At 40.1% G+C, this 288,358-nt stretch overlaps 13 protein-coding genes and 3 long non-coding RNA genes across 23 annotated transcripts; 10 read left to right on the forward strand and 6 right to left on the reverse strand.

Moving 5' to 3' along the window:
- Window positions 1–1,522: 1,522 nt before the first annotated feature.
- Window positions 1,523–41,359, reverse strand: LOC146709598 (sodium-coupled neutral amino acid transporter 3-like). Of its 2 annotated transcripts, XM_085456639.1 has the most exons (17): window positions 40,832–41,359; window positions 26,616–26,845; window positions 25,484–25,516; window positions 25,214–25,307; window positions 25,000–25,115; window positions 20,014–20,087; window positions 19,768–19,860; window positions 19,538–19,619; window positions 15,882–15,964; window positions 14,321–14,379; window positions 13,812–13,958; window positions 7,078–7,157; window positions 6,580–6,680; window positions 5,887–6,011; window positions 5,636–5,780; window positions 5,096–5,199; window positions 1,523–4,468 (listed from the first exon to the last, which is right to left on the reverse strand). In XM_085456639.1, the coding sequence occupies exons 2-17, from the start codon at window positions 26,750–26,752 to the stop codon at window positions 4,364–4,366; spliced, it is 1,578 nt and encodes a 525-aa protein (XP_085312765.1). In that variant the 5' UTR covers window positions 26,753–26,845; window positions 40,832–41,359; the 3' UTR covers window positions 1,523–4,363. The 2 variants fall into 2 exon arrangements, with proteins under 2 accessions (XP_085312765.1, XP_085312766.1); XM_085456640.1 differs by lacking the exon at window positions 25,484–25,516.
- Window positions 7,769–13,034, forward strand: LOC146709599 (uncharacterized). Its single transcript, XR_014920455.1, has 2 exons — window positions 7,769–7,861; window positions 12,982–13,034. It is a non-coding gene; the product is annotated as an uncharacterized LOC146709599 (long non-coding RNA).
- Window positions 41,360–54,282: 12,923 nt separating the features above from the next.
- Window positions 54,283–62,938, reverse strand: LOC146709600 (RNA-binding protein 5-like). Of its 2 annotated transcripts, none has more exons than XM_085456642.1 (24): window positions 62,827–62,938; window positions 62,076–62,125; window positions 61,826–61,994; window positions 61,569–61,712; window positions 60,449–60,518; window positions 60,073–60,146; window positions 59,300–59,383; window positions 59,148–59,208; window positions 58,984–59,049; window positions 58,228–58,388; window positions 58,028–58,125; window positions 57,763–57,850; window positions 57,347–57,464; window positions 57,161–57,264; window positions 56,922–57,042; window positions 56,698–56,789; window positions 56,395–56,589; window positions 56,160–56,309; window positions 55,872–55,940; window positions 55,605–55,784; window positions 55,344–55,418; window positions 55,135–55,235; window positions 54,880–55,009; window positions 54,283–54,699 (listed from the first exon to the last, which is right to left on the reverse strand). In XM_085456642.1, the coding sequence occupies exons 2-24, from the start codon at window positions 62,090–62,092 to the stop codon at window positions 54,574–54,576; spliced, it is 2,493 nt and encodes an 830-aa protein (XP_085312768.1). In that variant the 5' UTR covers window positions 62,093–62,125; window positions 62,827–62,938; the 3' UTR covers window positions 54,283–54,573. The 2 variants fall into 2 exon arrangements, with proteins under 2 accessions (XP_085312768.1, XP_085312767.1); XM_085456641.1 differs by having other exon boundaries at window positions 55,872–55,943.
- Window positions 62,939–64,031: 1,093 nt separating this feature from the next.
- emc3 (ER membrane protein complex subunit 3) lies at window positions 64,032–71,351 on the forward strand. The gene is made up of 9 exons (XM_085456644.1): window positions 64,032–64,276; window positions 64,665–64,832; window positions 64,924–64,981; window positions 65,085–65,178; window positions 70,112–70,216; window positions 70,321–70,402; window positions 70,518–70,597; window positions 70,726–70,808; window positions 70,908–71,351. Exons 2-9 carry the CDS (start codon window positions 64,678–64,680, stop codon window positions 71,034–71,036), a joined length of 786 nt encoding a protein of 261 aa, XP_085312770.1. The 5' UTR covers window positions 64,032–64,276; window positions 64,665–64,677; the 3' UTR covers window positions 71,037–71,351.
- A 2,696-nt stretch (window positions 71,352–74,047) lies between these two features.
- Window positions 74,048–84,676, forward strand: usp4 (ubiquitin specific peptidase 4). Its single transcript, XM_085456645.1, has 22 exons — window positions 74,048–74,365; window positions 75,548–75,675; window positions 75,840–75,970; window positions 76,055–76,181; window positions 76,276–76,421; window positions 76,788–76,849; window positions 76,968–77,102; window positions 77,983–78,097; window positions 78,211–78,384; window positions 78,495–78,653; window positions 78,922–79,146; window positions 79,333–79,416; window positions 79,540–79,634; window positions 79,741–79,923; window positions 80,102–80,328; window positions 80,438–80,635; window positions 80,733–80,803; window positions 80,883–80,998; window positions 81,077–81,226; window positions 82,614–82,717; window positions 83,071–83,159; window positions 83,320–84,676. The coding sequence occupies exons 1-22, from the start codon at window positions 74,214–74,216 to the stop codon at window positions 83,440–83,442; spliced, it is 2,994 nt and encodes a 997-aa protein (XP_085312771.1). The 5' UTR covers window positions 74,048–74,213; the 3' UTR covers window positions 83,443–84,676.
- A 1,221-nt stretch (window positions 84,677–85,897) lies between these two features.
- On the reverse strand, window positions 85,898–87,512 carry gpx1b (glutathione peroxidase 1b). Its single transcript, XM_085456646.1, has 2 exons — window positions 87,200–87,512; window positions 85,898–86,580 (listed from the first exon to the last, which is right to left on the reverse strand). The coding sequence occupies exons 1-2, from the start codon at window positions 87,413–87,415 to the stop codon at window positions 86,230–86,232; spliced, it is 567 nt and encodes a 188-aa protein (XP_085312772.1). The 5' UTR covers window positions 87,416–87,512; the 3' UTR covers window positions 85,898–86,229.
- An 807-nt stretch (window positions 87,513–88,319) lies between these two features.
- On the forward strand, window positions 88,320–101,850 carry fancd2 (FA complementation group D2). Of its 2 annotated transcripts, XM_085456648.1 has the most exons (44): window positions 88,325–88,485; window positions 88,705–88,765; window positions 88,933–89,067; window positions 89,155–89,222; window positions 89,314–89,420; window positions 89,545–89,605; window positions 89,735–89,787; window positions 89,896–89,974; window positions 90,092–90,216; window positions 90,300–90,387; window positions 90,468–90,572; window positions 90,663–90,763; window positions 90,880–90,991; window positions 91,113–91,148; window positions 91,712–91,858; window positions 91,958–92,092; window positions 92,179–92,310; window positions 92,453–92,557; window positions 92,684–92,793; window positions 92,901–92,955; window positions 93,232–93,351; window positions 94,077–94,150; window positions 94,248–94,391; window positions 94,494–94,594; window positions 94,691–94,806; window positions 94,953–95,061; window positions 95,158–95,256; window positions 95,361–95,455; window positions 95,537–95,692; window positions 95,791–95,907; window positions 96,161–96,289; window positions 96,373–96,491; window positions 96,615–96,725; window positions 97,034–97,164; window positions 97,255–97,354; window positions 98,434–98,556; window positions 98,675–98,768; window positions 98,869–98,940; window positions 99,083–99,121; window positions 99,201–99,275; window positions 99,663–99,737; window positions 99,842–99,988; window positions 100,071–100,178; window positions 101,480–101,850. In XM_085456648.1, the coding sequence occupies exons 2-44, from the start codon at window positions 88,705–88,707 to the stop codon at window positions 101,564–101,566; spliced, it is 4,356 nt and encodes a 1,451-aa protein (XP_085312774.1). In that variant the 5' UTR covers window positions 88,325–88,485; the 3' UTR covers window positions 101,567–101,850. The 2 variants fall into 2 exon arrangements, with proteins under 2 accessions (XP_085312773.1, XP_085312774.1); XM_085456647.1 differs by having other exon boundaries at window positions 88,320–88,485; window positions 92,453–92,793.
- A 1,742-nt stretch (window positions 101,851–103,592) lies between these two features.
- Window positions 103,593–185,054, forward strand: tex264a (testis expressed 264, ER-phagy receptor a). The gene is made up of 4 exons (XM_085456653.1): window positions 103,593–104,099; window positions 116,148–116,369; window positions 174,655–174,826; window positions 183,725–185,054. The coding sequence occupies exons 1-4, from the start codon at window positions 103,842–103,844 to the stop codon at window positions 184,087–184,089; spliced, it is 1,017 nt and encodes a 338-aa protein (XP_085312779.1). The 5' UTR covers window positions 103,593–103,841; the 3' UTR covers window positions 184,090–185,054.
- On the reverse strand, window positions 167,709–169,498 carry LOC146709606 (uncharacterized). The gene is made up of 2 exons (XR_014920460.1): window positions 169,073–169,498; window positions 167,709–168,410 (listed from the first exon to the last, which is right to left on the reverse strand). It is a non-coding gene; the product is annotated as an uncharacterized LOC146709606 (long non-coding RNA).
- LOC146709607 (uncharacterized) lies at window positions 173,328–223,958 on the reverse strand. 4 transcript variants are annotated; one of them, XR_014920459.1, is made up of 3 exons: window positions 223,897–223,958; window positions 220,652–220,880; window positions 173,328–173,485 (listed from the first exon to the last, which is right to left on the reverse strand). It is a non-coding gene; the product is annotated as an uncharacterized LOC146709607 (long non-coding RNA). The 4 variants fall into 4 exon arrangements; XR_014920457.1 differs by having other exon boundaries at window positions 220,652–220,757; window positions 223,897–223,955; XR_014920456.1 differs by lacking the exon at window positions 223,897–223,958 and adding an exon at window positions 223,558–223,620.
- On the forward strand, window positions 188,098–221,904 carry grm2a (glutamate receptor, metabotropic 2a). Its single transcript, XM_085456649.1, has 6 exons — window positions 188,098–188,827; window positions 200,564–201,300; window positions 213,861–214,698; window positions 216,243–217,306; window positions 220,671–220,848; window positions 221,453–221,904. The coding sequence occupies exons 2-6, from the start codon at window positions 200,773–200,775 to the stop codon at window positions 221,524–221,526; spliced, it is 2,682 nt and encodes an 893-aa protein (XP_085312775.1). The 5' UTR covers window positions 188,098–188,827; window positions 200,564–200,772; the 3' UTR covers window positions 221,527–221,904.
- parp3 (poly (ADP-ribose) polymerase family, member 3) lies at window positions 223,906–228,763 on the forward strand. Of its 2 annotated transcripts, none has more exons than XM_085456650.1 (11): window positions 223,906–223,969; window positions 224,257–224,459; window positions 224,539–224,664; window positions 224,920–225,102; window positions 225,314–225,452; window positions 226,588–226,811; window positions 226,907–227,062; window positions 227,199–227,285; window positions 227,367–227,544; window positions 227,630–227,773; window positions 228,264–228,763. In XM_085456650.1, the coding sequence occupies exons 2-11, from the start codon at window positions 224,274–224,276 to the stop codon at window positions 228,437–228,439; spliced, it is 1,599 nt and encodes a 532-aa protein (XP_085312776.1). In that variant the 5' UTR covers window positions 223,906–223,969; window positions 224,257–224,273; the 3' UTR covers window positions 228,440–228,763. The 2 variants fall into 2 exon arrangements, with proteins under 2 accessions (XP_085312776.1, XP_085312778.1); XM_085456652.1 differs by having other exon boundaries at window positions 224,257–224,423.
- A 1,418-nt stretch (window positions 228,764–230,181) lies between these two features.
- gpr61l (G protein-coupled receptor 61-like) lies at window positions 230,182–233,217 on the forward strand. The gene is made up of 2 exons (XM_085456654.1): window positions 230,182–230,464; window positions 231,354–233,217. Exon 2 carries the CDS (start codon window positions 231,406–231,408, stop codon window positions 232,708–232,710), a length of 1,305 nt encoding a protein of 434 aa, XP_085312780.1. The 5' UTR covers window positions 230,182–230,464; window positions 231,354–231,405; the 3' UTR covers window positions 232,711–233,217.
- A 3,785-nt stretch (window positions 233,218–237,002) lies between these two features.
- Window positions 237,003–238,282, forward strand: LOC146709611 (caveolin-2-like). Its single transcript, XM_085458045.1, has 3 exons — window positions 237,003–237,155; window positions 237,732–237,919; window positions 238,126–238,282. The coding sequence occupies exons 1-3, from the start codon at window positions 237,003–237,005 to the stop codon at window positions 238,280–238,282; spliced, it is 498 nt and encodes a 165-aa protein (XP_085314171.1).
- A 2,525-nt stretch (window positions 238,283–240,807) lies between these two features.
- On the forward strand, window positions 240,808–243,496 carry cav3 (caveolin 3). Its single transcript, XM_085456656.1, has 2 exons — window positions 240,808–241,088; window positions 242,414–243,496. The coding sequence occupies exons 1-2, from the start codon at window positions 240,972–240,974 to the stop codon at window positions 242,753–242,755; spliced, it is 459 nt and encodes a 152-aa protein (XP_085312782.1). The 5' UTR covers window positions 240,808–240,971; the 3' UTR covers window positions 242,756–243,496.
- A 3,002-nt stretch (window positions 243,497–246,498) lies between these two features.
- Window positions 246,499–253,032, reverse strand: oxtra (oxytocin receptor a). Its single transcript, XM_085456655.1, has 2 exons — window positions 251,594–253,032; window positions 246,499–246,821 (listed from the first exon to the last, which is right to left on the reverse strand). Exons 1-2 carry the CDS (start codon window positions 252,519–252,521, stop codon window positions 246,571–246,573), a joined length of 1,179 nt encoding a protein of 392 aa, XP_085312781.1. The 5' UTR covers window positions 252,522–253,032; the 3' UTR covers window positions 246,499–246,570.
- Between the last annotated feature and the right edge of the window lie 35,326 nt (window positions 253,033–288,358).

Raw genomic sequence — 288,358 nt, forward strand, 5'->3', positions numbered from 1 at the left:
TAACAAATGATCCAGAAACCGTATGAAATCAAAACTGAGAGTTAGTTTATGCCCCGTGCGAGCTAAATAATTTATACTGAAATGTCCATACACTGTGTCCTCGCGCTTTAGACAATTTATTGCAGATCTATAGCGACACCTTGTGGACATTCTTTTTATCTTGAAAAAAGTCATAATGACTAGCAAATTGTAACATTAATTAATTATGAAGTAATTAATGAATTCATAACTATATCGTGTAAATTAATTTTTTTATTTATTTAATGGGGGATTATTTGCATTTGTGAAACATTTTTTATAAAGCACTGTTATGGACCCTAGGGTTGTTGTTTTTACGTGTTGGGTTCTTTTTGAGATCTTCTTGCTTTGTTAACATATTTGAGTCTTGGTTTATTTGCAGTGTTTTATATAGTTCTTAGTATTTCATTTCCTGTTTTGATCTCTTCTTAAATCTAGTTTGTGAGCCGCAGTTCTAGTAATATTTAGTTTGTGAAAAACTTTATTGTTATTCTTATGGTGAACTTTATTTTTGACACATTATTGAGTCTCATGCTGTCTTTATTGTTTATCGTTTCTACTGATCTTGTGTCCTGTTTTATAGCTTGTCTAATATTAGAAGTAGGAGTATGTGTTTTATTATGTTTTTACATTCTTCTGTCTCACTTTTTTGTTTATGGCTTGGTTCATTTGTGCTTCCTTGTCTCTTAGATCTCAGCTGTTAGTGTTCGTGTCTCTTTCAGTCCCCTTTTGTTATTTCTTATTTTACACTTACTTTTTTACACTTTCTGATCTCTGTTTCCAGCCGGATAACGTGTCATGTCAAAGCACTCGCATCATCTCAAACATCACAATGAATCCAATGGACTCATATGGCCCTCATAGTCACCTCATCTCATTTCAATAGAGCACCTTTGGGATCTGGTGGATCCAGAGATTTGCATCATGGATTTGCAGCCAACAAATCTGCAGCAACTGTGTGATGCCATCGTGTCAACATGGAACAAAATCTCTGAGGAATCTTTCTAGCACTTTGTTAAATCTGTGCCATGAAGAAATGAGGCAGTTCTGAAGGCAAAGGTAGGTTCAGTCCAGTATTAGCAATAAGCTTATGCAGTGCTGTGTCCCCTTTGTCCTTGTGGAGTTGTCTGTAAATGTTTCCCTGTGCATAACCTGTTTATTTCTTTGGATGTGATTACGTATTACTGTTTTCTTCATTCTTTGGCACTTTGCTGTTTTTGACCTGTTTACATGAGCTATGAAACATTTGCTTTTTAGTTAATTCCTGCATTTCACATGTCTACATTTGGCCCCAACTATTCTAAACTGTGACATACGCAGCTGTTGTGGTTCATTTAAAGCTGTTGATATTTTATTTAGTATACAACCTAATTTAGCTAACTGAAATTTGCATTACAGAAGGTAAGCATTTCAATGCATGGAGGTAGGTTATTCATAATCAACTTAAAAAACACAGAAAACTGAAAACGTTTTGATGCATGTAAAAGAGGATGAAAGCTCAGAGTCATGTTACCCTTTATCTTTATTGCAATATTGTTTTACAGTACAACAACTGCCAGCAACATATTAAAATATATAGAGATACCAGAAAATAGACATGGATTGAAGGACAAAAAGGTTTAAAAGCACTTTGAAAATGATTACATTTACATTTTTAATCGAACTAAAACTTTAATCGCTATTTACATTATACAAACTAGATATGAATATAGAATATAAAGGGTATACATTTATATACATTATTTATAAATGATGCTGGCTGATGTCAATATTTAATATGTTACTATTCAGTCATACACATTTCCAAAAATCACACAGAGGGAGAGAAGGAGAAGACTAACGACTCTTCGATCTAAATAGAGGTCCGCAGAGATCATCTGGTATTAACCACTAGCACAGTGTATCCCCCTCATGTTGATGCCTCATTTGGGTTTTTTTTGTGTATTTTTTGCATGTTGTGAGGCTTTTGTGCGGGGGCACCATTTATAAACTCTTATACACTCACTGTATTTACCTAATGATGTCACATTACATACATGGCCGATAAAACATGGTGTCAGAGATAAATATAACCATTGCATTGGTTAAACAATACCAAAACACTAAGCTATGCACGGGTGGCTGATTCCGATGATTCTTCCCCACACAGATACATAAATACATATCACAGCTAGACAATATTTAATAAAAATTGATTAAAAGAGGTTTGTTGTGTAACAAATAGACAGAACATATTAAGTTACCCACACAGCACTTATAGTAGTGTGGTGTAAAAAAAATTATGATGGAAAAAAAAAAACGAAAGAAAAGAAATTGTAGGCAGTCACTAACAACTCTCAGGAAGCAGCAAGGAAGTCAGACATGACCCGACTACACCACTGATAAAATACCACTGACTACAAATGTAAGAAAAAACAAAACAAAAACAATAATCGTGTGTTTCATCACTGAATCAGATTCAACTTATACGTAACACGTGGAGTTTAAAACAACAGTTAAGATATCAATGGTAGAGGATTTCCGATCAGAGTATAGGTGCAGGTTAAACAACACAAATGCATACAGGTCATATATATCATAGAGATTTTTCTTTCTCTTTTTTAAACACAGACACTTAAAAACCTCCAAGAATACATCCAACAAATTAGTCGTTGCATTTAAAGAACAGACGAGAGCTGAAAATGATTACAGGGGCTTTACAGGGAAGCTAACTTTAATGCAGTCGTTTCAAGTAGTTTCTGACAGCCATCAACACGTTACTTATTCATCACTTACATTACATTAAGATTTAGTCATGTAGAGGCCTTAAAATCACATCTATCGAATATATTGTGTTTGCCTTTCACTGTATTAATGCTACAAGAAGTTGTGCTTATCAAAGAAAAGTGCTATTGCTAAGCGGCGACTTTTCAAGAGTGATAAAGAGAAAGAAAACCCCTGTCGTTCTAATCGAGATCAGGCTTGTGCTGGACACTCAAATGTTTACTAACCACTTCACAAAGTGACCCTGTTGTCATTGTAATATAGATATTTTGGTTATCTCCGATTCCTTCCGGTAAAATGTTCCGAATACAACACATCCCAATTTTCCTTTTCTAAGTAACAATGAAATCTTGCCCAATTTCAGTTACGTCTTCAGTCTGTACAATCTCACAGATGAGTTTTCTGGTACCATTCGTGATAGTGATTTACACAGTAACACTAGAAAAGAGAACGTCTTGGCGTTCTTTCACATACTGTGTAACCCAGATACCCGAAAACCACTGAAAAGGCTCCCGGCTAAAACCCTTTCTCTCTCTCTGGTATTGCTAGCCTCAGTTAGCAGGAGCTGAGGATCAAGCTTTTAGTCTATACTGCATCATCTGAGGTTTTCATCAAGTAGAGATTAATAATAAAAATATACATCTAGTATATGTTGTGTAGGAATCTCATAGTAAATGTGCTGACTGTGCCATATATTTTGTGGTTTTGCACCCTGCTCTGTCAGAGGTGGGGATTTTAACTTCCCCCCTCCAGAAAAACATAAAAAATATCAGCAGCAGTACAGGTTAAGGAAGTGGGAACTAAAGGCAGCACACCTTGAAGGAATAATTCAACATTTCGAAGTCTTTGTGCCAAAATAAACTCACTGTGCACTGGCTGTAAATACATATTTACTATTAAGATATAGGTGTGCTAGCTATCTGTAAGTAGTTCCAAAGATGCTGAATTATTCTTTCTATCAGTCCAGTAATGTCACTTTTACTATCACTTGTCTCTGCAATTGCACATAATGAATCATATTTAGTTATTTAAATAATTTCAATAATAATAATAATACTAATATCCATGAGAATCATGAAAGAATTATTGATTAATCAATTTCATTCAACAGTTAAAAAGGAGGGCTGCTTATTACAATCTAAGTAAGAGTTTGCAGAGCTATAGATAATCTTAGGATAAGATCTGAGTAGTGAGAGGAGCAGATGCTCATAACTAACATAGGTGCAGGTGTATAAAGATGGCAGCTTTCTACATTGTTGCTTTTCTGTTTGCTTTAACATCTTTCTCACAAGGCACAGCCTCCAAGCATCACCGTCAGCACCTGCTCTTTCAGTGAATTCCCAAAGAACCCTCCACGAAAGCTTACTGGCCTGTAGTGTAATACAGAGCGAGAGCACTTGCCAAGGAACCGAGAGCCCTCCCCCCCAAACTCTGCAGTCTGTGGACAATATCCTTCTAATGGGAAAGAGAGGGCATCTTCAACATCAACCGTGATTCAAAGTAAAAACAGTAAAATTACAACACAAGACTAAATCAACAATATAAAACCTGAAAATAAAAAAAAAGAAACGGAAGGTGGCGCTTAGTGACCACTGCTGGCTTTGCTGGTCCCCGTTGTCCAGTCAATGATGATAAAGCTGAGGCTCATTGTCATAAACAGGAAACCAATCCCAGCGAAGCAGGCAGCCTGAGCGCAGAAACGGAGAACGCGAGTTAAAGAGAGGCACATCACAGATGGTGAAACTGTGACAAAACTGCAGTACAATAATACTTGGTGTCATTAATTAAAAGTTTGTTAAAGTTTATTAATTAAGTATAGGAAATGTTACGAGTCTCCATGTCATTAGATCTTAGTTATACATGTAATGATATGATACCTAACACATGGCTGAGTTGATTTCTTCATGTGGTTATAATGCACATCCATGTAGGATTTCTGAGGCTGGTACAACTTTTAATATTAGTGAATTTTATAAATGGTTCCATAAACACAGTTTACATTGTACAGATGATGTCTCCTCAATAACGATAACTAAAATGAAACTCTCTGATAGACTCAGTAGGTACATGGCAGTAAGATTTTTAAATGATCTCAAATGCACTCCAGTTTTTTTTGTTTAATTCTGATATATTTAAAATCAGGCAAACTACAGACAGTTGATGAAATATTCAGCTGGAGTTTTAATTCCTTTCCTCGTTTCCTCCTTTGAGTGTTACACAAAGCACCTACTGTAAAATAATATGAAAACTCAATACTGCGTGGGGACGTCTCTAAACGCTGAACTTAATTTTCTATCTCTCTCAATATGCTCACCAGGATTTTGGGGAAGGAGCGCAGTGGCTCCTCTTCTTTGGGTACAATGCGAATGTAGAAGACAGCAGGGAAGATGAAAATGAGACAAGGAGCAGATGTGGCACCTGGAAAACGCAAAACAGAAAATGATTCTCTGTGAATGACACCCTTCGGTCCTTAATAAGTCCTCCAAACCATTCTAACAGGACTGTAGTAACATAAATCATATGGAAATTAACAGAAAATGGAAAACAGGTGTAGTTACATTCAATTTTTCACTACCAAAAATAATATTAATGATTTAAAGCTCAAAAGTTTGGCAGATGGTCAATTCCACATTTTTTCAGGGTCTGATCAAGAACAATTCACCAAAATGGATTTTTTTTACTTGGTTAGCTGTGTTGTGGGGGTGTATTAAGGAAGGTAAGCCATTACTGACAGTGGGCACAAATTAAAGCCACATTAAAGGAAACAGTTTTACTAGCAACCAGGGTTTTACATGTTGGTGTTTTAATATGTAAATCCACCCCAACAGCCTTGTCACATGGTTGATCTACTTACCAATGATTCCAAAGATGCCCAGTATGTTGGGAGCAAAGATGACCAGGAGGTTGATGAAAAGGAGCAGAATGAAAGCAATGGCGATGTGGCGAGGCCAGTAGAACGTCTTATTAGGAAACGCCATCTGCTGGATCGCTCTCCTTACCTTAAAAGGAAAAAGTTCACTGTTTCACACTGCTTCTATGAAATATGACAGAAGCACAATTTGTGTCCGCTGATGAATAAACAGTAAGTTCTAAATGCGTACTTACAGGAAAGAGCACAATTGGCACAGTGAGCGTGACAGCAGTGAGCACAGCCACACGCACACACAAAATCAAAGTGTCGTACGGGTCAATGCGGCTGTATGTGTGGAGCAGCTCTGCTTCCACTTCACCTGGAAGACATGAGGACAGGAAAACAGAGCAGGTTTAAGGAACACGTAGAAGATCTTTAAATGCATTTTAGTCAATGCAGAATCCATTATTTTATGTTAGGGGATTATATCTCCATGTAGTATTAGACTAAATCTTTGTATTAATATGTTTGATTGCTTTTCATTGTTTTTATTTTATTGATGTCATTATGTCCTTGTTGCTAATATGCTTAGGTTACATTGCTTGTTTGTATATTAATTAATGTGAGTATGAGCATAACATGAGAAATAGGAGGAAAAAATTAGCATTGTGAATGACTCTGTAATATGCTACTGGATCTAAAAACCTTGAGAAATTTAGATGTACAATATGGCCACTAGAGGGCATAGAAACATTATTATTCTTTTTGGCCTACAGCCCCTTCAGTAGATAGATAGATAGATAGATAGATAGATAGAAAGATAGATAGATAGATAGATAGATAGATAGATAGATAGATAGATAGATAGATAGATAGATAGATAGATAGATAGATAGATAGATAGATAGATAGATAGATAGATAGATAGATAGAGGACCACGCCTCACCATAGAAAGTTAGGTATCCAAAAAGAGCAGCCAGGAAGTACATGATGTACATTATTGCAATGGAGATGTTGGCCACATGCTGCATCTTTTTCTTGGTGGCACTGAAACCAGAAAATATTGCCATGTGATGTCATAAACACGCACACACAAAAACAAACACAGACACACACAAAATATTACTGTATTATGCCCACAAAGAAAACATGTAGCCCAGCTACTATAAAATACCGTCTTCTGCTCCAGGGCTACTTCTCTTGCACGCATATGCAAAGATTCAAATTGAAAGCACCAGTGGGTCAAAGCGGGATGATGCATTTAAACTAACAGCATGCTACATCATTCAAGCAGTGCCAACATACTTCAAAATAAAGTGAAAGCAGTGCATGTGACTAGGTTATGATCAGCCATACACAAAGCAGACACAGTAGCTTTGCTCTTTATTATGCAATTTATTTCTTATCCAAGAACTTAGCAGGAGTTGCCATTATAAGAACATACTTGCGCAGCTCTGTGTAGATGGGGAGCACCTCAGGATGGCACACAAAGGCAAACGCCAGGATGGGGATGGTGTAGGCCGTCTGAAAATGAACCCCAACAGGTCACCATAGATACAGCAGCGCCATCCCAGACGTCTTACCACCAACCTCGCGCCTTTACTGCCCAATACTCCCCAAGACACATCACAGAGAGCTAATTGTTTCCCTGTGATTAACTTGGGCCTGGCTGTAGACCAGCTTTAGCCTATTTAAGAATGCCTTACTGGTAAGCTGCTAAGCAGCAGGAATTGGTCTTACTAGCCTGGGCAAAGAAAGTTTCATACTTTAATAAAATCCTGATAGGATTTCATGAAGATCACAAAAGAAATAGTCAGTATTTGATAATGTTCTGGGGCTTGTTCTTGAGGTTGTTAATCCTAAAATGATGGAAATTCTCTGGTTTCTGTTCTTAAACTTTCAGCTCTGTGGTAACAGGTGCTGTGAACCTAGGTCTAGATGTAGACCTAGACCTACATTACTGAAGCAATTCTTAAATAAATTGTCCAAATAAAATTTAAAAAAAATGAAGCTATAGAAACTGAAAACACTGCTCAATGAAGAAACATTTGTCTTGTTGCAATTGTTGGGGAAAAAATGCCTGTTATTGGCATCTTGTTGGGATGAAGTAAATATTTGCGTGAGATAGACTGAAAATGTTCTGACTCAATTTTATAATGAAATGTGTTCACAAGTGATTCATTCTAAAGATTTTTAAAAGTTTGAACCTAAATGCCTTTTTGTTGGAGGTGTCACGGTCCTGGGTCTCCTGACCCAGCGTTTTTAGTTCTTTGTGATTTTCGTATTATTGTACTTGTGTGATTTATTCTATGGCTTCTAGTTTTGATCCCTTGCCCTTCATGTCTCCCTGTGTGCCCCTCTATGTATTTATGAGCCCTCGTCCCCTTTCGTGTTTATTCCGTGTCTCCCCTGCCTGTTATGTTGGTGTTCTACTCGTGCTCTCTCTCCTCCTGTCTGAACCTCTGTGCTCCCTGTTTCACCTCTCCCGTCAGTGTTCAGTTCACCCCGCCCTGTCTCGTTATGGCTATCAGTGTCACCTGTGTTCCCCGTGTGTTCCCACTCCCCTCGTTAACCCTCTGTGTATTTCTGTCTGCGTCTCCCTCTGTTCAGCGTGACGTCGTCCCTCATGTTGTGTGGATCTCCCTGTGTCTCTGCGTATGTTAGTTTACTTTTCCCAGTTTAGTTTTGTATTTCCTATGTTCTGCCACTCCAGCATTAAAGCTGTGATTTTGAGTTCATCTCCGTGTCTGTGAGTTTTGCGTTTGGGTCCTCCTCCTGCCTGCCACACAGCCGCGCCTTGACAGTACGACGTCACCAGATATGGACCCAGCAGACTTACCCGGGGAGAGCGATCTGATACGTGTCCAACGCCTAGTCGAGTGGATAACTCACACTTCCAATACAAGGGCCAAGATTGTGGGGATAAATGCTATCGAAGCAATCCTCAAAGGAAATTCTCATCTCCGCCAGGTCAGTGGATGTTTGGACCTATTGGCCAATTTGAATAATGCCCGGGAGGCGGCGCGAACTCGGGAAATATCAGACTTGGCCCAGCAGCAACAGACAACAGCCACCCTGGAGCAGCCGCGTCAGTTTCACCGGCCGGATGTGGTTTTTCCCGGCCCTTTGGAGCCATCTGCGGGGAAAAAGAAACGGCATTCACGCCGCCGACGCGCCACCCCACAGCCGGACATTCAGCCTTCTAATTCACCTGTTGTGCTACCAGAAGCTCAGTCGGCTCCCTCGCAGCCCGTCCCAGCTCAGTTAGCTCCCTCGCAGCCCGTCCCAGCTCAGCCAGCTCCCTCGCAGCCCGTCCCAGCTCAGCCAGCTCCCTCGCAGCCCGTCCCAGCTCAGCCAGCTCCCTCGCAGCCCGTCCCAGCTCAGCCAGCTCCCTCGCAGCCCGTCCCAGCTCAGCCAGCTCCCTCGCAGCCCGTCCCAGCTCAGCCAGCTCCCTCGCAGCCCGTCCCAGCTCAGCCAGCTCCCTCGCAGCCCGTCCCAGCTCCGTTAGCTCCCTCGCAGCCCTTCACAGCTCCGTTAGCTCCCTCGCAGCCCTTCACAGCTCCGTTAGCTCCCTCGCAGCCCTTCACAGCTCCGTTAGCTCCCTCGCAGCCCTTCACAGCTCCGTTAGCTCCCTCGCAGCCCTTCACAGCTCCGTTAGCTCCCTCGCAGTCCTTCACAGCTCCGTTAGCTCCCTCGCAGCCACCCTCAGTTCAGTCTCCTGTGTCCCCGTTAGCTCAGCCATTAACTCCACCACAAGCTCCATTTTCACCTCTACCATCGCTTCAGTCATCAGTTCGGTCTGCCACTCAGTCGCCCTTAGCTCCATCATCCACACTGCCACCTGTTTCTCTTCCACCACAACCGTCACTACACCCAGCCACTCAGGCTGCTACTCAGCCAGTCATTCAACCCATAGCCCTGCCGTTGCCATACCCTGTAGCTGAGCCACTAGCCGTCCGACCCACAGCCACTTCAGCCACTCCTTCACCCGTTACACCTCCACTACAACCATCAGTGCAGTCTCCAGTGTCCCCAGTGCAGTCTCCAGTGTCCCCAGTGCAGTCTCCGGTGTCCCCAGTGCAGTCTCCGGTGTCCCCAGTGCAGTCTCCGGTGTCCCCAGTGCAGTCTCCGGTGTCCCCAGTGCAGCCTCCTTTAGCACAGTCACCCACTCAACCACCAGCACCACAACCGTCACTACCTCTAGTTCATTCCCCTGTGAAGTCATTAACTCCACCACCTACTCCACCCTCACCACCACCGTTACTACAGACATCAGTTCAGTCCCCTGTGCAGTCATTTACTTCTCCACCGTTAGCAGCTCAGGTCCCCGTGTGTCCAGCAGCTCAGGTCCCCGTGTGTCCAGCAGCTCAGGTCCCCGTGTGTCCAGCAGCTCAGGTCCCCGTGTGTCCAGCAGCTCAGGTCCCCGTGTGTCCAGCAGCTCAGCTCGCACCTGAACCTTTGGCCCAGTTCCCCGTAGCAGTGCGGTTTTCTAGCCAGCTTAACATTGAGCCCGGGGTCCCAATCCTCTCTGGCTCTACTTCAGCTCCTGCTGGAAGCTCGGATGAGCTCATCCAGGACTCCGCGGCTCCCACGCCGCCATCTACCTCGTCCGCTGGGGGTTCCAGTGAGCCCGGCCAGCACCTCCCTGTCTCCGCTGGAGGGTCCGAGAGGCCCGTTCAGCCTCCTGTCTCCGCTGGAGGGTCCGAGGGGCCCGTTCAGCCTCCTGTCTCCGCTGGAGGGTCCGAGGGGCCCGTTCAGCCTCCTGTCTCCGCTGGAGGGTCCGAGGGGCCCGTTCAGCCTCCTGTCTTCGCTGGAGGGTCCGAGGGGCCCGTTCAGCCTCCTGTCTCCGCTGGAGGGTTCGAGGGGCCCGTTCAGCCTCCTGTCTCCGCTGGAGGGTCCGAGGGGCCCGTTCAGCCTCACGCCGCATCAGCTGGAGGGCCCGAGGAGCCTGTCCAGCCGCCATCTGCGACCGCCTCGTCATCACCTGGCCCGGCTACATCCGCCTGTGCTTCTGCTACGCCTGGCCCGGCCTCAGCCTCTGCAACCTCGCCTGGCCCGGCCTCAGCCTCTGCAACCTCGCCTGGCCCGGCCTCGGCCTCTGCAACCTCGCCTGGCCCGGCCTCGGCCTCTGCAACCTCGCCTGGCCCGGCCTCCGAGCCTTCGTCTGCCGCAGCCTCCTCTTCAGAGCCTTCGTCTGCCGCAGCCTCCTCTTCAGAGCCTTCGCCTGCCGCAGCCTCCTCTTCAGAGCCTTCGCCTGCCGCAGCCTCCTCTTCAGAGCCTTCGCCTGCCGCAGCCTCCTCTTCAGAGCCTTCGCCTGCCGCAGCCTCCTCTTCAGAGCCTTCGCCTGCCGCAGCCTCCTCTTCAGAGCCTTCGCCTGCCGCAGCCTCCTCTTCAGAGCCTTCGCCTGCCGCAGCCTCCTCTTCAGAGCCTTCGCCTGCCGCAGCCTCCTCTTCAGAGCCTTCGCCTGCCGCAGCCTCCTCTTCAGAGCCTTCGCCTGCCGCAGCCTCCTCTTCAGAGCCTTCGCCTGCCGCAGCCTCCTCTTCAGAGCCTTCGCCTGCCGCAGCCTCCTCTTCAGAGCCTTCGCCTGCCGCAGCCTCCTCTTCAGAGCCTTCGCCTGCCGCAGCCTCCTCTTCAGAGCCTTCGCCTGCCGCAGCCTCCTCTTCAGAGCCTTCGTCTGCCGCAGCCTCCTCTTCAGAGCCTTCGCCTGCCGCAGCCTCCTCTTCAGAGCCTTCGTCTGCCGCAGCCTCCTCATCAGCTGCCTCGTCTGCCGCAGCCTCCTCATCAGCTGCCTCGTCTGCCCCAGCATCCTCATCAGCTGCCTCGTCTGCTCCAGCATCCTCATCAGCTGCCTCGTCTGGTCCAGCATCCTCATCAGCTGCCTCGTCTGGTCCAGCATCCTCATCAGCTGCCTCGTCTGGTCCAGCATCCTCATCAGCTGCCTCGTCTGGTCCAGCATCCTCATCAGCTGCCTCGTCTGGTCCAGCATCCTCATCAGCTGCCTCGTCTGGTCCAGCATCCTCATCAGCTGCCTCGTCTGGTCCAGCATCCTCATCAGCTGCCTCGTCTGGTCCAGCATCCTCATCAGCTGCCTCGTCTGGTCCAGCATCCTCATCAGCTGCCTCGTCTGGTCCAGCATCCTCATCAGCTGCCTCGTCTGGTCCAGCATCCTCATCAGCTGCCTCGTCTGGTCCAGCATCCTCATCAGCTGCCTCGTCTGGTCCAGCATCCTCATCAGCTGCCTCGTCTGGTCCAGCATCCTCATCAGCTGCCTCGTCTGGTCCAGCATCCTCATCAGCTGCCTCGTCTGGTCCAGCATCCTCATCAGCTGCCTCGTCTGGTCCAGCATCCTCATCAGCTGCCTCGTCTGGCCCTGCACCCACCGGGCCATGGCCGGCACGCCTGGGACTGGAGGGCCGCCGCTGCCTTCCGCGCGGTCGGCCTCCTGAACTGCTCCGTCGTCTCCTTCGCCGCCGCCGTTGCCTTGCGCGCGGCCGGCCTCCTGAACTGTTTCCGCGTCGCCGCCGTTGCCTTGCGCGCGGTCGGCCTCCTGAACTGTTTCCGCGTCTCCGCCGTTGCCTTCCGCGCGGTCGGCCCCCTGAACTGCTCTGTGTTTTGGGTTGTTTTCTTGGGCTCCGGTGTTTTCTGTGCTCTTTGTTTTCTGTTCCGAGCCCTCCGTCCTGGGCCCCCGCCGCCCGCCCTGGGTTGTTTTCTGTTTGGTTTTGTTTTTCTGTGTTTGGGCTGTCTGGAGCCAGCCCTTGAGGGGGGGGTACTGTCACGGTCCTGGGTCTCCTGACCCAGCGTTTTTAGTTCTTTGTGATTTTCGTATTATTGTACTTGTGTGATTTATTCTATGGCTTCTAGTTTTGATCCCTTGCCCTTCATGTCTCCCTGTGTGCCCCTCTATGTATTTATGAGCCCTCGTCCCCTTTCGTGTTTATTCCGTGTCTCCCCTGCCTGTTATGTTGGTGTTCTACTCGTGCTCTCTCTCCTCCTGTCTGAACCTCTGTGCTCCCTGTTTCACCTCTCCCGTCAGTGTTCAGTTCACCCCGCCCTGTCTCGTTATGGCTATCAGTGTCACCTGTGTTCCCCGTGTGTTCCCACTCCCCTCGTTAACCCTCTGTGTATTTCTGTCTGCGTCTCCCTCTGTTCAGCGTGACGTCGTCCCTCATGTTGTGTGGATCTCCCTGTGTCTCTGCGTATGTTAGTTTACTTTTCCCAGTTTAGTTTTGTATTTCCTATGTTCTGCCACTCCAGCATTAAAGCTGTGATTTTGAGTTCATCTCCGTGTCTGTGAGTTTTGCGTTTGGGTCCTCCTCCTGCCTGCCACACAGCCGCGCCTTGACAGGAGGTAACCAAAATGAGTCTTACTGACTGGTAACTAAAAGCTCCATTACAGCTATATCGCTTAAGAGAAAATGAGCACTGAGTAAAATTTTCCCCCCACTTCCTGTCTCTTAAGATGCTTCCACATATTTCTAGCTTCACTGAATAAAAATTGAGGCTCTGGTCTTTATTGACCAGTTGCCATGGTGAATCCTGGCATTTTTGTTGGCTCTTCTTTATTACCCACAAACGTGCTCATAAATCAATGTGAACATACTCAGAGTTAACTCTGATCCCTGTTCTGGAGTTTCCGATCGCAGAGTTTATAAACTCGGAGTTCAGGGTTACGCACACAGTTTGTTAAATCTGCTTCCTGGAACAGGCCGTGGAAAGAAAGTGAACTGATAAATTTATCTAGCTGTGGTTAAGGTTCTTTGAAGACCATCCTGCTGTGAACGTATCTAGTCTTTGTAAAGAAAAAAACAAAACAAATGTACTTAGTAAAATGTCAGGCCTTTCCCATTTCACTCATTACCTGTCTCTGGCCCAGAGAGGGCAAACCTGGTGATGTCACTATAGGAACCCAAATGCCAAAGCAATTTCTTCAGACAGCTCATGGGTCACTGTCCACCTTCAAGACTTTAATTAATCTGGGTTGTGTCTAGTGTTAAAAGCTTGATAAATGTCCTGATCTCTTGCTCGGTGCAATTGAGTGCTTCAAACCAAGATTTCCATGCTTAGACTGTGAAGAGGCACTGGCAACATGCTGAAGATGACTGTGAAATAAGTGGGTGGCTGTCAGTGGCCATGGCAGTGGAGGTGCATTTGCAGAGTGAGTGACATGCGTGAACCTACTTGAGAGTTGAGGTTGGCCATTTTGGGAATACAGGCAGGATCTTCCTCCCCACCAGGATCTGTGACATTCATCCAGCTGGTAGTGCTGGTAGCGTTAAATGAAAAGTCTGTAAATGGACAAGGGACGTTGAACTTCTTGTAGATGACCTGTTCATAGCAGAGGAGAAAAGTGTCAGGCAGAAACGAAGGCTTTGGGACGCAGTTAATATATAAACAGGTAGAAAATATGTCACTGAGACCCCCAGAGAGAAAACCAGAGCGAGTGAGAGAGAGAGTAAAGAGTGGATTATAGCTCACGCAGCCAAAACTAGGTCAGAGAAACACAGAGAACACAGCCTGGAACAGCCGCATGCAGACATTAGTCCACAGCAATGAGTAGGGACAGTAGGGAATACTAAATAGGTGGTGGGAGGCTCCCAGCACATCTGACTATGCTGTCACCCAACAGACAATAATAAAGATGTGACGTGTCATTTACATGTGTACGTTGCTAAAATCAGAGGACTTACAGCAATGAGGAAGAACACCATGCAGCTCAGTGAAAAGCCACTGGTGTATCCCAGATATCCTGTAACACAAATGATTCATTAGCCTTTCATGTCGTCATGAAATATAAGAAACATCTAAGGTATCACTAATAACTAATCACATGTGAGGTAAAGCAGCACAACACACAGCATAAACTGACTTAATATGCTCAGAGCTCATTAGTGGAGTCAGACTGCTGCACCGACTGGCTCTGTTGTTCCAGTCGGTGACTCGACAGGACACGGACTTCTTACAAGAGGTCAGAAAATATGCACCCTCTTGTCATTTCCAACCTAGACATCCTTTTTCTTCCTTTCCTTTATTTTATTTTGTGCTGCTTTATCATGCACGACATCCGACTGTCTTTCTGAAATGCAATGTGTGCCACAAGAGTTGTAGTTTAGAAAATGAATGAACTCTTCTCTTTATTGTACCTGCAAACTTCTACAAAGAAGAGGAATACGGGATGTGACAAAGAAGGAGGTGTGTCATTGTTTGGAGTTCTCTTTCACGTTTTACTTTTTAAATGTTGAAGCTGTTTCGTAGCGTTTCTTTCAGATTTTGCTTCTTTTTTCCCCACTGAACCTGGATCCTATCTGCTATTTGCTAACCTGCTTCATTTAGCCTATGGATGTAGCTTTAGTTATTTAACTTATCTTTACCTTCTCATATCAAAGATCTGTAGTTTTGGGACCTTGGTTCTAGTGTCTTACATTTGAGTTTTGTCCTCTTTGCTAAAAAAGGGAAAAAAAACAAAAAAAACATCTCACTTGGCCCTGAAATACCTTCTTGCTGCCAGTAAAACTATTAATAAAGCATGGGCATCATCCAGAGAGAGAATTCACTGTCCTAAAATCAAAACAAAAACATGTATAAAAGGGCCTTAAAATATTTGATTAAAAAAATACTATAAGATATGAGATCAGTTAATCAAACGAGTTAGAGGAAATTCTTATTTAGGCAATATGCTTGGTTCAGTGTTTAAGCATTGACAGTGGACATAAATCTACTCAAAGCATCGTTGATTGCTAAGTATTTTAAATCTTAGGAGCCAAATTTTTTGTAATATCTAAGGTTGGTTTGACTAAGACAGTTTAGACCAGAGTGTAGGTTTAGGCCAGACTAGACCATTTCACAAAAACATATACTGAATCATTTTAAGTCAAACAAACTTGGCTTAAATGAGTTAGTCTATGTTACCCCTGGGTTATAATAACACTAAAACGCAATGTTAGCATTCTATCAATCAGGGATTCTTCTTCATCACAGCTTTGCTGCCAGCAGCTTCTCTAAAGCAGCATAATTAAAGCCAGCTAGCACTAAGCTCTAGGCTTTAAGCTTTTCCTGGGGTCCTCCTTCTGTTTGAAACATTTTCTGAGGGAAAACAGCTGAGCTAACAGGATGCCGAGAGAAGAACTGCATTCATATTTCTAATATACTGCCTTGCTTGACCTTGTATGAGCCACAGTTTAGCATGAGCAGCAAAAAATAAGCTCCTACTTAATCCAGTTCCAAAAAAAAGTCATGACATTTCACACTCACCTAGCTGTTTCATGAGAGCTAGTGGTAATATTATTGCAATAGATACGATGATCACAAGGTAGTTTCCATTCAGGTACCATTCACTGCAGAGAGGCAGAAACACAAGACAGAAACAGCTAAATGTCAAAACGATGCATAAGAAAAAAAATGTGTGAACACCTTACACAGTACGCTAAAAAAAAAGGATTATTCTTTATCGCCACAAATATGCCAAGCAGTTTAATTCACATCTGAAAAGAAAGGAGCATACACAAAATCCAGCTGGCTTGAAGTCAAACATTTAGAGGTGAAAATATAAGCCTCTTTGCTGCCCGTAGCACACGACACAAAAAGCTGTGGCTGTAACAAGGAAGCAGAGGTCACGTTCCTCGATATTTTTATGAGAGGGTTTTTAGGGGCTCTTGCATGGCATGACATGACAGGACATAAAAAGTTTAACTTTAATGTCTCTAATTAAATGGATTTCCAGACCTGTCAGCTGTTATTATTCTGCAAATTAAGATAAGAGTCACATTTAACAAAGACTACACTCAGTAACATTAATCCCAAAGTTCTTTTGAATAACATGGACACTGACACAAACATGGATGTTGTCATAAAGGAGGTTCTTCTATATTAGTATATTATGAGTTTAGATAATATACTGTATACACTTTTTTTGTATTTAATCTGACTATCATTGCATATCATATCAGTGTTATATGGAACACAGGGAACGACTACATATTGTGCAAAGCAGGAAAAACAGAATCTTGGCTACAAAGAAGAGATTTATATGTGGAGTTGAGCAAAACATACAAAAAACAGACTCCTCTGACAAAACGGGCCACACGTTACAGTCACATGAAGAGCAACGTCTAGGAAGAAACCTGTGAGTTATTTTTAGCAGGACACAGTATGGGGTGATTCATTTCCAGCCTTCTGTCAGGTGAGAGATGCAACATCTGTTGAAGGATACACACCCACGGTCACGTATCTTAGAAAAGAACAGGCTCATCTATCCCTCGTCTATCCTCATCTTACCCTGCCCTACAGCCATCTGGCCTGTGGGACACAATCTCTCACTGAAACACACACATGCACACACACACACACACAATTCCTTAAAAAAGACAGATGTAGAATCGCAATTTACCTCCATAAGAACATATAGATACAGCCCTCTGGACACTGAGGCACCAGCAACCTGATCATAAGCTGAGCGATCAAACATGTAATCAAACACGCTGACACAGTCTCCAGTGTTCATTAATTGTGTATGTCAGATAGCAACATAAGACACCCAAACACAAAAGGACACGGACACGTTTACATATGCAGAGGGTGGTCAAAATATATGCAACCCCGTGCACACGAGACAAAGGAAATGATCTATGTTAAAGTTAATATTTTAAATGTTTGTTGAGGTTGTGTGCAGCACAAGCAGGATTTAACAAAACCATTTGACAGAGAACACCAAAATTTATATTTAAATTAAATCCACAGTTTAGTATATGGTTGTGTTTGTTAGGAGATGTGATGCTCCCCTATTATTTTCGCCGCCCCCTCTACAGTCCAGCAACATAAACGCGCACCCACTGACAGGATGAAATGCCACTGGGACAATCTAGCCTGTCATTTCAAATAAACAGTGATTGTTGACCGTGACCCACAGCACCGAGACTGCTACACAGAGAAAACAGAGCTGAGACCAGAAAACAACGTGGACGCTGCGTCACAGTACATTACTTCTACTGGGACTGCATATAGTGTGACACATCAATCTAAACTTTTACGAGCAAATGTAGCAGTGAGCCTTCTTTCCCCACTCTAAAGGTAAAAGCCAACAATGTGCATGCACTATTTTTGTGGCAAGCTTTATAATTTGGAGGAAACAGTCCCTCCACTTTAAAGTTTTCCATAAGCCTCTTTGTCTGAAGGCTGAGTAACTTGCAACTGTAACCTGTACACTCTCATTTCTCCCCCCTTCTTCAACCCCTTCTCTCAAAAACAAAAAGGTAGGTGAGGAGAAGCTCTAATTGGGGTAAAGGCTGACAGGGCAGGATCACACTTGAAATCCCATCTAAGAAAGGGAGTGTTGTTTGTCCCTGAGACCACCTGCACTAACCAGTGATATCCCATGGTTTACATTTTCAGCTGTGGAGTCTAGCGGTGTTTTGATGTCAGTGCTCTCGTTGGTCGCGGTGCTCTCCTCCTCCGTGGTGACCCTGACAGCTGTTCTCACGCCAGCTGCTCAGCGCATCCAGAGCAGCACCAGGCCCGACAACTGCCGCAGCTTGGCAGGACTCCTCTGTAGATGCTGAAATCTTTGCTGACGCAGAATGACTGCATGAGGTCCCATTGAGAAGAGTACACTACGTTTTGTAGTGTGAGGAGGTTTGTGGATGTCAGCAAATGTCATACTGACCCAGATTTAAGTGCATTATCATACTTTTGCAAAACATTGAAATGTAGCATTTATAATTTGAGCAACAAGACCAAAATATAGTTTTTACATTTTACAAGAACAGATTTTTGACATACAGTACTGTGGAAAAGTGCTGAGCAACCCCTAACTTTTTTATATTTTGCTGGGAAAATTCAGGAACAGCTCTTCATTCTTCTTGGAAGACATTCAAAGCTCTTCTTTGGATGTTAGTTGCATTTTGTTTGATTCTCTATCAAGATGATCTCACACTGCTTCAATAATGTCAAGGTGTAGGGGAGGCCTATCAGTGATGGATTGTGTTCCACTGTGTTTTTACACCCGCATATGCTTTTATTGCAGTGGCAGTGTGTTTGGGATCAGCCAGTCAGCCGCTTTCCAGATGGTGTTGCATGGTGGATCAAAATCTGACTTCCACATTCCATCAATTTCATGAAATCCCCAATACAACTGGCTGAAATGCAGCCCCAAACCATGACACAGCCGCCACCATGTTTTACAGATGGCTGAAGACAGTCACTGTTACACTACTCTCCTTCCCCTCTACATACTGACAATAAATTCAACAAAAATGTCAAAATGTCAGATACTCTCCATCTGCTGTTTGCTAATAGTTTATAATCAGCCACTTCTTTTGTCCTGCACTTGACAATTTTCCTTAATTTTTTTAAGGACATGCTGCACATCATGTCGAGATGTAGCTCTCTGTGAATCATCTTGTTGATGCAAAAATACTATTTTATGCCTTCCTCTGTTATCTCTCGTATTGTTGTAGATTTGGATAAAGAAATGGGTGGAAATGACATGTTTTTGTAAAAGCATGCTAGTAAAAAGGGCCAAAAGATACAATTTAAAATAGTTTCTTTGCAAAGTTTTCTGTTATGTGTAGATGCATAACTCAGTGAGGGCCTTTTTCACTGTTGAATGAGTCAAAGAACAGTGTTAGATGGTTTAATATGAGCACCAAATAAGCAACATTCATCTGAAGATGGTCAATGAGCAAAAATGCAGCCAGTGTCTAAAGAAAAATATTGAATGACCTTCAGAAAGCCTGTAGAACTATCGCTCAAGAACACCTTAAAAACTGCAATGAAAACTTTTGAAGAGTACTATATAGAGTAGTATTTGCATTCTGCGCCTTCTGTTCTCCCTGGATCTGATATCAAACGTTGCAAAAGTGTGCAAACAAATATTTGTACTATTTTATATTTTGTGTGCATTAGCAACTCACCCTGCAGGTTTGTCCACTTTTAGAAAAGCCTGGATGACCAAAGGCATCTCATATTTGACTATGTAAAGGTAACTGGACATGGCTGTGGACAAGACATATAAGCACATATGTTAGTACAAACATATTGCAGCAGATAATAATATCAATAATAATATAAATATCCCTGAAAATAAAATAATAGAAAAGACAGTGTGGCAGTGTGGGGAAGATGACAGTGTGTGTGACCTCACCCCCAATGTTCTGCAGCGTGATGGCGATACCTGCCGCCATCTTCCCCGGGGTGCCAAACGCCCTGTATCCAAGCTGCTCATATGCACGTATGCCTGAGGGATAAAGGCCGCGAGATAAAAGAACATTATTTATGGATTAAATCCAGGTCATAGAGTAGAGAGGATTCACACACTGTAATCATTCAATACTGCAATCAATTTATGTATGCTAATGAGAAAATCCACATCGTTTAGCTCCACACGTACCTACAATGCCAGACGACTTCAGCAGTAAATGGATGGAATATGATGAAAGCACTGCTACCACTGTTAGCAGTAACCTGAAACAAAAGGACAACATCAGATGAACATTACTGCCACTTCTCCCACCAACTTTCACGACTAATCAACAACCCTAAAAAAAAAAAGTGGTTTTATATGTAACACTTTTACACCGCACATTATGCCAGAGGTTATTTATACAGCTGCACAATAAGCTTTCATTATCTATAGTTGCGTAGGAAAACTGGTGTCCCCGTGGCTTCGATTTATACCAGATTGTTACTCCAGCTGAACCAAGGAGGTTACCCTGTGTGCCCCTCTGGCCTCATAACTAACGGCTCACACACCAGATGGGCTGTTTAAAAAAACATTTTCAGTCCTAAGATTGACAGACAATAAGAACGAGCAAAATCCTTTGTAAACAGTAATCACCCTTCTCTTTATTCCACAGTGGGAAATAACCTACTTCAGCCACAACATGTCATTCTCTCCATTTTCAAGAACTGAGTTATTTCCTTAGAGGATCTTTTGTTTTGCAATTTTTCTTCTTCTCTTTTCTCTTTTCTATTCGATAATTCGATTCATATAATTGGACACAGGAACAGGCTAATTGTATTCGCCTTCAAAAACAGATTTCACTGTTGTGCTCATTAAAAATATATTTTATTTTGAGTTTCTGTTTTTTTCAAGCCACCATTGTTCAAACAGAGACCGCTCCAGATGCCTGACCATCTGCAGTGGTCTCTGTTTAGAAATCAGAGCTGATATTAGCAAAGATTTGAAAAATAAATGTTCTTAGTGTATAAATATACATGCACAGAGTAACCACAAAGACATGGTCTACTTGTGTTGTATTTATAGATGGATATGTGTATTTATATAGATGACTTGTCAGTACTTTAATGTAATATTCTAACATTTTACTGGGATTTTTTAAAAAGAGAAGTTTAGAGAAATATCACAATTCTAAGAATTTCGTTTACGTTTCACATGTGATATACTGACTTTCCCAGACCCCGTCCACTTCATTTCAACTATTTTTCTCCTTTCTCTTTTGCTGTTACTGTTGGCAACATTATTAATGTTCTTTCTCACACGCCCTCCTCTCTCCATTTCCCTCGCTTTAGAAAGGCCAGGCAGCCGGTCTTTCACCTCTCCTTCAACTCTTGGCCACTTTACAGTTTTTTTTTGTTTGTTTGGGGTTTTTTTTCCAACTATGTGAAAGAATGCTGGGCTGACTTGAGGGCAAGGATTTAGTCAGTCAAGTGGCAGTGGGAGGACAGATCTGCTGACAGTCAGACAGACTGACACACTTGGGTCACTGTAGTTCTGTTCTCAGCTTTCCACCCCACTGCATTCCTGCCCAGACCAGTGACACTGACCCACTTAAGCACCCACAAGCAAAAATCGGGGTGGTATAAAACATCTGGAGATATAACTAAACCTTAAATCACCTTACATCTGGTCAGCATTCACCATAAATATTTACAGATAGTAGACAAATACAAGGTATACACTCACTGGACACTTCATTAGGTACACCTATTCAACTGCACTCTAACACAAATTTTTAATCTCACAATCACACTGTAGCAACTTAATGCATTTAGGCATACAGAAAATGGTAAAGACGACCACGGGTGTGGAACGTGACTTTGAACTGTATTTCATGAAGTATTCAGTGAGCGTAAACATCTAAACATCATGCATGCATATTATTCAGCCATCCCTACAGTTTGCCAACTAAAATACATGTAACTATTGAGTTACACACAGTCAATAACGACTTACAGTATGTGGGTTGTTGCCCTGCAGGCCTACATATTATGCAATTTAGCTTATAGTAGTTCATTCATTTATATTATTATGTTGTTGTCTTTTTTCCACTTATTTGAGCAAACACTAGTATTGTGTTCAGAATGACACAGTTCACTGTATGATAGTGTGACAAAAAAAAACGGGTTTAGCGGTTCGCTGACTCCACCGTCCTGCATGTCAAAGAATCCTTGGGTGAAAGCTGTAGGATAAGGAAAACAGCACTTGTGTACATGAAGCTCATAGTGATAAAGTGTTTTGAGTGCTCAAATTGAGTAACAAAAGCACTATATAAGTACCAGTGCATTTAATAAAAGATTATATGGGACTTCTGAAGCAATCGACAGCCTGAAGCCCTATCTAGAGCACAGAAACATTTCCAGCATTTCTTGCCAAATGGTGTCTCTGATCCTGACTTTGTTTCTCAGTTGCTGCTCTATTGTTTGGTACAAGATCATACAGATATGGACAAAAAGACAAAAAGGAAGAGGCTTTCATCTATAACAGGATGGATAAATAGACACTACTTGTTTCATTTGGTCACGTACTATAAACTCACACATGCTTATTTGCTATGAGTTAGTTTCAGCTGTTGGTTACTGTCAAGCAAAATTCTATTGCATTCACACAACAAAGTTCAAAATAAGGAGCTTTCTATACGCACACATAATTGCCTTGGAAATAACATCACAAATACAAAAGGTTTGGATGCTGTAAAAATGCACCTATCCACTTGAAAACAGTTCAAAGGCAACATATTAATGGTATGTCGACTATTTTTAAAAGTGATTTCTTCCTTAAAACACATGCTCATTGGTTATGGACTACTTTGTCATATTCTTCATTTTCTATTGTAGCAACAGTTTTTTATAGGGTTACTGATTTGGATTGCAAGCTTTCAGCACAGATGCATGGTGTTGCTATATGTGCAGTATAACTACATTTTGTGTGCATTGCAGCTTGGCAATGTCTTGCTGAAATAAGCGAGGCCTCAGATTTCAATTTTTAAATGAAACAATGTTAAATGATCACTGGTTGGCTGTACGGCACAAACTAATGAAACAGTTTGGATCAAGACAGATTTACATTTAGAAACAAGGATGTAGTATCCTTGAATGGCATTTAAAGATCGATCATCAAGCTACAAGCACACCAAAGACACAGCGCTACTATACATTTTATTACTTGACGTTTCACTTTAACTGAAGGACAGTTCAATAAACTGTGGCTGTCAGAAATCTCTAAGAAATTGAGTGCTATGCGTCTTAGAACAGTGCCCTTTAATCATTCAAAGAAAGATGTGTAGGTTCAGCACCAGCCACCTTACAGTCTCTCACCATCACTCAGGGATGACAAGAAGACAAGAAGATGAGTGAAAGTGCTGATTCCACCCATGGGATTATCCTCTAGAAACACAAACCTCATTATTTTTCAGAACTGTGCAATAAAACAGATTAATCTTCAAACTATAAGCTTTGTGAACATGCACATTAAGACCCCACAAATCACGCAAAGCTTTGACAGCTCATCAGTCCAGTATAGAATCAACACGTTAGCTTTAATATTGTTGTTTTAGAAAAGAAATAGGAGCTATATTGCACCCCAGATTATTACTATGTCTTACTATAAATCACGTCATTATGAAACTGATGCTAAGATAGGATACATGGTTACATTAGACCTGTCTATAAAGGAATGGGATTCAGATAGGGCGGTGTCATGTCTTTTTTTTTTATAATTGTTCACCTTCATCCAACTCACGTTAGTTCTGCTTCCGCTCTTTGTCCTATGTCCCGACAGTCTACGGCCACACCCGTGTATCACACCCTCAGTATATATACTCCCCTGCGTCCCCCCGTTCCTTTGAGAGACGGTCTTGTGGTTTCCCTTCAACATTTTCTACTCTGTTCTCCTTGAGTTCTTTTGTTTGGAGTTGAGATTTTGCTCGAGTATTTTTGCTAGCGTCTTTGTGTTTCCAGTGAGCTTTATAGATGAATGATGTTTTTGTTGTTTTTGGATTTTTGCCTTGGTGCATTTGTTTGCTTGTCTGAACCTGTATGACCCTCTCTTTGCATTAAAGATTGGGACTTTGGGCTTTAACATGTGATTGTTGCAGCTACCATGACAGAAAGATATAAAAATATGCTGGGTGATGCCAGGAGATGACACAACAACAAAATCGAAAGCAATTTAGTATTTAGTTTGCAAGATTTTAAGGATCATTCTGATCGTCTGTGAAGGTTCTCAGTCATTCAGATCATCGTGGTCTAAGGAGCTTGGAAAGAAAAGCGTCTGGACTCTGAGACGTTTCACCTCTCATCCGAGAAGCTTCTTCAGTTCTAGGATCAAATGGTGGAGAGTGCCAGATTTAAGCCCTATGGGAGTGTCCCCCCCAGGAGGGACAATGGACCCCCTAATGATCCTCTACCTAATCACACAAGACAAAGTATGAAGACAGGTGTAAGTCACAATCAGCCAAAGTTTTGGGTGAGCCCATTGTGAAACCTAACCCCACCCTATCATGTGATTTCCTGAGGTCAGATGCCCCATGATCATTCTGATCACCTTCTCTTCTCACCGTCTTTTCAACAAATACCATAACCAACAATAAATAAATAAATGGCCCAATCAAGCATAGAGAGCATGGGAACTCTGTCAATGAAAGGTCAAAAGACCTCCAGTGCATGTAATTGGACAGAAAATAACAACTGCAGTGGACTGTGACGTCATTAATCTGACAGACTGCACTGCTATTATAAATGTTAAGCTGTTCTCACACACAGCACCCACATGCACTGTCTGAAGGTAGAATAACAACCGCACAGAAAAAAAGTGGTAATTTTTTGCATCTGTTACTGCAAATGTACTTGTTTACAGCACATGTAAATGAGTTCCAGTACGATCTGTCTGAGTCATTATTTATCAAACAAATGTGACCGGTGTTGCCAGTTTCTGTGTCATAATGAAGTTCTGCTGCTGGGTTAATACAAAACAATTATATTTTTCAATTAGGTGCTATTTATGAGTGATGCCGATCTCGACCTGGAATGACCTTAGAGGGAGGGAATGAATCAGGCGTGTCAGTGATGTAGTGCGGTTAACGTGCAATCAAGGAAGTAACATGTTCCTCACATCGGACGTTTATGAACAACTTACAAAAACAGGACGACGCCCGCGTTGGCCATGGCATACGCAAGTCCTAGGATTCCACTACCCATGATTGCATTGCCCAAGTTGAAGACAGACATCCCGAATGAGGTTTTTCCTTCAAACTGCAACCGACAAGAGACAGAGGGCCAGAGTAAGCGTGTTATAACTTCAAGCACTTGCAGGCTTTGCCTATAATTCTAATAAAGCCGTTTGAACTTACATCTGTAAAGCGTGTAGTCTTCTTCTCCTCCACGCCTGATAAGAACTCCTGGCTCTCTGGTAGATTGGTGTCTGCATTTTCAGTCCTGTTAGGACTAACAATCACAAAAACTGTCAGAGGAGGACAAAGGAGCCGCACTAAGAGCAAAAACACTCAAATTAACAGCCTTACTGTGTTTCTGCCTTAATTTTCACAAAGAGAAAACAGGTGAGACAGATGCCACACACTTACTGTGAAACATTTTTTGCTCCTTTATTGCATCATACGTACCTAGCATTCTGGGCACTATTGGCTACAGTTTCCCTACAAGCAGCGTAGGGAGCGGTCATCCATCACCCAACGAGAGCACAAAGTGGAAAAACAACACCCAGAGTCATAATTTAATAAGAGCAATAACACTACAGTGAAAGGATTGTCTATAAATGATCGCCTGTGTCCTGGAGAGAGACGCTTTAATTATCCCATCTATTACATGGGCACAGGATACAACAAGTATTGCTAGACAGCCAGTGACATGATAATTAGGCACTGAGCTCACTCCATTATCCAGCACAAATTCCGGTACAGTAACTGAGAAGGCGATATGAGAATATTTTACTTAAAGGCACTTCAAAAGACATGTAATATGCTTGCATTATTTGCTGTTACATGGGTTGTGCCTTCAGTTATGAGAGTCACTCTAATGACTAGGCCACAGCTAAGCCACAGGCAGCAGGTTAGAATAATCGGTCTAACTGGAAAGAACAAACTTATCTACTGCACTGTATCTGTCTTCAATGTGTTGTGAGTATAGTGATTGAAATACAAAATTCCACCCATATACAGTATTTTGTCTTTGGACTGCCACAGGTAAAGACTTCAAGTCAGAGCAGCCACTGAAGAAATCAACTTACTTCATTTAAGGTAAAGAATCCAGTTTGGCATTTTCCTTGACCTCTGGCATTATCTTGCTATGAGAATTTGTTCTGTTTTATTAGAGGCACTTTTGAGACCCAAGACTGAATAATTTTTTTTAAAACCTTTAAATTGTTTTAGTGATTTATTGAAACAACACCAACCTTTGACTACTAAAAAGTAAGTAATATATCATATTTATGGACCTGTATTTTCCAAAGGCAACATGAGCAAAATAAAAGAAATCCAAATTTACTCCAAACATTGTTTTACCTTTTATTTTTAAATGACTACTTCAGTGATAGTAGCTTCCAGATTACCTCAAACACTGATATTATTTAGAATTTGCTTGTTAAATGTAAAAACACATGACATTTTACCTTTGCAAAAAAAAAGAAAAGTGCATATCAACAACATAATTAAGTGGAAAAAACTGGTTAAGCATTGTTGTATATCGTTGTGCATTACTGACACAAGTATACACTGTAATAATCTATAGTATACTCACTTTTCACCGTCCTCTGCAAGTGGTGTTTTGGCTGATGCTGAGATTTCCTCCCCAGGCTCGTGGCCTTTCCCATTAGGAATGGCACTCGCCTCAGCTGGAGTGTTCTCCACAGTCTCTGCTGGTTTATCCTCACTCATATCTGCTACAGTAGCTAATAATTTGTCCCTTGAAATTATGTGACCTTTTTTACTTCTTGCGAGAAAGTGAAGCTCTTATTTTCCTCGGTGGATCTGTAAGAGAAAAAAATAGGAGTTTAAGATGACCATTTTGCAATGAAACATCATCCATATTATGGCAGTTCTCTGGCATGTAATAACAACAAGACAATGAAAAGAATCACAGAATCACTGAGGTCATTCAAAGGTGTCTGTATCTTCAAACACCACACTCATGATTTTATCCACTGCTAAGAAGAGGATGGCAAAGACAACTCAGACGATTCAGAAAAATAATGCGAAAAATTTCAGTGAATTCAATTAAAATTTTCTTTTTTTTAAATGAACTTTTTATTAAACCACACACTGGAAATGGAAGTAAATCAAGATCAACATGACTGTAAAACTAGCCAACATTTCCTCCTGTAATCAAAAGCAAAAATAAGCTCCCACTAAAATAGATGTTTTGGCAAGTGCCATGAATAATTAACACATCAGCTGACAGGTCTACACTGAGCATACACATCTTTGAGTTAGCTGTGACACACTGGGCTTTGCATCAGGACTCTATTTCCTGGGTATCCTGTAGTGTTTTGTTGTCTTAGCTGACCAGCTGACATGAGAGGCCCAGAAAAGCCCCAGTGACATGTATCTCCTGGTCGCTGTTGTCTAAAGCCCCCTATCTGGCTTGCCCTGAATGTTCTCCTTTGGTCTGCTGCATAAACAGCGGTGGAAGCTATGACACTGGGGGGCCACAAAGGAGGAACACACAAATGTTTAAATCCCCAGCACTGGGATAAAAAGAGCAGAACCAGCCAAGACCAGCTACAAACCAGTTCTACCCGTCTTTGTGCCTTCATTTTTCTGCTTGTCACTTTTCTCTTGGTTTCCCCTTTTATTGAAGAGGGTTCAGCATTGCCACAATGCTCAGGGTTTTCTGTACTACCATTCCTGGCAACCACTCAGCTCTCCTTCTTCTCTCAGGCTTCTTCCGTTTCACAGCCCGCTCTTTTAAATGTACCAGCTCTTTTTTTCACAAATGTTTCACCGCATCAAATACAGTGTGCGTTGAATAAACTCCTCACCTAGCAGTCCTCTGAACCTGTCCTACCAACCACATTGCTGTGAGCTCCACTGCACAGCCAGGCCTCTTGGTATCTCTGGCTAAAGCCAGGCAACGTGGTTGGGCAGCAAAGCACAGTGCACAATGGCACATGTTGTGTGGTTTCCTGGGAACGGCTTGGAGAACAGTGGCACTATTGTGCCAGGCATCATTATACTCCCGGGGCCCCCTTGGCTGTAGTTCGCCAGGCCACTCGAGAGGCTGAAAAGGTATTTTACTGGCCTCTAATTGAAAAGATGCCACCTTGAATTCAGTAAATGCCAATATCCTGTATCCATGCACAGTTGTAGCAGAGATGCTGACGGCAGCAATGGCAGAGGCAGGGCCACTCTCATGGGACAAATCACCGCACAGAACCACAGTGCCACTCAAACAGTCTACAAATCACGAAACAGTTCAGGGAAGCCATTCAAAGACAATACGCGATGGGCTGTCCAGCTACAAGGGTTTCTCCTAAATGACCTTGTGCAGCAGAGCTTGAAACAGTAGTCCTGATTGGCATGAGTTGTATCTTCGGCAATCATTATGTTCAGCAAAGGAAACACAAGACATTCTTGAAGGCAATTGAGTGAGAAGCAATAAACTGTCATGGACAGCATACGATGTGTATCCCTTACATGGTCATTAGTGAGCATGGATGTTGATAGGATTTGAAAATAGGATGTGAAAAAGCCTACCTAGCCTTTCAGTAGCAAGCGACTGCTTTATTATCTCTGAGTCTGAACATAGTACAGACATCAAGCAGTAAAAGAAAAATCCTTGCACATGACTCAGGTGGCCTATATCATTTTTTTCCATTACTAACATGCATGTATGCATGTATTGTTCTTAGTTTTATGACCACACAAGCGCAAATGACTATAGACAAGAAACGATGGAGTTGCAGCCCAACAGCTTGAAACCCAGTAGCCACAGAACCATTGTGATATTAAACAGTGGCAGGCTTGTGTCTACAAACTGGGATTTTCTGTAGTCTCTAGACACTATGTCATGCTAGCATGTAATATCTGTTTAGGCTGATTTCAGATCCAAGGGTTTGAAGAATTTTCAAGGTTGTTTATTTGGGGTTAAATGCCAAAGGTGGCAGCTAAAATACTACAGTACTAAAGTACTACAGTACTTAAGTAGAATTTTTGGATATCTGTCCATTACTTGAATATTTATTTTTGTTGCATGCTTAAATTTTACTCCCTACATTTTCACACAATTATCTGTACTTTGCACTACTTACATCTTTGTAACAGGCTCATTACTTTAGGTTTAACACGCTTGAGACTTATTGATTACTTTGTGCTACTGCCCAAGTTTCCACCTAAATTGGGGAAATAATACTATTAGTATGTCCATGATCGATGCTTATCACATATGACTGATGTAAATGATGTGGAAACAAAAGTTGCAAAACAACTGCACCATTTGCACCATATTATACTAGACTACAAGGAGTCACATCTTTTAAATGCCAGGTAACTTCAAATGCAACATTTCAAACAACTCAACAAACATCAGAAAACACTCAACATGTTTCTGTGCAGTTTGTCACACAAGGTGTCTGCTGCTGTTATTTTAGGCCACCTGTGGGCTGTGTGATGGTTTTATAGCTGACCTTGTGTTGTTCTTTCCATGCTGGCTGTGTTTACTTTTAGGCAACTGAGGGTGGAGCTGAACTGGTTAGAGATCGAACAAACCTGAGCAGGCTGGGCTCAGGAGGCTTTAAAGCATTTAAAGCTGTTTTCCATTCACAAACTCAGGTGATTTAAATGTACTGACTAATATATATGGCTGATACACGGCTTATCTGATTTACTTAATAAAAATCTTCAGCATCACTCAAAGACTGTCTGTGGTCTCCTTTGTTTGTCACACCCAGAACTGGGCTCTGGGTTCAAATCCTATACCACCATAGAAAACCAGGGATATCTTTACAAAACTTTAAATTAAGCAAAAAATTGTAGACAGAAATTTTTTTTATTTAACTAAACAACAGAAGGCCCATGTAGGAAGACTAGAATTTCCACATTGCTTTCCAAAAATCCTTAATCCTATGCAAGACTTAATGCCACATTGTGATGCTCTTGGTGGGAGTAAATGAGTCTTTCCACAGCAACTGCAGAGGCTATGTTGATTCAAGCCCTCATCTAAAGCATCACCTCCGTTTGCCAACACACAGTGAGTGTGTCTGCCTCCATTCGCTGGCTCTGACGTAAGCAATTTTGCAGCGAGACGTCATCCCAGGAGGAGGGAAGCAGAGCCAGACAGTTTCTGTTGATTGTTATTCCCGAGTGATACCTGAATCAAATAACACTGATTCACCCTAAAGTATCGCTGTGCTTGTGTGAATTTGTGTTTGCAGTCAATTTAGTGTATACTGTAATTAAATGTGTGGTTCTCTATGCGTCTTGGTGGGTGGTGGGGGTGTTTATGTAATGAGTAATCTCAAACTGTAATACTGCTGCTGCTGCCACTGCTTGATGACATTCTAACAGGCCCGGGGGCCATATGAGCCTTCTTAATTGAGTCCCCAGTGTAATTTTCGAGGCTCTTAATCTGTTGAAATGTGTCTGACATTCAATGACTGTTTTTTACACCCAGGTCCAGTAAAGCAGACCTAAGATGTTTTAAATACTATAAGAAAGCAGGATGTGAATTATCATATCTATTTTGCTCATATAAAAGCTGACAAAGTGACTGTGCTGTGCAAGTCTGAGTCAATCATCATTTCTTTGTATTTTGTTGGGAAAATGGGAAATAGTTACAGAGATTTGTTAAAAGATCTACAAGCACATATGGGGTTTGAGGCAAAACAGAGTTTGTAAAATTCTAACAAACTGTAAAGACAATATTTGGTAAGACCATCTTTGTTTTTCAACACATTCTGAACTCTCTTAGGAAAGCTTTCGTGGAATTACTTTCTTCAGAAACAGCTCTCCATGCTCCCTGAAGGACATTCAAAGCTTTCCTTTGGATGTTGGCAGCGTTTTGTTCTTTTCTCTGTCAATATGATCCCACTCTGCTTCAATAATGTTGAGGTCTGTGTTCTGGGGAGCCCAGTCTACGACTGATAGTGCTCCACTGTGTGTTTCTCTATGGTATGCTCATCCTGCATGCTGAAAATTGCCAATCAGACACTTTCCAGATGATGTTGTATGGTGGATCAAAATCTGATGAGAATTTTCTGAGTTTTATTCCTTGACACAATCTCAAACACCACTGGCTGAAATGCATCCCCAAACTATGACAAATTTTCCTATTTGCTGACTTTAATGTATCACTAAAAATGTTAAACAAAAGGAAAATTAAAGTGTGCTTGATTACTCATTAAATGCTCTTGACTATTTTGTAATATTTTGTGTCCAGGAAAAATGACAGGCAGCAAATATCTCATCCTGTTCTGTCCATGAATGTAAAAAGATTTCCTGGAGCTTAAGAGATTACACATGCCCATAACTTAACTGATGAGCTGCTAATAAGTCTATCAGCTAACAGTTTACTTTAAAACAATGAGTTCAGACTTGGCACCTCTGAAAGTCAGGATGATAAAAATGATCAGATTAGGGTCCATCTCTTTAAAGCAGGAAATGAGGATCAAACGGCTCAGGTCACTCCTGTATAAAAATAGCTGCTGACGAGGGAATAGCCTGACTGTAACCTCACATCATGTCACACATAAAGCTGTGTTTAAGTCCTCTGAATGTGCCACTGCACACAGCAGCTGCCTCAAATCAGCAGAAAATGCTTAACTAAAGCATCCAACAACCATCTGTTGGTGTTCTGGTGTTCACATAAAGGTAAAATTTACACAGATACACAACCACAAAGCATATGGAGCTTAATAATGGAAAAATCTCATGCTGTTATTGAATGAAGGAAACCCTCCAAACAGCTACAGGGAGAAAATAAAGCTATTTATGATAGAAAAGCATAAGAGGCCAGTGTAGAATTTACCTTGCACTAAACATGGCTTTTTAAAGTCCAATATCGATGGTCATACGAAATCCTCGGTAGTTCAAATATGAAAGCTACTCAGTCCTATTTACTAGTATTTCATTATTAATATCTAATGAGTTTTAAAAGACATCTGTTTTCTTCCACTTATCCAGTTCCATCCATCCCAGCTGCCAAAGGCTGATCCCCAATCTGTCGCAGACCTAATGCAGAAACAACCACTTGCACCCACAGGCAATTTAGGATTACCCATCAACCTAACATCATGTCTTTGGACAGAGAGAACATACAAAGCCCCCAGGCTGGAATTAAGCCCACTCCCTTCTTGCTGTGAGGCAAGAGTGGAAACCACTGCACTGGCCAGATACAAACAGAGAGAACATTTTCTGCTCTCCAAAGGTAGAGCACTAGCTCCCCTTTTCAGATGCTTTTCGCTTGTGTGGCAATGTCTGATAAACCTTAAAAGATCCCATAATAAAGCATTATGGACTATTTGTTGTACATTTTGATGCCCTAACTGATAAAAATTAAAATAAAGTAAAAACCTTTTTGTCAGTTTGACTGCTTCTGTAGTTTCTGCACTCTGCCTTTGTATGGCAGCAGAGTTTCTATAGTACTTCACTGTAAGCAGAGTAAGCATTGTCTTCGGCACATCGCAGATGAGTTGGCTGGCGTTTCTATGACTGGAGTAGTTTTTCTGCTATTCAATTAACGCTCAAAAAGAATTAAATATTCCCAACACAACATGCACAAGGGTTGAAAATCTTGTGTTAACTGTCTTCAGGCCTCTCATTACCACTTCCCCCATGAATACTGGCATCCTCTGCTTCTGTTTCCTTACAGGTTGTTTTCCTGACCTCTCTCTCTCTGCAGCAGGCCATGAAGCACTACTGTGATTAGCCAGCAGGGCGAATAGGATATTAACTTCTGACTGACAGATTTGTATGTGAGCTTCTGAGATGCTCCTCATATCCAGCGTTCCTATAAGCTGCTGTGAGACACACACGTCAGAGACTATAATACCACACCGGATGTGGTCCTAGATTAGCAGTGCACTTTAATATACACTGAGGTAGAAGGCATTATATCACAGCAAATGTTTCAGAGGGAATCTCTAATCATGATCATTGTGACTGTTTAAAGCAAAAATTTCTCCTTCAAACCACATTTGAAACAGAAGAGTGGATGATGAGTAGGAATGCACTAATTTAATAACACTCACTATTTTAACCAACTGTTACCGATGTTTGGCCGACATATGATGATGTGTGCTAATAAAGTCTGAAAGATGAACTTCTGTCAGTAAAATACTCTGCTTCACATCAAAACATTCCTCAGTAGTAGTAGTAGCATTAGTACGGAGAATCATGTACAATTTGTGAAAAATCTTAGGAAACATCTGTACAGAGTTTTTGAATTTAATAATACCGGTAACTATCCTGAGTATGTATTAGGCTATCTAAGCATGGTGACAGTTGCTCAGAGGTTGTCAGGTTTTATCTTAGTAAAGCTGGCTCTATTGCTCCATACGAGCTAGAATAACACTGGCTTTGGTCAGCAACTTTTAAAATCTTGGACCCACGCCTTGGCTTGATGTATGGGTCTCCCCTGTATTAAAGAAATAGACACTGATCAAGGTTGAGAGTGCCTGACTGAATGAACTGATAAACTACCACATTTTGAGACCTGAAATCAATCTGTATCATTTTACTTCGTCTGCTAAAAACTATTAGTCAGGCAAAGGAAAAGCACTAGCTACACCCTCCCACATAGCAAAATTGGTATGGCCCAGATCTGGTCCACACAATGTGCTTACACATGTTCCACATACCACAAGGAATGACGACCCTTTGGTGGCCCAGATCAGGTTTGCCAGAGGTGGCCCACACGTGGGCCAGCACAAGGCCAGTTGCAGACACACTGGTGGTCCTGTGCTGGCCCATGTGTGGACAACCTCTGGCAAACCTGATCTCGGCCACCAAAGGGCCGTCATTCTTTGCGGTATGTGGGCCATGTGTAAGTTGTGTGCAGCCACGGGCCAGTTGTAGACACACTGCTGGCCCTGTGCTGGCCCAGAACAGTTTCAGCTCTGGCCCCAGATGTCAGCTTAATGAGTACCTTAATCAAGCCATGTAATAACAACATGTGCCGCAACATAATAGTGCAAAAGTAACATGACAAAACTCTGTTCAGACAGAGAAACGACTGATTCTTATATAGCGCTTTTCTGCTCTCCCAGATTACTCAAAGCGCTCTACACAACATGCCACATTCACACAGACTTTCTCTACACTGAGTGCTTCCTAACTACATTCATACACATTCACACTCTTGACAAGCAGACTGGAGGAGCCAGGGATCGAACTACTAACCTTCTGATCAGTTGGTGACCTGCTCTACCTCCTGAGCTACAGTCACCCAGTGGTCAACAGCAGTATAACCTCACCAGGTTTTGGATAAAGTGTACACTCACAGACCTGTCAAGCCTGCATTTGAAACGTTGGCTACAATAGCAGTATAGCATTGCAACATGGCACTTGGGTCTTCTAACTAAAATAGGAAAATAGGAACATAAATAGTGCCATCATTGCCAGACCTGGCCCACATCTGCATTTCGTTGCCCTGTACCTGTGCATGTGCAATGACAATAAAGTTGAATTCTATTCTATTCTATCTGGTTGGCATACACCCTGCCATGAAACCAGTCAGTCAGAAGCGCCAGCTTGATGCCGGATCCGGGCCAGACCTGTTTTCTATAGGCCTGGGCCACATAAACCAAACCATAATCGGGCCAGATATGGCATGCCATCACATAAACAGTGTCATCTATGCCAGGCCTGGCCCAGATCTGGATGACATACCACTTACCATGCCAGAAGTCAGCCAGCAGTGCCGGCTTGACACCAGATCCGGGCCAGACCTCTCTGCTATGTGGGCTGCCTCTTTACCTTTTTCAACTGAGAAAACCTGTAATACATGACAGTGGTACAACAGGAACAATTAAAACTATTTCAAAATAACCAAACCTTCGGTTGAAACCTAAAATGGAAATCCTATTACACCATTTAGTACCTTGTGATACGCCAGCATGGGGGCATCAGTGTGGTGACTCAGTGGAAATGAAATTTATTTATAGACTCACCCAACACTTTCTGTCACTTTGCCTCAACTTTAACACTGAACACCCTAATACTGGAAGCGACAGTCAAACAACAACCACACAGAGAAGAGAGCACTGTGAGCTTCAGACCAATGCAAGCAGGACTCTAGATAAAGAAATAATGGCTACAGGGATGGGTTTAAGGCATACTGTATATAAAGATGTCATTTCCTGCCACTTCACAGAAATAAACCCATAATATTTACGCTCTTAGCTTGGTATTGCGGGTGTGCCACGAGTTGGGACTTGGTACCACTTCTCCAGCTTTCATCATAAATGCACATGACATCACCAGTGCAAGATGCAAGAATACTGAAGCACAAAATTGTACTCCATCAGAAAAGGGTGAAACAGATGATGAGGATTTGTTCAGACTGGTAGTAGCCATCCACAGGGCTAATAACTCCTCAGAATTTCAAGTAACTACTTGAGAAATAAATTCGCACTGCAAATACAAAGATCACTATAGTGCAGAAAGGAACTAAATCTCCTCAGCCCTACTTTGTTGATGCATTTCTATAATTACTGCTTATGTAATATTGAAAAGATTCCAGTTCCTAGTACAATGTTCCTGTAGTATCATATGCCTGTGCATTTCCTTTAAAAGGTGCAAAAAAAAAACCTATTTACATATTAAAGGTTATTGTACCTGTAATCTGCCAAATCTCTGATGAAGCAGATTTCCTTCTCTTCCTTCTCTTGTTTTCCCAGTCCTCTATCAAACACGTGCATTTGGCTCAGCAGATAATTATATTTTGGCTCAAGGCTGTGATGCATGTTTGACACTTAGTGGTTTGGTGCTTGGCATAATAAATTACTTTTGCTGACTTTTGTTGACTTAACATGGGTATTGTGTTTGGATACGAGATAGGTGCATCCAAATAGAAAGCACAAAAAGCTCATTCTCTAACATTACCACCTATGAGGACCATATTTCTCTTGAGGTGCTAAGCAGCTTTAAATACTTGACAGATTAATAAGCATCTGTAGTGTCTTCTGATCTGAATGTGATCCAATCCCTGTGGCTTTGTGGCTCACAAGATGCTATTACATCGTCTGTACAGAGCATAGGAGCACAAAAGTGAGATGGTTTGATAAAAAAAAACTGCAAATAAATGGTTAATAAGCACAATTTTTATAAAGAATACAATTGTTGTCCAACTTTATTGGGCTTATGCCCTAAGCGAATAAACTTTCATACGATGTGAGGATATAATCAAACTATTTATCAGATGGCAAGTGTATTTTGAGGACACCCAAAGATGCATGCTCAGTCATCCAGGTAAGTAAATCCCAAAAGGTTGATTCTGTTCATTTAGCTAGCACAATGTGAACTTACATGCAGCTTTGGTTGTTGTTTAGCCAGCGTGTTGTCAGTGCAGTACAGTGGCCCTGAGAGGCCAAACAGACTGTAACTTAAGAAAACACCAGCAATAAGAAAAATACTGCAAAAGCACACAAAACACAACGGAAATAGGAAAAACGGGGAAGTGTTTCTGGGGTTATTGTCTCCCCAGAAACACTTCCTTCTTCTTTCGGAAATCTGTTTTTTCCTATTTCCGTTTTTGTTGTTTCTATTTCTGTTTTCTTTTTTCCTATTTCCGTTGTGTTTTGTGTGCTTTTGCAGCGTTTTTCTGGTGTTTTCTTAAGTTACAGTCCATTTGGCCTCTCAGGGCCACCGTAGGGTACAGAGACGGGAGGGTCGCAAAGCTACTCTGCTGATAATAAGTAATTGCGACAATACTGGGAATAAATAAACATGCTTAATAAACATTTTATAAACAAAAGGTTCAGGATATCCTCAACAAGTCATCTTAGTATCGCTGTCATCAGACAGAAGTGACCTTCACGAATCATCGACTGGTATCAAACTCCTTTCACAAAGATTTACAGCTTCCTCCAGAGTAAAAAAATGTGGACACATTGACAGCTGAGGTAAACAGCAACCATCTTAGTTAGGATAAGACACTGGAAAACAAAATTCAGTTGACTGCAATCTGCAATCTACTGACACCTAGTGGTGGTATTTTACACACTGTAATTTTAAGCGAAACGGGTAGGGAACAAGTCACTTTTTTTGGTAAGTTATGAGAATGCGGTTTAAGAAAATTTATGTTTATCCATGAAAACATCAGGGTCTGTAGTTTAGACTTTATTTATTAATTAAAAACTGTTTTGGATTTTTTTGTACTTTGTAAAGAACACAAGGGATGTACAGAAGCGTTAAGACTACAGCCACGAGATATACTATGATTGATATGAAATGACTTCTCTTTGTCAACCACTTGCCTGATGATGGTTTAATGCAAATGTTGCAAATAGTGTGTCTGAGTCTGCTTGTGATACCAAGAATGTCTGTTCCTTTCTTATGTACCTGTTTATTAAATACATGTGCAAACTGGTTTGGTTGCCAACATAGGTTAAAAGACAAATATACAGTATATAAATGATAGAAAACCATACATACAACATATGACTTTTTGTCTCTTCACAAACTTTTGTTGCTCAGTATCTCAAACAGCAGATTGGCAAGGGACTAAGCAAAGAGGACAGCACGTACACAGCAGAGGACATCATCTATATAATGCCTTCCATGCAGACATCCCTCATCGCCACACTTTTCAATGCCAGCTCAGTCTTCTCTTTATCATTTGTCCCAAAACAAAGAACCATCCTCTCCTGGCATCTGCTACCCGTCTCTCTCCTGTTTCCTTCTCATCACATGGTGATGCAAGTGTGGGGGGAAAGAGTGCATTCATTCAGCTGGAAGTACAACTCACGCAGTGTGTGACCACCAGGGTGGATATTGTACTGCTGACCATGTCACATGCCACAGCACCATGAAAGTCCAAATCCCAAATGTCCAAATGATGGAGAACTCCAGGGCACAGTGGGCATACAATGTAATCAGATCAATGTAAGGCTTAAGAATTAAATCTCTTATAGAAATTCACAGAGCACAGTGGCCAGTGATGGAAAATGAGCAAAAATGCAGTTCTACGAGTAACATACTCAGAATTTAGGGGCTTCTAAGTTGGACAACTGGTAAGATTTTCCTCTGTGTGTCCTACTGAAATGTCCTTGCCAATTTAATAAAAACCCTGTGATCACCTAAAGTCCACTAACAGAACTCACTGGCAGTGGTTCTCAAACTTGATACTGGGAATTTGGGGGGGAAAAATCCCACAGAACAAAATTATTTCCATCTTTGTGTGGTCCTTTTTTTAAAAAAAACTAATGGTTGTTTTTTTACTCTTTTCTGAACAGCTTCCAAGTCAGAAATCAGGTATTCACCCAAAGGGCTCACAAACAAAAAATAATGAAAAAGAATCCACAATACAAACCAATCAATATATTATTATACACACAGCTGCACCTTTCCAAAACCAGACATGAATTTAAGCAAATATAAAATTTCAATTAAACTGGCAGTGTCTCGTATGAGGCATTGGTTTAGACTCTTCTCAATCCACTCTTAATTACTTAGTTTGGTATAATTATTTTTCCCTTCTTAGAGCTCATCTATTGGGCTGGCATTTATCCCAAGTGGTCTGACCTTATGCAAGCTGTAAATCATCTAAAATACCCTTCAGGACATGTGCAGGTAGTTTTCAATAAACCTGTCTGCACTTTGAAAATGCAGTAATGCCGTGACTGATGACACCTTAACCACAGGACCTCCTTGTCTATGAATGCAAGTCTACATACTATAATGAGAACTAATATTAACTATAGACAAATGGTATATCTGATGTACATTTGTAGTCAGTAAGGTGAGAAGTTCCAGTGTAAAGCATGTGCACTCAAAACACAACAAAGCTGTTATATCCCATCATTTTACCAAGAATAAACCCATGAAACTCACAAAATACAGAACTGATCATTAAAAGGCAAAATGAATATCTATTTGTGACTGTGGAGGGGAAAGGGTTAAGCAAATTCTTTAGTTTATCCCTTTCTTTAAGACCAAAATCAAATCTCTCAAGACCAGACAGTGGCTCAGGTCCTTTCATAGTTTAATACTATTGACAAAGTCACCGCAGGGTGCTGCTTTCTTCTCACGGTGAACTACATTGCCTTCTAAGACTGAGAAATCCCTCCATGTTTTCTTTTCATTCTTGCACACGTAAACCAATACTTCTCCAGGATCTGAATATACTTCTCACAGACGCAGAGCTTTGATCATATTAAACAAGAACTTCGTAAAGTCCTGTGTCTGCATCTGATCTAATAATGGAGAGAAAAAGAGGGCAGTGAAGGAGTCGTCAACATCTCTGATTCAATAACTGGAGTTTGAAAGACAAGAAACACAAATATTGATGGACACTTGAATCACTTTACAGTAGAGGACCATTTAGAGGTGTGAACGGAGGCCACGAACACATTTACGCGGCGCTCCTCATTCTTTCACATTTGTCTTCTCAATCGATGTATTTTATAGTCAATCTGAGGGGCAGTGACATTTACATCACAGAGTCTTTTTAACCTCCATTTCAATCATCAGTGCTGTATGCATGTATGTGCACACGTGCATGTGCTTACACGCACACAAATACAATCTGACCAAGTCAAATGGAGGTTTTTAATCACACAGCAGCTCAAAAGCTCAGCACACACAATGTCACCAGGGGCTGGATCAATCTGTTAACAGTGTGATTTAATTCTGGGATGGGGTGGGAGACTGCCCTCACATGGACCAGAAAGAGGAGTCAGTCAATTGTAACATCAGTGGCCAAGTAGGCTACACATGAGCTCTTGACAGCCCGCTCCAGCCTGCCGAGTCCAGCAGTCACAGTTTCACCTGCTGCCCTCAAGCCCCTGAAGTGACTCATCATGGAGGAGAGAATGACTGAAGACTTTTCCTGCAGGTCACCCCAGAAAACCTGCCGCTGCTATTGAGTTATTAGAATTTTTTACACAAACGCTTATAGTATGGATTAATGCATATCCTTAATATCATTCTGTGCACGCATGATAGAAAGTATCCATATCATGTTAAACAAACAGAGGTAATGCACATGTGTAGCACAGCCCAAAAACATCAGATACAGAGTTATTACTGCATATATGCACATGATGTGCAGCATTCTCTGTTTCCCCACTTCCTCCTCAGAAGTGTTAATTATGCCTCTCAGGCTGGCAAAGATCACCAAACACCAGGACCAGATGGCACCTGTAGCCACACTGTGACAGTGTGAGCCAGCTGTGGATGCCTTGCAAGTTTGACTGAAATATATAACACACATCCAGATTAAACAGCCAGAACCAGTCAAATCCAACCTAGTCACTAAAATCGAAGGCATTAAAACGCAATTCCTAATCCTGAGCGCCATATATATGCAATAAAAATAGAAAAATAATCAGTGTAGAGTTTAGTTGGGCTTTAAGTTTGCAGTGGCCATTAAAAAATAGAGTCAGGGAATTTAAAGTGAATACCCTCCTTTAAAAATAAAAATAAAAATAAAAATTCTCCCATTTTTTGCTGCTGGAAAAAAAATCTGTCTCCTGAGGAATATGTCTGTAGTTCTACGAGGATAAGCCCTGAGGAAGAAAGTAGCCTTCTTGGGGAGTCTGTGTAGTCCAAAGGGTGGCACAGGATCTCAATAGTAATGTCATCTGTCTGTTGCATGTTACTTGAATGAAAGAACCCAACAGCGTCATCGAGCAGCATATTCATGTTCTGTATGTGCATGCACAGAGAGCATCGTTTTTCTTTTACCTGAGCCAAGTCTAACATTTTCATCTCTACAACGTGAGAAAACACGCTTGTTGCTAAGTTTAACACACCGAGAGGGCTACAAATCAAGGTTACGGCAGATTTCCATTGCCTTACCAGAGAAGTACCAATGCCCTCCTCCAACTCCAAATATCTCCACACGAATCCTGCCTCCGCTCGCCTCTGCCTGCCTGCGCGTTGACAGCCTCTGTCCCGCTACGTCCGACCGCCTTGCCTCCCGGCTGCCTTTCTGTCATGTGTTTCCCGATGAATTCTTCTCGTAATCTTCTCAAAAGTGGGATGTGAAGAGTGTTCGGGTTCCGCCTACTGCATGCACAGCGACACAAATCAAATTCTTGTTGTGTATGCTGCGAGAGCGCGCCGGGTCGCGAGACACCCCGCTCGTCCTCCTCCTCCTCGTGCTCCTCCTGGGCTCTGTTTGGCACGCACCTTTAATCGCGCGGAAATGATGACCAGCACGAGATGGGTTAAAACGGCACACCCGCTGGCATTCAGATGTTGTGGATACACGGTGTTGGTTGTGGTTTATGTTTCATGTTCGTGCATTTCTCATCACCGTGCCTGCGTGCGCGCGGTGAGACAAAGAGATCGTGAATGAACTGAGGGAGCCGACACATAGATTTGTTTACTCAATTTAATTGCGTCTCCTTTAATTGCCTCCAAAAGAAAATATAATGAAATTTTAACCAATTGCAGCGTCTCCCGTTTGAAACGCCATCAGCAACGTAAAACAGCATCCTCGACTATTTGCCACCAGCGCTGCTTACGCACACGGTCGACGCAAGCGCTATTTCTAGGTCACCGGCAGTAGCGCGTTTTGATGTCACACGGCTCCGGGGATCGTCTCCTTTCTCCCTCTTCCAGCTCACGTTCACAGGATAGGTCACACACACACCTGAGGTAAAATTAGACGAGGTGCCTCTTCCCTCGGATGTCTCTGACTGTATGTGTGTTGGTGATTTACTGGGAAAAAATGACTAATTTATGGGCAATTTATATTAATTTTCTAGAAACTTTAAATGTATTTCAAAGTCTCTCCATAATAAACGCCATGCAAGCCTCCACTTTCTTTGAAGCTGTACAGCACTGAGCCCTGACCTTGTGGAAAAGACAGGACGTTTAACCCCACGGTGCATCTCCTCTGGGGATAACCCAGTGGGGAACAGCTACCCATAGAGGCAAGGGCCAGAGATGCTGAGAAAGTGGCTTGTGGATCCCAGAAGGTCAGCAGAGGAGCGCAACAGATGTATGCTATGGTACATCAAAGAGGGAACCCCATGAGTGTGTGCATCAATGTATATGCTTTAATGTGTGGTTGAACTCCAGAGAACTGTCTTTTATTGGTTCCCTTTCCCATAAATGAGGGGCTAGTATATTAACTAATGAGGAGGCAGTGGATGCAAAGGAGATGCAGACAATGATTCCAGAGGGACAGCAATTCATTTAGCTCCCTCTGTTCTTCCTTCTTTTAAGGATGTGGTCTCACCTTGCCTCACCTTATCTGTCTGCTAACAAGATGAAGTGCACGCAGTGCTCCGAGAGCGAGGTGTAACCATAGAAACTGCTTGTGCCAAAGGTTTGTTTCACATGTTAGATGAGCACTGAGAAGAGGTACTAATGAAATTAATCCAAAAGTATGACAGTAATTAATTCAGCTCAGCCAATCCGAACAGAGAGAGCAACTACATGGTTAATTATAAGGTAAGTCATTAAATAGCTGCACTGAAATTGGTAACAAACACAGCAGAGCAGGAAATGGACTGGTTCTTACTTGACACTTTTTAGCTTGAGCACTGAAAGCACTTTTACAACATGTCTCATTCACACAAGCATTTTCTACAACTAACTGCTTTCTATTTAACATTCACACTCCAATGAACACGTCGAAGAGCAAGTTGGGGTTCAGTGTCTCACCCAAGAATACTTAGGCATGCCACCTGGAAATTGGAGCAGCCAGGGATCGAACCACCAACCTTCCAATTCGCTGCTGCTCAACCTCCACAGCTACATCCAGAGCTTTAAACAAGTTTTGGAGACAGTATTCCACGGGCATCCTTTCAATCAGCACTGACTAAGCATGTGGTTACTACCAGCTATGCTCAGATGTCATTTGCAGTCTAAAATCTTTCAGCTTAAATACTTGAGATGCATATGAATTGATAGGTTGCAGTTATTTGCATTTGGCTTGAAGATAACTTGTTTTGTTGGCAGAAAAGCTCCCATCAAAAAGCAAATAAGAATATCTTCTGGCTGCCTGCATTCTTTTGTCTCTCTGGCCAAAGTTCACAGGTGAACTTGGATCAACAAATTGTTGTTCTGGCTCAGACACCAACAAACATCACACAGACTAACATGGTAGTTTTTTCACAATAACAATAATAATCAAATAAAGTGTATTTTCCAATTAGCGAGATTACAGTACAATAGAAGGAGCTTAATCAGATTCTGCTTTTAAACTATGGAGCTGTCACAGTTTGCTCACAGGACTGAATACTACTACTCAGATTTCACATGTTTGAATCCAGATGACTCTTTCTTCATGTGGTCAGGGAGGTTTCTGTCACAAAACGGCTGTGTGCAGGTAAGAGAAGGACCCAAACGCAAACTTGCAGAGATGAAAAGTAAACTAAAAAAACACAGCTTTATTGCTGGCGTGGTGGGACACAAGTCTAAACTGGGAAAACTACAGCACAAGGAGAGACAGGGAAAATCAAAGCCAGGGCACATCACAGCTATGAGGGAGACTACAACACTGACAAAGAGAAACACAGGGCTTAAATACACTGAGGAACAACGAGGGAAATGAGACACTGAAGGAGAGCACAGCTGGGAGTAATTAGGCTGGACAAGACAAGGGAAGCAAAACTAGAAACACTGACATGAGACATGGACCTTCAAAGTAAAACAGGAAAAACACTGACTGAACTCTAGACATGTAAACTTAACAGACTGGGGAGACAGAACATAGGGACCTGAAACATGGGACAGAAAGACACCACGCAAGCACAACATGCAATACAGGAAGCCATATAACAAAACCTAAGAACTATAACCACAATAACCATAAACAAACCAGGACCTCTCCAAAATAAAACATGACTACATGAACTTGACAACAAAAGACACGCAGACATGAAACACATAAAGGACAAGGGAGACTTACCACAGGGGTAGAAATCACGAGGGGAATCTAATAAACAAATGAACTTAGATAACCTAATGAACTTAAACATAAACCATAAACATCAAAATAGACTAAAACTCAAAACGCTGGGTCAAAAGACCCAGGATTGTAACAATCTTACACAGGTAAGGCAGACTGGCACAACCAATTCAAAATCTGCAGCAGAGGAGAGTCAATATGGGAAATGAATAGAATTACTGAGCAACGAGAAAACAAGCTTCAATCACCAGGAGATCTTAGTGTCAACAACCCAGCAAGAAGAGGAGGACCAAGGTCATATACTGTAGGCAAGTAGAAGTGGAAATCGGGTGTGCCAGGAGAAACTAGGGCAACCATACCCATAGCTGTGAGGAGGTAAGCACCATTAGTCCACACACAAGCCCACACAGACACAAACAGAGTAGAGCATATAGGGGGGAGACATACAGAAGGTGAGTCAGGACCTGGGAGGACTGGGGGATCATGAGACTAATACAGGTCAGAAGAAACAGCTCTGACCAAGAAGCCATGCACTAATTCTATAGTCAACCATTTAATTTCTGCTTTTAATGCATGTTCTTTGGAAATATTAGCATGAATGTGTCTGCTAGGTGGATTTATTTTAAATTATAAGACGTCATAGGGGAGGGAAAATGCCTGTCTTGGACAAGTGATGTTGAAGGTGAATTGCTGGGCAGAAGCATATGTTTAAAAGGTTAAAGGGTGTTTTCAGAATTTTTTGTTTGTTTGTTTTAAATTCCTAATCATTTTGTCAAAAAGAAAAAAAAAGAAAAGAAAGAAAAAAGAGGAAAAACACACACATCTTTGTACATTTTGCAACAGAGAAACAAAGCAGTGCAGCCTTGTGAACAGCTTTGAGGGGATTTATGAAAACAATGGGCGTCTGGGAGTTTTCCTCACAAGTCTGGAGCAAGATTTTTCATTTTTTCATTTTTTGCCTCCTGTCAATCCTCCACAGCACCACCGGCCCCACCATCTTCATAATTAGGAGAAACAGGGAGAAAACATCTCATCACAGACCAGTAAACCCATTCAGTTAACTTTGCAGGATTGAAAGATGTTGCAATCAAAGACAATTAAGATCAGTCTACTGATGCATTTATCCTTTGGGAGAGAGTTGCCAGTCACTGTATGATTATCCCTGAAACATGGCCAACTCGTGGATGAGCAATAACCGGCCATTGCTGTGGAAATGATGCGGTTATGCAATTACCTGAGAGTCGGTTTCGGTGAGATGATTCTGTATGTGGGACTATAGGCCGTCTAGTAGATCAAGTGAATCGAGTGTGACGATGATTCATATTTCTGCTGTGTGAACATCAGCTAACACTGGCAACACTTCACATCGGGCTTTGGGGGCTACAGGCATGAGTCAGTGTGTAGGTGTTAAAGCGGATTACATGCCAGCTCAAGTTGATTTACATGAAGAAAGTAAATAAGAAGGAAGAGAAAATATGATCCACATCAAATATGGCAGCAGTCATTCAACTAGATAACTATTTTTACTGCAATTTAAAAGCAGCGATTTCCCTTAAGGATCAATTTATGTAATAAGAAAAAGCTCGCTGACACATTTTAATGCAGAGTTGCTCATTTTGAAGTGCTCAGTGAAGCTTAAATCTTGCATTATTTACATTCCCAGTAAAAGATGAACAAATGCTGATGAACAGAGCAGATGTTGTGGGTAGAACTGACTGTTGTGCCAAAACTTGCTGTACTAAAACGTTGTTTCAGACATCATAGTCCATTTTTAATGTAAAAGAAAAAGAAAAACAGGAAAACACAACAACAACAACAACAACAACAAAAAGACAATCATCAGTGATGATTAAGCAAATGTTCCAATGTTTCCAGAAGTAGGAGGAATATCTTGTGTTACCTAAAGTAGGTACAGTTAAGAATATTATGACCACATTTTCAGAATTAATTAATCAGCACCTAAATTTTTGCATAAAATTTCTAAGCATGGCATGAAAGGTCATCACAAACATTTGGTTTGCACTTATTTGTCTTGGAAGCTTGAGCAAGATCCTGAATGCATCATTATATGCCACCTGAAGCTTTTTACTGTAAGTGCATGTGCTGTATGTAGTGGAGCACATCGGGCTCTAAAAGGAGCTATTGTGGATGCCAGCTTCACATGTTTGTGCATGCAGTGTCGCTGCACGTCGTCATCATCTACAGAAAGAGATCGTTACTGATGATGCGACACGGATATCTAAGAGAGGAACCGTGGTACTGCGTGAGGTGTGTGGTAGGTGTGACAGATGAGTTCGAGGTGGGGTTGGACATACATCAGGGATCTATTCTGAGCCCCTTCTTGTTTGCAGCGGTGATGGACAGGTTGGCAGATGAGGTCAGGCAGGAGTCTCCGTGGACTATGATTTTTACTGATGACATTGTGATATGTAGTGAGAGTAGAGAGCAGGTGGATGAGAGCCTGGGGAGGTGGAGGTATGAATTTGCAAGATAAGAGAAATGAAGGTCAGCAGAAGCAAGAGAGAATACGAGTGTGAATGAGAGAGAGACAGGTAGAAAAGGTGAAGATGTAAGGAGCAGAGGTAGTGAAGGTGGCAATGGCAAGAACCCAGGAGATGGAGCTGGAGGTAGCAGAGAAGAAGCACATAAATATAGTTTAGTTTTTGTCTGTTATATTTTTTAAACAACCCCCTTCAGATTGTATATGCACAAATCGCTGTCGTGTTTATTTTTAGAACCCAGCTGACTGTCTGTGGTTGATTTATATTCTTGAAGCCCATCTGAACAAATTTGGGCTAAAATCTTTGACAGTACTGAATCCAGAGAAATTGGCATATGCTTTTCTATTTTACCAGTTTTGTATTTGACTATAGGCACATGTAGAATAGTTAACATGGAGTAAGGTAGGAGGATGTGCACTAAAAATCCACCAAAGGAAGTAAAACTGAGATTGTTCTGCTGGCAAACTTGAGATATTCCTTCAGGTGCACATGCTTTGCTAGTTGCCAGTTTCTCAACAGCACAGCACACTTTATCTGGCCTTATACTACCCTCATTGTAAAAACATCATCATCATCATCATCATCATCATCATCATCAAACACATCACTTGCATATGAACTGATATCACAATTTGGAAAGGCATCCATACATGCATAGATACAGATCTATAGATACATATTATCATAGAGCTGTAATCAGTTCAAAACCAGCTGTAAATGTTACATAATGGCCCAGGAAGCTAAAATAATCAAAGAATTTCAGAAGAATTTATCAAGAGGAGACATCTGTCATACCAGAGGACCGCTGTTTGTTGTTCTCTCAAGACTTCAATCATCTGAGAAAGTTTTTACAAAACAAGTTTGTAGAGTGTCCCCTCTTCTACACATGCAAACACATACTTGGGCCACCTGCCCATCCTTCAAAGACCCTGCATTGCAGACGGTGCTCTGCACGACAGAGAAATGTCCATTGCATTATTCCTCTCTGCAGGAGGAATTCCCTGAAGGACAGTCTGTTTTTTTTCCAGGAGGGAGCTGAAACACTGCGGCCCAAACAGGGAACAGGGTCCGTGTGCAAGACTGACGGCAGCAAACATTAGCAGAGGGGGGGGATCAAAAATGTGCCTTTCAAATTACCAATACATGATACCAATAAAATTTAACAAATATTTTTTGCTCTTTCCAAATATTTTTTCTTTTAATATTATGATTTAAAAAGAGATGCAGTTAGAAATTCTGATGTCACACAGACTTTGCTCCAAACCGTTCATATGGTCAAGTAATTTCTTAACTTATTACACACAATCCAGCTGCATGTTTGAGAGAATCATTTTAATGACCAAAAGCCTGTGGCACAGCCAGTGAAAATGATAGGCTCAGAAGGATGTTTGTTGGGGTGAGTCCCAGAAAATCTTCTGCTGGGATGATCTTTGTGTGATTGAATACCTCATTTCATTAACTTGTTAAACTCCTCAATCGATTGTATCTGCACAACATATTCATCCATTAGCAATCATCAACACAATGCAGTCATAATATTTGTACAAAATGAATATAACAGATAAAAGCTAAAAGAAGAAGAAGTTACTTTTTCTTAGTTAATAACACTCAGACTCAATATAATATTGTGACGACCCACTGCACCCTGCCTTCCTTTTGGCTCGTGTGTGTTTTGTTTGCAGGCATTGGAGAGGCGGGGTTCCCGTCTACAATCAGTGACACTGGCAGCACCTGGGCCAGCGTGTCAGGACTCTATATAAAAAGCCTTTAGGGCATAGTTTAGGTTGGCTCTGAGACACCAGGTTGGACTCTGGCTGCGTTAGGTTTGGTTTTTTGCTTTTGACACTATTACACGCATCATCTTCCACTCATCCATTCCTTCACACACCACTGTTTGATTTTGACAGTAGGGTTTCTTTTCTGTTTTATTTGTTTTAAAATAATAAAGCAGCTTGGAACACATTCCTAACCATGTCTGGGGTTTTCTTTGTCATGACCGTATGGCCCGGTTCGTGACAATATCTAAAGAGAGGTTATCAAATCCATTTTGGGGGAAAAATCCAAAACATTCCCAAGGAAACAAATAATATGAAATAACACATTTTATGAATGCTGCCAAATAATTGTATTAGCTTATTCTAAGCTATTGTGTGGATTAGTGGATTCCTCAGATATTGAATTCAGTTGTGCTTTGTTTGGACAGCTGGACTGGACACTTGAACAACTTGCCTGCATGAGACGAGCGTGTTAGCAGTGTGGGTTCTTCTGTTTGAAAGTCATTTGTTCTGAGTGTAGTCTTAGATGTCTTTCCTTTTAGATCCCTGAGGAAAGGAACAAAAACACTTCTGCCGTAGACAAACATGACAATGTACAGCATGTCCTGGGGACCTGTGTGGCTTTCCCAACAACCCACCTGACAACATGGCACACAAAGCTTTCCTGTTTAAACTGACAACTCTGTTTTTTCACAGCATTGTTTATTACACACACACGCACACATATAAACAGCAAAGTCTAATGCACCGAATTAAATGGTCAAAATGAGTGCCATGCTTTGTTCTCTCGCCAAATCCCACTGACTGACCAGTTCACTATAGCTCTGTTTGCAGTTCTCAATAGTTTTTTGCAACTCAGTCAACAAATGGTAAACATATTTATTATTAATATTTAATATTATAAATGATTTTTGCTACTTCCAAAAGCAGGTCATAAGCATTCAGTTCTTCCACACTGCAACAAACAGAGACCTAGGCTTGAATTATGGACTGTCATTTTTGTAAACTAAATAAAAACATCCATTTTCTAGCCAGGGGGTGAAGCCTGACCCATCTGTCAATGTGCAGAAAGTGGAGTACACCCTGGACCAATCTGCTGAAGGCAACTATTCATCCCCATGATCAATTCGGAGTCTCAAACTAATCTAACCCCGTGCATTTCTTTAGACATTGGGAGGAAGCCGAAGAACCCAGAGAAACCCCACAGAGACACAGGGAGAACAAACCCCACACAGAAAGGCCCAAGACTGGACCCCACCCAGCCCAGGGCCTTCTTCCTGTGAGGTGACAGTGCTAACCAGTATGCCACCCTTGGATTAATAACATATCAGACAAACTTCAAAGAACTGGGCATATTCATAATAAAGCTTACTAATACAAAGATTTGACCTTACTGATGCAGAAAACTCTAAGAAATGTTTAATTTCCACTTACAGACTAAATCCCACAGGTACATAAAGTGAATAACTATTAATAATTTGGAGGATGACTTCTAGGTGGCTTGAAACTGGCAGAAATGGGAGAAAATGGCAGAAACACAGAGGTTGGAGAAATGTTTTCCTAATGCTGAAAAACTGTGAGTTAATAAAGTTATAGATTATATCAGGGGTGTCAAACATAGAGAAGAGGCGCCTCTTCTCTATGTTTGACACCTATCCAATGTGCATGGTTTGGAAACTTCAGAGAAAGCTGCAGTTGTGATCTTCATTTATTTTATTTATTTACTTTTTATTCCTTGAAGGCTTGCAAAGTTCATTCATGGACATTCATGCTGGTTTAATTAGTGAAATTAGATTTATTTCCCCTCATAAATATGAATGAATAGCTGAATTATATAAGAATAAATATGTATAGCTGATTGAAGGATGGTTTCCAATTTATTCAACAGAGAAGCTCATTAATACAAATAGTTTTCCTAATAAGGCGATATTTGTCTTAATAGAGATTAAATTCAATGATTAACTCTATTAATTTTACTTTTCTGGCATTTTTTTTATCCACCAGTAAAGCTTTACACAACATCAGGTCACTCCTAGAGAAGGTCTTTGCTCAGGCTGCACTCGTAAGCTTAGACTGGTTGCCAGAAATGTTTAGCCTGCATTAATACGTCTCTTGGGGTGTTTGTGAATGGACAAGTTGTTGATTCAGTGTAGTATTTTTTGCAAGCTGAGGTTTCACTGTGATAAGATCTCAATCACTTCTCAATGCAAGCCCCTGTGCTCCAGACACTACAGCCTCAGGGGACGACTGCTACACTCAGCAATTGAACAAATATTGACACCCTTACTACACATGCACATAACTTTTGCTCGTGGTGCAACATGCAGTCAACACTGGAGCATCTGTCAGCTAGAGCAAACACTGTAAACCACTAAAACGACGATAGCATCTGTGGGGACTTGGAACACAATCGGTTCAATTCTTGTTTGCTGACAACAAACAAACTGCCTCAAAGCATTCTGAAAGCATTCCCCGCTTACAACAAATTATAATATGACAATTTAGGCAAAATAAACAAGCTTCGTTCTGCAAAATAATTTTAAAAAATATCTCACGCGAGAGCTCCAAAGTTTAGGCTATATCTGTTTGTTTGCAGTCTAACAGCCACAGTTTTTAAGATATCATGTTCAAATTTTGTGTGATGGTAGATAACAATAAGAGCTTGAGCTGATTTCACTGTGGTGAACATCGGGTCACAGTCAAGGTCACACAGAATGTCAAAGTCAGTAAAAACTTCTGTTACTCACAATTTTTTATGGGCCGCCTTCAAACTTCATAACAATATACTAGGCCGTAGGGGGGCATGAGTACCTAGGCTGGCTAACCATTGTTCGTGTGTGTGTGTGTATTAACACATAACTTGTGTTCGTGGTCCAGTTAAACCCAAATCAGATTATAGAGTCACATTATGAGGACGTGACTTCTTCATCATGGGACCTAAAACCTCAAATGTAAATCTTTATATTTTACTATTAAATGTTAAATCTAGGTTTAAAGGAAGGCTCTGGGGCTTCGGTTACAGCTAAGGTTAGAACTATTTTTTATTTTACTATAAAGAATATTGCAGCACAGTTTAGGTTTACAAGATTACCAGAAGATTTCTAGAACTAAGTCCTCTGGACAGATCTGGACATAATTAATGCACAGTTCCATATTTGATCAAAATCAAGCACAAACACCTCATAGCAACTGTCAGCACGGTGATGGAGGCGGGGGGTGATTTGGGCTTTTTTTGTAGCCACTGGACATGGGCATGTCTCTGTTCCTAAGTCAATACAAACCTCTCTGTATTTTAGGGTCAGATGTGAGGCAATCTGTCTGACAGCTAAAGCTTGGCTGAAAGTGGGTCATTCAACAGAACAATGAGCCCAAGTACAGACGAAACTCTACAGCAGATTGACTGAAAAAGGAAAGAATCAAGGTGTTGTAATGGAATAGTCAAAAAATAGTCAAAGTTCAAACCTCAAGCCGACTGAAATGTTGGTACAGGATCTTAAGAGAGCTGTGCATGAGCAAATGCCCACAAATCGTACATTTCAAGGAAAGAGGGCCGAACCCCAGATTCTTCCACAACGATGTAAGCCTGAGATAGGGCCTGATACAGTCATAGTAATAATTAATAAACATAATTTTAATAAACACGAGCACAAAAGAGAAGAAGACATCCCTCAATGAGTTGAAACATTAACTTGTAATTTATTCCTGCATACACAATTTTTGTCATCCGTATTGTGTCACTTTGAAAAATATTCAGGAGGCGCCCCTGCACGAGCTTAAAATTATTTATGTCGCTTGGGAGATGAGATATGCCAGCCTTATCCTCACAATTTTATTGAGCACAAATGTGGCGACTGACTGTGTTATGCAAAACAGCTTAGTCAACTGACACAGATTCTGGTAAGCTGAGCCAAAGACATGCTCAAAACTGAGTAGGCATTCACAAGTGTCCCTGTGAGACGGTGAGCACGGTTTGCTCTGCGCTGCAGTATTAATCAGCAGGGAGATCAGTGCTGTCATTCTGCTACTACAGGGTCACTTAATCTGCACTTTTTGGCTGTCAGTCAAGAGGAAACCTGGGAAGATTTGGCATCTTTCCTTTTTGTGCCACATGGTATGACACATGGAATCATCATTGTAGGGATCGTGGAAGAGGATTTAAATTTTGCCTCTAGCTGCACCATTGTGACCGCTGCATTACGAACCAACACCATCTTAATCCTCCTCTCCCATCCCACCCCGTGAACAGCAGTATGCTGAGGACAACCTCCATGTTACTGCTGAGGCAGACGTTGCTATAAACAGATATATAACTACAATTACTGCATTTCACACCAATTTCAAGTTTTCTTTTTCTGGTTGTTTAATTTATGAATGAATGAAGGAGTTGGCTCTAAAACTGATGCTGACCCCTAGTGATGGGAATGAAAGGGAAGCTTTGTGCAACAGAGCCATCTGCACAGCACATGTAAAACAGCAGTATGGTCTTCCTGTGGATTTTGATGTGGTGAATCCAAATGGTAAATGGCCTGTATTTGTATAGCGCTTTTACTAGTCCCGCCTAGGGACCCCAAAGCGCTTTACACACCCAGTCATCCACCCATTCACACACACATTCACACACTGGTGGAGGCAGCTACAGTTGTAGCCACAGCTGCCCTGGGGCAGACTGACAGAAGCGAGGCTGCCATATCGCGCCATCGGCCCTTCTGGCCAACACCAGTAGGCGGTAGGTGAAGTGTCTTGCCCAAGGACACAACGACCGAGACTGTCCGAGCCGGGGCTCGAACCGGCAACCTTCCGATCACAAGGCGAACTCCCAACTCCAAATACACATAGATGATTAGTTACTGTTTCCATGATTTTTGATATCACATCTAGGTATATTATTTTAGTAGTAGAGTTTTAATCAATTAATAATAATATGGAAGCTCGTTTTTTTCCCAACGTTTTATGGTCATGTTTGTGCCCTAAAGAGCATGCTTTACTTTACGTTACAGCTTTCCTGCTGCTATAAAGGTCAAATCAAGAATTAAAGATGGACAGACGTTAAGTCAGTCTGGAAATGACATTTACAAATTGAGGAACAGTTTCTGAATGAACACTTCCACTTTTGACTCATTGACTTTTGATCTTAGAACAGATTTGCTGGTATCATGAAAACGAGACACAACCTTTTTAAATTTTAGCATCTCATAAAGTCTCTACTACTTAATCTAATTCTGAAGCACTTTGGCTGTGGACAAAAGCTGATAAGCCACTGCTTGATGATACCCAGAGAAAATCCCAGCGTAGGAATTCAAGACATGAAACACTTTTTATCATTACAGAAGAAACACAAAGTAGCACACATCCGTTGTGGTGGAAGAGCAGCCTGTCTTTAGGAAAAAAAAATTTCTTCCTGTAAATATTAGACATTTACTGAGCCAAACGCACGTAGCAAAGCATCCTGTGAAGTATTTTAAAAAGACTGGCAAGAAGAGCAAGAGCAGGTGAAACCTGCCAGCCATAAGCCCCTCCAGGAAAGAGGATATTAAGGAAGCCAAAGAGAGTCTGGCAGAAATAATTGGCAAACTGTCCAGTGGTGGTTCAGAGAAATTCACCAGAGCCAGGGATCTGTTTAATACATGTATGCTCATTTCTTTCTCCAAGCTGACACGTTTATGGTCTCTTCTCATATGTTTATAGGAACGCAGATTGATGGTTCTTTATAGAAATGTTGAGGGTTTTTTTTAGGACGGTGTTACCCTGTGAATCACAGAGAGGATTGTAGAAATAAAAGATGAACTTTGCACAACAGGAAGATCACCATTTGTCTTGTATATACTTTGACAGCTCAATAAAGCCCCAATGCATCCAACTCCTACATAAATTCTTGAGCATGCAGGGATTTACAACACACAGTTAAAAATAAAAGTGCAGTAGCTGATGTTAAAGTGGTAAAATTAACTCCAAATCGACTAAGAGTCTGTGTCTAGCATTTAGACCTGAGCATAGTAATTGTCAAATCAATGTGGGACTAATAGGTGAGAGGAGCTGACTACACCACTGCAGATGCAAACATGACAAGAATAACCCTCATTGATCAGGAGACAAAAGAAAAATCACACAAGAGCTTGTGCAGGTTTATTTAATCACACTGACTCTTAGAGGTTCTCACAAAACAAAGCTTCAGAGGTTCTACATCATTTTTATGTACAAACAATATACAAAATGTACATGTAAAGTGCACTGAAAACAAACAAATCTAGCTTTAAAAAGCTAAATTTTTCCTAAATGAACAAGACAAACTCCAGTTAAAAGTTTGTACAGGTGGAAAAATCTCCTGTATGTTATGTGTTCAAATCCTTTGTCCACATGATAAAGATTTCAGAGCACAGCACAATCACCTTCCTCCACAGTTCACTCCATCTCTGTGAAGCGTGCAAACATGGCTTTACGCACAGCATCCTTGTAGGTGTCAGATGGTGAGAGTTCATATGAGCTTCCTTTAATGCCCAGACCGGTGCCTTTGGTCCTCAATGAAGCCTGTTAGGAAAAGCAAAGACGATTATAAGAGATGACATATTAGACACAGGTGCCCCTCAGGCAGCAGTGCTAATTGCTATGTGGGCAGAAATTAGCACGTTGGCGCGCAGATTCCATCTGTTAAGAGGATCTGGCCAGCAGACAAGGGGTAGTTCGGAAGACAAAAAAAAGTCTGCTCACCGAGATGGGAACGGTGATGCCTTGTTGGTGACGTCCCAGACCTTTGCCTTCCTGCCAGCCCATCGCTTGCAACATCTTGCTCCCGATATTATCACTTGTTAAACCGTCTTTAGTGGGCTGCTCAAAGTTTCTGATGATGGTGAATTACAGGTGTTAAAAAGGTCCAATTCACATAAAAATAATGAGAAAAAGGAGAAGATATTACTAAAAGTTTTCATAGACTGTTTGCTGTGAGATTAAACTCCTCCCACTTACACTGTTGGGCTTGGTGCTTTGTAAAATTTCTTTTTAGGTGCAGGAGGTTCAGGAATACCATACTTCTCCCTTCTTTCTGCAGCTCTATCTCTGTATTTCAGCTGTTAAAAATCACAAGAAAACTTATGTTCTCATTCAAATTTCTTTCTTTTTTTTTTTTTTTTTTTTAAATAACAGAGACAGAAAGATGACATTGTAATGCAAAATACCTCAGCCTCCTTCCTCTCCAGCTCTTCCAGCTCCATTTCTGAAAGCTTAGCTCTTCTTTCAATTTCCAAGTTTTTCTAAAAGAATTAAAAGTAATTTCATGGGCGAAACGCGAGAACAAAATAATCACTGGCACGAATAAATGCAACCTCCATTTCCTGTGAGGTACAGCATGTGAGCTCCATTTTGCTTTGAACAGATGGCGCAGCCCAGAATATTCATAGCTGCTTGCACATTAAACACCCGCTGTTTGCCATCCTCACCTTGTGTAGGTCAGAGAGCTGCTGGTGACGCAGCAGAGCGTCTTTGGTGGGGAACTGCCGCCGACACAGCAGACACACCATCCTCTTCCAGTCGGTCATTTTCCCCTCCTCATCGGCTGCTCGGTCTGAGCCGTTGTCATCTGGGTCGCTATCCCCATTGTAGGCAGCGACCAAATCACTCTAACATGAAAACAGACAAAAGGAAAAGTGTTAAAGGATTTATTTTTACTAATAAACAGGAGAAATAGCTGCAAAGTTACAACAAACCTTAGACGAAATCTCATCCTCAAGCTTGATTTGTTCAGTCATGAGGGACGGCATCTCAAAGCTTCCGATCTGCTGAAAGGAACCAAATGAAGCCCACGAGTAAAGACCCACAACATATATAATCTCATGATTAAAAGATATTCAGTGACTCGTGACGATAGAAGGAAAATGTACTTTCTAAATATAATATTCCAAATCAGTGTGCTTCTCCAGTTAGAACCTACCCGTACACCACTGCACTGATCCAAAGCACATCATATTTATTCTTAATAGTTACTGTTACACTACCTTCTTCTCGAAGAGGAAGAAACCTGCATCTGCAGCAGCAGACTCTTTTCTGTCTTCATCCTTAAAAGATCCTAACCCTTGGGCAGTACTCTTAATGCTTTCTTTTTGCTTATTTAAGCTTTTTGCCCAACGCTCCATGTCCTTTGCAATCTGCAATTTAATAATGCCAAAAACATTATTTCAAAGACGACCTAACAGCTATTAACAGGATCAACATCTTGAGAGCAGCACTTACCTGTTGTGCGGACTTGTTTTTGGGCTTTTCTTTCTTCTCTTTGGCCTCTTTACCGCCTGTGCTTAAAGAGGTGGCTGCAGAGCTCGCTGTGGACGCTTGTTCTGTGTTTGTGCCGGATTCACTCAGTGCAGGGATGTACGCCTGCTTCTCGTTGTCCCAGTAAAGGTACCGCTGAGTCTCTGAGTTGTAGTAGTACTATTGATGACAAGCAGAAGACAAAAAAATGTGAACAGTGTATTTAAAATAAATACATATGCTGCATGGCACGGGTTCTGCACATGCAATAAGATCAAGTGCACATACTTGGCTGCCAGGATCATAGTACAGGCCAGTCTGTGGATCGTAATAGTAACCTGAAGACTCATCGTATTGGTACATGGAGGTGTCAGGAACAGCTACAAAAACAAAACAAAAACATTGAAATAGAGGCAGATATGAAGCCAAACCTTTTTTCTATCTTCAGTTTTATCATCATCATCTCTATCACTCACACACAGAGGAGTATTTCTGCAGCCAACTCCTCTCACCTGTTGTGTTAGCAGTCGATCCGGCACAGATCGTTGCTGCAACAGTGGAAGATGCTGGTGTTGTGAGTGATGTGGTGCAAACACTAGCAGCCTGTTGGGCTGCAACAGCTAGTGGATGTGTCTGAGAGGTAGGAGAGGGGGAAAAAAACCCTGATGAACATTTGGATTCAACACAGACAGAAATCACATTTGAGTAGCATTTTTTCACCCCAAAGACGCCACATTAATACACTTCCTACCTGAACAGCAGGCTGACTGATTATGATGGGGTGGTAGACCTGAGCTGCCTGGGATAGGACCACAGCTGTAGATGCGGGGATCACAGACGCCATTCCTGGAGCCGCTGGGGAGAGTGATGATGAAGTCAAGAATCTCAACCTCGGAATAAAACCACCCCAAATTTTTGCGAGTGATTCCTTGTTTACCTCCAAGCAATCCATCTCCAACGACAGGAACCAGTCCTTCAGGCTGCTGTGGCCACATGTTTGCATAACTCTCTGGAAAAGCGATCTGATCTGAAGTTGCACCTGAGCTTTGCTGCAACTGAAAAGACAAAACAGATATGTGACGTCAGAAACAAAATAAAGCAACCCAAAGTAGAGCAACTGTATCAGCATAATGCAAATAAATTAGTTAAGTCAATAAATCCTTTCCTGGATTTTGATGTTAGGCTCCACTAATCAAGTATTGTTTTAATTGACAATAAGATATAAGAGTCCATGTAATTTTAATCAGTTCTTAATATCGACAATATCACTGTAGCTTTTTGGTCCATTTCTTTAAATCCCTCAAGCCATAGAAGCTCACATTTTCTACTTAGACATGGTACAGTCTATGGTACCTGACTGGATGACCACTGAGCAGCAGCAATGGCTGTGCTGGCAACAGAGAGAGCGCTGGCTCTGATCCCCTCAGGCGGCACTGAGTCTCTGGGAAAAGAATTATGTGTAAATTAAATATAAGCTAATGCAGAATGAAAATAAGACCCCGATTTGTATTTTATTATATTCTAGGATCTCAAAAGGTATGTACAGTATATGATGAATATATGACGAATATAAAACAGGCTGTCTAAATATATGTTATGTATGTGCGGAATTACACACTTTCTAGCACTTTTGGCAAAATCCACGCCGACAGTTTTCCCATCCAGTTTCAGAGGTGGCTGAAGGCTCTGGAGAATGGTGAGCAGCTGAGAAGCCTCCTGTAGAAAGACATAGAGCCACACTGTCTCGACACCTCCGCTAGAAACACACCAACGTACACTATAAAGTCATACTGACTGCTGAAAAATAAAGCTACGCACCAGCGGGGATGAGAGCTGGACAAAGGCGAAGCCTCGGTTCTGTCCCGTTTGCTTGTCTTTGATGAGGCGGACGTTGTTGGTGGACAGGTTGGCGTGCGGTGCCAGTAAGTTCAAAATTCCATCAACAGTAGAGAGAGAGGCAATGTTCCTCAAAATGATCGCTGTGAACAAAAAGAAAAGTCATCAATAAATGTCTCTATGGGAACGTGCAATTTTTCAGTAGACCAAAAGGAAAATCAAGAATATATATATTAAAAATGCTCTTAAAAGGCATCAAAATTCATATAAAAAATACACGCAGACATTATTTCATTTATGAAATGTGACATAACTTTGTTTACTGCCTTATTGCTTCTGTATTTTTTTGCCACAGTATTAATTTAGTTATTTTAATGTCTTCCCCCATTCTTTAATATCTAATTATATTACTACATATTTATTACTTGATAGTATTACTTTCAGAAAGGTCAGCTAAGCGCTTCAGTTTTTCAGTAATCTCCCAACTAAAAGCAGGCGTTTGCTCCTGACACTGATCAGCAAAAAGCTGACCTCATGACATCACACTCATTCACATGAAAAAGCAGAAGTTGCCCCAAAAAAGTGGAACTTAATTACTATTAATTTAAAAAGAAATACAGAGAATACATAAAACATGATTATTAAATAAAATCTAATAACATAAAGATGATTACATTTATACCAAATACATTTTTTGTTTTGCACTCTTTCTGTCATCGATGAAAAACAAACACTTACTGTCTCCACTGTATTCTCCTGGCTGTTGGCACTCGACATTTAAACCATTTACACCAGTAGAGTCACCTACAAAGAGCAATGCCAAAAAACATCAGGCAGGATATATAATGAACTGCTCGTTCTCACAGAGAGACAAAAAACTCATCTTAAGGGGGAAAACTCACCAACTTTTGACGCGCCACACCTGAAACACTTCAGCCTCTTCCGAAAATTGTACAGACCACACTGCAACAACCGTCGATTGTGTATTTTTGTTACAATAAGCAAAAAGAAAAAAAGAGTAATATTGTGGGATAAGTTCAACGATAACACTCACAGCATTGCAAAGCCAGTTTTCAAACTTCTGTTTCCTGTTGCTGTAATGCACTGCGATGGTTTTCCCCTGGATCACCAACTTGTTCTGTGAAATAAAATAAAGACAAACAAACAACAGTTACACCAAAATACGACACGTCTGAGCCAAAGAGGCAAGTGCTGAGATCCCAGTGCTACCCCACCCAATGAGTGAGAGCAGAGGGAACAGGAAAGAGTGGCTAGGTTTTAACTTGTTGCTTAGATGGGGGTGTCTCAAGGACAAAAAAAAGGAGCAGAGACGGGAAGAGAAGTTCAGAGAATGAGGGATTGAGTGTTTGGGACCGGAGTGCTGCCAGCCCGTCCACATCTCACTCCAGTCTTCGGATAATAAATGGAGATGAGAAACTATCAAAGTGACAGAGCTGGAGCAGAATGTGCAAAAAACCCCGGGGCAGTCGGTACTAAACAAGTCCACTTGCTAACAGGAAGCAAACTCTCCCTCTTTTGTAAGCTTTAAGAGAATAAACTTAAAATTTGTAAGAGAATAAACCAAACAAATGTGCATTTTTACAGTGGTGTTCACAGAAAACAAAAATTCAATAATGCTGCTATGAAGCATCACCAGATGTGTGATATCTGAAATACTACATCTCAGATATCACAGATCTATGATCAAGATTTTTTGGCTAAATACAAACAAATTGGGCTTTTTGTAAAGTGCCATCATTACTGTACTGGTTAATTTGGGTTCTAATCTCCAAGAATATTTCTAGACTTGGTGATTGTTGAAGCAACCTGATTGGTCTCCATCCATCGGGTAGAATCTTGCAAGTGATAAAACTCCACGAAGGCGAAACCTCGGCTTATACCTAGAGACAGCATTCAAATATAGACGGGAGGCGTGTTAGTCAAAATGCTTTGGTGCAAAATTCAAAGTTACAATGGGCTTGCACGGCGGCGGGGATGTTTACAACATCATGATGGTAGAATTTACATACCCTTAACTTCTTACCTGTCCATGTCATCAAATCAGAATTTCTATATGACACAAAGAACCCTACGACAATATTTAATTTTCTTTTTCCAGGGGTTGTAATAAAATAGGAAAGATGGGTTTAAAGATCAAGCGCGGAAAGGAACGAGGAACGTTCCTCTGAAGAGTATCGCTCACCTGTCCTTTTCTTCATCAAACGTATGTCCACAGGCTGTGGTCCCTGTAGCTGCTCCAGAGCTGTACGCATCTGCAAAACAGAAGCAGACGTGAGACTCATCAGAACACAGATCTTCTTCCTACTTACTGTTTCCTTACTTAAAACCATCTTTCTGGAAACTGGTTGTGAACCATGAGGTACATGTTCCCAATTTAGAATAACCAGTTAACCTAAGCCCAATAACTGTATGTCTTTGGACTGTGGGAGTAAAAAGTACCTGAAGTACCCATAAAGAACCCACGCAGACTCATCATGAAAATGAATATCATGGTAATTTTGGGCTTTTAAATATTTTTTGGACTCTCCTTTTTCCAGGGTCCCAACCAATATAATTTAAATAAATTTTAGCAATTCTGCCAAGAAAATCGGTCAAAAATTCAGTTGGAATTATAACAGAAGCTTGTTGATGGCTTTCAGAAGTGTCTGGTGGAAGTGACATCTAGTGAAAATCTAAAAGAAATTCAAACTTGTGCACCAAAGTCGTGTATAAAGTTATTCAAAATGTGTGCTTTACAATCATTCCACCCTGAATGTTATCGGCTCAGCCCAGCATATCCTATCACAATCCAACATCATACAGACTTTTTACTAATGAGCAGGTAGTTTACAGACTTACTAATGTCTGCGTTGGGAATGTGTGTTCTCACTTTCGCCTGTGTCAAGTGATGCCTGGTAAAGTTTAGGGCAGTTTTTAATCTATTATTTGACACATTGTTGACATATTTGACACATTGTTGTACTTACCAACAAGACACTATTTTTTTTTCCTTTTCCCAGTGTATATTAATTATGACAGATGTCAATCCCCCTCTCCAAAATGCTCAGATTAACACCTGGATAATTCCATATAGGGAAGGGAAAGATGGCAAGGTGCACAGTTGTACACACACACACACAAAGGTCGTGAAGTGTTGCTGATTTCTGTGCCAAAGTTTTACACCCATCCTGTGACAGTTTACAGCTTTGAACTTCTTGCAAGAGATTCCTTACAACTCGTGAAAAAGTTATATGATATACAGTTTGGTGTGTTTTTTCCTTTAAAAAGCATGAATGCCACTGAATGGTGAACTGTGAGCTTACATCATCTTCTGTGACGTGGACAGGGAGCCCCCTCAGCATAATCGTTTTGCTCTCCTCCTCCTGCTCCATTTTGTAGTCCTGCTCTGGATATTCACCATCATATTCATCATCAGATCTGCTGCTGCTGCGTCGTTTTCGGCTCCTCTGTAAGAGAAAAAAATATATAATAATGTGATGTTTAACTTCAAAGACAACAAATTCAGTATCACTCTGATCAAGACGTACTTCAAGCCGCAAAGGAATTCTTCTCCACTTACCTCTGGGCTGTCTTGGTCCCTGCGTTCATCACAGTAGTCTTTGTACCTATCGTGGACCCAGCGTCGATCATAATCCTTTTCCACATCTCTGCTTCGTTTTCCATAGCACTCTGGATCGTGTTTGCGCATATCAGAACCATATCTTCCAGTACGTTCACTACGACTAATCCTGCAAAAGCACCAGAGACTTAAATATATGAGCACATGTTCAACGTGTTCCTGACCATCACAAGGATTATGCGGACTTCACCTTCTATCAGTTCCCATGGTTTAGTACAGCACAAGCGTTTGTGGACAATTCTGTGGAAAGATTTGGGGGGGAAAAAAATTATATGTCACTGCGTTACACAGACTGTGGATGGAGTTTGCTCACGGGAACAGAAACGTTTGCCGTCAAAAGATATAACACAACCCTCATTCTCGCACTTTACATATGCGGTCAATAGGCTAGATAGTTTGTGTGTGTCTGTTTGACATAAAATATGTCTCACAATTGCAAAGAAACACATAGTATTTGATACGTCTAACCACTTTAACGTTCACTTGTAACATAATAAAACAAACGTGTAATATGTTCATTACACGTATTACAGCTAAGCAGAAGTAGTTTCATACTTAAAAAATATATTAGTAATTATTCCACTGTAAAATGGGTCAACTGACCAGCAACATAAGAGGATTAAGTAACTGGCGTTACGTAACATGAGTTGAGCTACGCTAAAGATGAAAGGCAGCCAGAGATGTCACAGGCCTGATCTTACTCATAACTGCAGAAACACAAAGCACATAATATGGAGATTAACTGAGGACATTAATTGTGTAATTATATAAAACAGGCTGATTTTGTACTTTGCTTACAGGCGCTAACACAGCAAGGTCACTTTAGGGCTCGCTGTATGCTTGATTGATACGTCTCATGGATGCTGTAGCAAAACGTAAGCTTTATATAAATAAATAACCGGAAGCAGATATAAAATGCAGTTTTTGTCAGTTTTACATACCGTTTTAATAAATCACCCCCCTACACACGATGACAGCTTGATACTCAAAACCTTTCTAGAAGCTTTTCCACTTGTTCCGGTCTGTAGCGACAAGAGTCTTCTTCGTTTTGACTTCACCTTTTAAGAGCATTAAAAAGCATTTAAGTGAGCATTACCGCCACCTACTGGTTATGATCCTTTACAACAAGGTGTCCCCTAATGCGGTGCATTAAAACAGTAAAATCGGTTTCTTTTTTTTGTTTGTTTGGGTTTTTTGTTTTTTGCATATTTTGCATACTTACATGTTTCAGATCAGCAAAAAACAAACAAACAAAAAAAGAATCTGACAAACCAGAGTAAATACAAAATACAGTTTTTAATTGATGATTTCATTTAATGACAATGCAGAAAAAAACAGACATTCTCCTTCCGGATTTTCTGGTAGAATTCATGGCTTCATAAATTACACCAAGTTGGCCTGAAGCAGCAAAGCAGCCCCTGACCAACAAACTACCACCACAAAGTTTGACTGCTGGTACGATGTCCGATGTCCTTTTTATAAAATGCTCTATGATAGGATGTAACATGACTTAAACCTTCTTTGTCTCATCAGTCTACAAAATATTTCCCTAGAAGTCTGGGGAATCATCAAAATGGATTTGGAAAATGTGAGGTGAGCCTTTGTGTTCTTTTTGGTCAGCAGTGGTTTTCTTCTTGGAACTCTCCTGTGGATGTCGTTTTTATGCAGTCCCTCTATTATTGTTTAATTATGAACACTAACTTTACACTGAACTTACTATTTATCATTAGGCCAGGTAGACTTGGGTAACCCCTTTGCTTAAATTAACAAAACCCTAGTTTAAAGACTGAATTTTGTAATTACTCTGGTTTTATTTTTGTCTACTATTAACATTTCTTTGATGATCTGACACATTTCAATGTGACAAATATGAAAAAAAGGAAAGAAAAAGATGAATTGAGGGATTGTACAGTGCTGTGAAACAGTATTTGCACTATTGCAAGTTGTCATTGAAGACACGAAAAACATGAAACAGGAAAATCCGAAAGACATATGTTAAGCCTTAAATAATGTAATAATGTAATATAGTAAATAAAAAGGTTAACCATAACCTTTCGGATGTGGTGAAGGATGACATGCAGAGGGTTGGTGTGACAAAGAAGAAAAAGCAAAATGCAATGCGTACATCCCCGCGAGGTGGCGCTGCAGTCCCAGTGATTGCGACGCGGATGAGCTGCAGAAGCAGAAAATCTTCCTCATTCCCAGAGCCAACGCAGAGCAGTGGTCACAGTAGTGGATGCGAACCGTTAGAAATTATATAAGTTATTTAACTACCTCACACGGTGCATGGGGTGTGTCTGTCGCCGCTGGGGAACACACTAGGAGCGGCGGTTGCTGTGCTGAGACCACTGGCCAGCTCTCATCTACAGTGACCCATACATCCAGAAGCAGGTAGCCACCCGGCTAATGTTAACATTAGCACTCCGCTAGCGTCAGCTTTCTTAATCCACATAGCAGTTTTATTAAATAAAGATGTTGACGCTTTCAACATATAGTTACCACACAGCGAAGATGAACTCAAATGGTGTCGTTTAACTGGATTTTCTTAGCTCAGTGTCAGTCGCTAATGTCACGGGCGCTGGCTAGCTAACCGGAGGACCTGACAGCCCATCCCTCTAGCGTCAGTCTCAGCCCGACTTCAGCTTCTCTTTTATTTATTACAAAAAAAAGCATGCTGGTGTCTTCGGTTAAGCAGCTAGACTTGTTTTCTGTTTGCCGTTCTTATTTTTGCTTTGTTGTTGTTGTTTTTATTTATTTAATTATTTATTTTTCCTGTCAGGTAACCAGACAGAATGGCTGAGCCGGAGCTTCTGCTGGACTCCAATATTAGACTTTGGGTGGTGTTGCCCATTGTCTTCATCACTTTTCTGGTTGGGGTTATACGGCATTATGTATCTATTCTCCTTCAAAGTGACAAAAAGCTGACATTAGAACAAGTTTCTGACAGGTGCGTCATACATCATATCTAATTATAAACCGAATCACAAGGAGGAAAAACAATGCTGAGCTCATATGTGTGACTTTTTCTTCAAATCCAGCCAGGTACTTATTCGGAGCAGAATTCTCAGAGAAAATGGAAAATACATTCCCAAACAGGTAGGCTGCCTAAAGTGAGTTGCAAAGTTGAGTGAGAACTCCAATGTATTTGTTTACTTGTATGTGCTTTGACTATATCAGTGATTATTTCTGTGTGTTTTAGTCCTTTTTGATGAGGAAGTTCTACTTCAATAACCAAGAAGACGGATTCTTCAAGAAGACCAAGAGAAAGGTTGTCCCACCCTCTCCAATGACAGGTGAGACTTTTTTCTTTTCTTTCTTTCTTTTCTTTTTTTTTTTTTTTTTTAAATAAAGAGCAAGCTGTGAAATTGTAACAACTTCTAATTTCTAAAAGAAAAACTGGTTGTTTAGTATGTGGCTGAAAGACATGGGACACGAGCAGTGTTTTCACAAATCTTTTTAATAACAGATTCTCAGAATTTCCACTTAAAGCTACGGCTGAGTCCTGGTAAAATAATTCATAAAGAGTCTTGGCTGATTACACAACTCCTTAGGTGGAAAGTGAGTTAGGAAGAAGGTTAAGAGTTTCTGAGGCAGAGGAGGAGAAAGTGCTGGAGCAAACCAGAACAGCACAATACAAATTTTTCTCTTGCCTATTATTATTATTATTATTATTATTATTATTATTATTATTATTATTATTACTACAGTCCCAATCAAAAGTTTAAGACCACTTGATAGCAGCCTGTTTCAGTTAAGCATTGTTTTCAGTTTTGCATGCTCAAAAAAATGTTTAGTCTCACTCCCATTTCTTGCATGTTGAAGCTCTACTTGGAACCTTGCTAAGATCCAACCATACAAAATGTTTTTTTTGTTTTTGTTTTTTTTGCCTTACACATGGTCTTAACCCTTGTGTGGTGTTCATATTTTTGTTACTCAGCCAATGTTCATGGGTCTGGTGGACCCGCTAGAGTTTTGGCTTTCCAAATTAACACTATCAAACAATTTTATGTTAAATTACTCAACAGATGTTTACTTCATCCCAATTACAAGCCATATGAACAGCAAACATGGTTAATTTTTTTCCCTTTACCTTTGTTAGATCACATTTATGAATTAATGTGCTTCTCGTTTTTTGGGTTTTTTTTATAAAATGTTATAAAAAAATAAATCAGTTATAATCAAGTGGAGTGAGTGGAAAGACACAACACATTTACACGTGAAGCAATATGTTTCACAACTAAATGGGATCAGCTGCTCATCAATGGTGACATTAGGCCCAGGGTAAAAAACAGGGGGAGGTGGTGCACACACTTATCCCACACTGTCCTGATGGCAGCTAGCTTGTCTCTCTGCCGTCGAGCTGGTCTGTCGTCTCGGTTATCAAAACGGATAATCCTGGAAATTTTGTGGAAGTTTTTTAGAGACATTGATGCACGGAAAGGTTCTTGCCAGTTTCTGCATCCCACAGGGATTCTGTGGATTCCCCTTTGGACCTGAAAACTCCTGCAAGGATGAGAACCCCAAAGTAGGCCTTTGGGGTTCTTAGATGAATTTGGTCTATCTCCTTCCACCTCTCTCCAAAAACACACCATCCTTCTAGATTACTGCAATCCAGAATAATTTTCTGGATGGAATCTGGGATGAAAAGCTCAAATGAAGACTTGATGTCCTGCACATGAGTAACTGTCAGCCGTGTTGGCCCTGGCTTATCACAGTAACAGCTCTGCAGGGTGGCTCATTTCTTGGGCAAGAAGACCATTCAATTTCACCAGTTATTGACATCCATATTTCTTCACTTGCTGTCTGGTGGGCTTGTTCTGGTCCTGGAGCTGGCTGCAGATGGGGTACTCGTCTTCGTTTTGTTACTAAATGGTGCTCAACCTCATCCTCTTCTTCAAAGTCACTGTCAGACTCTGAATTTTCAGAAATGTGTAATATTCTGAAACCTCTTTGTCAACATCATCATCCGAAGCCCCTCTCTCTTCCAAAATCAGTTGGATGGCCCTCGCGGCAGATAATCTTTTGCCATCTTGATCAGTTGTGATAAAGAACCACACTGGCAAAGTCTTATTTATAGTATTATGCCCCTAATTTGCAGGAGGGACAGGGTATGAGAAAATAAAATTTGGATCCCTCAAGAAAGAGGGTAAAATGTGCGGGAATGTAAGAGCAAACGGTGTTGATAGTTGAATTTTCAACAATGTTGCAACTTTGTGCGTGAGCAGGAGGGGAAGAAAACACTATCAGCAGCACCAGAAAGGAGGAAGACAGAGTGTGGGAACATAGGACCTACACTTTCAACACTTTTATTAGACCTGGGTCCAGTGGACCCGATCACCTTGTATGTAATGTAAATGTGTGGCGGGAGGTACAGTATGAGGTCATTGAAAATTAGTTCGGATTTATGTTCTTCACAGAAAATAAGCCAAAGCCAATGAATTTCAGGTTGAAAAAAATAATTCATTGTTTAATTTTTCTTTTGAAAAAAACTGAAAACGGGTCTCACAGACCCGAACACCATACAAGGGTTAAATTTTTTGATCGGGACTCTATTGTTGTTATTATTATTATTATTTATTTATTTATTTTTATTATTTTTATTATTAGTATTAGCATCAGAGATGGGCAGTTTAGCTTAATTGTCCATCCCTGCTTTCAAGGTTCAAACATGACATCGGGGAGGCAGTAAAAGCATACTGAATGTACAAAGCTGTCATACCAATATTTAAAGTGTGTTGATTGATTCATAACATCAGATGATGTGGCTGCAAAGAGCATTACTACTTGTCTTGTAATGTAATGCAGTTATGGTAACATATTATCAGTGATTACATAACCGCAGAGCTCATTGGTGTGTTTTTGTGTGTCATCCAGTACTGAAAGAACACAACAAAGAGGAAGGAGAAGTATGAATGAAAATGTTGCCCTAATGAAACGCTGCAGGTTAGATCCTGCACATTTGTGGTTGATCTCTTTAGAAGTAGCTCAAATCTCTAATCTAGTTCAATAATGCCATCGTTTTTAGGTGTGATCAATACAAAGATATGGAAAATGCAACAATGCAGTGGTGATGACTCAATTCTATGCAGCCTTCATCAGCGGGATGATCACACAAATAGCAAGAGGGTCAACTGAATGTCCTCACTGAAATAACATTTTTTAGACCCTTTTTAATCAGGCCCTGTGAGAGTTTTACTAAGTCACTATTAAACTGGGAGACAGTACTAACATTTTTTCTCGGCCAAGTGGAGAGGTCTCAGAAGATTCTCGGCTCAGGTGCATAGTTAAAAAGTCAAATAAAATTTTATTGTTATTGAGATAAATGTAAAATGTAAACCCCCAAAAAGTCTTTTTTCAGATGGCTTAAATGTGACCATGCAAAGTGTTGTCTCATAGTGTTAAACCAATCTGCATGAAAAACAAAGCACAGCCTAGAGCAGGACTCTTCAGCAGACTGACTGGGGATTCATGCAAACCCCTCTGAAACCCTACAGCACAACTTAAAATGCACTTCCCTGGAACTGTAACTACACAACACATCCACACAGCCCACAACTATTATGCTTGGCTCGTTCTGCACCGTCGATTCCTCCTGTACATTAACTTTTTCCACTGCATATTTTTTGAATTTAACAGTGAGGCAATAACAATCATCATCTAATTATAAAGAGAAGTTACCAGTATAATAGCATCAGTATAAGGACTCCCACATGTCAGCAAATTCCTGGAGGGGGAGAGTGCTGAAACTATCAGGATTGATATGGGGGAAATGTACAAAGAAGTGGAAAGACTAGAGGGACAAATAGGTTTGGCTCAGGGAAAAACTAAAACCTGGTTACCAGAAAGCATTTTCTTTTTTTCTGTTGACTTGGGACTAGGGATGGGTATCGTTTAGGTTTTATCCGATACCGGTGCCAAACCGGTACTTTTGAAACGGTGCCGGTGCTTAAACCGGTGCTTAAAGAATGGAGAACACAAAACTGGTCCAAAAACCTCTTATGTTTAGCTGTTTTTTTTGTAAAAAGATAACAATGTTAGCCTTTTCTGCAGCTATAGGGGATATATGGTATCACTCTTGGCTGGAAGCAGTGCTTAATCAATGGAAAAAACACAAACTTTGTCCAAAAACCTCTCATGTTTAACTGTTTTCCACTTTTTCTTTGGTCATTTTAGCCTTTTTGGCCAGGGTGAAGGGAGTATCTGCCATCAAACAAGAAGACAGCCGCATGTAGCTATGATGATGTTTGCTAGTTCACCTTACGTGCATTAATGTAATAACGTGGTTAGCCTACTCAACATAAATTACACACGAACAACATTAAGCTACTCACGCAGAGAAGAACGGCTGCTGCTGCATCATCATCCTCATCATTTCTGCTACACTGGCAGGGCTAGGGGCCAGGACTCTCCTCTTCGGGTTTTTGGGGGATGTTGCTAACTCCGGGTCCGATAACAGGCAACCCACCCGCAGTAGATGTGCCCGGTGTGAGGTCTCGCAGCAAGCTATCAAATACAGCGCATTTCTTGGCTTTTAAAAAAACCCGCTATGCGTCGCCAGGTGTTTCATCGGATTTGAGGTGTTACCTCCTTTGACAGTCTCACAGTATCAGCTTAAAGCACTTGTTGCAGGCTGCTGAGTTTTCATATTTTGCTGTGAAGTACAGCCAGACTTTTGACCGCTTTGCCTTGGTCATTTTTAATCTGTAGCTCTGCTCTAAAAGAATGTACGTACCTGGCCCCGCCTACTATCCTCGGAAACGTAAAATGATTGGCTAGAATCTAAAATGTATCACAGCTCAGGAAAAAAAAAGCACCGAAATGTGCGCTGCTTTTCGGTCTGGTTACTACCGTTTGTCAGAACCGGTGCCATCAAGGCGCCAGATACCGGTACCCATCCCTACTTGGGACTGCATGTAAAACACCAGGACACGACCACACTGTAGTTAACACATAACCACACACAAGGATAAATGTCTGCAACTTACGTAGGTGACGTCATAGACTCTACAAAGGTTCCCCACAGAAGTCTACATCAGCCTTAGTTCTAGAGTACATGGTACCAGCATACATACTGCAGGTTGGCCAACCAGCAACTTAACACCTTGACACCTGTCTCTACATCAAGAGTGAAGCTGGATCTCCTACCAATGTGCAAAAAGTATTTATTAATATCTTTTCAGTTTTCTGGCGTTTAAAGTTTTTTCTTTACCCATAAAATGTTCACAGATCCGAGCATGCTGACAGATATGATGAAGGGCAACGTAACCAACGTGCTTCCCATGATCCTCATCGGTGGCTGGATCAACTGGACTTTTTCAGGATTTGTAACAAGTAATTTATCTCCCTGACCCACACAAAAGCAAGTTTGCCTTTGTCAAGATATCATTTAAATAGAAATTACATGCCGATGTTCTGCTTGTGCTTCCTTCGCACAGCTAAGGTTCCCTTCCCTCTCACGCTGCGCTTTAAGCCCATGCTGCAACAAGGAATAGAGTTGCTCTCATTGGATGCTTCTTGGTAATAAAGCAAGATACTTGGACTCATACTGCACCACTGATTATTTATTGATATGAAAATGCTTAAGCTAGTGTGTGATGACATTGTGATTTGTTTGCGCGTGTGTATTATGCAGGGTGAGCTCAGCATCCTGGTATTTCCTGAATGTGTTTGGACTTCGAAGCATGTACTCTTTAATCCTAGGCCAAGATAACGGTAAGTGGAGTCTTTCACAAAGTTGAAATTGGTTTAAATGTTAAAACGGATAATTAGATTACATCATGTGACTTTAGTGAAAATGCCCACATACTGATTGTGTTTGCTTTGTGACTGAATGCCCACAGGCGCAGACCAGTCGAGGATCATGCAGGAGCAGATGAGCGGTGCTGCCATGGCCATGCCTGCAGATACAAATAAAGCTTTCAAAGTATTTATGTCTATAATTAGTTGAATTAACTACAGAGGGGTTGGGGTTGGTGGCATGGGGCTTTGGGAATTTCATGTGCTGTTTGTTTTTGATTTTTAGGCTGAGTGGGAGGCACTGGAACTGACTGACCATCAGTGGGCGCTTGAGAATGTAGAGGATGATCTGATGAGCCGGGAGTTGGACTTTGATGGCATGTTCAGCAAGGAGCTGCCAAGCGGAATCTTCTGAAGGCCTAATCACTTCCTTGTTGGAGAATCCAATTTGAAATTTGATTATTTCAGGGATTTGTTTTGGGGTTTTGTTTTTTGTTTTTTTTATCTGAAACCACAAAACTGGGACAAATCCCTTCATATGCAAAGTTTACATCGTGTAATTTGTTGTAGTGGTCTTTTCACTTGTATCTACCTTCCATTCCTGTCCTTAAATGAACTGAAATGAACACAAATACACTGGTTCTACTGCTGCCTCATGCATAATAGGGAGCCCTGCTTTGTTATTTCAAAGAAAGGGCTGTTCTAGAGAAATTACATGATGGGTTTTTTTTTTTTTAATGTGTTCTTGTTGGCTTGAAACTGAATGCAATCATAATGCCATTAAGTAATAGAATCTGAACTGCCTAGTGCTTCTTTTTCCTAATGTCGTGCACAGCTAGATTAGCTGTCTTCATTTTGTATGTGTCATTTAAAAACAAAATAGTACATAAAACAGTTTTACAGGTCAAAATGATCTATATTTAATAATGCTTTAACCATCCATCATTGCTCATATTTTAGATTGCAGATAGAAGCAGGTCCAGAACAGGTTAGGTTTGTTTGTTTTGTGGCAGGGGAAATGTTGAGTTTTGTCATCGAGATATTGTTTTTGAAGTATGTAGACTGTTTATTTTGTAATTAACTCCCTTGTGTTTTGTACAGTATAAAGTCTGTTTTGATTCAAAATAGTTGTATTTGTTTTCCATGTACACTAACACTTTTCAAATATGAAGAAATAGATGTTTTTGTTTTGTGCTGGGTTTTTTCTTTTTTGTTTCTTTGAATAATAGCGTTCAGTGTAAGGGAAGAAAAAGCACTACAGCTGAATATTCAAATAATACACATGGCACATTCATCCTCAGTAAAGGATTTGAATAGATACCGTGGACATTAACGTTACTCTTTTGTTGTCAGTTTTCCACAATACAGTGTCTGCTTCATTTACCTGGGTTAGGATGATTAGTAGTAAGTTGAATTTTTTTTAAATGGACAAAATGTCACTCAAAAGTAAGTTGTTGTCTTTTAATTATACTGCAATCTTGTTTTAACAGCCTGTCAGTCATGTTTACATTGCATAAAGAAATGCAGGCAAGTGAACAAATGAATTGAGGAACATGAAGGATGATCATGCTTGAACACAGGTGTAAAATGTAACGTAAGCATCCAATTATGCTCTGTGGAAAACAAAGGGGTCCGAAGTGTGCCAAGGAAATATTCCCTACACCATCAACACCAGCCTGAACTGTTGATATAAGGCAGGATGGATGTAGTCAAAATGGCACAAAAGAAGAAAAAGTGACTTGAAAGAGGCTTCAGTCACAAAGCCTGCTCAACTGGGCAGTGTCGCAGTAAGAACTGTGACCAAAGTGAAATCTGGATTTCGATCTATAGAAAAGACAAGCGATTAGAGCTGTGAAAAGGCTACATTCATGACCATGTCCCTTAGGGAAAAAAGTGCAGTGTCTATGAATGGAGTCATTTGATCTCATCACCATGAGCCTTCTGCTTGACCATTTTTGATTGCATGGTACAAAGACTGGGTATATAATGGTGGCTATGAAATATTAACTTCATATATAAAATACATTTCAAGATGTACTTTTCTCAAAAAAGAAAATCATCCATTGACCCTCTTCCAATGTTTTTTTCCACAATTTGAAATCTAAAGCAATGTTTGAACATGAATATCTCAAATACTACACAATAAATGGACTAGTTCTTATATAGCGCTTTTCTCCCCTATGTGAGGACCTAAAATGCTTTGTTCTTCACAAGCAGAGACTTATAATTGTGTCATTGTCTTCACAAATCCTTCTTTTTTCACAATTCCTTACACCTTGAGAAGATTCCACATTTCAGATGAACTGATCCCCACAGCACAATACTCCTACCACTGTGTTACATGGTGGAGATGGTGTTCTTTGGGTTGTACGCCTCTTACTTCTTCAAACACAAGCAGCATTTCTATGAGCCATGAGCACAGAGCTCTAGCTTTGTCTCATCTGACTAAAGGATACACTTCCAGTATACAGAGTCTTTCTCCAAGTTTTCTTTAGCATACTTCAGTCTAGCCTAAAGGTGTCATTCCTGCATAAGTGGAGTTTTTCTTGGTCTGCAACCTCGCAGTCCATTCCTGTGCAGGGTTCTAGTGATTGTCTTCTTTGAGACTATCATTTCTGACTTGGCTCAGTCATTGAGTAATGTCTTGGCAGTTGTTCTTTAGACACATCTCTCACTTGATTTCTTTCCACAGTGTCTGAAATCTTTTGCTTCCTATCTCTGCCAGTACAAGCTCTCACATTTCGCAAGATACATACCTTCATATGCCAGGCTTGTTCTGTACTGTGTGGCACTCTTTGAATTTCTTGACAGAAATCTAAATTGATTAATTTTGCTTTTGGTATAATGCTTTCTCTGGTGACAGCTCAAATCTTTGCTAAGGGTTTTAATACTATGTGTAAACTGAAAGACAGTCCTCAGTTTTGACCTGATTTTGCAAGCTTTGAGCATTACAAAGTTAAAACCCGTCATTGCACAACAACGGTTTGTGCTGTGGGTCAATGAAAAGACCAGTTTTTCCGGGGGGGGGGGGGGGGGGGGGGTAATAATACTGACCCTGGTAATCATCCTTTTTTCTGAAATTATTTATGCTTTCTAAAGAGCAATATTATGTTTGCAAATGCTATGTTGTAAACCCCTTGCTATATTAAAAAAAACACTTGGACAAATGTTGACAAAAACTTTTAAATCATAGCGAGGATAATAATTTTGTCCTCGTCAGTAATAATAGCTCATTGTTACACAAAACATTTGCATTCGGTCCCCGTTAAAATTTACAGTCTTCGCTTTATCTAACTGCCTGGAGGATAACGAGCTCTAAAAACCTATCATGTAAGTGAAAGTTATCATCAGGTTAGCGAACACAGAGTTGAAGCACAGAATTGTAAGATCATTTTTATGGGAAACTCGCTGTCAGTCAGTTGGCATTTGAATGTCCCGTAACTTACCGGTTTAGTAGTGTTAGTGACTGAACGCTGGAGTGCAATAGCAGCTCTCCGCGGCTATGCACCACCCGTAGAGGAAGAATGAGGCAAATGAAGCCCGTCCCAGTGCGTGTGTTTCAGCGCGTTCACGTTACCGGCACACAGGCTGCATGATGGCCGAGGGAGGCGGACCCGAGTCGGGTAACGCAGCGGACTCCGACTCGGAGCCGGTAGCTGCACAAATACCGACTCCTTCAACCGAAAGTCAAAAACAGACTATTGGGTCTCTTTTGAAAACGTCTCTGAGAAAGGGTGACGAATGGTAAGCTAGCGGCCACCAATACTTGGGTCTTTAGCTATCATTAGCCGATAAACAGGAAGTGTTAGCATGCTAAGCTAGCAAGCTAATGACAGCAATGCTTGTAAGCTTGAACTCGATAGCTGCTGTGCTAATGATAGTTTGGCAGGCTAGCACGCTTGCTGCTAGTCAGCCCGACATTTGAATTTCTCTATTAGTACTAATGCCTGTATTAACAGATATTATCCTTGACGCACACAAGCAACCCAGCTGCCAAGTGACTCATTTGCACGTTAATTAGTGCCTGTTTTGTGATGAGTTGAGCGGCGTTAGCAGTCGTGGTAGCTAGTGGACTGTCAGAATAGCTAAGGCCCTGGATTCAGATTGTAGTTTCTTTTTCCAGTGAAACAGTCTCGTTGTCAGTTGCGGGATGATGATGAGGAAATGGGCCCGCTGACAGAATTAATGTGAGAAGTAGTTACCTGCTTGTCATGACATACCGGTTAAACCGTGTGACGTTCCCCTTACCGGCAAGCCAACTATGTTAGCTAACATAGTTTCAGACCATTAACACTGCTCAGGCCTGGGCATACTGCAGCCGGTGTACTAAAGAGGCTTCACCTCAGCCAGTAAACACAACACCACAGACATGTGAGATGGGCAAGCGTGCCCGTTAATCTCATTTGTTAATAGAAGTGGGTGCCAAACGACCAGGTCACGTTCATTCTTGCAGCCACTAGCTGCAAAGCTAACCTGTTTTTCTGGAGTTATTTAAATGACTCGGCCCTTCCATTTATGGTATTGTTAAAATTGAACTACTGTCCTTTGGTATTCATTTCCAGGAGCCTTAAACACTGTCGTGTTGACACGAAAGAGCCATAGTCCAGCTTTTTGAATTAGCATTTGAATGCGTGTTGCAGTGTGGATACAAGTTTATTAACCAAAGGAGATTCTTTAGATGAGATTAAGTCAAACTAGCTTGCAGTTACTATAAATGCCAAGGCAGTTTGGTATTGCATAATCTTCTGGGAAAGTGTAGGGCTGTGTGCCCTTTTATACCATACCTTTTAGAATCTCTTGACCCTTTTTTATGCTGGGGGAAGAAATCCATTACGAGATATAAATGTTAAAGCTTTTAAGGGGAAAAGAGGATCTTCCAACGAGTGATATGTTTTTCTTTAACTGTGACTGATCAATTTGTTTTAGGTATCTAATAGACAGTCGGTGGTTCAAACAGTGGAAGAAGTATGTGGGGTTTGACAGCTGGGATATGTACAATGTTGGAGAACGAAGCCTCTATCCAGGACCAATTGATAACTCTGGCCTGTTCTCAGGTAAAATTGTCATTTTAAAAAGAATCCCCTAATGGACTGCTGTTGATTTTGCTTGAACAATATAAGTTCCACACAGAAATAAAAAAACAAAACATTTAGTTCTTTAGCTTATACTTATGTGTGTTGTTTTTTTTTTTGTTTTTTTTCCCTTTTTCTCCTTAAAGACCATGAGACTCAAGCCCTGAAAGAGCACCTTATAGATGAGCTTGATTATGTCCTAGTACCTACTGAGGCATGGAATAAGCTAGTGAGCTGGTACGGCTGCCTTGAGGGCCAGAGACCTATCGTCAGGAAGGTAAGGCTGTTAAAGATATTCTTAATTTTAGCCCTGTACCAGAGTGCGTGGACTGGGCTTCCAAATGTCTCTTTTCTTCTCTAGGTCGTTGAACATGGCATGTTTGTCAAGCACTGTAAAGTGGAGGTCTATTTGCTGGAGCTGAACTTGTGTGAGAATGACAATATGGACAATGTTGTTACACGTCATTTCAGTAAAGCTGATACTATAGGTGAGCATCCACATGTGTAATTTATACGTTGGTGTTTGCTGAATAAAACTATTTGACTCTTCATGCTTATTTATCAAACTTTTCTCATTTTTAGACACTATAGAGAAGGAGATGAGAACACTGTTCAATATCCCATCAGAGGAAGAGACCAGGCTCTGGAACAAATACATGAGCAATACGTACGAGCAGCTGAACAAGCCAGACAGCACCGTACAGGATGCTGGTCTTTTCCAGGGACAGGTAGTGCTATTCAAATAAGACTGAGATTATTGTTTGACTACAGCTCAATAATAAACTTGTGTGTTATATTCACAATCAAGGTTAGAGAAGATGAAGGCATTAATTCAATTCTTTTTTTTTTTATAACAGCGGCCACTGAATTCCAGATCAGTCATAGCAGCTTTCAAGTTAGAAGAAAAATACAATGTATTAGAATAAAGAAACATTAGTTAGTCACAAAAGTGCAGGTCATAAACCTAACTATGGCTAATGTAGTTTTGGTGGCATATGGCATATGTGTAGCATTAAACTCAAGCCTGAGATGTGTAAAGTCATGCATGAAATTCAGGTGTGCCAACCTAGCTTTCATGTCGAATATTTTCCCAGGTGCTTGTGATTGAGCGCAAAAATGAGGATGGTACGTGGCCCAGACAAGCTTCACATCCCAAGTAAGCTTTTTTTTAATTTTTTTTTTTTACTTCTTCTCCTCTCCAGTCACGCAGGCATGTTTGTTTACATATTTAAGAATGTGCTTTTCTGAAACACGATTTCATTCTTTCTTACTAGATCAAGTACAACCCCATCCAGGAATTTCACTACCTCTCCAAAACTCTCCTCAAACGCATCCCCAACAGTAACCAATGGAGACAGCAACTGCAGCCCTGGATACACGCTGAACAACAGCACCTCATCCAGCAACAGGCAAGGCACCTTTTCTGATCTACTTTTTCTCCCCTCTCTTTTGTTGTTTATTGAAACTTTACCTCTCATGGATAAATACTGGCAAAGCTTGTAAGGCATAGGAGTGATATTTCTTTTCACTGTTTACACACAGCTTGTCACTTAATTTTAAAAAGAGGGGAAAAACAACTTTCCAATATCCAATCTAAGTTTTCAACAAGTAGAGTTTTCAAAGATATTTCAAGGAAATGTGACGACATCTTCCAACTTGTTAAAATTCTTACAAATCATTATATCACATTGTGTTCCCACAGACCACTCTGTAGTTTGTAAGACAAACAAAAATTCTTGACAGGCTGCAAAACTAGGAGTGTGATGTTTTACTTTGTCTGTAATGCCATTAGTCTTTATCTTATCCTTTTAACATCTCAGTTTTTTAATTAAATTTGTATTTATTTGTTTTAGCTCCTTGATGTCACCCAGAATAAAGCACAAAATATATTCACACCAAATTTCAGTAGTTTGCAACTGCATATGTTGTGTCGGTATAATCAGCTGCATGCATTTGCTCTTTATGTAGTCTGCTGCTTTAATGAAATTTGCAGAAATATGTAGACAGTAAATGAGAAAATATTAGTTTTTGTTACATTGAGAGAGTGATTAAAGATCTAAAGATGCCCGTTGTCTATTGTCTGACCATATTTAAGTTTAAAAAAAATGTAGATTGCATGCATGCTTTAGTGTACTAGTATGCTGAATAATAAAGAGCATGTAGTTTATAGGCTTATTTGTAGGACAACTGGGATTTTATATGCACCTAGCTTACTTGATTACCATGTGTTAACAGCTGTATCCTGAATACAATACTACAGACAAACTATCACATCCTTTCTGCCAACAGATATGGGGGCTACAATTCATACAGCTCCTACAATTACAGGGAGTCACAATCGCAGCCTGGCTTATGTGGGCTCAGTAATTTGGGAAATACGTGCTTCATGAACTCTGCCCTTCAGGTAAAAAAAACAACAAGCATTTGCAGCTTCCGCTTAGTGGAAGTGAGCTTTAATATTTCTGTGCACATAATCCTTTTTCGTGTCTTTTCTTTTTTTGGTTCCTGTTCCCTCAGTGCCTGAGCAATGCATCTCCACTCACAGAGTACTTCCTCACTGACCAGTATGAGGCAGAGATAAACAGAGAGAATCCTCTGGGAATGAGGGGGGAGATAGCTGAGGCCTATGCAGATCTAGTAAAACAAATGTGGCTCAGCCGCAGCAGTTATGTGGCCCCACGTACCTTCAAAGTAAGTTGTGTCAAATAGCTTGAACTGAAGTCGGTGTATACCGACTGAATACATTCAGGCAAACTCATCGAGGCCTATGAAGGTAATAATAATCATCCTTTGATTGTCAGACCCAGGTCGGACGCTTTGCCCCCCAGTTTTCAGGCTATCAGCAGCAGGACTCTCAGGAGCTGTTGGCCTTCCTTCTTGACGGGCTCCATGAAGATCTGAATAGGGTCAAGAAGAAGCCTTACTTGGCCCTAAGGGATGCAGAGGGCCGTCCAGATGAGGTATAGTACAGATGTAGATATCGTGTTGTTTTGTCTCTAAAGAGTAAAAGTCTGTCTGATTCTCTCATGGTGGTGCCGAAATATCAACCTTTACAGAACCTTTAAATTTGAAACAGAATGACTGCCAGTCTGCTTTATACTGACAGCTAGACATGAAATAGTTTTTCTGTATAGTAACAAGAAAGCAATATCATCGTTGAATTGATGGTTTTAAAATGCCATCTAATGGAGGTCTTCTTCCTTTTCTCCACTGCTTGGTGAACTACAGATTGTTGCCAAGGAAGCCTGGACAAACCACCGTTTGCGCAATGACTCTATTATAGTTGATATTTTCCATGGCCTCTTCAAATCCACCTTGGTATGCCCAGAGTGCTCCAAGGTATCTGTTACCTTTGACCCATTTTGCTACCTCACATTGCCTCTGCCCTTGAAGAAGGACCGTACCATGGAAGTTTTCCTGGTGCGATCAGACCCTCAGTCAAGACCCACACAGGTGAGTTGGCATTAACCTTCACTCGCTGCTCCAGACCTAAATCCACAGTCAAACTGATAAGTATCTACGATTTGGAGATTTAAAAAAAAATTTGATAGTTGATATGTCTAAGATATATTTCTATATCTCTTTAAAATAGCAGCATAGTCACTGAGAACATCATATGTTGTTTTCTTTGTCTTGCAGTATCGGGTGGTGGTCCCCAAACTGGGTACTATAACAGACCTGTGCAGCGCCTTGTCCAAACTCTGTGGAATCTCTCCAGAAAATGTTAGAATCTTATTCTTTTACATCACGAGTTTTGTCTAATTTATGATGCTCACATGTTTGTTTTTCTTACTCTTGGGAAACAGTTTATAGTTTGTTCTAAATTTGCCTCCTTTATCTTTGTAGATGGTGGTGGCAGATGTTTACAATCACAGATTCCATAAACTTTATAGACGGGATGATGGTCTCAACCAAATCATGGAAAAGGATGACATCTTTGTGTAAGTTTGTGTTATTGACCTGGTGATGATCTGAGAACTCACTCACTGTGGTTGTACAATGTGAGTGTAAGACGTGTTTCCTTTTTTGTGTCAACGCTCTCTGCAGGTATGAGGTACAGGAGGAGAACAGTGAAAGGATGAGCCTGCCTGTTTATTTCAGGGAGCGCCACTCAAAGCATGCTGGAAGCTCCACAAGCACCATGCTGTTTGGCCAGCCTTTACTTATCACCGTGCCCAGACATAACCTCATAGCAGACGTTCTTTATGATAAGATCCTAGAGAGGATTGGGTAAGAACCTACTGTATTGGTAAAAAGAAATTCAGCTATATTATGGTGTAGTAGCAGTGTGCATACAGTACATCTGGCATGAAGAAGTTTAATGGAAAGGGAGCAGAACATGCACACCCTGAATTCTTTCCAGAATTGGTTAACCATGTTAACTCGTATTCCTTGTTGTGTGTTGCAGACGCTATGTAAAACGCTCCCAGAGCCCTTCTACTGAAAGCAGGGCGTCAGCCTCAGCCACCATATCCAGCTGCAGTCAGGCCCCTGAATGTTCTACATCTTCTAGTCTCAATGCCAGCCTGGGTGGCTGTGGCAGTCCCTTATCAGATGGGGCCTCCTGCAGCGCCAGCTCCAGCAATGGCAGCAACCACTCAGGGACCTGCAATGAAACGAATGGGTTGTATGATGGTACGAAGCTGACATCAACTACTCATATCCAGCTGAGGAGTCGTCATCAAGGAGCACTCAAAAAGCATTGCAACAAGAATAATTAGATGTGGTTTATGTCACTGTTTAGGTGAAGAGGAGGCCATGGACCACCAAGTGAGTCCAGAGCCAGAAAATGGCCAATCTGAAGAGGAGGAGGAGGCCTCTGACTTACAAAATGGGTCCAAAGGAGACACGACCAAGCTCTTTACATTCAGCATAGTCAACTCTTACGGAACGGCCAACATTAGCCCGCTGCCTTGTGATGGAAATGTCCTCAAACTTAATCGTCAGTGTACATCTTTAAACTTCAATTGCATGGAAAGTTTCCTTTTTTCAGGCCACTTTACGATAACACAGCTTCTTCCACGTTCTCTCCTCTGCAGCACATTCCACAGTGGCCATCGACTGGGACACAGAGTCGAAGAAACTCTACTATGATGAACCAGAAGCAGAGGTCAGTTGATATTCGTCACACAGTTCTGTGACACAGCACTCATACACTTTGTTTATATTTGTGTAAATATTGTGCTTAGGCTTATGAGAAGCATGAGAGCATGCTGCAGCCCCAAAAAAAGAAAACCACTGTGGCTCTAAGGGAATGCATCGAGCTCTTTACAACAATGGAAACACTGGGAGAGCATGACCCATGGTGAGGACCCTTCAGCATAACTTACTCTTAAATGTTTACACACATTATATTTTATCTAAACTGAATATGTTCTTGTAGGTATTGTCCAACATGCAAGAAACACCAACAGGCCACAAAGAAGTTTGACTTATGGTCACTTCCTCGGATTCTGGTGGTTCATCTAAAGCGTTTCTCATACAACCGATGCTGGAGGGACAAGCTGGACACAGTGGTGGACTTTCCCATCAGGTATGTACTGTCGTGGCAGAATCCTCAGTTGGTCTTTTCACCATTTGGGACTTTGATATTTTACTCAGTTTTCCCTCTTTCCTTTTATTGGCTGTGTCCAGTAGCATTAGCAAATACAGATGCAAAAAAATCCTCCTGCCTTTTATATACTCAGTCACATGCTTTTTACAAATTAACTTTTTAATATTGTACCTTTTGGTAGGAGAAATAAAAAAAACTAAAATTCTCTTTGTCAGCATACTGTTGTCAAGATCAGTATCACACATTTTTGACTTCAGTACTTACAAATAGAACTTCTTGAAAAACTAAATAAGGACATGATTCTCAGTTTATTTTTAGTGTGATTTGTTTATAGATAAGAGAGCAATGGGCTAAACAATGATTTAGTTTTCCACATAGCAGCTACCCATGTAGTGAAGGTAGAAAATAATACTTCTTTACAGAACCTTCTTTGTAAAGATGGTTCCTTCCTTAGTCATGTCAGCTAAATTTCAATTTGCATTGTCAATCAAGATGACAACTCTTAACATCATTAAACCATGACTGATGTTACAGCGTTGATTGAGAGGCCTCTTGTAATATAAATGGAAAAACTGTGTGTTTTAAAAAGATTTGTCTTAAGTTAAAGTTAAAGGAAGTGTATGAAAAATGATTACAACCATTAATGCAGTTTCATGTAAAATAGTGAAAATTTAAAAATAAGGAACTGGAAAACACTGTAGTATTGGTATAGCTTTGACTCTAGAGGGAGCTGTAGTTTGAAATTCACAGAATAACCAACCAGAGCTCTGAATGAGGAAACACTTATTCAACTTACAAGAAGTGGATTATTATCTTATAAACTGGCATGACCCCAAATAGAACATTTAGACCTACTTTCTGCTCTTATCTTTTACGGTTGTGTGGATTTTTGTAATTTGTTTGCCCAGGTTGTTCATTAATCGAGGGCTTTGCAGTTTTGTTTTTGTTTTGTTTTTTCCTCCACATGGCAACTTTGGGCTAGACACCCAAGGTTGCTCCAGAAACCTGCTGCTGTGGGTGTGTGACTGAGGAACAATGGAGTTTGTTACATGACTAAGATGTTAGGTGACAAATGCATAAGATTTCCCAACGCTGGTTAATTTGTTAACTTTTTCCCCACTCCCTCATTAGAGAGACACAAATGTTCTATTGTGTTATAAAAGGGAAGTTGCCTCACAGTTAAGCTAACAGCTACATTTCAATCTTAGAACACCGTTGAGGAACTTGATCCAACGGAAACCACAGAGCAGATTGTGTTGCTGAAATCCTTATTTTAAAACAAAAGTCTGACTCACACTTAGTAAGGATGGCTTAAACAGTGCAGTACATGTAGGGTTTCACCATCTGATGGTATTTTCTCTGCCAGGGATCTCAACATGTCTGAGTTTGTGTGTGACCCTAAGGCCGGCCCCTACGTCTACGACCTTATTGCTGTGTCAAACCACTATGGAGGAATGGGAGGGGGTCACTGTAAGTCAGCATTTAATTTATACAATGAAATTTCCCCTATGTAGTCTTTGATGCCAACTGCTGGTCGCAGTTTTTTTTAGCCTTTAAACATGAACACAGTATATGACAGTATGTGTCAGCAGATGGGGTGCTCAGAAAGTCACTCTGTCTCCAAGGACGCTGCATTTGGTTAAAATGTAATAAGGCGTAGAGCCTCGTACATCATTGTTTTCATTGTGCACTCACACTCAGTTTATTTTTCTTTGATATGCCATCTTTTGTCATAGTGAAGCAGTGTAATCAGACTTTTATGTCTTCCTGAACAAAATTCCTGAAAAGTCATGCGTTAACCTTACACCGTCTCTGTGTAACAGACACGGCTTATGGCAAGAATAAAGTGGATGGAAAGTGGTATTACTTTGATGACAGCAGCGTCTCATCTGCCACAGAGGATCAGATAGTGGTGAGTTTTCAGTGTTGTGTACTGGTGATCACTGGGTGTTTGTTTTCTTTAGTCTTTCAAGTGAAAGAATGATGAGTACTGACACTTGCTGGTGTGTTGACTTTGGTGTCAAGTATTCCTCTTCTAGTAATGTAATCTTACCCGTGTTGTGCCATTACAGACTAAAGCCGCCTACGTGCTGTTCTATCAGCGCATAGACGAAGAAAGCCCCTCTAAACCTCAACCTTCGGCGTCATTGGGAGGAGCCCCGGAGCCAGCCGATGACCACATGGACACAAATTAGGAAGCCCAGATGAAAAGGGACACACACTGAAGTGCATATGGCAAATAGAGACACTCGGACGCACACACAAAGCTACTTTAGTGGCAGAGGATTCCACAGACATAAAATTATTAATCCTACCTTCCCTGTATTTTGATTTGTCTCATATGTTGTCAGCTACAGCCATCAGCCTTGACATAAGAGTGAACTGTGAGACTTTCCTCCCTGCAGCGGGTGGTCTGCTGATTTCTTAAAGTAGTTTGCTAGTCTGGATTGAAGAGGAATATAAGTGAATATAGAAACTTAAGGTTAGAAGTGCCCTCAAATATATAGATAAACAAATGTTTCTGTTGCCCACAAGACCAGTCAGAAATATTTAAAACAAAAAGCCAAATGCATTTGTTTCAACCAAAGCGATCCAAGGTATTTATGATAAAATGAACAAACTGATGTGTTTCCAGGATGCTGGCTTTGTGCCTAGATTTATCTCACATATTCTTGCTGTGCTAAGGTAAATTTTAGCAGTGTGATGTGCACACATGACAGTACATGGCACCTTCTTTGTTGAAAGAATCCTGTTACCTTATGCCACCTGTTTAAAGTGAAACTATTTCTGAGGGGATCCTTCGGCTTCAGACTACCGGTAGCAGTGGATCTGTGCCGCATCTAGACCACAGAGAGGGTGTCTCATTTCAAGGTCCCTAACATCTAGATCTTGACATGAGTTGTGGCAGAAGCTGTTTTGGGGGGTTTGTTTTTTTTTGTTTTGGCCTTGCTCTAGTTCAGCCATGAGTTGTTTTTTTTTCTCCCCCGAATATGTTTTGATGCACAGCACGGGCTCTGCTCTCGGGGCCCTAAACTCATGAGAGGAGTCTTACCCTGCTCACAATTTGTATTTTCTTTTTTTTCTTTTTTGTAATCATAATGAAAAAAGCGGCCTTTCAATTCCTGCAACCTGTTTAAAAAGGAGGCACTTTGAATTCTCCGTGAAAATCTACCTGCTTCTGGTGTATCTAGAAATCATGGAAGTGTATGGTTAGACCTTTAGCATTAAAGGGTTTGGTCTGTCATATGCGTCCACATAATTTTAATGTGTCTTTTAAGCTGCCTGACCGGACCCTTAGTTCACTTGCGATAGCTTGTCCTAATTAGTCTTGTACAATAATGCAGCTCTGTATTGAAATGGCTATGATATTTGATATCTTCTAAGCACACTGAGTGAAGCGAAATAAACTAGAATAAAAGTGGTGCTTTATTCATGAAACTTGAACTTTGCTCCTTATCACAAGGAAAAATGTGTTAGATGTCAGATGGGGGTGGAGGAAAGCAGTCATTTAACAGCATTCTCACTGAATGCAGGCACTTTGAGCCAGTTTTCCTTCCAGTGATACTAATACAGCAGTTGGCTCTTAAGTAAAGTTGAAAGTGATTCTTTTATTTTATATTATTGAAGGCCAGACATACACAACAATCCCCTGGAGCACATTTGTAAGTGGTGACTGGATGTTTTGAATGTGATCAAGTAAAAACTAGAATACATTTACTTGTGACAGTTAACACTTAATATAATGTAATCCCACAAGGCTTGTTCTGGGGCATAAATCTGCACCTGGTTTTATAATGGCACGCTAACATACAGGGCCTTTGGGTGTCCTCCCTGCTGGTTGGTCCTGGCATCATGTTGTTCAAACTACCTAAACAATCATTCATGCCTAAAACTAGAAAAGCTTTATATCTGTAATCTAGATATGTAACTGAAAACACAGTTCAGCAGCAGAAAATCTTGTCTTCTTATCCACCCAAAATTATGTCAGCAGTTCAAACTCGATCTGTACATAATCAACACTATTTTAAATAGGTGTAAAAATGATTGTTCTCATATTTATCTTGTTGCCGATATCTGCAGTTTTGTTTTTAACTGAAAAATATTTGAATTCAAATTACAATAAAGACTGGAAGCCTCAACAAGCTCACTTGTTTGGACATGCACTGCAATATAACACAGATTGCCTCTGGTTTCAGGTGATGCGATACTTAAATGTACTTTGATACAAAGCGTAATAAAGCTCAAGTCCTCAATGAGGTGCTTTGTTTAGAATAATTGCATGCAATATAACCCTCACGCTGAAGCTGTAAGTACTGCTGTCTGTGTTAAGATAATTACCTCTGGTTGCAGGTGATGCAACCTAAATTGCCTGCCAGTAATGCTGACTGTTTGCAAAAGGAACTCTGATGTACAATTACATGTAAGCACAGGAAACACACCTGTAATCAGGTGTACTGTAGCTATATACAAAGCCAACACTTGCCTGTGGATGAATAATCTACCACTCATAACCTTTCCCCAGCCCTCCTTTACAGAAAATGTCTGAGTATTTTTAGATATGCTAATAAGATTAAGCTGACAAAATAGTCCCTCAAATATGACCTTTAAACAAGAAAATATATATAAATATATATAATTAGGAGTCAGAGAAATGTTTGCAAAAAATATATTTATTGATCCCCTTTAAACTTGACACCACAGCTGTGCTTTACATGCACCCAGCGCAGCTTTGAAGAGATAAAACAGTCCTGCCTTTTACATTTCATCAGATATCCTCCTCACAGTTTGGTTTCAGAGGATTTCTTCATTTAGTAAAAAAAAAAAAGAAAGCAGGAGACAGCTACTGCGTACAGGAGAGCACAGGTGGTGAGTTTAGGTGGCATCTATTGAAGCTGTAAGCGCAGTGGTGTTTCTCTCGTTATGAAGGCTACACACACACATAGTGCTAAGCTGCAGGCTGCTTCAGCATTTAGGACGAGGTTTTAATTCGTCTGGCTGAGGAGCTTCTTGATGTCTCCCTCGATGTCGATGGTGAGGAACCTCCGGCTGTAACGCTTGAACGGCACACCGTCCGGCCCGATGAGGAACTTCTCGAAGTTCCAGGACACGTCGTTCCTGCACACCGGGCTCCAGATGATCAGCTTGGGGTCGGTCATCAGAGACGTTGCGTCGTCGCTGGGTGTTGGAAGCTTGTCCTTCAGGAACGCAAACAGGAGGTGGGCGTCCTTCCCGTTCACGTCCATCTTCTCAAAGAGCTGAAACTTGGGCTCGAAGCCATTTCCAGGACGGACATACTTCAGCGACAGGAGGATCTCTTCATTCTTGCAGTTCTCCTGCACACAGTTACACTCTTGGCTCATTCTTATCGGGAAGAACCAGAAAATACAAACTTCCCTGTTCCCTACAGCAAGTATTCAATATTATTTGAATCCCACCAATAACTATGTATCAATAAGTAACTAGTAACAATAACCTGTGTAGTCCTTCAGCGCCTTATAAAATATTAACCATTTTAAAGTATATTTCATATTGCGTAAAAACTCTTTGTTGTAAGACGAAAATCTCACACACAGCCACAACTTCCTCCTTGCTAAAAGTCACCAATGCTTTGCGCATTCAGCTAATATAATAACAGCACTAATAACCTATGGATTTAGACGTGTCTCTTGTACTTACAAGCTGACTAATATTATACTAAAGCCCGATCTAAAACTTGCCAGTAAACTTGGGAACTATACAAGATTAAACCTTTAAATAAGGGGTGGAAATAACTTCCTCTAATTTGATTAAATACAAATAAGTCAGCCATTTCCGGGAAAATAGGATAAATTAACGGTGAAAGCAGGAAATTTAGAGTAACGATACTTACAGAATGATTATTTCTAGACTGACGGGATAGAAAGGCCTTAGCCATGTGCTTCAAAGCGCAGATAGACGGGATAAATTTCTCACCTGATGGCCGAACTGGTTGCAGGGTACTCCCAAGATCACAAGCCCCTTGCTGGCGTACCGCTCGTGGAGCTCGTTCATCTGGGTGTAATCCCTGACGGTCGTACCTCAGAGAGAAGCGACATTCTCAATGAGGACGACTTTGCCCTTTAGGGACGAGAAATTAAACGTCTCCCCGGTCAACAGTTTGGCCGTGAGGTCGTAAAAACTTGTAGCCATTGTTTTCTTTTCTTTTCTTCCTCCTTTCTTCAGGTAGAGCAGATGCCTTCTTCACTACCAACACAGTGCGCTCTTCTGTTTCTTTGGACCAGCTTTATATGGTCAAAGAGCTTGTATTGCCTGCCAAGATAGTTCACTCCCTGAAATTAGTGGGCTGGTATACCACGCAGGGCGATAACCTGCTCCAAACACCCCTGAGAACCTGTGAATTGATATGTGTACATGTGAATTGATATGCACATGTACACTGTCTGTATTGATTGCACATTTGTGTCCTGCCTCTTTTCCACTGCCTCAATTTGGCTGCAGGAGCAAAGCCAGGCCTACCTTGGTGCTTCTTCAGAACTAGCCCACATTTTCTAAATTTTCTGTGGAAACAAAATCAGCTATTTGAGCTGCATCTGCATGTCATCAGTTGAGAGCAAAAAAGTAAAAAATAAAGAAAGTATACAATAAGTACAGTTAAAGCTGAATATACATGCAAATACTTTGTAGGCGGACTGTCAAAATACACACTAATGTATTGTCATGAAAATATTGTGGGGTTCCATACAGGCTCATGTATAAATATGATTATTTATTTTTAATAAAAATTTACTTATAAAAACGATATTTATTAATATATTTTTTATGTAAATAAGTAATGTATTAACTTAATAAATTTAAATATTAGCGGGACAATGTTGTCGGCAAACTAAGAGAGACGAAGAAGAAAGCAAGGGGCACTGCAATAGCTTGATCCAGTGTACTCTTTGATGGAGTTGCTCGTCCCGTAAAGCCGGTTCAGTTATTATGTATCCAGTCCCAAACGCTTAAGTATGATCACCTCATACACACCGGCTGAGTGTTTGAAAATGAAAATATTGCACATTACTGACGGACTGCAGTAAAATACAGCACACAGATCAGTAAACAGAGTGACCTATAACGGTGCAGTTATGGCTGAGCTTTTCTAGCAGCCAATAGGATGCCCGAGTGTGACGACACTGATGACGCGGAGCTGTTTGGCGCGGAAGTTTGTTTTGTAACTTCGGTGTCTGGTTGTCCGTGGCTTCGTCTGCTCAGTAAAAGTATGTCTACCATTTTTCATAAAAACATTTCTGTCAACCTTACCAGAACATTTCATATCGACATGATGTTAAAGCACGTTTGTGTTAAAGTTATTGAAATGTGTCGTTTATTATAGCGACAGTGGTTACCGTCCCCTCTTTTTTTTTTTTAACTCCCCTGTGTGTGTCTGGTAGCCTAATATAGCTATTAACAGCCTTCTGTCCTTCATATTTCATCAGATGATGCGCAAAAAGCGACGCTCCTCCGTGGATAAAGGAGAGGGAGCTCCTGCAGCACCTAGTAAGTTTAAAACGTGTATGTGTATAAGGCATGTTTCTCCATGTATTCCCAAAAAATTCATCAGTCTTGGGAGCTAAGTAGCACCTATGTTGACACAGTTTCCCGCGAGAGAAGCTGTATAGCTGTTTTCTGTGATATTGTTTTTTAAGGTTTATATCTGCTTTCAGAAGTGAAGAAGAGTCGCAGCGCTGGTCGCCAGTCTAAGGAAGCTGCCCCAGAGGAGACCAGTCAGTGTGTGTTTGTTGACTTTGTCAGAGTGGCCGGTGTCACATTGAGACAGGGCGGCATGCCTAACGAGATAGGTAAACGCACTCAATTCAGTTTTGAAACAAAGCAGGGCTGTAAATGAAATGAGATGCTCACCTACATCTGGTCTTATCCCTCTCCAGGTGTTGACCAAGTAGTGTTTCAGAGACGAATACAGCAGCAAATTCAGAAGAGCCCCAGGTATCCTGGTGTGAGTATAAACCGTACAACAACCCTACAGTAAACACAAAAATACAACAAAAAACACGTTTTGCCCTAAGTTCCTACTTTTCATCTCTTAGATCATTCAAGAATTCATCACAGCACTGGAGTCATATATGGAGAACACTGACAGGTTTAGGAACTGCCTTCTTCCATGCATCCCACAGTCGTCTAATCGAGACTCCAGGTAAACATCCCATAAACAACCAATGAATTATAAGGCTACTTTTGACAGCTCCATAAATTATGGAGGACACAGCTAGAAGTTGGACTAAGCTAATAAAACTGATATGTTTTCATGTGTGCTGCAGTTCTGTCAGTTCATTCCAGGAAAGCCTGCTGCGGATGTTGTTGGGGATTGAAATGTTACAGGTGAGATTTTCTGTGATCACCTCTAAATGAAAACTGCATTTTCACAAGCACAGTCAAAATGAAAAGCAGTATGTATTAGTACAAATACACTACCACAAATCCCCAATCACCTGTCCTTTTTTTTAATAGACTTCCATCATTAACACCTTGCTTGAGAAGCTCCCTGAGTATATGTTAGATAGGTCAGTATTTCCTGACATTTTGATGTACTACACAATTTTTTGGTTTAAAATTTGGAATACTTTTAATATGTCTTTAAAAAAAATCTAACTGTCTTCTCTACTCCATAGTACCAGCAATGGAGGAGTTAGTATCCCACGCATTATTATTAACCAACTCAAATGGCTAGACAGAGTTGTGGACACTAAGGTAATCATTTGTTTGATGACAGGTTTTGTTGCTTTTGTAATTGAAGGTGTGTCTGGCCTGTTGAGTTTGTCCTATAATCACATGTTTCTTCTTTTGTGCTTATTTATCTTCCTGCAGGATTTGGCGTCGAAGCTCATGGAGTTGGTGTCAGTAGCTCCGGCGGAGGTTCAGTGTGACATCATCACCAGTTTGCCAGAGATACTGGAAGACTCCCAGCACAATGATATAGCCAGGGAGCTCAAGTATGTACACTAAATCTCTAACACACATGTGCTGTGGTCAATCTGTGTTTTAAGGTTGCTGCTAATACCCCTCCTCTCTGCAGCTCTTTACTCCAGGAGAAGACTCAGTTGACCGTTCCCATCCTGGATGCCCTTTCTAGTCTTAACCTCGCATCTTCATTGCTGACAGAGGTAGTGTGGACATGCACATATAAACACACATGTGCACTGGTAGAAATGCGTTCTTACTTGTCGCTTCTCTGGCTTTTCAGGTCCGTGGAGCTGTTATGGCCACGCTGGCTGCTGTGCAGCTAGAGGACCTCCCCGTAGTGGTCAAGTTCATCCTGCACTCTGTGTCGGCCTCTGATGCATACGAGGTCAGAGTGGTCAAGCAATACAAAAAAATCCCCATACACACCATAATTTTACTAAATGAATGGATATGAGAAGTGGTTCCTTGTTTTTAGGTTGTCTGTAATCTTCGAAAAAAGCTGGAGCTTGAGCAATGCGTCCTTCCGCCTGTGCTGCAAGTCTCTCAGAGTCGTATGAATAGCAAAGCACCAGGCGGGTAAGATAACAATTAATTTATAGCCCAGTATCAAAACATGTGACACACCTGAAGTTTTGAAGTAATAAATGTGGTTTGTTGGTGATGTGATCCAGTTTTTGATGTTTTTGATGCAGGTCTGCCTCCGCGGCAGCAGCTGGCAGCAGCCAGGACAGCATCTCGTTGATACTGGACTGCATCAAGTCTGCAGTGCGATTCCAGAAAACCATTTCTGAGGCTTGGATCAAGGTATGAAATGAACTAATGTTCTTATGGCCCCTCACTTAACTGACTGAGTCAATTGCTTGTGTCAGTGACTTAAATGTACTTTCCCCCCTCTCTCTCTCTTTCTCTCTGTTTTTTTTAATAGGCCATAGAGTCTGTGAATGAGGTGGAGGGGCATAAGGTAAGTTCAGCATATTCCCAAAGAATGCTAACTGACGGCTTGGTCCCATTCTTAGGTCTATACACTGGTTCTCAAACAGAAGGGGGCCATGGGTCACCAGGTGAAAAATTCATGGCTGTATACATAAGAAGACGTTGAATTAATGTAATTTATGCAGTTAAGCTGCTGATTTTGTATTTAGTGACAGATTTAAAACATTCTGGGGTGACGAGTGTGATTTTAGCTTCTGTATCATCAGAGTTTGAGAACCACGGGCATCCAAAAGTCTCCACTATTAGAAAGCTATTGGATAGTTACTTTTAACATTTCAAGCACATTTCTTCATAACATCTGGATAATTTTACAGAAATTAATTTCTCTTGCTTATCATAGTGACTTGTTTGAGTCCACCACCATGTGTACATGCACCTACTAGACCATGTTGTTACTCATCTTTACTGATGTCAACTGTCACAGTTGGATTATGGGAAACATTTTGAAGGAGGACATTTAGGAAGCCTGTTTATACACCACATTAAGGTTTTTAGGCATCTCTTTGTAATATTTCTGCTTTGCCATGTTAGGTCATGGATCTCCTGGTGCTGCTCATTCTTCACTCCACCAATGCCAACCAGAGCCGACGGGGGGCAGAAAGAGTGCTGAAGGTCAAAGTGAGAAACGGACTGATCCAAGAGGCTCTGTTACAGAGAACCTTCAGGGACTACGCTCAGGTGGGTCAGCCTGTAGAAATAGAAGCTTAAATATAAGAACAGTGCAGTTTTTTTAAAATTTTTAATACTTCATTGTATTTATTATTGTTCTTCTTTTAGGTCATGCGAGGGTACTTCCCCTCCACCCTTGCTTTAGCTCAGAGTTTGGTACGCTCACCCGACCCCTGCGTGGTGCCTTTCGGAGGAAACATGTACCTACATGCCTTCACTGCGTTTGACTCTTACTGCCATCAGGTGAGTTTGAGAATAATTTGAATCATGCGTAAATGTTTCTAAATACAGATTCTTCTGAGTAATTCAACCCCATGGTATTTTAATAGGAGGTGGTGGGCTCTCTCGTGACCCACGTGTGCAGTGGTGTGGGTGGAGAGGTGGACGTGGCTCTGGAGCTGCTCTGTGGTCTGGTTAACGAGAAACCCTCGGAAATGGCCATGTATGCTGTTTTTGTCAAGGTGACGAGGCGATCGAAACATTGTAGCTGCAAATCAATTATACAAAGCAAGCAGCGTGCGGATGATGGCTTTTCTTACCCAGCAGCGGTGTTTTTAAAATGTTTTTGGTTCTGATTGTAACCAGTCATGATATTTGACATAGGGAATCTTGGACTACATGGACAACCTCACTCCGCAGCAGATTCGAAGACTTTTCCACCTTCTGAGCAAACTGGCCTTTGGACAGAAGCAAGGATCTCACATTCAGGTGCAAAATCACGCATTCGGGGGATCCAGATATTGGACAGCCCAGCCTTGGACACTTTTTCTGCTTTTTTTATTTTTTACTGTCCCTCATCTACTGACCTGTGTTCTTCTGTTTTATTCCAAACAGGATGATATGCACATAGTGATCCGCAAACAGCTCTCCAGCACTGTGCCCAAGTACAAGCGCATTGGCATCATTGGTGCTGTGATGATTGTAGGCAGCATGGGGGCTTTCAGGTAAAAACTTGTTTGGCAAACATTAGATAAGCATCTTGTTTACTCTGTGATTTAATTTTTCGGTGTCATCAGCAGACTCTGTCCCTAACCTCTTTTGTCTGTTCCAGGTCCAAAGCGAAGGAATCGCAGAGCAGGTCGCTGTCCCAGGAGACAATCAGACAGGTACGTATTAGCCATTAAAACAAGTGGTGCTAATGATTTTTTTTATTGATTACTCTTTAAAATCTCATTATTCTTTTATCTTTGCCACATCTTTGCCTGTTTTATTTAAGATAACAGTGTTTGATCAGCTAGTATTTAAATATATGGTGTATCTACATTGTAAAAACTTCAGAACCTTTCAAACTTTGGACCCTTTCATTTTGGTTGAACCAGTATTTTTTTTTTCCTTTGAAGTCTGTCACAGATCTCCAGTTATGTTTGTTTTTCCCGCTGCAGGTGACGGCTCTGTTGGAGCTGGTGAAGTCGAGCAGTGAAAGCTCACCTGAGGCTGCAGCTCTTTATTATGATGAACTGGCCAACCTGATTTTGAGCTCTACTCTGGACCCACAGGTCCAGGTATGTTTTAGAAACTCACAAAAACGTCTCTCTTATTCTGCAATATGTAGAATATCTCGCTCTTGCTGCTTAAGAGGCTTTCTCAAATGCAGTTTGTCATGTTGTACTGAAGGCAAACTGGAGGCTACATTTACTGTCTCATCATGAGGTCCAAAGTAGCATTATGTGAAGCTATAGGTGTTAGCTGGTCAACATTCTAGCGTTAGTGCAGCGGTCCCCAACCTTTTTTGCGCCACGGACCGGTTTATGCCCGACAATATTTTCATGGACCGGCCTTTAAGGTGTCGCGGATAAATACAACAAAATAAAACTAGTACCGGTACCGAAAAAAAGAAAATTTATTCATAACACACGTGAAAAGACCAAGGAAAACCGAGTAAACGATAAAAACGATAACAAAATAACTCTGAAACCGATTAAAAACCCTGAAAACTATACATTTCACACCTGAGCCTCAACTCTCGTGGCCCGGTACCAAACGACTCACGGACCGGTACCGGTCCGAGGCCCGGGGGTTGGGGACCGCTGCGTTAGTGGATATGATTACAAAGATGTCTTTGCTCAGACATAACTTTTAATTATTTTCTTTCTTTGTGGTAGTTTCTATTTCTTTTTAAAACTGTTTTTATACATTAATAACTGTACAAATTAAACTTTAAAGTAAAAACTGATTGTACTGTACTTTGTAAGATGAAACCTTCCTGTTATTTTCTTTATTCTTCTAGGACATGATTGGAAAAAGTGTCCTTCAAGACTTTGAGGATGACTTTGTAGTGGACCTGGGCCCGGAAATATCAGGGTCAGTGATGATGACGTAGTAACTGTTTTCAGCATACTGAGTTATATTTTTATATAATTGGTATCACTGAGCCGCCCTGTTTTTTGTCTTTTTTCAGGTCCTTTCCCTTTCCGGCCCGTGCAATGTACAAATTGTATGAAGATGAGGAGCAGGGAGGCATTGCTATCAACCTGATGCCTCTACTGGCCAAAGACATCCAAAACAAAGGAGATTTGCAAAATCAAGTCAATAAGGCACATAAGTGAGTCGTCCCCATGATAAGAGAATGCTAAATCAATAATCTGTTTTGCTCATTGTATTTACTGTATTTGATATTTCCTGTTTGTTGTATTTGTGGGAGCAGGCGAGTGTCTTCTCTGTGTTTGTCCCCATTTTTCCGTCTCCTGAGGTTGTGTGTGGAGAAGCGGCATCAGGGAGACTTGGAGGAAATTGACGGCCTTCTGGGTGAGGAAGAAGGAGTGACGAATACTTTTTGGAAACCGGTGTGGTACTGTGGCTATAAAGCAGTTTATGCTTATGTGTTTATGTGCTTCATTACAGGGTGCCCTCTGATCCTAACAGACATGGACGTAGTAGAGAAAGTTGAGAGCTTGTCAAAAGCTGAGAGGGAGTTCCTCTGTACTTTGCTCTTTCACACCATCAATTGGTTCAGAGAGGTAACTGCATGTTAATGTCAGTTTACTTATTTGGAAAAGACAAGATGTGTGACTGAAGCCCCAGCCACACAGCAACACTTTTCCCCTAGTGGCTGGTCTCTAGGCCTGCGTGACTGTCGCCTAAAGCTGTGTGTGTTTTTCCACAGGTGGTAAATGCATTCTGTACACAAAAAGACACAGATATGAAGATGAGAGTACTGACTCGCCTGCAGAACATCACTTATTTTCAGACACTGTTGGAGAGAGCTCTGGCAGGTGTGTTTTTGATCCAACAATAAAAGGACTTAGAACCCCTCTTTTCTGCCCTGCAGTGTCAGTTTTACTAACAATTTACTTTATTTTGACTTTCAGGAACACCTGGCTATGTGCCACCTATTGCTAATTTTGATGGAGACAGTACAGATGGGATTGTACCTAATTCCACTGTTCCTGTGAATAAGATAAAGAAAGGTGAGTCCACCTGTAACAGGATATTTTAGCCTACGTTGTTTATATGCTTCTGTTATGTGTATGTTAGTTATACATAATAACATTGACCTCGTTATGCTATTTAGATGGCACAGGAAAGAAAAGGAAGGCCTCTGGTAAGAATTCTTCAGAAAGCAGCTCACAGGCTGAAGAGGCGACAGAAGCAGATGAAACTCAGCAGGTAAACATCTCACAAAGTCGACCCTCTCATGTGTTTGTTTAAAGCAAAACAAACTAAAACATGAACTTGCTTGTGATCAAGGAGCAGCCAGAAAAGGAGAAGGTAAAGGAGATCCGGCCAGGTGTCAGCCTGGCGTCCTACAGACTGTTTTTTAGGGAGCTCGACATGGAGGTGCTTAGCGTTCTGCAGTGTGGGCTGCTGTCACGCTCGCTGCTGGACTCTGAGCTCCACACAAAGGTAAATAAGCGTTTTTGGAAACGTGTGCTGCTTAAATGTATTTTACAACTATACCGTATGCACCATTTGAATCAAGCTAATGTTTTTGCATTGCTAAGGTGCGAGAGGAGGTTCTGCTGGGCCCTGCTGAGCTCGTCTTCCTCCTGGAGGATATGCTTCGCAAATTAGAGTTTAGTCTAACAGCTGCCCCGGCCAAAAGAGCTCCATTCCTCAAGGTGTGGAAAAAAGCATAGCAACAGTAGTAACGAGCATTATGGAGCAATGTTAGAGAAAACAAATACTCTGTCACAATAAACACTGCTCATTTTAGGTTAACATTTCATATATTGTAGCAGGAATTCTAGTCACAGATGGAGCAATTTATTTAGACCAAATTAATTTAAGCCTGTTTGTCCTCGAAACTCAATAGTTTCATACAGTATAAATTTAATAATTTAACTGTAATTATTGAACTATGTTCCTGTGTAGGGAAGAACTGATAAGAGTGTGGGCTTCTCCCACCTCCAGCAAAGGAGCTCTAAGGATATTGCCTCTTGTTGTGTCCAACTTATGCCTGCTCTCTGCTCACACCTGGAGAACTGCCACAACCACTTCCAGGTATCGAATCATTAAATGTCTTGACTTCAGATGGGAAATCACGTTTTTAAGAAATTCTCACACATGCTTTCGCTCTTTCACAGATTATGCTATCTGAAAACAACGGCGTTGTTGATGGACCTGCAACAGATGTGGAGGAATACCAGTTAATGTCTTCAGCCTATCAGCTGCTCCTGCAGGTCCTGAACACTACCTTCAGCTGGTAAGGAGAAACAGCAGCACTGATGTTTACCTCAGAAGACATCTAGAGCAGTGTGCCTTGAGAAGTGTTTGCCTCAGTCTGACTGGTGTTGGGTTTTATGTGATATATATGTGCATCTCTCAGGTCTGGGTTTAGTCAACCAGCACAGAAGAGCTTACTGAAGAAGGCTCTGGGATTTTTTGCTGGACGACTCAAAGAGGGAGGTGCTGAGCTGACTCTGGAGCAGCTTGTGAAGTGAGTGGTTAAGTTTTAAGACTCTGCTAGAGGACACTTCTCTAAATAGTTTGATTTGTTTTTTTCATCTCTCACTAAGAAGTCTTATTTCTGCGGTAGATTGTTACATGCACATGCTTACATGTTACACGCTTACATGTAAAAAAAAAAAAAGATTTGATATCCAGGGACCAAGCTATTGTTGACAGAATGCTCCCCACGAAACTCTTTCTCTCTCTTCTTCTTCCTCTGTTTTTATTTTAGACATTTCTGATATTTGTGTTTCATAACATAATAAATGCATTTGTTCTCTCTGTTTTGTTTTTTAGACACAGTTTTGAATATCTGCTCAACTTCCGCAGCACAGTGCCAAATCTCAGCATAGCTCTGTGTCTCTCTCAGCTTCTCTCCACTGTGTCAGAGAAAGGAGGAAATCCTGCCGCTTACAGAGAGCAGACTGGTTGGGCTAATACGATGCCTCATTTTAATTCACTTGAATTATTTTCAAAGAGTGTGTGAGGACCTGATTTATTTATTTTTCTTGGTTTAGCGTCCCTTGCACGGCGTTTCTTGAACCAGGACTGGGTGACGGCCAGTGGCGAGAAGGAGCGAGGCACCAAATTCAATGAAGCACTTCACACTCTCCTGAGGTACGTCTGCATTTTTTGTGGCCCTCTAGTGCAAATGTAAACTCAAATGAAAGCAGCTAAAAGTCTTGAGTATACACTGACTGGTCACTTTATTAGGTACATCGTGCTAGTACTGGGTTAGACGTCATTCAAGCACAGATTCACCAAGGTTGCTGGAAACATTCCTCAGAGATTTTGGTCTATATTGACACAATATATCACACAGCTCCTGCAGATTTGTTGGCTACAATCTCCTGTTCCATCACATCCCAGAGATGCACTTTTAGATGGGATCTGGTGATTGTGGAAGCCAGGTCATGTTAAAGAAACCACTTTGACTGGTCATTTACTTCATGTCTTCCCCCTGATCTTTCTTCCAGCTTTCTTGTTTTCTCTCCACTGTAAAACCCCAAAAATATATTTTAAGAAAAGAAACCACATTCATGTTGTTCCAGCTTTGATTGCTTACAGTATGGGAAGGGCTCGGATAGACTGTGGTGTTTAAAGATGCTCATTTGGTACTAAGGGACCCCCCAAAAATGTCTCCCACTCCATAACAACACAACCATAACCCTGAAACATTGACGCAAAACAGGATGGATCCATGCGTTCATGTTGTTTACACCAGATTCTGACTCTGCTATCCAAATGTTGCAGTAAAAATCTTGAAACATCAGATGAGGGAACATTCTTCCAATCTTCTGTTTCCTAATTTTGCTGATCCTGTGCAAATTGCTGATCTGCCTCATACCTTGATTGTAACAAGTGGTTATTTGATTTATTGTTGACTTCCTTCAAACTCATAGAGAGCTTGCTGTTCTCTGTTGACTGGTGACATCTAGAAAGTTGTTTCGACCATGTCTGCAAGCCTAAACGCGTTTAGTTGCCATGCTTTGGGCTGATTGGATATTTGCACTAACCAGCAGTTGAGCCGGTGTACCTAACAAAGCAGCCGGTGAGTGCATATAAATATATCACCAGTAGGCGATAAAAAATTAAGTACATCACACATCAGTGTCAAATTTAGTCTAAGGTAATTCAGAAATCAGAATCACGATCTTTTTATCTTGCAATATCTTTTTCTTCGGCTGCCTCTGTAGCATCTATCTGGAACATGTTGATGATATTCTAAAGGCAGTGGAGGAAATAGCTGCTCAAGGAATCCCAGAGCTCATCAATGCATCAAAAGATGAGAGCTCTGCTTCCTGGCCCACTCTCAGCAGGTAGGTCTCTACCATGAGCTCTTGATTCTCAGTCATACTGGAGTCAACTCTGGTGATTGTACTGTTGGTTAAGCTGTTAGATTAAGATCTGAGTCTTTGGTTTTCTCTCTTTCATCAGGCAGACATTCCTGGTGTTCTACAAAGTCTTGATGGCAGAGCTTGAGAAAGCTGTTCGCAAGATTCCTGCTAGCAAAATGAGTGACAACACTGAGGTCAGCCACTAGGTGTCACACTGTCCAGCATGTTCTCCTTTATGTAAATCACAGTAGTCAGACCCATAAACTCAGAAAGTCATGTATGCCTTTCTTCTAGGCTCAGAGTGAGAAACTGCTGACATGGAATCTGGCTGTCAGGGACTTTCACATCCTGGTCAACCTGGTTAAGGTATAACATATAAACTGACTGACTGCTGACCTTTAGCTAAGTATATGGTCACGGTACTGTTGGAAAAGTGATTAGAATGAATGATATTTAAAAAGGGAGTTAATATCCATTCCATGTCACGTGTGTGTTTTTGTCCTTGCAGGTTTTTGATTCTCGGCCCGTTCTCAACGTGTGCTTAAAGGTGAGTGGGTTCTGCATGCTGACTATGACACTAACTGTTCAACGTTTTCCTTAACTGGTTTGAATCTTGTATTTGATAGTATGGCCGCCTTTTCCTGGAGTCTTTCCTGAAGTTGGGAATGCCGCTATTGGACTACAGTTTCAAAAGGCACAAGGTAGTTATGAAGCCACTTCACAGCTGTCGGTGTACTTTTATGTCAGATCTCCCACCCCCGTCACATGCACACTACACAGTGTCATGTTTACTAAAACTCTCAATGGTTCTGTAGGAGAGTATACCCTAACCATGATTTTATATACTGGCAAAATAATAAAAACACCATCAGCGTAGTAATCTAATTAACTTTACCCCACCGTCAGCTTGAGGATTGCATACAATGAACCTGAGCGGCTCTGCTGGCTAGCTATATGATAAGACCATTTTAAGCCAAGGATCTTTCCCTATGTTATTTTCTGCAAAGAAAAGTTTATATATCAGCACATATTGGAAAATATTTGTCCATGAACCTGTAATAGACATGGCGATGCTTGTATCTTTCAAGGAGGACGTCCAGAGTTTGCTGAAGACCTTCCAGCTCAGCACTCGGCAGCTTCATCACATGTGTGGACATTCTAAGGTAATTTGATTATTTCTGTTAAATTCAAGAAAGAACCGAGTCTGTGTAGTGTTCACCTTTATCCTCGGGATTTCTTTAACTGATTATAATACATTGGTGCTCAGATGCATCAGGATACCAGCTTGACCAACCACGTGCCAGCCTTGAAGAAGAGCCTCGAGCTGTTTGTATACAGAGTGAAGGCCATGCTGACGCTCAACAACTGTCAGGAGGCCTTTTGGATGGGTAATCTGAAGAATCGCAACCTGAAGGTAAAATATTATTTAACATTATTGTTTTAATTCCTAATACATTTTAAATCATTAACTTAAAAGAATATGATTTACCCTGCAGGGGGAAGAGATTCTTTCTCAGAGGTCACAAGAAGAAGATGATGATGAGGAGGAGGAGGAGCAGCAGCCAGAGCGTTCACCACCTCCACAGGAGCAGTCAGAAGATGAGGTAATTGTAATTTCTTGTAAAAGATAAAACATGAATTGGGCCGACACTCCAAAGGCTTTTTGCAGTTTAGACGTTTGTTGCCTATACACTCACACCCTTTGTTAGGTACACCAGTTTCACGGGCTCAGTTAAATTGAACAATGGAAGATTGGAAAAACATTGCTGATGAGTCTTGATTTCAAATGCAACATTTAGATGGTAGGGTCTCTCTTTGGTGTCGACAAAATGAAAAGTATGGATCCATTTTGCCTTATATTAGCAGTTCAGGCTGCTCGTGGTGTTTTAAGCATCTTAGTACCAACTGAACGTTGTTTAAAAATCACAGCCTGCTTGACTATTACTGCTGACCATCATCATAAAGAGATGGACATGGTCAACAGCAATACTCGAGCAGGATAATGTGCCAAATCACAAAACTGATTTCCTGAACCATAATAATGAAGTCACTGCACCCAAATAGTCTCCACAGACACCAAATCTCAGTTCAATAGAGCACCTTTAAAAGAGAAATAGATTTTTGTATCATGGATGTGCAGCCAACAAATCTGCAGCAGCTGTGTGATGCTGTCATGCCAATATGGACCACAATCTCTGAGAAATGTGCAGCACCTTGAGTTCAATGTATTAGTAAGGTGTACCTAATAAAGTGGGCAGTGGTGTATATATATTACAATTTGTTGTTTGTTTTTGAATAGTTATTAAACAAAAAAAAAAGTTTTTGGCATCTGAAAACTGGTTAAAATAAAATACAAAATAAGCCCCTCCCCCCTCCAATGCACTATACTTACTTTTAGAAGTATTAACTGGTCGGTTCAACAGCTTCAACAGACAGTTGAAGCTGTAGAGCAGTGGGGCCGATAAGATAACTGTCATTCTCTAGCAGGCTAAAAATTAGTGGCTGAGACAGTCAAAGGAGCTTGCAAAGAAAAGCGTCTGGACTTCTTTAAGTTGCTTGAAGACGTTTCACCTCTCATCCGAGAAGCTTCTTCAGTTCTAAGGTCAAATGGTGGTCAAATGGTTAGAACTGAAGAAGCTTCTCGGATGAGAGGTGAAACGTCTTCAAGCAACTTAAAGAAGTCCAGACGCTTTTCTTTGCAAGCTCCTTTGACTACGATGACCTGGATGACTGAGAACCTTCACAGACAGTGGCTGAGACAGTTAACAGGGAAGCGGTGTACTGTATAACTATGTAACTCTTTCTTACATATAGTCACTGTATTTATTCTCTACCATTAATGCTGTTTCATACATGCGTGTTCACAAATAGTCATGTTTACCGTGTGTGCTGTTATTGTGTGCAGGCCCAGGAGAGTGACTCTGAGGGAATTAAAAAGGTTAACAGGGTGGAGAATGTGGACCAGGAGGATACTTCAGATGACTCTGAGTAATACGTCTTTACTGACATAATAATAAATGTTTGAATCTTCCTATTTTCATTTTGTTTCTATTTACAGGTGAACACATCTCATTACTGTTAATCCTATTAAATAAGTTATCACACTAGGGCACAGTGTTAAAAAAAGTTTTACATTTGAAAGTGGTGGATGAATATGTCATTCATATGTTATATTTTAAAATGCTTACCAATTTAACGATTCCGATAAAATACCTTGTTTATCAGCTTTGAAACTGTAAAAAAAAATAAAAAATAAAAATGATTTTGATTGTTTCATTTAATTTTCAAGACCTCTCTTTTCCAGATCTTGTATAAAATGGTATGTCCTGTCATTAGTTTAATATCACCATAATAATGTAGTGTTTTGACACGCTCTGTCATTTGAGGCAATGTTAGAGAACTTGCGTTTTTTTTCTTTGTATTGTAAGCCTGGGAAAATCACATCACAGTGCTCAGGCTCAACAAATCCTGTAATGAGGGACAGCACTGATTAGTGTAAGCTCTAAAGGAAAGGAAACAATATATATTTGATACTTTAAGGTCCTGGAGACTCATTTATGAGCATTTAATAACAGCGCTTGATGGTTAAAATTCTACATTAGAGTAAAAAACAACAACTCTTAAATAGTGCCATTCCTTATGTACTATGGATCTCTAGCTATGAACAGTGAATCATAGTTTTTGCTTTTGCTGATATAAAAGCACAGGATTTCACATTAAAGTTGTATTACATGATAATTAAAGAAATATGACGTGACAGCTTTGGGGAAAGTTTCACCTCACAAAGAACAGATGCTGCTTTGAATGAATGTATAAGAGTTTTCTGCTCCTGAAACTTAAAGTATTGGATTTTCTTTTTTGCAGGGTTATTATAGAGTTTTTATTGATAATACATTATGGCTTGAATGCTGTTAAAATACCTGAGGAGGAGAGAAATCCTCTACAGGTCCAATGCACAATTTATTATTTAACACATCACCAAGGAAATTGAAATAGTGCCTTTGTGCTAGTTTTATTGTGTCTATTCCGTGTAGTTTAAAACTAACATTTTTATTTCAGTAGATAGTAGCACACATTTCTATGTAGCAGCCTTTATTTCAGCAATGTTGATCATATATCGTAATGCACTATATCACAAAATTTCCATCAGCAGCACTTGAAAACAGCATGAGACAGGTACACAAAATATGTTTGCTGAAATATAATCAGCATTTCTCTGCTTATAATCATGAATCTAGTAAATTAATAAAATTAGGAACAAAAAGAGTTAGCAAACAGGATGTGATGTGAACAGTACGTGATAAATTAGATGCTTTCCAAAATGCAGCTGACTGAAATGGAACAATACACCAAAACTGGCTGCAGCACATTGATCTGCCAAACAATGATAACTTGTCACACTTCATACTCATGATCTAAGTGGTTTAGAGCTGATAGCACTGAGGAGATTAAACATGGTTTGTGTCTCTGGTCCCAGGAACTAAATAAGCATTGAGGACCTCTAATCTGATGGTGAGTGTACACATCATCTTGTGTTGTTTCTGGTAGTTTTCTGTGAAAAGCAGGAAAATAGTGCATCTGTTTTTTTTTTGTTTTTGTTTTCTGCCACGCCGCTCCTGTCCCAAATAGTACTCCAGACTTGTTCTGGTATGCCTGCGCATACTGTAATGATAATATCCACCAAATTCTGCTTACATGTATTTTTTATATGAGTATTTTTGAATTTACACCGTTACCTGAACGTTGTCACACTATAAAGCAGTAATGTTTGATTTCAGTTTTTTATTTATCAATTTATTTATTTATTTTTAGACTTGTTCATATTAATGGAAAGGGGGTGCTATTGAAAATAATGAGTATTTCTTTGCGTCCAAGCCGGATTTTCGAAGCTCAGTAGGAGTAATATTCATTTAGTATTACGTGTTATACGGTTATTTGCTATTTTACCGACGTAATTTACAAAAAACCAACAAGTCCTTTAAATAAAACATAAACGCCTCCCCCCGAGGTGAATAAGCTTGGTCTGACCGGGAAGCGTGTACCTTTGTTTGGGGAAATAACTAGCTTTCCGCTGTGCTTGGACTTTGTGTAGCTATTTCGGCTTAAAAAACAACAACAATTCAGCACTGACTTTTGAATAGTCCCGATTCTTGTGCCGTGTTATTTGAGCCATTAGGACGACAGCGTCGGTGCGAGAGTGACCCGAAGGAGGACGTTTAGCACCAGATTTTGCAGTGTCTGCAGCTATTGTACCGCCTTGAGAGACCATGTCCGATTTGTTTCTGCTGCTGCTGATAATTGTCCTTCTGCTGTGTTTGGTTGTGACGGTGGGGAGCTTACTGCTGTACGCGGGGGTCCTGTCAGACATTGTCATTAAGACTGGACCGCCGCCAATTAGAAATGTCACCATTGCTTATAAGTTTAAAGAGGGACCATACAAGGACTGCGGTGCAGCCTACACTGAGAGCTGCAGCATTGGGCCAAAGCTGAACGCCATCGGTGTCTTCTACGATGACCCCAAGCAGGTGAGACCGTGAGACGTAGCACCTGTTACCGTAATGTTTAACTACACAGCACTGAAGGTGTATTTACATTTGACCCCGTGACATAACATCGAAATCCAATGTACTCTGTTAGCAGATAAGATATTGCAGCCAGTAAGATATACTGACCTGCAGAGTGTCCTAAAGGTCACTCAAAGGCTCACAATGTATATTGAAAACTTAGACTGTTGCATCATTTAACATTGAGCTGTGATTGTCTGTGTAGTGGACTTAACAATACCCCTGAAAAAAAAAAAAGTAAAATATGACCATGGCTTCAATAAGTGCTGGTTATTTTCTTGATAAATTGTCTTTTTATAATGTGTTAGTAAGTAAAACATTTCGCACGCAAAACAAAGCAGCACAGATCAGATATATAGCATCCATGCAGTATAAGAGACTCCTCTAAGGCTGACTAAAACCTGTGTTACAAAACTTTCCAGTAAGAAAGTCTTCTAAGTTTAATTTTATCACACAAAAAACTCCTTCCTTTAATGAACAAATATACATGTTAGCATTTGATAAAGATTGCCTTTATATTTAAAAGTATTGTCAGTATGTGTAGCATTATTGTATTGTCTCTAAAATCACCTCACAATTTCCCAGCAGCTACAGTTACATCTTTAATTGAATTCTTTTCTCCATGCAGTATCCTGTCATTGGAAAGTGCTTATGTTGGCATTTTTTGCTTTAAATGTAAATGCATTTGTATTTAAATATAAATACATGTATTTTACTAAAGCTACGAAACATCGGCTAAGTTGTTAAGTGGCCACTGATCCCTTTTGGATAATAAAAAAATCTTTTTGCTCTAAATACTGTTTATTCATATTTTTTCATGGCACTGAACTGCGTGAGCAGATTTATTTCAGTGTCATTTACTGTGTGTAGCTCAGTGGCTTTTATATACAAGCTGTCTTTTAAAGTAACTGAGCTTGAATGATGAAACCAGTCGGCTATTCATTGCCACGTTGCACTGTTGATATTGTTTCCCCACTCATCTGTGGCTCCAAGGCACTTTGGCATTTGCCTGTTTCTGACTCAGAAATGGTAACCAGACTCCTGACTATAAGGGCAAACACAGCCTCTTCACATGTGTCTAGGAAAAGCTGACAGATGTCTGAAAATGTAGCGGGTTCTGCTGTAGCCTAAATGAATTATATTACAGTCACAATCCAGATAAAAGAAGCAATGAATATCCTTTTGTCAGATGGATCCAGATCCAAATTTTGCATAACCGGGTCATTCCTCAGCTGAGAACTGCAGTTATTTCCTGCTTTCATTCTACATACTGCTGGGCATCACGAGTTGTGTTTTTAGTCAACAAAAAGAGTCTGTTCAATAGCTGATGGGAGTGTTCATTGAGTTCCCAGCTGGTATGGGAGCAGCACAAACACTGTGCAGTTTGATGAAATTTCACAGTTGCAAGTTATTTTCTATATATAGCTTAGTCGTTGACTTAAAAAAAAACCTAACACTTAGGCTCTGTTTGCTTATATTGCATCAGTCCTTCTGACACAGGGTAAGGAAGGTGAGTGTACATTGTTGGACGAGCTGACCTAGCTGACAAACAGTGTGGCAAAATAGAGGCATTTGACACAACTTCAGTCTATGTGGTGGTCAAGGAGCAGTGTCATGTGTGTAAGAGTTTCAGAATTTCTATATGGCCAGATCACAATTCGGTTCCCTTTATAGAATAAAGAATGTGACACAACAGCATAACTGTCTGTATTTCTGCTTACACCCACTGTTTTCTCTGTCTTTTTTTAACTGAAGTCTTTTAGTAGAAGCTCTGACTGTGAGTCATGCCAGTGGAAAGTTCTGGGTAAAGACTAATTGAAGAGCTTTTAAAACTTTTTTGCTGGTGCTGGAGTTTGTGGCGAGTCTGGCTCATAGGGTGTCTACAGAACACACAGATTACTATATAGATCGCATGACTCTTGCAACTGGAAAAAAGCAGTGTGATGAGGAATTAGGCTTTACTGGGGTAAAGTAAGTAGGCAAGTATTTGAACTTAACTGACAGGTTTGAGGTTCTTAGTGCAAATTTTCAATCCCTTTTTGACCTGACTCTTTGTCAACCCACGGCTCTTCACTGTTTTCAAAGTGACATGACATTCTGATTACTCCCCACCATCCGCAGGAGTAAACATAAATTGCAAAAGTGCCACATGGCTTAACTTTTGCTGAAAATTTTACTTAACACTAATGTTAAAAAAAAGTTTTTCAAACAGGACTCTAAATTGTAATGCAGTAAATCTGCGTGAAGAGATACAGTTTTTATGTGATCAGATTTGTTTTACTGCTTTTTTATTGCATGAGTTTTATTAGCTGTTACAGCTAGCTGTTTAGACTTTACTTAAGGAAACTATTTACGCCTGCAGTCATGTGAAAAGAAAATGTTCACAGGACTCTGCAGTCACCCTTAATTCTTCCTAAGGAATTAAGATGGTAAATTAGCAGCCAGGTGATGCTCATTAAAAGCAATGGATTAACTGATCATCAGGAAGTGCGAGCACCTCCAAAAAAAGCAGGACTTTTGACAGTTTGCCGCTGTGGAGTCTTCAGGTGTGTGTTAGCACCGTGCCAAAGAGGAAAAACATGAGCAATGACCTTAGAGAAGCAGTTGTTGCTGTCCATCAACCTGGAAACAATTAAAAGGCTATTTCCAAATAATTTGAAGTCCATCATTTTACATTGAGAAATATTATTCACTAGTAGAGAACATTCAACTCTTCACAGGAGTTGACACCAGTGTCAGACCATGCAATGCTCACAGAAATTCTAAAAACAAATCCAAGAGCTACAGGCTTCAGTGAGCATGTTAAATATTAAAGATCATGACAACACAATTAGAAAAAGACTGAACAAGTATGGCCTGTTCGGGAGGGGGAAAAGACTCTTCTCTTTAAAAAGAGCATGTCAGCGCAGTTTAAGTTCAGAACAAATCACACGACTTCTTAATGTCCTTTGGAAAGACCAGAGTGGAGATGTTTGGCCATGTTTGGGGAAAACCAAAAATAGCATATAAGCTCAAATAAACTTTTAAGAATGCTTTACCAAAGTATTCTTAAAAGTGTCAAATGTGAGAACACTGGTCCAGCAGCTTGGCCAAAACTGAGTCGTGTAGCAGGACAATGATCCTGAGCACAGCAGAATACTGAAAATAAAAGAATCAAGGTCCTGCAATGACCAGATCAAAGTCCAGATGCTCCAGATTTAAGACTCACAAACCTCAATTAACTAAAGAAGAATTAACTTGATTAGCTTTAACGAATATTGAGCTAAAATTCCTCCACAACAATGTGAGTGACTGGTAAAGTCATACAGAAAACGATTACTTTAAATTATTGCTGCTAAAAGTGGTTCTACAAGCTACAGGACTTATTTTTTGACAGGGCTGCACTTCCTGTGCAAACTTTCTCTTTCACTTGACTACAACTCTTATTTTCCTTTTGATAGCATGGCCTTACATTATAAGTTATAATAAGTTGGCTTTAAAACAAATGTGCTTGAACACATTCTCATTATGAGTATGCTATACCTAAATTACTAGTAATATAAAGTCAAAAAACATACTGTGCAAAAGGAACAGTATGTTAAGTTTACTTATTTTTATATTTAATACAGATTATTATTTGTTTAACTAGCTTGAAATTATTTTTTTGTTGTAATTTGTGTGTGTCGTGTACTGCGTAGCTGCCATAACAGTGCTTTAATGAATATTTCAATAGTAATGTTGAGCGTGAAAACAGGCTGGAAGTCATCAGTGGCTAATGTCTTGGGTTTAGCTTTTGCTAACAGCAAGCCACCACGAGCTTAAGACACACAGACCTTAAAAGCCACCGCACGCATTCGCAAGAATGAAACTATGTACTTATCTGTGTGAAACTGTCAAGGCTCTAAGGGGTTTTCCTGACTCAGAATGGATCTTTGGGCGTTAAGCATAACTGGCCCGCATTCAGAGAAGGCAGTGAATCTGTTACCTTGTTCAAAATATGCTGTTTCATAGTTTTGTGTTATATCAGGCCATTAGATTAAAAAATGTCTATCATGCTTGAGTTAATTAAAATCACATTTAATATAACTTGTTAAATGATTAAAGTGCTGGTAAGTAAACTTCACTTCCCCCATCCGCCACCATCAAAAAGAACAATACATAAAGCTCAATGCACTAATTAATATTAAGTCATTTTGGGGTTTTACAGTAGAGGTAGTCCAAAGTGTTGGACTACCTTTGACAATGGCATAAGTCAAAATTGCATACTGCAGAACAAGTAAAAGGCAAGTCATTATTTTAAGGAAAAATGAATACCTGAATTTCTTTATTCAGCAAAGCTGTTTAATATACATTTAAATTGTGCAATAAATGTATGTTTACATGTAAAAAACAGGAGAAGACCACATCTGGAATATGATAATAAAAAGGATAGTCTGGAGCACAGCTGAGATGCAGAATCTTATAATGTTATGCAGTTACCTGACACTCCTTAGTTAAATCAGTAAGAAGGTATTTTAAACTATGCAGTATTTACTTTGATTGTTATCTCCTATCTACTATGTACTGAACGTGCTAAGCTGCACACTGACGGACTCTAGATGGCACTATTAGCGTTGAAATTGAGTTTGTGTGGGAGGAAGGTGCTTCCTCAAAACCACAATTGATCTTTATACTCAATTTATTATAATGGCATAAGTAGTGTGACTCAGCCCAGCCTCTTAGTATTCATTCAGTCAAAATGAGTTTCATCAAATTAAAATAAAATTGGATTTCATACCTGCTTGAGTGGCTGGTCACCATGACACATTACTCCAGTGGTTTTCACTCCTGGCTCTCTATTCCAGGGCATGGCTGGTTTTTCGATGATTCTTCTGCATTCACCTTGCATTCAGATTGAAATACGGTGGCTGTTTAATGACGATGATGAAAGCTAGAAGGGGTCTGTGCCCTGAAAATGTGGATTCAAAACTGACTACGTAAAATAGAGGGCTTCTGTTATAGCAGTGGAATATATTCAGTTGTATATGTGGCAAGTCAGAAGGCTCTTTGACTGTATATTAAAGACATCTCTGTTGCTTATTTATGTCTATACAGTTGTTTGCTTGGTCTTATAATTACCTTAACTTATTATCGCAACAAACCTGAAGGATTGAACCTCAAATTTCAAAATAATCGTTTGGCTCTCAGGTGTCAGTCAGCTGCACAGTGACCCTACACGGCTTGACAATCGAAGGCAGAGAGCTCCCTCGGGATCTCCTGTAATAGAGCTTTGACATAAGCTCCATGACGCGATCCCAGATTGGATAAGTACAGACTAAATCACTGGATTTTGTAGTTGTAGCCCTTTCTTGTGTTGTAGCATGAAAGCGAGTAAAGAATCTACAAGCAGGCTGCCTGTCTGCAAGAAATCTCCAGAGCAGAATTCATTAACAAGAGTGGGCAGCAGTGAGTGCTCCGAGGCCAACGTGTCATGAAGGATAAAGCAGTAAACTACCGGAGGTACTTACAGTTACCAGAAGTAGTTTACTGAGGGACAACTGCGTGCAATTTCACTCCTTCAGTCAAATTAGTGTACAGTACAAATTTACGTCTCACTTTAAATATAATGGCATCTGACTATATGTAAAGGAGCTACATAGCAAATGCAACTGTCTGTGACACTCATAGCATGTTGTGTAAGCATTGAATCTCAAGTAGAGCTGCTATTTGGTTCATCCTCTGATCTGTTGAATTCCCACTTTGTTTTAGCTCTCCGAAGCAAACCAACTCATGGCTCCCCATGACAAGGAGGAGAAAATGAAATGTCATGTGTAGACATATATGGGAGTGGCAGTGAGAGGTGTGGAAGTGCCTTGGAAGAGGGGTATAAATTGGTAGTCTGACTCACCTTGAGAGCATTGCATTGCTCCAATTCATCAATCGGAATTTCAGATCAGAGCGCCGAGCATCGCTTCACTCCCAGTCAGATTTATTAGCATTTTAGTGCTGCTTGTCTGTCTGTCAACAGCAACAACATGAAAGAGGGGCTTCTGGCAAGGGGTTGCCGCTTTTAAAGGTGGATATGAAACGAGAAATAAATACACTCATACCCTGGAGTCTGGTCCCACAGGTCTTCAAGCCAATATTATGCAAGGATATGGACATGCCAACTCTCCCTGTAGTAAAACACCCCATTAATTTTTATGGACTGAGAAAGACACTGAAAATCGAGAACGGGAGCAATCCAGATGGAATCGGTTTAATGGAGAACCGCTTGTGCCCCCCCCCCCCCAAATTCGGCTGTCTTCACAAACTGCTTTACTCTTTTTTTTACTCTATAAACTGACATGTTCAGATTAGTCAGTGAAACAAGAGGGTGAAAAATGTCTTTGAATCTTCTGCACCATCCATCTCGTCGTTTCACGCATCTGCTTTTTTTAGGCCGGGATACACAGGATATTGGATTACAGAGCTGAATATTTATTAGACAAGACATGGAGAATGTCTGGAGATGGTGGAGGAATACAGTTGAACATTTTTTAGAGAAAGAGCTAAGCATGTTTGGGGATGAGGGGGTGGATTCATTCATATTTCCTATTAGGGAAGATTAATTCTGTTACATCTCGCTTGATGAGTGCCACGCAGTGTCCAGCTGGCCTTGGAGTGGTAAACCAGCTCCACAACTGTGTGAGGGAAAACTGTGTCCTGCCTCCAGCAGGGTGCTTATCCTCACCAGTAATTATACATGCCAGTGCTCCCAGGATGCCATGTGTAATTACAAACCAAGTCTGAGCACAGCCTAAAGGGACAGAGCTGCACTCGGTGAAAGCAAGAGAGACAAAAAAATGGATTTCCTTTGGCTCCTGACTTAAAGGGCCACTGGGGCCCACACAACATCACATCACTGGATGTATAATCTGATTTGGATGCTTTAGGGCTCACTTAAATTTGAGGACATTTTTATATTTTGAGCTTTCAGTTCAAAAAGTGATTTTGATCCAATATTAAAGTCTAATGCTAAATCACTCAGTTTTCTCAATGATGGTTGATTTTTGCTTTGTGCCTAAATTGTAAAATGAATGGCACAGTTCTTTGTTTTTTTTTTTAGTTGGATACATGTGCTTCCTTTACTTTTGCGATAATTAAGCTGCAAACAGCCCATTACAGCATACCTGCGGTCCCGGTGCTGTGCAGCCTTGCAAGTTTCAATTTCCTTCCTGGTGACTTTGTCTTTGCCGTCTCATCTGCCTGTGGGGGGCGAATGGCTTCCACTCAGCTGAGACAGGTTATTGCTCTGCCACACTGAGGTGAAAGACAGCTCTTGTTGAGAAATTGCTTATCCTGTAGTCTCCTGTTCTTGTTTCTCGCCATGTGTCAAGTTCTTTGCTTGGTCTTTGAAGTGCCCTAAACAACCATCTGGCTCAGTGTTCCAGATATATGGGAAGAAAATGATCCCGTGAACCACTGAGTGGAAAGAGAGAGCTCCCCAGCAAAACCCGCCATACATTTATCCGATCCAGTTGAACCGTAGATGAAATATGATTGTGGTTGTTATCCGCTTTACACAGACTTGGGGTTTTCTTTATGAATGCTGCATTTCCTCCTTGTCATACTTCACTGGGGACACTGATCTGAAGATGGCATAGAGCTTTAAAGAGGGTCTAAATTTGCAGATTTGTTGGCTGCAGTGCAATGAAAGGACCTTGTACTATCACAGCCTCTTTAACTCCAGTCTGTCACGATGGCAAAGCCCAGTTTGCCAACAAGAGCATGAAGGGCAAACATGTCGCATTTGGCTCTAAGTCTTATCATTTTTCAGCACTAATTTCAGTGACACTACTTAGTTTTGTGCTGTAGCAAACTTGACATGAAATAAGAATGATGTATTTATTTATTTCAATCATTGTTTCACAGCTCATAGCTGTGCTGCTATGTTGCCTTTACAGGGTTTACATGGTTTATTTAAAAACCGAGCAATATTAGTCACTCCTTCCCTCCTAGTTTACATTTTAGATTTACTTTTTGGTGAGTGGAAGTTTTCCAGTTTTGTCTTGACTGTGGTGATAATCCTGGATTAAGCAGAGCATGGCATGCTTATTGTGATCCTTTGTTTTATGCTGCGGCAAGGTAGAGAGTTGTCTCCTTGGTGTGTTTGTCCCCAGTCCCTCCCTAACCTGCTGACACTTCAGAAATGACCAATTACAAAGCGCCCCACACTGGAAACAGTGCATACAAAGCACTGAAGGCCAGGAGGCTAGAGATACGGGGCTAAGAGCAAGCAAGATGAAGAAAGTAAATCCTCATTACGTGTCTGCTAATAAAAAATTACCTCTCTCAGCTGCGCTTTTGTATTGTTGGAGAGCACTCATCCATCAAAAAAGAACCCTTGTAGCCTCAAGCAAAGAATTGCTTTTGAAATTACTTTGTCTCTCAACTGGTCCTTAGAGAGCTGGCTTATATGTACAAAACAACTGGCAAATTAAAGGAAAAACCTGAAACTTGACCTCTACCTCGAAGTGATCCAATAGCTCTTTTACCCCTTAGAGGACATTTTCTCATTGGGAGAGTTTAGCCACACTCATCCCCTTAGCAAGAAAATCAGTGAAAATCAATAAAAAGTAGTTATGGCTGATAATGCTAATGTTATGCTGAAAGATCTATATCTATCTATAAGCCTGTATCTATAGCTGCACACACATAAAACACACACATTTACAAGCCACTTTTAAGGAAATTGGGTTTCTACAGCTCGGTACCGAAATATAATATATCTGTGTTCAGTTTCCAAGGTAAAAGCACCACAGTCTTGCCATTATCTATCGCTTTGCTTTTTACTCCCGCCAATCAAAAAGCCACAGTCGGCGTTTCCTCTGCTACCTGTGAGAAATGGTCTTTCAAAATCACAGCTTTGGCAGTGTGGACAGAGGTGAAGAATTTCTGCCTTTCGGACATTTGAACAACTGTGGCGGAGAAGCCAGTACAAGTCAAGTACATGGAGTGTTGTTACTCTCCCTCTCCTAATTACCTGTAGTTTCTGGGGTGTGTTATCTGAAGGGAAGCAGAGATGAGATGCAGTCAGAGCTGCTGTTTGTTCCTGTTGCTGTGTGGGATGTGAATGATAGCTAGAGCCCTGAATGATATCATTAGTGAACTACTGGTTTGGCTACCACTCTAGTCTATCAGTGCAGAGAGCATGAGAGATGGCGAGATATAAGACGCTGAAGAAAGGCCGTACGTGGGAGGGGTGTTGTTATCCCTTCTGTGTTTGAATGGCTATTGTTTTGTCTTATCATAAACCACCAGTGTTGACAGGGAGTAGCTTTGTACAGAAGCCATGCTGACAGCCCATACATTTGATGCATCCATGTAGGACAGAGGGCGATGCAGGCCAATCCCTGCACATAAATCCATTTGGATAGAGGGGAGAGGCTAAAGAAGAAATCATGTTACTAATGCTGTTTTATTCATCTAAATTTAAATTTAATATATTTTTTAAGCTATAATTAATGTTTTACTTATCTGAAGAGTTTAATTTACTGCACCACATAAAATTGGAAAAAAAAGGTTGTTTGCACTTTTCATTATCTCACCTTGTTGGTGTTATTTTTGTAGTTTATGTGCATGTCTGTTTCTTTTTTGCTTACATTTGGCATCTTCATAAATCGTTTGTGGCGGTGGACAAGAGTACTTCTGCACACGGACAATCTTATGTGCACTTCCATGTGCCTATGAAAAGCAGTTTTTTTGTATCGTGTTTATGGTGCAAAGATTTACTGAATGATTTTAAAAACTAAGTGAAGATAAGGTTCTTGGAAAATCACCCAACGGTTAGAATCACCTTATATTTCAAGACAAACTGACAACAGTTAAAAGGATTTTTACTAAAAGCCACGAAGAGAAATTCACATGGTCACACTTGATAGATACGCTAAGAATTCCACCTGCTGTCTGCAGTTACTAAAGGGAGAGCATGGTTCCTAGCGTCAGTGTTTTTGCTTTAGTACCAGTAATAGTTAGTAACTAGTAATTACATTCCTTTATATGTTACTAGGCTTTTAAATAGAGATGTGTACATGGTTACATTGTTGCGACAATTCACTGTGACACTGCTAACGCAGCCATTGTGACTCCCTGTGTTTGCAGTGACTCATTGCTTCGTTGTAAATAGATCTAGTGTATCTCACGCTGCCATGTATGAATAATTCCCTGTCAAAAGCAGGTGATCTATGTTCTCTGAATCACCACTGAACATGGTGTCATGTGACAGTTAAGATTATCTGCTCATCCCAAACAGACACTGTCAGTCATTATTATTACCCACATGGTACATGCATGCGAGCGGCACCCATGGTTGAGGGGTCTGTGTGTTGAAATATATTTATCTCACCCAACCACAAATGCTGAAATACAACACAAAAGCTGCTGCATGAACAAAGTAAGACAGCAGCGATGGCACAGTGTAGTAGCAGTGTGGTCAAAAAATAGCTCCGAATGTGAGAAGTGAAATGGAAAAGAAGAGGACGTTGTGGTGTTGAGTCGTGATAATTATGCAAGGATGCCAGGGACATGAAGATGAGCGTCTTCCATCTGTGCCCCCTCGGTGCCAGCCCTCCACAGACATCCACTGTCACAGAGCAGAAACCAGCAGCAGGTCTTAAACACTACACTGTTTTTTGCATGTTTTAACCCATTTGACAGGAGTCACTTAAACTTACTTGTGAAACTTGAACTTACTTGCAAATCCTGCTTTTCTCATCAGCTTTCTGGATTTCACTGTGTTATGAAAATCTCATGGCAGCAATTTAAAATGCCCTTGAATCGGGTAATTTCCCACAGTGAATATTCTATTTTGTATCCAGTTGTATCCATCATTATTGGCAGTTTCCTCATGTCTAGGAATTTTAATCTAAGCTACAACTTATTTTACACACGGCTGAAAACTTAGACTCGGGCATCTAAAATACAGTGACAACGCTCATCAAGAAAGGGCAGTTAATATAAAATGTACTGGGGACAAAAACCCAAACTGGTATGGCCCTTTAACCACAGCTCCCACTCTCCTTCTGCAGCAGACAGACTGCAAACAAGCGGATGTGAGTGGGAGATCCGTTGTCAGATCCTTTTCTGACTGACAGCTCACTCAGTGTTTGTTCCTGTGCTTATCTCACATCTGCATGCAGAATGGTGGGCACATTAAGAGACATAATGTTGGCAGAAAGGCCTTAAAGTGAGGGAGATCATACCATCCTGTCAGTTTGTGTCTGCTCTCCTCAAATGTCATAAGACAAGACAGACAGTCTCTGCCAGTTCTAGGGGTGATGTTCTGTAGCTGAACCTAGAAATATTACAATATTACTCATCAAATTGATTGTATAATACCTCCAGAATTCAGAGGAAGTAAATTAACTGTGTGGAGAGCCCTGTTATTAATAAATGCTTTTCATGTAAGACAAAACATCCTATTTAGTTATCACTTGAAATGTTTCAAATCATTTTTGCATAAAAATAAGATATTTTGCCCACGGTACGGGCATCGTTTTTAGCACATATACAATTTGGACTACCGTGTATGTGATCTGGCTTTTGGATATCTGGGGTAAGATGTTCACCAGAGCTGGCAGCCCTCTGTCCAGAGACACTTCGGGCTATATGAAGGTGCAACGTCTCAACATGTTTCAGTCAAATGGCTTCTATTTTTACTTGCACACGTGTGTAGTTTTGTGTTGATGCAGCATTAATCCCAACATACAGATTGCATCCTCCAACTCGCTCCCTTTCACTGTACTGAGCCTCTTCATATGCTTTAAAGCACTGCTTGTAATAATCGTAATATATCATAAAATATTGACCTTTTGTTTTTTACTCTGCAAAGAAAAAGTTGTCTATGTGAGCGTGGCTGATTAATAACAACCCTGTGATCAGTTATTTTTTGTCTTTCGTCCAGCTGAAACCTCACGACTTCTTACTCCTTCTACATTAAAGGGCTTGAAATGGGGTTGAACATGCATCATATGCTGTATATTCACTTTTTCTCTCTCTCTGCGCGCTCAGAGGCCACCAGAGAAGTGCCGCTACGTGGTGGGCAGCATCCTGTGTGAGGGTGAAGAGAAGCCAGATGAAGATCTGCAGAAGCTGTATGAGAAGTTTGGCTTCAAGGTGTTTTCTATGCCAGATGTGAGCCATGCTGTGACCACCAGCTTTCCTTGCACCACCCCTCTGTCCCACGTGCTCGGGCCTTACAGAGTGTACCCCAGAATTGCTTCCTACATTGAGGTACATACTCTTTTAAACTTTTTAAACAGTAGTATTGGGTCGAGCTCGCTACTATATTTAGCTACTATATTTAGCTAGCATTCTTAGTGAGCCTTGTTTTCTCATTGGATCTAAACAGTGTGAATATGTTTACAGGTCGTTTATATTCATTCATGCACTCTTCCACATATAGTGTATATCATCATATGAACAAGAGAAGCAGGAGTTTTCTTCCATTTTTCTCTTGTGGTTTTGTCTCTCATTCTTTTCTGCTTGCTGCTTGTAAAAAGTTCCCAGCCTATGTGTCGTTTAATTCATCACATGAGCAGATGAGGTCTTCAAATCATATTTAGACTAGATGAAATAGTAGAAAATGAAGGTGCATATGAGTCCTCCAAGCCCGTATGCTTGGCTCCATTTCCTCAGGACAGGCCTCAAAAAGCTATTGACATTTGCTTATGACATTTACACACATGGTTTCATTTAGGTGCGTCCCGTTGCATGAATAATGCTCCTCGTGTAATTTTGTGTGTAGGGGGACTCGCATGCATGTGCCTGCTTCCGTGTCTGATCATCTGTTTATTTAATATCTGTCTTTTCACAGGAGTTGAAAACACCCCATTATTTTTTAGACAGAAAATGCATTATTATATTTGAAAAAAAAAAAAAAGCTCGATCTTTGTGACATTTAGTGTTTCAGAGTGGAACAAACCACCTTTCTCAAATTCGTGACAATGTGTGACAGAAAACTAGTTCACAAAAAAGCTGATTTAGTGTAAGAGGCCTCACATTTGAGTGCAGAAATTCAGTGGTTTGGCTCTAATTCTGTGAACCTTTTATGCTTTATCTGTAAACTGCAGTTTTTCAATTGACAACACAAAGCCATTAAATGATCAGCATGTAGAAGTAAATGGTACCATTATGCCATCACAGTAGTGCCTTACTGCATTTAGTCCTTCATCTGTTATTGTGTTCAGGAAAATGGGTGCAAGGACTGTCCACTGGCTATATCAGCTCAGCCACCACATCAAAGCTGTCGTGTAGGCACAGCTATTTCTCACTTTTTATATTGTTCTCTGTCATCCTGGCCTTCTCTTTAATGCTTCAATTATTGGTACTGAAATAATTGGATTTCTTTTTTCTTAGCTGTCCACTATATCAGGTGGAATGTGAAAATTTGCCTGTATACAATGTCTACATCAATTTGTAGTTTTGTCTTGCCATTTAACTCCTCTGATGCATGCAGTATAGTCTCCTGCTCTTTCTTTTTACCTGCTCTGTCACAGCACAGCTGAACTAAGTGTTAGGGGTTGCAAGAGTAATGACAGAAAAATGAGGGGGGGAGTTAAAAATGACACAAAATATATATTTTAATATGTCATATTTTCCAAGTATGTAGTTTGAAGCTGCCTCTGGTTGGGATAACTAGGACCAACTTTAGCCATTATACTAATACACAGTCTAACCTTATGATCTTTGAAGTATGTGGCGCTCTATGAGCTGTAACACCCGATTTTTAGAGGCAGGACAAACTGTAATATGTGCACTGACACAGAATAAATGGTCTAAAGTCAAAGCCACTGCATCCCTAAATGTTAAGATCTAGTAGTAGTTATATAATCATAGCTAGTGTCAGTGTGCGTTTCTTGTGAGCTTGCAGCTGTGTCTTTTATGCTGGGATCCGTTTTCACTCACACACTTGTGTGTGTGTGTGTGTGTGTGTGTGTGTGCGAGACAGAAATGCTTAGTCCGTCAGTTGACCTGAGTGCTGCGACAGGTTGTTGCACTCAGGGTTTAGGAGCTTCCTCTGTGGGCTAATAACACCCACTGACAAGAGCACTATGCATACTAGCTGCAGCACGGCTCATGAATAATGGAATATGGTTTAGTGTGGCTTGGTCTAAGGGGAAGGTATGTGAATGTATTAGAAATGTATACATACATGTATGATTAATGGAGTAGATGTGTAGTTTGAGGGAGTTTGAAAGGAGCGTAAGACTTGTGTGACAGTTTTGCACAAACCGTACATATTCTTTCTACTAAATTTTTGTGCTAGTCTGTGTATAAATGATTAAAAGAACTTTTCTCCAACTGCATCTAAACACAAGCCTGGAGAGAATGGCTAAACAGAAAGTGGGCCATGAAATCCTCACATGTGTATAATAATAATTATATACTCTTTTTCTTAAATTACTCAAAGCAGCGACACTGTTGGGATTGTGGAGCAGAGACGGGTGACGTACAATCAGTTTCTGAGAGTGTTTGGAGAGCGTGAGAGTGTTTTCTCAGGGATTTTAGTAAACCTACTGGCTTCTTGTAATGCTTCTGCTATCTGTGAGCAGGTTAAGTGCCTAACTGCCCTTTTGGACCTCAGCACTTTCTTTGTGTGTCCAGCCATGGGGCAGACTGAAACAATAACTCAGGCTGGGAATTTGGCTCCATTCCACTTAGGCTGTGTGTTATTTAGGGCTGTCACCACAACAGATTGGCTCTATCTGGTTAAAAGAATTCACTTTAATCGTGTTAGTGGATGTGTAGTGTAGATTATTAAAAAGAACAGTGCTGTTGATGTGCTTTGTCTCACTCTCAAAATAAGGCGTGTAACCATAATAATACAAAAGCTGTACTGAGCTGAACTGGGCAATGAGACAATTGGGAGGATTATTCATTCTCCTTCTCTTTCTCTCACCTCCACTCTTAACTTGACCATCTATTGTGCTATTGCTGCAGAAGAAAAGAGCGAGAACATACAGCCTATAGGAAAACACGAGAGAGCTACAGCTGATGTGTGGACTCTGAGAGGTCAGGCAGATCATTCCTGCTTTTGTAATATTGCTGCTCACATTCACGGCAGGATAAAACAACCCTTAGGCCACCGTGAAATTTCCCTGGTGCTCCTGACTGCGAGTCAGCCACTTGTCTTTTATCCACAAAGCATAACAGTATTTAAACTATAATATCTTCAGCATGTGTTGGTTTGATAAGATAAGATAAGATAAGATAACCTTTATTAGTCCCACACGTGGGAAATTTGTTTTGTCACAGCAGGAAGTGGACAGTGCAAAAGTTATGACGCAAAAATTAGAATACAATAAGAATAAATACAGTACACAGCTGTACAGAATAGAATAAAATAATATACTATATACAGTAGAATAAAATGAATAAAAATATACAATAAGATAAAAATAGAATACGAATGCTATATACAACTGAGTAAAAATACAACGATGCCAGAAAAGATTATTGCACTTAGTGTTATTGCACATGTGTGGATGTGTGTGTTTGTTCAGTTAAAGTCTTTGTTGTGGAGTCTGACAGCAGTGGGGAGGAAAGACCTGCGAAATCTCTCCGTCCCACACCGTGGGTGCCGCAGTCTCCCACTGAAGGAGCTGCTCAGTGCTGTCACAGTCTGCTGCATGGGGTGGGAGATGTTGTCCAACAGTGATGACAGCTTAGCCGCCGTTCTCCTGTCACTCACCACCTCCACTGGGTCCAGAGGGCATCCTAGAACAGAGCTGGCCCTTCGGATCACCCTGTTCAGTCTCTTCCTGTCCCCAGCAGAGATGCTGCCGCCCCAGCAGACCACGCCATAAAAGATAGCAGAAGCCACCACAGAGTCATAGAAGGTCTTCAGGAGTGGGCCCTCCACTCCAAACGACCTGAGTCTCCGCAGCAGGTACAGCCTGCTCTGCCCTTTCCTGTAGAGGGCGTCTGAGTTATGAGTCCAGTCCAGTCTATTGTTCAGATGAACACCAAGGTACCTGTAGCTGTCCACAGCCTCAATGTCCATACCTTGGATGTTCAGTGGTTGCAGTGGAGAATGCTTGTGCCTGCGGAAGTCTACCACCAGTTCCTTGGTTTTACTGGCGTTGATCTGGAGGTAGTTCAGCTGGCACCAGTCCACAAAGTCTTGGGTCAGACCTCTGTACTCCTTGTCGTCCCCATCAGTGATGAGGCCGACTATTGCAGAGTCATCAGAGAACTTCTGCAGGAAGCACTGGGTGGAATTGTGGGAGAAGTCTGCAGTGTAGATGGTGAAGAGGAACGGAGCCAGAACCGTTCCCTGTGGGGCCCCCGTACTGCAGACGACCCTGTCCGACACACAGCCCTGAGTCCTCACATACTGTGGTCGGTCGGTGAGGTAGTCCACCGGCCTGTAGCTGTTGAGGTCCTTGGGGCGTGAAGTCTTTGGCACTGGTACAACACAGGAGGTTTTCCAGAGCTGTGGGACTCTTCCCAACCTCAGGCTCAGGTTGAAGAGGTGCTCCATCACCCCACACAGTTGGTCCGCGCAGGACCTGACGACCCTCGAGCTGATGCCATCTGGGCCCGCTGCCTTCTTGCCATTAATCCTCCTCAGTTCCCTCCTAACCTGGGTGGTTGAGAGAGACAGGCTGGAGCCTTGTGTTGAGTGTGTATTGGATGCTGTTGTTGGGGGTGGGGGGGAGTGAGCAGGGTGAATAGAGGAGGTGTGAAGTGTCTGACTATTAAAAGCAAATTAAAATGTCAGTGAATTTGTCATATTAGATTAATGCCTGAAGTCTTGGCCATTTATGTTTAATATCACTTCAAATGAAAGCAATGATTGAACAGGTAAGACAGCAGGACTGGTATCTTCTCTGAGTTGTAAAAATGCCAGTGTTGAAAGAAAAGGAAAAATTAGAGGACAAAGGAGTAGCTGTCACGCTACATTAAAGGACTGAGCAAGCCCAGGACCTACAGAATCAAAGCAAACAATCAGTGTGCTGTTATTTTGGTGTTCGCCCCAGAAAAAAAACGGTAATAGTCCCCGTGAGCAGAAGCAAGATGAGATGCTGATAGCCCCCGTCCATTTACCAATCCATTTATCTGAATCAAGCTTAAACATCATAAAAGCATCTTTCCCCTCATTTCCCTCTATACTGTGTCATAGGATGATGTTGTATGCCCTGCAGGTGCCTCAACAATTAAAAGAATTATATTTATAAACCTCCTGAAATATCCTGCATTTGTATCATCCGAGGTTTGTGACTGTATACGAATGCAGTCTATCGTAACCCATAAGAACCCACGTTTTTATGGGTGTCGCCGTCCTTTTACAGATTGAAGAAAGTTTCTGTTTCAGCAATTATATAGTTTTCTTGACAGTGAAAGTGTGTCTGGGCTTTTATGGGTTAATTTTGCTTCATAGGTTACTTAGATCATATTTAAAGATAAGATATGTTTTATATAGAGAAGAGGGGAAATCGTAAACAGTGCAGACTAACAAATCATTGCCCACAAAAATACTGTAAGCGGAACTGGGAAAGCTTAAATCTTTATCAGCATTAAAGCTCAATTTCCTTGGTTTTCACAGTAGTGCCTGGAAGGAAAGTCTAAGCAATTTAGCACTGTCACAAAGATAAATAACTGGAATATTGTTTTGAGCTCAGCCTGAATTAGAATTGTGCATCAAAGCCCACAGCCCACAGTTTGAGGAGTATGGGTCTGTTGCGATGACAGGTCGGCAACAGTTGAAGCTAATAACTTGAGTGGCCAGGTTTGTGTGTCACGGGGGCACGAGCTGTCCAGAAGCAGCTGTGAAGACGTGCTAAGTGCGATCTAATATGAAGCCTGCTCCCATTTCTTCATTTTCTGTATGACTTCAGATACTCACTCTGCAGTGGACGGTGGAAGTCCACACAATGCAGAACTGACCAGGAATGTTTAAAAGAAGAAGCCGATTGCAAGTTCAGACAATCTAATATGATCTTAAAAAAAGATAAACGCTTTGTAGCTTGATGGATCAGAAAACTGCAGTCTGCAAACTTCTAACTGGACAGTGGTCAGTAGCGGATATTTGATTCAGGACTTCCTGTTCCACATCCCAGTTATTGTTTATGAATGCAAACACATTTTAAAACCTTTTAAAATGTCTGTGAAGGTTCTCAGTCATCCAGGTCATCGTAGTCAAAGGAGCTTGCAAAGAAAAGCGTCTGGACTTCTTTAAGTTGCTTGAAGACGTTTCACCTCTCATCCGAGAAGCTTCTTCAGTTCTGAGGTCAAATGGTGGAGAGTCCCAGATTTAAAACCTAGTGGGAGTATCCCCCCACAGAGGGACAAAAGGACCCCCTGATGATCCTCTAATCGCCTGAGCCAAGGTGTGAAACTGGGTGTGGGTCCCAATCAGCCAGGGTTTCGGGTGAGTTCATTGTGAAACCTGGCCCCACCTTATCATGCGAATTCCCGAGGTCAGATGGCCCAGGATGTGAGTGGGCGTTAAGGCGTCTGGGGAGGGAACTCAAAACTGGATTATAGATGGCAGAGAGTTGGTGTCGTAAACCACCGCCTCTGTTCAAAGATGGTCGCTCACAGTGGACATATATGGCTTCTTTCACTCCTCTTTCCTAGTGGGGGGTCACTCCCACTAGGTTTAAATCTGGGACTCACCACCATTTGACCTTAGAACTGAAGAAGCTTCTCGGATGCGAGGTGAAACGTCTTCAAGCAACTTAAAGAAGTCCAGACGCTTTTCTTTGCAAGCTCCTTTGAAAACCTAAATGAACTAATTAGCCTAAATTTAAGAAACCTAAATTAAACGTATATTAGGAGAAATCCTCATCCTTCATTATTTGTCATGAAAGTAAAAAAAAAAATACTGAATATTCCCGCCCTGATCAATTTTAAAGTACACCAAGTCCATCACTGATGTCATTAGTTTAAAATTGTAAAAGTAAAATAAAAATATTTGCAATGTAAAGTATTTATCCCTTTTTTAAAAAATCTTTTCTTCCTTAAAAATAACATGTAAACTACAGGCAATATGTAAATCTTCTCAAAGGAGATGAGCTGCTTCTCTATATCATGATACTCAGATTGTTGTTCACAAAACATCTGATAATGTCACCCAAGGTTCTGCAGTGTTGTCTTCTTAAGTATGAATAATTGATCTATGAATAATGAAATGAGTTGCAGCCCAGACTGTGTCTTCCACTGCACTGATGCCGAAGTGTTGCTGTTAATCGCTGGTAAAATCCTCACTGTTTTCACCTTTTTAAGTTAGTGACACCCTTCATGCTCCGCCACCGCACAGTGTTGATTCCTCACCTTCATTCTGCTCATGGTTTATTCACCAGCCACTCTTCCTCATCCTCTTTGATCTTATTATTTGCTGAATTAAATATAGAAATTTTGTTTTGGTTGTCCACAACATCTATATTTCATGCAATGGCTTGATTAGAGGTTATCCAGAGGAACTGTGCTGATTTCAGGTGTATCCACAGAGTAAACAACTGAAGTGCCCTTCGCTCTGGTTAGATGGTTCTGTGGTTGAATATAAATGTGTCTGTTCAGTCACAGCCAGCCATTGTTTTTGCAACCACTTTATGCTTTAGAAGTATGCTTTTGCTTTGAGGTTTTTCTGTCATCAAAGTCAGAATTGTTTTGGCTTCTAGAAAACTCAGAGATATCTGTTCTTAACATATCTTTCTTGTCTGTTTGTCTGTAGTCAGTGTTTGTGCCTTGTACCAGCCATGTACCCCTCGCGTGCAGCTGAAAAACCACATGCTGTCTGTCAGGCAGCATGATGGTGAATGGGAATTGAACACAGTTAGAGAATGAGTGGCTGTTGCTTCTACATTACTGTTTTGCCTCATGTTGTTGTTGTTGTGTGTGAGTTATTTTCTACAAAGTCAGGTAGAGGAATCCTCCCACTTACTGCCCCCATCCCAGCTTGTCTGAATATCAAGCTTTGTAGTAGAGCCTTTTTTTCTCCCGGTACTTGGATGAGAAAGCTGTGTTCAGGTACATGTTTAAGGGCTGAATTGTTATGCAGATACCTACTCGTTTTTGCTTTGTTCTACAGTATATTGTATACAGCCCAGACCCCCTGGGAATGTAGGCACTATAGCTTTTCAAAGGTGCTTTGGTTGTTTGCATATAAGGATATCTGATTAGTGCTGTTTTGTTTTTTTTTGCTTTGCCCAACACTCCCCATTTGTGTCACTGTGTAAAGTATGTGATATGCAGTGAGTGCAATATACTAATATGCTTTCCTTGGTTTGTGTGTGATCGATCTGTCTGTCTGTCTGTCTGTCTGTATCTGTATACAGAGTATTTGCCATAAGAAAAGAAAGGAACTGCGCATACTGCATGAAAATTAAGCGAGCAGAGAAATACTATATTAGGAGTTTGGCAATTTGAAATTACTTTTCCTACATACCCAAGTGAGGTAAATGTACAGATGTCTTATGAAAGTAAGTACCTTTACCCACTTTATGAATTTATCTGGGATCAAAAAACAGCTCTTCAGCATATGGCGATTTAAAACTGCAGGCCAGGAAATAAAAACAAAACAAAACAACCAAAAACATACCAGAGTTTGATCCACTGAGAGAAACCCTTATTAGAAAGACTATAGTTTTTTTTCCCTCTTATATTACAGTGTACAAGGGTGTAAGGTGTAAGTGGGACCTACAACCACAGTTTGACATTAAACCTTTCACTGGAATTTGTCCTTTAAATATCCCACATTGTATTTTTTTTCTTTGGGCTTATTCCTACAGTGATTATTAACTCAGGAGTCTGTATTGTTTACAAATCAGGTTGATTAGTTTAATTATTTTAAATAGCGCTAATATGTGTCTCTGTGTAAAGATGATTTACCTAATTAAAGATATATGTGTTAGTTTGAGTTAGGAAAATGGGTGTGGCAGTATTGGTGGGGCATGACCATCTAGAGTCACTCCCTATGACAGATTTATACTTTTATTTATAATTATCCATCCATCCATTCGCTGGGAAAGGCGCTGGAGCCTTTCCCAGCTTTCTTAGGGCGAGAGGCAGGGTAGACCCTGGACAGGTCCCAGTCTGTCGCAGAGCTAATACATACACAGAAACAACCATTCACACTCACACCTATGGGCAATTTAGTGTTTCCAGTTAACCTAACCCCACTAACTGCATGTCTTTGGACGGTGGGAGGAAGCTGGAGTACCCGGAGTGAACCCACACAAACATGGGGAGAACATGCAAACTCCACACTGAAAGCCCATGGTGCATGGTGGCATAGTGGCTTTATATTTTTTAAAAACACACAAATGCAGTTGTTGCAATCGATTAGCAATATTTTGTTTCTGCACTATCACCAGACATCACAAGCCTTAACACAGTTTTAAAGTGAACCTCTCTTTGCTCTTTTTGTTTGGCACTGAGAACTTTGCACCAGCCCAAAGGGAAATAGAGGCGGGGAGAAGGCGTGGCAGCATCGCCCCTACTTTGATCCTCTTCAGCCCCTTTACATCTTTAATGCCTCGGAGGCTCAAGGCGTAGACTCCCTTAACTGCTCTCTGTCCAACGATTTCTGCGTGGGATGGTGCAGAAAAACAGGGGTTGTGGCAGCGATGCCATCAAAGTGCAGAAAGCAAGAGTGAGAGTCAATAAGTAATGTGTGAGTTTGCGAGCACGCATTTGTCTCAGTGACTGATTGCTGGGGAGCTTGGTGAAAATCTTGTTGGCGGAGGAATATGCCTGTCTGCTTTTCCTGTGAATGTGTCTGTGTGCTTTAAGATGCAGGTCGTGGTGAGAGCAAGATAAAGCTCCTTCATTATTAAGGCTTTCATTCCTCAGCAGTTCTCTGCATTACATTTTATTGGCTAACACCAGGTTCTCGATTCTTGAGGGCTCTCAGAAATAATAACCTTGGAAGAACAGAAAGCATCGAGCCAAGAGGTGGAGGCCTGACCTGCAAGGCTACATATTATATGTTTACAATTAATATGGCTGTTATTCCTTCAGTCCGCCATTTGACAGTCTGCAGAGGGAACACTTGGCTGTAGATGCACAAAGCTATATTTAGACTCCAATGACGCCGATGGCAGTTTCATCAGCCCCCCCCCCCTTCTTTCCTACAAAGTCTGGGCATGATGCTCTGAAGCCCAGTGTACACACTGGGCTCTGCCTAAAATTTCATATAATGCCTGCTTTCTTGTTTGCTCTGCCGAGCTTTCAGAGAATAACAGCACTTCTGTAATTCACTTATTTTCTGTTTTTCACACAGAGCCGTGCACTTGTTTACATCTACGGTAAATCACAGCTAATGCTTAACCTATTTACGCCTAAGCAAAATTGTTGCATTTTTCTAAGGTTTGTGCAATTAAGCCTCACTAGGCTGAATGTCAACTTCTAGGCATCTGATTATCAAATTACACACACACACACACACACACACACACACACACACACACACACACACACACACACACACACAAAAAAAAAAAAAAAATTGAGGAACGACAGAAAAGGTCTTCATGTTTCAGGACACAGACATGTATAAATAACATAACATACAATACCATACTATACTTTATTTATAAAGCACTTCATAGCTGACACAAAATGGTATTTATTGTAACTAAATAATAAAAATACATAAGACATAAATAAAACCAATTTAAAAAGTCAAATAACTAAAAGAAAAACTAAAAGGAAAATTAAGTCTCTTTGGTTGAAAGCCAAAGAATAAATGGGTTTTAAGACGTGTTTTAAAAGTGGACAGTGAAGGGGCCTCTCTAACGTGCAAGGGCACAAAGTTATTCCATTATTTAAGAGCAACAATAGAGAAGGCTCTGTCCCCTCTGAGCTTCCTCCTGGATCTCGGTGCTTCCAGAAGAGACGGACAAGGTGAGGAGGGGCGAAGAAGCTCAGAACTACACAAAATTACAGGTATTGCAATTAAAAGACAATATGACATTGGTATGCTGGCTATAACCTCATGCTTTAAAACGCTATGTCTCCATCTACTCGATCTCAGTAAAATCATTTCCTTTACGTCTGTTATCTGTCTGCACATTTTGAGAAAACGTTGTAAACATTTAAGCATTTCCAGGGTTTAATCATCCTGGTACGTGAGGAACCTATTCTTAGCGACAGCCCAGTGATGCAGTAAGTAAAGGTGATAAGAGGCAGAAGTGTTTGTGGTGCACTTATCGATTCCTTCTTCCCCTCGGCTCTTGGATACTCTTCGTTCTGCAGCACCTGCAGGACATCACGCACCATGCTGCCAATTAGGCTTTTTCCTTGTAAGTGTACTCGGGTAGTTTGTACATTTATCTGTCTTCTCCACTAATCACAGGTTTGCTGTTTGGGTGAGAGGTAAGTTGGCCACACATTTTTTTTTTTTTTTTAACCTACTACATTTCACCTGAGTCGATATATGCATTATTGTTGTCACTAAGTAATGACAGGGTTTTTTTTCCTTTATACAAAAACTTCAGATTTAGTCATTTTCAGTCTGGGACGACGGCTTGTTCTCTCATTAGCCTTTTAATAAAGGTCTCTTTGAATGTGTGAGCCTGCCCTCTTTCATCTGCTTTGAGAATGGCAGCCTGGATGTGAGACTGAGGCAGCGGGAGAGTTTACTTTAGATAGAAGGTTTGTGCAGCCACACAGTGTCCGGTCATTTCCCACAATGAGCCACGATCCCTGTTTGGAAGCACTGTTTCCTTCCTCACATTCACATTCGCACACAAAATCTTATTAGTGTGTGTCAAGTAACTTGTTCGTCAGATAGCCCAGTGAGGTTTATTGACTCGGTTTCAGCTTATTACATCTCGCCAAGTCGGCGAGGACACCTTGGCCTTTAAACAGAAGTTCATGGCCTTTAGGAAACAATTCTCTGCTGGAACTTTTGGCTCACTCAGAATCTGTCATTTTGTAAAGAACATTTAAACACTGACGCACATTTTCATACCAGGATGTTTGAAAAATACACAGACACATGATTTCTGTGTATTTTTTGTGTTTGCACTGTTAATTTGATTTCAGTCAGAAATACTTGTTAATAATAACTTGAAGATTTTTACTTGGTTTGCTTGGTTTGGGCTGCTAAACAGTTTATATAGCTTTCATTCACAAAGCAGCTAGTATGTTTGCAGTTTTCTTATACTTCAGCAGTGACCCGCTAATTTCTTCAGTTTAGCAGTAAGACTTTATTTTTGCTCGGTTGAATGTGGGCCGAAGAGGTGCACTTTACACCTCTGCATCTGAGCCTGAGTTGGACCACTTTTCTTGTCTTGTACTCATATTTACACCAATATTCATGCAAGTTTGTTCACTTAATTAAGTCCAGTGCACTTTGTACAATTAAGAGCATGCCATTTCTTTTAGCCAAATTTTGAATAGAGCATGCAAATCTAGTCAGTGTCAACAATGTGGGCGGTCAGTTGGTTGATATATTTTAAGAAGACATCTTGTTCCTGCAAATTCAGGCTGTAACATAATACAGTAATCTCTGTTTGCTGTTAAAGTGAGCAGATACTCATTTGTTTTCATAAGAAGCCACTTTATTCAAAAAACAAAACAAAACACAAACACTTGTTTGAGTGATGACAGTATCTGTGTTTGTGTGTGTGTGTGTGTGTTGTTTTATCCCTGCTTTATCACTCGTGCCTGGTTAACAGAGCAGCGTTTTGTAAATAAATGGTAAATGGCCTGTATTTATATAGCGCTTTACTAGTCCCTAAGGACCCCAAAGCACTTTACATATCCAGTCATCCACCCATTCACACACACATCCACACACTGGTGATGGCAAGCTACATTGTAGCCACAGCCACCCTGGGGCGCACTGACAGAGGCGAGGCTGCCGGACACTGGCACCACCGGGCCCTCTGACCACCACCAGTAGGCAACGGGTGAAGTGTCTTGCCCAAGGACACAACGACCGAGACTGTCCAAGCCGGGGCTCGAACCGGCAACCTTCCGATTACAAGGTGAACTCCCAACTCTTGAGCCACGATCGCCACGATACTCCAATGCCATCTCTGAATAATGTACTCAGCCTATGTAGTTTTGTTATTAAGTAGAGAATGAAATATGCCTCACTGTATTTTAATTAGGCCTCACTCACTGAAACCAAAGCAAAGGTCTCTATTTTTGCCAAGAACTGATTTTCAAATCTTAATCTTCATGTCATATGTAGCTCTGACCTTCAGTGGACCACATGAATGCAATCTGCTATATTAGTGGTGACTGTCCCTCAGTGAAAAGGCCACACTGCCTTACCACTGGGGGTGAGCAAATATTAAACAGATCCCAGATAACTTAGGCACATACGGCTGTTAATCCACAACCCTCTGGCTGTTGTGACACAGGAGAGGAGCAGGAGCAGAAGTGTCAAAAGAGATCAGCTGTTGACATTTCCTAAAATATATTTTGAGTTCTTTTTTTTCCCCTGTCACTTGATTTTTGTAGCTGCTGCTATGCTGCAGAATTATTTCTTTCTGTGTTTGTGCGTTTGTTTTCTACTGGATGCGCAATAAGATACTAGAATTATGTAAAGAAGCTGCACAGACATGCGATGGCCTTTGGGCATTTCCGTACCAACAGCAGGGGAAAGAAATAATATTATGAGGGGAGACGGGACATGCTCTGTTTATGCTGAAAAAGTGGTAATATTCTGGTTACGCTATGCTAGACGCTGTGTAAATGCAACACTGATAGTGTGGTTCTGTCTCCTTTGTTTTGTCTCCATGTTTTCTTTTTGTAAAGCACAGTACTCGCAAAAGAAGACAAATGCTTTGCTATAATTACTGTCGGAGAATAACTTACATTGTCCCCCCCTCCCCTTTTCCCTTTTTTTCTTCCTTTTTCTAAATTTCCACAGCTGAGATCATAACATAAAACCTTTATTTTAGGAGTATCTTGGTTTCAGCTTGTGGTGCAAACAGCACTTTCATGTGCAAATAATGAAGTGTCAGTGGAGTGTCTACATGCATTTATGACTAAAGACAGGATTGTAAATGAGGTCTTTGCAGATGCCTAAAATGTAGGCGATGATTCAAATCTATAAGAGGACCCTGCATTACCACAGCTAGAAATGAGATGCACATTTCCCTCACTGTGCATAGACACTCAGTGTTTTGAATCAGACCCCTAGTTTGACAACGCTGCTTCCAGTTAACCTTGGTTAATTTCATTAGCCTTAGAGTAATGTCCTTGTTACATAGCATATTATGCTAAATATCAGCATAATGTTAACATATAAGCTTTTTATCTTTAGAACTCCTGGGCACACTTGCACATACTTTACAAAAAACATAGCTATTGCCTGGGGATACAAACATGTCTTGCTGTAGGCACATTTAGGACTGCTTTATCTGAGGCTACAGCAAAAATATATCAGAGGTGGATATGTATATTAAATAACTCTCACTTTATATGTAAAATATTGGCTCCATTGCTCTCTGAAGCTAAATCTCCAACACTAATAAACAGAGCTGGAACATATACAGTGGTGCAAGTCAGACAGAGACCACACTATGCACAGTGAGACTGCAAAAGTTTAAAATTCCCCCAAGTTGGCCTTTTTTTTTTACATTTAGTGTTTTAATCTAGTATTATAATTATGCATATTTAAAGAGGTGCTCTTAGAAAGTTATATTTGAATTCAGGAAAGTGTGAAATCAAAATCGAGCAAGCGGAGGATAAATATTCTGTCCTCTATCAGGAGGAAGCCGTGAGATGGAGAGATGCTGTGTTATCTCATGCGAGAGTAATTGTCAGACACCTTTTCTGCTGCTGCGTCCTTCTTCTCTTGGTCCCAGGTGGCCTTACAGTCCATTTTACTTTTGAACCTTTGATCAATTATGTAGCCTTTATGAAAAACGAAATGTCACTGTTTTTATAAAAAATGTGATTCGCAGAAGTCCTCGAGGAAATAAAAAACAGCAAAGGATAGTAAGGATGATAAGGAAAGAAAATCAATTACAAAAACAGAAGTCACTTCAAAGCTAATCTATAAAGATTAAGCACTGGATTAATCTTACACACAGACAGTTAGTTGATGTTGTGGTAGAAGGACACATATTTTTGTTCGGTTTCTGTTTTGCCTCCTTATGGTGTGTGTTGATCTTTGTGAACACAGTGTGTGTCTTTGAACTGTTGTTTCATCTCACACAAATTATTTTCCAAAGCAGCTGCCCTGCTGCAACAACACCTGACTTTAAAAAAAGCACTGGCCTAAGTACTTTTGATTCTTCTATGATGACTTGAGGATAGGCATCCCAATGTGTATTTGTAATTTCAGCCCTTAATGAATTCACCGGGAGCCTTCTTTAGAAGCCATCTGTTACCAGTTTGTCCAATACAGCATCTTTTAATTAGGCAAGGATTTACTTAGGACTCTCATTCTGTCTTGTACTCTGTGTATAAACTGTGTGTTTTTGTCTGTGTTTCTGTGAACTTGCACACACCACTTCCTGTTTGTGGCTTATTCCCATAGGGAAGAAGTGGCGATATGTAAAAGTGACAAGATAAGCACAGGGGATTGCTGTTGTGAAAAATGAAGCTGAAGCTCCGGCTTAGGTGAGAGGCTCGATGCATCCTGTCCAGGTCACAAGTCATTGTCGCAGTTACCACAGATGTAAACAAACACATTTACACTTGCATTCACGCCTATAGACAAGTTTCCAGTTCACCCAACTTTAATGTGTTTGTGCAAGTTTCAGAGGAAACTCGAGCACTCAGGGGAAACCTGTGAGGACTCAAGGCGAACCTACAAATTTCACACTGAGAGGCCCCAGCCAGAGCGGTCACGGTTATCCCGTTATTACTGGTTTTAATCTTTAAGAGATTTGTACAGATGCTGAAACTTATTTCGTCTTATGCAGCAATGCAAACACGGGCTGATGCTGACCACATTTGCCCAATTTCTATGTTTGCTAGCATGCAAAGCTTGTTTGCGGTTAAAAGTTGCAGGAAAAATTGCCCATCAGCAGCCTGGATATGTAAAAGCGTAACCATATGTCATTTTACCACCATTGGATGTGCAGCTAAAACTCTGCTTTCAATAAATGTTTTATTATCTTATCTTTATATCCCGATGCTGATTAAATTAAATGATGCAAACCAAGAGACAATGAATCTGTAGTTGCCATTTTTTAATATCCAGGATAAAAATACTAGCTGATACTGGATGTGTGATCACACAACAGTCTGTAAAGTGTTGACGAAATTTTGTCTCCCTGCATTAATTTTCCTGGGCGCAAATTTAGCTTTTTATAGATAGAAAAATCTTGACCATATAGTCTGAAGGTAGTGCATAAAAGAACAGAAGAGCTAGGCTAGACCTGTGAGACTAAAGTGCAAATGTAACAGGGGACCAGTGCCTTTACACTTTACTATTTCTACTCTCAGGTCAAAACTCTATTTGCTTATGTGTTTTTTTTTAAAGCATGCCTTGGGCTAAAATACATATTTCATTTGTAGCTTGCCAAAAGAGTAACTGAAACCAAACATTCTTCCAATTGAAAGAGATTACTTTCAAATATACACCTTTGAAAATAATCTAGTTCAAATCCAGACTCTTTCTTGCTTCTTTAGTACATGTGTACTAACTCCATGTGTATAAACAGTCTTGGTTTCTGCTGCAAAATTCAGATGGTAGGATCATAATTTGGCAAAAATATCATGAGAGCATGGATCCATCCTGCCTTGTGTCATCAGTTCAGGCTGCTGGTGGTGTAATGGTGTGGGGGATATTTTCTTGGCACACTTTGGGCTCCTTAGGACCAACTCAGCATTTTTTTAAACACTGCAGCCTACCTGAATATTGTTGCTTACCACGTCCATCCCTTTGTGACCACAGTGCACCCATCTTCTGATGGCTGCTTCCAAATAACAAAATTATAGATCAACATCTATGATGTGCAGCTTATTAATCTGTGGCAACTGTGTCATGATGCTGCCATGTCAGCAAGGATGAAAATCACCTTGTTGAATCTGTGCTGTGAAGAATTAAGGCATAAGGGGGTGATGCTAGCAAATTGTACCTAATAAAGTGGCTGGTAGCACCACTGTTCTGAAGAGTAATGCTGCCAACCCCTTCTTGCATAGCTTCATGGTGGGCACACTTACAGCATTGTACGTCACATTCTAACTAGCAGCAGCCTGAAGCTGCAGTGGGAACAGTCAGTGTGTTAAAGAGGCCTGGTGAGCAATCCCTCATTAAAAGAGATGAGACATCAGTGGTTTGTAGTGTGGAGCCTGGAGAAATGCTTCACGGGTGCAAATATTGATTTTATTTATTCTCTCCCCGTGGGAAGAATGTTGTAGATCCGTGGGGTTGAATTCTTTCTTTATTTAATGATCAAAGTCTGAAGTCATTAAGATTTTGCACTGACATGTCACTAGCAGTCACGGAGCTTATTGTCTTTCACAGACTTATCTGTGCTAATCTTAAACATTAGAACGTAATTAGAAAGCACTGAATATCTGGGTGAATGTATGGACCAAACTGTTGAGATACAAAGTGTTTCACAAACTTTTAATATCAAGAAATTAAGCAGGAAATCTCATTTATGCTTTAAATGCCTGTTAGTTTACTACAGTGGGCTTTGTCTTTTTAATTGCACTAGAAAGGAAACTTTTTGATGTGTGAAAACAAAAGCTTGTCTTAATCTGATCTTGGAATTTTATTAAGGATATTTTATGTTTTTAGGATATTTTCTGTGAAACTGGTAAAAAACAAAACAGCAACATAAAGCATGCGGATTAATTGCTAAATAATAATATATACACTAACATACATTCATATGCATTTTAAAGCCTTTGCATTCACCAGATACCTTTTATGCTTTCCAACTGAAATAACGCTGCTGTGTCTAAAATGTGAAGCGGAGCTTATTTAAATAAAGTCAGCAGTACTGTTTTCACTTTCTTGTGACAGTGACGTGTCTGACTGTGGCGCTCCTCTTGTCACCTACCTGTGAGGCTGCTTAAAGCATGCTTTGGAGATTATTTGCGATGATTAAGAGAAAGTGTGAACACCAACTCACAGCGCTACATCTCCACCGACCTCTAACAAGGAGGCAGCAAGCTCCTGGGAAGGGCTTGCATCAAATTTGTTTGTAGATGCAGTGAAGCATCCACGAGGATATCTGGATTCGAATGTTGGGAAACGGGTTATACATATGCTCGCATGAATTTATGTCAGTGTATGTGGGCGAATGCGTGCCTGTGGATGCTTGCGTGTGTCATTGTCCAGCTGTAGAAATCATGTTTTCCGTGTCACCAATTGTGCAAGAAATGAAGCAGGCCGGAGTGCTGCGTGCGAGCTGCTCGATTAGATTAGGGCAGCAAATTGAATGTAAGCGTGTAGTTGTCTCCATCGGAAAGTGCCAATGATAGAGGAGGCGGTCGAGTGCGCTGGCGCCTAATTTGATCGCTCAGTAGCTAATGCAATCGGCATTACGGCAGCTATTGCAGATTAGGATTAATGTGCCAATAGGCTAAGCAGGAATTGGGTGTTGGAGGAAAGTTAGAAGGCTGGGGATCACACACTGGCTTGTGATCAATAGAAGTTAGAGAATGACACAGGTTCAGACATTCTCCATTTAGCCTTCCCAGTCTATACACTCTCAGGAAACATTAGAGAGCTTAATTCCAGTAGAGCAGTGGGAGCAGTTTTCATTAATTTGAACTCAGTTGACTGAACAGCAATGAAAGCAACATCCTCTAGTTATAAGCTCAACATTTGACCATTATTAAACCAGAATATTAGTATAATGGTTTGCAAAAGTACATTTTTGATAGATAATTATCTTCTCTAAACGGCATGTCTTGTGTCCCATTAAAAAAAAAGTAGTTTGGATCTCAATGTATCGTTGAATGCCCATCTGTGTAGCTTGAGAACTTATTTGCATATTGTAACTCAACATGTTGGAACAGCATTTGCATAAAGCATCGCGTGTCAGTGTCTTAATATCAGAGTGATTGAAGCCAGACAAACAGGCACAGACATTTCTAGCATGCCACTAACATTTTACTCATGACCATAAACTGTATGTTAGTGTTCGTGGGGCGTAGTTTTTGGTGTATTACTACGTCTGTATAGCACATTATTACATTAGTATGCAGCACATTTCTCAGTAAGTCTCATATCACACCTGTGCTTTTGTTTTTTTTGTTTTTTGCACTTGAAGAAATTGAAATGTTCTTTAAAAACAAAACAGGATGCCTTAAAAATTTGCATACTTTGAATCTTCTGCTTCCATGTATCCATTCTACATCAGGGACTACTTACACTAAATAAGTTAGGCATGAGCGGACTAATAGTCTGCATTCGGATTGACCTCCTATGAAATTAAGAGAAAGGAAGAGCTGCTTATCATAGTGATAATAGGGGTTCTGCCTGTCCTCTGCCCACTCCCATCATCTCCTGTCACATTCACTCATGAACCCAAATGCCACATTAGCATGCCTGAGACCCAGGCCCACAGGCATCACACAGACAGCTCTCAAAACGGCTTTGCCTATAGATCCCCTATTCAGACAAAGCAGCAGCTTCCATCATGGTTTATGTATTTCCTTAGCCTTCGTGGATCTTTTAAGAGCATCCACACAGGCAGCAAATGGGATATAGTAAAAAAAAATGTGTGGGGTGTAAAATTGATCGAAAAGTGATATACTTGGTTCTGTTTAGCTCTTTCAGCTCAAACAAACACGATGAATAACTGCAGAACAAAGGTAAAATCAAACATTAAGACAGAGCTTATTATCAGCAGTATTTGAAAGTATTAATATAGGATGGGGAGGACTATATATTGTTTTTGCTTATTATCAACAAGAAATGAGAGATAGTTATGCTATTTAGTGCTATATAAAGTGTCCATATTGATGCACAGTGCCTTTTAAAAATATGTTAGAACTGGCAAAGAAGGCCTTTGTTCCTGAGTGGACAATGAAAGCTGTGGTTCATCTGTCACCTTTCACTGCAACAGCTCCACTATCAAAGCCCAGGCATGTTGTGGTCAGCAGTATAGTCCAGCTGGAGAACAGGTCTCGGGCACAAGGGCTTCAGAGGGTGTATCAAACAATGTGGTATTTTTTGTGATACATTTTTATTCATACAGCTTTAGCAATACAGCTTTAATAGTGACACATCCCTCTGTAAGTTAATATATAGTCTCAGGTGGTCATTTTAAATCAGCAGTTGACCTTTCCTACCAGAAAAAAAAGCTGACCACCCTTGATAAATGAATCAGATTTGGAAGATGTCTAATTCCCCCATGTACAGAATCAAATTCAGTTTTGTTTTATTAACAAATAATATTACAAGTGTAATTAATCCAGTCTCTCATTAGTGCATGCAGTGCCTGCCGTGGTTTCTTTCAGCAAATGGGAGAGAATTCTATTAAATGTGCTCAGCAGGAATATTTAACAACACTTAAGGATAAATGGCTTTTATGCTGTTGTTTTACACATATTTTGACAGCACTCGCTTGATGAAATAGTTTTTATTTTGAACAGCTAAAGAATTATAGACTGACATTGACTCTGAGTGACAGTCAAATAAATCAGGGCTAAATAAACCAACATTAGCATCCTCTTCCAGAGCACAGCAGCACAAAAGTAAATACCAATTTAAGCAATTCAAGGTTATTATTTCTGTTTTTTGCTGACACATTCAAGTGCTCGTAGCTTGTTAACCTTTTTTTTTACAAAACCAATTTTCCCGCATTTGCTAAATATTCTATTTTGAGCCATTTTTACCTTGTCATGCATTAAATGGTTAGTGATTCAGGCAGTTACCTATGCACCACTTTTCTTTTGTCTTAAAAACATATTAAAGGTAATTTTCAGATGTCTGTTAAATGTGACACATAGTGAGTGGTACAGTAACTAGTATTAAGTGTTACATAAACTACTTCTGTATTCTGTTACACAAACATGTAAACAAGTATTTTTTTTCTTTCTTATTGCGCCCCTCATTTATTCATGATTTACTTACAAGAACCTGGGTTTCCCTGTAATTGGCTGACATTGACTGTGTTTTCATTAATTTTCCACTTTTTTTCCTAGCCTAGACACACATAAATGGCCTGCATTTGTTTAGCGCTTTACTCAGTCCCTAAGGACCCCAAAGCGCTTTACACTACATTCAGTCATTCACCCATTCACACACACATTCACACACTGGCAATGGTAAGCTACGTTGTAGCCACAGCTGCCCTGGGGCGCACTGACAGAGGCGAGGCTGCCGGACACTGGCGCCACCGGGCCCTCTGACCACCACCAGTAGGCAAACATGGGGTTAGTATCTTGCCCCATGTTGTTAACAGACAACTTAACAAAAAGCCAATTTTAAATTGTATCTTTAGGCACTTTTTTACTAGTAGCTTGTCAGGAAAACACATAATAAAGGTTTTTTTTAGTTTGATCTAAATAAATGCCAACGATAACACAGATTGACATGCCTAAAATTGTACTTTTGCAGCAACAAGGTGACTCCCAGAGAGCCAAAACTGTGAAGTGTGTGCTTTGAAATTTTCAAGGAAACTGGACAATTTAGGGAAAACAGAAGAAGCTGAAAAAACTATCTACAGCAAATGAGCAGTATCTAAAAGTTGTGTCCTTAACAAATAGGAAAAAATCCAACAAAGGCTTGACCTGAGAAATGCATCCATCTCGTCAGTAGTTCCAACAATGGCCTGGAAATGTGGCTGTTAAGAAGCAATTCTTAAGAGGGGAAAGAGGGAGAAAAGGCTGAGGTATAGCAAATTACACAAGAACTGGGGCGGAAATCACTGGCAACAGGTCTGATGGAGTGATGAATACAAATTCATCGTCAGTATGTACAAAGGAGATCAGGTACGACAGTGAGTGCCTACAGCCATCTGTGACACACGGTGGAGACTGTCATGGTTTGGCGCTGCATTTCAGTCAGTGGCGTTGGAGATCTCGTCAAAGTCTTTGGAATTTTTAATGCAGATTTTGATCCACAATGCAGTGTCATAGAAAACATCTGATTGGCAATGGCTCAGCATGACAATGCTCCCAAACACACTGCCAATGCAATACTTGGATAAAAATACACTCAGTGGAACAATATCAGTCATGGATTGGCCTCCCAGAGCCCGGACCTCAGCATTAGTGAAGCTGTGTGAACTCATATTGAGAGAGAACATCCAAAGAAGAGCTTTGAATATCTTTCAAGACACCTGGAGAAATATTCTTAAAGACTACTAAAAGAAAATTATAAGAAAGCTTGCATTTTTCCCCATCTTGTTATATTTTTTGTTCATTTTGATTTTCTCATTCAAAATCACCATCAGGTATTGTTTCTGAAGTGTGTGCAAAATGAGCTAAATTACACTTACTTAAGTGGTTTGTGTATTTTTTGCCCTTTCCCTGTTTATTGACTGTTCACAGAGGTACGATTCGTTTGGATAAATAACTAATATGACTAAAGTGATGACTCAAAATAAATCAAGTGAGCCATGCAACAGAAATTAGCCCAGGGATAACATCCAATTAATATATTAATATTATGTGCCAAATTGAAGATAAACACTTATCTATATTGCTTAAAGTAGCACCCTTCCCTGGCGCAGATGTTAAATCATTTTGCTGTGGGAAGGGACGGAAGGGATTTTTATCTCAGGGGCAGATTCAACAAGCTGCAGGCTATGGATCAGTATTCTAAGGCACATCCCTTTGCACAACTCACCTCTAAAACCACCGTGTCTGTCTCTGTATCAGCCAGTCTTACCACTCTAATTTTGCTGTTTTCCCACAGAGGCTGCAAACAGTAGCAGCACAAGGAAAGGTTAATATTACACAGAAATCATGTCAAAGTGTGAGGTTGAGTCAAACAGGCCTGTGAGTCCACTGAGAAACAAATGATTAAAAATTATATTTCACAGACAGGCGTACCTATGATAGTAACAAAGGTGGGTTTAAAGATGTTTACCTGTAGTTAGATTTTAGGGACATGGACGATCAAAAAGTATCAAAGTATGTGTGAGTGAATACATTTATTGAACATTGCTGTACACAAACAGGTGATTATATCCTGGCGGTATCTTAAAAGCACAGTTCTGTGAACTGTTACTACAGCAGGGTAATGAGAAATTAATGTAGTGTACAAGTTTGTGCCACACAGTGGACATTTTACTTTTTTTATTTGATAAAATGGTACAGACAAACTTAGCCTTTTGACCTGGATCTCTTATAACTGCCAAATGAGTGCTTGTTCCCCTGTGAACCGAAGTGGAGACGCCTAACAGTGCAGCTCAATTTATTAATGCCATTCAGGAAGCTGTCGCTCAGAGGAATGAGGCGGCGCAGGGCAGGGTGTGAAATACCATAAACATCTTCATGGCACTGAGCGGTTTACTGAGCAGGATGGCAGAAGGTGATGGGATGCGCCCGAGTGCTGTGATGAGTACTGCACGAGCAAAGGAGTGAAGATTACATATTACTCTGAAGACCACTAGGCTGCTTGAAACCTCCTCCCCTCTGGTCTCCTATGTGTAAATCTATGGCTTCTTATATGTATGGCTCATGGCATGCACCTCGCCTACTGACTTCAAGCTTGGAGGAGTAGACACGCTTAACAGCAGGACACCAGTCAGCTGTGCTGCAGATCACAGAGGATGACAGCAAGGCAGATCTGAAATGAAGTGGATGACATACAGACGAGCTTCAAAATATGTCAGGGCTGGTGAATGATATTCTGCTGACTGAGAGGCAGGTTTGTGTTTTCTCAGGTGAAAACAATATTCACATGACTATGTGCTCTTTAATTGATTGCTGCATTTGTTTTCCTGCTCATAAGGCTGATAAGATTTCTCTTCTAAACTAAATTCCTTCATTCCAGGCCATATTTATACCTGATTATTAATTATTAATTAATGACATCTGATCCACAGGCAGTCACATTTACACATGATTTCAATTGTTCCAACCAGTCGATCTTAACTCCATTCTGACATGGGGATTATAGACTACTATAGTAGGTTTAATGTCACAGGTCAAGGACGTGTTGCCTGTGATAGCTGTGACATCATTTTAAATCACTATGACACTTGGCAGCTACTTCTTCTATCTCAGCTGACAGTTAATGTTTATTTTCTGGTGAATGTTGTTATATTTATATCTGCTTGAAGTCCAGTGTCAATGTATTTGGCTTTACTTTTAATTTAAAATAAAGTGTTTTTACCTGTGTGGAGGTAATTATTTCTATTAAAAAGTTACATTTTTAACATGTGATATCAGTAACATTGTATTAGTTTCCATTAAAGTCCAGAATATCTTTCCAGTTCATATACTTTAGTCATACTAGAACTCAGTCACAGAGGCCTAGAGACTGTCAGCAACCACCGGTCGTTAGGAAGAAACCAGTGGTGGAGTTGTTGTTGGAGGTTGCTGGCTGTCCTTGTGAAGTTGGTTGCTAAAGACCCAGTCATGCAGGCTGCTCACACCGGTCAGTGACCCTTTAGTTTTCAAGTATCAACAGCAAGTTAGCCTCCAGTAACCGCTTGCCAACTGGTTGGGGAATTTCTACCACAATGACATTTCTCCTTAGTGAATGGCGGTTGCCAAGGGGTTGCCAATGAGTCAAAAGGCCCATAGGAAGGTAGAATATTGCTTTGTGTAAACAGTGGACAAAGGACTCCAGTGGCCAGTAACTATTTTAACATATGTGCCAGAAAGACAGTATATAAGAACTGAATACACTCATAAAAACTTCCTTAAACCTTTATTCATTAGTTTAGACCTAAATGTTAATTAATGTAGCCACTGTAGGCTTGATGTACAAAAAGTTGGAATACCATACAAAATATAAATACAAAATGTAACAATTAGCACTATTTAAACCCTGTATTTAACTAAACAAGTACACACTTACATCAAGTGTTCACGCTAAGAAATGTCAGTATTTTTTGAAAACCATTTGCCATTTTTAAAATTTATGCCAGCAGAAGCTTCTAAAACGGTTCAAGTCTGGAAATAAAGTTCAGCAGACATATATTTAATTATGGACACTGTATTATGTAATGTCTTTGTTTTTTCAGTTTTATCGAGTTTTACCAGAAACTTATGAACTGATAGTATCAGCAGCAGAAAGATCTTGAATTTATGCTGGGTGTGGGCGTACTGCTTTGCTTTTGCACAAGTCTGCTAATTGGAGTGGATGCACCATAAATAGAATTTTCCTGGAACACTTTACACGTTGAGTGGGAAGTCAGATTTGTTGCAGACGTGTTTCTCGCACTGCAAGTGTGTCTGTGTGTGCAGGTATGCACGTGTATGTTTTTATTCCTTGTAACTGCTTGTGGGTTTCAATCAGCTGCTGATCAGCAATCCACGATGATGTCTGTTTTCTGTACAATAATAATGTGACATAATGGCATCACTCTGCCACCGTTGAAAATTTGCGGTGCCTTCATTCGTCTTAATGCTGTCACTAGCACAGTATGAGAAATGCTTTCGTATGGATCTGCTGTCCCTTGAGACTTGAAGGCAGCTTATTGTTTTTCATATCGTTATGTCTGGGGATTTTTTATATATTTCTCTGAAAATGAAGATAAATTGTTTCTCAGTTTTGTATGGAGAGGACAAACCAGATTTACATTTTCCTTTTCCCCTCGCTCATTTGCATATATGCTCATTTTCTGTGTGTCTCTGCCCATGGGCAACAGGAATATATGTTTCATCGTTTGCTCTTCTAGTGGTGCAGTGTAATGGTGTAATGATTCAAATGAGAACTTTTGCTTATACCTTGCACTGGAGTATGCAATGTCACCTGATGATTTAGCATTTGCTCTTATATCTCATACTTAGCGATTTCACCAGAATTTCTGTCTACTGTAACGGTACTGTCAGTATAAAATGTGCTGCACATTGATTGAAATTTTTTGAAACAAGGAAAATCACTAGAAATTCATTTTTCATGGGGTTTTCTGTGTTTTTGATCCTTATTTGATTTTGGCAGCAGTATACAAGGCTTGTGAATCATCTCTAAAATGTTTCATCATTTCACCAGCATATTTAACATAATTTTCATCACTATCACAAATCCAATTAACATGATGAAGCTGTCTTGGGGGCAAACCTTTTTTGAGAGATTGAGGATGAAAATGACTAGCTAGAAGAATAGTGTTCTTGTAAGTTATTTTAATAGATGGCCTGAAACTAAACTGTTTCTCTTTTGAAAGAAACACCAGTGTAGAGATCTGCTCTTTGGTAAAGGAACAATGAGACTGGAAAATTCAGAAAGAAGGTCCTCTGAGCCTCTGAAAGCCATTGTACTAAAGATGGTGTTATAATGACTACAAAGCTTAAGGTATTTAAAAGTTGATCTTGATATGGGCTACAGACAGCTTCTCACAGTCCCTCTTGACAGTGTGGTAGACATAGCTATGTTGTTCAACTCTTGCTTATTTTATTAAATGTATATAAATGTTCAAATATTATAACAGAGTTAAAAAGAAATTGTTGAAGTTTGTGTGGTTAATACGCAGAATCTCTCAGCTTCTGTGTATTAGTGTTTCCAGGTAACACGGCAGAGCATTAAATATATAAATTTAGTTACACTGACTCAAAAAGGAGTGCACTTTAAGCACAACAATTATGCTGTTACCAATTTTTACTTCACAGAAATACACTTACCTGCTACATGTTACATATACACCTATTCAAAGTGCAAATCTAATCAGTGAATGACATGGTAGCATCTTAATGAATTTCGGCATACAGCATCAGCATCAGAATGGGGAAGAAAGGTGATTTAAGTGACTTTGATCATGGAGTGGTTGTTGCCAGACAGGGACATCCAAGTGTTCTAGGAACTGCTGATTTCCTGGGATTTTCTCAGACAATAACCTCGAGGGTGTACAGTGAATGGTCTGTAAAAGAGAAAATATCCAATAAGCAGCAGTTCTCTTGTCGAAAATGTTTAGTGATGCCTGAGGCCAGAGGAGAATGGTCAAACTGCTTTGTGCCAATGATAAATCAACAGTAACTTAAATAACCACTTATTACAACCAAAGTCGGCAGAGGAACATCTCTGAATACACAACATGTCAAGCCTTGAAGCTGATGGGCTACAGCAGCAAAAGACCACAAGGGGCTTTCACTCCAGTCAGCTAAGAACAGGAAACTGAGGCTACAGTTTGCATGGGATCACTAAAAATTGCCGTAGTTCAGAATTTAGTGTAAACAGCATGAAAGCATGGATCCATCCTGCCTTGTATCAACAGTTCAGGCTGGTGGTGGTGTAATGCAGTCTTTAAGTCTGACGTCATTAGCCGTGCCTGGGCCCAAACTCCGCTGCAGGTCCCTAAGTCACACGATCACTGTGGCATCACTGAGAGTTAAAAACTGTCTAAATCCTTTCATCTGTAATAAAATTATCAGTGTTGCTGCTCTACCGGGTGTAACAATTAAGTTTAATATCCAGGCATCCATGAAAAACAAATATATGAAACTTAACGGAGTTAAAAGTTAGCAGGGAGTTAGCTCGCTAGTTTCCATCTAAATATAATATACCATGTTTTGACTGAGAGATTTCCAAAAGAAATTAAGATGTACAGCTCTGCTATCACTTCCAACATAAGTGAAGACAGGAAACTAAACAGCAGTGACATTTGTAGGGTTACTGAAGTTTGGCTAGCTGGTATATAATGATGTGCTATGTGATTGCTAGCGACTCAGCTATGTTAGCATAATATAAATAGTGAAGCTGGAGGATGAACCCTTACCTTTTTCCACTCGATAAAAGTTAACGTGAGGGTTCCTGAAGGTTAGGGACAAATGCAATCGCATGGCAGGATGCTGTAAACAGACCAAACTTAAGTCAGGAGAACAACTGAGATAATCCATCCACAATACGAGGTTAGTCATTAATGCACTGCTGCATGGGCTGGGCTGTAGTTACATCGTAAGGTTTTAAAAACTGAGCTTTAAAATGAACAGTGGTAATAAAAACCGAGAGATCATCTTATCATGCGAATTCCTGAGGTCAGATGGCCTTCACAATGAGCTCACCCGAAACCCTGGCTGATTGGGACCCACACCCAGTTTCACACCTTGGCTCAGACGATTAGAGGATCATCAGGGGGTCCTTTTGTCCCTCTGTGGGGGGATACTCCCACTAGGTTTAAATCTGGGACTCCCCACCATTTGACCTTAGAACTGAAGAAGCTTCTCGGATGAGAGGTGAAACGTCTTCAAGCAACTTAAAGAAGTCCAGACACATTTCTTTGCAAGCTCCTTTGACCATGTTAAATACACAACAGCCTTATTAAGCGCAGAGTAGTTTGGGCCCGGAAGCAGGATTCATCACATCATCACTTAAAGACCGGATCATTTGGACGATACTCACCATAATACCTTTTTATTGTTAGCTTGTTACTATATTACTACAAAAATATAACTGACTAATATTACTGATATCTTTAAATATGTTTCCTCTTCATGAATTAATTGTTCCAAGCCATTTATGACCATGCTGAATGCATTTCATCCTAAATTAAATTCAAATTCAAATTCAAATTTTATTTGTCACGTACACAGTCATACACAGTACGATATGTAGTGAAATGCTTGGACAACTGCTCGTGACCTAAAGAAAACAAAAAAGGAAAAGGCTATGAATAAGATAGGAAATAAATATGAAAAATTAAAAAGGGTAAATTTAACTAGGAAGGAATAAAATATAAATTAAGGTTAAAAATGAAATAACTGTACAACACAAATTAGAATGAAGGGTAAATTTAACTGGGAAGAATAAGATAAAATATATAAATTAAAGTTGAAAATAAAATAACTGTACAACAAAATACACAATATAGAACTATATAAGAATGTATGAAGAAATATAAATAAATATATACACAATAACAGCAGCATATACACAATAACAGCAGCGTGATTTAAGTAATGAAGTGAAACAATGTCCAGAATGTCCAGTGTGTGTAAGAACTGTATGTGTGGGTCAGTACTGTGTGGTGGTGTGATTGAGAGACCGTATCGCCTGCGGGAAGAAGCTCCTCCTCAGTCTCTCTGTGTTGGTCTTCAGGGAGCGGAATCGCTTTCCTGACCTCAACAGAGAGAACAGTCCGTTGTTGGGATGGCTGAGGTCCTTCACGATCTTCCTGGCCTTGGTCCAGCACCGCCTGCTGTAGATTGAGTGCAGGTCAGGGAGCTCGGAGCGAATGGTGCGCTCAGCTGACCGCACAACCCTCTGTAGAGCTCGTCTGTCCTGCATGGTGCTGTTCCCGAACCAGGTTAAGATGTTTCCCGTCAGGATTGCTCTCTATGGTGCAGGAGTAAAAGTTCCTGAGCACCTTGGAGGGCAGTTGGAAGTCTCTCAAGCGTCTGAGGTGGTAGAGACGCTGACGGGCCTTTTTCACCACGGTGTTGATGTGACAGGACCATGACAGGTCCTGCGTGATGTGAACTCCGAGGTATTTGAAGCTGTCCACTCTCTCCACTGGGCACTCGTTGATGACAGGGGTCTGGTAGTTCCTCTCCTGCTTAGTGCTGAAGTCCACTATCAGCTCCTTTGTCTTACTGACGTTTAGAAGGAGGTTGTTCCTCTGGCACCAGTTCTCCAGATTCCTAATCTCCTTCAGGTAGGCCGTCTCGTTGTTATCAGAGATCAGGCCCACCACGACGGTGTCGTCAGCAAACTTGATGATGGTGGTGGAGCTGGTAGTGGCCACACAGTCATATGTGTACAAAGAGTACAGCAGGGGGCTCAGAACACACCCCTGGGGGGCTCCAGTGCTGAGAGTGGTGGAGGCTGAGACATGTCCGCCCATCCTTACTGCCTGTGGTCTGCCAGTTAGGAAGTTGGAGATCCACAGACACATAGATGAGCTGAGTCCCAGATGCTCCAGCTTGGTGGTGAGTGTGGAGGGAATTATGGTGTTAAATGCAGAGCTGTAGTCTATGAAGAGCATTTTAACATAATTCCCCCTTCTAGTGTCCAAGTGAGTGAAATTACCACATAAACTTAATTAAATGTTATGACTTATTAACTCAATTCAATTTTATGTATATAGCACCAAATCACAGCAATAGTAATTGCCTTTATAGTTTTATATTTGTGAGTTAAAAACTCTAAAATAATACAGAGCAAATCCCAACAATCAGATGACCCCTTTGAGCAAGCACTTGGTGACAGTGGGAGAGAAAAACGTCCTTTTAACAGGAAAAAGCCTCTGAAAAAAACAGGCTCAGGTAGGGCCAGCTATCTGCAATGACTAGTTGGGGGTGATGGAAGGTAAACGGGAAAAACGTCTTTGTTACCCAATGGCTACTATTATACAGTAATAAAGGTGTAATGTAAAGTGCTACTGAAATTATAAGGCAAAAACTGTTCATGGCTTACAAAGATTGAGTGATAGAAGCGAACATCTCAAGAACACAGTATTTCTGTTGGCATTTCTACTTCTTTTCTCATTTTGCTCTTTTGAGAAAACTCACATTCTTCACAAGACGTTTGCCAGCCACTCGGCACTTCCCCCACGTCTTTTGTAATCCCTCACATTATCAAAGTATCCAGTCTCCATGGAAAACACAAAGGGAAACCTTTGGGAGAGGTGGTTGCCCCTAGCAACAAACTCAGTCAAGTCAGCTGCCCAGAGCGGCGGTAAAACACAAATGACTAAACCACATACCTGAAAGTGGGCAGCTGACAACCTGTCCCGTCTGAGTAAGACAATGGGGGTGAAGACAGTGTGGGGAAAAACAGTTTGTTTAGAGGACAAAATAGCACTGCTAGATGTTTGCACTGCCTTATGAGATGTCTCAGAGCTGCTTCTTAAACAATTATAAAATTATATATTTATTCTTAAAGAATTATTCAGCTTTCCAAAAGTTTCTCACTGGAAAAAAATGTGCGTACTGTAGCGCTATGATAATGACTTGCTCACTGGAAGAATTAAGAGTGCTGATAAATTCACCCGCACTTTTGACACTAGCAGTCAAGCAGACTTCAGTAGTGGGTTGCCTTGTCTTGCACGTGTACTTGGTTGGATTTTTAGAACATGCACTTCCCTGCTGCTGTCATTCAAATCATATTGTGTCGGTGATTGTTAGGCAGAGCTGCTGCTGCTGAGCGTTTCCATTTCCTCCACATTCCTGTGCAAAAGTGTCTTTTAAGAAAGACTGCCAGACTGAAGTGAGTGTCATGTTTCATTTTGAGAAGCAGTCAGTGTTGACATTTTCCATCTTCTATGTTGCTGTCAGCTCCAGTAGAAAATCAGAAAATCTCTACCTGACAAACTCCAGCTATTGCTTTGAAACTACAGGTTATTTGAAGCCTCTTCTGAAAGAGTTTAGATGTGCTACAGTAAAATGAACAAATGTTCCAATATATTAAGTTTGAAGGGCTTTGCTTTCAGAGTCCGACACCATTGTGCAATACAGCTGAATGTACTATGTCAGACAGAGAAAATGTATTGATTTACTTTTGTTTAGAGCAGCATCCAAAATCAGGAATACTAAATAATGTATATCTTATTGATGTGGCCTGACAGTTACCTGTGGTTTTGACATGAACAGACATACCGAAGCCTCAGGGCTGTTGAAGTTTGAGTTTGACTGTAAGCAGCTCTTCTGCCGTCATAGTCTAGTTTCCAGAGGGACCGTACAATCCAATTAGTAATTTGTTGACAAGTTGGGAATGCAAACCTAAGGTAGGAAAGAAAAAAAGTCAAAGTCCAAAATGAAATGTCAGCGATATTAAATGTAGCAGCACACCAATTAATGGACAAACATCCACAATGCCGATGTGTCTGGAGTATACTCTCCTGGGTGCTTTGAGTTTTAGGAAACTGGAAATTTTATGCAGCATCAACAATGTAGGACAAAGAAAATACAATACTGCAAATAAACTTTGCCCTTTTCAAATATATTTCCTCAAGAAAGAATGTATATATGTGTGTGTGTGTGTGTGTGTAAAACTTTTCAAAAACTTTTAAGAAGGAACCCCCCCCCCCCCCCCCCCCCCACACACACACACACACACACACACACACACAAAGGAGTAAAGTGTCTTTGAAGAGTAGTTTTACTCTCATAAAGCCAGCAGGTATTTAAAAGTATAAGGCTCAGTGAATTTCAAGAGAGACAGACAGTGGAACAATATTGGAAGTTCACGTTTTACCTTCGGGGACGGCACATAATAAAAACCTATCAGAGGTGGAGTGACACAAGTTAGACTGATGGACAGAAATAGTGATGGAAAGCATTGAAACAGACATGCTAATGGAAGGTTTTTGCTCTAACACAAGGCTTTTCTGATGAGGATTTTCTTAGCTTTTTATATAGTAATTTAGATTCAGTGAGGTGTGGCCAAATTGAATGAGCTTAAGGGGGGAGGATGGGTCAGAGTTAAGTGCCCTCTAAAGCAAAGTGGTATTTTTTTAGGGAAAAGTGAGAGAAAGTCTGAGTAAAGTAATGTGATAAGGCAAGAACGTTTTCAAGTCTTTCTGGATTATAATTTGGATGAATTATAACAAGAAAGATACAGTGTACAAGTAGCTTGAAAATGAACTTTTGGGTCGGCAACATTTTCATTGGCTTTATTGTTTTTGTTATTAATGTTAAAAAGATCCAACACAGATTAATAATGATACTAAATGTAACAAATTTATTTTGAAGCCCTTTTTGCCAGTTAATTATTCAGAATTCTTAAGGAAAGAAGGTATTATAGTATCTGGAGGCATAGCTGTAAAGAAGCAGCTAGCCAGACATACCTGTAGTAAGCAGCAAAAGTGGAGGGGGGAGGTTTGCTGTCCTTATCTGTTGCAAGAAGCCCAGATGGTGTCAGGCTGTTGTAGTTAGGGATGACATGCTTTTTGGACCAGTTTGTCTGTGATGTGCATCCCAAGGATTCCAATATGGTGCCAAAGTTAGCAGTGATCTCTTTCATTTTGTTGTCATTCGAGGATAGATTGCTAGTCTTTCTCCGGCTCACAAGTTGTTTGACCTCCTCCCTATAAGCTGGTTCTTTGACGCCAAAAAGTGGGCCGACTACTGTTGTCTTGTCCGCAATTCAGTCCTTGACACTACAATTGATGGTTATCAGTGTAAACTGTTGTGGGCTAAGGACACAGCTCTGAGAGGAACGCTGAGATTGTTTTTGAAGTGTGTCCAAGTCCATCAATTATATAGATGGGTGCTTAAACTCATTGGGTACAGTTTGCTTACCAAGCCCCAGTGATTGTTTTGAAATTGTATTAGTGTAGGGAGGTTGTGCAGTTGGAAATCGCAGCTTCTCTCACTTTGCAAATATATTGGAACAGGACAAATTGAACACTGTAATTGTTTTCTGTATGGGTGAAGATTTTCCAGGCTAACAAATATCCATGTTGTTAAGGAAAAAACACAAATTGGCTTGTGTTTTAAACATGTATTAATTTAAACTATACTCATGCGTGTAATTGAGTTTATATTAGTGATGTAACATGTTACATATTTAACTTAAAATGACTTCTGCAGAGATTTTGTAATTGGTCCTGGGAAATATGTAAAGCATATGGCATGGTGTAGCAGTAATGCTGTGAAAAGAAAGAATGAAAGGATTCAGTAGCTTGTAGCAATGAAAAGTGAAATAACTGTTAGACATGAAGTGGGCATGTATCATATTAAACAATATGAATGGATTAGTGATTGAAGTTAACAGTGCTAAAAACTACAGATATAACAAGGTTACCTATGCAACCAGAGCCTGAATTGTCGGCAAGTGATTAACTAAGGCGTCAGTTTGGAGACCTAGAGGCCAGTAGGCGACTCCCTGGTCACAAGGGAAATATGTATGTTCATCGACCGTTTGGTGAATGGTTGCCGCAGGTTAATACGAAATTTTGCTTTGCAAGTGATTGTTGCCAGGTGGTCACACGCCAGGCTCTAGGCCAGGGGTGCCAAACTCAAATACACAGTGAGCCAAAATTCAAAACTGGAACAAAGTCGCGGGCTAACATTAATATATATTGAAATATATTTATTCCTCCAGATATAAGAATGAATCTTTTCTTATGGACTCAAACACGTTTTGCTGAAAAACTGAATATGGAACAAGCAAAGCTTAATACTAAACAATATATATATTAGCTGTATAATACCAGTAGGCCAGCTCTAATAGTAATTTGGTATGGCTTCGCAGGGCCAGAGTTTGACACCTATGCTCTAGGCTTGTGTAACTGAGGTCGTAAATACCGTCCAAACAGGAAGGAACTAGCAGTGACACATTGACCAGAGAAAATCACTTATATTCACTGAGCGATCAGTGGTGAAACTGGTGGTTCCTTAGTTAACCAGTTAGTAATTTTTAGGCAAGTGATTGAAGTGACTACAAGTGAGAATGAAGGATACCAAACTCATGGACACTCTCATTCAATCACATGGTGGTACATACATTAGAGCATCACCTAGGCAACAGAGCCTAAAATGTTTGCTGGCAGCCACTTGTCATCAAGCGTACAACAAGCGTATCACCCTGAACAGGTACATCAGAATGGTTGTTCAGCAAAACCCTTTATATTTGGTGCGTTAGCACTCTCTGCTACCATAATCAAACCAAATGAGAGGATGTCTTTTGAAAGAATCATGTACAGAGTTCCAGAAACCCAATGGATTGAAGCTCTTCTGGCTCATGAACATTTTTTACTTCAATTTCAACATAATAACTTGAATATAAATTAAGGACACTGCAACTCCATAGTAAACTTGGCAGGAGGGGAAAAAACTGTCAAATGCTAATTTAAACACTGCCAGACTAACATCTGTATGGAGTCAATTGGTCAGGAGGATCAAACAACATGAGAATTTTCCAATCTCATTTCATATTTGGTGTTGTTAGACTCATGACCAGCTCACCGCTCCACCGCTCCACGAGGAAAACTCTCACACTTCCAGATGGCCTGTTTTCTTGTGACTGCCAATAACCATCTGAACTTTATTCTGAATAACTAAATAACTAAAGAAGTGGTATTTTAAAATGAGCAGTTTGCTCTTTATTTAGATGGCAACATTAAAACAGCTAAAAACGAACTGACATTAATAAAGCAATAAATTTGCTTTCAAAACGTGATGGAAAAAAACGGCTTTGTTCATCCACAGAATATGCTACGATTGAAGGAAATAGAATTGGGATAAAACAGATGGTTAGACAAATGAAACCACCACGTTGAAGCTTTTATTTATAGGACTTCTCAGCTCTTCCCCAATCTCAGGGTTGACTCCAGCAAACAACAGCCAACATAATTTTACAGATCAGTGTAAAACTATCTTTGTCCTCTCCCTGCCCTGTATGTTGTTTCAATGTAATAGACATGGAAAATGTAGCAATAGAACACATATGTGCTTCTTAAAATTGTAACTGAAAATTGTGTCTCCAGTATGAAGATGGTTTATATTGGCGTTTGTGTTTATCATTGCAGCAACCCAATAAAACCAAACCTATAAGAAAAAATGTTTTTCTTTCATTTTTTTATTATACTGTTATATGATAGTGCTTTTCTCCAACCAATAACTACAGTATATCTCAGCACTGCATACTATTCCTTGTCTAAACCCAAGAGCCACATTCTGTGTTATTTTCTCAAAGCTCCATTCATGATTAGATTTATCTGAAACTTCTGTCCCATTTTAGCGCTGTTCTTTATTTCTAAACCTCCTCTTTCTCTATTCTTCATCTTCTGGCTCCATCTTTTAGCTCAGGTTTCTTTTTCACTGCACCCATAAAACACAATCATTAGAACAGGATCAGGCTGCAAGTATCACACAGGGGGCATTCTGATAGGGGCTCTGTCAGCAGTAGGGATTGTTAATTGTAACCATTAGGCTGCCGTTGTGCCATGCTGACAGAGCCTTAATAAAGGGTGGCCTGTGGCTTAAACATGGTTCTTGCCCTGTGGACAGCGGTAGGGCAATGGCGACTTTAACCCAGACCCAACAGTTCCTGTCTTGTGTCTGACATAAGACCATCCCTCCCTGTGATTTTTGTTATCTTTAAGGATGGAGGCGTGATGCGAAAACAAATTGTTATCCTTGGTACCACTTAAAACATGTCTTTAGTCAAAAGATTAGTTTGAGTTTCCTGTTTTGTTCTCTCTCCTCCACTCACACTGATTGTGGCTGTGAAACTGAAGTTTGTTTTCCTTCTTTATTATAATTTTGTTGGCTCTATGTGTAGTTTATTGGAGTTAATTAAAGTCCTATTAGCCACTACGTGCTGCAACAGATTTTGTATGTACTGGCATAATAATGCTGAGGGTGTTAGTATGTCGCCTTTGTGTTGGCTCATTTAAACTTGATAGCACTGTGTACAACTGGAAAATGTAAAAAACAATGTGGGAAGGCTCCAGTTGGTAGTCGTAGAATAAGAAAGGTTGGAGTGTGGCAGGCGGTTGGGGAGGCAACGGAGAAGAACTTTGGCTTGGCCTCAACTCAGGAAAGGAAATCAGGGCTTGGTTCCAGGGAGCTTTGGTCGGGGCAGAGAAATGCTGATCCTAGCTGGGTTTATTCTCGTGCAGCCGAAGGAGCGCTTAAATGAGAGACGTCTACATGTGCTTTGGGGAAGCAACTGGGTTCCCCAGGGTTTAGCTGAGAAGGGGTACTATGGAAGTACAGGGTCTAGGGCCATAGTTACATGCCTGGTACAAAGTCAAGCAGTGTTTCTTGGCATAAGTTGCCCCTCATCTCTGTTCATGGACAGGACCTTAAAGCATAGCTGGGGATAGGAGAACTTCTGTTTTGGAAATCCCTGCTTTTTCAGACAATGTGGTTGTGGTAACTTGATTATAATATGGCCTCAAGCATGATGTGCAGCTGATTGTACAGTGGCTGGGATGAGAGTCAGGGAGAGACTGCCGGTATCTTCGGAAATAGAGCTTCAGTTTCGTCAGGGGACATCTGCAGTTACATGGGCATTGTGCCTGCCTGTAGTGGTGACGTGAGAGCTGAGCTGGAAGGCAAAACTGTCAATTTACCAATCAGTCTGTGCTAAAGCCAAACCTATGGTAATTAGTTCTGGGTAGTAATCGAAAGAAAGAGCTTGCAGATACATATACCTTTTTCTCTACAGAGTGCTGAGCCCATCCTTAAAGAAAGGATTCATATATGGATTTAGATTCTAGATTATTTGAGTGCCACGTTTCTCTCATAATCTTGCTTAGACTGTTTCTTTTATAATGTCTTCAGTTCCATCAGCTGTAATTGTTTGTTTGCTGTGAACTTTGAATGCCAGGGGATGAGGGGTGTAGTCAACGAAACTTAAGAAACTTTGTTTGTGAAAGGAAAGCAGCATCTCTAGCCACAGAACTGTAGAGAATATATAGTAAGTGTGGGTGTTTTTAACTTCAAGGCAAACATGAGAATTGTAAAAATGTTGTAAGTCCTGTTTGTGATTTGTGATTTATTAAGATTGATGTGTGCACTCTCTTCATTTGTTAATGCCAAGGATGGGTAGCCACGGTTTATTCAAAGAGACGATGTTGAATGCCTTATGGCTGATTTCTAAAGCTACAAGGCCAGGTTGTTGTGGACTTAATAGGAGACACTGCACTAAGTAAATCCTGGCCAACAGAATTCTGTGTCTCTCTGCTGATTATGAAATTTTAGGTGTGGAAGGAATAATTTTCACCACCCCTTACTTCCTTTTTATCCTGTGCAGGTCTTTAACTCACAGCTCTTTGTTATAATGTGCCCTGTCTGTCATTTCATTCTTTGGCCAAATCTCACAAAATACTTGGCAGAACTCATTACCGCCACATTAAACACATCGCTGCTACATTAATCACACCTTTTTCTATCTTTGGACAATACTTTTCTTCTGCTGCTGCCTTTCAGAACTTTTAAATTATGTCTGGGCAGGATTTGTGTATATAAGTTGATTGGCTGTGTGTGGCTCTCTATAAGAATGCCACTGAGACGTAGACACAATTCAAGTTTTTTGCCCTAGGTTTTGTAGAGCTTCATTATACTGCTGAAACTTAGCAAAATGCCATTTCCGTAGAATTGAGCCCTCTTCACTTGACAGGTCAAAAATTATTTGCTAATAATTTCTTGGGCCCTCTAAATGCCTCCGGGTTTGCTTGTGCAAAGAAGCTGCGGCACTTTGTAGAGACTTTCATTGTGGCAAATATTTAAGGTGCTCTGCAGATGAGATCCTGGCAGAAGCAAAAAATGGATAGATTCTTTCTCCGTGTCACAGTCACTGTCCTCATCCCCTTATCCTAATTGTATCTCATTAGAACAGATATGTGGATATCTCAAACATTAGATTCTCAGATTAATATCCCAAATAAAGGAGGGAATCTTTCTGCCTATTTAAAACGAGTCACGATTTATATTCATGCATTTCTGTTTCCTGCTTTCCATGTAGTGCTTCACTGATTCCTGAAACTTTAATGTTCAGGACTAATTGACTGCAAACCTCTCCGATGGTTTTCTTAATGGCCTCGTGCTTACTCTTAAATCTGTTTTCAGAGGGAAATTTCGCTGCCACAATAAAAGCTACTGTTTACTTTAGGTCTTAAAGGCATATTAAGTATCCTTCTTAGAGGATGTGTTTAGAGCTGAACTCTGCAGTTCACTTAGCTTGTTTACAGGCTTGGTAAGAGTTTAGGAGAGACCCTTTTAACACTGCCCCCTTTTTTAAAACATATAAATACTTTGCTGGTAACCAGGCTGATCTTTAAATGTGAATAATTCAGTGCAAAACCTTCAGGCATATAAATCATGATAGTGTAAGTGAATGCTTATGCTGGATTAAAAAAAAACTGCAATAGCTAATTTAAAATAAGATATTTTCACATAAATGGCAGCACGGTGGCACGGTGGTTAGCACTGTTGCCGCACAGCAAGAAGGTCCTGAGTTCAATTCCACCATCAGGCCGGGGTCTTTCTGTGTGGAGTTTGCATGTTCTCCCCGTGTTTGCGTGGGTTCTCTCCGGGTACTCCGGCTTCCTCCCACCGTCCAAAGACATGCAGCTTGTGGGGATAGGTTAATTGGATAATCCAAATTGCCACTAGGTGTGAATAATGTGAGTGTGAATGGTTGTCTGTCCCTATGTGTTAGCCCTGCGACAGACTGGCGACCTGTCCAGGGTGTACCCCGCCTTTCGCCCTATGACAGCTGGGATAGGCTCCAGCGCCCCCCGCGACCCTGAAAAGGATAAGTGGAAGCGAATGGATGGATGGATGGATGTTTTAGCATGCTGTAGGCTTTCTGACTTTATGTATATGGGATGGGGCCTTAAGCCCAATATAAACCTCAGCATGTAGCTGTACTAACTGTTGATATCATAGAAATCCTTACTTGTGTTTTTATTGTTTCGCACTTCCCCTCCTGCTTCCCTGTCAGTGGTTTCAGTCTCTGTGTGCATATTTTCTTTTTTCATTTACTTCCAGTCACATTTTGAAGTTACCTAGTTTGTCTCTAGTTTGTTCTTTTTGACCGATTTTCCTACCCTCATTGGGTTCACCTGTGTCTTAATACCCAAGACACTCATCTGCTTCCTGTTGTCAATGCATCATACTCTGATTGTCCATTCCTGTGTGCTCCTGTGTTTTCCTTTGAGCCGTTGCCATCTTGTTTTCGGTTACTCTTTTAGATCGTCTTTTGTTGGATCCTGTTTGTACTCAGCCTTCCTGCGCTCTGTTGATGCTTTCTGTTAAATTTTGTTTTCTGTCTTCATTTGTTTACCTGTAGTAAACGTTGTCAGAAGAACCTTTTGTTCATTCAGCCTGTCTGTGTCATTGCGTATTGTGTGAGGCATTCTCTGCCTTGAAGTGAAACCTCAAGGCCCGGACTATTTCAACATCCTGATGTTTAGCTGATATATTTTATTTGGAAATCCAAACATTTTATCTGGAAAGCCATCTTATGGTTGTGGAGACATTTCACTTAAAACCGCAACTGTCAGTCTTATAGTGGAATTAGGGGAAAGGTTACAAGTTCACACATGGATCTCAGAAGATGTCTGCAGGATCAGGAACAGACATGTATGTGGGGCAGAGAAAAGATAGATAAGTTTTCCTTAATGGAGGTACCGTGGTTTGTGTGAGCAAGCAGCCTAAATAGAGTGAACATGAGGCAGGACACACATGACACAGTACTGCCTCTGGTATTCTCACATGTGTACTTCTGGACACTACAATTATTTTGTGGTGTCAGGCTAAAGCCTGTTTAATGTCAGATTCAATTTCATCAGATATTTGCATTCTCATATGCCCCCCCTTGGTGGAAACATCTAGAAATGTTCAGGGCTGCATTGCATATGTGCAGAACTGTTTAGCATGGTAGTTATTTGTGGTGGTTATTATATTTGTTGCAATTTATCCAGGGCTTTGCTGCATATTGTATGTGAAACTCGAACTTGCTTGTGGCATTAACAAAGTGAACTGACTTTATTTATTTATTTTTGGTTTGTGGATGTCTGTACCAGGTTGCACTGCACTCCATTTGATATTTTCAAGACATACCCTCAGAAATCAAAAATGTCAGTTAAACCTGTTGGAAGTAAGAATTCCTGCAAATATTGCTTAAATATTTCAGCGTGGACCATAGTAGTGCTTCAACTGCTCAGATAGCACTAAAGAAAGAAATGGGAATAAATCTAAAAGACATAAAAAGTCTAAGCTAATGTTGAATGTTTCATTCGTCAGCAGTGATCTAGACACTGCATACATTATAATATGGTGGAACAGATCATCAGTGGTACCTTTTCCTAGTTTCATATTAACTAGCCTGTTCTTTTACTTTGATTTCATGTTGTATGTCCTACAGCAAGCAAGTAAGATGTGGTTTATAATGAACATTTTGGGAATTAGCCACTCTCACTGTTTTTTACTTCTTGCCAGCTCATCAGATCAATTGGGAGACCTCTGGAGGCCACAGCAGCTGCTGACTGAGTCGCTATACTTGTAGCTCATGAAGGCTGTGTACTTATTGATTGCACAGGTGCACAGAGAGGTTGCCACAAACCCATCGCCCTGCCTTCTGCAGCAATGCAATTTTCAGTCGTCAGATCTCTGCCACCTCCAGCCAGCCATGTCTGCACACTTCCACTGGGGCATGGAAGCATGGAGGTGATAGAGGTGATGGAGAAGGCCTGGGCTTGCTGAGAGGGATGCAGAAAATAGCCTTATTGGAGGCAGAATGAAAATGCTCTGTTCCGGAGAAGTGTGTGACCATAAGGGACAATCTGAATTGGACACCTCTGCAGAGGTGTGAAGTAGAGTTTTTGTCTCTTTCCACAGATAGGAAGGGGTGAGGAGGTTATGAAGGGTGTGAGGAGGGTGGATTGTGGCTGTAATAGTGCAGTGGGAGTAAATAGACCAGGGGATAGAGGGAACTCGGGAGACTGTCACCAATTATCACCAGAAGTCACCTACCTTTTGTATTAATTTTCATTTTTGTGTGCCTCTGGGCCGGGGTGAGAAATCATCCATCTATAAATAAATGTGCCCAAGTGTGTCCATATGTTCATGTGTGTATGAATGGGTTTGTTTTCTTTACATACCCTATTATGATGAAGTGACCTACACCCATAGCTAGAGGCAAGCTTCTTTTACCAGCTTGCACTGGGCTAGCAGTTTACTACATGGCTGAATGAACATTGTCTTCCTTTCATTATTCACTGCTGCTACACAGCTCACATGTTTCCTGCGACACGGAGGTAGGCTGTCAGTGTGTCTTACTCCTGACAACACTATAGCTTCAGCCTTTTAGGATCGCTAGTTTATTTAACGATAGTTAGCTGTGTTTAAAGAAGAGATCTACTATTAGCTGGGCAGATTAGGTGATTTACTCTGCTAAGTTAACACCAGAAATTAAACTGAAATATTGCAGTATGGGTTATTCAGACATGTCCTATATTAGAAATTACTTTAAACAGTTTAGAGAGACCATTGTTTATAGGATGAGCAATTATACTTACCAAAGTACCATAATTGAGGTACAGTGAATCTTAACATGTTAATATTTCAGAAGTCTGGGAATTATCGAGGTCAGTGTGCTAAATCCTTCAGGGACAGTACACAGTTGTAACACTTGTAGAAACTTTTTGAGTGTGGACCAAGGTAGTGGAAAAAAAAACTTTAAAGCCACACAGCTAGCATGTTTTCAACAAATATACAATTAAAAAAGTCCAAAAATAACCCACAAGGTAACATAACTATATCAGGTGTGATGGTGTTCTTTAACAGTGAGTAAGTGTGAGGGTGGATTTTTACCTACTGCACTGTAATCTGCCTTCATGGGCTACCTGTCACAAATTGCGTTCAGTCATGTGGGACAGTCAATTATAGGCTTCCCTGGTGGCTACTCACGTATGGAATATACACTTAACTCACCGATAGGATCGGCACATTTTAAAGTCCTAAATAACATCTTAGTGATTTACACGGAGTAAAAGGAGCTGTAATGAAGGGCGATAATTTGCTTTTTATTTGTTTGGCCATATTAGTCTGCCTTGTCTACCTATATTTAAGGCGGCAAGTTTCTAACATCTGCAACTCTGCACGACAACGAACGTCAAGCTGAGACATGGTGTTTGAGCTGGGAGTAATGATTCTAGCAGGAGTTTGAAAAGTGAGAATTGCCATTTCTTTAAGAGTTAATCAAATCTGAGCACAGGTTTTTTGACAAATTGATCTATTTCTTTGTGTGATTGTTGATAATTGTGTAAACTATGTAGTGTGTTAAAAAAAAGAATAGAAAACAAGCTAAAACAACAAAATACAGCTTGAGGTGAACAGCTCTCGTTATTAGGGATTATTAAGCTAGATCACAGGAATAGTCCCCAAATAAATCAAACTGTAGTTGCGGTAAGGCGTAAAGTCACACATCTTATTGCTCCTAAAACAAAATTCACCATGTAGTATTGGTCTCGGAAAAGGATGCTGGGTAAATTATCCACTGCTCACAGTTTAAATTTTATCCATGGGACCTGACAAACAACACACTGCATCCCTGAAAATATAAAGAACACAGTGAGGTGAGGATGACCCCCGTGTCTCGGTCAATCTAGAGTCAGACCTCCTGATATTTGCTGTGGGTTGTTCCTCGACTTTGTGAGTCTTCTGCATTTTCAAAGTGAGATTCTCCTGTGTCTTCTGTCTCTTCTTTTTCTGGCCAACAGCCAGAACAGCTCCTGAGCTGAACACAAACCCGGAGATGAGAGCTGAGACATGAAAGGAAGAACCAACCTAATGCTCAGATCTTTGAAAATCTCCTTTTTTTGATATCACATCTTTCAAGACACGTCTGCAAGTCTGCAAGTGAATGATTGTTTGTGTTAGCGTTATTCATCAGACCTAAGAGGATAGAATACATTTAATATGTGAAAGGCTAAAATACTTCTGCTGTATTTATGGCCTCGTTACTCTGGGGGGGGGTTAGTTCAGAGTTAGTTAAGCAAGGCAGTAAATGAAGCTCTAGGGGTGTTATTATCCATGTTCACCTTCCTGTTATTGCTGTTTCTGTTGAAGGAGGGGATACTGTGTGTTCACTGAGCTGCTGCCAGAGAGGTCAAAGACTATAAAACCCCAGGAGACTCTCCCCTATATCTTTATCTTTGTCTTGTAGTTCTCCCTACACACACACACACACACACACACACACACACACACACACACACACACACACACACACACACACACACTTTTTGTCCCAGTCAGTCCTGAGTAACCCACATGTGTAGTTAAATCACCATAAACTACTAACTTGGCACTGTAATGCCACTTGTTCCATATTCGATGCATGGGTTTTTGTGAGTTTTTGAAACCTCCTCATCCTCAGTACGATTTCTTTTTCCTGAAAAACATGAATAAATTGCACAACAATGCATATGTGCAAAATAATATTTAATTTATTATTTAATTTTAATATGCCATTTCTTTTTCAATCTGTCAGAAGGTTCAATTAAATCTCCAGTTTCAAAACATTGTAACTTTTTGGAAATTATTAGGGTTCAAGTCATTCGCTTTTGTGGTCTAGAAATCCTGTCAGACTTGGGTAATAATAGAAAATTGACTGTTGTCTTTGTTCAATCATTTGAGCAGCTGCTATCATTTCTCATATTTTCTTATAAGTGACAGAAAACCAGTTGCTTTTAAATTAATGTGAAAAAGTATGTATTTCAATCTCACCTGAGAAGACTTTTTATGAGACCCATCTGACTGATATACCGATCTTGATTGTTGCAGTAGCAATTATATTCCTCCTGGAAGGCTGCTTTATGAGCAGTAATTAAAAGTGGGGGCATTTCTATTGATTCAGTGGGGGAATTACTGCCTATATCTTGAAGTGAGTATTAATAAAAGGTCAGTCAGAGTACTATCCTGGGGATAAGACTGTGTTCAAGGGCACATCCACAGAACTGATGCTTCAACCTGTGTCCTTTGTTCTGTTTAATCATCTCGTTCTCCTTCAAACTGACTTGTTCTATGTTTGTTCACTTCACACCTCTTCTTCCACGGACATTTTGTGAGATCCTGTAAATATCACAGTACTTGTCTTGTTCTAAGGATAGAGCCTGATTAATTACTCATTACCTAATGAGGTATGTGATACAAGAAGCATTCCTAAGCCAAGATGATACTATTCTTTTCTGGTTAAAAATCCTGTACACTACATCGGCCAAGCAGCTGATATTAATTAATACTTTTCTTTACAGAGGAAATCCCGACATGGTTACACACAAGATAAAATATCCTGTGTAGGCATGAAATGCTGTATTGTAGTAACAATACATGCAGCAAATAACATATTTTTCTAACATTTTATGTTTTCTTTGCTTTTGAACTTCTGCCATGTGCCAGAGATTGTGATGTGTATTTTGAAGGTAGAGTACTACAGTACCCATGATTTCTTTATATTTTGCAGGGAATGTGGGAAATAGGTGCAGCAATGTATTGAACTATATGCAAACATTACATGGAAATACAGCTTATAAGGCAAAATCTCTTGAAAGTCTATGTTTGGTCGGACTGTCTTTACTTTTCAACACAGCCTGAACTCTCTTTGGCACTTTTCTTGTCATTTCTTGTAAGTAGTTTTCAGGAATAGTTCTCCAGGCTTCTTGTGGGACATTCAAAGCTCTTCTTTGGATTTTGGTCGACTGTTGTTTTGTTCTAAGTCAAGATGATCCCACACTGTGTGGTGGATCAAAATCGGATAGTACTTTTCTGCGCTCACAATTCTGTCAATTTTGACAAGATCTCCAACATCACTGGCTGAAATTCAGCCCCAAACCATGGCAGAGCCTCCACTGTGTTTTACAGGCGCAGGCTCTGGCTGTAGATACCCGTTGTACCTCTCTCCTGGCTTCCTGCATACATATTTGACGATTTGAACCACACCTGTTGCCGCACATTTTTCGTCCAGTTCTTGTTTAATCTGACATACCTCAACCTTCCCTTCCTTAAGAATGGCTTCTTGACAGCCAACTTCTACTGGGACCATTTCCAGTGAGGCGTCCGTGAACAGTAGATGGATCAACTGAAGGGCCAGATGCATGTTTTAGACCCTGTGTCAGGCTTTTGGTGGATTTCTTAAGGATGACTTTCAGATACTGTTCATCTGTTGTTGATAGTTTATAAGTTTGTCACTTGTTCGTTTGTCGTCCACTTGTCCAGTTTCCTAAATTTTTAGGACTCACTCCTCATACTAAGATATGCCTAAAACTGCGATATTTGCCAGTTTTCATAGATTCAACTGAAAACATGGTAACTAATACAGTAATGCATTATATTTGGCTCCTCTGAAGCAAAACATTAAAAAATGAGGGGTGGCTGGTGGATATATGATGGATATCACCCACTTCTGTGTCTTACACTTTGCCGCAACGCCTACATATATGTTTTTTCTACTGTTGTCAGCAAACAGCAGGCCCCAGAGTTTTGAGCTATCAGGCAAATCAAACTCCAGATTGTCTGATTTCTCTAATTAAAATGTGTTTTTTTCATAGACAAAATGTAACCAAATACAGTAGTGACTTTAGCAGGTGTATTTTTATTGAAATTCAAACTTCTGTGCCTTTAGCACTTGACTGCACTTAATTATAAATGGATTTCACACCTCCACTATATTCTGATTTGTTTACATCACCAACTTGGGGATTATCTTCTGTTTATTTGCAAGCACAAGAGCTTTTCCTTCAGATGTATTATTAATGAAAAATTAAGAAAAGGCTATTTTGTATAGTAAATATTAATCATTAAATTGTATCCGCTGTCAATTTAAATGTAGTCAATTTAGTCTTTAGTCATCAGTAATCATTAAGAGGTGAGATTTCCTAATGTGATGAGGAATTTTGGAAAGTGTGGCCATGACGATGATAACCATTGAGTCTGCTAGGAGGCGACGGGCAAGGAAGCAGTGACCTGTTTTTCGATGGTTCAGCCATCTGCCTCTGTATCCTGCAGCAGAGCACATTTCATTCCCAGCAGCTTCAAGACACAGGTTAAGTGGAAGCTTGTTGACTCCATGATAAGCTTTCGGGAAATAGATGGCACCCAATCAGAGAGCAGACAGGCAGAAACCACAAAAGGCCACTGGGTGGAAAGAGAACATCTTGCTTGTCGTATAATTAAGACGTTCAAGCCGGGAGCGAGTTTTGATTATGACAGTTAATCTGTCTGCTATTTCTTTATTTATTTCCTCCGTGACAGTAAGTATAGATTACTGGTCAGTGAAACATACCCCCCACAGATCAGACCCCTTTGCTGTACATATCGTTGTTTAATAATAGATGTTAGTTGTTGCTGTTTTTTTCCTTTTGCTGGCTGTCAGATGAAATGGCTGTAATCATTTAAACAGGTAAGACAAATGAAACACACTGTGTATAACATGTAATATGGAACAAGCCTATTTCAGTGAAACTTATCTAACATCCATCCATCCATCTTCATCCGCTTTATCCGGGGCCGGGTCGCGGGGGCAGCAGCCTAAGCAAAGAGTCCCAGACCTCCCTCTCCCCAGCCACCTCCTCCAGCTTATCCGGGGGAATACCAAGGCGTTCCCAGGCCAGCCGAGAGATATAATCTCTCCAGCGTGTCCTGGGTCTGCCCCGGGGCCTCCTCCCGGTGGGACATGCCTGGAACACCTCACCCAGGAGGCGCCCAGGGGGCATCCTTGTCAGATGCCCGAACCACCTCAGCTGGCTCCTTTCGATGTGGAGCAGCAGCTGCTCTACTCTGAGCCCCTCCCGGATGGCCGAACTTCTCACCCTATCTCTAAGGGAGAGGCCAGCCACCCTTCGGAGGAAGCTCATTTCTGCCGCTTGTATCCGCGATCTCGTAACATATGATAGTGAATTATGCTCCAATCAGTACCAGTAATAATGCCTTGTGAAATAAACTAATGTATGTTAGACCTCCTGCTTTTTATATTAGCTGAGGAGGATTTACCACAAGAAAAAATACTTTGATTAAAAAAAGGTGGTGGTGGTGTGTGTGTGCGTGGGGGGGGGGACCCAACAATGTTGGAGTAAACAAAAGCAGGTTAGTAAGAAGTTATGATGAGAGATTTTCTTCATGCAGAAATAATCAAGGGACCCAGAAGAATAGTATAAAATATGAATATATTTATTATGAAAATGACTGAATATCAAGGAGAGGAGAAATGAAAACATATTACAGCAGGTATCATCATCCCTGTTCTGATGTTCTAATCTCACACAGAGTTTCATATACCCCCTTCTATGTCTGCTCTCCAGATAAGGAAACAAATTGTGCCTCTGCACTATCAAAAAGTAGTGATGTGCGATACCACTGATTTCCTTTCCGATCCGATACCAAGTAATATTCAGGGTGGTATCGACGATACTGATCCGATACCGATACTTTGTACAAAACGGATTTTATTTATTGTATCTCAAATTATAGCGTCATAATGATTACAGGACATCAGAATACCTTCTTCTTATCACTTAATAATGCAGAGTTCATCATATAGAAATAAAAAAACTAAAGTTGTGTGCTATTTGAACACCTTGCCTGCCTGGAGGACTAAAGGACTCCGTGAGAGACTCTCACCCTAGCAGCACCTGTCCCTCTCCTCCTCTTCAGTTCGCCTCAACATACGCTCGTCATATTTTGTGATATGATTTACTCTGAGGTGTTTGACAAGGTTAGTGATGTTGCCACAACCATACATGCCAACCCTCCCGATTTTTCCGGGAGAATCCCACCTTTCTCCAGATTTTCCACCCGGACAACAAAGTTGAAAAACCATATCGCAGAATTCATAGCGCGGCCCAGCCAATTCCAGTTTCCAACAATGACGGCAGCGACTTAGTTTTAATATTACTCTTATTTCTCTTTCTGGGTCGCAAAAAAACTTTTAACATATTTTCAGGTGAGAATGTAGCTGTGTAAACTTCAAATATCTGAGCCGACCGACACATCGTCTTCAAACCCCCGCGGTCTTTCACCACTCGGGTTAAACATGATGTACAAGTCACTTTGATAACTTAAAAATGTTCTTGTTTGGCTTTTTCAGTGTTTTATTTGTTCGTGAGTAAATCGGTTTGGCTGAGATTAAAGTTATTAGATTAGATTAAATTAAATTAAACTTTATTATTCCCTCGGGAGGGTTCCTCCGGGGTTTTCACACAGCTGAATAAACGTCAAACAGAAAACCGATTAAACAGAAGAGTTTACGTCAGTGTCCGGTTATATTTTAGACAGCAAGGAGCAGACGGGAGAGTTTCACTCCACCGAGGGAGCTCGTGACGTACTACCCGGCTTTCTTTAGACCGCGAAGGCCGGTCCTCAGGTGGAAGCAGCCTCTGAATTTGGACACCCCCGCTGTTTCCGGGCCGGCCAATAATAACGGTGACATTTAACGTATTTTATCCGATAAATAAACCCTGTAAAATATATTTATCCGCCCAAACAGCCCTTTTGAATGTCTCCCTAATTCTGAGGTCTCAAGGTTGGCAAGTATGGCCACAACACCTCACTTTTTTTGCCACATTTATTGCAAACCACGGCTCAGCTGTTTGTGGAGGTAAAATACATCCGCACAATTACGCTCAGCCATTGTTGTGAGTGCGCACGCCAAGGAGCTGCGAGACATTTATACAGCCGTATTTCGCACATGACTATGAAAGGCGGAAGAGGAAGTAGTTCCTTTGAATGTAGGCAATCCGAATGTTATAGTTTCTTTCCACTGTGTTCCTGTTAATGATAAACTACAAATTTACTCTAAATTACTAAAATATCGATATTTTAATGTGAGAATCGATTCTAGAACATAAATGATTGGTATCGGAGGAATCGATATTTCAGGATCGATCCGCACATCACTATCAAAAAGCAACTAGTCTGTCCTTGAGGCCTATCCTAGAGCCAAAACAAACAGCACCAAACACAACGTGGGTCATTGTTCTCCAAAAGGTTCCATCAGGCCTCCTGAAAAAGAAGTGCAATCCCCCTAAAATACAGGTGTTAACTTCATAAAAATCTATCACAGAAGTCACTGTCAGGTGTAAAGATTAATGCTGCCAGAAGACTTGAGCAGCTATAACATAGGCCTACCAGCTATAACAGGTAGGCTTATGTTTGAAAACTCTGCTTCCGTATATATTTTAGTATTTTTTGTCTCTGTTTAGTTTTCATTAAATATCATCAAAGACAGAAAAAAGCTAATTATGTTAATGTTACTTTGGGTACTTCAGTTTAGAGATTGCCTTTTGATTGTGCACTGTTCATAAAGGCAAGTACAGTTAAAGTGAAGAATCAATTACTGTGTAATTAGAAGTAGTTGTTTGTGTCGACAGCAAAAGGAGTAATTAAAAAAACTGTCACTGAGGTCTTTGAAATACCTTAAAGAGCAACAGAAGATACAATAGAAATGAATCTTATAACCACAGATTAAGTGTAGTGAAATGCCTGCAGCAGGGAAGATGATTGAATAAACAAACCTATGTGAAGATTTTATAATCGGAAAATTAGAATAAAAACTTTCAAAAAATCAACTTCGTATTGCAAAATATGTTAATGGAAGTGAAAAACACACCACTCGTAATTTTTAGGATGATTTTCAAAATAAATATATTCAACAACGTAACACTGTTAATGCGTTAGCAGGAGTGCAGTAATGATATTCACTGTTTCTGTTAAAGCAAATTACATTTATTTTGAAGAACAGCTCTAGAGTGGTGTGTTTGTGAATTAAGTAAGTGCCCAATGATTTGCCACAACAACTGAATGCCCTGCTGGAAAACTGTGTACATTTATATTGATGTCACTTTGGCATCTACGTACTTTAACACTGCTGCATTTTAAGCAACCACACCGCCAGCCCAAAGAACACAGAAGCTCCACCCACATGACCCAGCGGACCGTGCCCTAATGTTTTGGATGAGATAAGATGTTATAGAAACATTCCTCCTCAGGACTGAGATGGGCTAATATATGTGTCAGTAAATCACTATATAGTACGGTGGCCCCTAGAGACAAAGCACGTACAAACTCCAAAACACATGCAAATTCCAAAACACATGCAAACTCCAAAACACTTGCAAACTAAAGAACACACGCAAACTCCAAAACACGTACAAACTCCAAAACACTTGCAAAATCCAAAACACGTACAAACTCCAAAACACTTGCAAAACCCAAAACACTTGCAAACTAAAAAACACATGCAAATTCCAAAACACGTACAAATTCCAAAACACTTGCAAACTAAAAAACACATGCAAATTCCAAAACACGTACAAACTCCAAAACACTTGCAAACTAAAAAACACATGCAAATTCCAAAACACTTGCAAACTAAAAAACACATGCAAATTCCAAAACACGTACAAACTCCAAAACACTTGCAAAATCCAAAACACTTACAAATTCCAAAACACTTGCAAACTCAAAAACACATGCAAATTCCAAAACACAACGGAAGTGCTCCAGGACGCTAGGGGCAGTGTTGAGCTCGATTTGCAAAATAAACGGCAAGTTTGTCTGTATGGGACGGTCTAGTCTCCGTCGCGCTTCCCAGGTTGCCTAGCAACCGTGATACTAACCGCTGGAAACGTGTCATACAACTTGGTTTGACAGAAATGAAGGAGAATATATTTTGTTCATTTGTTTGTTTGTTTCTACATGAGCTTTGTGTGATTTGATAAGTATCTGAGGCTGAGACCACAGGACAGTAAAACATGATTTTTGGGCTTCATTTCTGTACTGAACAGTCATTTCAAGATTAATTAGTAAATAAGAATTAGCTGATGTTGTTCATGAGACTAAAGTCATATCACTTTGGTAATGTAAATATAATATGGCCAATATTCTAGTTATTATATTAATCATTATTAGCTATTACAGCAGTGAACATGAACTCTGTGTCAAATACTGAGCTTCAGTACAGATTCAAGTTGCAGTTATTTATATGTCTTATCACCTTAAATCTTCACTCAAAGACAAGTATCTTTGACAGTGCATATATAGGTGTATCATATATAAGAGACAAATGTTGTTCCTTCATGCTGGCATTACTAAATTTGGCTCATTGCTTACATATATTTATAAAAAGAAAATGTACAAGCTGTGATAACTGTTTCTGATAAAATGAAGAGTAGACTGATATATGAAATATTCCTTTATTGGGTGAGAAAATCAGACCATGTCATAACTGCTTTAAGTCATACAGAATAGATATCAGAGCCTTAAACAGGCTGGCTTCTGCTAAATGGGTCAAACTGGGCAGAAAGTATACAAACACATAACATCCTTGTAAAATATGATGTAACACTATAGATCAACTTAGCTCAGAATATATAAAGCATATAAACAATTACAGCAATATGATGCAACAAACACAGCAGTGCTACTGATCCAAAATACTCAAAGCTTCATAGAACTAAAACAAACATTTATTTTTAGCTCCATTCTGCTGCTGATACATACTTTAGGTTTCTGAATATTACACTTGTTGCTGCCTTTCATAGTGTGTAACTTGAAGGCCCTGAGTACTTTCTCCCACACTGAAAACACTGGAATGATAAAATTATTTGAACATTACCTAATAAGACTGATTCAGGACAGACAATTAGTTATTTTAAACTTTTCTAGCAGTCCTTCACAAACAGGGAACAGTCTGTCTATTCTCTCCATCTGTCAGCTGCTGCTGGCTCTTCCTCCTCCTCTTCCTCACACACTGTTGAGTTTGTCCTGGTGGATCATCAGGGGTGCAAAGCCTCACAGATGATGTGCAGCAGTGGGTCCCTCAGTCTGTCCTCACTCTGGACACTTGCAGTCGTCACACATGGAAATCAAATGTGTGATAAGCTGCAGGATTCAAACACAAGTGTGACTTATAAACACATGTTCATATTTTTATTACACAATCAGAGAGAAAGAAACAGAGAGAGTGCAGGACAGACAGACAGGTGACAGTCTCAGGTGTATACACTGCTACAAAACAGCACAAAAGAAGGAGGATTTAGTGTTTGTGTTATTACGAAACAAGAGGAGTTCCCAGATGGTACAGTGGACACACATGTGTGACTCCTGTGATTAAAGCATCTTTCTTTCAGCTTAACGAGTGAACCGTCAGCTCATTCAAACACACGTTAAAGTCCGTTTGGCTCAACACCACCGAACAGAGGCAGCAATATAACATAGCTAACATTAACAGTGCAGTGAATCTTCCTTGTGCTGTGATATTCAGGACTGCAAACCGAGCAGCATCACTGACTTTCAGCTTGTTGTGTTTGTGGATATATGACTGACTTTAATTATCCACAAAATCATCACAATCTCTGTAAGATTAAGGTCGACTATATATATATTTTTTTAAAGTAAAGGCTTTAAAACCAAGTTAATTCTGAAAGTACAGACATGACTAATGTCACATAACTTTCCCGACATGTGGCCAACAATAATGGTTTAATGTTCTTCATTAAAAAAATATTTGCGCATAAATAAGTGACATAATATTCAGTACTTACTTCTGAAAGTTTACACTTCCTCCGCTCCGCTTCCACCGTTTTTTTTCGGCAAAATTATCCACACCACCACCGCACTATGAAGTCTGGGATATGTTGGGCCATGAAGGCTACACCGACCCATCCTTAAAATTCAGGGAAATTATGGACGCATTTGAGGGCCGCATTTCGAGCAGCCTTTGAATTGGGAAAGCCTTCTCTTGTCGCTGTGACGTAATCGGCCTTAAAATGCGGCCTTTAAGGCTGCAAACCCCAAATCCGGTCATTGGTACTTCCTGGCTTGTGTAGTTACTAGGTAACAAAAGCTCAACACTGCCCCTAGCGTCCTGGAGCACTTCCGTTGTGTTTTGGAATTTGCATGTGTTTTTGAGTTTGCAAGTGTTTTGGAATTTGTACGTGTTTTGGATTTTGCAAGTGTTTTGGAATTTGTACGTGTTTTGGAATTTGCATGTGTTTTTTAGTTTGCAAGTGTTTTGGATTTTGCAAGTGTTTTGGAATTTGTACGTGTTTTGGAATTTGTACGTGTTTTGGAATTTGCATGTGTTTTTTAGTTTGCAAGTGTTTTGGATTTTGCATGTGTTTTGGAGTTTGTACGTGTTTTGGAGTTTGCATGTGTTTTTTAGTTTGCAAGTGTTTTGGAGTTTGCATGTGTTTTGGAATTTGCAAGTGTTTTGGAGTTTGCAAGTGTTTTGGAGTTTGTACGTGCTTTGTCTCTAGGGGCCACCGTAATATAGTATTAATTGGTAATTAATTGGTAATATGCATGACATGATTTACAAAATTAAAAGGTCCAGAATCCCGTGCTGTCTAATAAGCTGTCTTTATAACACACTGGCATCCTGCAAAGTGGATTATTGAAAATGTGCATCATCTTGTGCCTCTTGTAGCTTCACATGCTGTTGTGTTGCTTTATTTGTTCATTTATTTTTTTATTCAGGTATGAGACTTTCGCAAAAGAAAGTACTTTGCATTTCCTGTGTTAAAGGCAAAATTTTTTATTTGTACCAAAGATAATAGAAGTTCTATCCTGTCTCCCTGATGTTGTGGTAACCATTAATTCATCAGATTCAGCCAAGTGTTTAAATAACATCTTGCAGTCACTGCTGGAAGAATCTTTTATGGAAAGAAATGGAAAATTATTAACAAATGACTGTTTTAAAGTAACTCTTACTGTCTGTAATGCAGATATATTGGTTTACACCTTTCTTATATGTGCTTTTCTTTCTTTTATCTGTTACCATATCCCTTGGAGATACATGTATGCCTACAGTATAGTGAACTGTCTTTGTCTCAAATTCCCTGCTCATTATCGGAGTAGGTTCAAGGAGATGGGCACTCATTTGCATAAGGAGCCCCAAGGCTGGAGCCTCTGTGTGTAGCAGCCAGGTGATTCATACCAGCTCCTACGGTCTTATTTTGCAAGGATTAGATTAAAACCCATCAGTCAACCTAGATCACCCTGACCCATAGGAAATGGAGCCAGGTTACCGCAGTTAGGCCATCCAACTTGTTTCTTTCGTTATTTCCCCCTCAGAGCTCAGAATAGCTTGTTTTGTAACATAACCATGACAACACAGCAAGTCTATACATTCACTTAAATTTATAGACGAGACCTTTATGAACATTTGCGTGGTGAGATGAAGAGCAGCGCGAGCATAAAAATTCAAACAGTGGAGTTATACTGTGTAATATAAAGAGAGCGAGTGCGCGAAGGTTTCCACGTGGGAACGAATATGTGCGCTAAGGAGAAATCAGCAGTGCGGTTTAACATAACAACACATTTATCCAGCAGCAGATTTAAAGAAATAAACCTCGCAACATTTTCAAAGAGCAAAAAGAAGTTTTGAAAAGTGCACCAGGTTTAAGGGCTTTTTTGTTTTTTGGGGAGAAACTGCTTTTTTTTTAAAAGTCGAAGTGGTCACTTCAGTTCTGAGAGGTTTAACTAACGAGCTGAACCAAAAGCACTTCTTATAAATGTCATTCTCGCTTATTTGCTAGTCGAAGAAAAAAAAGTGAATAGAATAAGAATATTTAAATCTATATAATGGTGCAAAGTCACATTTTTAGAGTTATACTTCCCTGGAGCTTTCCCTGCATGTTTCCTTCTATTCGAAGTCTCCTGTTTTTAATAGAAAAATATCAAGTATCTTCAAAGCTATTTCACAACTTCTACTTTACAGTTACTTTCTACTTTGTGTGGCAATAATTTAAAAAGATATATATAAACTTGGTGATAAAAGCTATGTTTACAAGGTTCAGTAGCTCAAATTAGCACCGGCTTGCTCAGTTTCAGCAGGAGATACCGAGACATCAGTTATAACATAACAATCATGAGGCAATTTTTCTGTTTTGTGTGCTTTTAATACTTCAAGGGCATTTTGTTCTAATGCTTTTATAGTTTTACTTGCAGTTAGCATTGCATATTTTTTTACTTTTTCATTCTATTGATTTTTTGTAATTTTAGCTAAAAATAAGTTATCACTTAAATATGTTGTTATTAAGTTTAAAGACATGTACATAAAAAATAAATTACATTAATGAAATTGTTTGTGAATGCCATTAATGATGATAATGGAATGTTGTCTTATACAGACGCTCATAGCAAAGCGCGCTCCTGTGTGTCAATGGCACGTTTTGCTCTCTAATGCAAGCGAAATCCTAACTGATCATTAAAAACTCCTTTTCCTGTCATCACGGCTGAAATCTGAAACACTTCTTTATTCAGTTAATGTTGAATTCTTTGCAGGTTTTATTCAAGTCTTAAAAGGGGCCCCCCATAAAGCTGTAAACATTCCTATTCTTGCTCTTGTTCTAAGAAATGAAAGCTGTGGGAAACTGACAAACACTGAAGATCGCATGCAGTGCTGGCAAGTTCTCCCTCCACAGAACAGTGCGGTCTTGCTCTAACAAGAATAGAAAGAGATGTGTGAGGCCCTGGAGCGCAACTGAGCAAGAAGACAAGTAGTTTGATGTATTTGTCGCCTCACAGGTCTTCAACTGGCAGCTTCATTAAATGGCACCCACCAAACACCATTATCAACACACAGTCAAGAGGCGACTCTTGGAAGCTGGCCTTCTAGGCATAGTTGCAACAAAAAAAAGCCAAATATGAGGCTGGCCAGTAAAAAGGAGATGATTAAGAGTGGTTAAAAAAAAAACCTCAAAGACACTGGACACTGGACAGAGACAGTTTTGGGGGAAAGAAGTGTCGTGTATAGACACATGTGTGTTTGAGCTCTTAGATGTGGAGCAAGTGGAAAGATGCTGAAGGAGTGCTTGAAGCCATCTTTCAAGCATGGTGGAGAAATGTTATGGTTAAAGGTTGCTTTGGTGTTGGTAAAGGGCATATTTGTAGCGATTTAATGCCCCAAAGCACAGCTCAAAACTATGAAATCTTTTGAGTGTTTTGGAGCCATTTGCTGAAATCAGTTGTCCACATAATGCTTATGTCCCAAAATGTCAGGAATGTGGCTCCCAAAAATATACAAAAACAACAATATAGTTAGACCCAAAAAGGTCGGGTTTTCCTGGACTCCTTGCAAAACTTTTGCACCACCTTTTAATCATTTTCACCAATAGAGAAAATCTCATAGGTATGCATTAATCTGTGCAATGTAAAGGCAGGCCGGTGCAGCCTCAGTGTGGCTGCGCAGTGAAAGAAAACTGGAAGAGGGGGGTCAGTTCTCAGTGACCACTGCCAAAGCTGATTGAGGCAGAGGCTGTAATTGCTGTGATTGTGAGGGCAGCCTTGGTATGACAAAGCGGTCACTGTACCCATGGCTGTAGTTGGGCTGTTGCAGTTCTGACTGTGACACATCTGTTAATGAGAAGAACACTGACTGCACATGTGTGTGTGAAGTGATGAATGTGCTGTAATGGGGTTGGCGGTTTAACACATTTGTCACAGAAGCAAATAGTACAGCCGTACATATTCACAGCACCACAGAGTCAACCTTCGAATGCAGCTGTCTGAAGGCTGAGTGATAACTGTATCCAGCCACAGCTTCACCTATAAGAGCCAGACAGAGCAGCTGCAGCTGTGCTCACAGCCAGCAGCTGTATACAGTCATAAATTTGCCTTTAATATGAGGAACGAGAAAGAATTATGTAAAACAACCCATCATACTGAGCTCTCTTCTCTTTAGTAGCTACAGAGTGTTACCCTTAGCCGGATCTCTATTATAAGTGAACAACTAGGCAACTTTTTTTATGAATCATAAGGAATAAAAAAATAAAATCAAGGGCAAAAACACTGCGTGGGATTTTTATTGACTTGTGTTCATGTCTGTGCATTCCAGCATTCATATGTCACTTTGCAGCCGATCACAGCTGAGACCAGCCTGTGCAGCTCACCTCTGCTTCTGCCGCGCTCTGATGGCTCATCACACAGCTCATTCCTCTGCAGTCCCTTGAGAACTATATGAAAGCATAAAGAAAAATTATGAAAGGCTAATGTCCACTTTAGAGGAAAATATAGTATAATATTTATAAACTCTCCACTCACTGCATATACTTCTTGCGGAGAGTGTAGACGCACTGATGTAGATGGTAATGCAACTTTAATGAACTCACATGGAAGGGGATACAGTATATACATATTAATGTGTGAAAGACATAGTGTTATATCAGCAAAGGCACTTTTGAACTGCATATTTGAAATGTTTTCTGCTTGTTTGAGGTGTTCATCACACTCCTTCAGCACGGGTCCTCGGTCCCTACGCTCTTTGTCGTGTTTTATGTGAGAAGCATTGAAAGAAAGGATTTAACCAGCAGTTTTATGAGGCCTTTGGGTGTTTTAAATTTGTGTTTAGCTTTTGTAGTGCAAAATAATAACTTGGAAAAACATGATGGGTACAGTGAGAACTGAGATGTCCTTTACTCTCAGTGTTGAAGTTAATTGAGTCTGCTCAGACCTTTTTCATGCAAATGAAACACGAGGGCCTTTGCATCACTGCTTCCTAAACACTTTTTCAGGCATGTCTGACAACATAAGGCAGAAAAGTTCATATCCTACCACCAAAGATAAAAAACAGAATCACAGTTCTGTTTTTTTAGTTAGTTAGCTCGACTCCATCAGAAATCTGTAGTTTTCCCCTGGCCGTGTACGCCACAGCTGCAGTGGCTCTATTCCCCACCAGTGGGGATCACATTTTGAGAACCAGTGACCCCGGTGCCACTGGCACTGTGAAGAAAAGGGCATGTTATTTGTTTAAAGAGATTGTGCATCACTTGATCATTGTGAAGATGATTATGTAGAATTCTGTTATCTTGTGTGAGTCGTTTAAGCAGATAGTCTGCTCTCTGTTGATCTGATCTTTCTCATAACTCAAAGCTAGTCAGACTTCATGCTGTCTGTGTGCTTGTTTTCCTTCTTTTTCCTCTTCCAGCTCAGTGTAATTATGAAAGGTTATCACTTTCTCAATTAGAGACACAAGCACAAGTTTACACAAATATTAAGGTGACATTCGACAGTGTCTTTGTGGTTTTTACAGAACGAACGCGCCTATCTTTGCAAGGGTAATAGGATATTATAAGGTAAATCTCACTTCCTGTTTTGTGTCTTTTTTCTTTTTCCATTTTAATAGGAGAGGAAGCTTTGTGCATTCCCAACTATTGAGATCTACAGTTCGGATGTCATCAACTATATGGTTCCGCTGTCTCGTCAGACGGACTTCTTTGTACCAGAAATGAAAGAGGAGGTCAGAACAGATGTGAAGGAAGAGGACTCGGACGACGATAGAGGAACCGACATTACAGGTAAAGATTTTACACATCCTCGGATACTGTCAGCCTCCCCGGAGGCAATTAGTGACAGCATCAAAAAGATTTCTCAAACAAGAAGAAAGAGCTGTCAATTTGTCTGATTCAAAATTAAGGGACAGTTTTCAGAGCGGAACAACTTTAGTTTAGATTTTTTGTGTGATTTATTTATTTATCTTTTTTAAAATCTAGCCGTCAAAGAATTGATGCTTTCGGTTTTCACCTGCTGTTCTCAATTACAAAATGTATATCAGTAAAGATTTTCAACTTTTAATGTGTCATTCATTGAGATCTGATATGTGACTCAGGTGTTTTCTTAATTCGTTTGATGCGTACATTTTATAAGGAGTTTGTAGGAGAGCGTAAGAGAGTAGTAAGGTAACTAAACATAACTTAACCGATTCCTGTGGTTTAAAGTATCACCGGACTGCGCTGATGTGCAGCTATATTCTGCTATTCTCGGATTATGTGACAATAGAGCAAACCTCACCATGTGGCCAGTGGTTTTAGCCACAATGAGGTGGTTAGCCTGATGAGTCAATGATGTGTGAAAGCAGCTTTAAAAAAAATCAGGGACAACCAAATGCCACGTGAAAAAGGAGCCATCATGTGGTTATACTGCTGTCGTCCAATTTCAGTCTTACCAAGCATTCATTTTTACTCTGTTGATCCTACAGCTTGTGTCAGTTAAAAACAAACAAAGAGAAAATGTGTAACAACTTTTATTTTGTCTGCCACTGCGCTGACTCCTCTCTCGCCCTGGATCACAGAGGACGGGTGATATCTGAGACTCTGTAATTGCTCTGTCATTACAAGTATGTGCCTTCAAGTGCGATGTCTTCCATGCTGCCATTACTCTTTGAATCACAGCTGACCTGTGGGCTGGTCTCAGAGCCGTATTGACTTAATCAGCGTACAAATCTCCGGAGAACAAAAATGGTGTTGCTCTGTGGGGACAGAGTGAGTGGGGATGGGTTGATTTAAATCAGGTGCCTTAAGAATAGATCATGTGACATCCCTTGTAAGCACAGCTTAAATTTCAGAGACGTATATGGAAGAAGGCCTAACATGTTCTGACCATGGTTAGTTGGCAGCCACCTTTAAAATAAAGCGTCATTACATGACAGAGGTGAAGACCACTCTCCATACACAGCAGCTTTATCCGCTGTGGAGACTCTCACATTCTGAGAGGCAAGAGCAAACTGAGTCAGAGCTATTCACAACTTTAAATGAGTTTGTCAGCATCATCAGACCGAGACAAAGTTTTGATTATTGCTTCCCTAACAAATGAGAAAGTAAATAAGAAAGAACTAAAGTGCCAGAAAGCATTTAAATACGTTAATTCAGATCAAATTAATTCGATCTGCCACTTGTCTTAATCACATGAGGAGAAAGTGATTTTGCAACGTTGCACACTCTTACTTTTTATGCATTCACTCACTGGTCTCCAAATCTTTTGTTAATTCGTTGTGCCGCCGTGTCTGCGTTAATCCAGCAGACCATTGTGGCTGTGTGCTCGGTCTGGAGCCGTAGCCAAGAGTTAATTAGTTTGGCTTACCATGAAGACTAGAAGTAGGGAATAGACAGCTAGCCTTGCTCTTTCCAAAGATGTCCCCATCATAACTAATATTACTAATGAACATGTCTCCAAATAGAAATGTAAAAGTTTCCTTTTTTTAAGTAGAGATGACACAGCTATAATACAATGTCAATGAAAGGACACATCTACATGTGAATTTACTTAAAGATGTGTCTGTATAAAAATATTTTAGCTTAAGCTTAAAAAAATCAAAGAGAGAGGCTGGAGCAAAATAAAAGATATTATGAGTCTCTGTTAGGCTCTAAGATCAGAAGACAAACAGACTCACTCCACACAGACGAGTGGTGTGTCCATTGTGCAAAGCTCAAAGCTAGCCAACAGCAAGGTGGTCAGTGCAATGGCTGTTTTTGGGTGAATAAACACAAAAGGGTAGATTTTAGGGAGAATTATTGCCTCTAACCGTTTCCTTATACAGTGACTTACTGGATTCTCCTCTGGCTGCCTGCAAACATTACATTATTGAAAACAAAAGCGTTTGTCGAAGTTTCAAATAGAGCAGGGCGATATGGCCAAAAATATTTATCACGATATACATTTGAAAATTTGCGATAACGATATAACTGACGATATAATTGATGCGAGACAAAATACTCCACAACATTACTAGCGCAAAAAGACAACCTTCCATTAATTTTCACTTAAACAAGAAGCTGGTTTTTATGTACATTAAAGCTTTATAAAAATGTAACAGTGCAAATGCAAATTCCTTGCTGAAAGTTTAACCAAAAGGCATTTCCAGTAGAAATGGGCTGACATATCCTGAGCATAACCATATATAATATCCACTGAAGTTAAAAAGAGGTGCTTTGCAACATTAAACTGTAGTGTGCAGTACGTATTTTTTGGACCATAAGGCACATTGAGCTAAACAAAGCAGTTAGATAAATCAAACTTTATTAAACTCATTCTTCTTGCTTCCTCCACTTCTGTACCATTGATTCATTGATGTTGAATTCTCTGGCAGCTGCTCTATTCCCATGTTGTTGCAGTATATTAATGACTAGCCTTGTATTGTGGATGGATTATCTCAGTTGTTCTCCTGACTGACGTTTGGTCCGTTTACAGCATCCTGCCATGCGATTGCATTTGTCTCTAACCATGAGGAACCTTAGTGTTCATCCTCCAGCTTCACTGTTTATGTTATGCTAACATAGCTGTGTCGCTAGCGATCACGTAGCACATCATTATATACCAGCTAGCCCAACTTCAGTAACCCTACAAACGTCACTGCTGTTTAGTTTCCTGCCTTCATTTATGTTGGAAGTGATAGTAGAGCTGTACGTTTGATTTTTTTCAGAAATCTCTCAGTCAGAACATGCTATATCATGCTTAGGTAACTAGCGAAACTAGCGAGCTAACTTCCGCTAGCTTCCTGCTAACTTCTAACTCCGTTAAATGTAATAAATTTTGTTTTCATGGATGCCTGGAAGTTAAACTGAATTGTTACACCTGGTAAAGCAGCAATGCTGATCGTTTTATTAAAGATGAAAGAATTTAGACAGTTAACTCTCAGTGATGCTGCAGTGTTTGTTTGACCTGAAGTGTACTGAGTTTAGGACCCAGATTACTCCCAGATTTAAGAGCATCTTAGTCCGACAAATACGACAATAACGACGGCCGCTTGCATGTTCTGCAAAAAAATGTGCTTTGTTGTGTATCTGACGGACAAACACCAAACCAGTTCCACATCACTGAAGTCGCACCATTTTTACAAACCAATTCTGGTTCATCTGTTTCACTCAACAATCGGCCATGTGCGTATGAAAACAAAGGCACTGCGCATGCGCGTTTTACTCATATTCTATCGCGATATTTCATTTTCCTATCGTTGCCTAACATTATACCGGTATTACCGTGAACGGTATAATATGGCCCAGCCCTAGTTTCAAACTATTCTTTTGTTGTAGTATTTCAACTGCTGTGGTACCAGTCTAACGATGATTTATCACATCAGTTTATACTGTTCACAAACTATTCAAAGACAGTTCGATAAACATTGGTCTTACTAAGTGGTACAACAGAAGATTGTGTATAAACATTTGTCACATTCACTTTAAACACTTTTTTTTGGAAAGATGTGATATTTCTTTTTATGCTCCACATTTAACACGCAGAGCCTTTTTAATCATTCAGAACAATGCTGACACTGCTAACAATGCTTAGCTACTGTGTGTAGTAGAAACGAAACGATAAGTGGAGTTTGCAGAGAGGTGGATTTTTTATTTATTTATTTTATTTTGAAGAGTTTCTTTTATCAGAGAGTTGTGTGTTCTGCTTTTTCATACTTGTGAAAATTGGCTTGGAAATCAGTTTCTGTGGAAATATTTGTTGAATGCCTTTGAATACCGTTTCTTCCGTCAGAGAAATGTTTTTTTACCCACTTCTTGGCAGTTTTCCTTCTTGGCTGTGATCTGTGGTTTTGAATTAGCGTCCATAAATCGTCACTGTGAAAAACAGAATCTATCTTTATTAAATGTCCATTACTCAGAATGCCAAGACGTGCCCAGTGCTTAAAACATTTTAGAGCATCATTTGGATATCACAAAAGGCTATTTATAGGTAGATCATGAGGAATCTCCAACACTGAGGTCAAATCAGTTTTCTTTAGATAACAGATAAATGAAAAGTCCCCCAAATATTCTGAATGAGTGAGTATTTGCCTTTGATTAAAGAAGTCCTTTTTCTATTGGCAGGGTTGTAGTTAAGGTGGCAGGGTCAGAATTTTGTATCTGTAGTTCAGCATGCTCCTGGTGATGCAGTGCTATGGGGAGTATTTTCTTTTCACACTTTGAACCCTGCAGTACCAACTGAGAATCATTTAAACACCACAGCCTACCTGAGTATTGTTGCAGAGCATGTCCATTGCTTTATGACCACAGTGTACCCACCTTCTGATGGTTGCTTCCAGCAGGATAACACGCCAAAGCTCATCTAACTGTAGTTAGATGACCTCAACAGTCACCACATCTCAGTCTAGTAGAGCACCTTTGGGATGTGGTTAAACAGGGGATTTGTCACATGCCAAAAAAGGGTTCAAACCAGTGCAACTCATGAAGTGGCTGGGGAGTGTGTCTTGAGTGGCAATTAGAGCAGACACACTATATGTAAGCCGATACCAATTTAATGGCGATTGACCATCTGTAATATATATTATATATGCGGCCCAGCTCTGCTCATTAATATATTTGACAACATTAACTGTACATCAGGGCTGTACACTGTTTACTTTAAGAATGAAAAGACATTTTACTATGATATTACTGCACACTGAAGCAAACAACAAATACAACCAAACAATCCAAATTAAGAAGTTTCATTAAACACAGTGTAAGTGTGTTTTTTATGATGAGCTTCCTTAAAACGCTTGTTCTCTTTGGCTCTCATCTGTAAATATGATGATCCATTAAGTGTATCACTTCTTAATGTATGTTTATGCATTCCTTTTCGCACTCTTCTCGCAATCCACTCTGCTTATCCAAGCACTAAGGAAGCCCTGTCTGTGTCTAATTACCTCCTTAAAAATCCTCTTCTCTTTTTCAAACAGTTTGAAGAACAAGACCTTGATTCTCTGCTAATAATCCCAATGGGCCCAATTTAACAACTAATTTAGGCAAATGTTACCTAAAAGACTTTCACAGGCTTCAACCACACTAGCAATTTCAGGACTTGCTTGCAGTTGTAGTGAAGGGTGAAAGTTGTCCAGTATGTTGAGGTTTTTCCTTGGGGGGCTGTCCACCCAATTACCCTAAATAGACCCATTATTTCCTGTAAAACCTTATATTGTAAAATGAATCTTTGGAACAATCTTTTCACTGCAACACACAAATGAAATAGACTATGGATCACTACATTAACCCGTTTATATGCATTTTGAAGCAGCACCACCGTGTCAAATAACCACTTTCTGTGCCACCCAAGACTGTTCCCATTGGGTGTGTTTGGACATGCTAGCTAATCAACAGGCTCATAAATAGTTATTATAATGACCTAAATGGACTTCCATATGTAATATTTTACACTCCAGACAAGATCAGATCTGCTGGATGTGATAATTAGATTGTTGGGATTCAAATAAAAAGAAATGGTGAACCTCACAGAGCAGCTTGGAGACTCCCTGTTTATTGTGTTTGGGTCCCTGATGATAGATTTAGTGCAGACACACTTAGATGTGTGGATGAGATTCATTTGGAGTGTGAAGGCAGAAAGACAATGATGTGGATAAAAGTGTTTTAGTGTCTAATGGGATAGTCAAGTCAGATTCGGTTTTATTTGTCAAACACATTTCATTTTAAGGCTGTCCTTCTACTTTGCAGAAACAATTTAAGTCTGTGAAGGCAGTCATCCAGGTCATTGTAGTCTAAGGAGCTTGGAAAGAAAAGCATTTGGACATCTTTAAGTTGCTTGAAGACGTTTCATCTCTCATCTGAGAAGCTTCTTCAGTTCAGAACTGAGAAGCTTCTCAGATGAGACGTCTTCAAGCAACTTAAAGAAGTCCAGACGCAAAAATAGACAAGCTTGAGAGTCAAACTTGGTGTGACCACCTATATTCTTTAAGACAGTCTGAACACCTTTAGGCAAGATTTCTTATCATTTCTTTAAGTAGTCTTCAGGAATAGCTCACCAGGCTCCAGGAGGACATTCAAAGCTTTTCTTTGGATGTTGCCTGCATTTTATTCCGTTCTCTGTCAAGATGATCCCACACTGCTTCAATAATGTTGCGGTCTGAGCTCTGGGGAGGCCAATCCATGACTGCTAGTGTACCACTCTTTGCTTTTCTACCCAGGTCTGATTTTACTGTACTGATAGTGTGTTTGGAATCAATTAAATGCTGAAAAATGAAACCTTTTAAGATAGTATCACAATATGTTTGTAAGTCCACCAGTTTTAACTAGATCCCCAACACCACTGACTGAAATGCAGCTTAAGCCATGACAGAGTCTCCACTGTGTTCTACAGATGGCTGTAGAAACACACTGTTTTACCTCTCCACTTATCTGAACCAAAACAATTAGATTTGGATACATCACTCCATAAAACCTCGTGCCACTGATTTTCAGTCGAATTCTTGTATAATTTGTCATACCTCAACCTTTTCTCCCCGTATCCCTTCCTTAAGAATCCTCATCAGAATTTGAGAGGAGCTTCAGCGAGTAGCAGATGGATCAGCTGAATCTCTTCTGTCAGGTCTTTGCAGGATTTCTTCCTGTTTCGTAAGGACATTACTTTCAGGTGTTATTCATCTGCTGTAGGTTTTAAACCTGCTCTTTTTTCTTTTGCCCTCCAACTGTTTACTTTTCTCAACGTTTTAAAAGACACACTGCACACCGTGCTGAAATATGCCAAGTTTTTTAGTTAAAAATTATTTGTGAATTACCTTGTTGGTGCAAAAGTCTAATTTTATACTTATCAAACGGATTTATCTTTGGAAATTTTGTTGATTCAACCAAAGAAATGAAATCAAATGAACTGTTTTTGTGACAAGCTGTTAGTTGCCTAACAATGTATTTTTTTTCTTTTCTTTGCCAAGATGTCTGTTATGTGTAGACACAACAGTGGTTCATCCCTTTAGTTTGGCACTTTTATGGTTAATGATTCATAGATCAAGTGGGTTAACAAACAAAAAAGCATCCTCTTTGATACTGGTCAGGTACAAGGACTGAACTGAAAACAAGCGAACAAGCATCCAACGTCCAAAGAAAAACTTTCAAAGACCTTCAGAAAGCCTGGAGAACCTTTTCTCAACACCACTTTAAAATAATTAAAATGAAGTCTGGCTCCTTAGAAGGAAAATATAAAGAAATGAGGAGTGGCTCAAGACTTTTGCGCAGTAATGCATATATGTATAAAATCAAACTTCAACACATTAATTCAGCATGTGATCACAGCTTTATACAGGGAGCCTTTTTAAAAGTTATCGTCACATGGGCTTTTCCTCCACTTCTTTGAAGTATCTTCGAGAAGACCAACTGCGGAAAGATCACTGAGTAATATTTCTTCTGTAGGTGGGAGGTGTGATGTTCTTCTCACATTTCTTGCCCTAATGCCAGTTTTCATTTGTAATTTTAGGGAGGCTAAGCAGAAAAAGCTTTATATCTTTCATGTGTCTCTGCTTACATCTTTGGCCCATGCAGAGTATTTTTCTTTCCGTGAACCTTGAACATGTTGTATTTAAACCTTCCTGTAAGTTTTAGTTTTTAAATTTCTCCTAAATAATGCAGATTTTTTTTGGTCCACCTACACAGTACAGCAATAACCTTCCAAATCGCTCGCACAAAAACTCCTATGAATAACATTCATCAGGGACAATAAGTGGTTATTGGGTCACAGTGAATCATAGATCAAAGGGCAATTAGAATCCGGTTTAGACAGAGAGCATTAGTAAGCTGATCATGTGGGTGAGAAAATCTCCATCAATCAGGTTAATGGACATTCTTTGTGATTACAGATATGCAATATGCACAGCAAGAATATCCCTCTCTGCAAATTATAGTCCATTACACAATTTCATGCAAGTAATGCCAACATGTAAATGGCTGGTCTGTGACTTTTGTATAAATAATGTCTCTCAATAATATTTTGGTCCCTCTGAGCTCATCTGATTAGTTAAAGTTGACTGAGCTACATCTGCTGAATTTTAAGCGGTGAGCACTTTTAGGTTTCATGAAGCCAACGTTACATTTCTAATCTGTGATCAAAGGATGGAGGAGTATGTAAGTGCATATACCCATATCTTCACATCCTTGCATCATTTTTGATGAGCTTCAATACTAAGCATATTGTTAATGTTAATTACCCAACCAACATTGAGAAGATGATGCTTTTTAACCATATTCGCAGTGTTGCCATGGATCATAAAGTCACGAGATATGACAACCGATTGTGAAGTTGGCTACAGATATATACATGCAGTAACTACTATTTTCCGTAGCTGTTCCCATTGTTTCTTTCTTGCGTGCTTTGTGTAAGTAATAGTCTCTGCCTTGCCACCATTATTTGAATATCTGCAGCAATGTCCCGGAGGATGAATCCTAATGACTTTGTTCAGCCACTGAAGTTTTCACATCGCTACAGAGTATCAGAACATCACCTTGCTGAATTAGCAAAATATTTAGTACAGACTTCCTCTGTTCACCTGTAAAATCAATCTTTCAGTTTTAGTCTACGTGAGCTTTCCTGCCTTTCCTCCAATGATTTTATTTTGTTAATTAGTTGTGCATGACCCATTTTCTCACAGCCAATTTGATCAATTTCTTCTGTTTTTTTTTGTTTTGTTTTGTTTTTTTGCATTGATGCAGGTGCAGATTCCCACAGTGATGTGAGCTCAGTAAGCGGTGGCGTGCCCTGGGACAGCAGAGAGACGTCCCTGGCTGTTTCCACAGCCGCTTCCATGGCTTCCTCACTGCCCCTGAGAGACGTTTTAGATGCCAGCGAAGACCTTAAATACAGGGACCATAGCGACAGAGGCTCTAATGACTCAGTGGGCAGTGGCTCCTCCTTTGAAGAGCTTGACATGGATCAGGAGGAGCTGGGGGAAGGTGAAGAGAGGGTGAAGAAGGAATATGGGGAAGAGGAGGACACTCCTGAAGGTGAAGGCGGAGCTAGAGAAGGAGCTGAACTTGCGGCTGAGAAGAAGGAGCGCTTAGGGGAAGGAGAGGAGTAGGGAGGATGCTGAGGAGATAAGGGGTGTAGCCACGTAACACTGGCATGCTGGAGAGCTTCTCAGCTGTGCTGTTGCTGGTTATCTGTCATGTAATCTTGTTGATGGATCTAAAGCCGTTAATGTAATGACCAACATGCCGTATTTCCGCGCCTTCTAAATCTCTTTTTGAAGCCTGTACTTTCTGTTATGCTCTAATCTCAGTTCAAAAGAAAAAAGAAAAAAAAATCCCGATCCTGTATCTCTGCCTATACAAACATACACACAACAAGTGGGAGATTTAATTAGATATTTCATTTTAATTGTAATCCTGTTTGGATCACTTTAATTCCCTTTCAGATTAGAAGTAACCTTTCAGTTTAAGATTAAGGATTAAAAGCAAGGGGGAAACAGAGTTACCAACTATCATGGATCATCAGAAAGTATATGTTGTTTTGCCCATATGTGACAGGTGATATTGCAACCCCACTCTCAAGGTCAAGTCCTGAGGAAATTTGTGTCACGCGTTTGTGCGCATTACCCGACTTTGGTGTTGTGATGTAACGACTGGGTGAAAAAGTGCAGGCGTTGCCGCTGCTGTAGAGATGTTCATGGTGCTGTTTCATTGTGTTATTTTATACGAGGGGAAATTCTAAAAGCTGAGGTGGAGAAAAAGATTATTAAAGTAACATCATCAATGCCTCCGGGACACCAGGACTAAGATTTAGATTAAAGTTCAAACATATTTGTAAGCTTTCCCCCTGAAAGGTGTACAGAATATTTTATTGTCACTCTGCAAAAAAAGGTTAATTGAATTATTTTAACGTATTGTTCATTTTCTGTGGGCAGTTTGTTCTGCCACATTTCATTTACATTTATGTTGTTGTAGACAAAATTCACCTATTATCTGAAACTAGATGTAACATGTTTGTAGGTTGACGTCGGATATGATGTATGATGCATTGTATGTCTTCCTGTGTGTAATAAAATTTTCAAAGAAATGTTAGTTTGAGAAGAACAGCAAAAATGGTCTCCGCTCTGCTGCTTTTATCTATATTTTTTTGTGCGTTTCCCAACAGGGATGCAGGAAGGTAACAAAGTGTGTGTGGCAGTCAAAGCTTTCTCTGAAGTTTCACGACTTTATGATGTAACGATTGCTTTGTGGGGATTACATGTGAATTCATAAGAAGCATAAAAGAGAAATGGTACAAAATAGCCCATAACATCAGTTTTTCAGTGCTGGGTGAGTTAAACAATGCACTGCTTTAAGGGTTGTTTTTTTTAAGTGAGCAATTTCCCCAGCACCCTTAGGACTGGGAAACTGGGAAACTGTTTAATCAGAATGCATAAAATAATACAAATGTAGATACATTTGGAAAGCATAAACACTTAAGATTAGTCTCACAAAATGTTGTTTATCCAAATGCCGGCGCTGCATCGATCGGGTCAACATTTGACTGAGTGGTTTGGCATTTGTTCTACAATTTATTTAATCAGCTGTGTGCACAAAACAACAGGAAGAATAGGCTCCAGCTGACTACTGAAGTTTGATGGACATACTTGTTCTTTAGCCTGCGGTTCTTAATGAGCATCATGACCTATAAGTGTTAATGTTTTGTTTCCAATCCAGCGCCATTGTAACCATGGTAATTTTACTGAGTAATACGCCATTAACCAGAGAGAGAGAGAGAAAAGCCTTTCATGTGCCTGGTCGTGCTGTTAGTGTTGAGGATATTGACTTAATTGAATAAAGAAAAATGTATTTAGGGCTTGTTAGGAATGCAAGCCAAATTAGATGTGTAGACACCAAAGTCCACTGAAGAAGGATTTCACAGCTACACTCTTCTTTGCATTTGACTTGCAGTTGGAGTATTTGGACAGTGATACGTATTTTGGGAGCAGGTGGAAGAGGCTATGGAAAGGTGGAGGTATGCTCTGGAGAGAAGAATAAAAGCCAGTAGAAGCAAGGTGAGATGGTTTGCCAGCAGGAGGAAGAGAAGTGAAGGAGGACGTGCATGGGGTTGGTGCCACAGAGGAGGATGCAGATGATCTGCCGTGTCGACCCCTAAAGGGAACGGCCAAAGAAGAAGAAGCCCCCATACACCACCACCGACAGTGGGTTGGATATAAAACAATCCAGACTGACTGCAATACAGTCCTTCAGCTTCACTTCAAAGAGTTTTACAAAGTATTATTTAGGAATTACAGCCATTTTTGTACATAACCTCTATATTCGCATGTTCAAAAGTAACTGTACAGTTGTCTGACAAGCATTTTCATGGCCAGGCGAGGTCTGTTTCCACAGTATTTCACAACAAATTAAGCAGATAAAAGATCTAGAGTTGCTTCCATGTGTTGATCTTAAACTGTTAACCCTTCTGGTACACTAACCTGGCAATGAAACTGTCATTCAATCTTTAAATGACTTCTGAGCCTCTGAAAATAGAGGATTATTTATAAAAATGGCTGCAAATCCTAAATAATACTTTTGTTAAACCCAATGAATTACAACTCAGTCTGCACGTCAGTCACATGATTACCACAGTAACACAGCAGAGTATGTGCTAGCAGCAATACTTCAGTAGCATATTTGCAGTTTCAAAAATATTCCACATGCTTTGACGTCACCATAGCAGACAGAAAGAGACTTGAGAAATTTCAAATGGGTACACATGGGTACCCTGATGTACCAAAATAGCCAGTTCTTCTAAAAACTCTGCTTCACATTTGGCATATCTAATGTTCAGATGCGCTTTGGCTTTTTAGAGATATGGAGCTCCACAATGGTGTTAGGCAGAAATGAAATCTTTTATTTAAGCTGCCTTCCATGTTTATTGGACCCTTAACATCTATACTGATACTCTGCAAAAATCTCATAAGTGTTAACTTTATTATGACATCAGTGTTATTTCTAAACCCTGTTGTTGCAGAAATGTACTGTGTTCATTTTTAACAGATCTTTAAATAATAAAAAGTGACTCTAAGAATGCGCAACAGCTAATCTATTAAAGTTATTCTATTACAAATGTTATCCCCAAAATGTAATATTGGTCTGGCTCCTTAAACTCTCAGGAAATCCTAATAAATGAACAGTATATGATGGCAGAAGATGAAGATGTGACACCTGAGTGTTACTGAACAACCACCATCAACACAGCGCTGATCTTTTGGTCTGATACAGTGATTCCCACAAATCAAGCACGCAATCTAACCAAGGGCCACTTTTGTTGGAGGGTTCATTATAACCGTGTTTTTTCCTTCACTTTGTCCTCGATTGCCTTGCAAGTCTCAAGCAGAAATATAACCTTATCTATTGACCAGAAAACGCACAAACCACGCCAGCCTTTAGTAATATTATCTTTTTCTGACGAGAAAAAAAAAATGAGATCGGTGTCTTGTGCGTGACCAGTCTGCGGGGACAGATGCCCTCACCACATGTGTGTTGCACTTTCAGGATCAACTCTGGCACCCCAGCCGTGGTCCAAAGGCAAAAATAAAAATCGGTGAGGAAAAGAGTGCGATGACACACAGGGTCAACAACTGATTTAATTAATTGTGAAACCCACATGGGTGTCACACAGCGTTCGAGGGCGCGGAGATTATTGCCTGTCCATGAAGTTAATTATTAATCTCATTACACTGAAAGAGAGAAAGAGAGAGACGATGTGAAGTCTCAACATACAAATTTAGAAGCCCACGACTGCGTGTGCGAAGCTGCTTTTGACAGGAAGGAGGGGGGGTCCCAGCACATCCCCTCTCCAAGCGCACGTCCCTTGAAACGCATCGGCCTGCCATCTGGGACTGACCTCACACTCATCTCGCGCCGTGTCACAACTTGTTTGCCGATCCCAAATTAAAATGATCACATCTGGAGATAATCACCCCCCCCCCCCCGCACATTTGAACTAAACAGCGGGCGATTCTTTAAAGCTTCTCTCCACTGACATCCACAGTCCGTCAGTTCGCGTCTGCAGGAAGCCACGCAGTCGGTTCATTGGGCTCTAAATGACATAATTTGGCACAGAGTTGCGACGAGGCAGACTGCTATATCCAAGACTGCTCCTGCGTGGAGCAACTGCGTCTTTGTTCAAGTGCGAAAAACCTTCTGAGAGTTCTCCCAGGTTGCTGTGGTCATATCCGCAGCGAGCGCGTTCATCAGCTGATGTAAAAAACAACGAAAACAACAACATATATATATATATATACACATATGTGTCTCGTTGCCAGCTATGGGGGATTTTGCCAGTCGAGTAACAGGTAGAATTTAAACTTTGTGTCGGTTCTCAGGGCGCCAAGTCGATAAACTGGCATCCCACCAGGATAAACAACACCTTTAATGCACGCCGTCTTATTAATCTCTCTCACACTTGACGCTCAAACAGAGAGAGAACCCTCTCTCGCTCAACGCAGTGATGTGGGCTTCACTTGCATTTATTTCAAGCGCGTTTAGGAGCTGTGACTTTTGAACCGCTGTTTGCAGGAATCGCTCCTCCAGGAATCCGGCGACTCTTTGTGCTGTGTGTGTGGCGTTATTATTATTATTTTCAGCACCACGGACAGCTGCCTGGCACGCGGCTCAAACTTCAGGCAGCTACGCTCACCTCCTTCATCCACCCTGCTCCCCAGCTCCTCTGTAGTTCGCAAACACACTTGCTTTAGGCTTTAAAAAGAAAAACTCCAACAGTGGCGCGAAGGATATGCGTTTAGTCTGCACCGAGGATCCACTGCACGGTAGCGCTGGAAACTGAGGAACCGTTGGCAGGTAAGAAAATGTGTTTCTTTTTCCCCCCTTTCTTATTTTCTGGGATTTTTTTTGTGCGTTGAAAGCCTCCAAAGTGCATTTTTCTGAAGTTAAACGAGTTGTTTTGTAAGGAAGGCGCTTAAGTCGCCTTTTGACTTTGTATGGTTGACAAAATTATTCTTATGATGCTGACAAGACTGTGGTTTTACACCCTTTAATGCAGCAGGCTACACATGTGGATAGGCATTCATTTCTGGAGATATTATCTCGATGCTTATCATCATTTTGACCTGATTTTTGTTTGCATCTCTGGCTCCGGGCATAACCATAAGCAGTAAAAGAATGATAAATGAGCGAGGCTGCTGAAAAAATTACTAAACAGGCGATGCAGTAACTACTACACGGCAACATCCACCATCTCCCTCACTGGGTTGATCTCCCGTGTGACTTCAAAGTGAGACAAAAACTTGATTGACATTAGTTACATGTAAGAAGAATATGATCTGCACAAAGGAGCTGTTTCTTTTGTTTCCAGGCAAAGGCTTTTACTTGACTCTGGCTCTCTTCCACGGGAAAATGGATTGCTATCTCAAATGTTTCACTTTGGAACTAAATTGGGCATTTTCATATTAATTCTTCAGCAGCCGAGACTTGTGATGCCCTGTGTGTGTCTAGAAATGGGGTGTCTGTGTAATTATTTGTTCCACAAGCGTCTAAAAAGCATTTTCAAAACTCATGGGGAATATGAAGAAATGCAAAAGCCGTGCAAACAGTTTGAGGCTGCATCCTTAATACTGGAGAAAGGTATTAAAGGAGGCAAAATGCACTGTGGATTATTCCCAGGGGGCATCTGTGTGGCTGCACGTTCAGCAGATAAAACACAAGAAAGAAAGAAAAAAAATGGCTCATTTTTAATGCCTCAGTTTAGTCAAACCCCAGATTTAGATTAAACCAAAAGGTATACTTATTAGGCTGCTTGATCAACTGTTAATATATCAGATGCATGTATCTGAATTTCTTACATAACAGAATTACAGCAGGCACGCTCCTCTAAGACTAAAAAACTGGAATAATATGTGAGCTCATGCTCTCATGGCTGAAGATGTTGATTACTGTAAATTATTCAGGTCATGGCTGACTGGAGAGGAACACGCTCTGCTGCCATCATCTGAATCCAGAAACAAAAAGTGGCAGAAAGGGGCAAGGCTGTCTAACCTAGTGATCCCTCCACACAGCTCACTCCTGTGTGCGGCCAGGTTCACCTGTTACTCTTCACTTGATGACAACGGGGACTCACTGCCAGTGCGGCACAGGGATAGGGATCCCTAATTACCTTCATTTCTCAGAGCAGTGCAGATAGCAGCGTGAACAAAGACGATACAAAAAAGACTCAAATGCACAGAGAACCCAAAACTCTGTGCACGAACCAGCTTACTCTTATGTAAACATTAGCACCAATGTGTGGTTGACTACCAAGTTATTAATAATGGTGCGTGACTAAACTTTACCCCTCCTGCTTTCTAGATTTCAGTTTCATGTTAAGAGACATCGGTCTTGTTACTTCATCATCATTCAAACCTTTTACAATACACACGAGTTGCATTTGCTACCAGCCACAAGTGATTAAATTCAAGCATGACGACACGCCTGTGCTATTGAAAGGACAGCTTAATAGCTCACCCTTCCATCTGATCACGCAAATACGCACATACATGCAGGTGGGATCCACAGACTGATCATGTTATGTCTCTACAATACATCTGTTTAGTTAAATATTTAATTTCTCACTGCACCAGTGTTAACATAGGAGTTCATCTGCTGATTTAGATTTGGTAATCAGATGGTACGTCTGCACCAGTTTTAATAAGGTGCAGTTGCGTTGCACACAGTGAAGACAGAGTAAGCGTGAAAGATAGGAAATGACGGAAATGCGGTCTTGGCTCCAATTTTTACAATAAATGGGGAAACCTACAGTTTCATTTCTGTGTGACATAAATTAAAATGAAGCTCAAGTCACTATATGATAATGCAAAATACACGAAACCCTGAACTCTCACTTATGACAAGGACAAAGAGCATTAAGTAAAAAACAAAAAAACAAAGCATTGTTCCATCAGCTGATTTCTGATGAAGTAGAAATATTTAAACATGGATTCCAGTGAAAGCATACAGGAGCTTCCAGGTAATTAATGATGCGCGTGACTCAGATTAAAAGTGACTGCTGGAGTGATGCTGGGCATATGTGAGAGGTTCCTAGGTGAGTCCTAGGTCAGCTGCACCAATAATTTCCATTGTGAGTCATAATGAACAGCTGTTCAGTCCTTTTACTTCCAACTCGTGCTAAAATAAATTCTGACTTCTGCTTGAACAGGATTATACTTTGTATTTGAGGATTAAGCAATAGGAGTCTGGTTTCTGCTGTGGTCTAAGAGAGACCTCTGTATGTGTCTGTGGGAAAAACGTCAGTGTGGAAAGGGGTCAGCCCAATGACCTTGCTCTGCTTCTAATACTGCACATTTACTATAAAAAGAAAGTGTCTTAAAGCGTCAAGTGGTGACACCTGGTTTCTGCTGATGAAAGCATGTCCTAACATTATGGCTGATTAGTGTTTGCAGACCCAGTGTTAATGTTAATTAAAACAGCCAACCTTCATTTGCTTTTAGTAACTTAATGTAAAGCAGCAGCTCCGCGGGACCAGTTGTTCTCAGACTGATTGTAAAATGTTGGTAATCTATGTTAATAAATTAGATGACAGCTATTTGTAGATTTTGGCAACCAGTCTGACAGTCGGTCCAAGTTGCACTGTGATTGTCTGGCGACAGTCTCCCACCAGATCAACCAACCAACCAACCAACCAACCAACCAATCAATCAATCAATCAATCAATCACCTTTATTTATAAAGCACTTTAAAACAACCACAGCGGACACAAAGTGCTGTACATTGGAACCATAAAATAAAATTACATAAGATATAAATAAAAGCCAAATAAAAGAAAGAAAAAATAAAATAATTAATTAAATAACTAATTTCATGTCAACGGAAAACTAAGTCTCACTGAGGTTAAAAGCCAAAGAATAAAAGTAGGTTTTAAGACGTGATTTAAAAGTGGACAGTGAAGGGGCCTCTCTAACGTGCAAGGGCAAATTATTCCATAATTTTGGAGCCATGATAGAGAAGGCCCTGTCCCCACCTGGATCTCGGTACCTCCAGGAGCAGCTGGTCAGCTGACCTGAGAGACCGACAGGGTGTGTGGAGATGAAGAAACTCAGAGAGGGCAAGACTGTGAAAGCATTTAAAAACAAACACAAGAATTTTAAAATGAACTCTAAAAGACACAGGCAGCCAGTGCAGTGAGGCCAGGACAGGGGTTATATGCTCTCTTTTACGAGTTCCTGTTAGGAGTCGTGCAGCAGCATTTTGAATCAGCTGCAGACGTGAGAGCAATGACTGACTGACCCCCACATAAAGTGCATTACAGTAGTCCAGGCGGGAAGAAATAAAAGCATGGATCACTACTTCAAGGTGCTGCCTCGAAAGAAAAGATTTTACTCTTGCCAGTCGCCTTAAATGATAAAAACTGGACTTCACCACTGCTCTGATTTGGTTGTCCAATCTAAAATCACTGTCCAACTTAAAACCAAGATCAGTAACAACAGGTTTAAAATAAACTTTCATGGGTCCCAAATCTACAGAGGAGGACTCACAGGGACCACTGGGTCCAAACACCAACAACTCTGTTTTCTTTTCATTAAAATTTAAAAAGTTCAGAGCCAACCAAGCTTTAATGTCATCTAGGCAGGAGAGGTTTTATGGAGATGCCATCCTTCTGCTTCAGTGGCAACTAAATTTGAAGGATAGAACCCAGAGGCAGTAAATACAGTAAAAACAGTAGTGGCCCTAAAATTGAGACCTGTGGGACGCCGCATGACAGAGGAGCAGAAGATGATTCGGAACCGAGAAGGCTGACAGAGAAAGTTCGATCTGACAAATAAGACTTCAACCAATTAAGTGCAGTGCCACCAATATCTACTACATTACTTAATCGAGAAATTAGAATATTGTGGTCTACGGTGTCAAAAGCAGCAGTTAGGTCAAGCAGGACAAGGACAACATGGTTACCAGAATCAAATGCCAGAAGGATGTCATTAAAAACCCTTAATAATGCAGATCTGTGCTATGAAGGGTTTTAAAACCTGACTGAGAAACCTCAGAGATGCCATTATCATCTAGAAAATCTTTCAGTTGACTAAAAACAATTTTCTCTAAAACCTTGGAAAGTAAAGGCAGCTTGGAAACAGGCCTATAGTTCGCTAAAACTGTGTGATCAAGGCCAGGTTTATTAAACAGTAGCTGCACTACTGCATGTTTGAAATTTGCAGGAACCACACCAGAAGACAGACTGCTGTTAATAATTGATGACCTGCACAATCACCTTTTCATGACAATAGATTCCCAGAAGTTGAGGATGTTGAACAGTTGATCTCTTAGTGACGAGCTGGTCAATGCAACTACTTGCAATCAGCCGCTGAATGCAAAAGAATTCAGTGTGATCACCCGGTAACTAAAAGTTTTTATGAGTTGCAAAAAAGTTGCCATCCTACTTTTAGTCTAGTGCGCCTGAGTCCTTGGGCCTGTGTTGGTTGTTTCACATAAAGGATTTCATCATTCCTGTCACAGAGTGTACATAAAATATGGATTAAGCTTCGGAGTCTAAAGTCAAGGCAGAAGTACCTTAGATGTGCATGTAATGTCCAAAATGACTGATTGTATAAAAGTGTATGCGAAAACAGCTGTTCACTAGTTTGCCACTTGATTTATGACCTCTGAAAAAAGTCTCACAATAAGTTCATGGTTTCAATCACTAGTTTGATGCCTTTTTAATACTAAACTTTGTGTTCATTATGTAAAGTGTGGACAGCTAATAGAGCAGTTTTGTTCAGTATCCTTGATTTCAAATACACTCCTTCCTTTTCAAAAACCAAGATAGTGATGACCAAAATGCTCAAGTCAAGGCTTTTAAAAATGGGACTTGATGAACAAACCCCCAAATCATTGTACCAAAATGATTTAGGGGTTGATTTGTGACTGTTGCCTTTGCATTCTTCTTGCCAGCTTGAATTGGGTGGTGCTTAGTTGACTAAAATAAGATGACATGTACGAAGCACCAATCACGAAGCTGTATTTGAATCAAAGTGTGATGAAAGTTGTTAATTTTCTGTTTTGTTACCAGGCTACTGACAATTTCATTGCATGATACTACACTGAGAAACAGGAAACTCTGAATGCTGAATAATTGAGTAATTATTTAGTCCTAATCATTAAAAAAAAAAAAAAAAACTTGGATTACCATTTCAGTTTAAGCTTGAAAGAGTTGCTAAATCAAGCCAAATAAAATGTTGAGGTTCACGTTCAGGATTTATTAGTAAAACAAGGAACCAAGAAGGAAACATAATAACCCTCTGAAATAAACCACTGCTTAATCTTGCAACCTAGCCTGAATACAATAACACTTTCATATAGTTGAAGAAAAAGCTAACTGAGAAAAATTGGAGCAGGTTTTTAAAAGCAATCCTGCTGTGGGATCTGGATTTGTAGTTACATAAGATCCCAAAATTGCTAAATGTGACTTCTCATTTTGTCATATTTCATGTAAAATAATGATTAAAACTTAAAATTCCCCCAGCAGCACCAGTCTCCAGTCCAGTTGCTGGAAAACAGACATCGATCTGTTGTGTTTGTAAAAAACGCAAATCTCTGAAACAACACCAAGCGCCGCACATCTATCACCGTGCTCGGACCAGCCATAAACCTGGCAGTAATGATCTCTGAGAGACAAGGGAGTGGATGAATGTTTGATGATGGAAGCAGGACGAGGCTGCTGGGAGTCAAAGAACCATTCAACACATGCGAGGGATTCCCCCTTTGCAGGTAGAAAGAGGATGAAGAGGAGGCGAAGTCAAGTGCGAAAGACAAAGCAAGCTGCTGAAAACAAAACAGGAAGCATACACAGAGGTTTTCCATTTGCAGACTGAGAAAAACTGAAGGAATCAATCTTCAGGTAAAAGTGGAGGCCCACAGTATCCAAGCGGTTAGCTTTTTTCCCTTTTGTTTCTGTTGCCTGATTTATTTCAGCCCACCAGTTCCATCCCTGTTTTGGAATGGATGTGCCTGCATTTTTCCAGCTTTTATACTTAAAAGAATTCATCAAAAAATTGTTTGGTGAAGAATGATTGCCTTAGAAAAGCTTCTGGTTGCAAAAGCAACACATTGTACTGGGAAATAAGATACGACATTTAGTGTTACACTACAGGACGCGTCAGTGATGCCTAAAGGCAACCTGGGCACTGTGTGGTGTCAGTGGTGCAATTTCAGAGGGAAATTTGAAATGACAGAATAATATTCATCCATTCATCTGGCAGCAAAATGATGCACTCGAGATTAACGCCCCTCCAGACATCCTGGAACACCGTGAAGCTAAAGAGTTAAGTAATGTCAGATTGGGTTTGGGCCATAAGAGTTTCCTTGACAATAAGCAATAGAATATTAAGAAGCTGATATAGAATTTCAGGTTCTTCCAGCCTGATCTTCCATCTATGATTGGCAATATGTGCATGTATATGTTTTGCACTCTTGAGCCCTCTTTCCCATTTACAGACCACCTCCAGCTCGGCCCGTCCCACCCCCAGCCCAGGACCACTCTCTTTGTCAGCAGGAAATGTGATTTTAGGGAAGCCTGACTTCCATTTCCTGTGCTTCCTCTTAGCAAGACTCCAAGTCATTCCACTGGGGATCTCCAACCTGCTCATCCAGACTCATGGCAGCATGTACAGAAAATGACCTCCAGTCTTCAACACTTTCTGTTGCCTGCGGGGGATATTACCATATTAATGCTGCACTCCTGGGGCAAATGAGTGTCATAAAAAAAAAATCACTCTGGATACCGTCTTCCTCAAACCTAGCCCCCCCTCTTTATTTCCCTCCGCTTTTTTTCCCTGCCTCTCACATCTGCTATCTTTTGTTGTATTTTCTGCAGCCCCCATTGGCTACCCCCCCCCCCCCCCCCCCACACACACACACACCCCTAACCAATTCCTTCGCACAGTCTGGTTTGAAGTGTGTAAGAGGCTGGCAGGCTTTACACTTCAGAATTAAAAAGACCATCTGGTGGAGACAGAAACGTAGATGGCTGGATAGGAGGGGAGAGGAAAAAATGAGAGGAACAGTTTGTCTTTGAAGTTAACATGTAGACAGAATCCTGGGTGGGGTATTACATCTAAAGTGTAAATATCGCTCTTAGCGTCTGTCATTTAAGTATACACGCAGCAGTTTGGAATGGCACCACACTGATCTACAATACAACAAACTGCAAAGCTTAACTGTGAAAATCTTATTAATTTGAGGAAACTAAAAGTATATGAACAGATAACGAACTTCATATTTGCTGTATAATGTCAAACCTTTCCTTTGACTGTCAATTTCACATAGAATTTGCCTAATTTATTTCGCCCTAAAATAACAGCATTTTGATGGGATCGGGAATCCCAACTTGTATTCCACATGGACATACTGGAATTTTTAAAAGATTGGTTTTCCAACAGGAGTCTGTCTGTCTGCTACCATGATAGGTTGCACACCGGAGTGTTCTGAACAGAGAATTGGAGTCCACTGGTAACACGCAAGCTCCCAGTGGGAATGCAGGCTCAGAAAAGAGACTGACAATGTGTCTGTCAGAAATCCTTTTGTCACCCTTCTCCCTTGAGACTATGCACTTAAGTGCTTTGCCAGAGCCATGGCAGACAATTTTTCCCCCCTGCAGAATCTCCAGTAAATACATTTAGTCAGCTTACATCTCAGAAATTCGATGAAAACTTGTGCATCGGTGTTTTAACGTGGCAGAGAGCTACACTTAATCCGGAATACACTCTTCAAACATTAGAATGTTCTTATTGTACAGAGTCATATTCCTTCGCTTGTTGTGGTTGCCTTTGTACGTGCGGCAAGTAGCGCAGGCGATTGCACTGGAGTTTCACTTGTTGACAAGCTGCTGAGGGAGCAAATGGAAAGTCTGACACCTACACAATTATTTTGTGCGGAAGAAAAAGGACCTTTTAGGTTTCACTGATGGTTCCTGAAGTGTAACGCTACATGTCACATCTTGTTTCCCAGTAAAGTATGTCGCGCATACACCAGAAGCATCTCCTAGGCGATAATTCTTCATCAAACCATTTTTAAACAACTAAGAATCTGTCAAAGATAACATATTAAAACAATAGCGGTGTTAGCTGCGTCTTTCTGCTGTTTTATTTCAGTCGCGGTTGAGGGTGGGCTGCTGTTTAGAAGGCAAAACATGAAACGCTCTGGCAGGAATTTGATAAGTTTGGTCAGTGAACAGTGCAGGCTTGCCAGTTCTCCCATAAGACCAGGCACCACGCATGATCAGACTGGCCCACTTGTCCTGGTCTGTCTTCCACTTTCCCTTCACCCTCTCCATCTACTGGCAAGTTTCCATGGAAACAACAGAGAAAAAGACAGAAAAAAAGAGAGAGTGTAGACAGAGAAACAGAGAAAAACCCCAAAGAACGTGGTCTGCAGCCTGATCCCATTGAGAGCTTTATGTTGTTTTAATAGGTAAGTCAGTATTTTTAAATGGATTTGAAGACATATGCGCATTAATATCCCCCTGCTCTGTTTTCATAATCTCTCATCAATACAGATAATTACTGCTTGTCAGCCTACTTGACTTGGTGAGACAATGGATTTGAGGAAGATCATTCTAGCTCAATAATTTACTCCGATAAACTTGTCCCACACTCAACACGCTGCTTAATTAAGCCTCTGGGATTTGTGGGAACTGACACCAGGGAACAGGCGCATAAAACTCTACGTAGATTAACAACTAAAAGGCTGTGTATGCACAGAGAGCAGAAATATGCATGCACAATCTTTTCAGCAGATTTATATAGCCACAAGTACGCCTGGCTCTGTTTTGCTGTCACTGTGGAGCTGGGCGCACATTTATAAGCCCCATTTGCTCTCACCACACATCGAACACTGATACATGCACAGTCACTGGACATTAGTTGCGCTGGTAAGGTTTTCCATCAGCGGCAGAACAGATGTCATTATGCATAATTGTTATTGCTGTGGACCTTTATTGGATCCATCCATAGTGTGTCATTAATGAATTTATAGCTTTCAAAGAGAAACAGACAAAGTTCTACAGAGCTGAGGATAACATTTAGAGATAACTAATCGCTCAAATGTCAAGAAAAAGAAAAGAATTCGCTTAGTCAGTGACACTATGCTCACCAGACACTTTATTTGGTACACCTGTTCAACTCCAATTTAATGCAAATATCTAATCAGCTAATCACATGGCAGCAACTCATTGTACTTAGGCATGTAGACATTGTCAAGATGCCCTGCTGAAGTTCAAACCGAGCATCAGAATGGGGAAGGAAGGTGATTTTAATGTGGTGTGGTTATTGGTGCCAAATATGCTAGGAATGATCTGCTAGGATTTTCCCACACAATCATCTCTGCTTACAACCAAGGTACGCAGAAGATAGGAAGTAGATAGGCTACAGCAGCAGAAGAGCTGGGTGTCGCTCTTCTCAGCTATGAACAGGAAACTGAAGCTCACCAAAACTGGATAATAGAACAGTGGTTTGATAAATCTTGATTTCTGGTGCGACAATCAGACGGTAGGCTCAGATATTTGGTGTAAACAACATGCAAGCATAGCTCCATCGTGCCTTGCATCAACGGTTATTTCTTGGTACACTTCAGGCCCCATATTACCAAGTGAGCATCATTTAAACACCAGAGTGTTGTTGCTGATGATGTCTGAATCTGTATGAAGAATTTAGCCAGTTCAGAAGGCAAAACATGGTCCAATCTAGTACTAGAAAGATGTACCTAATAAAATGTCTGGTGAGTGTATACTTTGATCATTTCAAAAGTCACAAAGGAACCAGAACCAGCAACTATGCCACGCTCACATTGACTAATGCTCACGTTTGTAAAAACCACCATCAGGAGAACACTAAACAATCATATTATTATGTAAGAATAAGTTTCTGAACTTATACTCAATCTTATATTTAATGTCCATGATATCACATCATTTAGCCGTGTGACAGACTGGCAAACTGTCCAGGGTATACTCCGCCTCTTGCCTTACGGCAGGTGGGATAGGCTCCAGCCCCCTCGCGACCCTGAATTGGATAAGCAGAAGAGAATGGATGGATAGATGGATATCACATCATATCACACAAGACTGACTGCAGAAGACTCAGTGTGCTTTGTGAGTGAGGAGTGACCTTTACCACACCTTCCTCAGTAAGGCTGTCCAATTATACCAGTTAACGAATGTTAAATTTATAGTTAAAAACAGGTTTTTAGAAGGCATATATGTATTAACAATGGAATTATACTTGGTTTTAATACACATAATAATGATTAGTTATGACTATATATAGTAATGTGCATGAAGCTGAGAACTGTTATTTTCCAATGACAACAGCATCATACCATAACATTTTATATACTGTGTTATATGTTTGTAATGATTACACAAATGAGAATTCTTTTTATTTTTTATATTTAAAATTTAAACATAACACACTGTGTGCCCTAAAAACAAAAGGGTGTCTGACCCATCGTTAGAGAACAAGTGCTTTAAATAAACACAGTGTAACTGGCTGTGATTTAACACCCAAATGGCAGCTTTGGTGCACTTTTGCTGAACATCTGCACCCAGTGCACTGTTTGTCTTGTTCACATTGGCCTTACAAAAATGTCTTTTCATTTTCTAAGAATTTCCCACATTAATTTTGCGTTTCATCAAACCCATGAAAATAAATCATGTTCCAAAACAGTGAGTGAAGACTGAAGTATATTCATGTATCTCTAGATAAAATCCCACTAATTCAATTTGTTGGCAACAAAATCAATTTGCTTGCTCAAAACAGAGTCCTCAAATCCATCTCGTTTTATTTTTGCGCGTATTTTTCTTTTGTTGTGCATAAATATTGTCTTTGTAAGACTCTGTGAGCATTTAATGTGATTTGACAAAATGTTCCTTCGGGACATGATTTGTTATCTCTCTCGACTTTCGGTGTACAGGAGCATGTGCACATGTGATTATAAAAGAGTTGTACAATCATCTGCCTTGGAAGAAAAGCAATGTGAGGTCACAAAGATAGAGGGGATGAAATGGAGGGAGAATAGAAAAGCAGAATCAAAAGTGTAGCGTACACGCTCACTAAATGAGGCCCTTGACAATGAGAGATTAACTGTATGCTGCCCGAAAACATGCGAAAGCCATTACGGGGATGTTTTTGTTATTCTCAGTGAACTCTGATCTAATGGTGAACCCTGTCCTTAAGCTGCTTTATAAGCTGGCTATTTCAAAGCTAGACATGTCATATAACTCTGGATAAGAGAAACATTGGTCTTCATGAAAACTGTAAAACAAACTGGAAAAAAATTTGTCTAAGGTAGCGAACTCACTCCAGCTGTGTGGCAGCGCGTGTGGTGACAGTTAACAAATGGAGAGTTTTTGTTTTCACTGTCTTGCCTGTCACAGCTATCATCAATAAGAATCAAAGGACACAAATATTTACTAATGTGTAGATGTCAAATATTTCCAAGGGCTGAGTCTGTCCCTGGCAGACGCACAGTCTGTGAGACAAAGGGATCATTGTACTTCAGCTCAAAAGCTGTGACTGAATTTCTCTGTTTGATCTGTAGGCTGTAATCTACAAACACTCTGAAGAAGAGGACGCGGAGGATGGCAATGATGCTGTAAATGGCCTCCGTCAGAATAAAAACAGTGGAGCTTTGAGATCTGGCGGGGCTGCTGCTGCACCTTCTTTTCCTCAGTGCTGCCGTATTCAAAAGCCGACCGGACGCTGACCAGAAATCGCAGGCGGGACGGTGACTTTGTTTTGCCCAGGGATATGTCATTGGGGAAAGCCCCTGTGTTGGGGGTGCGCCCTCAACCCCGACCCCTCTGGCTGTCCAACCTCAGCCTGCTGTGCTTATGTGTGTCTCTCTTTGCCCAGGCTCCCCAGGGTTTGCCTGTGGTGGGTTACAACACTGACACCAAGAAAGAGATCACACTGGAGGGAGATTTGATGATCGGTGGCCTGTTCCCTGTGCACCAGAAGGGCGAGGGTGCAGAGGACTGTGGAAAGATCAATGCACAGAGAGGGATCCAGAGACTGGAAGCCATGCTCCTGGCATTAGACGAAATCAACAAGGATGAACACATCCTTCATGGGCTCAGACTGGGAGCTCACATACTGGACACATGCTCTAAGGACACCTATGCTCTGGAGCAATCCCTAGAGTTTGTCAGGGCCTCCCTCACCAAAGTGGATGACAGTGAGTACACGTGCCCTGATGGCTCCTACGCCATCCATGATGATGTCCCTCTGGCTATCTCTGGGGTCATAGGAGGGTCCTACAGCGATGTCTCCATTCAGGTAAGGACTAGTGAAAACAGAAATGTTTATTTTTTTTCATTTATTTTAAAAATGCTTTATGCCAATAAATAAACTGATCAAAATTCTGCATTAAATTTGTCAAAGAGACCATTTTCAAAAGATGAACTTCACTTTTAGCTGTTACTGTAGGCACGAGAGAGAGCACCAGAGAGGGGAGGGATTACAAACCCAAGAGTGATTGTGATGGATTGTCATATAACTGTCCATTTAGACTTAAGTACCACGTGCAATTACCCCTTGCGAGATGTTAACACAGGGACTTAATGAGTATCAGTTCCGCAAGAAGGATCTGTTTACCTGTACGCCCATGTGCTTGGCTGATCTAATTTGGAAGCTCTCTTTCTCTTTCCCAGTAATTCACACTTCAGCTGTGGTCCTGTCAGAGGCAGACATGCTACAGATGTTGCACTCAGGACGGGCTGACAGGATGACTAGTGATGGCATGATTACTCTCAGCAGCAGTGCTCCTTTCGGCTCACTCAAGCTGATGCGATGAAAGCTCTGCTAATTGGGCCTCCCAATCTTCTGCTGTAATATGGCTGCCACATAAATGCAATTTCAAGTCATTGTGAAAAGAGATACTGTGCGTCCTGCAGAACTGAGATTTGTAAACATCCACAAATATACATGCCTTAAAGCATTAATCCAAACTCATCATCCCGGCTCAGCCAGCCAGACGACCCAGTACGCCGTCTCATCTGAAGAGCACGGTTCACCCCACTTGAGATATGCAGCTTCATGCTCCAGATATCTGCTTCTTGGAAGAAAAGAAACACACTTCTGCTCATCCAAAAACAATGATTGGAATCAGGTCGCAGATAAACAACAGACTCTGCAGGAACCCCTGTCAGTGGCAGTGCGCTGTTTGCAGCCTTTCCCCACTGCGTATGGCAGGACAATAGGCTGGGGGAAGCGTCTATACACACTTTGTCTACAATATAGACATGCCCACAATGCTAAGCCAAAAATAATTAATTCCCTGTGAACAGCTGCTTCACTAGCTATAGCGGGCACATGAAAAATCTGTCTCTATTCTGCAAAAAATTGATACGATAACTCCAAAAGTTTTTAAATGAGTAAATGATGGTTAGTAAGTTTGGGAAGGTGCTATGTAAATGCAAACATCTTCATTTACTGTAGTCTTGACAAAAAAATAATACCAAATATGTAAAGAAATGATACACTTTGCAGGTGGAGAGCTCCTGGAGAGCTATAGGGAAAAGGCTTAAGGGAAGTCGTGCCTATAGCACCTATAGAGGGATTCCTGTTCAAAAGGAAAGTTTGAAAATAAAGGAGTTGATAAACGAGCTGTAATTTTAGCAAAACTCTGCATCTGGGGCTCCTCAGAGAGTGCCCTTGTCTTGTGGTAATTTATGGGTATGCTATTACAAGCCTGAGGTCTCAGGTCTGCCCTAGCTTCTCGCTGAATATTTCTCATAGTAGAAGTACACCATAGGATACAGATGTCTTTTTTTTCAATACCACAAATAACTTGTAATGAAGTTCAGTCATGAGGTGTGCTCGCCGTCTCCTTCTCACGCCTGGTTGGTGAGTGTGTGATTATGCAAATAAATCTGCCCTCCTCTTACACACTTGCTAGCATTTTAAAATGAACTTTAACCACATAGTTATATTTAATCTTCCTAATGTTCTAAAGATTTACTGCTATTTTCTGGGACAGAGAATGAGAAATATGTGATATTTTTGTGCTGCTGCTGGAAATCATCTCCACATAATGTGTCCGTTCTTTGTAACTGCCTCATTTGTATATAATCTATAGCCTGTCAGACCTTTCGGTGAACCAGCCTGAGTGAGTGAAACTTTATAATGTCTGCCCATCTGTGCGAATGGCACAGAGTTAATACACATGTGTGTATTTCACCCCAAAGGCAAGGCAGTTACAGGACAAGCAGCATTTATTAGTTTAAAGGCGCTTTTCGGTCCGGCGACGTGGCGGAACATGTCGAACTGACAGGTGGTGAGAACGCTGAGTGCTGTCTAAATCTGTCACAATGAAGAAGTGTGTTGTGCTGTGCTGCTGGTGTTGTGGTGTGACAATCGCAGATATGGGGGCGGATCTGGCTGCCAGCCTAGCCATGCTGCAGCTACACGGGCCCAGATTGAGTTAAGTGTGGAGGCGAAGTTTGATGACGCTCTTGCAGGGTAGGTCCTGTCTTCCCCATCTGTGGTTGCAGCCGGGCTTTCTGGTAGATTGGCAGAGGTGTGCATGCACACAGAGGACGGAAAAAAACGGGGGGATGGAATGAAAGCTCATGTTTCTCAGAAACGCGGAGACGCCAACGTGCAAATCTGATCACAGAGTGAAGGCGATGGAGCGAGTCACATGGCGTCATGTGGCGTCAAAGCACTTCACAACCCCAAGTCTGTATCTTAAACAGTCTGGGGGAAGTCTGTGATGCCATCTGGATGCTTTGACTAAATGTACATGTAGAAATCGTTGGGTGATTCAAATTTTTAGCCTCGACCATTTTCCCTGTGGAGTATCCAAACAGTGGGTCATCAGTGCAAGGTGAGTAATGACCTTGTGATGACATGCTCGCTTACATTCAGCATCTTTATTCATGTGTGAAGCACCAACAAGTTACACGTTTACCCTCTGGACATATCATTCTATACTTGAAGCAAAGACACTGAAGCGCTTTGCCAGTCCACATCCGGTGTCACGTTATATTAATTTTTGTTGGGATACCTTTTATATAACCGGGGACATTAGCTTTATTACTCTGCAGTGTCCTAAATGGGTGGGTTAAAGAAAGGGTGCATTAAATTCTACAATTGCAGTCCAGGAACATCTAGCCTCGGGGTCGGATTCTGATTAATACACGGACGGGACACCACTTTTTGTTACCCCGACAGCAGTCTTCGGTGCTGAATATGACTCACCGGTATGAGAGCATCCCCAGGCAAAACATAATCACCGGGGCGCATTAGAAGAACAACACCTCTGGAATGTCAAATACTCAAGTGCTCACAAAAGAACAATGCTCAGGCATAAAACACGGATAGATTTAAAAAGAAAAAAATCAAAAAACTCTGGAACCAATCTGCAAACAATGGAAAATAACACACTGTGATGTTTCAGAGCAGCATACAAAAATCGCTGTCTGGAGGCAGAAACGTGGCTTGTTCCAGGGTATTTGGATAAAAGCGCTTTCTGAATAACGGCAACTTTGTGGATAATTGGAATTTCTTCTGGATTCACAAGGAAGCATGCTGGAATTAAAAAAAATGTTGATCTTGATTTGAGCAGTCTGGTTGACATTTGAAGACTAACCTGTGTGAGCAAAAAAATCGGATATATTTATATATATATGAGCTTTCAGCCAGCTCGAGAATTTCATTTTTATCACCCGCAAAGAAGACTATTTTTAGCATTGTCTTCATCTGCAGGTAGACTGTGCCAATCTCCAGAGCATACATGAGTCATATGAAGGATTTAAACATGGATACACACATGACAGAACGCAAGCCCCGGAGAATAATAATGATGAAACGTATCGGTAAAGCTATGCTGTGCAAAATACATTATTCATGGGTAAAAGTGAAGAATGTGCCCTGAAATTGTAAATAATTCACGTATGATTGGATTATTCAGCCACCTGACCAAATCCACTATTTGTGCGGTTGAAATAAATATCATGTTCACCGCACACATACACACACACAAACATCTATATCTATCTTATATGATAGATATGAATGATAACTTGACTTAAAGTCAGCTGAACCCCAGTTTTGTTGTTCTGTGTCTGAGGCTTTTTAACACCAGTGTCCGGCTGGATTGTACTGACCATGTCTGGCAGATATGATTTAAGTCTAAAAAGATGAAATTGAAATAATGACTAAAAAGAATGAAAATGAGTAAAAGCAGTACATGTCCAAGCTGAGTGACTGAAATTAAAATGAATGGAAGTGCAGCCGTAGCCTCTCATTTAGTGTAATCTGAATGGCCGCATGGCTCTGGGGGCTTTGAAAGACTATTGCAGCATAAAGGAGACTCGTATTATCCAGCAGCATTAAAGGGCAGGACCTGATCAAAAACAACCTTACTCCAAGTATGTGACAGCTCATATTTCTATTCTGTTAAAGCTGTTGCCAAGCAACTAAATGATAAGAAATAAACTGATAACGATCCACTGCTAATGATAACACCGTGCGTGTGCTGTGCGTGCATGCATGTCCACTCCCTGTGTGCGTGTTTGCCTGAGTGTTCCACAGTGCTGCAGTGGGCCGTGTGTGTGTGTGATACTGAGTGAAGCTAAGGACTGCTGCTTTGGGAATACAGTGTTATAGCTGTAGAAGCACACAGAAACAGTCTTCTGGGAAGAGCAGATGGGCTTTTCATGTAAAAAAAAAATCAAAAAAAAATCATGACATCTCTACAAAGGAGGCCTGATATTTTCTGGACGAGGACACTGTTTCAGTTTCTTATTTCTGTGTTCTTGTATATCTCTCGCTTTTAAATGTTTTCTTTTGAGCACATCTCACCCACTCACTAGTATATTAAATTCTTTCAGTTCATTACTGCTGTATATACATTGGTGGATGCTTATAATGAACATGGCCAAAATATTATATCAAGGTCAACGGATGTACAAAAATCAGAATGCTATTAACACTTTCTTATAAACATTTTTTTAAAACTATGAGCTCTGTATGGCAATTAGCTCAATAATATCATTAATATAGTTATATATATATATAATTATAGTCCCACCAACCTGCTGTTGAAACCTTTTGTTTATGTGGGTCAACCAATCAGAGAAAACTTGATTCGGTGTAGAGGGAGATGATATAAAATTGGAGAATTAATAATAATAAAAAATCAGTGCAACATATGTTCCATATCTCCAAAAGATCAAAGCATATTTTTACATTTGAAATTTGCACATATATATTTTTACTTTTCTGTCATGCAATCTGAAATCTTTTCATTGTTCTCCTGCCAACTAGCAGTATATGACAGCTGAGAGATCGGCCCAAGTGCTGCTACCAGATCAGGCATGCCCTCACTGCTTGGTAGGAAACCACTTTCACAGTAATCTGCTCAGAACCAGACCCTGAGCTGTAAATCCACACTAGGCCAGTTCTTAATTGTATTAATTAAATAAGGTGCTGTCTGAGGCAGCATGATCCCTTATAGCTGAATGTAAGAGACTGGAAGCCACACACTACAGCTAAAACCAAAGGCAGTTATGTATAGTTTAGTATTTTGATCCATTCAAGTAAATTAATTTAATGAGTGTTCAGTTTCGCCTTTGCGCTTTATAGAGCGCTTTGAGTACTCCGGGAGAGTAGAAAAGCGCTATATAAGAATCAGTCCATTTACCATTTACCTTTGCATGAATTTTTAAGATTTCGTATTTGTACACCACCTGCTGTCTTTTTTGTCAAAACAAAAACAATAGACAAAATGCCAATCGTTGCCTGCAAAAAGTAAGTAGTAGTAGCAGTGTTAGTGGTGATCCGACACCAAACCGTAAGTTATGTAATTAAGGTTTCAGCTTTTATTTCGATAAGTGCTATATCAATAAATTTTAGTCATAAGACATGCAATATCGACCACTAAATTAACCAAATTTACTAAAGATTAAGATTCCCTCTTTAATTTCCAGTACAAAAGTATTAATATTGACATTAAATTAATGTACAACACCAGAAGAAGCACATGCAGGTCTGTCTATATATAGCCATTTATAGAGCCGTTCTCAGGACCTTCTTAAAACCTGAAGGTGCAGGCAGAAAGAAACCCTCCGAGTGCAAATTGTTAAACAGAAAAGACTGCAGGATGAAAACTTTTCTCCGGTAGACACTGACTTAATGTGTTTCACATCGTTCCCTCTTTTGCCACAGATTTTCCAGTGACAGGATTCATTCCTCAACTTCTTGCCCTCTACTGTCATATTTTGTATTCCTTTGAACCTGTCGGGAGTTCATTCTCGACTGAGAATCCTTGTGCCGCAGAAGCCAGCTGGCAAAAACCTCCCAGGTTAAAGTAACGTAATGATGTTAAAAAATAATCAAGATGACAAGAGTAATAAATGGATAAGCAGAAAAAAGAAAAATGGTGATTGTTGAAGTTGTGCGCACACTATCCTATTTTACCAGTGGCCTCGACCCTAAATCGTCATTTTTTAATACATGCCATATAAACATCTATATAATGATTTCCATTAAGCCTGTTGTATCAGTGTCATGCCTGCTGCTGTGTGATACAAGATTCCATAAGCTACGTGTAAGTGGATTACAGCTCCATTCAACACCCCACAGAGAACTATCACTGTGAGCATTGAAGAATTTCTGCAGCACAGATAAATGTTTTTATTTTTCTAACCGTGCACAGAAAATCATGGCAACAAAACTATGCCGTGAAATGTACTGATACTACAGGTGGAATATTAGGTACCCTAGACAGATATTTATATAAATGTCATCATTATATCATACTATCATGCTGTATTGTAGTGACGACAGAAATCAGGCAAAGATTAGGAAAGCTTGTTACAACCGATAGTGACAACCTCCTTATAAGCAGCGTGCTAAGTTATAAATATAATTACCGAGTAATAGAGTTCAGATCAAAGGGGCCAAAATGCAGACACAAAGGAGGCAAGCTGTAACAACCACCTGCATCAAGCTGCAGGTGGTGTAAACCTAAGGGAACCAGAGAACAAAAGGCAGCTGGTGAACTCACGTATGAACATTAACACAACGAAATACACTCACCGGTCATTTTGTTAGGTACACCTGTTCAACTCCTCATTAACACAAATATCTAACCAGCCAATCACATGGAAGCAACTCATTACATTTAGGCATATAGACATGATGTGCTGAAGTTGAAATTGAGCATCGGAATGGGGAAGAAAAGTGATTTAAGTGACTTTCAGTGGTATCAGACAGGCTGGTTTACCTGTACAACCATCTCGAGGGTTTACAGAGGATGGTCTGGAAAAGAGAAAATATCCAATGAGCAGTAGCTCTCTGGCTGAAAATGCCTCATTGATGTCAGAAGTCTGAGGAGAATGGGCAGTATACTTGGAGCTGACGTGACTCGATCATTCATTACTACCAAGGTGTGCAGAAGAAAGCTGAATGCACAACACGCTGAACCTTGAAGCAGATGGACTGAGGCTACAGTTCATTCAGGATCATCAAAACTGGACAATAGAAGATGTTGTCAGGTCCTAATGAGTCTCGGTTTCTGTTTCTTTGACACAAACAACATGAAAGCATGGCTCCATCCTGCCTTGTATCGATGGTTCAGGTGGGTGGTAGGTATAATGGCGTGGGAGATATTTTCTTGGCACACTTTGAGCCCCTTAGTACCAACTGAACATTGTGCAGACACCATGACCTGGCTGAATATTGTCGCTAACCATGTCCATATTTTTATAACCACAGTGTACCCATCTTCTTATGGGAGCTTGCAGCAGGATAATGCGCCACGTCACAAAGGTCAAATCATCTCAAACTGGTTTCTTGAACATGACAATGAGTTCCCTGCATTCAAACGGCATCCACAGTCACCAGATCTCAATCCAAGAGAGCATCTTTGGGGGATTAGCATCGTGGATTTGCAGCAGACAAATCTGCAGCAACTGTGTAATCCTATCAAGTCAATATAGACAAAAATCTCTGAGGAATGTTTCCAGAACTTTGTTAAATGTATGCCATGAAAAATTAACCCTTGTATGGTGTTCGGGTCTGTGAGACCCGTGTTCAGTTTTTTTCAAAAGAAAAATTAAACAATTAATTATTTTTTCACGTGTAAATGTGTTGTGTCTTTCCACTCACTCCACTTGATTATAACTGATTTATTTATAACATTTTATATAAAAGAAAAACGAGAAGCACATTAATTCATAAATGTGATCTAACAAAGGTAAAGGGAAAAAATTAACCATGTTTGCTGTTCATATGTCTTGTAATTGGGATGAAGTAAACATCTGTTGAGTAATTTAACATAAAATTGTTTGATAGTGTTAATTTGGAAAGCCAAAACTCTAGCGGGTCCACCAGACCCATGAACACTGGCTGAGTAACAAAAATACGAACACCACACAAGGGTTAAGTCAAAACAGGGTCCAACCCAGTACCAGCAAGGTATACTTAATGAATTTTCCAGTGAGTATTCTCAGATGACCAATTTGGTCTTCCTAGCATCGATAGCACACGTCTGTTTCTTTGTCTAGAACAGCTCAGAGATGGTTAATACCCTCAGCTTAACAGTCACGGGACTCACAGGCCTCGATGACAGTCTGTTTCTTGCCTACAGGAGCCCTCTTAGACTTTCTGGCTGCTTTTCTGTTAATGCTAAAGTCAGGATGTGAATACAAACTTTAAACTGAAAGAAAAACGTCTTTCACAGCAATTTCTACTTCGAATTTTCTACTTTTCAAGTTCATTTTATATCTCACCAGTTAATCATCCTTGAGCATGTAACACACGGTTTAAACCATCAGTACAACCAAAAGAATTTTTAGCCTTTGTTCCTTATATAACAGCGAACACTATGAAGATGTTAAACACATCCAGTTTTTTGTTTTTTGCTTTTTTACTGGTGGGGTTGGGGGGAGGTGGTGATGGTGGTTATCAGCTTTCTCTGTTAAACTTGGTTTTCAGCTTCAGATTTTGTGCATGCTCACATGCATTTCATGTCTCGTATGACTCATAGGGAAGTGATGCATATTCCAATCAGTGATTCTATTAGATGATGATGATAAAATGATGATGATAAAAAGTAAAAATAAAAGTCTGTATAGAACATTTAAGTCTAAAAAAAGACATGAATATAATGCTGCAGAAAAGCATCAATCTTGGGATTTTGAACATGACGGCAGTACTTTAGAGGTCTCAAACTGGAAACATTACAGCCTAATAAAAGATAAATAAAGACGTGGAAATCATTTCAGTTTCTAGATAACTTAGAGTAAAATTACATTTATTGACTGGACAGGTGTTCTTGGTGTGTGCTCTGTGTTCTAGTAGCTGCAGTTCAAACAGTGTATGAAACACTAGAATCAAGTATAAAAACAAGCAAAGATTTTCTGCATCACCAAATTAATTATGCAACACACTGTTTGTGCTGCTGTAACTTTACAGCTGGGCTTCAATCTTAAAAACTTGCACAAAAAATGTATTCCACCAGCTGAAAATTCATATTACAATTAAAACATGTAGTAAATAAAACTATCAGTGAAAATGTGGCACTTCAAGCCAATTTTTAAATCAAAAATTCAGGAAAAAAACTTTTCCTGATCAGGTTAGCATTAGTTACCATGGTGATTTAGCCAGGTTAAAGGAGAGCCATTTTCATGACACTAACACATTAAGAGATGAAGTCACAGAGAGGGGGATAGACTGAAAGACTGGGAGAAGCAGGAAGCATAGAGGGTGAGATGTCACACCTGTGATGTCTAAATTGAAAAAATCAAGATGGTGATAATCAAGGTGCTTAAGTCAGGAGTTGCAGTCCATGACAGAAATACATTGCACAGCACAGCTAGTAATGTAAACTGGGAAAAAAATACAGGAGAAACTCAATTTAACACAAAAAATTGTGAATGTCCCCAATGAATTGTTAGGAAACATTTCCCACTGAAAATATGAAAGAATTATGGAGTACACTGATTAGCTATCATAGGATGAACTGGTAAATGTAAAAATGATTAATCTGTGTTAACATGTCACTTGCACTTTAAGTTATGCGCTGATTTCTTCCTAAAGCAAGCAAGCACAGTACTGCCAGCTGTTTTACCACATGTTGAGAATGGCTGTCATGACGGTTTATGGAGAGAGATGATTTTATGTAGAAATGTGATTACGTATAGGCCTTTCTGCATAATCAGAGTTCCTCCAGATGATACGAACCTTTGAAAAAAAAATCAGTAAAGTGTTTCAACAACCTGGATTTTCATAGTGTTTCATTTGCTACACTACAGAAGAAGCAAAATAAAAGCTCTAAATCATCCGCTAGTAAAAGTGTTTGATATTGTGCCTGTTTGAGTGGTGGTAAAAAAACAAGACCAGTGGCACTTGATTGTGCATATCATTTTTTGTGTGAAACATCCTGTCATTCATTTCAATAAAATTAGCAGCCTGGAAATCACTGTGATTGGCTCATTTAACATTCATCTCACTACGATCCAACAGAATTATAAAGCTCTGATGATTTAAATCCAAGCACATCACAGCAGATCTAAGGGGACATTTCAGTGCATTGCTCTGTGTTTCTATAAAGATAAATTCTCATCTAAGAAGTGTCTGCCTATGTTATTTGATGTGACTTGCTTTTTCCTTGCTACTCACTGTTTTCCATCCAAATCAAGCGATTTGTTACCAATAACTTGCAATTTGCATATTGGCTACTACCTATAGGAATACTATTCTAGCCTCACATATAGCCATGCTTTTACTTTGTCTCCATTTCATGATTTTGATACATCAAAGCACTTAAATTAGTGCCATTATTTTCAAATAGATGTCAAAATAATACTACTATATAATATATATATATAACTATAATACTACCACTATTATAAACTGCTTGCAGCGTAAACCAGGTTGCTCTCACTACAGCTACATGCAGATAATATATAGTAATGATAAATGAAATCACACTGGATGAGCTGGAATGTGAATTTCCTTTCTGACTTTTATAAGAATGACTCATTGACATTCAGGATGCAGCACCATGAGTGTGCTGGTGTGAGAGTCGGCATTAAAGTCAGCCATAATTAGGTTGGCATTCTTTTGACTGATCAGACTGACTCCCCTTAGGCTCCCACAGAAGTGCCTGAAGCAAAAGTTAGTCAGTAGCGGCTTCTGCACACACAGCATGCAGTGTCACAACACTGACAAAGCTTATTACACAGAAAATACAAAGTTTTGAGATTCTTTGACACTTTGACGTCATTTCACTCTCATCCCTACCCTCGGTTTCACTCTACTCCTGTCTCGTCATGCTTCTTTCTTCTCTCATCAGAAACTTTTCTGAAAATGTGTTCCTTCTTATTCTGTTTACTTTGTGTACCACCTGTAGCCACTCAGCCATTTGTGCTCCGCACGTTTATTGTTTATTTTTTGTTGAAAGCATTACAGATCAAAAATATTGAGGTAGACAGGCAGTCGCTGCAATTATTAAAGACATAAAAGGATCTCACCACTGATTCAACAGGAGTGTTAAGTTTTAAAGAGACTAGCAGGGGTCCGTTTAAGAAATAGGAGCCTGGATGAAGGGAGACTAATTGCATCTGCAGGGGGAAAAGACGTAGTGTAGTTAATTTCGTTAATATATTTAATAATAGGCAATTATAACAAATCCCACAGATGTATGTTTTCTGTGTAGCTTTAACAACTTAATCGCTTCAGTCTGAAAGAAAAAAAATGTAGTTGTGACAAAAATATTGTGAATCCTTAGAGATTTTCTGCATAAATGCGGCTGCATATCATTGCATTCATAAATACAATCCAATTGTGTTACACATTGTGATTTATTTACTGAAGACAGTGATCTAATATTATGTATCTCTCAGAGGCAAAAGCATGGGAATGTTTGTTTCAGGTGACTGCGGATCAGACCTGCTCATTAGTTTTGAGGGATTTTAGTTCCTCACTGCTAATCCCAGGTTTCAGTGCTGAGCAGGTTCAAACCGGGATGTTGGTGGGTTTTCTTACGTGAACTCTTTGCTCCGTCAGATTTGTTTTCTTTGTTTGCTTCTTTGACCATTATTTGATAGAATAATTAATGTGCTGGGGGTCGTTGCGTTGTTGCTTGACATTTTAAACTCACTTCATATACAGGTGTTTGCCTCATGTTTGCCTCTAGTATTTAGCGGTTTAATTCACAATTCATTATTTCATCCATGATGGAGAAAGCTCACCTGGCCCAGATGCAGGAAAATAAGCCCAAACCTTGATACTACCACTACCTTGCCTAACCCTAACCAGAAACTTCTATTTTGATCTCTTTCTTTCATAAATCATCTGTCAAACAGCTTTCTGGCTCGATCACTTGACCTTTAGCAGCCCTGGATTGAAGACTATTGTTTTTGTTGTAGCCAGTGACAGAGGGTTGTCGTTGCAGAGGAGGTGCCCTGGGTTTGTGATGACCTCCCGGGCTATTATAAGCTTCATTTGTATTTCTTATTTGTACACAGTCTGTTTAACAGTAAATTGGCGCGGTCTAAACCTTTTAGGCTCTATAACCCTTTCCATCCTGATACATGTGTTGTGAAAATCTAACTGCCTTATATCCCTGTTCATTAAATAGAAGTGGATTCTGATCCCAGAGCTTTCCTACTTTTCACACTCACAGATTTATAGTGAAACATCTATTCCTCAATTAATACACAAATAAATAAATAGTATTTGCTTTATTTGTTTAACCTTATCTACTTTTATTGCATGAACATCTTTTCTGGTTATATTTATGTAGAAATATAGAAAATTGGAACTGCATGTTCATATTATCAATACTTCATAAAGGCTTATTTGTTGTCTTTCCCTTCCTCCAGGTTGCCAACCTGCTGCGACTTTTCCAGATCCCTCAGATCAGCTATGCTTCAACCAGTGCCAAGCTAAGCGACAAGTCCCGCTATGACTACTTTGCCCGCACCGTGCCCCCCGATTTCTACCAGGCTAAGGCCATGGCAGAGATCCTACGTTACTTTAACTGGACATATGTATCGACAGTGGCATCAGAAGGTGACTACGGTGAGACTGGCATTGATGCCTTCCAACAGGAAGCTCGTGCCCGCCAAATCTGCATTGCCACCTCGGCCAAGGTGAGCCGCTCCATGAGCCGGTGGAGTTATGAAAACGTGATCCGCTCCCTGCAGCAGAAGTCCACCGCCAAGGTGGTCATTCTGTTTACCCGCAGCGAAGATGCCCGTGAGCTGCTGGTAGCAGCCAACCGCATGAATGTGACCTTTACCTGGGTGGCAAGTGATGGCTGGGGAGCCCAGGAGAGCGTGGTGAGGGGAAGTGAAGCTGTGGCAGATGGGGCGTTCACCATTGAACTTTCCTCCTATCAAATTCCCAAGTTTAATGATTACTTCACCTCCTTACATCCATACAACAATACCAGAAATCCCTGGTTCAGAGAGTTTTGGGAAAACCAGTTCCAGTGCAGCCTCCATGATCTAGGCTGTGGGAAACACTCGCTCCGGGAGGTTCCATTTCAACCAGAATCCAAGATCATGTTTGTAGTGAATGCTGTCTATGCAATGGCTACTGCCTTACATAACATGAGACAAGCCTTGTGCCCAAACTCCACCAAGGTGTGCGATGCTCTTAAGCCTGGCAATGGACGAAAATTTTACAGAGACTATATTCTCAAGGTCAAAATTGATGGTGAGTGAATCTTAATGAACTAACATTACTTAAGCAAAGCTTTAAAGAAATATGTTTGTCATTATTTGAACATCTGTATATAAAACTAAATATAACTCCAGGTACCAATGCATGTACTAGATGGTGCCAGATTGAGTTAAATCAATTTAGAGTTCCATAAAATGTTGAATTTAAGACTAAGTCTGCATGTTTATTCACTGCACCCAGAGAACATTTCTATAATGATTCAATTAGCAGAGATGAAACAATTTCCTCACCCTCGTGCTCGGAGGCTGCTTTTGTCATGCATGCAAGTGTGAAAAGAACAATGGATTATTTAGTTTAAAACAAATCAGACACAGCTTAAAAAATATAACTTGTTTCCTGCTTGTCTACACAAAGCTGCAGCACAAAACAAGTGCCAACTACTGTAACAGCATCAGTTCACACACATCGTAAGTGATTGGCTTTCCAATATAAATGCTCCTACTTGTGCAAATTAGCTTTGATTTATGGAAATACTGACATTTTCATTGATATGAGATGAATGCCGACAGCCGTGTTTGTATCCAGCTGTGCTGCATTTCACGATTTCTAAATTAAAAAAAACATAAATAAATAAATAATAAAATACCCAAAGGATTTTTACTATCCAGAGAATTAAAATTGGATGAAAGGCCTTAAATTAGTCTATCCCATGAGACACTGCAACACTCTAAGGAGAAAACATACAAAAACAGGTGGACCACTAAACTCATACATATTTTGAAATCATTACGTGTGATAGATACGTAGGCTGTAAATGAAAATACTGAATGAGGAACCCTACAGTGTATGTAAAAGAATGGCTGTTTAGCACAGTAATCAGACTGAAGCAGTTACTTGATTGCAATTTTATTAACTGTAATTTTAAGAAATAATAAGTTGAGTAATATATTAGTATTATAACTTTAAATAATAAGATTAAAAGAGTAACGGTGATTAAAAATTGACCTCATACTCTGGTTAACAATAAAAGGCATCATTTACAGCCTTTTAACATTTTATTTAAATAAATGAGAAAATAGCAGGTAGATTAACCAGTACTGAAAATTATCACTAACAGCTGGCCCAAGCACTAATTTTCATATGCAGGTAACCTTTCAATTTTTTAGATGATAGCTCATTTCTGCTTTGATTTCCATGAATTTACATTTTGCCATGTAAGGTCCTGTGTGTTCTGAATCTTCATCCTATTGTTCCATCCAGGAACAGACTCAGACTGTGACTTCCATCATGTAAATTGCCAGTTTGCACCTGTGTCCTTTCACAGTCATGGAGTCTATATTGAGGGGCACATATTAAAAGATAAGACTCTCCTTTCAGAACAAACAGAATGAGTTGCATAACATATGAGTTCACAGTCCACACTGTTGTTGCTCCAAAACAATTGAATAGTTAAAATGTTACAAAGTTGACCAATTTAGATATTTATACCTTACATTTTATACCGTAGTCCCAAACTCTTTATGATGAGTCTCTTACATCTGTTACTAATACACAATATTTTTCTCTATTCCTTTCAGCCCCCTTTCGTCCTCCAGACAGAGACAATATAGTCCGCTTTGATACTTTTGGAGACAGCCTGGGTCGTTACAACATTTTTCACTATCACAAAGACGGGGAACGCTATGTCTACCGTAAAGTCGGCTACTGGGCTCAAAGCCTGAGCCTGAACCACAGCCTGATTCCCTGGCCTGGTGATGTTGTGCCCACCTCCCAGTGTAGTGACCCCTGCAGGAAGAATGAGGTGAAGAGTATGCAGCCGGGAGATGTGTGCTGCTGGATCTGTATCCCTTGTCAGCCCTACCAGTACTTGCATGATGAGTTTACCTGTGCTGACTGCAGTTTTGGACAGTGGCCCCTGGCCAACCTGACAGGCTGTTATGATCTGCCTGAGGAGTACATCCGCTGGGAAGATGCTTGGGCCATTGGCCCTGTCACCATTGCATGTCTTGGGATCATGTGTACACTCTTTGTTATTGGCCTCTTCCTTAAACACAATGAGACACCAGTAGTGAAGGCTAGTGGACGTGAGCTCTCCTATATTCTTCTGCTTGGAGTGCTGATGTGCTATTGCATGACATTCATCTACATCGCCAAACCTTCCACAGCTGTGTGCACGCTACGCCGGCTAGGCTTAGGCACCTCTTTTGCCGTTTGCTACTCAGCCCTCTTAACCAAGACCAATCGCATTGCTCGGATCTTCAGTGGAGTGAAGGATGGAGCCCAGAGGCCTCGTTTTATCAGCCCAGCTTCCCAGGTTGCCATCTGTGGTGCTCTGATCTCTTGCCAGCTGGTAGTGGTGGTGGTCTGGCTGCTGGTGGAGACCCCAGGGGTGAGGAAGGAAGTGAACCCAGAGAGGAGAGATGTGGTCACCCTGAAGTGTAACAGCAAGGACTCCAGCATGCTCATGTCTCTCACTTATAACTGCATCCTCATTATCCTCTGCACAGTCTACGCCTTCAAAACCCGCAAATGCCCCGAGAACTTCAATGAGGCCAAGTTCATCGGCTTTACCATGTACACCACCTGCATCATCTGGCTGGCTTTCCAGCCCATTTTCTATGTTACTGCCAGTGACTACAGGGTGAGTTAACTGAGCTTATACCTGCTCCTCAAGCAGGCACACACAGCTCTTTTAATGGAAGTTGGGGAATGCACAGACTTCTTACTATCACTGACTGTTAATTAATTCTTCTCTAAATCACACACACATGGGATGATAATCATTTGCAATAAATTATTTATTCAGATGGCTTTAGATTTCTATAGTCTGACCAGAATACATCCTTGTAGATAATGATAATTTTTTCTGGGCTTGAATTTGAATTTTATATGCAATGCCAGTTAATATTGATTCAGTTGTCAGCAATATCTGCATCGCCTGTGGCTCCCAACAATATGTATTCTTTATTACAGTTGCTTCAATTTTTTATGATTATTAGCACACTTTCACTACCTTATTTTACCTCGAATGTTTAAATAATAATGTGGGGAGTGAGAGCAACCCATTAATGAGACTATGCACCTCATGTAAAACTTTAACAGAACTTCAAAGATAGAAGTCTTTTCCCTCTCTGGGGAAAATGTGCTGTGCGCTATGGTTTTGGTTACATTGTTTTCACTCTCTTTTTATACACTACTTATGACTAAATGAAATAACTGGCAGGCAGACAGCCAGCCAGACATCTGCTGAATAGGATCATACACTGAACTGATAGAATTTCAGAGAAAAGGTGGTCTGAGTTGTGTGGGTTCATCCCACTGGGATCTGAACAACGTGCAATGAGACAGAGGCAGAAGGGAGAAAGACAGCGGAACCTCCTGACACAGCTGCCTCTACAGAAACATGGTGAAGACAGGCTAGACCATGAGGGCTGCTAGGGAACTGAAAGTCCCTGTGAGTCCCTGTGCGTAGCTGTGTGGAATGGAGTGTGAAAGACTGGGCTGCTGAGTCCCAGCTGTGCTTTCTGTCTTGGGACTGTAGTGAGGCTCAGAGGAACCCTTCCTCCAGGCCCTGTAGGCAACGCAATTCGCAGCCTGAACAGACTCATCAGATAGACGCAAATCTCCCCTTTGACCGATGAATAATTACTGAAGCAACTGAGTTGGCACAGTGTCTCTAGTTTTTCACAGGCAGGGACACATTACCAGCGTTCTCCTTGCTTTACACTTCTTCTCAAATTGTTGTCACAGCCTGATGCAAACCTCCAGCTGAATAACAAATACAGATCTGTACTAGGCAGTCATGAAATGTTAAACTAAGCTAAATACAATCTACTGAGCCGTGAATAACACGTTTGATTACCAAATGAAATATTTAAGACGCTCTCCACACCGCTGGGGGAAGAGGGCTCCTCTCTTATGCCAGTGCTGGTCATCTCAGCAGAAAATGCAAGCTAATTAAATAGCTACGACTGTTAAAATTCAAAGTGCTTCTATGAAATCAAGGCTACAGAAACTACTACTGCTTGTGAAGTCTATCAAGAAGTGTGTTTAGACAGATATTTCCTAAATTTGATTTCCTTCAGCTTCAAACTCCATCAGTTCGCTTCCACTTATCCTTTTCAGGGTCACAGGGGGCGCTGCAGCCTATCCCAGCTGTCTTAGGGCGAGAGGCAGGGTACACCTGCCTTCAGCTAAAATTAGTGTAGCACCACTAAATATATAGTAACCATATAGATATATAGGTAGACACAATCAGACTAAGCAAGAGGTGAACCACAAATTCCTTGAAAACCAAATGCATAGCAAGTAACTGTTCACTGTCCAAAGTTTAAAGTTCAGCAGTTTGAAAAACAAACAAAAAACCCCTCTCTCGACATCTAAATATCGAATAAATCTTAAACTGATCTTTAAATTACTTGTGATTTTAGCAAATTCGGCATCCATGCCAGACTTGGAAGACTCCAGTAAAGCTTTTCAATAAACGCACAGTAAAACCTGCAATAAAAAGGAAGAATTTCATCTCTCATCTCAGAGGGTCTCTGTAGGGATTAAGTTAGCTGAACACAGACACAGAGACAATGCTGTATTTGTGCAACAAAAACAGCACCATCAAAGGTCAATACAGCGAAAAACAAGGTTGAAGAGAGACTGTAGCAGCCATGCTCTATATCCACACTCCAGAATATAACACATCTGGGGAAATATAAGGGGAAAAGCAGATTCCTTGTCCTCTTCTTCCTTGTGCTCTTTCACTCCAACATATTGTGAATTATTAAAACCACTTAACAGGTTATTTCTATGCAGTATTGTCCATGGTGTTATTCAAAACCAAAAGTATTTAGCCTTTGTCCACGTTGGGATTGGTGAGATTATTATTTTTAAACAGCCGCCATGCATCCGTACATTACATTCCATGCTTTCAAAACTACAGCTTAGAAATATAGTGAAAAAATGGGAATCTGAGGCTTTGTGAATTTACATTACAACACAGCACCTGAGCCTGTCAGTGTGCACTGTATTTCAAAGATGGTGTGAGGAGAATCTTAATGTTGAATTCACTGCAGATGGCAACTTAGAAAACTCGATGCAACTAAAGGTCAGTTTAGTGATATAGCTGTATTACACTACATGGTACATGACCACACATAGTGATAACCACTATGTTTCCAAAGTGTGAAATACAGTATACATATCAATAATGTCCTGTAGATATTTTTCTTGATTAGTCATAAAATCTATATTCAAGTCATGAATTTACAGAGAGAGTAAGAAACCGATGCAGTAATTAAACAATATTCAAAATAAACCAGGTAAACTGACGCTGTGCCAGTTACATCTCTGTCTCAACTTGCATAGCTTTTTCTGTGGAGCTGTCAGTGCACAGAATCACACTTGGTACCCACAATATTTTAATACCGACATTAGCATTCAGGTTGATGACAGACACCTGCTGCGTCTTGCGAAAAAGAAATGCACCTGCCATGTTGCTGTGTTATATCTTCTCACTGAAAAAAACTAAAAAGACGACTGTGAAAGCGTTGGAAAGCAAGAAGCAGACTGAGGATGCATAGCAAGATGTGGGCAGGGTGAGCCGAAAAGGAGCGAGGGTTACGCAGTTGATTGACAAGCAAATAAACAGATCGCTTAACACCTCTAGTTAGAAATCCCAGCTGATAAACAATCCCCTTCCTCCTCTGTAGCACCTGGCTTTGATTCTGAATTATGAAAGACGTACTTATCATTTCTTTTCTGACTTCAGGGTTTTTTTTTGTTCAGAATGAATACTCTTGAGCTGCAAAAACGGTCCTCCATATACAGAGTTAGCAACTTTCAGGCATTTTCAACCACAGGTGTGAAATTAAGAGTAGCACTTATGAGGTATACGGGAATTCCCTCAATGCTTGGCAATCTAGAAATGTGACTTTACGTTTCTCTTACTGTACATATTTTTGTACCTCTGAAATACAACAGTTTGGAGTTTTACCTTTTGTTTCCTCCTCCAGGTACAGACCACTACCATGTGTATCTCGGTCAGTCTCAGTGGGTCGGTGGTACTGGGTTGCCTCTTTGCTCCCAAGATCCACATCATCCTGTTCCAGCCACAGAAGAATGTCAGTACACTCAGGGTGAACACCACCCGCTTCAGTGTAAACACTGGCCCCGGCTCCAGTTTTTCTCAAGGTACCACCCAAGATACAGCAAAACTCGTGAAACTGAAACAAATATTAAATAATAATAATACAATTGATATTATTATGAAAATATTGCTACATGCTTTATCACTGTGTCACACTTGTCTGTCTGACACTGGGAGTTATACATAACCTTTTTCTTTTGTCTTTTTTAAGTCATACATAATAAAAAAAAACCCAAACAAAACCTTTTAAAATACCAAAAATGGCCCCATACAATCCCTGATGGTGCAGACCTGGTGTAGCCAAAAATAAATTAATAAGTTTAATAAGTAAATAAAAAATCCAAGTCTGTTTATTTAGAACATTTCTATAAGATTTGAACAGAATTGTTGTGTGTTGTGTGTTATTATGATAATTAAGTGAAAATACAGTGCTTCAATATACATATCATAAGTAGAAAAAAACCAAGCTGCATTGCATTCCACATCATCCATGAGTTAATTATCATGCTTCACAGGGGCATCTGGGACCCAGGTGCCCCTTTGGGTTACAGTAATTTTGGCTTATATCACAAACTGTAACTAGTAGTTACAGTAGTTACACTACACTGCTGACATTACACAAAATATCCTATTTTTTATGTTTTGCAGCAACGGCCTCCAATGTTGTTCCAACAGTGTGTAATGGACGAGAGGTGGTGGACTCCACAACATCCTCTTTGTGAAGATCAGCTGAGTTATATTTTATTTTATTTTTCGCCAAGCATTGTAAACAAAGTTATATAATCACTAGTCCTGAGTCAGGTGTCTCAGATATCGAAGAGGTCACACAGATGATCGTCCTGGCTTTGTTGTCCTCAAAGTGCTGTGAGTACAATGTCCCGATTATTTTCTTTTGTTCTTTTACTCGTAGCATATTTTAAATGAGATGCCAATAAAGTCGCATATAGCCCTTGTTTTTGAGGATTTTACTTGCAACAATGGAGTAAATTATAGTAAATCTGTTAAATGTAATATATACAAGACGTTTTTAATGTAGATTCTGGTGAACCAGTTTGTGCTTTCTTGTAATTTATGTAAATAAAATGTGTTTTTTATTAAAACTGAAATGATTCAAAGTCTGTTCCTTTACACATCATATTGAGATTCATATTGTAGAGGGTAACATATGCAAAAATACATTGCCAATAATCTAAAAATGTGAAATAAACCTTCAATTTTCAGTAGCCAAATCAGTAAAATATACTGTAAATCTGCTGTCATGTTATGTTATAACATGAAATTTTCACCCTTGGCAAGTGCAGGATTTATCTAAATGCAAAACAGAGTACACATATGCAGTGTTTTTGCACTGTGCCTCTCATTTCCCCTAACTCCAGTAATTTATTCACAGGCCTATGCAAAGCACTGATGTGACCAGAAGAACATTTTGGGACTCAGTGTCTTATTTATCTTCACACTTGGACAGAAGAAGCAACCCAGTAATGAATACAAAAGTCAACTTTCACGACTCTTTAAAATAATAGTGTGCAAATCAAACCTCCATCAGCTGGGATCTGAAATCTATGCTGCCCAAATTTTAACAGCTTAAATCTACACCATCTGCCTAGACCAAACAGCCACTGAAATGAGAATTACCTGCACAAATATCATCTGTTGACATGGGATAAAATTCACCAAAGCTGTCTTGGACCCGGCCCATACAGTATCAACGATTTAACACTGCCATCTTGTGTCCACATTTTTTTTTCATTTGTCTTAATTTGACCAACATGCACGCAGCTTTGGGGTTTATCCAAATATAGAACATTTCCATATGAAGGAAGTCAATGAATAATTGCAGTTCTGCTTCAGTAGATCTGCTCACTGGACATCATCAAATTGCTGTTTTTACGTGGGACAGGCCAAACATGCTGTTCCTTACTGTGACAGACAGGCTCGCAATATATCAAGCATATTATCAAGACACAGACACAATTTTGTGGGGGTAATTAATTTTCGGCATTGCCTGATTGTGCAATACAGTTGATTGCAGCAATCCTGTTAAACTCTTGAACTGATAGTCTCACCCTCATGAGGAAAACCACCACTGTAAATGTAGCTCATTCATTTTAGTTCATCATGTTAGGCAGCTTTTAAACAGTCTTTCTGGATTTTTATTAAGTTAAGTTACAACTAAACTGCTTAAGAGACAAAGATTGTCCAATATGTTTGTCTAACCCTTGGACAAACACAAAGGTCACATGGTACCCTGCTGTCTGAACAATCCCTTTATTAGGTTGCTAGAAATAAACATGTATACGTAGCATCTCATAGTATCTTATATTATGCATGCGATTAACTTATTAGAGCAGTTGAAAAGTGGCTGATGAGTTTAAACTGTACATTAATAAATTGTCACACACCACCACCACCAATTTTTTTTCTCTGCAACCTATTCACTCCACAATTTTAGCATAAAATATGCATATAAGTTTAAAAAAAATGACTGCAATAATTTTTTTTAATCAAGTTGCAGTAAGTCTAACATGTTCAATCTCACACATTTAATGTCAAAATATACTGAACTGGAAACATCAGGTAATTAATATTTTTGCTTAGCAAGACTGTTTGCTAGAGTTTTTTTTTAAGTTAAGGGAGCTGTGAAAATGATATTATATAGCAATTTGCTACTACATAAAATTCTATGAATATAAAAAATATTTAAGCTAATATATAAAATATATTTTCCATGAAAATCCGAAAAAGAAACGCACAGTTGTGAAGCTCCTACTGTTGTTAATCGTGGACCGGATGAAGGGAAAGCAAGGTGATTAATCCTTTGAGAAAGTACCTCTGTTATATTATATAGCTATAGGTAGGGCACAGATAGTCACAGAACTTAAAAGACCAGTTCATTTTGGCCTTGGTCCTCGCTTAATCCACCTGTGAAAGGCACAAACGAGCCTCACACCGGACTCAGCTAGCTAGGTGGCGGTATAGCCGTTTGTCCGCTCCGTTGACTCCAGCAGCAGAAGAGGAGGGCACAACTCAGCTCCAGCACTTCCGTGTTTTGTAAAGTGATTGTAAACTTACAGAAAATTATAGACACTCACTTACAGCCGGTGTTCTGCATTGGTGACGAGGAACATCTTTGAGTCTGCTGTTAGCATCATTTATCGTTACAAGGTGAGTCCCGTACACAGGGAAATTCTTGTTGTTTTTATGATAAATAACAAGGGGCGGAACTGGTCCAGTGTCTGCGCTGCTTCAAAACATATCAAAACTACTGTTGCAGTGTCGGGTGTTGTTTTTACTAATGGCAGATAGTCTGTAATTATCGGTAACGGATGTGTGGGGAGTACTTCGGCTTGTTCTGATGAACAGTCAGAGATGGTTGTATGAGCAGTGCAGGCATGCCGGTGAACTTGTCCAGTCATGATGTCCAGAGACCAAAGTGATAAGTTTGTGTACAGGCCTTTCAGTTAGGACCATGGCACCAAAGAGACGAGCTGCTTCTGCTGCCAAGGCTGGTGGAAAGAAGGTCAAACAAGAGCCTGAAACACCAAAAGCCAAAGATGCCTTTACCTCTGCAAAGGAAGCCCTGCTGGCTGCAGGGCCACAAGTAAAAAGCAACAAGAAGGTAGATGAACACTGTTCATTGTCATCCTGTGGAGAGGTAGGACACGTGAAGTAGGGCTTGTTAGTGCAGGAGCAGAAAGCTGATTTTGATAAATGTTCTCTAATGTCTTCACCAGGTGTATGAGGATTACGACTGCATGCTCAATCAGACAAATATCGGACATAACAACAATAAGTTTTATGTCATCCAAGTTGTTAAAGCAAACAAGAAGTACTATTCATGGAACAGATGGGGCAGAGTGGTGAGTTTGTTCCACTGTTTTTTTAAATGCATTTTGTTCTGTTAATTCATGTACCCACCCACACTATGTGTATATATATTTATACATATATATTTATGTATATATGTGTATAGAGAGAGCGTGAGATAGATAGATAGATACTTTTTCTAAAGGGCTTAGGGGGGAAAAGCAGACATTATTCATTTTTAACCCCTTATTGCTGTGTGTTGACATATTAGCATCACTGTTAGTGCTTCATTTCTAACCTGGTTTCAGGGGGAAGTCGGACAGAGTAAACTTAGTTCGCCCTTTGATAAGGCTGAAAATGCTGTCAAGGACTTTGAGAAGAAGTTTAAGGACAAGACAAAGAACAACTGGAGCGACCGAATGAATTTTGTCTCTCACCCTGGGAAGTACACCTTGATAGAGGTGGATGGAGAGCAAGATGCTGAAATCAAGGTAATTTAAATACCTGATGATTAGGTCAAGGAGCATTGAGTGTGGTTATGAAACCTCAAATTGTTAAAATCACAGTATGAAAAGCAAAGTCTCTAAAAAATAATAATAATAATAATACAAATTCTTCAACTGCGTCTCTAATATTTTAGACTTTTGACACTCTGTATGAGCTTTAGCAGAATCTCCCTGTGCCTTCTCTTGGACATTGCAGGTAGACTGTGTTGATGGCAAGCCAGCCCAGGTTGCAAAGAACGCCCTACCTTGTACCCTCGATGAAGCTACACAGAGCCTCATTAAGCTCATTTTCAGCAATGACATGTTCAAGGAGGCGATGGAATGTATGAACCTAGGTGGGTGTGTCTCACTTGTAAATCTTACCGTACACTACTAAATCTCCATTTGCACTATTTGCCTATTTGCACTACTCTGCCTGGTTTACACTCAATGTCACTTACCCATTATATTGTATATTATATAGCTTTCTTGTTATATGTAAAATTGTATTTATTTAAATTTTTACTTTTTAATTATTTTACTTGCATTTTTTAATCACTTTTATATTTAAATATATTTAAATGTTCATTTGCTATTTATCTAGGGATTGAAGAGTAACGCAATTTCTATTCTCCGTATGTCCTGTACATGTGGCAGAATCGACAAATAAAGTTGACTTTGACTTTGACTTTGAAATGTTTTCACACGACAGATCCAGTCTGCAAACACTCTTTGTATTTAAAATACCAGTTGTGTAATGTACCTGTGAAGCTGAAATGGGTGCAGACTTTAAAAATACTCCTGTATATTAAGCCTAACTTGTATTTCTAAGAACTGTAGGAAACAATAAAGAATGCGATGTAAATGATTAAACATTGTTACAAACAAAGGGTAAAGTCTACATCTGCATATCTTCCCTCATCTCAGCATTTTGGACATATATGATTAATGTTCTGGGCTTTGCTAGCTGCAGTAGGCAGAAAGCTAGAAAAGGCAAAAATGAAGAGATAAAACAGTAAAAGCAATCCCAGGCTTAAAACTCGATAGGCTTCTCTCTGCACCTTTGTCCCCTTTGTGCATCCGTACATGTTTCATAGCTCTAAAAGTAAGTGAGTGCTGGCTTCACACATTATTATGCTTAACCCACTGCACCTCCATAACTTGTTTCCTGTGAAGACTTAATAGTAACTATCTGATTTGGTCTGAAAGGTTGCGTGGTTTACGAGAGTGTCCTGTTTTCACTATGCTTTTCTAAACCCTGAAATCAAAAGAAGTCAAAAGAAGGATCAATTGTGTAGCTTCCTCTATGAGCACACTAATCATCTGAAAACAACCTAACCTTACATTTTTGTTTCTAATTTGGAAACCTTTTAAATTGCACTAAAAACACTTTTTGACAAGTGTTTTTAGTGCAATCCTGGGCACAAAAATTATGAAAACATGCAATGATCTGCTTGAGAATTGTGTTTTTTGTATGTGGTTATTACGCAGACATCAAAAAGATGCCTTTGGGCAAGCTCAGCAAGGTCCAGATTGCAAAAGGCTTTGAGGTTTTGGAGGAGATTGAAGCTGCTATGAATCAAAAAAGTGGAAAAGGACGTCTAGAAGAGCTTTCCTCAAAATTCTACACCACAATCCCACATAACTTTGGCAGGAACAGACCGCCTACTATTAATGACAAAGAGATTGTGGAGAAGAAAAAAGAGATGCTCTTGGTAAGATTTTCTGGTTCATAAATTAGGAGAAGCTTTGTCTCGCTGTGCTGTGTTCTCATTCCTAAAGTCTGTTCCCTGTTGTGTGTTTTTTACAGGTGTTGGCTGACATTGAGCTTGCCCAGACTCTGAAGTCAGAGACTGAGAAGGCTCAAGAAGAGATGATACAGACGGTTCCTCACCCTATAGACCAAGACTACAATTCTCTCAAATGCAAGCTGACTCTGATGGAAAAGAACACAGAAATGTTCAAGGTACTGTCTCTTACGTGACTAAGTCTTATAAATACAAAGGTTTTGGACTGCTGCTTATCTCAGATCTGCTATTCATGTTGTTTTATACAATAGTAGCAGTTGTGTTATTTCCCTCTTTGTGTTTTCACATTTGAAGATCATAGAAAATTACCTGAAAGCGACTTCAGGTGACTATTACAAACCAAAAATTCTCAATGTTTGGGAAGTCGATCGAGAGACAGAGGTAGGCACTACAGCCAGTTTTATTAAGTCAAACACAGAAAACGGGCGTCCTCTGACCGAAAGCACATGTTCCGCATTGCAGGGGCAGCGCTTTAATGAGAACGATAATCTGGAGAATCGGCGTCTGCTGTGGCATGGTACAAACATAGCAGTGGTTGCAGCTATCCTGAAGAGTGGTCTGAGGATAATGCCCCATTCGGGAGGCCGTGTCGGTTGTGGTATCTATTTTGCCTCTGAAAACAGCAAGTCTGCATGTTACGGTAAGGCTAGAAGCAAGAAACAAGACAATTTTGGGTCTTTATTGGAGTCATAACATTGTACTTTTCACTTTCTGTCCATTTTCAGTGCGCCCTTCCAAAAATACAGGAGTGATGTTTCTCAGCGAGGTCGCCCTTGGCAAAGAGCATACCATTACCAGAGACAATTGTTCCTTGAGGACGCCTCCGGCCGGGTATGATAGTGTGGTGGCACGAGGCATGGTCGAACCAGGTGCAGTACTTTTTACGTTTTGTACGGTAAAATAATACCTTTTTATAAAGAAATATACAATGTCACAAAGTAAACTATCAGCATATTGAGAGATCTGCGTGCCTTTTGTCCTTGAAATTGTTTGGCAGTTTGGATGAAGTTTAATTTCTACTGGTAACTCATGACAAATTCATTAAAAGAAACTTGCTATTCATGTTATCAGATTGTGTCAGTTTCCCCCAAATGAATAAAAATATAAACATTTGAAAATCAGAGTGGCAGTAGCTTTTCTGTGTGCAGCTTACATGAGCTCTCTGTGCTCGCTGCCTTACCTCCGGCCCAAAGACATGCATGTTAGGTGAAATGGTGACCCTAAATAGGCTGCAGGTGTTCATGTAAGCACCTTGTGGCCCGTAGTGCACTTTGAATGATAAATTAGTCCGGAAAAGTGCAATATGAATGCCACCTCCTGTCAATTTTGTTATATCACTTTGTGATTCTTTGATTTCAGATCCGTCCAAGGATATCTTCATCACCCAGGAGGGTAAGAAGGTTGCTGTGCCTCAGGGTAAGCCAATAAAGCAACCCCAGTTTTCTGATAGTCACTTCAGCAACAGTGAATATCTCATCTACAAAGAGAGTCAGTGCCGCCTTCGCTACTTGCTGGAGCTAAATATGTATGGCTAATTCTAACCAAAGAAAAATGAAGGTCCTTTTGTTTGTTTCTTGGTGATGGACTTCCTACAGTCCTTCTGATAAGGCTATGGTCTAATGCAGTGAATGTGGATCTGTTCATTTTAGATGCACTTTTCTGTGCCTTACGCTTATGTTTGTGTAGTTTGCAAGTTTTTATACATACTTTAAAAAATGTAAAGCTAATATACAATGCATGGTGGTCTTTGCACATTTTTGTTTTTGAATTGAATTAGTGGTTTTCAAACTGGAGGGCTGGACTACGATGTGAAAAATGTAAAGTGAAAACTGATTTCAATTCATGTGATTTTCTTTTTTCTTTTTTAAGAAAAAACAGTAATGTTCAAGTTTTTAGTTGTTGAGAAGCAGTGGATGACTTCTTACAGCTAATGAGGTGGAGCCTGCCATTTTGAGAACCATTGAATTACATATTGAACCTCACCTTCTGTTTGGCGTCTCAGTTCTGTTTCTATAGGGTTTACATATTTGCATACGCATCATTTTGTCTAAGTGACAACGAAGGACACAGTTCTGTGCATCAGAAAGAAAGGGTCTTGAATGTGCACTTATATATGCATTTTGAGTAGTGATAAATTAAGTTAAACTGGTGTGGGAAAGAGGCATAAATGGTACCTATACAAAGACATATTTATGAAAATGTAAAATGCAAATTCTTAGGTAACATTGAAGAACTGTTACAAATGTAAGAAGGCTTCAAGGAGTTTTCTGCTTTGGAAGCCAGTCCCACTATGCCTTATTGGTTTATTCCAAATACAACCACATGGTGTCATTAATGAGAAACTCTATTTTAGATTTAAAAAATGTTTGTAGTAATGCACTATGACATTACGTGAATATAGAATATACTGAAGTGCCCCTGCAACATCTCTTATTATGAAGGCAATTAGTTAAAATGATGCCATAATGGTAATGCACTGACTGTGATTGTAAACAAGTAATCCATAAATAAAGAATAAATCATCTAAAATGTTTACTGGTTGTTTGGATATCTTCTCTTTCGAATTCATAATGTTTCTCATATAATGCTGTGTTTATGTGTTATGTAGAGTGCTTAACACATTTATTAGTCCACCACCCAATGTAATGATTAATCCACCAGCATGTGCAGACTCTTTAATCGGAGTAATATTTTTAATGCTAAAGTAAAGTTATTGTTATTATCTGTGAATTTATCCAAAAATGTATCATCTTACAGAAAAGTGGAAAATGTAGTATAGAATATTGGTGAAGATTAAGATGTTTTCTCTTGTGTGTATTTGTGGTTTCTTTTTTTAATAACAGGTGGTTTAATGATTTTTTTAAGCACTGTATTGCAAAGGGTTTAAAGGACTCATTTTGCAAGATACTAGCTCACATTGTGCTTGCTGCAAACACTGCTTATCATTTATTTATTAATGTTTAGGAAAGTTCGTATTATGTGAGTGGTGTTCTCTACAGGTATACTATAATCCAGCTCAATGAAACATATAATTTAAGATGTAGATGACCTAAGATCCAGTAAATTGAAAATATTTAAAGTCAAATAGATGTAAAAAGAAAACCGTTGCAGTGCCAACGTAAGCTACATTAAAAACAGAAATAAATCTTTGAACTGGTGGCTGTTAGGACCCAGGAGAGACTGGGCTCTGGAGGAAGACAGAGGAGTGTGTGTCCGCTTGAAAAAACAAAAAACACATCACTCACACAATCACACAATACAATGTGTGACAGTCACCGCCATACACAGCATCAAACAGCAATTGGGGTGTTACTAGAGGAAGGGAGAAGGAAGAGAAGAAGCATCATTTAAAAATGGAAAGCCGTCATGGAATTGGGAATATACCTGTCTAGCAGCTCTGAAACTCTCCTCTTAAACTTTTCATGTGGTATTAACAAGAACAACAAAAAAGCTGGGACTGCATAAACAATATGTGGGATTTAAGCTATAGTGGTGTCAGCACTGACACTTGGTTAACCTATTCAGATTTAACTATGGTGTAGAAACAGAGTGGTTCATGGGTAAGTTATTTCAGTTTGATCTCATTTTTCAGTGCTCTATTTGTTTCTTTATTAAGCAAACAAAAATACAAAAGGGAGTCAATAAATATATTTTCCCCACAATAATGTATGAAGGCACAGAAATTTTTGAAAGTGTACCATTGCAATCTATTTCAGTATCTAGTAGTGGTACTAGTGTGTTCCTACAGCAGGTCTAAAGTAATAACTTGTACTTGTCTACATTTTACCATAACAATGGGTTTATAATTTCAGTTACTTTTATTAGTGTGTCTACCAAAATCTACCAAAATTTGTTCAGTCACAGTTGTGATTATAATAACTTCTACATCACATCATCTCCTCGTAATTGATCCTGACATTGCAAATACAACAAAAGGAGTCAATAATTCCTTCCTGATGAAAACAAAATGCCGTGTGAACAAAGGTTTATCAGATTGCAGTTAGATCTAAATCAGTCTGTAAAACCACTTAGAGTACTGGCTGTTAATGGATTAGACTTTTTAAAGAGAAACAACTCTCCTCACAACTCTTTAATTTAACAGCAGTTTAGTAAGCTGACTGAACGTTGTATAACCATTGTTTTTACTCTAAACGTTTCAAAGTTTACCCATCAATATGTTTACACCAGCTGCTATTATTCTTATGACCTTTTAACAAGTCACAGTGAGGAATTAAATGACTGTGGTAATTTAATTGCAATATATTTCTCAATTAATTCATATTAAATAAAATTGCAAGACATTCTATGGACAGAGGCGATCACATACACAGAGATAAAAAGCATACCTTTTTAATAGATACATAAATACGCTTGTAAAGTCTGCTTTTAAACTACTTTAAAATGTTTATAGATGTTTTATGAGAGTTTTTCCATTTCCTTTCAACACAGATCCACATATGAAGAAATCTGAGATAAAAATGGAGGAAGCTGCGATTTAATAATGGCTGACAAGACCAGGTCCATGTTAGCCTCTGTGGCAAATCATTCTGTTCTGAATCTTACAACTGCCCTGTGGGAACCCAATCCTACCGTTCCTGCTGATGTGGGTGTTGTCACAAGCTCTCAGTCACAGATCAAAGATCTTTTCGGTTTGTTCTGCATGGTTACCCTCAACCTCATTGCTTTGTTGGCCAACACTGGTGTGATGGTGGCGATTGCTCGTGCGCCTCACCTTAAGAGGTTTGCCTTTGTGTGCCACCTGTGTGCAGTTGACTTGTTGTGTGCCATCCTCCTGATGCCTCTGGGGATCATATCCAGCTCGCCGTTCTTTGGAACTGTTGTGTTCACTGTTCTGGAGTGTCAGGTTTACATCTTTCTTAATGTTTTCCTCATTTGTCTGTCCATTCTCACCATCACAGCCATCAGTGTAGAACGTTACTTCTATATTGTACACCCAATGCGTTATGAAGTCAAGATGACCATCAATCTTGCTATTGGTGTCATGTTACTGATCTGGGTTAAGTCAGTCCTCTTGGCTATTGTCACACTGTTTGGATGGCCAGCTTACGGACCTCAGAGCTCGATTGCAGCGGCTCACTGCTCTCTTCACGCGAGCCACAGTCGCCTAAGAGGAGTATTTGCAGTGCTATTTAGTGTGGTTTGTTTCATGGCTCCAGCAGTGGTTATCTTTGCTGTTTACTGTGCTGTGTACAAGGTGGCTCGTTCTGCAGCCCTGCAGCAAGCCCCTGCAGTAACAACATGGGCAAATGCAAGCCCTGCCAAGGATCGCTCTGACTCCATCAACAGCCAGACTACCATGATCACTACCACCCGTACTCTGCCACAAAGACTTTCTCCAGAGAGGGCATTCAGTGGAGGCAAAGCTGCACTGACTTTGGTATTCATCGTAGGCCAGTTCCTGGTTTGTTGGTTGCCCTACTTCATCTTCCACCTGCAGATGTCTCTGACTGGTTCCATGCAGAGCCCTGGGGACTTGGAGGAAGCTGTCACCTGGCTGGCCTACTCCTCATTTGCTGTCAACCCATTCTTCTACGGCCTGTTGAACAGACAGATCAGAGAGGAGCTGGTAAAGTTTAGACGTTGCTGCCTTACACAGCCTTTGGAGTTTGGGGCATCAAGCCAAGAGGGTTCGTTTCAGGAAAACTTCCTGCAGTTCATTCAAAGAACCACTAGTACAACTGAAACTCGATCCAACTGTGCCAACTCCAGTCCCCAACCATCCACTACCCATACTGTGGATCAAGTAAATAAGATACCTGGACAAATACCAGAGGAGCATGCTTAAACAATGATGAGCAGAAGTTGTGTACTGCAGAGCTAATATGTAGTCACTGTAGCTGTTCTTTGTTTTTGCAAGACATTTGATCTTAATCAATATGTTTCTGTCCGTGCTGGGGAAAAGCAGGCCACTTTTGAAGGAATAAGTGATGGTGGACAAAATCCAGTGGCCTCTATAAACAGAAGGAACAGTTACAATAATGCTTTTAACATACATATGGACATTGACAGTATTGTTTTAAGATAGTATTGGAAAAAATCTGTTCAAGTACAAATATAATGTTTAGGATATTTTATCTTTTAATTATGATAAGTTTTCCTATTTAGGTCAAGGGACTGTGGTTGTACTGTAACCGGAAATATTGAAATGATGATCTATTCTCCAACGTAATTTAACCTTTCTCTGATTTCTCAGATTTTAACAGTGTTTGTGGTAATTTTCTATATGTTTATAAATGTAAATCTGGAATGAATGTAAATCTGGAATACTGCAATAATAAGGTCTTGAGAGTTGGTTCCCGGTTTCCTCTCAATAACAAGTATATTATATATCTCAATAATAATGTATATTTAAATGCTATTTTTGTGTTGATATTTTTAAAGTGCTACATGTTTCCAAGCTGTGGGCCTTTCTATTTAATATTCAGGAGCTTGTGGTTATCATATATGACCAAATAATCCCGTAGAAGTGCCAATGCTCTCTGTGTTCAGAGGTCAAATGAACCTGAGGGCTAATACCTTTGAGTTCTTCTGTGCAACAGATATGCTGATGGATCATGGGCATCAGCTGGCTCTGTCGTCGTGGAAATTGAGTGACTGGAGGTGACTCGCACAGCACCAGCGACCTTTCAGCTGGATGTATACTTAAGAATCAGATCCTGATTGGAGTTTGCTAATTCACATTTAAAAGGTCTGGAAGTTCAGATACGGATCATTAACATGCAAAGAAAGACTGAAGGTAGGTCACAGAAGTCCCTGCAAATAAGGGCTACTATAATAGTGACATAGGTATGGTGAGGAAACGATAGTGAATTTACAATGGAAATCATTACTGGGCAATGATTATGCTCTGAGAGTGGTGACAAAGTGCTATTTTATGACCCCTGCTGTTTGTGTTAGTCTTTCACAAACAGGGAAAAAGACAGAATAGTGTGGTTACAGCAAATAACGGCTAACACCATTTCACTTGCTGTACTATACACGATGCACCACTCTTACCTTACTGTAGCTGTATATTTAATCCCTGGGTAAATGCCGTGGTAGCTTTTTTTATTTTATTTTTAATGATGCAGAAGCACACAAGGGAGCATAAAGGACTCTATTATTCAAATGTACAGTTTTGAGATTATAATAATAATACGCACAATTTAGGACTCACACACATCAATCAAGAGATTAATAGTAGGACACACAGTAAAACATTGATGCAAAAATAAATTGTGTAAATGCTGATGTCTTTGGGGATAATGTAAACCACCGATTACTGTACATTTTTACTGTGACCTCAGTATTTTCTCATGACAAGCACAAAATCTTTACGCTCGAATCATTAATTAATAAGTTGTTGTTATTCTGCTTTTTTTCCCCCAGTTAGGCTGTTTTCAGCCTTTGTTGTTGTAATGTTTCCAGTGTTTGTGTGTGTTTGCCTTGAGGACAGCTGGTAAAATTTTGATTACACCAGTTTTTCATAATCAAAGCATTGGATTTTTTTTCATAAATAAAGAAAAAAGAATAGAAGGTGCATTTATAGTTTACATAGCTTAATAAACTCTTTTGAGAATACAGTAGCACCAATTTAAAAAGGCAAAGCTTCATCACATCACAGCATCACAGCACTGTGTTATAAATTTTACAGTAACAAATTTTACTTGTAAATTACAGTAAACATACCATAAATTAACGAGAATGCTGCTGGAAGTAAACGTGGATGTACACTCTGAAGATCTTAATACTAGCAATCCTATAATACAGTCTTATACTTTAATGGGGAATTTTCTTACCGTGCACAGTCTGGATCACCATCATATCATTTCTCACGACCACACACACACATACACACACAGCTGGTGTGGAAACAGCTTTGAAATGTACGAGTATTTCTTTTACAGTAACAGGAAAAAAGGTCAGACAGAAGTCTGACCTCTCTCTTCAAATCTGACAGAGCTGTGGGGAGTATAAAACAGCAGCGGGTTATTGGTGTTGGGTGCTTTTGTGCCTGTTTGCTGATGTTCATATTATGTGTGGATCTACCACCCTTTGAATCTGAAAATGTAATTCTAGAGGTTCAAGACCTGTCAATAGTTTATATCTGCGCAGATAGAGGAAATTGAAGGATGGGGTGGGGGAAGAAAAGCTCGTTTTAAGATATTTGTTGAGTGTTATCTCATCCGGCTGAATAGTGGCAAAGGAAAGAACACTCACTTTGACACACACATTTCAAAGGCCTGATCTGGAACAAACTGATCACAGACAACACAGACGTATGCACTCTTTGATGTTTTTATTTTGCAGCTGGCGTGAAAATAAAAAATCCAGTCATGAAGATTTGAGGTATTTCAAATCACAGTGTGCCTGCCTCCTTAACAGATCTTCAGGCAATTCATCTGGGCCTGTGAGCTACAGACAGAGGACATAGTGAAATACAGCTATGATGAATGCTGTGAAGAATTCTAGCTCAACACAAATCATGACCTAGACTGTTGTTTTCAGGTTTTATTTTGTACAGTTTTAATACATTTTCAGAAAATAATAATAGAAACACACAATACTATAAGTCATACCACTATGGCCTGGGCTTTGCTATTAGTTTTATTTAATATTATGTTTTCATTTATTGTTTTCCATATGCACACAGAACCTAATCTGGGTAAAGTACACTTGATATTTTAATTCTGGTTGGGTGTTTTAGCAGTATACCCAACCAAGTACTTGTGCAGTGCTTATGCTATCTTTTCAAACTGTAAGTATACACTGCTTTACTGTGATTTTCCTCTTAATTTTTACTGATGATATGACTTTGATTAAAATGATAATTTTATAAGCTAGATTAAACTATGTAAGCAACTTTTAATAATAAGTGAATCTACTGACTGTGAACACAATCATATAACACAGTCTTCCAGGGGCTTTTCATCACAGTGGTTGCCAAACACTATTAATCATCAGCTAATCAGATCCTGCCAACACTACCACAGTACTGCATCCCAAGCATGTGGGGAAAAAGAGCAATTTAAGCATGTGTGAGTGGAATAGCTGCTTTATGTAACAGGGATGTATTAAAAAAAATGCAATGAAGAACCATGACCAACAGAGTGTGCTACATACCAGTCAATCCTCCTCACATCCTTTTATTTTGACATCTCTAACAAGACCAAGACTTGAAATAATTTTCAACACATAACCGGATAGACGGCTGTCTTCTTTTTCACAGAATATTAAGTCTTACAGATGCGACAGAGCTGTCTATGATCAAATCTGACACTCTTTACAGCACAGTTGTGCCCAGAATATTGAATTGAAAGATCCATTTGATTAATTCAGAGGGCAGTACCAAAGAACATGTTAAAAACATGCCTACGCCACACACTTAAGTGAAAGAAACCTTCAGCAATACATTTTTAAAGGTCAGGGGAGAAAAAGTCACAATAAAATATAGAAATACACTTAATATGATATGAAATCAATACATAAAGCTCACACTGTAATTTGATGCTTTGAAATGAATGAGGATTCATTTTGTGAGGACAATTTAAAGACTCTAAGGTTTGAGGTTTTTTTTTCTTGATACAAGGAGCCATGCTGAAGTTAAAAAAAAGTGACTACACAGGCACGGTTTTACAATAGACAAACGAATACAAAAAAAATCAATGGGACAGCTTACTTTATGCTGTGAGGGATAGGGACTGCTAGCAAGGAGCTGGTGATTTGGTGAGGAGTCTATATTTAATTGACCAACACTGCCAAACACTGTCGCTGTGATGAAGTAACTCTGTAATGTGAGTGCCAGAGTACTCCCCCTGATCATCACCCTGGCAATATTTAAGCAGGAAGTCAGGACTGATTTGATTCCACAAGTGATGGATATTTCTCATGCAGGCACAAATGAGACTTATAATGTAGTGTGTCACAAAATGTCAAAGCACGGCTGTAAAAGCCAATAAAGGCATTCCTCAACAGCAGTCAGTTCAGTCAGCAGAATACTATGTTCCACCTGGGTGCTAGCAACAAGCCAGCCGTCCTCCTGCTCATCCTCCCTGTTTTCGATGATACCATTCAGACACACAGCGCAGCTTATTGAACATGGAGGACGAAAGATTGAAAGACAAGAGACCATTGGGGGAACTGCTGGAAGTAAAGGTGGATGTTCACTCTGAAGCTCTGGACTTCATCCACAGTGACACGAGGCCTGTGATTTATGACAGGGATCCCAAAAAAGTCAACAGCAGTCTTAAGGTAACCAATGTGCAACCAGCAGAAACATGAGCAGAGAATACACAGTACAGGACACGAGACAGGGAGCACTAAATCTTAGTAACTAAATCTGTGTTTCAGATTTAGTTATTAAGCTGTTGTTGTACACGTGACTCATCCAATTAAAAAGTTTGTAAGAGTAAATTGTTATCCAGTTTGGATAAATTCAGTCCTTGTTGAAAACTTTCCTTATGCTTAATTTCCACTCAATGAAAGAGGAATTACCAGTTTAATAATAATAATGTGTTTCCCAATACTGACCTCAAGTGGACATATGCACACACTCTAATAGTGCTATTAGTGACATGTAAATGATTTTTTATTGTTAGTCATTAATAAAAATTGTGGAGTGAGTGTATTGAAATTTTACTGGAATCTGAGGGAGAGCATGGCAGAAATAGTTTTGGACCACTGTTATAAAGTATTGTTTTGTTTCTCTGATACAGTAACACATTCATTTACCTCATCTCTCATGATCATTTTCTGATATTTGTAACATGCAAACGGCATTCATGCCAGCATAGGAATCACTTACAGTCTCCCTGTTTGTGTCTGGAGGTCATGTTTGAGGATGTGATTGCAGAACCCCCCTCTGTGCGGAGCTTTGATAAAGTGTGGCTATGGAGTCACGCCCTGTTTGAGGTATCCAGACTATGGTGCTACCGATTCATCTCTCTCCTGCTGGCTGTGCCAGTCTCACTGGCAGCAGGGCTCCTCTTTGCTGTGCTCAGCTGCCTGCATATCTGGTAGGACACTTACACTGTGACAAGCAGACTTACAGACAAGACTGAATAGCTGCACTAGTTTTCTGCTAAGTAAGAATCTTTAGGCAGAAATGGTTGTCACGTTTTCTCTGATACATTCAGGGGACTCTATCCAGGAGTCCAAAATGATTTTCACTTCCTTTTTATTAAATGAGCTCATATTTTGTCCTCTTCTTTGTGTCCTTCAGGTTGATCGTGCCATGTGTGCAGCTCCTTCTCATCAATATGCGCTGGGTTCAGACTGTGTGGGCCAGCATACTGAACATTTTTATCAGTCCATTCTTTACCAGTATTGGAAAGTGCTGTGGTCAAGTCACCATCCTTCTGGCAAAAGATGAAAACTGATGGAAGCACACTGTGTGGAAACGATTGGTTAAAACAGCAATTATGGCACATGAACAGCGGCGACAGACTGCATACTAATTCTGCTGGGAGGGAAATGATCATCTGTATTTTAACCATCTGTGATTATTCTGTTTTTATTCACTTATCGTGTAATTTGTCATGCTGAAATATATAATTAGTCTTCTGTTTTCTAAATATTATAGTGCATTATGCATAAAACCTTTTGGCTGTCTAGATAAGGGCAACACAAAAAGCATACACTGAGGGGAATTAATAAATAATAATTCAATAATAAATTATATTTAAACCTCCTTAATACACATGTAAAAGAATAATCCACTGAAAGCAAAGTGAATGACAAATATTGCAATTAATTTCCAATTTAATCCACCCATAAAATTTGAACTGATTATAAAAACAGATTAGGAGGTTAAGAGCTCTAGCAGAGCACTGGACAGTCCTCTGGATGGACTGATGTGTATGTGAGGTTAATGAAGACAATATGAATGCAATATGTAAAAAAAAAAAAAGTTTCAACACCTGCTAACAACTTTTGGTTTAAGGTTTTGAATCCAGCTATATGCAGTAGTTTCTACTAAACAAGATGATAGCTGAAGGTGGAGACCAACAACTAATTTCACTCTGATTTATTTTTCTATGGAAAAAGGTTCCTCTGAATCTTCTTTTAGCTTGATTGGAAGTAACACGTTTATAACAGAAAGCCTCCTGTGTTAAATGTAGTGTAAATCGAAAGGAGTGGAAGTTTAAGAGCCAGAAGGTGTGCAACCTTGGAACCTGTCTGCCATTATCTGTGGATGATAGTCAAATACAGACCATCATCTGCATATTCAAATAGAGACCTCTGATTGCCTAGGCACCCAATCACATCTGCATATTCCAATTTAGATACACCAATTAACCTGACAAGCAAATTTTTGGACTGTAGAAGAAAGCCCAATTACCCATGCAGACATGCAGAACATGCAAAACTAACTATTGAACCAGCGTGCTTCCCCTTGTGTTTGAGAAATTAAAACAAATCTGTAAATGTTGTGATTCACCTCATTTGTACAGCTTGTAGGATCAAACCTAATATTTGATTAAACAAGTGTAAGAATTTATTGTTATTGGAAATTCATTTCATTATAAATCATATTTTGTATTTGTCTCAAGTTACACACCCAGCAGTGCTCATTGCAAAGGGAGCACCACCTGTGTGCGTAATATAACCTGAGCTAGTGATACCTACTCTACCCACTACATTCTATATGAGTCTAAATATAGGCATGAGACCCGCTTGTGTCTGTGTACATTAAGTGGAAGACAAGAGCCAGTGCAGTCTCAGCTAACTGCGCCGACACCCATGGAGGCAGAGGTATGCCCACCGTGACTCTCTGCAGAGCTATTTCTGTCCGTCTGCCTCAGTGCCAAGAATACACCCCTAATTGGCTTGGCACCCAATCACATGCACTCTGATCTCATTCCACCTCTCCCTCTTCATCTCCGTCTCTACCAACAGGAAACTGGGACAAGGAATGCCAGTCCTTCATCCACAGTCGAGCTTCCTGTACTTCTCTTACACGCAACTGTTTGAGATACATAGCAACACAGAGCTGCCGGTGCTGCTGGTGGTGCTAAGAGCCTTTGAAACAATTTTCATCACAGCAATCTCTGCGCTGCCTCCTATTCCCCACCTCCTTTTTTTGTTGCAGCAATAGTGTATGAGTTTGTTTAGGGAATATACTGATATAGAAAGCTATGACTGATAGCAACAACTGCAGAGCTTAAGACTGAAGCCTGTTTTATTTTGGGGACTATTGAATTTTATGTATTCGCTGTGACTAAATCAGAAGTATACGAGAAGGCTAAGGACATGCATTTGTGTGGGCTCGTCATGCTCTGTACCACAGCGTATGGAAAGTAATGACTGAGTCACATTGTTGTTATGATTACCATTATGAAAGTAAACATATTGATTAGAATATAAAAGCTAAATTGTTTTTGTTATCTATTTTCTGCCTTAGCCTCCAATGATGGAGCAGTATTTTCCTTAGTATTTGAGCACTCTGTTGTGTGTCAAAACCTTCCCGACAAGCCCTCTAAAAGAATATACAGTGCCTCAAATAATTTATAATACAAATTCTAAGCTGAGAAAAATAGGACATGGAGGATGAGTCTGAGTGTTAAGGTGAACATTAATTAATTACATTACCATTACATTAATGGAACAGAGTGCTGTTATCATTGATTGTTGACGTGCAAACATGTTAAAGTCAATCCTCTAAACTTAACTCCAGTCTTAAGACTGTGTGTAGTAACTAAAGCCACAGGATGAGACTTTCTGCCTCACTTTCGAGTGGAAGTTGGGGCCTCTGTGCAAACCCGGCCCAGTCAGCCCAACAACCCTGTGTGAAATGTGACACAACCCTGGGTTCTCCTTTAAGACATTCCTTTTATGTCTGTGTGCATTACATTGTGTGCAAGTGTGTGAGTGTAAACCTTCTCTGTGCGTGCGGGGTGGGGGGGTCAGGCCTCCATTTTTACCAGGGCGTCTGCAGCAGCTGTCCCCTGGCATGTCAGCGGGAGCGGCACAGTAGTGATACCAGGTCAGAAGCGAACTGAGGCTGCTGCGCGCAGGTTGATTAAAGGTTTATCTTCACTTTCTTCATCCAGGACCTGCAGCCCGACCATGGCGGATCAGTACCAGTACAACACTAATGAGGAGAAGTTTGTGAAGGACAGCCACACCAAAGAGATAGATCTAATTAACAGAGATCCCAAGCAGATCAACGAGGACGTGGTGAAGGTTTGTGCAGCATGGACACGACACCCTGCCATTAACAGCTTTAAGAATCTGTCACCTGCTTTTGCATGTATGGAAATGTGGATTTTTTTTAAGTGGTTGCTGGAAAAAAAAGAAGTGATAACATATGAGTGTAACGGCAAAAAAAAAAAAAAATAGACCAAGAGCTATTCCTGTTGCTTGTGCAGAACGCAAAGTTTATTTTAGGAAAGGGGCAGGACAGCCTGAAACTGATACACTGTGCCACGATGTGTTATTTAAGTTACTGTTTATACTGTGATTGTTGCCATGTGTTCACCACAAAATCCTTTATGTAAGGACAGAACCCACCATACTTTAGATTATATATTGTTTGACTTAAGGTAAACATTTAAACAATGAGGATTGTGATTGTGTGTAGTGTGTAAGCTCATGACTGATTTACAGGCTTGCTTTTGTCAGTTTTCAGAAAATTATACAACAGTAACTCATAATAACTGAAATATTTATCAAACTGTAAGGGCTATCTCTGATCCATTTACTCCTGTATAGATAGTACTTTTATTGATGAATTAGCACTTATAATGTAATCCAATTCTTTGCTAACACTTCATATTCTTTGCTTTTTCATTAAACCAAAATGATTTATGATCCATGAAAACGCTATCCTTCAATTAGTCACAGAATCCTTCAGAGGATTTGACAGCTTATGTATGAACCACGTGCGTGTTAGGTTTTTCTAAAATTACACTGCTTTTTGCTTTACATATGCCTCTAATAGTACTCTAATGCCTGAAATGGCCCAGACCATGCAGAAAAATATAGAACAGCAGTGCATTCATTCATTCATTTGTTCATTCAAAGTATAATCTCACCCCGCTATCTCTGCGGGAAACAGCCTTTTTACTCCCAAATTGATCATAACCAATGTTCTGGAAGCAAAGAAAATGCTTTAGATGTGGACATGATCACTTTCTAGCTTGAATAACATTTCATCACTGAGCCTGAGCTGAAAAAGCAGCCTACCAAGACTGCACTTTAGAAAACTAAAAACCATGTAAAATAGCTCTCATGAATTTTACACGAGTTTATCTTCGGTTTGTGCTGCAATAAAGCTTTTAGAATTATTACGATGCTGCATTAAACACACTCCTCAGTTTTTCTCTGTTTGAAAGGCACAAAGTGCTACAAACAGTTATTTTCTCTGCATGCGCCAACACTGCAGCTTTCTGAGGCATATGATTACTAATTATTAAGCAGGTCATCGCCATGTGCGTGACGCTTGCTCTGAAAGCGTTGTTCTCTTGTGTATCGGTATTAATGAATGGCTTTTTAAAATGTCTTATTAGGTGGAGTTTGAGGATGTCATTGCAGAGCCTGATGGTACACACAGCCTGGATGGGGTGTGGAAGCTCAGCTACACCACTTTCACTGTTTCCAAATACTGGTGCTACCGCGTTTTGTCTGCTGTCTTTGGTATCCCTGTGGCCCTGCTCTGGGGCTTCCTGTTTGCCTGCATCTCCTTCTGCCACATCTGGGCTGTGGTGCCCTGCATCAAGAGCTGCCTGATTGAGTCGCAGTGCGTGAGCCGCATCTACTCCCTTTGCATCCAGACCTTCTGCGATCCCTTCTTTGAAGCCTTGGGCAAGATCTTCAGCAGTGTTCGCGTGGCACTGCGCAAAGAAGTCTAAGAACTCCTGCAGTAGTGTTTGTAGCGTGATCGGATGAAGCGTAGTATCTTTTTATACACCAGAAGACCAGACTTGGCATCTTGCTTGCTGCCTAATACTCTTCCTCCACCTTGACATGACATGTTGTTCCCCACCCTCCCAGTGTCTGACTCATCGATCTGAATCCTGACATGCCCACTGTGGGTTGTGCCAGCAGAAGTTCTGTGACAGCTGAAGCAGGCAGTGTGGTTCTCCGACAGCTCTGGCACTTCTGGAGAAAGGCCCTATCTAGATTCGATCGCCCTCATGTATTATTTGTTACACAAAATGCTCGGACAATGTCTACTGGTTCACTGCACATGAAACGAACTTCACGACACTGCTGTAACCTGAGGATGCTGCTGCTTTATTGAATCGCATTTGGCCATCTTAAAATTGATGCTGTATGATCCTGCATCTGGAATTGTTTCACTTGAATTAAATGAATGTATCTTATTGTTAATACTTTAACGTGAGTGAAAGAATTTATCTTTGTCTGATCCGGTTTCTTTGTGTATTCTGATGTAATTTCCCCCTAATTTCTGATTAGTGTACAAAACATAGTAGTCGTTTTGAAGACTTACAAATGCATACATGTGTCGAACAGACACTTCCTCTATTCAAAGTGTGATGAGGTGAATAATAAAAATGCTTATTTGCGTATTTTAGTCAATTCTAAACATATATGTTGGAGTGAAGTAAAATTTCTTTGTGAGATCTGTGTTAATTTTTCACAGTGTTTTTCTTTTCTGGTTTTTTCTTTTCTTTTTTTTTTAGACCTGCAGTCTGAGAAGCAAAAACATTACAAAAATACCTTAAACTGGACAGAAAATCGTTTTGCTGACTATGTTGCACCAGAGTTTGAGTGTATTGTGTGCATTTTTCAAAACCTTCTGAGAGGCGTCAGAAAATATCTGAGCCTAACATCTGTTTCACTGATACTGTCCTTCTGGAAGAGGTGACCTGTGACCTGTGACCCACCAGAGGTTGCTGTTGTGTATCTTTCATGTGCTTTTCTTTTGTGTCTGAGATCCACGATCAATAATTCATTGTCACCACACTCATTTCTTCTTAGCTATAAACCACTTTTGTATAGTCCACATACTATAATACTGAGAAATAGCAGACTCTTCAAGACATTATCACACTGTTTAATGCCTTATGTAGTTATGCAACCACATTTTATTAAAACAAAAAGGCTTTAATCACTTTCATTTTACTAGAATGATGCTCTTAATTTGTAAGACTTAATTAGGTTAAGCTCTCATCACACATTTTAATAACCAAGACACACATTTTAAACTCACAGACTTTAGTAAACATATGTTTACTGCAAGATTAAACCTTTTCACAGATTTTTACAATTCTCACACTGAATTGTCAGGTTGAATCCACTGGAAAGCAGATTAAAAGGAAATGCAGGGCTTTATTTTCAAAAACAAATTTTCAGTTTCATGAGCACAAAATTAATGCTGCTGAATCACTGGGAAAAAGGGCAGTTAGCAAGTAAAGTATAAAATATAAATACTCATTTTCTAAGTTTTTCATTTACATATTTTTTCTGCCTTTTGCGAAACATAAATTAAAAAAGCAGAATCACACACACTGATTGGCCTCCATATTTATTTTTAATTAATGTACCCATAAAGTACTTGTGAATGAGCAGTTATTGATGTGGTCAATAACCGCTCATTTATGAGTCATTTAATAATAATGGTTCCATTAGTGGCTTTAAACATTAGCACAGTAACAAGGCTACGAATGACTGAATCCACACATATGTATACCTGTTTAATAGAAAGATTGGCCTTTGCATTAGGTACACCTTGCTAGTACATGTTAGATTGCTTTTTGCCTTCAGAACTGCAGTAATGGTTTGTGGCACAGTTTCAGCAAGGTGCTGAATCATTCCTTGGAGATTTTGCTCCACATTGACATGATAGCATCACACAGCTGCTGCAGATTTGCTGGCTGCGCATTCATGATGAAAATCTCTCATTCTATCATATCTCTAAGGTGCTCTACTGCACTGCGATTTGGTGACTGTGGAGGCCATTTGAGTACAGTGAACTCATTGTCATGGTCAAGAAACCAGTTTGAGATGAGTTGAACTTGTGCCATGGTGCATTATCCTGCTGGAAGCAGTCATCAGCAGATGGATAACTGTGGTCATAAAGTGATACGGTTGGCAGCAATACTCGGGTAACTTTTGGGGGGGAGAGAGTGTCAACAAAATGACCACCAGCCACTTATTCTGTTTCACTATATGCCACTCGTGACACTCTTAATTTCCCAATAAGTTGGGGATAAATAAAATGATTGGAATCTGAATCCGTCACAATCATCAGAGCAAACAATGTTTTTTCCAATCTTCCATTGTGCAATTTTGGTGGGTCGGTGTAAACTGTAGCCTCGATTTCCTGTTCTTGGATGACAGGAGTGGCATCTACAGTAGTATGATCTTCTTCTTCATCCTGATGCTCGGTTCCAACTCCAGCAGGTTGTCTTGATCAAATCCACATGCCTAAATACATTGAATTGCTGCCATGTGATTAATTGATTCAATATTTGCATTAATGAGCATTTGAACAGTTGTACCTGAAAAAGTGGCCAATTAGTGTTCAAGGTAAATATTAGCCTACTCAAATCCATCATTTTGACTCTTCAAGATTAAATCTAAAGCTTGGCTCGATCAGTATAAGGCAGCTGAATAATAATGAAGCTCGCCTTTTACACATCTGAGGGATGTTGCTGTACTTTCAGTATTATTTATTCATATTTAATTATAATATTCATTGTATCATACAGTTTTGGCTTTTCATTCAAGTCCCTTCTGACTACCAGTATTGATAACCATTGTGCTGCAATTAACAAATCCAGACTGTCAACACGTCAGAGTTATTTAGTCACAGCTTGTTTTATTTTCATGTCATGCAGCAACTGTTGCCTTCAGGTATCTGACAGAAACATGAGTCATTCATTAGTGTATAAAGTCTCAACCAGGTCAGGTCTCAACCCTATACTGAATTTTGGGGCTGAAACAGGATGTTCCCAACTTGAATGTTATGCCAAGAATCTTTTTAGAACTCCTTTCAGGAGGCGAAAGGAAAACTAACCAGCTGTGTTTAAGTAATTTTATCATAAGTGTATTTTTGGTTGCTTTCATTCTTTATTTTTTTAATATGTTTTTTGAAAATATTTACCAGTGACAGGCATCTCACATCTAACAAGAACTCAAGTAACATTTTACATGTTTTACAGGTATGCAGTCCACTGAAAATGTGACAAAATGAACAATGTGGTGCGCAGTATTTACAACAGAAGAACAATTTCATCACAACACAACATGACAAGTAGGATCCAGAAGCTCTGCTGGTGACACTAACTGAACCCATGCTGTGGCTGACGGCGCTTAGAAGCTTTGTAAAGACTGTACTTTTTCTGCATTGCAAACATATACTGTACATCTAAAATGAAAAGTGTAAGAAGAAAATACAACAAAAAATCAGCTGAAGATACAGCTTAGTCTGTGATTATCTCTCTGTGAGTTTTAAAGAGCAACGCTTTACCCCCTAGGAATACTCAGCTGAAGATTTCCTTTTATCACAATTCTTTTCCCACTTCACTCTGATATAAAACAGAAAAAAAATTAAGACTTTTGTTGTCTTCCCACTTCTAAACATCAAGCATCAGTGAGGAGGCATTAAAGAAATCAAACTGCTGGATATTTTATGGTCGACAGCACGTAGTGAAAGGCTGAGGGCACAGCGCAAGGAGGGGAATGGAGGGCCCGGGGCTTATGTGGTAGAAGTCTGTGTGATGCTCCTCTGACTGCTAGTGCTCTTAATGGCAAAGGTTGAAGAGTTGCTCTTGTGACTGGAGTTAAAGTCACGCTCACAGTGGCACTGGGATGACTTGAGGTAGCGGGTGGAACAGCAAAGATTCTGCCTAAGATCCTGGAACAGATGCCCGGCAAAGCACATATAGATCCAGGGGTTGCAGCAGCTGTTGAGGCTGGCCAGCAGCATGGAGATAATGAAGGGCATGGCTGCGTGTGGGGAGAGAGAAAAGTTACAAAGATGAAAGATTTATGCCAAGTCTGGACTGAAAGGCAGCTTGTTTACTCTGTGAAATTTTGTATTCTAGCAAATAAGATGCTGTTGACTGGCTGACAGTGCGGTACAGCTGTCTTTATCCCAGTAGAGTTTTTTCACAGTGGATATTTTCATGTCTCACAAAAGCCTATGAGGTACCGTGTTACACTGATATTGACCATAACTGTGTGATATTTAAAATAAATATTGATATCATGTTCAATTCTATTCTATTCTTTTTATAGTGTGACAAATCACAAAAACAATCACTTCAAGGCACTTTATATCGTAAGGTAAAGCCCCTGCAATAATAGAGAAAAAAGCACAACAATCAGACACTATGAGCAAGTACATGGCGACAGTGGGAAGGAAAAACTCCCTTTCAACAAGAAGAAATCAACAGAACAAGACTCAGGGGGGACAGTCAGCTGGAGGTGAGGATGTGTTGATAATATTGAAATATCTGCAGTTTTTCTTCTTGAAATCTTTTGTGCATTTTCCTTCATATCATCATATTATGAGTTTAATTCATTTGCTAAAACAAACAAACAAACTTACAAACTGAAAGATACTTTTTTTTATAATAAAGTTAATGATGGGGTAAAAAATTTGATATGATGACAGCCACAGACTAAACCAACCTGCAGTCATCTGTAATTTTTGCTTGGCTTCCTTTAAAAAATAAAAATAAAATTGCTTGTGCCGACACATTTAACATATTCCTGGAGATGCATTCCTGCTGAAAACAGCTCCTGTTTCAGGATGCTGGCAGAGTGAGAAGGGGGAATATACAACACAAAGAATTGAAATGGTGAATTATTTAAAGAAGAAAAGTGATGACTTTCTGAAACAAAGGGAATTCCTGCAAAGAGGAACAGTTAGAATAAGAGAAGTGAAAATGGCTCCCCTGCAGTGTCATTATGATACCTTACACTAAGTAATCTGCAGAAGCGTGCAAAATGAAGTTTACACCTTTCACATGACATTTAACAAATGTATGGAATATATATAATTACTTTACACCCTGTATTTAACCTCATCTCACTGATTGCTGATCTTTTCTTCAGTGTGTTTATGCTCCTCCCATTTTCATGTTGTCTTTAATGACAATTTCTAAGTTTGAAAGAAAGAAAAAAATCAATGTAAATGCTCTTTGGAAGGGTGTGAAAGTCACATGCATGATTAAAGGTAGCCATTAAGGGCTGGATTTATGACTCAAAGAACTCCTTTTAGAGGGTCATGGATGTTACGATTTGAGCAATAGTGTGTGAAACAGCCAGAGCATAATATCAGCTGGAGCAGTTTTCAGACATTTATTATCAGAGCAGTGAGAGCACGGCCTGCACTGATGCTGAATAATATCAGGAACTACTCCCAAAAAGGCTTTAATAAATTAGCTCCTGGTGTCTTTCACAAGGAAATAATAAATCACTCAGCAAATGAAAAGAATAAGAAGCATCATCTCCTGGGTGGTACATCTGTCTGGCTGCCACAACTGATAATAGCCTTCTCAGCAATTCATTACTGAGATGACCTAATGCTGAGTCTTTTTTCCTGTGGGCAAACAAACATCAGCAGTAATCTCATTTTGATTATTACAATATGTGATATTTATGAGTAAATTGCATTTTTCTCTTCACATCTTGTCCTTTAAAAAGTGTAACACTTGGAGATTGAACAATGGGGCTTTGTGTTCCTCAAGCTCTTAATCAATAGTATATAGAGTGTGAGCCGGTGTCTGAGGGCAGCAGGCTCAGTGGGGAGATGTTTGTGTTAAATTTTCTTTCTGGTTTTTTTTTGGGGGGTGGGGTGATTCTGTGAGTGTCTGACTCAGGCTTTAACCTTCTTCTGTTTTTGTCCTCTACATAATGAAATCTGTCTGGCTGTTAAATGTGAAATCACAGATGCTGCTGATGTCCTTCTAGCAAACCTGAGAGGAATGGGACATTTTAGTATCCTATGACATTTCCAGAAATAGCCTTGATAAGCCTAACCAGGTGCTAAAAATGGTCAAATTCTCATCTGTGAAAGGTCCTGTCTCCTTAACATGAATAATAACGCTGACATCTCAGTAGTTTGGGAGGAATTTGGAAAAAGACTGACTAGCTTTGAGGACATATTCATACACTAAATGTGTGTATGCTGCACAACCATATACAGCATACAAATGCTTTGTTCAAATGACAGCAAGGGAATACTTTGGTTTCTTTGCAAGCTAAGCGAGAGAAGATGGATATCACTGTGCTGTCTGCACTGGAGCTGCTTGGCTTAACGTAGTCTAAGGAGCTTGGAAAGAAAAGTGACTGGATTTCGTCAAGTTTCTTGAACACGTTTCACCTCTCATCTGAGAAGCTTCTTCAGTTACAAGACCAAATGGTGGAGAGTCCCAAATTTTAAGCCTTAGTCGGAGTTGTTCCTTAATAAGACATCCCCTCTGTTCAAAGATAGTCGTTCACAGTGGACATAAATGGCTTCTTTTACTCCTCTTTCAAACCATCTCTGTCCAAAATGTGAGAATCCACTACATTGTTTAGCTTGTTTGGGAGTTTTGTCCTTGGGATGAGCCAGTTTTGTCTGAGTGTGTGGCTGGATCGGAAGTGCACTGGGATGTTGTGTTTGGAGAAGATTCTCCTGAGTTTCTCTTGATAAACCTGCTTCATAAGGCATGACAATGTTGTTGGCTCATGTGATGAGGCAAATGATTCAACGACCCTCTTAAGGGACACTCCCACTAGGGCTTAAATACCTGGGACTCTCCATAATTTGGTCTTAGAACTGAAGAAGCTTCTCAAATGAGACGTGAAACATCTACAAGAAACTTAGGGAAGTCTAATCCATTGTATGATCCTTACTAATCGTCCAGTGTAATACAAAGCACAATCTGTCATCTCCTTGTATCCCAACCAAATATTAGATTAAAGAAATTAATGATTAAACCATTTGAAAACTGACAACCATTTGCTGATTCTTTTTAAAACATATATTAAATGAACTGACTCTTCCTGTTGTTTCTTAAGCAGTCTGGTCTGGGTTAACGTAAAAATTTTTTATTATGACTTAAAGGAAAAGTGTATCTGCACACGCACACATGGATGGCATTCCTGTCTGCCTTTTGTGCATGAACACTGGCGTGTGTCACTGCCAGTTCTGCCCTTTCTGAGTGCTGTTCACTTTCAATCATCAACCTGTACTGATGGAGCCTTCTGCAAAAGAAAATAAATGAATCACTTCATTTTCCATTCACAGGATCAAGCACTCTTTTCTCGCTTCTCTGACGCTGACTACGGTGCCCTTACACCAATTAGCCTTTTCAGCAAACTATCGAGCAATAAGCCTCTTATTTTAAAACTTAAGTGTAAGTATAAACATCTGGTGTGAACAATGAAGCTTAAGGAAGTTCCGGTCAGCCGAACCCTTTAATGCAAACCCACAGAAGCAGAAGAACAGAAAGAACCGTAACACCAGAGAATGTGTCCCATTTACTAAGGGGGGCATCATGACAGTTTCTTTTATCTTATTGTGCTGTGTGGAAAAGGACACATTTTTCATGGTCACTAAAGAACACATGATTTAGTGACAAAAAAACAAACAAACAGATTTTGCAATGCCCTTTGGCTGTTTATTTTTACTCACAATGAGATGCAAGCACATTATTTTGCAACTCTCTCGGGTTAATGGCTGAAATTTAATTTCCTTAATCACCAAGGTGATAGATATGTGCTTTTAATCTTTTCTGCTTAAAGAATGTCGCTCAGATGTGCAAATGTATTGTGACTCGTTAAAGCTTATGATGTTGAGTGGGTGTGGACACAGTCCCGCAGATCCATACACACTGAGACCAAATACAGTAGATGGCTGTTTAGTGGCCATTGTGGCTAAATGTCAGTGTACCCCACCGGCGCAAATGAAAGCTGCTGAGCGCGTGGTGGTGCACACTAATTTGGTTAATGATTAGCAATCACTCAGTCTCTGCAGTGCAGGGAGGCTCAAAAGAAACTTGAAAAACTCTGCTTTGCCCTGATGTTTCTAACCGCAAAAACGTGTATTATGAGATGAGAAAACATTACTGAAAACAGTAGAATGAATTCACTGGTTTCCTGCCTAGAATGTGCCAGTCACAGGATGGCAATACACATTTAAACCTTTTAATTACGTACTCCCAGGTGCATCAGTGGTAATGATATTAATGGTAATTTTGTTAAAATCACGTGAATATCTCACATTGGCTTTGCGCTTCCAAACGTTTATGTGAAACTCTTTCCTCGTTTTTGACTACGATGACCTGGATGACTGAGAACCTTCACAGACATCTTTCCTCGTTTTGTTTTCTTTGCGTTTGTTTCACCGTAAGACCTCTACCCAGTCTTTACCCCACCCTGTACAGTTTGCCGTTCTAGTAAAAACAGAACCAGGTTTTCTTTGAGTCATTATAAAACGTAAGGCACGAAGCACCCGAGCACGCACGGCTTAAATTGTGTTTTCTTTCTCAGTCTGTTTCAACTAACTCGAGCTCTGGTGCACAAATTAACGAGGAACAGATTAAAAATAAATAAATAAATAAATATATTTTATTGTCATTTGTAAATACTGTGTGGATGGTGCGTAAAGGAGTGATGGGAATAGCATGTTTTAAATTAATGTAAGTGCGTAAGGACGCGTGGAGCACGATATCCTTTGCGCACTGCCGCGCACTTGGCATATTATTAAACTTAAACATTGATCCTACCCTCACGGGGGGCTGCTGGATCCCACGCAGACCACATCTGAACTGAGAAAAAGGGGGTCCAGCAGACGATGTAAGCCACCACGATCACAAAAGTCATCTTCACTGTCGTGATCTTCGCCTTGGAGATGAGCTTTACGCTGCTTACACGGGCCAGTGTGTTGCTTTTGGTGGTTTTAGGCGTCAGGTTTATGCACTGCTCCCGTCTGGTTTTCAGTTTAAAGTTTTGCCATATTTTAAAGCTTATTAACCCATAACAAATGCTCAGTATGGCCACTGGAATTATGTATATGGTAAGGCTGATCCATGTGATGTAAGCTTTGGCTCCCCAAGGTTTCACGAAGTCGCCCCAGCAGTCATACACCCCTGACCCGGCCGAGCCAACCTCCCTCAGGGAAAAGATGAACATCTGGGGGATACTGAAGACCAGACTCAGGATCCAGGAAAATATGACATATAAACGGTCTTTTCTCCTGTGCAAAGAACGGAGGGGCTGACAAATTGCCAAACACCTGTCTATAGACATCAAAACTAACATATAAGTGGAGGCGAACATCCCAACGACCTGCAGGTATTTCACCAACCGGCACAAGATGTCTGGTCCATAGAACCGAAATGTAATGTCCCAGATAAGTTGAGGGAGAACTTGAAATATCGCCACAACCAGATCGGCGATGCTCAGGTGTTTCATAAAATAATACATACGAGACTGGCTGTGTTTGGTTGTGTGGATAGCCAACAGGACGCACAGGTTACCCGCGAGCGCCAGAAAGAGGACCAAGGCGAGCACAGTCACCTCCACCCTCGCCACTTCTTCATTCCGCTTCAAGGGGTTTGTCTGATTCAAACCACCGGTTCCGTTAATGAGACTCGAGTTCCTCCAAGATTCATTGAATTGCCAAATGTCACTTTCATTTGAAATACTTTCCATTGCTGCAGTCTCGTCCTCCGCAGATGCGTCAGGGTTGTGCAGTCATGCAATAGCTGAAAGAGTCACCTGGAGGGTCTTTAAGTCTTCCGTGAGTCCTCACCAGTGGCAAGACATAACCCTGCTCAAAAATGTTTCCTTAATAATAAAGAAAGGAACTCGTTCTTTGAATCTCAATCACCCATACATTTCCCCCTCTGAAAGCAGGATATGAGTGTGAGAGGGAAGCAAATGTTTCCACTTATCTAAATCATATAGAACAGTTCACAAAAAGTCCATTGAAAAAGAAACGTCAGCTGAAGAAGGGAATAGTAGCGACCAGCAACAGGATCTAAAATATAAGGATCTCACTGGTCAAAGTAACATCCCAAAACAAAAATCATTCTTTCTCAATTAAGAGGCTGTGGTCTTGAAAATATACATTCATCTGTTTTCAAAATTAAGATTAAGGCTTGCAAATTAAAATGTTACAGAGAGGGGCGAAAAGCTATAGAAATGGAAAGCTCCACCATGATCTGTGGTAAGAATCCGAATGACCGGCACTACAGCATAAGCCCCTATTATAAGATTCCCAGTTCAGTAAAAACAGACAACAGCCTTACTCATCACCAACACTACCACTAGGTGGCTATATGCACTATTCAGTAGTAACGTCGATGGTGTTTGCAGCTCGGAGGACCAACTCTCCTCCAGATCTGCAATAAATCACGGAGCTCATTTTATAACCAACCAGCCTCATTCATCATCATCATCATCAACTTTATTTATAAAGCACTTTAAAACAACCACAGCTGACACAAAGTGCTGTACATTGGAACTGTAAAATAAAATTACATGAGATATAAATAAAAAACAAATAAAAGAAGAGTGAAATCATTAATTAAATAACTACTGCATTAAAAAAGAAACTAAGTCTCACTGAGGTTAAAAGCCAAGGAATAAAAGTGGGTTTTAAGACGTGATTTTCTCATTGATGAAGATTGTTTGTTGTCAGATTTAATATCAAGAAAGCTATGAAGAAAACACTAGCTCCAAACTGAAGTCTGATATAGAAGATATATTAAGCTGTTTTCATATTTTGAAACCGCCTGGGAAGTCAGAGTGAAATATGTTTTTATTCTGCTGGAGACCTGAAGGGATCCTGACGTCAAGACACCCAGAGTCAAATTTTGGAACAGCTAGAAAAGTAAACATGTGTTTAATAAACACAAGCTCATTCACAGGCTAAATGTGAGTGCAGGCACATACGGGTGAATAACTTTTAAAAAAATTGTACCATAAAACACATTTGTATAACTTAAAATCAGAAACGTGTTGATTGTACGTATGAAATGACATTTAAAAAAGAAAAAGAAAGCAATTCATTTTTATAAGGCACGCCATAAATGGTAATAGTTTCAGTCTTGTGACATCATCTTCGCCCTTTGAAGCTGATCTGGCTATGAATGGGAGGAAATGCTGGCTGGCATATGAAATGTCTGAAGCACAAGCTGTTTAGGAGAGGCACTGAGACCTGACAAAGAGCTATTCTTAAAGGCACCTTGGTGCTCTCAGCATATGCTTTTTATTGGCCTGAATCAAAAGGCATCTTAGACCAGATGCATGACTCGGCTGCTTTAAGTTTTGGAAATGTCTTCCTGATTTTCTAAGGGTCACTTTAAACTGTCCAGTAGGACAAGAATAACACTGGTTTTGCTTATGTGACCAGCATTCTTCTTCTTTTATTCTTCTTTCTATAATCATACATGTACAGTATATGTATGTGTGTATATATAATAAAGGAAGACAGAATGATGACCCCGCACACATGGGGATAAGTGTGAGGGACCAAGCAGCCAAAGCAAAGAGGACAGAGGCAAAAAAAGTATCTTCAAAAAGGGTTTTCTTTATTTTAACCATCAAAAAGTCCAGAATTAACAACATTCAAAAACATACTTAGCAGGCCCATAAAAGAGGTCAACTAAATATAACTCCACAAAAAGTAATTTCCAGAAACTTAAACAAAACAAAGTGAGACACAACTTAACTCACAAACTGACCTAATTACAAAGACATGTGAGAGTAGCTTTTATAATGATTTGGCCAAACCATTTACACACAATAGGGGGGAAAGCAAAAACACACACTAATATTAACTAAGCACAGAATAACCTAACTAAACCTAAAACACCCCTGCTCCTGGTAAGCCCATGGTTGGTCCTGCTGAGCAGGCATTTTGTTCCCAGAGTCCTCAGCCACACCTTTTGCCCAGACAGGAAACAGCCACCGCCCAAACCCAGGTAACTCAAAGAAAGAGAAACATAATTAATATAACAAAACATTTTAGAAAAACCACACAATGCTACTATGTGCGCGCCTCATAATATCAGTGTTAGGTTTAACCAAATGATTAATGAATTATATTAATGAAGAAAACTGCAAAGCAAACTAATAAGGTGAAAAAATGGACTGATTTACCCCTGTGTGGCTGATGCCATCACAAGAAGACATTTGCCTTTAAAATGTTCATATCCATGTGTTACATTGGCCTGATTCCTCTGTACATATACTTCTTTTTTTCTTCCTACATGTGCTGCCAAGAGCAGCACTGCACTGGGATTTAGGGATTCAAATGACAATGGTGATTAATACTACTTAAGCGTGAAGGGTGTTGCGCAAGTCCTACATCAACATGAAAACTGTTATAGATTAATTTGGAGAGTTAGTGCAGAAATGAAAGGACAAAAAAAGAAAAAACACAGAAGGATTTGTGCTAAACATCATGTGAAATACTAAATAATGTGTGCCACTCTCTGTGATAGAGAAATAATATACACCATTAACCATGTGAAACCGACAGTGTAGATGATTACACTTAATGAGTCCTGAGGTTTGCTTTTTTCATGACCACATTAAAAAAAAACATATGAAAATGCTCTTATGTGATTTATTTGATAGAGTTTATTAAAAAATAGGATTTGTCTGCTACTGCACGCTGTTTACATTTCCAACAACACAGCCTTGAAAGCCTTGTGGGAAAATATATCTATGCCACAGGGTCCTTCCCACTTTTGTGGTTTTTGGTTTGGAAAAAGGCAGAGGCACCCCGGAGTTTGAAAGCAGTTATGTAAAAAAAAGAAGATGGCTTAGCAGCGACTGTAAATTAAGAAGATAAAGAAGAAAAGAAGGGTAACGATGAATTGAATCTACTGTGCAATCTGCAGTGAAAATATTTAATGTGGTTGTTAACTAGATCTCTGGTGAGACGCATAGAGTGAGTCAGCAAGTAATGAAAGAGGGGAGGTCTGAAAATAACAGAATAGCAAGAGAAATTGTCCCAATATAGCAGAAGTGAAAATGGAAAAGTTTAGTACATCCAGTACGTCACGATCTGCAGCTCTGCAGAAAGTTTGATGAGTGCTAAAACGTTTCATGGAAGAAGATGTGGAATAAAGTGAGAAATGTTTGCAAAATGGTTCTGAAAATGAAAAGCACATCCCTAGTCCATCAGGGCTGCGAAGCTTTAAGGGGATGGTTTGTCAGAGGTTGTGTCTCGATGCTATCTGACAACAGAGAAAGGCTGAAGCCACACTGCCAAGTCTGGGCCTTATAAGCGAGTTACGGAAAAGGCAGACGATGTAAAAGATATTTGTGCAAACAGACGTATGTAGAGGAGTAATCTTAGCTTCAGGGATGTGTTAAATAAATCCAGTACACCCAAAAAGTTATTCCATTTAAAAGCCATTGCCATAGTAACAATGACAAATGCAGATTTTAACCCCTTAACAACTAGTGTATCATATTTCATACATGAGTATTTGAGTCTTCTACATGACCAGTGTGGACCTTTAAAACCTAAATAATTAGCAAAATATATCATTTGAAACCAATAAATTGGAAAAAAGGCACAAAAAAGGAAATATATGCAAATTAAAACTCATATATACAAAATGATATTTAATTTATTAAAAAAACACACCAGAAGATTCAATAAACACTCAATTTTCAACAAACTGGGGCAAAATAAATAAGATAAAATACATTTCTGTTATGTTTCTGTCTGCAGGTAGAGGTGCTCATTCTGAGAACAGATTGGTCCTCATCGGGACATATTAACAAAAACATGTTCTGGCTAGTGTCTATTGAAGCAACTGTGGTGTAGCATGAAATAATAAAACCCTGCAAATCGTAAAGCGAGCCAACCTTACTGTACACCTTTGTGTTTGCAGAATAACTGTTATAACAAATTATTTTCTTATTATGCGTCAATGTCTGTAGCTCCGTAATGCTTGTAACTTAAACTTAAAATACAAAAAAAAAAAATGTTTCAATGGTATTTTCTCTTTGTTTTCAATTCGGGTAAACCCCCTGGTGCTAAACTTGGAAACAGTTGGCTTCACGAGGGCAGCCTAATATGCTGTTAATTCTGTTATATGCTCAGGTGACATGAAGCCTTTTGATGTGAGGAAGAAGCACAGATTCAGTCTGAGCTGCAGGCTGCCTGAAGAACACAGCTTCATGTTGTGCATCTATTAAAGGCGAGGCCACTGAAATGTGACACTGGTATTGTGTGCGGTTTATTCGTTGATTGTGTTTTAGCGTTTAATTTGTGTAGTTTTGGTCAAAAATAGAAAAAAATTCAAGCAACAAATCATCAAAGTGGTGCTTATGGGTTGAACTAGGTGTGGATAATTGTGAATGCATTTCGAGTGCTAAGCAGCAGGAAATCTGGTTCGAAGTTGGTGCTTGATTGATTGTTTGAAAAGGAAAGAAGGCTGCAACAGTTAGAGGCTTGTGTGACAAAGCAGAGAGCAGAGTGTTAGACGGATCTTTCCTCCCATGAAGAGAGAAAAATTGACAAGGCTCAGAGTCCAGGTTCCTTGTGGTGAGGACAGACCGTCATGGAAACATTAGGAAAGTAAGAAAGATTACAGATGGAAAATATGATGGTCTAGAATTTCCTGATATTAGCAACGTTAAAGGAGAAAATTCATTGGAAACTATTGGAGGGGATTTGCATAAGGACTTACCCGTGTCTGGGTGATGAAGGAGAACAGGATGGCAAATTAAGTCTGCATATGTACAATGTTATAATTCAAAAAGACTCAGCTCAGAGGCAAATTACAGCTGACTGGTCTACAGAGAATACCGTATAATAAAAGGTCTTCACATAGTCTAACTGCAGTGATTTCATTTGCAGACATTTATTGCATCACAAGCAGGAGTAAAATAAAATAATGTTCCCCAGTACAGCACCCCATTTATGACCTCACTAATACACACTATTGTTTAAAAATCTGAACATTATAAACCGTGTTAAGACAACATTTGTGAATGTGCTATTGTATTGAATATATTGCTCAGGTTTTCCTAATAATGTACAGCGCTTTACAAAAGTCTCAATATTTGCTATGACCACTTTTTTTTTCTTTAACACCTTTGAACCTGAACTCTCTTGTTATTTCTTTAAGTAGTCTTCAGGAATAGTTCAGCAGGCTTCTTGAACGGCATCCAACGCTCTTTTTTTGGATGCTGGCTGCCTTTTGTTCTGTTCTCTTTCAAGATGATCCCACACTGCTTCAATAATGTTGAAATTAGGACTCTGTGGAGGCCAATTCATGACTGATAGTACTCCACTGTGTGTTTTTCTACCCAGGTATGCTTGTACTGCACTGGCAGTTTGTTTGAGATCATTGTCATGGTAAAAAATTAAGCCACTGCCAATCAGATGTTTCCTAATTCCATCAGTTTTGGCAAGCTCTCCAACACCACTGGCTGAAACGCAGTTCTCAACCATGACCACGAGTCTCCACCATGTTTACAGATGGCTGTAGACCAGGGATGTCAAACTCATTTTACATCGTGGGCCACATACAGCTCACTTTGTTTTCAAATGGGCCAGAATGGAGAAAAGCAACAGAAGAAAAAAGAAGTGCGCTTTTAGCGGCATGTCTCAGTTTTTATACAAGACAAAGAAATGCTACTTAGTTAATGACAGAGATCTGTCGGCACAACTCTTTGGACTTTAAAAAATCGCAAATTGTAAATTACAGAAAAAGTTCTGGCAGCTCATTACCCAGACTGTCCTGTTATTATAAAGCAGAACGTTTGTATGTTTGTACATATTGTAAAAAAAGTCAGATTTTTATAGTAGATCGTAAAATCAAAACAAACAAACAGAAAAGGAACTTTTCTCTCATTTAATTGATTATCTGTTACTTGATTACTCTTGTGTAGTATGAAAGGTTGTATGTGTGACTCTAAAGACATCCAGTGGGCCAATTCTGGCTCCTGGACCTCTCTTTTGACCTCCTCCTGTACATATTTATGACAATTTCAATTTAAAAAAAATTGCATTAATCATTTGATCAGAGCTGTTGTCAACACCCTACCACTGAGAACAGTAGATGTTTCAGCTTCAGGTCCAGATGCATGTCTCAGGTCCTAGCTCAGGTCTTTGCTGGATATTTCCCTCTTACATGATTTAGATTAGATTAGATTACTTAGATTTTTTTTAGGTTTGCCACTTATTCTTTTCTCCTCCACTTGTCCAACTTCCTCAATGTTTTTTTTTTTAAGTAGACACTGCACACAATGCTGAGATATACCAAGATTTTGGCTAATAATTCTGTGCAAGTCATCTTATTGGTGCAAAAATTCTATTTTCATGTCAAATTGTGTAATTTTTAAAACCGGTTCATTCCTTGAGTCAGATGCCTTTTTTTATGCTTAGATAATTTATATGCCAATTTTTAGTGTCTTAATAAACAAAAAAAACATTCCTCTGAAAATGGTCAGGTGTAAAGACTGCACCCGCTGCCTAAAGAGAAAACTACTGCTCATGGCCACTCTTTGGAAGCAAAATATAAAGACATGAGGGTTAGCTCTAGACTGCACGGTACTGTATATTGTATTATGCTATACATAACTAGAACTATACATTTACAGGATCTTAAGTTTACACACAAATCATGGCTTTAAAACTTAAAGTACTGATCTCTTTTTGCAGAAATGTTTGCACAAAATCACTCATATAGTGCTAAGTGTTTAATATAATTAATATATCCAACTTTTACAAAGGTGGATACATGTTTAAGATTTTTTGTGTGTGCCTTAAACATTATATTACTTTTTTGATTGATTTTATTCGGATAGTACTGCATTTGTTTTCTTACCTTTCAGCCTGTCTTCGTTCCACTGTGGTGTGAATTTCCCATGTCACAGTAGAAAGATGTGGCGGAGTGAGCTGACAGATGTTTTCTGTTTGTACAGACATACAGCTGATCTGGCACTGAGACAACTGTTGTAAAAACAGTATAAGTTTACAGATAGTTGTGGACATTGGAGCTATAGTAAACGCAGGCAACGCTTTTTTTCCGAAGCGCTGATAAATTTGCTGTGATCACATCGAGCCTCATTAAAACAAGTAAGTTTGGTCTCCACGTTTTCTGCCCACTAAAACCTATTCAGCATATGTATCCCATCCTCATGACTGATTCCACTTGCTCAGCACTTCTCTGTGCTGTTCCCACACATCTTGGGCTTTCAGTTGACAGATCTAATTAGAGACAAGGTTCAGGCTCAAACTTCTATTGAAGTAGGATGCAAGGAATCTGCTCGCTAATACTATTGGCTCCTGCTGCTTTTGTAATAACTCAGATCATGATGTTCTCAGTCATTTTCCTCTGGGTGATCTTGTGTCATTCGATGCATGTAAAAGCATAACAATGCACTCTAAAGTGTTGCGGGATTCTGCCACTCCTGGCTCAGTGGGAGTAAGATATATTCTGCATGCTAATGTCACTTAAACCATGAGAAACGTTACCTTCACAGAGGAGAGGACGTTAGTGATTTCTGAGATTACAGCCATGGGTGTTGGTGGCTTCATAGATTGTCTAAACAAGCAAACTAAGTCATGCATCACACGAGCTCGAGGCATCTCTCACTCAAACATGGAGCTGCGATAGCTGGAACTTGTTGGATAACAGACTTGTTGTACGATATTGCATGCAGAGTTCTTGATGTGGGCCTCAGCTTTGCGGAAATGCCCTACTTCATTACAGGAGCTTCCTGAGTTCAGGCTATTTTAAAAGACATCTTCTTATAGAACAATAAAACAATAAGACCTCATGTAGTGTGTCTGGAAAACTTACTTACATGTGGGTTTGCCCGCTCTGAAGGGAATTTACAGGATCTTGAATTTAAAAAAAAAAAGCAAACAACTAAACAATAACTCTTCCCAATTCCAGCTTCGCGTTTGTTGGACGAAACACACATTGTTCGATTCAGGCTACCGACAAAATCCACAAATAACATCTGGCCTGTTTGCCAAGAAAACTGTGATTATGGAATCTCTACAGATGGCTCTTGTCACGAAAGGGTGAAGAATGGATGGATGATGTCAGATAAACTTAATTGTTTTTTCCACATGCGCAGTGCCTTAGTATATAAAAGCAGAGGCGTTCGCCTTATTATCTTTATGACCAGTCAACTGTATTTTCTTTCCTCTTGCTTTTATTGGTGAGATGAATCAAAGACATGGCCACGATGAACGATGATGTGTCAACCATTACAACCCACCTTTGTAGTGTATGAATCCAGCACTGCTAATTACTGCACCTCTAATAAAAAAGTACATTGTAACGTTTACATCTAAAACTAGTCAAATTAACACCTTTTATGGGGTCAAGATTTTAATTTGTCAGACATTTTGATTAATGACCAACAGCATGGTGTTACATACAAGTTTATCAGTTCGCCATCTTAACTAGCTTAATTTTTTCGACGCCACTTTTTTATGACACCACCCTCTAGTGGTGCAATATGGTATATAACATTACAGGACAGAAATCTACAACTACTGTTTTTGTTCAGTTATTTTGCCTGGTTTGCTGAAGTATGGCACATATTCTGATAACCTCAGATATTCTAACAAACTTTTATATTAACTTCATGCAGCTGTTCCTCAGACATGCAAATATTTGACTCACAAGCATTGAAACAAGGAAAAATTGTGAAAGGCACGACAGATAACATTATTCCATTTACACCGTGACCTCAAAGCAAAGGAAAAACAAGGCTGTGACGGGAGAAGCAATACTGAGACACAGCCAAGGGCGTCACTGTTTGAGTGTTAGACACACTGACAATACATCAGAGTGTTTAGAGTCTGTTATTAGTGAATGGAGCGAACGGCAGAGTCGGGTTTATGGCAATCACAGACTAACCACCACACATGCACCTGCCGCGCCATCAGAATAAATGATCAGTAATTCTTTCTTTGCCCATATTTAGGTAGTGCTCTTCTAATAATGTGCAGCCAAAAACAAATCCTTCCCACTGATATTTGCAACGTGACTGAAAATGGGACTGAAAAAATATTTACTTCTTTTCTTTTTCCTCTCTTTGTTTGATATAACTGGGTTGATATTTTATGTTCGTTGCCTCAAACAGCCTCAGAAATGAAACACCAGGATTTGGTGGCATTGGGTAAAGCCGGTGTTTCTTTTAAATTATTCAAAATACCTCGGACACAGACTTGTGCAAGAAAACTGTGCTGAGACTACTGGCACTGAGACGTACGTGAGGGAGGATAATTACAGCTCTTTGAACAACTGGTAAGTCCCCTTTCTCGGACCATTACCTCCAAATACACCAGTTGGCCGGTGGCCTTTGGACTGTTTGTTATCCTCTGTGTGTTTGTGTATTGGTGTATCTTGGAGGTTTTGGAGTCTATAATATGGCTTCATGGGACAAAAAAAATACCCTAAAAATGGAAAACAAAAACTACATCATTGGATTTAATACCTAATAGCTTCTCATTTCTAATGTAAATGTAGTATAAATGAAAGATTACTCCTTCTACCAGCCAGCAATCATCAGTAGAGCTGACGTGCTCGTGTCTCGTGAACGTGTCTGTGCATTTTTAAACTTTTAGGTGTTTGTGCTGCTTCCGCTTTTAAGTGCAAAGCGGAAGGTTCAAGTTCATTGGTTTCTTAAACGACAAATTACACCAACCTGTCGGGAAAAACAAGTTTATTATAGTTCAAACAACAAAATCTATTCACTGAGCCGTTTTCTTAACTGCTTATCTGATTTAGGGTCATGGGGAACAGCAATATCAATACAGAAATGCAATACTAAGCGAACACGAAATGTACACAGCAACAATGTAAACAAATCCATAATCTAATGCAATCAAAATAAACACTGAGGTGGATATAATAAACCGCAAAGCTTCGAGGGATACTATCAACGTTCTAAGAACTTCACAGAATCTTCTGATCGGGTTGAGAAACTTTTAAAAATTGTTGCGTCGTCTCTTTTGACTTTATATGCTTGCAACTAAAAAATAGGAAGCTTCTGAGAATTTAAAGGAGATATAAATCATACAGGCTTGCTTTTATTATCTTTTGAAGGTTACATATGTTGTCTAAAAATTCTTTTTCCATAGTCATTAAGTGAGCATCCAGTTTTGCTTATTTAAAGTGTGTTGTGGTTTTACATTTGCAGCAGCCCAATCAGGACTGCTTTTGTTTTTTATATATATTTTTGAATCTTGGCCTTTATGTATAGAGGCCAAATGTTTAAATATTGTATTATTGCTATTTTTAATTTACCTCAGACTACATTTCCACTCATGCTTATTTCTCTCCTTTTGCTATGGTCACCCAGCTCTCACCTTCTCACCCTCTGTATCGTCCTTGTACAGTCACCAAAAGGTAAATGCAACGGTGAAACAGAATCTACAGCATAGAAACTGGGGAAAAAACCATTAGAAGACAATGTTATTTTTAGGAGGGGTTCAGATGAAATTTAGGTGTGCTTGAGCACCCCCCCAAAAAGGGTCTGAGCTCACCAATGGCTAATGTTAATGTGTGCACAAGGGAGTTAATGTAGTTACAGAAGTTTTACTGACCTCTTGAAATTGTATAGAGCAGGGACAAAGCTTCCTGGTTTGAAAAACTTAGTCAATGCACAAGTTTCTTAAACCTGCATTCTTTGAAAGCCACCAAAGTGTGTGTCAGTCACTCAGTTTGGCTCATACTGAATAAGAAAATTAAGTCTGTTTTGGAAATCTTGCTCATACTATATTCCAAAATGGAGCTTTATTGGTTTTATGAAACCACAAGCGGTTGACTAATGAGCAGTCATTAGCGAATGAGCAGTTTGACAGAAAGCGCCACCGAAACAAGAGGGCAATGGTGTCAATGCTCATCCCGAGACTTCAAAATAAATATCTGACAGCAAAGTGTTTAAATATTCCCAAGAAGAGACAGCTAAGTTAATTTTACTGATATTACATTTACACTGAGAGTTATATAACTTTCTCAAAGAGCCACAAGTTTCTTAGTGCACCCTCTACCCAGCCAAGCTTCATGGTTCAGCAGTCATATGAGCGTAACAAAGTTATTGTTAGACAGTGGGAAGCAATCATGAAAGTGAACTTTTTCTCATCATCCTGCCCAACACCAAAGAGAATAGAATCAGAGGTTAATAATCCCATTTAATTGAAACAAAACATAATCCTCTTACCAAATGAAAGCTATTATTAGCTTATCAGTAAGTACTCTATCACCCCATTAAGAGCAAGACTGAGGATCATGCTTAGCCTGCATTAGTGTCAGATTTTGTCTTCAGTTTGAGCAGCCGAGGGTCTATTATGCCCATAATTTTCAGATCATTTTCCCTTCATTATCTTCTATTCGAAAAGAGAAAATCCAGAGCAGAATGGAGTCGAGCAAAAGCCAACTCAAACATCAACAGCACTGCTGGAATTAACTCATAAGGCTTTAAAACACTGATATGTCTGCATTGTTTAATGTGTACCCTCAGATGCAATTAGACTCCCTAACTTTAAAGAACCAAGAGTGAGTATCCTTGTAACAAAAACCTGCAATTGGTGTTTTTCTCTAAAATGTAAAGAATTACAATTCATAGCTTTTCTCAGTCTTAACAAAGTGGTTTGGAAATTGTTTTTGGTGGCGAGAAAGCAAGGACAACTTGGATCTTTGATTGCTTTATAAATAGATGCATGTCAGGGTCCCATACTTTACATGATACCTGGTTCATCTGCCTCAGTAGGACACCTGCCTCTTAGCAAGTTGATGTCCTTATTGTCCCTTTACATAGCAATTCATCATGTTTTCAATTAACTGTCAGTATTTTTCACACAGCGGCTATTGACCTTTAGCCAAAAACAAACCCCTATCCCATTAAATTACTAGATTAATGTTGTTTATCAAGCTTCCTGCTCTTGCACAGGGCTTAAGCAGCTAATAGATGAGGCAGGTTTAATGTTTTCATTCTGGATGCTTTTCTTTAATGTGTAGCCCCACAAAATATCATTAGCATGTGGTACCTAGCCCCAGAAGGACATTTTCAGTCACTGTTGAAGGTGATAAGCTAATTAGCCAGATGACAAATGCCAGATGCTAAATGAAAGAAAAGGACATCATGGTACAGTTTGTGGTTACAACCCCATGGCATGACCCGACAATCATTGCTTTTTATTCTCATTCTAGCTTAGCTAGCTCTATGAACAGCACCCGAGCACATGGATTGCACAGGCAGCCAACCTGACAAGCATTTGGTTCACTAAATTCACGAATCAAATCAACTAATTTAAGCATAAACAACATATTTTAAATCGCATAATGAACTGATATGTGTAACAATACGATGTAATACAATACAATGTGTGTGTGCATACAATCACGCACACATAATATGCTCATAGAGGAATGTAGCCACAGTTACAAAGCTATCTGTAACGGATGACATTGTATGCAAAACAGGAGAAACATTTTCTCGACATGCAGAAGTAGATCAATGAATTCATCACTCACCAGGACAGTTGCGGTAACTGACTCTAAGAGCAGATAAACTCAACACATTTCCATTTGATCTGCCATTTTTTTGAATAAGATCATGCTTTTAAACTAGCTGCACAAGCTGAAGAATGACTTTTTTGGTTCCAAAGACACATATGGGGATTAATTCCCAAAGTATGACTCGAATAGGACTGGGTGTTCAAGTTTTTCATTATCAAATTTTAGGATTTAGTTTTACTTGGTTGTAAAAGTATGTTAGTAAAATTCAGCTGAGGGGACACAGCAACCTTTATGGACAGGCCTGGACCCCTGGGGCCCATCTTAGTGCTGACACTGGCAAGCTCCAAGCCACTCTGAGAGCCTTCTGTGTAGTAGCAAGCACTGCTTGCTTTACCTTGAGCTTCATCTAAAAACACAACACGTTCCTCTGTGGAGCTTTCCAGTTCTATGCATCCACTTTGGACATTTCATTTTAGCAATTAAGGTGCTTCTTGTTGAAGGACAGAACTGGGTACTATGCATCAATTCAGACCAAACAAGGAAGTCCACCATTTTTATTTCTAAATCCATTATGCCCTCTTATTGTGCCCACACAGGGACATGTCTTTACTAATTTGTTCCAGTTCTTTATAATCAGGAGCACAAAGGAGACTACTAGGGAATAGGGAGTGGATACTTTAGACCAGCGGTCCCCAACCTTTTTTGCACCACGGACCGGTTTATGCCCGACAATATTTTCACGGACTGGCCTTTAAGGTGTCGCGGATAAATACAACAAAATAAAACTAGTACCGGTACCAAAAAAAAAAAGATTTATTCATAACACATGTGAAAAGACCAAGGAAAACCGAGTTAACAATAAAAACGATAACAAAATAACGCTGAAAACCGATAAAAACCCTGAAAACCATACATTTCACACCTGAGCCTCAACTCTCACGGCCCGCTACCAAACGACTCACGGACCGGTACCGGTCCGAGGCCCGGGGGTTGGGAACAGCTGCTTTAGACTTCTCAAGACTTGCCTCAAAGCTGTACATACAATTAACCAGGAATGTTATTGTGAAAGTTATTGAGCTATTTTGTGACTTACAGATGAATGACTAATTCTGACACATTACAGTTGCTTATTAGAGTAAACATTAAGTGGTATGACATTATGAACAATTAAAAAACAAACAAAAAACCTGCTTACCCTCTTTATGGGTACCAAGCACTTCAGCATAACCAAGTGTTACAATTTGGCCCTGATACAGCCACACCAAAAAGGAAATACTACTGACAGATTAATTTATTATCTTTTTTTACTCTTTTGGTGCTATGACCCCACATCCAATAATGTAAAAAAGGAAATACTGTTAATTCTAAGGTTTGATCAGGTCATGATAAAAAATGAAGTTCTTATCAGGTCTCAAAATCTGGTAAATAAAACCTCAGATAAACAACACATGACTTATTACACTTTGCCATTATTTATTTAACAAACACTGAGCCAAAATACAGTAGCAGTGTGTGGGAAAACCAAGTACACCCAATGGTTCAATAACTCAGGAACTTTTTTGCAGGTTTTTGTACAGTCTGTCCTTGGGATGGATTTACTGGGCTGTCCAGTCCTGGGAAGATCGGCAGCTGCCGTTAATGTTTTCCACTCATAAAAAATTGTTCACAGAATAGAATGATGACCACAGACTGTTTAGAAACTTTTCTTTCCTCATTGGCATGATGTTAACACATGATTGTCAGTTAATCAGGTGCATTTGATTAGCAGCGCCTGGCTGAACCTTGCCCTCTTCATAACGGTGCACTTAGACGTTCACACGCTGCTTTTACTTTTTGGCTCATTATTTTTCTAGCTAAATAAATTAAATAACAACACAGTGTAATATTTCATATTTTTTGTTTATGTGAGATTGCATTTACTGAAATTTAGAACCCACTAAGGACCAGATTATGTTTCATTATGTCCTCATACATAACACTTTCGAATTTACAAATGGTGGTGTCTCTTTTTACCATGACTGTATAAGCAGGCTACACCACATGCTTACCCCTGTTGATGAGCTCCCGATGGATATACTTGTTTTTCTTTACCGATTCTTCCAGCTTGCATGGAACACAGAGAGTAACTGGATCCAATTTAATTTGTTAGCTGACTTCCTGTCTTATCCAAACCTATTTACAAACTATGCTTAGCATGATGGAGCTTCAACTGAAATAATTGCCAATAAGACACATACAACTAATTTAGAAACAAGACAAGCTCAAATAAGGAAATTATAGATGGCAATGAGGAAGAGACAGAGCTTTAAATCAATTTCATTTATAATAGCATAGCTTACTGCATCCATCTCAGTGTTTGGGACAGTGTTTCATTAGATCAGTGTTTTCCCATTTTAACCTGGATGCACTTGGGGCCCAGTTTCATGCATAGGTGTCACTTCTATTATGATAACTTTCCTCATATTTTCAACTAATTATATCATGGAGGATGTCCTGTGGGAAAGTAGAAAATAGATTTCTTCCTAATGATTTCATAAAACATCTTTATCTTGAATCTGATTTAGGGGCTAATAAGCTAAAATTAGTCACAGTAAAGCAGCATACTATGCCTTGAATAAGATTACACATTAATATTATTATTATTGTGTGACAATGAATGTCTCTGATATACAGATCTGGACCAGGGCATCAATGAGCTCCTGGATCTGCTAAGCTCTGAAATGCAACCTGGCAGCATTGGAATCATTAACTCATCAATTCCTTCATCCTCTGGGAACTGCCTGCATACTCTCACCCAGGGGACCAGGCATTGCCATGCACCAAGAGAAACCCAGGACCCTGTAGAGGTCTGTGTGTCCCTCCATGGATATGCCTCCTCAGAACCAACCCTCCACCAAACCAGTCAAGCTGAACCATATTACAGGCAGCACAATGTTCTCCACAGCTTCTGCAGACCATTTCACATCTGTCACTCAGGCTTATCAGACTCCTGGGCAGTGACCCTGAGGGCCCTGTAGAGGACACTGGGCCCTCAGGTTCAGAGTTCATATTGTAGCTTTGGCAGTGGCCATCCTTTTCCTCTGTGCACAAAGGAACAAATACTTGTCATGCTGCTGGGTTAAGGACCTTCTACGGCAGCTCTCCTAGAGGAACAGTCTGTCTCTGGGAATCTCGTCCATGCACTTGAGACTGTGCTGAGAGACAGAGCAAACCTTTAGACAATGGGATGTATTGATGTGCCACCTTGGAGCAGTTTGACATCCCGTGTCACCTCTGTAGGGTCACCGCATCGCCTCTCGTTAACAGCAGTGACACTGACCCTAGCCAAATGCAAAACCAGTGGAAAAAAAAGACCCAGAAAACACGAGGACAGAAAAATGACCTCCAGCTGTAAAACCGTTCCTGTTTTTTCCCGTTTTCTGACTTAACGCTTTACTCTGATTAAAAAGTGTTTCTTTAATTTTTTTGAGCTGCATGCATGATATGGATTATCAGGCTAAGCAGGGTCAAAAAGACTTTGACACAGAAAAACAGCAGCATAATTGGGGAATTAGACCACTGAGAGATTTAGAGTTATTAGTCAAAGTGGGACACTGAATCATGTTGCTAAACTGTTTAATTTAATTTAAATTAACATAGTTATTACACAATTAGCCCACATTTTTAATTTAATGTTGCACAACTCATCAAAACATCACAATCAGTCTGAAATACCAACACTGTGTAAAAGAACTTAGACACATCATTGTTATTCACCTCAACATTAAACCGAATGTGAGAAATTCTGATGTGCTTTGTGAGTTCCTTATCAACTCATCGTTAACCAAATAAATATTGAAAAGATAGAAGCTGAGTGACTGCTATATTTAGGGCATGACCAGAATTAAATAAACACACACGCACACAGATTGCTTCCTCATATGTATGACAAGGGCCATAACTGGTCATTCATTTTGTGAGGATAGCAGGGCTGAGACATTCCACTCGATCTTGCTAAGATGGATGTGGAGGGCTCAGCTATTCCATTACACTCAGTAGTGCTGAGCCTGTTGGACTGTGCTTAGGTGGAAGTCCGCATACTAATAACTCCAGCATATACGTCTCTGTACACAATCCTGGATGGAAAAGCACATCATCTTACCTTAAAATATAATTACTTCGACATGTATTGGAAGATTGAAGTGTTTTCATGATAGTTTCGAAGATAGGAAATCAAGCCAACTGCAGCACTAAAATGTGCCCCGTATGTCAGCAGCAATTAACTCTCGGTGTCACTTTTACAGAGTCTCATTGTGGTCAGTGGTGCAATCAGACTGACTGACTGTATTGGCTGTTTTGTTTATAAATCTGGCTTGCAGAATTGGGTTCCCACCTGGGAATGGAAATACTTTCAGGCAAGTGTAATGTGAGGTCCTAATTAGTTCCACAGAGGTTAAGATGCAACACAGTTTGGAGAGCTGATGGCATGATTTCATAAGTGTGTCCAGCTCTGAATGCAAACGCCTATTTTTAGCATTAATAATTTGCCTTTTTACATTCTTAATTCATATTTATTCCCCAGAACTACTTAAAACATATATTCAATATTCAGGAACAACTGCTGTCTACAGTATAACACTAACCAGACGAGATAAAGGCAACTGACAACATCTGTCACATACTCCTCGAGGACTCTGCTCTGTTCTTTCGGAAAATTTTAACTCACATTAAATAGATAAATTGAACTTCAATGGATGTGAATAAAAAGTGACCCTTCTCGGCTTGTAGATGGTCGATGGAGAAGTATGTGCAGAGTTTACAGAGTGAAATGCACTGAGAATAGAAAAAATATCTCTACCTGCAGGCGTCTCTCCTTAGGTCTCAGCTTAGGGGCAAAGGTATATTACAGAACAGAAGTCAGACATTAAATAGCCTTTATTGTCATTCCAGAAAACACACAGTAAGCTCATTCACTACTCTACAATTAAAATGTTACTATCATCTTATACTCAGAGGCAGCTGCGTTAGCTCTTTGTGGGAATTACAGAGAAACTCTATTGAAGACAAATGAAGTTAATTTGAAAAAAAGGATTTAATGCTAAGAGACACCAAATGAGAGAGTAAATTACTTTACTTTGCTATAAGCACTTTCTCATTTCTAGACAGGACAGCACAAAATGAGCTAAACCACATTTAACAGTCAGAGTCCTGTATAAACAAAAACTAAATGAGGCTCTAAATAAATATGAAAAGTGAAGGGATAAGAATATCGCCACAGTCCCAGAAATTCCTCAGATTAATAATGATATCTTTCAAAAAGACTCAATGATGTCTGCTGGGCAGTGGAAGGCGATGCGACTGTAAATTTTATATTGCGTTAGCTGCACTATGGATGACCTGCAACAGTCAAGCTGGGATGCATATAGCAGACAAGAGGAAGGGCAACAGGACTTAAATGAATACCTTGTTAGCTGTAATAAATCTGTGACTAAATCTACACAGACCATCACATGAAGAATAGCACATTCACTTTAATGCATCAGCTTCAAGAGTGTCATATGTGGGAGCCTATGGGTTTAAATGGCATCAGTGCCTGCAAAGCATCTGTCTGTCCAGGCAGCACTGAATGCATCATGTTTGTGTGGATCTCCCTTGGTCTTACTGCATGATGAAGCAGGTCGACAGAACAGAGAGTACAGTCAATAACACGCGGGGTAACTGTGGACAGCTGTAATCTCATAGCACACAGGATTATGTAGTTGCCCCCCTGTGACAACCCTCTTGCTGATAATAGATTTGACAACATGAACACTGTGTGCTGTCTCCAAGGAACCATTTAATTTACAAGCCATTGAAATGATTACACGCACAATTTTCTGCACATATTAAAGCAGAGCTGATGTTTTTCCTTGCCTTCAATTGCATTATCCTGTTTACAATCCCCTTGACAACTGAAAGTGTGATGCGGCTCTAATAAACACATTTCATTCTCTATCCATTTCATGCTCCAACATAGATCATTCAGTGACACATCGGGTGGGGGTGGGTGGCTGACAACTGGAGGTTTTTGGAACGAGTTAATAAAATCAACTTAGTCAAAATGTCAGCTGCCCAGAAAAGCAAGAAGCTGTGATTTAGTTTGACTCTTTTCCCTTCAGTCTTTTCTTTGTCTGCCTTCTCTACACCTGTTGGACAACTTCTTACATTATTAACATCAGATTTGCTCATTCAAAGCACAAAACTGACCCGAGTAAAGAAAACTCCACGTTATTGTTGAACTCCTTCGAAATCAGGTAACGTTAACATTCTGTGCGAGTTTGCTGTTTTCTAAGTCTTGCGGCATCCTCATACTGCAGCTTGGAAATGGATCACTCTCGCACCCCCGTCGACTGGCAGCAGTAACAAATAAGATTGTTTGTGGCATATTGGCAGATGAGAAGAAGGCAAATGAAATGCTGCCCCTCGGAAGGACAGATGTGCTTCCTACCACTGCAAAGCTGCTTTGTTCTGTGCTGGCATTGCGGGGATACATCAGTAGTCAGCACATGTCTTACCTCGGGTCTTTATCCCTGAAATAATGTGATAGACAGGGATTACGCAGCTGGAGCATGTATGAAAGGCAAACAATAGCACAGGGTGCACAACTCCTGAGAAAGAATGTCTAAAACAATTGTTTTTGTCCTGACTTCTACCAACCAAGACCATAAACAGAGTGACATTTTAGTTTTTCGAATCTGAAGCTCATGCACCACATCAATGACATAATTGCACAATTAAACATTAAAGATGAATCACCACAGCTGCTCAGATGATCTCACTGAATTACCTGTAAATTTCTTCTCTGTCAAAGCGGTGGAAATTTAGCCAGGGCATGTCTCATCATCTCTATTTATCTTGTTGATTTAGAGCTCTTGGAAAAGAGACACAAGGTAGCTTTGCACCTTAAATCACATAACTTGTAGAAATGGAGGCATGAGCCAACACATTCTTACACTGTAATATTTTATTGGCTCCAGTAAGAAACTTTGGAAATTTTGCGTTTACTGTGTAATGTCATAGACAGGAAATACAGTATAAGACGGCCAGCTATGCGCAGGTACAATAACAGCTAGTTAAGAATAAGGAGAAAGCGTTTTACTGTGAGCTCCAGAACCTTCTGTGCTGTGAAAAACACAAGGCTGGTACCCGGAAAAAGCAATCAAGAGGAAACCTAAGAACAAAGTACACGTGAAGTGATCCGTGAAAAGTGGAAGCTGGCTTTTTGTTTGTGATGACAGATTGTGCTCCCAGTGGTTTCACCTATGTTATCTGTGAATTAATGGGATTTGAAACCGTCACTCTTTTACTGCCTGCATTGTTTACTTTGTTTCATATTATTCATTTACACTGCATATGCTCTACAATGCATGTTGTTTGCCTTTAGGCTCTTCGGCTGCTGCAGGTTTTCACTTGTTTTCTCCTGCACTCATTTTTCTCTTTTTTACATAAAAAGTCACCAGGATACTACCTTTTCCCAAATGGTGATGACACCAATAATTCCATTTTAATAATTAATGACAAAGTGAAATGTAATCACTTGAGCTTGTTGTAACAGTGTAGCAGATATCAGCTTTTAGTGAGAGTCACAGGGATGCTTTTGTGTTTATGTGATCGCCTTCCTGATTTTGTAAAGCCACTCATCAAAGTAATATTTTCACAAGTGTGAAAAACACCACCATGATAGGAAAAATGGGACAGCGTTAGCCATTAAAAGGAACGGTAAAACTAAAACAATCTTGTGACCTTCATGCACAGGGCTTTAACCCCAAAAAGCATACATTGTTCGTTTGGTGTTTGCAATTTCCTGCTCGGTTTCTCTGTGTTTGCTTTTTTTGACCTCTAGTTCAACACAGCCTTTGCATAATATCAGACAATCCTTTAAGAACAAGTTCTAACAACCAGGAAAAAGGCAAAACAGAAGTGAAAAAGGACAGAGAAAACCCCAGTGTAGAAGCCCTGACATTGTTTTTTCTTGCTGAGAAACAGTTGTCTGCGTGGCAGGAAAAAAAGGGAGACCTGGAAGGCTTGGATAGAAATGAAATTGTCCAATTCTGGTCTCTATTGAAACTTCTTCCAGTGCCTGCAAACAGCAAACTGAAACTGGGAGTTGTTAAGAGACATTCTCAGGCAAATGTTACAGCAGGCTAATGTGATTTGGAAAGTTGTGGCATGATGGTTCAGGGAATGAGCGGATTGTGATAAACTTGATAAACATGAAGCAACAACACCCTTAGAGGAAAACATAGATGGAAAATAGTTATTTGCCTTGACCCACAAATTCACGCTTTAGTTATGTATTAGCAATTCAATCAAGGAGCATTTCAACAAGCATTACAGCAGATTATCCAGAGACCTATACTGATTTCTCCATGGCAGCTAGCTGTACTTGACAAATTGATTTTTATTTCTCAGAGCGTCTTGGGTTAAATTACCTATAATTGATGAGAATTTACAGTTTGTGATTGTGTTTTGTCATGTTTTAATTTACTCATTTACTATGTGAAAAGTGCAGTATTTTCTAGAATTGCACCCAGTATCATCTCAAACTTACTGAATCAAATACCAGTATCCAAAGTACGATCGCTTACAGTTTATTAGACTAAATGCTAAAGTTAATGTTTAAGTAAATATTCAGTAACATAGGAGACAAGTAAGGAGATAAAGGAAGACATTTTCAGGCATCTCAAGGTGAAGTTTGACTGCATTCAAGTCAGGGCTTTGGTCACACAAGATAAGATGTGGTCTAGTTATTATAAAAGTTGGGAAACTATTGTGTTATAGCAGCCAAAACATAACAAAACAACAATCCAAACAAAAATAGATTCAAAACATTAAACAGCTCAATAAAATAAACATAGAAAAAAGCAAAGAGCTCAATAAATCAAAATCTGAACAAAATAGGAAAAGAAGCCCGATAAACTCATACTAAATGTGGCTGTTGTGGTTTGAAGCAGACAAAAAGACAAAATGTTGTGCTGCCTATCCAGCAAGTGGTGCATAGGGTGGTTTGCATCCATTCATTATGCATTCAGCCACAGTCATTTGGATGACTTCTGCAGCAGCTGATGGAGGAAAGATGGAGGAACTGGATTCAACCAGCAATAGCAATGATGGGACAACAATTCCCTTGGCAGGTAAGATGGACAAATTCCCAGAGCTAGCAGTTCAAAATTCAGGCCACAGACACATTCTTTTAAAATAACATTACTGAGATTAGACCACTTACTTAAAAACTGTAAGCTCAGTGTTAATTCTTACCACTCAGATTAATTTCCCTGTCTGCCAGGAAAAGTCACACTGTGGTTTGGGAAGTGTGAGTGTGGCTCCGTGAAATCAAACTACACTCATTATTCTCTCTGGTTCTTAAACTGCTCACCAGGCTCATCCATCTCACTGTCCAAGGACTTCACATTTCCCATGATGATTGTTGGAACAGATGGTTTATATTTCCTCCTGTTAGCCATTCCCGTGGTCTCCTTGCAGGTTCTCCAGGATTAAAAGCCTCGCTCCGGGGACTAGAACTGCTGGTGTGATCAGCTGGTGAGAATCTCTGTTTTCAGAGTATCAGAAAAAGCAGAGGGTAGACTTGCAACACTTGACAAAATAAAAAGCAGCCATTTCTCCACCACACCAAGAAAAGTCAACTTCATGTGATGATGAAGTCATTAATCTGTGTGATCAGGAGGTAGAGCAATTTTTTTATGTTGGAAGCTGAAACATCTACCTTTAGCACTCTTAAACATATTTTCATCTTGGTGTACTGTACTGCCATTCAGCATAACCCTGACCAGACCACCACACAAACACACAAAATGATGCTGCCGCCATCACACCTGAATATTGAGAATATTGTTAATTGACACCAATTTTTGTCCAGACACAAGGTTCAGAATTGATGCCAAAAAGTTCAATCACAGATTCATCAAACCAGAAAACGTCTCAGTTGACCAGATTAGAGATCAGGGCATTGATGGTAAGCCTTAAAGAGATTTCTCACATCTCAACCAAGGATTTCTTCAGGTCTCCCAAAGTTATCGTTTGTTACTTGGTCTGTTCTCTTACCAAGGCCCTTCTCCCCCAAATACTTAGTTTGGCAAGAATACAAGCAGTAGCATAAACCCTGTCTATTCCAGATTTCTCCCATTAGAAATGATTTTGGACACATATGCACTGTCAGTTGTTGGATAGGTGAGTAGTGTATCAATGACAAATCTAATGAGCAACAAACAACGGCATAGAAGTAACTCAAAGAGAATATAAATATATGAATATTTATGTCAATGTGATATTTGCTTTTTTTTAATGCAAAAGTAGGAATCCCAGTTATAAGTTTATAATCTAATGAACAAGTTTAAAAATTATCCAGATTTTGTTAGATGAGAGACGTTGATTACTTAAGCTCAGATCTCACTGATATTGCATGGCTGTTGTTAGGTTTGTAGCATAAACCTATTCGCTGGAACGTTAAGACAATATAATTACACTGCTAAGCAAGACACAAATAGGCAAAGTTCTTCATGTTACTCGTGCACGGGAGAGAACCGGACAACCGCTTGACTCCAGTTGGTCTCGTCCGTTCTCCCGTATCACTGTCCTTTTATTGAGGTTACATGAATATGCATAAGTTCATTAACATATGACGTCTACATACACAAAGAGTACCTTGCCTGTGTGTGTGTGTGTGTGTGTGTGTGTGTGTGTGGTCTGCTGATCCTTGGTCAGGAAGAGGGTAGCCTCCCCCTCACCCTAGATGGTTCATCCTAGATAACACGGTGAGGAAGTCCTGCAGTTCATCTAAACAAAGAGCACTTAGACTAGAACAGACGCAACTACGTTAATCCTACCATAAAACAATAAGACACGGTATGACCTCTCATGCTCCCAAAGTGCTGTCTAATACACACAAAGTTTGCAGACTATCAAGGATCAAAACCTCTACCAATCTACAACTAATTACAAAACTCTAAGCATATATAAGTAAATATTTCTAAGCATAAATGACAATCAACAATACAAATCTAACATTTCCCCCCTTTTTGACCTTTATGCCTGAAAAGTTCCCAGGTATGAATACCTCATGTCTGACAGTTTCAATGCAAACATTTTTATACTCAGCATATGTCAAATCACCCTAAATTACTGAAAAGGTACACAGTTCAACAAATGTATTAGCAGTTATCCCATTCATTGAGCTCATCTCATGGCAAACTGCATCTTACGAGCAAACAAAGAAATTGTTAATTTAATAGTGAAAATAAAAAAGTAACATTTTCAAAAACATCTCAGCTTGGTAATGCTTCCTCCAGGTGTGCACATCACATGTCTCTCTGCAGAGTGGTTTAAGTTCTGCAGGGCGTCATGAATGTCTCTTCCAGTTGTTTCCATCGTTGTCCATAGGACCAGAGTCCAAATGTATGTAGAATAGACATTCAAACATACCAGTTAGTTTTGTTGTTTGTCAACATGGTTCTCAGCTATTTCCAGAGCTGCATTCCTTATCTTCAGGGAGGAGTGAGCTCGCTTGTGAGGTTGAGAAACACATGGCACTGTAAATAAGTCAGCCAGAAACTTGGCCTGCATGTTTCCAATGATGTTAAACTATAACTTTCTTCCGACCGCTGCATGTGGAAAATTGATTCAGGTCTGCTTTTCACCTGAAAGTGACAAACTAAGACATTTCATTATTATCATCACTGCTTAATCAACACATATCTCTCTCTCTCTCTCGCTCTGTGTTTTTGTGAACAGTCCTTTCTTAAAAGCAGAAAATGAAATTATAGTTGTTTTTTTTGGTTGATCAACACAAAACCTTTTTCCTATGATTATTTTTTCCTACAATATAAATTCTCCCTCTTATTCACTCTTTTTTTTTTATTTTTTATTTACAATAGCTGGTGACCTGCAAAATCACCGCTGTCACTCACAATCAAAGGCAATTACTCTTACACAGTGCACAAAAACACTGTGATGTCAGACACATTCACACTCACTTTGTCATCTGCAAAAATAAATCACATGGCTGATGATATGTGCCATGGTGATCCGTAAATATGATCACCAGTTTATTTAACTATTTTTCAACCCAACAAACAAATAATCAAAAACATGATGCTGATGTTATGAACACTCTACACACAAGTCAAGATGCAGGAAAACTGCTCATGGAAACGTTGCACACTCCAGTTATCACAGTTATCATAGCGCTGTTTCCCTCTCTTAGAGTAGTTCTCAGACAGCTCTCGATCTGATAATGTGTAGCCTGCTCATCAGCTCAGAAGAAAAAAAAAAACTGCAACGCAACATCACACAGTAGTTGCTCTGCCCACAGTGGCAAAGTCTTACACTTTCATATTCAACTCAGCTTCTCCATCATGTACTTTTAGATGTTTCATACAGGGTTCAGCATATTAGTTGTTTTCACAGGTGTGCTCCACATCTCAACAATGGTTCATAATAAGACGACCGTCTTCCACACAGGTCAAGTGCCTCTATGCACTTCAGTAGTTTAAATATTTATCTATATCACTTCACCTCACATGTCATCGTACTGAATTTAAGCAACCACAAGCGTAATGTAGATGACTTTTAACAACTATCCACCTCAATTACGTCTATGGTCTGGCACACAGGCTGAAGAGTTAACGTTTTGTGTCAGCAAGGGGTGGGGGGACAGCCATCCACCAGAGCATAGCTGCTGATGTGGGCTGGCCTTCTCCACACGCTCTTCAAGGCTGGTGTGTTTTCTGAAAACTTCTAACATTTTAATCTCTTCCATTTTTAAGCCTGCGATTAACCGCACGGCTCAGGTCCGCGTGAAACCCGCGTGACCGCGCTCGCGTGAACCCGCGCAGCTGTGGAGCCGTCGCTCCCTCTCTTTTTTACATAAATACTTTGTGCTGCCAAGAGCAAAGTCCAGCACAAACGTCTGTCTCCCTCCGACTCACTCTTGGTTGCTTAGAAACCCATGATAACAACAACAGTCGGTGTCACAGACCACATGTTCTGCTCCGCACACACTCACACAACAACAACAACAACGACGACGACAACAAAAACAACACAAAATAGGCCTATCGTCCAGCACAATCTGGACCCCGCGGAACTTCTCAACGCCCCACAAAGCGGCGGAGAACTCACCTCTAGCCACACAAAGTAGCGAGGAACCTCTTGCTCCACAAAGTAGCAAGGAACCCGGGTATCGCCACACAAAGTAGCGAACTTCTCAACGCCTCACACAGTGGCGGAGACTGCACAACGACACGGTTATAGAGTCGGCCTCTTCTCAACGCCTCACACAGTGGCGGAGACTGCACAACGACACGGTTATAGAGTCGGCCTCTTTAAACTTACTTGGCGTTGCTTAGAGTGTAATATCAGCCCGAATCCCGCCGACCGTCATTCATCGAGGAGAAAAGACAGACCGCGAATCCACAGGAACTTCCTGGCTGACGTCAGGCTTTCAGCGTGCCTCTCCTCCCCTCGGTGAATGCGATTCCAGGGCTCCGGCATCGAAGGACCAATTAATGTTAGGTTTGTAGCATAAACCTATTCGCTGGAACGTTAAGACAATATAATTACACTGCTAAGCAAGACACAAATAGGCAAAGTTCTTCATGTTACTCGTGCACGGGAGAGAACCGGACAACCGCTTGACTCCAGTTGGTCTCGTCCGTTCTCCCGTATCACTGTCCTTTTATTGAGGTTACATGAATATGCATAAGTTCATTAACATATGACGTCTACATACACAAAGAGTACCTTGCCTGTGTGTGTGTGTGTGTGTGTGTGTGTGTGTGTGGTCTGCTGATCAAAGGGTCAAACATCCTTGGTCAGGAAGAGGGTAGCCTCCCCCTCACCCTAGATGGTTCATCCTAGATAACACGGTGAGGAAGTCCTGCAGTTCATCTAAACAAAGAGCACTTAGACTAGAACAGACGCAACTACGTTAATCCTACCATAAAACAATAAGACACGGTATGACCTCTCATGCTCCCAAAGTGCTGTCTAATACACACAAAGTTTGCAGACTATCAAGGATCAAAACCTCTACCAATCTACAACTAATTACAAAACTCTAAGCATATATAAGTAAATATTTCTAAGCATAAATGACAATCAACAATACAAATCTAACAGCTGTCATTGGAACCTCAGTTCTCTCTCCAGTTACCCTCCCTTGTTGGTTTTATCTCCCGCTTGGTGAGATAACACAACAGGAATGTGACACAGGAGGTACTGCAGAGCTGCTTTACTTCCATGTATGGCTTCATGTCTACAGTTTTCCAACTTATCTTCACTCTAAACCTGCTCAAATAACTAAAATGTGCTTTGACCTGGGACAACAAAAAAAGGAATATCAAAACAAAATCATTGAATAGTTCATAAGTTGAGTTCACCACAAGACTGAACACAGCTGCGGCACGTCCACACTTTCTACGATGACTGTCAGTACTGGAGGAACATACATGCGCATGTCAGTCTGAACTGCTCATTCAGCTTACAGTTGTCATGGTGTGAGAGTCAGTGCTCATGCTCGACAGATCATCTTTTCCAAAATGCCTGTGATTGATTCAAAATGATGGGGGTAGGCAATTAATTTTTCCCAAGGGGCCACATCAGAACCAATAATTAATATAAATTTTATTTCTTTATAAAGTGCTACAGGTGGAGCTAAATGTTACAATTAGGCAATGAAAAAGTGAAAATACATGCCAACAGTTTACCACTATTTAATCAACAATCCCCTTTCAGCCCCAGCTTATCTACGTTATCTAAGTTACCTCCCTAGAATTCTCTGCCTGAGTCCCTTTCATTCAGTGCACACTGCCAGGTCTTAATAATCTTCTTTACCCCAGATACAACAAACGATTGTCTGGGCTGTCAAAATTGCCCGCTTTGTTTTTCAACTCCCCATCATGGCTTACTAGTTTTTCTGAGTTTATGGCTAGTCTTATGGTTGATCTTGACTAATCCGTCCCTGAATGTGTGAAGCTTGTTGCTTTTACAGCTTTAATAGCAAAGGTTCAGGTGTCTGTTGCCACTCTGCATCAGTCAAATTCTTGTACTTCTCTGCAACTTTAGTCTCCTAATGGTGATTCAAACTACTGTATGGTGGATATTTATGTTTGAATCCTACTTTACCATTGACCTCACCACTCAGGGACAACCAAAGGGCCGGATGTTGCCTAGAGGCCATACAATGTCCAGATCTGGTCCAGACACTGAGAGATTTAATTTTAGTCCCTTGAAGCACAATCATGTTGTACAAATGGAATTACAGAGCTGTAACCTCTCACATTATAAATAAATATGAAATAGAGTGCTAATCAAGACCTAATAACATCAGGAAGATAATGGAGAACGCCAGCAGTGTGACAAATTTTAGTCATGTTGTGCTGGAGGCAATGGAGATGTGATTGTAAATGCTTTGGCCGCCTGTTTCATTTAATCTCTAATTTGATAAAGTGTTTAAAAGATCTTGTGCATCTTTTATCTAAAATGCATGTTGTAACATAGTTAGAAAAGTTATTGCATAAATTAAGTTCATTATCATTTGTTTTCTTTGTTAATGGATTGTGCTACTTCAAATGCACTCTACTATATAATGGCGATCACCTGGATGATGGTAATATTTGATTTTCCACTAGGAATATTCAGTTATTAACCAGTTTGTACTGGTCACAAGAGCACCAATAACTAAGTGCCAAGTTAATTAAGCACTTTAAAGCCTTTGCATGTCTTTTCTGAAAAATGCTGTATAAATGAAGTTCCCTTATTTTATTTTACTTTATTAGAATTTAACCATCCCCTTAAAATGTAATGATTTTTAGTTGTTTTTGACTGAGGAAAGAATATGTGTTTTCTTATTTTATCCTCCTCGAAGTGGCCACCAAATCATGGGTACACTGTGGTCAGGGTTGAACATGGTCAACAACAATACCCAGGCTGTGCTCAGCTGGTACTAAGGGGCCCAAACAAAACTATTACACCACCACCATCCACCTAGACTGTTAATACAGTAGATGGATCAGTGCTGTTATTTAAGTCAAATTCTGACCCTATCATCTGAATGTTGCAGCAGAAATCAAGCCTCAACATTTCCCAATCTTCTAATGTCCATCTTTAGTGAGCATGAATGAATTGTAGCCTATGTTTCCTGTTCTTAGTTGACAGGCGTGCCACCCAGTGTGGTCCTCTGCTGCTGTAGCCTGTCTGCTTCAAGGTTCGAGATATTCTGCATTCGGAGATGCTCTTCTGCATACCTTTGTTGTAACAAGTGGTCATTTGAAGTACTGTTGCCTTCCTTGCAGTGTGGACATTTTCCTCTGACATCTGGCATCAACAAGGCATTTTCATTTCTCACTGGATATTTTCTCTTTTTTGGACAATTCTGTATAAACCTCACTGTGGAAAAATCCCAGTAAATTAGCAGTTTCTGAAATACTCCAGCCAGGCCAGTCCATCTGGCACCAAGAACCAACCATACACATTCATAGTCACTTAAAAAATCTTTCTCCCCCTTTTTGATGATCAGACTTTAACAGGTTGTTTTTACCACGTCTGCATGCTGAAATGCACTGAGTTGCTTCCATGTGATTGGCTTTAGTGACAAGTTCATACCGTACACATCAGTATTATGTCTACAGATGCTTTCTGCCCACATGTCCAATCCCCGTATCAGTGAATATCACCAATCTAAACGCTAAAGGATTTCAGGGGGGAGTTTGTTTCAAAATAATAATTATTATAATGAGACTTAAAAAAGTTTTTTTTTAAATTGTCCAAAAAATATATTTCACCTAATTAACCTCTCATCTGCCTCACTGGCCTCAATTATTATTATAATTATTGCCACAGCAGAAGATTTTTTTTTATTATTATGAAATTTTAATTTTAAAACTTTAAAACCACAAAAACAGCAGACTATAAATGTGGCTTAAATACACCAGAGGAAATTAATGTATATTGTCTATTGGTGAGGGAAATTTTTCTTTTCGCTTGCTTTTCTCCACTGAGGTCAAACAAAGTCAGCCTGAGCACCACAGAATTGGTACAGATGGTTATTAAATTTACCCAATGACACTTGAGCTCTGTGTAATGTTTGTTTTCAATTTCAAGTCATTACACAGCCTGCTGTTGAGGGACCCATTCACATCTCTCAAAGTTAAGAAAGCTATTAACAGCAATAACAAAAAAAAGAAAGTTGTCCACTTTCTCCTTTTCATTCACATTCTGGGCACTAACTGGAGAGAGTCTTATATCACAAAGCTTGGCTGCAGATACTGCCTGCTGCCTCCGAACATGCAACAGCATGTCTAGAAGAAAGATAAGATTGCTTTAATTGCCAAGAAAAAGCGTTAATCATGTCACTTAATTCTGTTATGGTTTGTTCTATAAATGGTCTTTTGTCCCCACTAAACAAGCAGTAAATGTGTGGTAATCAAATCTTCATGTGCCAATCTGAGATAGGTGGGGAGTTCCACAGCTGAGGGAATCAGACAGCAAATGCCCGGTCACCTTTGGGCACAAGCAGAGAAACAGGAATCATCAATAAAGCGCTCATGGGGCACATGGAAGCAGGAGCGTAATAATCACTTAAGGCCTAAAATCTGACATGATTTCAATCTCATTGAGAATCTCAACTTGCCCACCTCTTCTATCCAAGTGCTAAACTAAAGCGAGTTTTGTCGGGAGAAGCCTCATTGAAATTGCAAACATGTCTAGTGGCAAATGAATGCTACTTATACAATCCCTGTTTAGAGTAAACGCATGTGGCAAAAGTAATTTAAGTTGATTCAAAGGGATCTGATTATGGAGCACAACTGCGTGATTGTAATTCGATATGAAATATCCTCTGATGTATTTATGCAAATCTCTTATTATTCTCTATTATTCTCAGTACAGTATTTTTTGTGCAAACCTCGACACATCTCTAAACATGATGCAGGCTGTTGATGGAGCAAATTAATTTGATCATCTGCAAAAACCCACATAAGCCTGAATGTTAAGCAGGGCTGCTAAATATTTGCATATACAGTAGTGTTTACATACTCTGCATCCTACTGTCATCTGCTAGTGTGTGTCTCTGTGCTGGAAGCACAGTTTGTGCCTTCCTCTTGAACTCGCAATAACAGATTGCATTTTCTGTATAATGGACTTATTGTGTGTTTGTTTGGATCCAGCATCTGTCAGCCTGCGTTAAATCCTTTGAACATACCTTTGCTGGGATGGGACCAGATGGCATTCTCCTATTACCTAAACGAACTGTCATGTTTCCATCTGGTATAGGAAACAAAGGATGCATTTAGCATTTTATACCATATATAACTGTGACACTAAAGGTTTACCATTTGAATTTATGTTAAAAGCTGAGATAGCTGTTTTACACTCAAATTAAAAGAATAAAAAAAGTGAAAGAATTAGCAACAGTGTTTTCAAAATATGCACAAAAATACTGTTGCCCATGTGCAATCATGGGAAATGTGCTTATTTAAATAGAAATAGTCCTCCTAAGACAAACAATCATATGTCATTACTTCTCTAAAAGCTATAGCTTTCCAATGTTTTATCTTTTTTAGCTTCTGTGCCACCTCCAGTTTATTATACTAAGGAATATGTTCCTCTCATCAAGTCTCAAAGAAGCTATTCAATACTGTAAATAACTGTAATTTAATCTGTCAGTACTTTTTGTGTTAAATGATAAGCCTGAGTCTGCCATTGTTATTCCACACAAGTAAATGAAAGACTGAACAGGATTTTCGGCTTCCTCTCAAACAGCTCACAGTTTACAAGATAACAAAAACAAATTAGGCCTCAATGTTTTGCATTTGTTTTAATGAATTAGGAATTACATTTTAGTGGTAAAATTAATTTTCATCTTATTCGAGAACACCCCAATGATGCTGGAAACATCAGCAATAACCAAACCAAAACACAGTTAAAGACCAAACGAAAACAACAACAACAAAAAGCGTTGAACAATCTGCTGATTATACTAGATGCTGTCAAGACACAAAATTACTTCCTGGATAAAACCTTGTCTTTGTGCCTCTGAGTCTGTTGTCATTGCTGGTGTTTCATCTTACTAGGTAATCGATTGCATTTAGGTCTTAATTTCCCATTTGACAACAAGGTAGAAAACAATCAGGGGCCTGTTGCTGGTTGCTTTAAGTAAAGCGTGATTATGTGACCAGAATTGAACACAAATCCACAGCAACGCATAGCCTCATCTTGGCCAGGCTCACTCTACACAGTTGAAAGCTCGGGTGGGTCATACTACTACACTAATACTGTGCTCTTGACATATACCTAGGCCAAAAAGTACTCTTTTGAAGGAAACTCAATTTTACAGTCTTTGGTCTTGTATTATTCATTCATTAATGGTTCGACTACATCATAATTATCACTGAGCCTTGCTTTTCACACTTTGCTATAGTAACAAGTAGACATGCATTCAACATGAGTGGTTCATAGTTAGGTCCATAAATTTTGGTCAGCGACACAATTTTTTACATTTGTACGGAAGTGGGTTAGGACCAGTGGAGAAAAAATGTGGGCGTCGTTTTTTTTGCCCCAGAATTCTGAGAAAAAGTCAGAATTCTGACTTTTTTTTGTAATTTTGTCTCTGTACACCACCACAAAATCAAGATGTGATTGAAGTGCTTTTAGTGGTAATTCAAGGGGGTTAAAAAAAAAGCATTGCATAAACTGTTTCAGAATTACGGCTATTTTTTGGATGAACTGACAATTTTAATGGTAAATGGGTTTACTAGTCCCTAAGGACTCCAAAGTGCTTTACACATCCAGTCATCACACATTCACACACTGGTGATGGCAAGCTACATTGTAGCCACAGCCACCCTGAGGCGCACTGACAGAGGCGAGGCTGCCGGACACTGGCGCCACCGGGCCCTCTGACCACCACCAGTAGGCAACGGGTGAAGTGTCTTGCCCAAGGACACTTCGAACTGGCAACTTTCCGATTACAAGGCGAACTCCCAACTCTTGAGCCACGATCGAATTAGAAGGATTGTTTTTAAGACTTGGATGAAAATCATTTTAATTCAATTCAGTTCCTTAGATTCAATTTGATTTATATTGCGCCAAATAACAGCAACAGTTGCCTCAAGTAGCTGTAGTCAGTCAGTGAACCCATGGACAGCACCAAATGCTGTTTCCAATCTTGAGATGAACTGCCAGGTCTTGACTGCAGCTACCTTCGGTTGCTGCTTGATTCAGTATTCAGTTTTATCTTCAGTTTTTAAAAACCTCACTGTTTGGTGAGATCTGGTGACTGACATGGGCATTTAAGAATATCTCATTTCTTTGCCTTGAAAAGCTCTTTGGTTACTTTTGCAGTATGTTTTGGGCCATTCTCCAATTAGTTTTGCAGGATTTCGCTGAACCTGGGCAGAGATAGTATAACTCTGTACAAGTCATAATTCATCCTGCTACTTCTGATGGCAGTCATATCATCACTAAACACTATGACAAGGTCCCACTACCAGCTGTACATGTCAATACCAATTCATAACCAGTGATTTCCATCTTCTGTCTCTCTGTATTTACATTCATGAAGGCATCTGTGGATTGTTTTAGATTGTTTTATATACGGTATCTATCTAGATGCTGTAAAGTTGTTTTTCTTAACCATAAAAATAATTTTGTGCCTTTAGCTATCTTCTGTAGTCTTTCAGGCGTTTTGATGTCTCTACACTTGCCAGAGCATTCTTCTTTTTTTAAAACTATGTACCAGATTATTAATTTGGCCACTCCTTAAGTTTTTCTGATCTTTCTGGTAGTTTTATTTTTTGTTTTTCAGCCTAGTGCTGGACTCCTACCAAAATCAGGTTCAACACTTCAAACGAACGTCAGACTTTTTATCTGCTTAATTTTCATGAAATACTGAGAGGACACGCCTCATCTGGCCATGAATGCTTGTCAGGCAAATATCCAATTACTTTTGCACCTCTGAAATTGGAGGACTAAGTAAGTAAGTAAGTAAAAATGGCTGTAATTTCTAATTAGACATTTTTGATTATCCCCTTTTTCTACACTTCAAGCACATATTGTTGGATTTAAAAGTTGTGTTCCCCAGTTGGGCTGTTGATTGGCTCTTTGGGGGTAGAGGCAACTTCCCATTATCCATAGATGGCTATTTAGTGTTTAGGAAAGACTAAATCATTTTAACCAGAAACATATTTAACATTAATTTCTATTACATAATATCATGACAGATACTTTGTTAAATGCACAATGACTGTATCATTGACCAACACTGTTTGTTGTCTCCACTTAAAAACAAGCAGTGTGTAGTAATCAACTCTGAGTGTGCCTGCCTGAGATCTCCAAGTAGAGAATTCCACAGATGAGGGACTCAGTTAACAAATTCCTAAGTTTAGGGCCAAGTAGAGAATCGTGAATCACAAAAAAAGTTAAAAGATTGCTGATGTGGACAGAAGCCCCATCATTTAAGGCTTTAAAAATCAAGCAGTAATATCGTAAAACCATTTCTAGCATTCCCAGATTTCGACTGAAGGACAGCGACAATTCATATATCGGGGCTGATTCTTTCAGTACATGTTACAAGGCTGACAGCAGTGTTTCAGACCAACTGCAGTCTTTGGATATTTCACCTACTGATCTAAAAGTAAAGTGCTCTGAACTGGTCGATACTGCAAGAGATAGAAAAGCATCATCCATGCTATTAAGTCATTAGTGAATATGTAAGACATGATCTTTCTTAACTGTCTCTGGTAAAGCAAAGTAGAGGGTCCACCACTTTGGCCACCTGAGCATCAACCGACAGTACCGAGTAAAAAATTATTACTAGATTCCCTCTTTCATAAGTAAACCAGACTGGATCAGTAATGCTGGTATTTATTACCTCAAACTTTGAGTAATTTGGCTGCAGGAAACATTTGGACATTCATCTGATTTTGAATAGGAAATTAGTGCTGTGCCCAAATTGGACTAGAGGTTTCACATTTTTACTCGGTGTACTTCTTATACCATCAAATATCACTTTCAGGTTTCATAAAGTAATTTAAGTGATTCATTTGCCATCACAAGTCCTCTTTGGAAACTTCCAAGTAAATGTCAAGAATCCTCTTGAAGTAATACAAAACTGAGTTGTCATGGAGATGGTTAACTTCATCCCGTAAAGACAGCCATGAGAGGTCGTTGAAATATAATACAAGTGGGAATCATGTACGTGACTTTACAGTCAAGCTGTTGCTTTAAGGTCAACGAGGAAGGTTCTTCCTTGTCGTTCTTGGAAATGGCTCCATGTTCCCTCTTGTTATGAATCCTTTACGTCTGCTTACAGTTCTGCTTCATTCAAAGCATTTTGTATTTTGAAAGGTTTTCACTATCTCGTAATGTGTGGACCACTGAGATCTACTGAGACTTAAACTGTAGGATTGAAACTTAAAAAAAATGTTTTACCTAGCTTCAACTGTTGGTTGCATTTCAATAAATTCCAGTTCTCCACGTTCAAATTTCTATGTAGACTGTAACTGACAAGTCAAACATATACAATAATCCTGCCAAAGTTATTGTTTACCTTTGTGTTCTTTATTAGAACAAATGGGAAAAAGTGACTTCATCACAATATTCTTTTAATGTTTGAAATAGAAAAAAAAAACAATCACATACAGTGGGGCAAAAAAGTATTTAGTCAGTCACCGATTGTGCAAGTTCCCCCACTTAAAATGATGACAGAGGTCAGTAATTTGCACCAGATGTACATTTCAACTGTGAGAGACAGAATGTGAAAAAAAAAATCCATGAATCCACATGGTAGGATTTGTAAAGAATTTATTCGTAAATTAGGGTGGAAAATAAGTATTTGTCACCTCAAACATGGAAAATCTCTGGCTCTCACAGACCTGTAACGTCTTCTGTAAGAAGCTTTTCTGTCCCCCACTCGTTACCTGTATGAATGGCACCTGTTTGAACTCATCATCTGTATAAAAGACACCTGTCCACAGCCTCAAACAGTCAGACTCC

Source organism: Copadichromis virginalis, linkage group LG5 (genome assembly GCF_057382275.1).
Source record: "Copadichromis virginalis isolate Kocher_CV1m ecotype Utaka linkage group LG5, C_Virginalis_male_GT1.1, whole genome shotgun sequence".
Taxonomy (NCBI): Eukaryota; Metazoa; Chordata; class Actinopteri; order Cichliformes; family Cichlidae; genus Copadichromis; species Copadichromis virginalis.

Coding starts and splice junctions, on each gene's coding strand:
- gpr61l (XM_085456654.1), top strand. CDS start 231,406: ATGGCTGACAAGACCAGGTCCATGTTAGCCTCTGTGGCAAATCATTCT.
- fancd2 (XM_085456647.1), top strand. CDS start 88,705: ATGATGCGCAAAAAGCGACGCTCCTCCGTGGATAAAGGAGAGGGAGCT. Junction 89,223..89,313: donor AGAGCCCCAGGTATCCTGGT/GTGAGTATAAAC, acceptor TTCATCTCTTAG/ATCATTCAAGAATTCATCAC. Junction 89,975..90,091: donor ACAGAGTTGTGGACACTAAG/GTAATCATTTGT, acceptor ATCTTCCTGCAG/GATTTGGCGTCGAAGCTCAT.
- LOC146709600 (XM_085456641.1), bottom strand. Junction 57,265..57,346: donor TGGAGATGGATTGCTTGGAG/GTAAACAAGGAA, acceptor CACTCTCCCCAG/CGGCTCCAGGAATGGCGTCT. Junction 54,700..54,879: donor GCATCACCGTTCCCATCTCG/GTGAGCAGACTT, acceptor TTTTCCTAACAG/GCTTCATTGAGGACCAAAGG.
- grm2a (XM_085456649.1), top strand. CDS start 200,773: ATGTCATTGGGGAAAGCCCCTGTGTTGGGGGTGCGCCCTCAACCCCGA. Junction 201,301..213,860: donor ACAGCGATGTCTCCATTCAG/GTAAGGACTAGT, acceptor CCCTTCCTCCAG/GTTGCCAACCTGCTGCGACT. Junction 217,307..220,670: donor TTACTGCCAGTGACTACAGG/GTGAGTTAACTG, acceptor TTCCTCCTCCAG/GTACAGACCACTACCATGTG.
- LOC146709598 (XM_085456639.1), bottom strand. CDS start 26,752: ATGAGTGAGGATAAACCAGCAGAGACTGTGGAGAACACTCCAGCTGAG. Junction 25,116..25,213: donor AGACTACACGCTTTACAGAT/GTAAGTTCAAAC, acceptor TGTCGGTTGCAG/TTTGAAGGAAAAACCTCATT. Junction 4,469..5,095: donor GCTCCTTCCCCAAAATCCTG/GTGAGCATATTG, acceptor TTCTGCGCTCAG/GCTGCCTGCTTCGCTGGGAT.
- tex264a (XM_085456653.1), top strand. CDS start 103,842: ATGTCCGATTTGTTTCTGCTGCTGCTGATAATTGTCCTTCTGCTGTGT. Junction 104,100..116,147: donor TCTACGATGACCCCAAGCAG/GTGAGACCGTGA, acceptor CTGCGCGCTCAG/AGGCCACCAGAGAAGTGCCG. Junction 116,370..174,654: donor GAATTGCTTCCTACATTGAG/GTACATACTCTT, acceptor CCATTTTAATAG/GAGAGGAAGCTTTGTGCATT.
- usp4 (XM_085456645.1), top strand. CDS start 74,214: ATGATGGCCGAGGGAGGCGGACCCGAGTCGGGTAACGCAGCGGACTCC. Junction 79,417..79,539: donor GTGGAATCTCTCCAGAAAAT/GTTAGAATCTTA, acceptor TTATCTTTGTAG/ATGGTGGTGGCAGATGTTTA. Junction 80,329..80,437: donor AACGAATGGGTTGTATGATG/GTACGAAGCTGA, acceptor GTCACTGTTTAG/GTGAAGAGGAGGCCATGGAC.
- parp3 (XM_085456650.1), top strand. CDS start 224,274: ATGGCACCAAAGAGACGAGCTGCTTCTGCTGCCAAGGCTGGTGGAAAG. Junction 224,665..224,919: donor GGAACAGATGGGGCAGAGTG/GTGAGTTTGTTC, acceptor ACCTGGTTTCAG/GGGGAAGTCGGACAGAGTAA. Junction 227,545..227,629: donor CAGCAAGTCTGCATGTTACG/GTAAGGCTAGAA, acceptor GTCCATTTTCAG/TGCGCCCTTCCAAAAATACA.
- LOC146709611 (XM_085458045.1), top strand. CDS start 237,003: ATGGAGGACGAAAGATTGAAAGACAAGAGACCATTGGGGGAACTGCTG. Junction 237,156..237,731: donor AAGTCAACAGCAGTCTTAAG/GTAACCAATGTG, acceptor TTGTGTCTGGAG/GTCATGTTTGAGGATGTGAT. Junction 237,920..238,125: donor CTCAGCTGCCTGCATATCTG/GTAGGACACTTA, acceptor TGTGTCCTTCAG/GTTGATCGTGCCATGTGTGC.
- oxtra (XM_085456655.1), bottom strand. CDS start 252,521: ATGGAAAGTATTTCAAATGAAAGTGACATTTGGCAATTCAATGAATCT. Junction 246,822..251,593: donor TCCAGCAGCCCCCCGTGAGG/GTAGGATCAATG, acceptor CCCCACACGCAG/CCATGCCCTTCATTATCTCC.
- emc3 (XM_085456644.1), top strand. CDS start 64,678: ATGGCTGAGCCGGAGCTTCTGCTGGACTCCAATATTAGACTTTGGGTG. Junction 64,833..64,923: donor TTAGAACAAGTTTCTGACAG/GTGCGTCATACA, acceptor CTTCAAATCCAG/CCAGGTACTTATTCGGAGCA. Junction 70,217..70,320: donor TTTTTCAGGATTTGTAACAA/GTAATTTATCTC, acceptor TCCTTCGCACAG/CTAAGGTTCCCTTCCCTCTC.
- cav3 (XM_085456656.1), top strand. CDS start 240,972: ATGGCGGATCAGTACCAGTACAACACTAATGAGGAGAAGTTTGTGAAG. Junction 241,089..242,413: donor TCAACGAGGACGTGGTGAAG/GTTTGTGCAGCA, acceptor ATGTCTTATTAG/GTGGAGTTTGAGGATGTCAT.